General features: G+C 40.5%; 12 protein-coding genes across 23 annotated transcripts; 8 read left to right on the top strand and 4 right to left on the bottom strand.

The window, feature by feature from the left end:
- Nucleotides 1-994: 994 nt before the first annotated feature.
- Nucleotides 995-58,890, top strand: LOC146573300 (integrin alpha-L). 2 transcript variants are annotated; one of them, XM_085278025.1, is made up of 31 exons: nt 995-1,112; nt 5,494-5,620; nt 6,451-6,533; nt 6,618-6,703; nt 6,790-6,904; nt 7,025-7,155; nt 7,269-7,411; nt 7,499-7,649; nt 7,821-7,956; nt 8,048-8,121; nt 9,331-9,445; nt 9,637-9,779; nt 10,684-10,830; nt 10,917-11,114; nt 17,184-17,314; nt 17,742-17,896; nt 17,984-18,150; nt 18,248-18,364; nt 18,768-18,838; nt 18,921-19,062; nt 23,049-23,144; nt 23,311-23,390; nt 23,469-23,549; nt 23,660-23,735; nt 24,746-24,853; nt 24,931-24,972; nt 25,457-25,582; nt 25,672-25,779; nt 25,859-25,900; nt 26,013-26,123; nt 26,247-28,095. In XM_085278025.1, exons 1-31 carry the CDS (start codon nt 1,064-1,066, stop codon nt 26,535-26,537), a joined length of 3,642 nt encoding a protein of 1,213 aa, XP_085134151.1. In that variant the 5' UTR covers nt 995-1,063; the 3' UTR covers nt 26,538-28,095. The 2 variants fall into 2 exon arrangements, with proteins under 2 accessions (XP_085134151.1, XP_085134153.1); XM_085278027.1 differs by lacking the exons at nt 7,025-7,155; nt 7,269-7,411; nt 7,499-7,649; ... (21 more) ...; nt 26,013-26,123; nt 26,247-28,095 and adding exons at nt 39,891-40,021; nt 40,123-40,265; nt 40,410-40,560; ... (17 more) ...; nt 58,033-58,074; nt 58,750-58,890.
- Nucleotides 58,891-60,972: 2,082 nt separating this feature from the next.
- On the top strand, nt 60,973-122,408 carry dnah6 (dynein, axonemal, heavy chain 6). Its single transcript, XM_085278041.1, has 83 exons — nt 60,973-61,435; nt 61,571-61,647; nt 64,764-64,834; nt 64,984-65,166; nt 66,065-66,214; nt 66,806-67,144; nt 67,283-67,417; nt 67,541-67,634; nt 68,646-68,706; nt 68,913-69,099; nt 69,220-69,321; nt 69,404-69,511; nt 69,676-69,762; nt 69,848-69,968; nt 70,995-71,146; nt 71,315-71,467; nt 71,591-71,842; nt 71,973-72,101; nt 72,263-72,376; nt 75,306-75,449; nt 75,612-75,767; nt 75,960-76,010; nt 76,485-76,577; nt 76,684-76,803; nt 77,076-77,256; nt 77,648-77,744; nt 78,524-78,749; nt 79,416-79,580; nt 79,920-80,030; nt 80,178-80,303; nt 80,431-80,586; nt 81,312-81,473; nt 81,846-81,983; nt 82,707-82,874; nt 83,005-83,153; nt 83,891-83,998; nt 84,327-84,453; nt 84,588-84,800; nt 84,892-85,113; nt 85,317-85,439; nt 86,040-86,222; nt 86,541-86,684; nt 87,146-87,367; nt 88,153-88,300; nt 88,744-88,901; nt 89,950-90,081; nt 90,420-90,591; nt 92,368-92,514; nt 92,636-92,709; nt 92,815-92,969; nt 93,923-94,154; nt 94,240-94,392; nt 95,667-95,807; nt 96,259-96,501; nt 96,713-96,880; nt 97,008-97,243; nt 97,700-97,844; nt 98,032-98,148; nt 99,169-99,292; nt 99,429-99,625; nt 99,971-100,174; nt 100,487-100,612; nt 100,875-101,039; nt 101,537-101,604; nt 103,122-103,302; nt 103,442-103,621; nt 103,767-104,000; nt 105,047-105,182; nt 105,393-105,559; nt 105,795-105,985; nt 106,693-106,853; nt 107,545-107,633; nt 108,077-108,223; nt 108,351-108,489; nt 110,300-110,419; nt 110,563-110,684; nt 111,003-111,132; nt 111,282-111,409; nt 111,631-111,816; nt 120,234-120,306; nt 120,542-120,693; nt 121,775-121,997; nt 122,223-122,408. Exons 2-83 carry the CDS (start codon nt 61,581-61,583, stop codon nt 122,324-122,326), a joined length of 12,258 nt encoding a protein of 4,085 aa, XP_085134167.1. The 5' UTR covers nt 60,973-61,435; nt 61,571-61,580; the 3' UTR covers nt 122,327-122,408.
- A 962-nt stretch (nt 122,409-123,370) lies between these two features.
- Nucleotides 123,371-145,074, top strand: LOC146573302 (integrin alpha-L-like). Of its 5 annotated transcripts, none has more exons than XM_085278034.1 (25): nt 123,371-123,421; nt 124,122-124,239; nt 126,477-126,565; nt 128,650-128,732; nt 128,829-128,925; nt 129,269-129,399; nt 129,494-129,636; nt 129,763-129,913; nt 130,194-130,317; nt 130,425-130,477; nt 131,385-131,490; nt 131,565-131,695; nt 131,790-131,932; nt 132,059-132,209; nt 132,490-132,625; nt 132,733-132,785; nt 135,610-135,694; nt 135,848-135,987; nt 136,192-136,332; nt 136,445-136,642; nt 138,079-138,203; nt 138,292-138,431; nt 138,529-139,055; nt 143,366-143,482; nt 143,668-145,074. In XM_085278034.1, the coding sequence occupies exons 1-23, from the start codon at nt 123,385-123,387 to the stop codon at nt 138,585-138,587; spliced, it is 2,634 nt and encodes an 877-aa protein (XP_085134160.1). In that variant the 5' UTR covers nt 123,371-123,384; the 3' UTR covers nt 138,588-139,055; nt 143,366-143,482; nt 143,668-145,074. The 5 variants fall into 5 exon arrangements, with proteins under 5 accessions (XP_085134160.1, XP_085134163.1, XP_085134162.1 ...); XM_085278037.1 differs by having other exon boundaries at nt 131,565-131,689; XM_085278036.1 differs by having other exon boundaries at nt 129,269-129,393.
- Nucleotides 145,075-145,139: 65 nt separating this feature from the next.
- LOC146573303 (uncharacterized) lies at nt 145,140-151,902 on the bottom strand. The gene is made up of 11 exons (XM_085278033.1): nt 151,561-151,902; nt 151,417-151,483; nt 150,501-150,791; nt 150,161-150,271; nt 149,948-150,063; nt 149,737-149,845; nt 149,498-149,634; nt 147,676-149,198; nt 147,504-147,596; nt 147,322-147,395; nt 145,140-145,970 (listed from the first exon to the last, which is right to left on the bottom strand). Exons 1-11 carry the CDS (start codon nt 151,641-151,643, stop codon nt 145,650-145,652), a joined length of 2,925 nt encoding a protein of 974 aa, XP_085134159.1. The 5' UTR covers nt 151,644-151,902; the 3' UTR covers nt 145,140-145,649.
- Nucleotides 151,903-153,110: 1,208 nt separating this feature from the next.
- On the top strand, nt 153,111-157,452 carry LOC146573304 (group XIIB secretory phospholipase A2-like protein). The gene is made up of 4 exons (XM_085278039.1): nt 153,111-153,449; nt 155,111-155,199; nt 156,457-156,622; nt 156,757-157,452. The coding sequence occupies exons 1-4, from the start codon at nt 153,182-153,184 to the stop codon at nt 156,873-156,875; spliced, it is 642 nt and encodes a 213-aa protein (XP_085134165.1). The 5' UTR covers nt 153,111-153,181; the 3' UTR covers nt 156,876-157,452.
- Nucleotides 157,453-158,886: 1,434 nt separating this feature from the next.
- On the bottom strand, nt 158,887-173,012 carry LOC146573305 (uncharacterized). 5 transcript variants are annotated; one of them, XM_085278029.1, is made up of 8 exons: nt 171,174-171,193; nt 170,936-171,043; nt 165,463-165,950; nt 164,966-165,103; nt 163,731-163,883; nt 160,991-163,549; nt 159,845-159,945; nt 158,887-159,213 (listed from the first exon to the last, which is right to left on the bottom strand). In XM_085278029.1, exons 3-7 carry the CDS (start codon nt 165,928-165,930, stop codon nt 159,850-159,852), a joined length of 3,414 nt encoding a protein of 1,137 aa, XP_085134155.1. In that variant the 5' UTR covers nt 165,931-165,950; nt 170,936-171,043; nt 171,174-171,193; the 3' UTR covers nt 158,887-159,213; nt 159,845-159,849. The 5 variants fall into 5 exon arrangements, with proteins under 5 accessions (XP_085134155.1, XP_085134154.1, XP_085134156.1 ...); XM_085278028.1 differs by lacking the exons at nt 170,936-171,043; nt 171,174-171,193 and adding an exon at nt 166,304-167,052; XM_085278030.1 differs by lacking the exons at nt 158,887-159,213; nt 159,845-159,945; nt 160,991-163,549; ... (1 more) ...; nt 164,966-165,103; nt 165,463-165,950 and adding exons at nt 167,773-169,876; nt 172,832-173,012 and having other exon boundaries at nt 171,174-171,802.
- Nucleotides 173,013-178,679: 5,667 nt separating this feature from the next.
- Nucleotides 178,680-190,358, bottom strand: scrn2 (secernin 2). Of its 2 annotated transcripts, XM_085278042.1 has the most exons (10): nt 190,087-190,358; nt 189,659-189,996; nt 188,820-188,982; nt 187,201-187,382; nt 186,603-186,802; nt 184,295-184,510; nt 184,037-184,202; nt 182,878-183,058; nt 180,605-180,761; nt 178,680-179,070 (listed from the first exon to the last, which is right to left on the bottom strand). In XM_085278042.1, the coding sequence occupies exons 2-9, from the start codon at nt 189,700-189,702 to the stop codon at nt 180,609-180,611; spliced, it is 1,305 nt and encodes a 434-aa protein (XP_085134168.1). In that variant the 5' UTR covers nt 189,703-189,996; nt 190,087-190,358; the 3' UTR covers nt 178,680-179,070; nt 180,605-180,608. The 2 variants fall into 2 exon arrangements, with proteins under 2 accessions (XP_085134168.1, XP_085134169.1); XM_085278043.1 differs by lacking the exon at nt 189,659-189,996 and having other exon boundaries at nt 190,087-190,352.
- Nucleotides 190,359-202,941: 12,583 nt separating this feature from the next.
- On the top strand, nt 202,942-211,765 carry sp6 (Sp6 transcription factor). Its single transcript, XM_085278743.1, has 2 exons — nt 202,942-203,142; nt 210,084-211,765. The coding sequence occupies exon 2, from the start codon at nt 210,204-210,206 to the stop codon at nt 211,122-211,124; it is 921 nt and encodes a 306-aa protein (XP_085134869.1). The 5' UTR covers nt 202,942-203,142; nt 210,084-210,203; the 3' UTR covers nt 211,125-211,765.
- A 5,919-nt stretch (nt 211,766-217,684) lies between these two features.
- Nucleotides 217,685-221,371, top strand: cwc25 (CWC25 spliceosome associated protein). 2 transcript variants are annotated; one of them, XM_085278044.1, is made up of 9 exons: nt 217,685-217,841; nt 218,328-218,500; nt 218,597-218,833; nt 218,925-218,994; nt 219,126-219,286; nt 219,392-219,464; nt 220,160-220,368; nt 220,637-220,804; nt 220,913-221,371. In XM_085278044.1, exons 1-9 carry the CDS (start codon nt 217,824-217,826, stop codon nt 221,022-221,024), a joined length of 1,221 nt encoding a protein of 406 aa, XP_085134170.1. In that variant the 5' UTR covers nt 217,685-217,823; the 3' UTR covers nt 221,025-221,371. The 2 variants fall into 2 exon arrangements, with proteins under 2 accessions (XP_085134170.1, XP_085134171.1); XM_085278045.1 differs by having other exon boundaries at nt 219,126-219,274.
- A 2,129-nt stretch (nt 221,372-223,500) lies between these two features.
- psmb3 (proteasome 20S subunit beta 3) lies at nt 223,501-227,401 on the top strand. Its single transcript, XM_085278047.1, has 6 exons — nt 223,501-223,657; nt 224,875-225,059; nt 225,686-225,793; nt 226,019-226,196; nt 226,439-226,533; nt 227,207-227,401. Exons 1-6 carry the CDS (start codon nt 223,655-223,657, stop codon nt 227,253-227,255), a joined length of 618 nt encoding a protein of 205 aa, XP_085134173.1. The 5' UTR covers nt 223,501-223,654; the 3' UTR covers nt 227,256-227,401.
- A 1,202-nt stretch (nt 227,402-228,603) lies between these two features.
- On the bottom strand, nt 228,604-243,907 carry LOC146573310 (phosphatidylinositol 5-phosphate 4-kinase type-2 beta-like). Its single transcript, XM_085278046.1, has 10 exons — nt 243,296-243,907; nt 237,821-237,918; nt 235,265-235,361; nt 235,025-235,177; nt 233,839-233,985; nt 232,047-232,085; nt 231,577-231,690; nt 230,331-230,592; nt 230,113-230,216; nt 228,604-229,719 (listed from the first exon to the last, which is right to left on the bottom strand). Exons 1-10 carry the CDS (start codon nt 243,437-243,439, stop codon nt 229,639-229,641), a joined length of 1,239 nt encoding a protein of 412 aa, XP_085134172.1. The 5' UTR covers nt 243,440-243,907; the 3' UTR covers nt 228,604-229,638.
- A 3,697-nt stretch (nt 243,908-247,604) lies between these two features.
- Nucleotides 247,605-260,305, top strand: LOC146573311 (polycomb complex protein BMI-1-like). Its single transcript, XM_085278049.1, has 9 exons — nt 247,605-247,869; nt 248,450-248,577; nt 251,667-251,763; nt 251,866-251,921; nt 252,011-252,140; nt 253,604-253,643; nt 253,755-253,853; nt 254,789-254,869; nt 258,804-260,305. Exons 2-9 carry the CDS (start codon nt 248,460-248,462, stop codon nt 259,176-259,178), a joined length of 996 nt encoding a protein of 331 aa, XP_085134175.1. The 5' UTR covers nt 247,605-247,869; nt 248,450-248,459; the 3' UTR covers nt 259,179-260,305.
- Nucleotides 260,306-261,100: the final 795 nt, after the last annotated feature.

Here is a 261,100-nt window from a genome sequence, read left to right on the forward strand (position 1 = left end):
CTATTTAAAAAAAAAATCTTTATTATATAGATGCATGTTGGAAAATGAACCCTCTTTATTTATAATCTGTGACCCCTTTAAAGTCTTTGCTGATCAGTTTAAAGTGTTTAAAATTGTATTTTATACAGGATGGAGTTATTTGTTTTTATCTGTTTTTATCTGCTGTGTTAAAACAGCGGTAATTCAAAGTGAGCTCTATGGGCGGGTCAGCCTGCACCACACGAGCGTGTCGTGTCCCTGTTTCTCAGCCAGATCGCCCCTCATGACTCAAACTCCATGTGATGAGAACAATTTGTGTTTACTAGTTTTATATATATTTAAAAACAACCTGAAAGCTTACTTGTAAACAAATATTTTATACTATGGAACAGTTTATGCAGCTTTTACTTTCAAGTTTCAAAGAGAACAGCAGGCTGTTCTTACAAGTTTTTCCACAAGTTCCTCATTTTTATCTAAACACCACCCACCACGATTTTAAAACCTTCTTATGCATTTATGGTGCTGTAGCTGTAAACAGCAATCACTGTGTGGACGTGGAAAGCTTTCGCACACTTCATTTACTATATTTAAAAAATATATATTTTAAACCTGAAAAACAAAAAGCAGAAATCCAATAAAATAAAAATGTTAAGAAGTCCTTGAAGGAAATCACTGTGCTGACTCCTATTCTGTTTAGTTTCTTTTGTTGACTCAGTAGACTGAATAACCGCAAACCGGTTGTAGCTGTTTTGTTCAAAAGACTCGGCTGGAGCTCTTCTGAAAACATTTAGATCTAATTTATGAGGGGTCCAGGGTCCTAGCTCATCAATCAAGAGCTATTTCTACTTTTTTCCATCTTTTTTCCCTTCAATAAAATTCTCACATTTCTTTTTAAAGAAGTGAAAAGTGAAGGATTTAAGGAATTGCCGAAAAAAGAGGAAGCAGGAAGCGAAGATAAACACTTTGTCGAGCGCACTGTCGTGAGAAATTTGTCTCTACCACCTGTTACGGAAACGCCCTTCACAGGAAGTATTGCACAGGCACATGCTTGAAGAAACTTGAGCAGCAGTGTTAGACCTGAAAGATGCACTGGCGACAGCACATCTATTTCCTCACCTTCGTGGTGATTGTTGGTAAGTTTCAAAATGATTGAATTTATTGTCATTTCTGAGATAGAGTTCATCTGCGGACAGGCATGGCTGCTTTGTATATTTTCATTATATTATTTTTAGAAGTCTAAATTTTTATTTTGATGAAAGAAAAATGTTTTGGTGTTGAAAAAAACTGAAACTAATCAGGAAATCCTCACAGGAAGAGTGTTTAGAACAGGAGCATGCTAGACACACTTTGAATTATTTATGCAGCTTCATGTGGATTTACAACTTAACAATAAAGATTTAATTTAGTATCCGGTTTCATTGGTTGAGTTATGTTTGCTTCAGTTGTGTTGAGCTGTAGAAAAGCTCATCCAAACCATCCGCCCAACCAGAGGGCTGAATACAGTAGATTCAGTGCATGAGGGCTGGGGGCTGCACGTGTTTTAATGTTACATTGACGGACTGGTCAAAGACCCTTCAGCTGCATTATGTTCACCGTTTTACTGCTGTTTGGTGCTGAGCAGATCCAGGTGTGTACAGCTGTTCAAGGTTCTGTGTCTTTAAAGCCAAAACAAGGAGCTGAAAGGTGCAAAGAGATGTATATATTTTTTAAATGAGTCATCACAGTTTGAGAATTTGATTAATTCCTCTTTCCTTTTTTATATTGGTTTTTTTTTTTTAATTTCACTTCAGTTTCGCTAGTTTCCAAATGTGTTTCCTCATTTCATTTTAGTTAGTATGGTTTAAAAATGTTTAGTTTGACCCTGCGACAGATCTGGGTGTAGCTGAGACAGGCGTCAGCACGGCAACCTGTAAACCTGAAATGCTTTCTCATGCTTTTTGTTTTGAGACATTTAATAGGAATAAATAGGAAATAAATACGAGAGAAAACCAAGTGAAAATTAGCCAAAAATGTAGTGAATTAATATGATTTTATTTACCCGTAATAATACAGTGACATGAAATCACAAAATTAAAGCGATGGAGCAAAAAATAAAATAAATAAATAAAAAAAAAGCAGCACTGTGTAGGCCAGGGGTGGGCAATCTCAGTCCACGAGGGCCGGTGTCCCTGCAGGTTTTAGATGGCTAAATTAGCTCCTCAACATGTCCTGAAGTTCTCCAGAGGCCTGGTAACGAACTAATCATGTGATTCAGGTGTGTTGACCCAAGGTGAGACCTAAAACCTCGTGGACTGAGATTGCCCACCCCTGCTGTAGGCCCTACCTCGCAAAGTGCACGGACTCACACTCAGTTTAACCCCCTTCCCCCCATCAGTTTTCTGACACTGTTATCTTTGACACGTTTGAAAACTTACCAAAACAAAACTAGATACATTTCCTGTGCACTTTTTTTTTATCTTATTTTTAAGTAGTTACACAATGTTGCTTCAGTTATCTTGTTTTTCTACTTTCTATAATTTCAATATCTATTTCAGCTCAACATTTGGTTTTATTTACTATACTAACCTTTCTGCATCTTTTTGTTCATGTAAATAATTTTCATGCTTCGTGGTTAATTAATTTGCTACTCATCTACAGAAATGAAAAAATAGACTAAAGAAAAGAAAACTTGTGACTAGGAATGGGAATTGATAAGAAATTTGTGATCTGGATTCCATTATCAATATGATATGACTCATCGATTGTCCCTGGGTTGTCATTGGCTCAGTTTTGAGAGTTGCTAAGCAGCAATAAAGAAGTTACAGTCATGCATCCATGCTGCGGTTCAAATGTTTGTGCATGTTTGTGAGGTAGTTCCTGTCTTTGTTGTGATCAGTGTTGGACTTATTACTCATAAAATGAATTATTACACAGAATACTTTTTTTTTTTCAAAGTAATGCAACATGTTACTTAATTACTCCCAGGAAAAAGTAATTTGCTATACTACTCGTTACATTACGTTAATGTTACTCTGTAAAATACCTGAAACACTGTCTCATAATCACTATTTAACAGTATAAACTTGAGGCTACAGCCACACACACCAACACAAAATCCCTAATGACGACACACATTTCTAAGATCTTTCTCTTAGTAGAACAAAACTAACCACAGAAAGAAAACATGAAAACCAGCACAAAAGAATCGCCATGGTGATTCTGCTTTAGAAACATGAACAGGTAGAAAGGGAGGCTGCGGCCTGACTGCTTGTTACCTGTTGAAGTTCAGGGTCTGGTTGTCTGATCCCAGAGTGAAAGACCCCAGCTTTCACTCTGGGATCATGGTTAGCATAGCGTTAGCATGCTGTTTTTTCTTGTATTTGGAGCAGCATAATACGGTTGGTTCTGTCCTCGACACAGTTTTCCACATTACCGTTTATCTCGTCCAATTGTGCAATAAAAATAATATAGATGCTCATTTCCACATTCTAGACAGCATCACTATTTTCTTCCTCTGACAGCTGAAGTGAAATCAGCTGCTGATAAGTGGGACCACAGGCAGGCAGACTAGTCCCATTCCTTCCCGGTAGTCCCATTCCTTGGACAATTCCAAGAAATGGGACTACTGGGAACCAGTTTTCTACAAAAGCCTACCCCGACTTGTGACACTGATGTGCTACGCTTCTAATTTTGCCTCAGTTATACAACTATTTTTATCTTGTGTTGCTGAATGTGGTCAAGTTATGAATGGGTTTCCCAGTTGATTGGGCGTATTTTTGCAGCTTGTCAAAGTGCCTATTATTTCTTTTACATTTGCCTCTGCTTGTATTTGCTAAGCAGCACATCCTGTCTTTACTTGCACTGACACACATCTGCACAGTCGAGCACCTGAATGACGGTTTCACTCCAAGATTTGAAATAAGGTTAACAATGGTGGCAGAAAGCTGAATGAGGTTTTTTTCTGCTGTGATCTCAAAGGGGGAAGCCCACGAGGTGTATAAAGTCTTTAATGTTGCCATGGTGAGCTGTGCAAAGTATAAATTGCCTGAAGTGTGTCACTATCATCTCTTACATCTGCAGACTTCTAATACAATTAAGAAGTGAGCTCATCAGACATCTTAATTTCATCGGGGTGATCGTGGCTCAAGAGTTAGGAGTTCGCCTTGTAATCGGAAGGTTGCCGGTTCGAGCCCCGGCTCGGACAGTCTCGGTTGTTGTGTCCTTGGGCAAGACACTTCACCCGTTGCCTACTGGTGGTGGTCAGAGGGCCCGGTGGCGCCAGTGTCCGGCAGCCTCGCCTCTGTCAGTGCGCCCCAGGGTGGCTGTGGCTACAATGTAGCTGACTGGATATGTAAAGCGCTATATAAATACAGGCCATTTACCATTTATCTCTATTTCACCACATCAGTTTCCTGTCAAAGTTCTTGTGGTTTGAGTTGCATTGTGGGTAAATGCCAGGTTTTGACAAGGGAGGAGCTTCTGTGAAATGACACAGATGGTATCTCTCGTCCTCCTTCTGAACTGTGTCTTATAAGTACTAACTCTTCTCCAAAAATAGAAGTAACTATTTTGCGGATAAGATAAGAAGCAGGAGAAGAAGGGCGACTGCACTTAATTCACCAGTGCTTGGCTGAGATTTTCTCTGCGTGTCAGCTGTGATGTTGACGATGAAGCCTCGAGCAGGGCGTTTTTCAAATTGTTCATGTTTTAAAACTGGATGATACCAGAAAGGGAGAGACTGAGTGGGTGTGACTGTGAAAGTGCAGCAGTGAACTCACCCTCGTTCTTCTTCTTTTGGACTTTTAGAATTGACCACATGTTTTATTCTATATAACCCAAAAGGAACTAATGAGCGTGTAAACCTATTAGGACAGTGTTTACTGTCATCTCACCTGTGGCTGTTATTAAAAAGAATGTGAGCTTCAGGTGGTGTCACCTTGGCTTCACTTTCAGACCTAGAATTTCTGTCCTTTTATATTTTTATGCTTCTCTCTCTGACTGAAACTGTTTAAATGGCCAGCAGGAAGTGACTCCTCTAAACTGCACCCATGAGTCTGCTTCTAACAGTCCTCATCTTTCTTGATACCAACTTTAATACTTTCCTGATGAGTCGTTATTCTTCAATCATTTTGTGAAACTTGTGTTCCCAATTAGGGTCCAGAAACACATTCAGAAAGTGAAGTACACAATAATACTCATGCATTCACTTCTTTTCCAGCTAGATCCATACTATGTGATGTTATCCTGGTATCTCTCCCTCAATTGTCACTAAAGTAAAAAAAAAAAAAAAACAACTTAAATGGACAAAAAGGACAAAAAGCTGACTCTCTGATCTCTAACCTACTAATGAACACATGCTGTTGGGTAGTTTTTGGGGCGTATCCCTACCAACTATACTTAGTGCAACTTCAGGATTTATCTCTGATGTTTAATATATATTATTAAAACTTCAGTTATTTGTATTCTTCTTAAATGCAGATATTTTATATTTTAAAGTTGGTAGAACTTTTGATCATATTTTTCTCCTTTTCTCAGCTTCAACCATCCCCGCCTGTTTGGCTTTTAACATCAAAATGACAGAGCCTAAGAAACACGAGGGCGAACCAGGTGATTTCTATGGATACAAAGTGCTACAGTACAAGTCTGGTGATGGTAACAAAAGGTATGTTCGCTGAAATTAAAATGAATATGTGAGATGATTCCAGTTTAGCATTCGAAAGCCTCTTGTGATGGGTTGTGGTTTTGACTTGAGCATTGAATACTGCTGTGACTAATCTAACGCGCTGCTTAAAACAGCAAATGCGTCTTTTTCTAGTTAAAACACTGTTGCTGTATTTCAAACCCAAATGTTCAGAGTAATTAGAGAAATGAAAAGTTTCAATTTCTGGGACATTTCTTTCAGTATTTTATGTACCGTCATTTTAGAAAAGCTAAGCCGCGACATAAAGAGCAGCCGGTTATTTACTATGGCTGTGGTAACGCTGCTAGAAGTGTTCAGAGTGATTCTCTGCTTGCTAACAAAAATCTTTCAGGTGAATTTCAGTCATGCTGATGCACTTTCAAAGTGTGTATTCACTCACCAGAAGCTTCATGCAAGACAAGATTATCGACTAATTATTGCATTTAAAAATCAGCAGCTGCAGAGTTAAATTTAAAAAAAATTTTTTTTTAAATAGGAGCACTTGTAGCTGCTTTCATTTTACTGAAAACAGTCAAATTAACCGAAAATGTTTAAGGTGGCTTAAGGAGCACAGCAACACACATAGCATGCCATCAAAATATTAAAGTTGATGTTGTTAACTCAAAATCAAAGCTGGGGTGTCGCACTCATTTAATTCAAGGGACACACAGAACCCAGTTTGATCCAAGTGATCTGGAAAAGTAAATGCACAACAAAGCTACAACATTTTTTTTCTATGTTTCAAAAAATTTGTATAGATCTGCCAGGACTTTGAACTTTTCCTGTTTAATTAGTGTCATCATTTTCCACAGGATAGTCGTCACTGCACCTCTCAGGCTAAATGGATCTGGAGGAATTTACCAACCTCACCAAAACAAGTGGTTCAACCCTACTGGTATCAACAGAATATTACACAATTTATAACTTACAACTAAATACATTACTGTAAAAGTTTGTATTTTATAATAAAATGCTTCAGTTGCAGAGGACCTGCAGTCAATCACAACAGCAGTCAAACATCTTGGCTTGTCGATCGCTGCTGATTCCTCCGGCTCCAGATTCACTGTGAGTAAATCACTCTCTCTCCTCATCACTGTGAGCAAAACAAATTAATATGCGGAGCTTTATTTAACTTTTATGCTCTGATTTAGGTTTGCAGTCCAAGTTTGGTGCATGAATGCTATGAGAACTCCTATCTGAACAGTATTTGTTATGAGCTCTCGGATCAACTCCAGAAAATTTCCTCTTTCAAACCCGCGTTTCAAAGTAAAGTGTGTTTTGAAAAGGCATTCCTTAATGTTCAAATGATGACTAAATTATTTTTATTTTTTCATAAATTTTATGGTATTGGGATACAGACATATTTTTATTTTATTATTTTCCCAGAATGCACCAAAAAGAAAGTGGACCTCGTCTTTCTGTTCGATGGATCAGCGAGTATGACTGAAGAAGAATTCAACAAGAATAAAGATTTTATTGTGGATATAATGCACAGCCTGAAGAACACATCGATCAAGGTCACTGCACTACTGCAACATTTAAGCATTCACAGCTTTTATTTTTTACGATACTGTATATATAAGATATACTGTTTGGTGTCGTATCTAAATAATTTATGTTGGTTTTTCAGTTTGCAGCAGTTCAGTTCTCCACAACAGTCCACAAAGTGTTTGACTTCAACGACTATGCAGCTGAACGTGCTTTCGATAAACTTAAGGATGACAAACATTTAAAAACTCTCACCAACACACACAGAGCCCTCGAATTCATTTTGTAAGTTTTATTTAGTGTTAATGTGTTCATGTTTACAGCTTCGTTTATTTTGAGTGTGACAAAATCTGTTTTCTACTTTTGTTTCAGTGATCAAATCTTTGACAACAAAGCTGCAGGCGCCTCTCCTGATGCAACTAAAGCTCTGATTCTAATCACAGACGGAGATCCCTCTGATACAGACAGAAAAGGGATAATTAAAAAATATGATGAGAAAAATATAATTCGTCTTGTTATTGGGGTAATGTCATATATCATGTCTCCTCTTTCTTCTGTTTAGTGGCTCCTTTTAATGTATTTAGTTTTTACTGTTGTGGGTCAGAACAAGTCTAATGTGTAGAACTGATCTTTTTCTTATGCTGATGTCAGACTTGGAACTCCTTCATGTTTTAAAGCTGTGTTCTGGTTTCAGATCAAGGATGCAAAGCTGGATAAATTTAGGGCCATCGCTTCAGAACCAAAAGACAAAAATGCCTTCAAAATTGAGAATTATGATGGACTCAAAGGAGTACTGGAGAATTTTCAGAAAAAGATCTTTGCTGTGGAAGGTGGCGTCTAATTTCTTTCCCCAATTAAAAAGTATATGTTATCTTCCACATGTGCAGCTGTAACGTGTACTCCCTGATGATCCATATTTAGGTTCCAAAGGGGCTCGAGCAGGAAACCTGACTGATGAAATGTCTCAGAGTGGATTCAGCGCTGTTTTCAACAAGGTGAGCAAAATTTATCTGAGCACCTTAAACTCATCTGAGGATCAGAGTAAAGGCTTAGAAACCACACAACATGAGCTGAAGCTGAATTGTTTAAAGGCTTAAAACTTAATTTCTGCTGCTGAATAACTGAAAAAATGAGTCCAGCTGCATCAGGTCAGATGACACAGTTGATCTTATACATTCTTTTCTAATCATACCTGAGATTTCTGTCCTCTTTCTGTGGTCGCAAATTTTGAAGCCATCCTGATAACCTTCTCCCACCAACGATGTGGAGATCCAACCTCTTTAGATACAATTAAAATCAAGACACTCAAAAAGATGCTCTGGAAAAGAGTAGAATTCTTGGAACAGAGTTTAATACACTGAATCATATGAACAGCAGGAAAAATACATACAGACATTTAGCAAGAAAATTACAAAGCAGAAAGCAAGCAAAGCAAAACCCCGGGGTGTACAGCCTTATGCACAGACAGCAGAGCAACACAGAGACGGACAGAGAGAAACAGCAGAGGGGAAGAAAGTGCTGGGGGTGTCCTCTGGTCCCCTAATATATAGGGACCAGTATCCCCGCACCCTGCTGCTGGGTAACTTTCTAACCCGTCCAAACACAGCTGCAGGGGTCAGGTAGCGGCCAAGGTCTTGGCCAGAGGCCAGTCAGGACTCCGGCTACCCTTTGGCTTTGGCTCATCACAACAGGTCATGACACGGTCAAACATCACACATTAATCCTAATTATTAAATCTTACACAGCAAGTGGCACATAACTACATAGGTTACATGCTTCAGTGTAGGTTCAAAGTGTGTGTGTGTGTGTGTGTGTGTGTGTGTGTGTGTGTGTGTGTGTGTGTGTGTGTGTGTGTGTGTGTGTGTGCTTATATCATATGGTATATTATCGTGATGTGTTCAGGATCTCTGTTACAATGTTACTGTTTTGGTTGTGCTGCATGAAAGATGTTGAGTGTGTATTGGGGAAGGTTAGTTACCGGAGCTGGAGAGTGAGTTATTCAGGCAAACTCTCAACAGCATTAACTGCCCTGTTACTGTAAAACTTTAATAAACCATGGTGAAACAAAATGCCTTGTGCTTAAGACTCTACATGAAAGTTAAAATATGGATGTTCAGTGCACATAGATATATATATATAATTACATAGTTATACATATCATACAAAAACTCACCACATTTCCACTTGTGCGTTCCTGTTTTTAGGATACACTGATTCTGGGTTCAGTGGGAACAAACAGCTGGCGTGGTTCTCTCCAAGAACGTCGAGATAAAACAGAAACAATTGAGGATCAAGAAATGGAGATGGACTCCTACATGGGTAAACTTTATTTACACATTATCTGATGTTTCTTTTTTTAAAATAAGATTTCGTTATTTGGCTCAACACTAGAACAAATGAACTCTGGAAGGTTCCAGTCTAAATCAGTTTTAATATCTTCCAAGTACAACAAATACACACATTAGTTTTTCAAATAAAAACATGTTGTGTGTTATATTTGCCTCTTGCAGGATATTCTGTCTCTGTTGGAGAGAGAGGTGGGGTTTCTTTGTATTTCACGGGTGCACCCCGGTTTCAGCACACAGGACAGGTTGTACTTTTCAAACAAAACAGCAACAACTGGACCACAGCACAAAGAATAACTGGAGACCAGGTCAGTACCTTTTAATTGTTTTTCTTCATATGGCTCCGTTTGACTTTGGAAGTAATTCTATGTCTCCATGTCATTGTTGATACCTGATTGTAGTGTTGCCTTGAAATAAATGCAAATTTTCTTGATCAAATCTACTGTTATTTCTATTTTAAATCACTTCTATGTGTAGATCAGCAATTCACATTAACAATTATAGAAAGGTGCTCTATATTATAAAGTAAAGACAGTGAAATATTAGAGAACCACAACAAGCAGACGATCAGCATGATCAAACACTTGATTGAACTCTAGTAACAGGAACAGACATCTAGCAGACTGGTTGAGATAAAATAAGACAGAAAATAAGAGCATGGAGATAAACCACAAATGTCAAACATGACAAAACACAATTTAAAGGAGAGAGAAGACAGAAGTCACCAAGTTGCAGTAATGATGTCGTACAGGGATTGAAAAGATGGGAGTGAAAGAAATATGAAATGCATCACTAGTAGTCTGAGTCTAAAATGATGATAGCGTTCAATGTTTGCAACTTTCCAGACTTGTGCAAAGGCAAATAAACTCTGTGGCTACACAGAGGAAACCAAAGAACTTCCTTACACTGGCACCTTGTTTGATTTAATAAAAACAGTTCAAAAATAAAACTTGTTCAAAGCACCGTAAAGCATTAAACTTACTTTGCAGGCATACATGTCGGTTTCTGTAACTGTTTTTAGGGATTCTTGTTTTTGTCAGCATGTTTATTTTGTTTTGTGAAATCATATTTTCTGGCAGTAATATTGTGTTTTCTGTACATGAAGCATTTTCCCTGCATTGATGATTTTTGAGGCACATTTTTCTATATCCCTAAATGATATAAATCTATAATTAAAACAACACTGAACTAATGATATAACTAACTTGTCAGATCGGTTCCTACTTCGGCGCCGAGCTGTGTTCGGTGGATATTAACTCAGACGGTGACACTGATTTCCTGCTGGTGGGAGCGCCAACGTTTTACCAGCTTCAGGAGAAGAAAGAAGGTCAGATCTACATCTACACTCTGACTGATGAGGTGAGCCACCACTTTGTGATATTACAGTGTGACATTCAATGCTTTCATGATCAAACTCAATGAACTAATCTCCTCTTTTCTCATAGCTGCAACTGAAAAGTGAACTGATTGTGATGGGACCATCCATGGGTAGATTTGGCACCACCATATCCAGCCTCGCAGACCTGAATGGAGATGAACTCCGAGACGTTGCTGTCGGAGCTCCGCTTGAGGATGATAACAGAGGTGCTGTGTATATCTACCTTGGAGACAGACATAGAGGGATACGCAGCACTTTCAGCCAGGTGAGAGACGGACATGGAAACCACAGTAACCATAAACAGCAATGGGTTTGGAACAAGTGAAATATTTTTCAGTAATTTTGAATTTACTTTTAAAAACATTTTTCTGTCTCAGTCTTAACACTTACATAAGTTACATTCAGCAACAGCATCGTAGGAACTTATACAACTTATAAAACCTCATGCGTGTATAAATGGACACAGAAGGACATAGCCACTGTGACATCACTATAATTTAAGCTGAGAAAAGTCAAAATATCAAAGTAACATGAGAAACTTTTTAAGTTTCTCAATCTTTGACTTTACTAAATCAACATATTTAGCTGACTTTTCTTGTTCATCCAATAACAATATTCCTCTGAACTTAAAAATAAATGTTAAACTAAAAGAAAGTGAAATTCTTGTTTTTGCTATTAACAATGTTTGACAGCTTACTTATTTCCTGTTTGTCTTTTTTTTTTTTTTTTGGCCACAAGATTGGAAAAATGGGAGCATCACTTAAAGAAAGATGTCTGCTGTTTACATTTTTTTTTAAAAGGGGGAAAACAGAGGATCAGATCAGAAATGTTCTTGCTAACCTGACAGGAATGTTGTAATTAGTAGGGGTGCAACGATACTCTTATCGATATTGAACTGTTCGATACAGTGCTTTCGGTTCAGTACGCATATGTATGAACAATACCAAATATATTTTTAATTTATTTTATCAACTTTCCTTCTGATGATGCTGTCTGTGTTGAGCGCTCAGTGGATCTGCGCTCGACAGTGCAGCCTAGGCGGAGTAGTCGAACACAGATTCACTGAGCAGGCAAGCTAGCGAGACAGAAGCTAAGCTCTCCTTGCAGCATGGCAAATTGAACCTCCCCCACCCTCATTCAGATCTGGCGTTTGGAATTATTTTGGTTTTCATGTGACGTATGACCCTGAAGGTAAGCGCGTCATGGACTAAAGTAAAACAGTATGTTGGATGTTCCACAATGCTCAATTACATGGGTGGGAGCTAGTGTGTTAGCGCAGTTAGCTCGTTAACGTGTTGGCCGTCCAGCCCCATGCACGGGCGATCTGCGGTAGCTCGTTAACGGAGATTTGCCGTGTTGTGGCGTTAACGTCATTTCAACGAGATTTACGCTGACAGCACTAGTGGGAACACAACAAATATGACTGCACATTTACGCCGACATCATCCTAGTGCAAAGACAAGTGGAAGCAGACAAAAACAACAAACACGCATGCTACAAACTTTACCCGAGTCATTTAGACAGCCGTTAGCACATGATTCTCCTTACGGGACCTGATATGTTTAATATGCTGCTGAGAATATAGCCCAGAAGAAGCGTATAGTATAGCTTTTATTTTGGAAAGAGCCATTTCTCTGTAATAAACTCTCTTTTCCAAAGATGAGTGATTCCTTAATCAGATACAGGGCTCGCAAAATCGCCTGCCCAACGTCCAGGGGCTAGCGATTTTTCCAGTCGGGCTACCAAAATCTATCTCTGCCCTGCCTGTCGGGCTATCATAGGAAGGAAAAATATATGTCAATGCTTTTGCATTCTTTCGGAAATGTAGCTGGGTAATTATGTCATTGGCATCGGTGAGCCACTGTCAATATGTGACATATTGAAATCGCGTTTGAATTTGCCCTTGTCTTTTGCTTTCACTTTGCAATCACGTGAACTGTGTATAGAGAGCGATAGCACTGATTGGTGAGTGATGATAATTTGCGCACCAATTCCTCTGACATCGTCTTATTAATCGTTAGCTTACTACGCAAACATGACAAGTGAAATCTCCCGCAGCTTAAACATGTGAGAGGTTGATCGAGCAGAGAATCGCTGAGCGTTATGTGAGTGCGTGTGTAAAAGCAGCAGGATATATATTGTAGCGGATCAGGGCTGTTCGGGGTTCTGTTTGTACAGTTATGTTTTGTTTATGTTGCTATAGTGACGGGTGACGCCCTCTCGCTGCTACGGTGTGTCCTTCCGGGGTCAGAGGGCGCCCTGTGTGGTGTTGTTGTTGTTGTTGTTGCTGTGCTGTTGCCATGCTGAGCAGTTAGCTAGCGACAGTGTTCTTCTGCAGATGTCAATAAACGGCTGTGCTCCCTGGCTAGCTCACGGGAAGCAAGACCAAACGACACCTCCGTCTCCTCCTTGTCTGAGCTCGCCACATTGGTGTCAGAAGTGGGATGATGGTGGCACCCCATGTTCTGACCCCAGTGACTTTTCCCCCGCTGGTCGTGACCATCCGGTGCGCCAAAAGAAGGCACCTGGACATTTGCAGGACTTTGTGTGGGGTAATGGGGTCGTCGGGGACGACTGACCCCTTAGGTGGGGGCTATGTAGCGGGTCAGGGCTGTTCGGGGTTCTGTTTGTACAGTTATGTTTTATTTATGTTGCCATAGTGACGGGTGATGCCCTCTCGCTGCGACGGTGTGTCCTTCCGGGGTCAGAGGGCGCCCTGTGTGGTGGTGTTGTTGTTGTTGCTGTTGCTGTGCTGTTGCCGCGCTGAGCAGTTAGCTAGCGACAGTGTCCTTCTGCAGATGTCAATAAACGGCTGTGCTCCCTGGCTAGCTCACGGGAAGCAAGACCAAACGATACCTCCGTCTCCTCCTTGTCTGAGCTCGCCACAATATTTTAGTTCTGCTGAGCCAAATAAGACGGGTCAGGGTGAAGAAGTGACAGCCAAAGAAAAGCTTACCACAAAACGAAAAAGTTATGACAAATCAGACTATAAGGCAAAAAGAAAGTGCAGCTTTATGGTTTCATGGACAAAAGAATTTCTGTGGCTGCAATACGACAAGCGAAATAACCAGGGCTGCACATAAGTGGTCCGCAGGTGCGCATTCGCTGTCAAAATAAAAAAAAAACGGGCACAAGATAAGAAGTTGCAACGCGTGTTTGCATACATAAGATTTTCAGGAGGAGGACAGACATTTGTTTAGAACTCTTAAAGATGTCGAAGAAGCTCCTTTAAGCAATTACTGTGATGTTACTCCACCTCCAAAGAAATGTCAGAAGGAGTCCGAACCACAAAAGAAGCACGTATTCTCGGAAGAGTAGTTGCAGGAGGTGAGCTGGCTTCAAACAAATGATGAACGCACAGAGATGTGGTGCAGAATGTGCCGTGAAAATGTAATAAATGACAAATTAAAAAGGCATGAACATTTTTTTTTATCGAAAAAATATCGAACCGTGACACCAAAGTATCGAACCGAACCGTGAATTTTGTGTATTGTTGCACCCCTAGTAATTAGGTCAAGAAAAATATTCAAGTGTCTGGAAGTAAACCTCAGTGAACTCAATAATAGTCAAAGGTTGTTCAAGGTTCTTTATTTGTCACATGCATAGTTAAACAAGTATAACACACAGTGAAATGTAGCCTGACATGCTCGACATGTGCAAAAATGAGGGGGGGGGGGTAGAGGAAGAACATTTTTTATATATATATATATACACACACACACACACACACACACACACACACACACACACACACACACACACACACACACACATTGGGTGAATGTGCAGTAGTAGCAGTTGGGGATACTACTGTCAAAGTGCTTTACAGGTCAGCCAGTGAAAACAACGGGGAAAATAGAAATAGACTACAAAAAAACCACCACCACCAGTAGGCAACGGGTGAAGCGTCTTGCCCAAGGACGCAATGACCGAGACTGTCCAAGCCGGGGCTCAAACTGGCAACCTTCTGATTACAAGGCGAACTCCCAACTCTTGAGCCACGATCGCCTCTACGCTAAAATAAAATAATGTAAACTACAATAAAACAGAAAAACAGGGTGTTAATTCAAGCTAAAAGCCATCGTAGTGCTTTAATCTGCTGAGTCAACTGAGATTAAAATCTTTTAAGGTACAGTTGGCCATGAATCCCATGATTTTAAGTATCATTTCAAGTAACAAAAAAAAAACCTTTAACAGCACAAATCTCCAGCAAGTCAGCTCAATCTCTGAGCAGTGTTTACTTTTAATGGAATAGTATTTTATTGTATAATTTAGTACACATTACATAATTTTGTATTACTGTAATTGTTTTCTTCATTTGAATATAGTACACGTGTAGCATTCATTTCATTGTTTACTAACTAACAACAACAACAACAACAAACTTTATTTATATAGCACATTTAAAACCAGTGGTGTACAAAAAATGCTTAACATACAAGAGGGGGAGATGAAGTAACAGGGGAGGATCAAGGCTGTGGCAAAGTACCAACATGCTAGCATGTTAGATGGCATTTAAAACACAGAAGCAAAAGAAATCCATATAAAAGCATAAAAGAACAATATGTGTAAAGGATAAAACAGTCAAAAATTTTAAAAATGATTAAAAGTAGTTAAGAATGGACTGAAGATAGAAATAAGCATTAAACTAACTAACAACCAGTCATTAACTGGTAGAAAAGGTGAGGCTAAATAAGTGGGTTTTTAACCGCAGTTTGAAGGATTGAATGGAATCAGACTCGCGGATAGCAATGGGGAGGTTATACCGTAGACCGGGTGCAGCCAAGGCAAATGCTTGGTCACCTCTAGTCTTCAGCCAGGGTCTCAGCTGTACCAAGAGTTCCTGGGAAGATGATCTTAGTACTCTAGTAGGCGTGTATAATCTAAGTAGCTCAATGAGGTAGCTTGGAGCTATATTGTTAATAATTCGGAAGGTAAGCAGCAGGATTTTGAATCGAATGCGATACTTAACGGGAAGCCAATGCAGGTCAGCAAGGACAGGGGTGATAGAGACACGCCGCCCACTACCAGTAAGGAGACGAGCCGCATTCTGAATTTGCAGTCTATGGAGAAGAGTCGAGTTAAGACCAAAGTGAAGGGAGCTGCAATAATCCAACCTAGATGTCACGAAGGTGTGGATAAGCTTTTCCAGGTCCCTATGCGGGACATAATGCCTGACTTTGCTAATAAGACACAATTGATAGAAGCAAGATTTGACAACAGCAGACGCTTGTTTGTCAAATTTTAAAGAGCTATCCAAAAACACACCCAGGCCATTAACAGTGTCGGTGAGGAAACTATCAAAGGAACCGAAGGCATCACGGAGTTGGCCACAGGGAATACTACTGTCAAACACGAGAGATAAGCGAGCCAATCTTTGACTTTGCGCAAGCACTCACGAAAACCGTGCAAAGACATAGCAGGATCATCAGTTAATTCGAAATAGATCTGTATGTCGTCAGCGTGACAATTATGTGCAATGTTGTACTTCACAAAGATGCCTAAGGGGAGCATATACAGTGAGAAGAGCAGGGGGCCGAGGACAGATCCTTGAGGCATGCCACACGAGAGAGGTGCAGCAGAGGAGAGATAAGGGCCAAAATTGATCGAGAAAGAGCTATTAGAAAGATATGACTTAAACCAATCTGGGGCGGCACCTCTAATGCCAACTGTGTGTTCAAGCCTCGCTAATAGGGTGTTATGATCTACCATATCAAAGGCCGAGGATGGATCCAGTAGGACCAGGACTGAAGAGCGTCCAGAGTCAGCAATCAGAAGGAGATCATTGAGCAAGGCTGTTTCAGGAAAGAGAATGAGGCAGCTCAGTCTCTTTCCTTTGACAAGAGTTTCTACCAATCCTACTATTAATGATACTAACTAATCATGTGAACATATTCCAGCTGATAAAATCCTGAAAATACAAGCCAAGGGCTTCAATTAACCTTCACATGAAACATCAGAATAGGAAACAAACAACTTGAGCTCATAGATTTTGACTTTGGAATGATTGCTGATATTTGTGAAACTGTTGATCTCCGGAATTTAAAAAAACAAAACAAGCAAAACACAAAAACAGCCAACTGTCTGTGAGTGGAAAAGGCTTAGATAAAGAGCATCGAGGCGACTGTTGTTGTCATTTGGTGCTGTATAAATACAATTAAATTAGAATAGAGAGGATGGAGGAGAATGGGCAAAATGTCATGTGAAATCTACATCACAAAGAGTAGCATTTCTTATAAGACCTTTGTTAAATTTTAATGTAAATACACCGTTTTTCTCTGCCATACAAATATGTGTGAAAACACTTTTTCAGTATTGAAATCTCTTATTTCAGAGAATCACAGGAGACAAAATAACACCTGGGATAAGATTCTTTGGACAGGCCATCGATGGGGGCGTCGGCATCAAAGAGGATGGCCTCCCAGATATTGTGATCGGATCACAGGGCGCTGCTGTTGTCTTAAGGTAGGGTTAGTGTGCTTAGTGTTAGGGTTACAGCTCCCTTTGCACAACTCTTGTGCTTTGAGTTTTAATTTGGGGGGAAAACACAAAGTTTAAGTTGTTGTTGTTGCCGCAAATTGCTCCATAATGTGTAGATGCAGTTTTTTGCAAATTGGTGAATTTCTGCCCATCATTACCTGTGAGAAACTCGACCACTTTCTCATTTTAAACATTTGATATTTTTTATGTTCTGTTGTGAATAAAATATGGATTTATGGATGCATTCTGTTGTTACATTTTATAAAGTGTCCCAAATTTTTCAGATTTGGTTTTGTATATAAAATAAAGAACTAATGTTGCTATACTGTATTATGTCCTGATATATAAAACCTTAGTATTGAAAGAGGGCATCATTACTACTTTCTTATTACTGTTCTTAAATGTCTTTCAGCTCCAAGCCCGTCTTTAATGTGATGGCTCACCTATCTTTCCACCCTAAGGAGATAAGCACAGAGAAACTTGACTGTCAGGGTGCAGAAGGAAATTTACTTATGCTTACCTTAACAGCCTGTTTTGAAATGGTAGAAGCAACAAAGAGCAAACAAGGTAGGAGCCTCATTCAGTAAACCATTTAACAGCTGCTGACTGCACCCTGTGAATGCATTATTGTAATCCTGCTCTGCGGGTTTACAGGGAATGTGAGCTCTGGACTGAACATCACATACATGTTCGCCGTGGACCCAATGAGACAAAAACATCGAGGTTTCTTCACTCAAACTGATACGAAAACCAGGAGTCTTACCTCCACCTATGAGCTGAAAGATGAAATGACTTGCTTAAACTTCTCCATCTACATGCACGTATGAAGCTGAATTCATAATATTTGCACATATTCTCAATCTGATCAAAAGCAAACCTCGTGTTTATTGCTCCTCTCTTGTTGCTTTTGCTTTACAGAAATGTGTGATCGACACGTTGTCACCGATCAGCATCAAATTAAACTTTTCTCAAGCTGACAGTGAGACTGCTAACATCACCCTGAACATGGACAGCAAAAAGCAGTCTGCTGTTGAGGTACGTTCTACATACAACATCAATATTCACAAAATTGACAAAGCTGCATCTACACATCCACTATTTTGAGTGTTAAATGAACACTTTGACAGTGTTATCAGTAGCCTAGTCAGGTTTAAAGATTAACAACGACTAACACTGAGCATTTTCAAACACTGAAAAATAACCTAAAATGTTAGGGATATTCCAGTGTTAGAAAATCAGTACTGCTTAGTGTTAGGCTCCTGTTAAAATATAACACTGTCAGTGTTCATTTAATACCGGAAAGAGTGAACCTATATAGAAACTCTCTAGTGTCAATTTAACACTGTACAATTTTACCACATTCACCACCTCAGTTTAGTGTGTTAGGAAGGAAATCTTTTTTCTGGCATCAATTAAACACAAGTTTTATTTTTTGCAGGTTCCTTTTGAGAAACAATGTAGAAAAAATGACACTTGTATCGCTGAACTGGATGTCAAATTCAAATTCGAGTATGTATATCTACAAACACGACTCAGATATAATACGATTAATGTCATATGTTTAATATTAGGTGTTGTTTGTCTCTCTCAGGACTCCGACATTATTGGTGACAGAAAATAACTACTTCAATGTGACTATACATTTGAAAAATGATGGTGATGACTCATACAACACCAGCCTTATAATGTTCTATCCTCCAGGCCTCTCCTTCTCTAGGATGACTCTTATAAAGGTAACTATAAAGATACATTACAAGACAATACAGTTTTATTTAAATAGCACGTTTAAAAACCCAAAGGCACACCAAAGAGCTTCACAATGATACAAAGAATCAACATAAATCAATTAACAAAGTACAGATTAGGCACTAGCACTAGCACAGACAGAAAGGAGGCACTAATAGACCAGAAGAGTTAAGTAAAATGTCAATTCAGAAGGAAGGTCAGTTCATGGATACAAAATCTGAACTAAAAAGTAAAAAAAAAACAGCAGTGAAATTAATTATAAGTTTATTGAAAGGGCATTAACTGGTTGGGAAAGTCAGGTTAAATAAGTAAGCCTTCAATCTTGATTTGAAGGATTGGATAGAGTCTGGGGCATGAATAGAAGCGGGGAGGCTAGTCCAAAGGTTGAAGCAGCTGAAGCAAAGACACGATCGCCTCTGGTTTTCAGCCTAAACTTAGTTTGGGCCATCACGCACGACAAGGAGTGTACAGATTGAGAAGTTCAGTGAGACAACTGGGTGCAAAATTATTCAGAGTTTTAAAGTGAGTAGCAAAATTTTTAACGATATTTGATAAGTAACCAATGTAAATCAACAAGAACGGGAGTGATAGGATCAAATTTTTTTAGCTCCAGTAAGAAGGCGAGCCACAGCATTCTGAACAAGCTGTAGCCTATGAAGAGAGACAGATTGGAGACTAGGGATGGGTATTGATAAGATTTTCACGATTCCGATTCCATTTTCGATTCTGTTTAACGATTCGATTCTCTTATCGATTCTTTTTTAAAAAGGAGAACACTAAGGTCGATTAGCTTAGAACTTTGTTTTATATCTTCTCTTTGAACAAGATAGAAACTTAGGAGTAACATGGCCTTACAAACCCAACAGTGAGATCTTAAGAGATCCAGCCTACAGCTCTTCAATGGGGCGTCACAGGGTCCCCAGGAAAAAAAATGTAAAATAATAAAATAAATATTCTTCTGTAGCAATAACAAAGTATAACATAAATTATTCTGTAGCAATTACACAAGAATATTCAGTAATGTCCCTGCCTACAATTAAACACATTCACTTACTGAAAATCATCTGCTGTGGCAAACGGGTGCAAGCCTTTGACCACAAACTCAGTCACTGCTCGGTGACGTTCGTCTATCCTGGCCTGAAAGGAGACGCTACCGGTAGACTGCAGTGAGAACTGCCAGCATCTGAGCCAGACTCTGTCTGTCTCATCATGGTCACCTCAATGCACAGTAATGGCAGGTTTTGTAATAAGGCAGATCGCGCTAACATAATATGCACTGTTAGTTGATTATTTACCTGCCGCATTAACGGGAGAGGACGTGCAAACGTTACCGCTGCTGCTGGGTTGAGATTCACGAGTCCGGAGCGGAATTAAAAACACGACATTCATTTAAGGTCATCGTGTGTTTTGTGAGCAAATGCTTTTGCATATTCGTAGTGTTTCCTCCGTTAAATGAAATATCTACTTTGCAAGTATTGCAAGTTGCCCTGTTGTCATCCGTTCTCGTAAAGTATAACCAAACTTTTGAGCGTTTAAGCCGCTTAGGCGCCGTGTTTCCTGCCAGATAAATGACGTTCCGCGACGTGGTGACCTCATTCGGGGCGACTGGAATCGATAAGGGAATCGTTTGCAAAAATGGCAAACAATTCTAAGGAATTGAAACAGTGGGAACCGGCTCTCAACAAGAACCGGTTTTCGATACCCATCCCTATTGGAGACCACAGTAAAGAGAATTGCAACAGTCTAACCCGGAGGTCACAAAAGCATGGATACCTTTTTCGAGGTTCCTGTGTGGTATATAATGCTTAGCTTTAGAAATCTAGCGAAATTGAAAGAAGCCAGATTTAACTACAGATGGAGGAGATATCCAAATAGACACCCGGGAGAGAGTGAGAGTTAGCAAGAGGCAACAAGCTGGTCTCGAGGAACATGGCTATTGAACACCATAATTTCATTTTGTTTTCTCATTTAAAATGAGAGAATTATCCGACAGCCAATCTTTGACCTCTCTCAGGCAAGCCAACAAGGAGTGCAGTGACAATGACAGATCATCAGTCAGTTGACAATAAATTTGAATGTTGTTAGTGTAGCAATGATGAGAACTACTGTATTTTTCAGAAACACAGTATTTCTGAAATGCCACTTTTCAGAAAAACCTATGGTCACGAGCTGTGGGTAGTGAGTGATAGAACGAGATTGAGGATACAAGCGGTGGAAATGAATATTAAACTGTAAAATTATGTCTCAAAATGGATTAACACTCATCGCATACAAGACCTTGCATATGATGAAGAGGAGTTTAAATTCTACATTTAACAGAGAGCCGTATGGGAGAAATAGGCTCTGTCTTTCTAGTCCTTTCAGTAATCTCACTGCAGTATTTTGGATTAACTGAAGGCTTTTCACAAAGCTTATAGGACAACCTGGTTATACACAATAGAGTTTACAGGTTGCAGGGAACTCGATTTTATGTGCATTTCTGTGCTGTGTTGCACAAAATCTGATAAGTTGCCTTAACTTCCTTCCTGTGGTTGTCCAGTAATGCATTTCCTCTTCTTTCTGCTTATGTCTTAAAATCCTAAAACTCACAATCTTAACCAATGTTTTTGCTGGGAAAAGGGAAATTAAATGAAAGGTTACTCATATCTGTTGGGTCTAATTACAAATGAATGAAAACCATAAGAATAAAATAATACTTTGGTGGAAAACTGCTTTTTTTTAAAATGAAAAAAGCAGATAACCTTACTGGAGCCACTCAATGCATACATCTATACAAACCCATTTTAAGAGGATCAGTTGTTCCCTTCATTGATGGTGCATGTTCAGCTCAGTGAAGTGATCACTGACTGATCCTCGTATAGTGACCACTGTGTAATAAAATGCAGGAGAAACTAAATGCATGCAATCTATTTTCATTTGCACATCAAAACAGAGCTCAGCATCAACAAGGTTATGAGCAGACGGTTTTTGGAGACATGTTGGCAAGTTTACTGTGTTTTACTGATGAATACGTTATTTTTGTCATCACGGACTTCTAGAACATTTTGAGATTGGCAGTATTTGATATCGCTTACGGACATGAACAGATTGCGACAGGTTGAATATAATGTCTTTTTTATAAGTATTTTTTAAGCATATTATACTCATTTAGTTCTTAGAAATGCAAAGTCAGTCCACTGTGAAGCATAGCACGATATTTCTTCTCACCTGCTCTTGTCAGGTTAAAGTGATGTTCAGTTGCATCCTTCCCCTGTGTGTGAATTTAGGACAACATCAAAGCAAGTGTTTCAAAATTTTAAGATTTTAGTTCATTACGGCACAGTGTTTTACACATGCTGTTCTTCAGATCATTAACAAGCTGCTCCGGTGTAGGTTTGGGCTAATCCATGGTTATTTTATGGTTCTTCAAACATAAATGCAGCAGGTAATCAAATAATTATTTGCCCTGCCATAAAGACAAAGATGACATTATGCAACCTTTCGTTAAGCCTAGTCAGCTTATCACAGAGAAAGGCAGAATCTTAAAATGTCCCTTCATACCCACATCCTTAAAATCTTTCCTCTAGACAGTTCTTTGAAAAATGCTGACAAAATATCACAAATATTCATATTAAAATATTAATTTTCATATGTAATTATAGAAACTTCCTGAAAGCTGACAGCTCTGCACATTTAACTGAACTGTCTCAAACTACTAAGATGGACTAAACATCATATATATGCATGACGGGGTTAGGGTTAGGATATATATATGTGTATATATATATATATATGTGTGTGTGTGTGTGTGTGTGATGATGGTCAGGTTATACAATGCCTCGGTGACCTCCACTACACTATGCAGTATAGCTTAACCTTCAAAAGTTTAAACTTAGTGTTACCTGCAGTGTATCAAAGGAAATGTCACAGTAGGTGTAAAAACTTTTATTTTAGAGTCTCAGCTCATACCAACCATTTTCTTTTCTTAAAACAGTCATCAAGACTAACAACGCACGACTGCCGGGATCAAGAAGAACGCAACAAAACCATATGTGGTGTGAGCCAGCCTGTGTATCGCAGTAGATCCTACGTGAGTCATAAAACATCCAGATACCATCCTAACAGACAGAAGTGAAGTTTCACAAATGACCAAGTCTCTGAAACTTCAGTCTTAGCTTCCAGCTTCTCCTCCTTACATCTTTTCTCTTCATCTGTGAATCAGGCCTAACATCTTTTTCATTTCTTCCCACAAAAAGGCAACGTTTCAATCTTCCTTCCATGTCATGCATAATTATGAGTGGAATGACAAGATGTCCATGATAATTGAAGCAAAAAGGTACAACAATCTACTGCATAAACATTTCTCTAAAATATTTATTTTGATATTTACAAGAAATGTCTTTTTCACGCTCAGTGATAATCAAGACTCAAACAGGACCAGCACCCTCACCGAAAGCATCCCAGTGCAATTTGAAATTAAAATGATTTTAACAGTGTAAGTATCACTATTCACATAAAATATTATGTGTATCCTTATGTTTAATCTATTTCTACAAGTCAGTAGTTGTATAATTGTTCAGTGGCATGCTGCGATCATCTTTTCAGGAACCAAGACAGCACTACCTATCTGAACTTCACCTCAGATGAGACTGCACCTAAAGAAATGAACATTACATACAGGGTAAGACAGCGGTCCACAACCTTTTTTGCGCCACGGACCGGTTTAATGTCCAACAATATTTTCACGGACCGGTCTTTAAGGTGTCGCGGATAAATACAACAAAATAGACTGACACGACCAAGACAAAAACTCGGTATTTCGTAAATATAATAATAATCGTTAACTCTGTGTAATTGTGTAGCTTTAGCGTCCTCCTCTCTGCCCCGTAATGCTCTCTGGTCACCATGGTAACGCGTAAATATTTCTTTCAAAATAAGATCTTACTTTTCCCGTGTTGTAGTTGTGTGTACAACTACAACACGGGGAAAGACCCAGGGAAACAGAGTTAATGATAAAAACACTGAAAACCATACATTTCACACCCGAGCTTCAACTCTCGGGGCCCTGTACCAAATGACTCATGGACCGGTACCAGTCCGTGGCCCGGGGTCGGGCACCGCTGGGGTAAGACACATGACGACTCTGTAACAAGAAACTATCCAACTCAACTGGTGATCAATGATCTCATTGAATACTTTAATTGTCAAGATGCAGTTTTAAAACCATATTGATCTTCATTTAGTCAGGGTGACACAAAATCAGATGTTAGCCTATCAATAATTTGTTTCCAGAGTTCAGGCCCGTTCTTCCATAGACTGGTTCTATAGAGCCAGAAGTATTTTCATAACCCTGTGTATCGCCCCCTGGAGGCCATTCAAAATAATGCAAGTTTAAGGAACTTTGTTGGCTTCACTTTTCAGACCCAGAACCTACGTCCACCTTTTATACTGTCTGTGGTTTAGACCAAGCCTCAAGTGGCCATTAGAGGAGTTGATGGCTTTCCCGTATTGATTTCAGTTTTCAGCTGATCAATCAAAATTATCGATCATGTTCTTGCTAAACTAAACTAACTGGTTGTAACTGACTGATACAAGGCTGTTATCAGTATTTTCATCTGATTCTCATCAGAAAACTGAATATTTCCACATGTATTTATTTAAAATGACCATTTTGTCTATGACAATTTACAGATAGATAACACTGGTTTTAAGGAGTTTCCTGCAACCATCACCCTGGAATTCCCAACTCAACTGGAGCATAGCTTTGAAATGAAAAGCTATCAAATCTTTGTCAAGGAGGTAATTTTGTGTCTGAACACTGCTGCTCCATATGAAAATATAGAACCTTAAAGCTTACCATACTTTTTCTCTTTAAGAACAAAACACAGTGCACAGCCACTACTAACCACAAATTTAAGGTAAGTACAAGAGATTGAATAAAATATTGAGGTCTTGTAAAATTATTAATACCTTAAAAGGAAGCTGTTGTGCTAATGCTTTTATTTATTCGTGCTTGGACTCTATTAGACTAACTTTACATGACGCACAGTTCAAAGTAATCCTTATCTTATAAATGACTTTGCAACAACCTCTCAATTCATCCTCCATTTAAAACAAGAAGCTTTATCTAATTTTCTTTCCCTTAACCCAACTTTCTTCGGATTGGCTGCCCCTCAAAAACAGAAGGTTTGAACAGCTGGTTCTTCTGTATTGACAATATTCGATAAAGCAACTATCAGGGACATCAAACTGAGTGTTTAGAGAATACTTCCAACTGTACTGATGTAATTTAAAACATCATATTAGTATCCACAATTACTGCAGTGTATTTATGACAGATGAAGAAGTAATGAAAAGAATAATACGTCTCATTTAAAACATTTTCTTGGGGTTGTGGAACAGAACTGCTTACCAAAAAATAAGTGCGTGGCCATCGTCTGCAACACTTTCAATTTGAAGAACTATGCATCTGCTGAGTTTACACTATCGGGAAAAGTCCACTTTAAAGAAGCCGCACAACAGGCAGCCGTATGTACTAAATACACACAGAATACACATTACACATATATAAAAATAATAAATTACTTAAGATTAATTAATCTGCTCTTACTTTACAGAATGTTGCTTTTCTGAAAAAATACACTGGAGACAGCAGAAAGATTAACTTTGTAAGTTCTGTACATGTTGGCTATGACGACGCTCGGTATGTGCTGAACGATCCAGAGGTATGTTTGATTTTGACCACAGCATATTTCTGTCATTGCTTTTCCAGTAAACCTAATTTATTATATCTATTACCCACAGAATAAAGACCATTTGACACCATTCAAATTTCCAACAAAAAAGGTACCTTCAGTCTTTACATGAATAATTATTATAATTATTCAAACTATTTACTAGAGTGATGTTAAAAATGGTAAGGCACTACTTTGAAATCTTGTGTTTTCTCTGCCAACAGACTGAAGTTCGGGTTGATTTCTTTATCCTCCCAAATAAAATGCTGATCATTTTAACTGGAGCCGGTTTGGGACTCTTACTTCTGATCATAATCACAATCATCCTGTTTAAGGTGAGAGTTTATACTCAGCCTGAAGACTGTTATCTTTATATCAAGTTGTCTGAATCTCCATAACTGCACTGAGATCACCAAATTGCTATTTGGTCTAATGATTCTCTTTGTGTCTGTCACAAGCTCGGTTGCTTCAAGAGGAAAAAGTTTGGAGAAGATGATCTTGAGGATGACACTGTTGTAATACCAATCCCTGCTTCAACTGTAGGGACTGATAAGAAATCTGAGAAATCTTCCAATGATAATCAAACGCAGGAAAAATCACCTCTCATCTCCTCTCCCCCCGATGATGAACAGATCAAGCAGTCAGGCACTGATAACAAATCTGATCAACCTTCTGAGGAAAATAAGGTTCATGATGATGGTGCTGCTGAGGAGAAAAAGGATGAAGCTACTGTTACCATTAACGCATAAAGTCAAGGAGGATTTGGAATATATGGAACATTTGTTAGTCTTAGTGACAGTTTAGCATAGTTCAGACTGGACACAAGTAGAAAACGTGATTTAGGGGTATGATCTGGGTCTGTGTCCCAGATGACCGCCCCATATTTTTTAATTCTCTTATTATTCTTCATGAGTTGCAACACATAAACCACAGTGTAAAACAGTTCAAATTTTGATTTGCCTGGCTACAGAAGAATTTCGCACTTTGCCTCAGTGCATTGCCTTAACTCGGTGGCATTTATGGATTATGTTCACGTATGGTTTAATCTTTGGATGAGAGAGCTTTAACCTGCATTTCACAGTGATTTCTGTTAGGGTTCCTGAGCTCATACACTGATGCCAGAATCATGCCATGCAGCATATAGGTTTATGAGATTTACAAATCAGTGCATTCTATTTCTACTTTTTACAGTACTCTTACTGTTTCTGAATTAGGTTTTTACATCTCATGCAATAATTGTGGGTTCAGCTACATCAGGGAAAAATCAATGACACCAGACATGAAGCTGAATAAGCATCAGATGGATTGGCTTTCTACAAATGCTCAATGGTCACAGCACAGGAAAACATCAGCGAGTTTGTAGACACCTCCATGAAGGAGGCTGTTCATGCCAGACACAAGAGGCAAGCACTTCTGTTTAATATTCTGTTGAGATGTGACTAAAGAGTCATACCTGTAGCAATCCATAGTTCATGCAGAAACCCAAGGTTTAATAATTGTTGTTCATGTGACTGTTTAACACAACTTATTTAACACGCTTAATAATTCCTTCTCTGCTAATGTCAATAGCCTACCATGTATTCCCCATTAATGCACATTATTTACATTTTGATACACTGTAATATTTTTAATAGTTACCACCTATATGAAAAGGCTCTGCTGCCTTCTGCACAGGTATTTATTCAAAAAGCACTTCACCTTGTATTATATCTGACTGTGTTTAATATGTTGATTTTTGTAGAGTAATTAAAATTTTGAATAATTGATTCTGATCTCACTAAATGAGTTAATGTGAGTGAGAAGATCTTTAGTTCGTTACAGACATGAAAGTTAGGTAGACAAAAGTGTTGATAATAAAAAGTTTGCAGCTGGATTGACAATAAACTTCATAAATTTGGGAGTTTAAATCTGAGATTACATCAGATATTTAGAAATTGTGGATGATGTTGGCAAAGTAAGACACCAATTTTAAATGTAGAAAATGTAAATGAAATGTAGATATTAAAGGGTGGAAAACAACATGTTCCTTTAATTTCCCTAATATTTTTAGTCTACTGTTGTTTGCATATTTGTACTTTTAGTTTGCTTTTCCGTGTTTTAAATGTCTTGCCTTTACACTGTTAATTTCCATTGGAATATATCCTAAGATCTGTATCCATGTGAACATGAATTATGACTTTTTTTTTCTTTTTAAAAGAAATTCTGTATCTTAGTAAAAGTGAAATAATGTTTGTAAGATAAACAGATGCACAAACCACCTTTGTATCTGCAAATGAATAAAGACAATTTCCCATGTCATATATGCACTGACATGTGAACTGAGGGTGTTATCTCGGGTGTAAGACCGACTAAATCCTTAAACCACATGATTTTGGTAAAATATCTGGATATTTTTGGATACAGATATAGAAAACTCAAACTGTTTCCTTCTCTCGCTCTGTCCCCTGGTATTCTTCTGAACTTGGCCAACTCATGATATGGTCAATTGTTTTTTCTCCTACTCAGCTGTCTTCCTCTCTAACAGTTTTGAACTTCCTACAATAATTCAGCTGTCATCGTGTAAACTTGACCCACTAATCTTGTTGAACTTTCCCTCCCCTCTCTTGGCTCGTTGATAGTTAATATCGCACACTCCTCTCTTATCTCTGGTTCTGTTCTATCCTCTCTTAAAACTGCAATAATAACTCCAGTTTTGAAAAAGAATGGTTCAGACCGTACCGTTTTAAATAATTTCAGGCTAATTTCAAATTTGCCCTTCCGAGCCAAAACTCTCGAAAAAATAGTGGCTGTGCAGGTTCATATACACCTCACTGGAAATAACTTGTATGAAGTTTCTTGTTGTTTTTTTTATACTTGTTTACTTGTAATACTTGTTTTTCTATTTGCCTTTTGGATTCACCAATGCCCTTGCTGTTTTCCAGGCATTAGTTAATGATGTCTTTTTTTTTTTTAACATAATTGTATTTCTCAGCTTATATATATGGACACAGCAAGGTCTTTGAGAAAAAAAATGAGAATGTCATCTGTCCATATCTATGTGAAGGTCAAGAAATGGGAGTTTCACACACTGCTGTCAGATCTCCATCAAACAGGGAACTCAAGGATGAGACATATGAAGCAGACAAATTGGGCTACTGACTGTTTATTCTGCATTGATCTGAGGATAGAAAACAGAATATATTAGTGTAGTCACTAATTTCATCCCTTTTGTGTGCTTAATTTTCCATTAATGTGGCGTAATGATATCAAAGCTGAGTCATTTTTAAAAAAAATAAACATTTTAATACGAATAAGCAGAATTCATAAATAAGGGAAATGGTTTTCAGTACTGAATTTTTTCAGGCTTTCGTTTGTAGTTTGTTGTTAGAGTTTATTAATAGAAAAAGAAGAACTGCGTTTATCAGAATGTAGTATTGAAACTATAAAATGATGACTGAGCCTTTTATTGGCTTTTTCTAATGTGCCTGAATTCTTACACGAGGCAGAGCAAAATATTTTAGCCTGGATAGCTGTTGACCTGATTAAGTGATGTTACACTAAATCAGATTATTTAATGAAAAAGTGTAAGGTCTTGAAGAAGATTTATTTATTGGGAGTGAATCTCATCTATACTTTTATTACTTTTTTCATTGGGCAAACTAATTCAAATGAAAATGTGAGTGTATGGTGCTGAAGAGAGACTCTAATAATCTGAATAAACACTGTCATCTTAAAGGCCTTTAACCCTCTCAAGGCAGGCGTTGCCGATTTGCAACAGTTAAAAACTAACAACCTGATTACCCCACATACATATTTTATAGTTTTTTTCTTTACTCAGAAGTATCACTACAGGACTTGGTTATGCATTAGCAACAAAAAGTTTAATTTGATCCTGAGAGGGTTAAACAGAAAGAGCAAAACCTTGCACATGCATTTTCCCTTTTGAGCAAGTTGCCCTGCAACAACAGGAGAAACTTACCAGTAGATCTTTTTTGTCCACTTTTTTACATTCAAAATCTTTTCACTAGAGAAAATAACAGAAACAGTTCTGCATGTGCCACTGAATTCAAGGCCACTATTATTTCAAGCCACTAAAATGTGCTGAACATTTATAAAACTGATTCAAAGTCTGGATTTTTAAAAATTACTGGCCAAAACCTCCACAGATGAACCTGCACTGATGTTCACAACTACTACATAACTGTGATATATGTACCACACTTTCTGTGTCTCAATGTAGTAACTGTCACAGTGACTGAAAAAACTTTTATTCTAGAGTCTCAGCTCATACCAGCTTTTTCTTTTTTCTTAAAACAGTCTTTGAGAGCGACACCTCCCATCTGCAATGCTCTGGAAGGAGTATTCAACACAACCGTGTGTGGTTTGAGCCTTCCTGTTTATGGCAGCAGATCCTCTGTGAGTCATACTGCAAGCAGATGCAATCCTAACAGACAAAATCAAGTTTCACAAACGCAAAACTGAAACTTTCGTTTTAGCAACCGGCGTCTGCTGTGTAGAAATTCTCATCTATGAATCAGGTACAACGTCTTTGTCATTTCTTCGCACAAAAACACGACGATTGAATGTTCTTTCCACGTCTCTGTAACAACTGCTGCAAACAGGTACTACTGCCCAACATAATACAAAGGCAAACATTTTCTTTAAAATATTTACTTTGATTTTTAAAGCAATACCTTTTTCATTCTCAATGATAATCAAAACTCCCACAGGACCAGCATCCTGACCAAAGATCATGGCAAAATATGAAATTAAAGTAAACAGTATCAGTATTCGCACACTGCATCTGTTTTAGCATTACATATAGGATAAGACACTTAATTACTCTACAGCAAGAGACCGTCCACCAGACCTGATGATCAAACGTAACAGAATACTTTTTATGTAAAGCTGCGTTTTTAAAATGCTCTTCACTGATTATTATTTAGTAATTAATGTATGTTTGAAGACACTTTTCAGGAGCATGTTCGAGCAGCCATTGCACTTGTCATTAACTTTGCCATTCTGCTATTATGTGGTGGGTAGGTACTATAAAGCAAAAAAGGCAGAAAAAAAATCCTACAACACATGGAAGATGTCATACGGCTGTGTGGCAGGCAGGATGTAGGACCCAAACGCAAGACACTCAGACATAGGAAAAAACACTCAAAGAGGCTGCTTTATTGCAGTGCAAAAAACTCCATAAAAACAAACACACAAAAAACAAACCCAAACTACAAACTGGAAACTGATACTAAACACTAGGAAACCTGGAACGAGAGACTAGGGACGCGGATCACAGGGAGCACGGAGGGAACCACACACAGCATGACGAGGGTACGACGTGACACAGAGCAAGGAAAACACAGGTCTTAAACACACTGAGGGACACCGAGTGAATGAGACACAGGAGAAGAGCAGAGCTGGGAGTAATCAAACATGATGAGACATGGGATGGGTAAAGCAAAAGTAGAAACACTGACATAAGACAAGGGACCGTCAAAGTAAAACAGGAAGTATAACACAGAGACGGGGACTTAATGATAATACAAAATCAAAACACTGGGTCACTGACCCAGGACCGTGACAGAAGGGTTTTAATATGATGTTTATGTGATCCACTAAAGTGAAACTTAACACTATATTTTGTGAGAGGGGTCTGGAGGTGACTTTTATTACCTTTGGACAGGTAACAGAAACTGGAACAGACCAATCTCATTTTTAGCTCTACAACTCCAGGAAAAAGATACCACATAAGAGATGACCTTTATGTCTTTCTGCTAGTTAGCGCTAAAAGACGAGAAGATGAATAAATCATTAGAATTTTCTTCGCCAAAACTAAATTGCAAACTTGTTGGACACACAAAACAAGCCACATCATATTATTATTATTATTTAAATCACGAGCGTTACCAGTGAGTATACTCTGGATAATGTTTCTTTCTGACTCTAAGAATGACCAAAAATTACCCAAAAGTGGGCTCAATGTTTTATTCATTGTGATATGAAATGAGTGACAGAGCCCATAAACTCATCACCAAAGTGTGTGAATGTCAGATTTAGTGCTATGTATTCATCAGTTGGTTCCAACTATAGCTTTTATAATGGCTCTTTGAAGAGACTGTAGTTGTAAAATCATGCTGTTAACAGTGAAGTGTGATCTGCGTTTACTTGTTTAGCTCAAGCCTCTTTAACCCTTAACCTGGCAAAGTGCGAGTTTGGGAAAGCTGTCGATATATCTAGGTAAGCAGGTTGGACAGGGGCAAATTCGTCTCATAACTGCATAAATGGATGCAATTCTGTCCCACCCTACACCCAAAACAAGAGATGAACTCTCTTGTTTTGGGCGGTTTCTAGGTCTAGCTGACTATTACAGGTGTTTTTGCCACAACTTCTCTGTGGTAGTAGAGCCACTCACCACTCACACCATTGTTCTTAATATATCTTCTCCCCCTCCAGCACATAATGGGCTCTTTTGAGGAGATTTCTTATCACTGTTATGCTGATGATATTCAGTTGTACATCTCTTTAAGCCCCAGGATTTATCTAAGCTTCAGCTTTTAAATGACTGCTTAAATTCTATCAAACGTTTGATGGCTGTAAATTTCCTCCAACTCAACGAGGGGAAAACTGAAGTCCTCATATGTGCTCCGGACAGATTTGTATCCCAGATAGTGAAAGCCCTTGGTCTTCTTTCTGTGTATGTTAAATCCTCTATCAGGAATTTAGGTGTCACTTTTGACTCGACTCTTACATTGGATGGGCATGTGAAATCTCTGGTTCAGTCTTGTTTTTATCATTTAAGAAATGTGGCTAAGTTAAGCCCTATTTTATCTCGCCCTGAACTGGAGATAGCTATACATGCATTTATTTCCTCACGCTTGGACTATTGTAACTCTTTGTTTATGTGTCTAAGCAAAGGTTCTCTGGATCGTCTGCAGGTTGTGCAAAACGCTGCAGCTAGACTTTTGACAAAATCCTCCAAGTATTCTCATGTGACACCATTGCTATTTCAGCTACACTGGCTTCCTGTTGAACTTAGAGTACATTTTAAGATCCTGGTCTTGACATTTAGAGCCTTGCATGGACTGGCACCTCCCTACATCTCCGATCTGCTACAGCCCTATGTCCCTAGCAGGTCCCTGAGGTCATCTGATCAGGGCTTACTTGCTATAAAACAGGCTAAAATGAGAACTAATGGTGACAGAGCTTTTGCCACCGTGGCCCCTAGACTGTGGAACTCTCTCCCCCAAACATTAAGAACTGTGGACTCAGTAGTTGTTTTTAAAAGAACAACTCAAAACTCACCTTTTTAAAACTGTGTTTGGTTAAATTTCTGCCTGTTTTATATTGTCTGTTTTACCCTTTTATTATTTGTTATCTTATGTGCAGCACTTTGTGATTCTGTCTAGAAAGGTGCTATAGAAATAAAAATGTCTTTATTTATTTATTTATTTATTTATTTATTTATGTACAATCACAACCAGAGGTTGATCCTGATCAGATGTGTTCTTCCATAGACTTCTACAATATCGGAAGTCTTTATAACCTCATGTATCATCCCCTCTGGGAGGAAAAGATGACTTGATGCTTGTTTAGTCTCCAACAAGTTAACAGGTTGGCAGCTGAATTTTCTATGCAGTTCAGTGTTGACCCCAAAACCATTTGGGAAGAGAAGGGGTTGAAGATTTGATTGTTTTATCATGCTCTTAATGAAACGAGGAAGAATAATAACGCCTCAAGATATTCAAAGATTCAAAGCATTCATTGTCATGTGTACCAATAAAAAGCATTTCTCTGTACAATGAAATTCTTTCTCTGCTGTCCACACACAGATGCTGGTTAATATGTACAATAGATAGAATACAAATAGTATGAATAAATAAATGGAGACAAAAAAGAAAAATTGAAGTATTGAATAGATAGATTTATGTGCAAAAGAGCTATGAGCTTAATATGCTGGTTGATATGTGAGATGACCTGAAGTGCAAAAATTATTGATACTGTTAAAATAGGTCAGCTGTTTAAGAGTCTGATAGCAGTGGGGAAGAAGGAGTTGCTGAGTCGAGATACAAAATCAAGTCGAGTCTGGATTTCACACTTCTAAACCTTCGTTCCGAGGGCAGAAGTGTGAACAGTCCGTGTTGGGTGTGTGGGGTCTTTGAGGATGGAGGCAGCTCTCCTATGGACTCTGCGATGGCAGATGTTCTGCAGAGAGGGCAGCGGGGTCTTGGTGATCCTCACAGCGTTTGTTATCACTCTCTGCAGGCATTTGTGGTCCATAACAGTAGTGCTGCCATACCATGCAGTGATGCAGCTGGTCAGGGTGCTCTCCACAATCCAGCTGTAGAACCTGCTGAGGATCTTGGCCAACACCCCAAATTTCCCCAGCCTCCTCAGGAAATACAGCTGCTGCTGAGCCTTCTTGACCAGCTGTGTGGTGTTCAGTGTGCAGGTGAGGTCCTCAGACATGTAGACGGCCAGGTACCTAAAGCTGCTCACCCTCTCCACTTCAAGCCCCAGGATGAACAGCAGCTGGTGAGGCCTCTTCTTCTTCCTCATGTCCACAATCATCTATTTTGTCTTATCAGTGTTGAGGGTGAGATTGTTCTCCTCACACCATGACACCAGACCGGCCACCTCTCTCCTGTAAGCAGCTTCGTCCCCTCCAGTGATGCAACCGATCACTGCAGTATCCTCCGCGAACTTTAGTATGGTGTTATCCCTATTGGATGCAACACAGTCGTGGGTGTACAGGGTGTAGAGGATGGGACTGAGGACGCAACCCTGTGGAACGCCAGTGTTAGTACTAATGCTGCCTGCCAGTCATAAAGTCCTGTGGTGGGTGGATAGGGTTGGGTGTAGGCCGAGTGTTGCCAGCTTGTGAGTGACACCATCTGGCTGAGGCCTGTCTATGCGCAGTTTGCATGTTCTCATTGTGTCTGCATGGGTTCTGTCCAGGTAGTGTGGCTTCTTCTCACAGTCCAAAGACAAGGAAATGGTAAATGGACTGGTTCTTATATAGCGCTTTTCTACTCTGAGCACTCAAAGCGCTTTACACAACTCGTTCATTCACCCAATCACACCCATTCACACAAGCACTTTTCTAAGTTTGTAGTGCTATCTAACTAACTAACATTCATACTCTGATGGAGTTAGTATATTGTCAAAGGATATTTAGCATGCAGATTGGAGCAGACTAGGAACGAACCACCAACTTCCGGTTAGTAGGTGACCTGCTCTGTAGCTAGTAGCTAGTTAGCAGGATTAGGTTAACTGGTGATTCTAATATGCCTGTAGTTGTGAATGTGAGCACAAATGGTTGTTTGTCTGTGTTACTCCCGCGACAGACTGGTGATCTGTACCCCAACTCCCACATTATGGTAGCTGGGTCAGGTCCCCCCCAGTTGATGAATGGTGTGGATTGAAGCCACGCTGTTGTAATAGATGCATCATGGGATTTTTCATTGTTCTGCTGAAATATGAAAGTCCTTCCTTGAAAAAAGATGTTGTCTGAATGGGAGCACGAGTTGCGCAGGTTATCCTGCCTTCTGCACATGTAGTTATAGCACTTAAACTGTCACTTATATTATACCCAGAGGTGGGAAGTAACAAAGTATCGATACTTTGTTAATGTATTTAAGAACTTTCAGGTATCTGTACTTTACTTGAGTAGTTATTTTTCTAGCATTTTTTACTCCCTACATTTTTAAACAAATATTGGTACTTTCTACTTCTTGTGTTTTGAAAATAAGCCCAAACAAAAGTTGAGCACAAAAAGAGCAATGTTTTTTTTATTGTCAGGTATTTTCAAATACATTTCTATCATCTCAACAAACATCTGTGAACACACAACCTGTTTGTGTGTAGTTTGTCACACGGTGTGTTGCTAGCTAAAGGTTCAGCTGCTTATTTCAGAGGGAGAGAAAAGAAAGAAAGCTTACATGTAAGTTCACATATAATCTTGATGTTGTGTTCACTCTGATGTAAATTAGCCCCATCTGAGTCTGTGAGTTTAACAGTTACAAAGTCGGCTGCCTTTTTGTTTACTTCGGTCTTTAAAAGGTAATTTTAGATCTCAGTGACATTTTCAACTGGATGAACAAATATAATAAAATATTTGTACTACTGGCTTTTACAGCTTATTTCACAGGAGTGAATATATATATATAGAGAGAGAGAGTGAGAGATAGAGATAGAGAGATCTTAATGCTGAGAAAAACAAAACTGCCCACATAGACTGTGCTTTATTCACTTTGAATAAACAAACTTGTAAAAGCAACTTTAACAATATTATTTTGGACTTAAATGCACAAAAAGGGCAATATTTGTGTGGGCTGAAGTCATGTGCAGTGTAAAAAGATCTTTTAGTGCTCCCTCCTGGCAGATCTGTGTATATGCAGAAAGAGAAAAAGTCACATTAAGTCGTTTTCTGTGTACAAACGTCATGTTTGTCAGAAGCAGTAACCAATGAGGATGAACTCCAACAAGTACAAGCTCACCTTTTGAACTGCACATGTTTTAAGTTAAGCCTTTAGTCAAAACAACACCTCTGAAACGGACTGACAGGACTCAAGTGCAGCCTTTTTTCTAATGTGTGTGTGCGTGTGGAGTCCTGCCTGTGCCCCTCAGCAATAACATTTAGCTATTAATCACAATTTTGGTAAATAAAAGGAACGGGCGCGCATCAGTCACATGATGACCATTAACCAATCCTCGCCATTGACAACAGAGGAGCCGGGAACGAGCACGCAAAGAGCACGCGCATTGTTTTCCTCCTGGACTGTGCGGAGCTGTAAGAGAAACACAAATGAACTGGGAAACCAGACTGATGCCGCAAAAAACAGTAAGCAGGGTGTACAACGTACACTTCAGTCTTCAGCACACGGGAGTATTAGCTTATTATGTACACGTTGGCAAGTTGTCTTGTGGCAACTGACGAATTGAAACACATGAGCGTGCTGTGTTTGCGACACACAACAACTGTCCTTTTATAACCCCACAAGTAGTGCTGGTCATGGGTCTGTAGCTCTGTCCACCGTTTTAGGGACATATTTAGTTTTAAAGTAAGTTACAGGGCTTTCCCCTGCCTTTCTGGGGTGCTTATTTTTCACTGAAAACTATCTAATATGCATAGCCACGTAATTATGGATTATTATAATTACGCTATAAAATCACTGTAGTTTAAAGAAAATACATTAAAAACAGATTATATTCGATTAATATTTCAAATATGACCAAATGCCGATTTTACAGGAACAAAATTATTGTATCTTTACACAGATAAAATAACAAGCTTTCTGCCTTGCGCAGTGGATAGTCAAACAAACTGAATAATCAAAAAGACATATTGTTTATAGAACTAGGAATAAATATTAAGGGAAGGATTCTGGATCAGCACCATAATGCAAACTTGTGGCCATAGTATATACAGTATTCTGGAAAAAGTATAAAATATCACTGTGTGTGTGTGTGTGTGTGTGTGTGTGTGTGTGTGTGTGCATGTTTTATGTAACAGACTTTATTTAAATTAAAACTTATAAATAAAAACAATAATAAACACAATTACAATAGTTTGGTTCTATAACATTTTTCTATCATTATTATGGATTAGGCGCAAGAATTGTTAAATTTTGATTATTAAATAATAGATGCAATAGCAAACTGTGCCTTGTTATCAGATAAACAGCAAGTGGAGAGTGATAGATCACATGAGGAGATGGAAGGAGGAAGAGTCGCCAAGAGTGAGTCACATCAGAGACTAGATTATGTCCCACAGTTTTGTTTTGTTTTTAATCTGTTGCCTTATGGTTCCAAACGCTGTCACCAATCTTTGCATTTTTATTACTATCTCATAACACTTGTTTAATCAGCTAACACCTCTACTATGGACTTTTTAATGGGAACATATTAAGTTTGTCAGATCAACACAGCCCTGCCCATCAACACTATCAGCAGCAGGAGCAGCAGCAACCCCTCAACAGCAACATTGTTCCCCATCAGGTTAAAAAAAGGCTACGTTTGCTTTGCGTTGTCCCCACCTGATGACAATGATATATTTTGATAAGATTCCATATTAGATTATTGATGAATGTGGGTTTTTGTTATTCGGCCTGGTTCTGTGCGCCCCTTTTTAACTTTGAGAACCCGCCCCTTCAAAGATCTCTGCACGGCCCTGTGTCCAGATAAATGAGAGGTGTGACCCTCCCATTGTTTGTGTTTCCTCCAAGTTCTTGAACCGGGCATCCTGTTTGGTGCTCACTAAAATGCTGGCTTGTGTCTTAATCCTATTTCAGACTAAGAGATCGGACTAGAGCAACACAGGACGATGAAGGACCACATAGTCTGGCTCATCTGTACAGTGGCTGTTGGTAAGATTTGAAACAGGTTTCCTCCATTTGAAATAGACAGAGATCCTTTGTTTGTCTGGGGAAAGAGTTGTGGGAGTTTTTCTGAATATGGACTTTGTGTATGCACTTCAAAAACAGGCAAGTGATTTCTTCCACATGCTCCCACTTTTAGAAACAAAGCCAATTCAGTTCTATTTACATAGTACTAAATTAAAACAACAATCATTATATTATAAGGTAAAGACCATACAGTAATGTGGCAAAAAGGACGCCTCTGAAACTGATGAAATCTTCCCTTAAACCTTTGTGGAATTGTTTGTGTTACGTTAAAAGAGCAGATTGTATGAGTATCTGTGTTATAGATCGAAATTTATTGTATTATTTTTAGACACTCTCTCATTTCAAATGTGTAAAGAGTAATAAATATATCCAATGTTCCTCTGATCCTCTAGGATAAGCTAGCTAACTATACGTAATCACATTCAGGAGCTGGAATTCCTGAATGTGTTATGTGTTCCTGCACATGTGTTATTATAGTTAACAAAAAGTGGCCTCCTCCTAACCAGAGAGGGAATTGTTTTACTATGGAGGGAATGGTTTTTTAACTGATGAAGTACACAGAGCTCACATACAGTGGAGGAAATATTTATTTGATCACTCAGAAAACAATGAGTTGCCGGGGGGGAGCGACAGCGCAGCTATACATCATCTCTCGCCTTCATACCTCTCTGACCTGGTTCAAATCACCATCCCTTCTCGGTGTCTCAGATCCTCCTCTTCTCTTTCTCTTTCCATCCCTTCCCCCCGGCTAGCCACCATGGGGCGCAGGGCTTTCTGTTGCTCTGCCCCCCGTCTTTGGAACTCCTTCCACCTGAGATAAGAAACATCACTTCCCTCCCTCTTTTTAAGTTCAGACGCAAAACTCAGCTATTCACATTAGCCTATTCCACATAAATCTTTCCATCCTGCTACTTTAATTTATTTTATATATTTGCTCAACATTTTATCCTTATTATTTTGTAAATTGTTACGTTTGTTGTTGTTATAGCTTGTGTACAGTGTCCTCGAGTGTTTTTTAAAGGCACTTTCTTAAATAAAAATGTATTAATATTATTATTATTTTGATTTTGTCTGTATTTAACTGGAGGAAGTTGCCATTAACCATTGTTTGATTTCTGACAGACAATTATTTAAACAAGACCATTTATAAAACTTAGAAGCTTTGAAAGAACAATATAACTGAATGTCATCTGCACAGAGGTGATAAGAACTATTACTGCAACGTCTGATAATTTGGCCTAGAGGGATTATATAAAGCAAAAAGAGAATCAAACCCGAAACAAATCATTGAGGGACCCCACAGGGCAGAACTGATGTTTCAGACAAAATTTGATACATACAGACAGTAAAAGATCTTTCACATAGATGCAACATGAACCATTTCAAAACAACACCAGTAATCCTAAACAAGCCCTTAAGCCTATTTATCATGATCAATGGTATTAAAGCAGAGGTGAGATCCAGTAGAACCAGAATTGTTTACTTTCCAAAGTCTGCTGTGATCAAAATGTCACTAGGCATGTTACTGTAAGTAAAGTGGTTTCAGTGGAATGCAATTTGCTCAAACCAGACTGGAAAAGGTCCATTACGTTGTTTTCTTCAAAAAGTAGTTAAGTTATTCTGCTACTGTTTTTTTCAACAATATTTAATACAAATGGTAATTTTGACCTGTAACTGCCTGGAAGAGTTATGATTAAATATGTTTTATTTTTCCAGAATGCACCAAAAAGACAGTGGACCTCGTCTTTCTGTTTGATGGATCAGGGAGTTTGACTCAAAATGAATTCAACAGAAATAAAGATTTTATTGTGGAGATAATGGACAGCCTGAAGAACATGTCGATCAAGGTCAGTTCACTACTGCAACATTTAAGCATTCACAGCTTTTATTTGTTAAGATATATTTACCGTTTAGTGTCGTATCTAAATAATTTATGTTGGTTTTTCAGTTTGCAGCAGTTCAGTTTGCCACAAGAGTCCACAAAGTGTTTGACTTCAATGACTATAAAGCCGGACGTGCTCTTGATAAACTCATGAAAGAAAATCATTTAAAAGGTCTCACCAACACACACAGAGCCATCGAATTTGTTCTGTAAGTTCAGTTATAATAAAAGAAGAAAGGCTCAACACAACTGTGACATTATTTGCATCTTAAGTTTGTTGATTTGCTGTTAATGTGTTCATGTTCACAGCTTGGTTTATTGTGTTACAAAAGCTGTTTTTACTTTTGTTTCAGTGATGAAATCTTTGACAACAAAGCTGCAGGCGCCTCTCCTGATGCAACTAAAGCTCTGATTCTAATCACAGACTTAGATCCCTCTGATACAGACAGAAAAGGGATAATTAAAAAATATGATGAGAAAAATATAATTCGTCTTGTTATTGGGGTAATGCCATATATCATGTCTCCTTTTTTGTCACGTTTGGTTTCTTCTGTTCACTTCTGTATAACAATCAATGCTCTTTTTAATATATGTGATGAATATGAGTTTATTGTTGTGGGTCAGAACAAGTAAATTCCAATTTTTATTCTAATGTTGTGTTTTTTTCTTATGCTGATGTCAGACTTGGAACTCCTTCATGTTTTAAAGCTGTGTTCTGGTTTCAGATCAAGGATGCAAAGCTGGATAAATTTAGGGCCATCGCTTCAGAACCAAAAGACAAAAATGCCTTCAAAATTGAGAATTATGATGGACTCACAGGAGTACTGGAGAATTTTCAGAAAGATGTCTTTGTTATGGAAGGTGGGGTCTAATTTCTTTCAATCAAGAATCAAGAATTCATGTCATCTCATCTTCCACATGTGCAGCTGTAACGTGTACTCCCTGATGGTCCATATTTAGGTTCCAAAGCGGCTCAAGCAAGAAACCTGACTGATGAAATGTCTCAGAGTGGATTCAGCGCTATTTTCAACAAGGTGAGCAAAATCTATCTGAGCACCCTAAAGAATCATCTGGAAATCAGACTAAAGCAGGGGTCTCAAACTTAAATGAGCTGTGGGTCACTGCCTGCACTGTCATCTCATGTGAGGGCCACTTTTAGTGTTCAGTAATACAAACAAGAAAACACCCACAAATATTTCCCAAAATGTAGTGTTTTGTTTGTTTGTTTTTTAAATTTCAAATATTGTATAACAAGACAAAACTGCAAACATGAATGCACATTTTTTCTCACACTTAACTAACTTAAGCCTTTCATTGACCTACCAAATAAGCGAATTGGTACTCTCTTTCTGGCCAGACACAAGTGCAGACATAAATGTACAGTGAAGGGCCAAATTGCATTATATTTCTTCATATCAATATACGGAGTTTGAGTGAAGGACTTTATCCATGCTAAATTTAGCACTTCAGCATCCTTAAAACTTTTCTGCTGCTGACTAACTGGAAAATGAGTCCAGCTGCAGCAGGTCAGATGACACAGTTGATCTTCCGCTTCCTTTTCTAACCATACCTGGGATTCCTGTTTCATTACACCTGCACATTCCTGTTTATAGGATACACTGATTCTGGGTTCAGTGGGAACAAACAGCTGGCGTGGTTCTCTCCAAGAACGTCGAGATAAAACAGAAATAATTGAGGATCAAGAAATGGAGATGGACTCCTACATGGGTAAACTTTATTTACACATTATCTGATGTTTCTTTTTTAAAAATAAGATTTCGTTATTTGGCTCAACACTTGAACAAATGAACTTTGGAAGGTTCCAGTCTAAATCAGTTTTAATATCTTCCAAGTACAACAAATACACACATTAGTTTTTCAAATAAAAACATGTTGTGTGTTATATTTGCCTCTTGCAGGATATTCTGTCTCTGTTGGAGAGAGAGGTGGGGTTTCTTTGTATTTCACGGGTGCACCCCGGTTTCAGCACACAGGACAGGTTGTACTTTTCAAACAAAACAGCAACAACTGGACCACAGCACAAAGAATAACTGGAGACCAGGTCGGTTACTTATATGGTAATTTTACTCTTCATATGGCTCAGTTTGTTTTTGGAAGTCATTGTGTGTCACCATGTCATTGTTGATACCTGATTGTAGTGTTGCCTTGAAATAAATGCAAATTTTCTTGATCAAATCTACTGTTATTTCTATTTTAAATCACTTCTATGTGTAGATCAGTGATTCACATTAACAATTATAGAAAGGTGCTCTATATTATAAAGTAAAGACAGTGAAATATTAGAGAACCACAACAAGCAGACGATCAGCATGATCAAACACTTGATTGAACTCTAGTAACAGGAACAGACATCTAGCAGACTGGTTGAGATAAAATAAGACAGAAAATAAGAGCATGGAGATAAACCACAAATGTCAAACATGACAAAACACAAGCTAAAGGAGAGAGAAGACAGAAGTCACCAAGGTGCTTTAGTGATATCCCTAAATGATATAAATCTATAATTAAAACAACACTGAACTAATGATATAACTAACTTGTCAGATCGGTTCCTACTTCGGCGCCGAGCTGTGTTCGGTGGATATTAACTCAGACGGTGACACTGATTTCCTGCTGGTGGGAGCGCCAACGTTTTACCAGCTTCAGGAGAAGAAAGAAGGTCAGATCTACATCTACACTCTGACTGATGAGGTGAGCCACCACTTTGTGATATTACAGTGTGACATTCAATGCTTTCATGATCAAACTCAATGAACTAATCTCCTCTTTTCTCATAGCTGCAACTGAAAAGTGAACTGATTGTGATGGGACCATCCATGGGTAGATTTGGCACCACCATATCCAGCCTCGCAGACCTGAATGGAGATGAACTCCGAGACGTTGCTGTCGGAGCTCCGCTTGAGGATGATAACAGAGGTGCTGTGTATATCTACCTTGGAGACAGACATAGAGGGATACGCAGCACTTTCAGCCAGGTGAGAGACGGACAGAGGCAAAAAGGTGACCATAAATAATCAGCAATTTCAGTTTCCCTTCTTATGAATCCCTGCTTATCAAACTATATAAACATAAAAGATATTTAAAGCTACTGTGTCATCTTCATCTGGTTATTACATTCCTCAGGAGCCCCTTGAAGTTAAAAACTTCATTCTGCAGGACACTGGGCCAACAATTCCAATGACTTCAGATATGAAAACACCTTATTTTTATAAAAATTCTTGGTCTTGGACCTGGGGTTTAAATATTGGACTTTATTGTTCTATATTGGTTTCTCAGTTGCTTATCAGTAGTATATAACTGATAGGTTTGCTCGTTCACGTACGTGCACGCACACATTCACATTCATGCATGTGAACGTGTGCGTGCACTACCCTATCCAGAACTGACAGGCTTGCTCGTTGACGTAAACCCCGCACCTGTTTCCTCCTAGTGGGTGTGTTTTATTAGGTTTTAATGTTTTCTCTGTTGATGATGTATTTCGGTTTTCAGTGTGAATTTATACAAACAGGAATTACTTTTTTATAGATGGAGGATCCAATTTTTTAATGTTGTTTTATCCTAACACTATGGAAAAGCCCTACAACAAGACTTGTTTGTTTTTAATCAGCAATCTGAAAGCTACATTTTCTGGATTTGTTTTTTAACTTGGAAAATAAAGCCTTATAAGAGTATTACTATTTCTAATTGTGGAGTGGAAGACCTATTTGGTTTTTTGGATGTTAGAAGCAACCTTATTGGATTTGTTTGACCCCCATTATCTTACCCTCTGCAAGTCGAATTGTCAGTTAGACCAACACACGATCTTGCTCAACCTCCTGTTTTGCTTTCCTTTTATAGCTCTTTCCTGTTGGAGGACGTATTGTTTAAATCATGTGTAGTCTGTCTGAGAAAACGCAGTCCAAACCTTTGAAATGTCCTTTCATCAAAAACATTTGATGTCTGATGGCCAGCATTTGTTTCCCGAGAATTTGGACACCTACGGACATGTGAGGGCGTCCTGGTGTGTATCCTCAGTTACCCCCACCCAGCTGACACGTTTGCTCATCCATGTAAATGAAGTATTTTAGGGATCTACATTTCTAAATGTAAGACAAATACCATGTATTGAGTTCGGTGCCATCTTCAAGCGTAGACGTGTTATTAACAGGCCATATATTATTTAATTCAGTGTAATTATACGTAGTACACTAAGTATTTCGGTTTTCAGTGTGAATTTTATAAAAAAAGGAATTATTTTTTTAAACATGCAGGATCAAATTATTTAATGTTGCTTTATCCTTACACTGTGGAGAAGCCTTAAAGAAAGGCCTTCCTTGCGTTTGCGTATCAGATTTGTTTTTAACTTGATAAAACACAGTGTTAATCTTTTTTTTTTTCTTAAATCAGCTTTTTCACAGGTATCTGGGAAAACGCAGGACAACTTGCGTGAACTACCCTCCAGAACTGTCTAGAGTTCAAAGACTATGCGTCTCTTTTTTTTGCCTGTCCCGTTTGGCTCTTTTGCCATCAGAATTATTGTCTAAAGGCGAAGAAAGATGCCCAACGGATTTACTTTACCAAATGGACCATCCCAGACTTGCTGTAATGGTCTATTTGATTCACCTTTTATTGTTTATTTTATTTTCACTTGCTAAATACGGGACAGACTTGACTGGGGAAAAGAAAGGGGAGAAAGAAAGAGGGAAAGAAAAACAGCGGGGAAGAGTAACGGTGATAAAGGGCAAAAAACAAAAACCAACAAAATAAACAGACAAAAAATACATATATCAATCACCTGGATCACCTGTTGAGAAAGAAAAAAGAGAAAACAAGCAGAAAAAAAAACAATATAATAAACAACATCATCACGATGATCTATGGGAATATAACAGTAAATACTAAATATTAAACATTATTGTGCAGCACGTAAGATCGACAGCACACAGTGTGCTTTGAGGTAGCAGCCAAAAAGGGTGTAGTTTGTGGGTGTGATCACCCGTGTGTACACCTGTGAGCATGAGCGCGCTTGTATTTAAAAGGTTCCCTCATGTAATGATCTGCTAGAGGGTGTGGGGGAGCCACAGCCCTATCCCCCAGGGCATGAAGCAGGTATGGAGGAGATCAAGACTCCAGACATCCAGAGGCCCCAAGAGCAAAGGAGACCAAGGAAGACCAACAGAGGGGCAGCCGCGCCACTATCCCAGAAAGAGCTGAGGAGAGCCCCAGATGAGGGGTCACACAGCAGCCGCGGAGCAGAAGACAGGGGGGGTTGCAGTGACGCGCCCGGGAGCTCCGCCGGCAGCCAGCCGTGCCAGAGTGACCGAGCCCCAGGCTGAGAGGCCGAGGGCACCCCACCCCCGAAGTGGCCCGAGCGAGCCACAGGCGCCAGGCCCCGATAAGCGGCCGCCAAGGAGTGAGCCGGTGTGTACCTGGACGCCCATCCCATGTCTGAGGGAGTCCGCCACTGGCAGGGGGAGTGGTGGGGGAGATAGGCCTCCATACCTTGGAGGGCCTGAGATGTCCCCAGAGAGGTGGCGTCTGATACCCGACCTGACATATAGACACAGACATACAGGCACACACAGATACAAACATCCATTCCCACCCTCATGCTCTCATATGCAATTACTCAACACTCACCCAACGTGGAGACAGACATAAAGAGACGTTGTACACACGATCACACTCCCCAAGCGTACTCTACGAACTGGGTCTAGGTACCCTTGCCCCTGGAGGGGGAAACTGCACCCAGACCCAGGTGGTGTTACCCTTTTCCCTGCGGTGGGGGGAGGCAGACCACCCCGACTCCGCAGCAGCAGGGAGGCCCCACATTCCAGACCCCAATCGGACGGCCAACTCCTCCTCCTGGCCCCCCCGCTCCAGCAGGCAGCAGAGAACGGGGGTTTGTGAAGACTCCAAACCTCCCTCCGCCCGCTCATTGTAGTGTTGATGCATGTGTGTTCTAAGGTGCATTTAAAACCCAGGAGGGCATGGAGCTACCTGCCAGAGAGCAGCAGGTAAGCGCATAGCCCCCCCTGATAGCCCTCAATGTCTACGTGTATTTAAAATTGAGAGGTGGGCAACGACGCCAGGGGTGAGGTGTACACCCTGATGGTAACTTGGATTCCGTGTATCGTGCCCACCCCCAAGATCCTATATGTATGTGTAATGAGAGTGTGAGTAATGTGAATGTCTAAGTTGTGGGATAAAATTGAGGCAGAGGCAGCCAGAAGGGGACGGGGGGGGGGGGGTAGCCTCCTCTGCACCCTGGTGACATACCCCTACTCCAAGGCCCTGCATGTGTGGGCGATTGTGGTGGACCGGGAAGAGGGAGGCAGCTGGAGATGGGGAGGGAAGGCCTGTGTGTCTCTTTAAAATCGTAGATGTTGAATTTTAGGCTACATGTTATTTATCTCCCACTGAGTCTGTTTGTCATATGCTATGTATAAAGGCTCTGGACCTTTCCAAAATGGCGTAGATCTGGCTTTAGTGCGATTAATTTACCACAATTTCAATTTCTGGGACGTTTTCAATTTTCACTCCTGTGACTACGACGAGTGTGGCTAGTTTTTTGTCTATTTGTGAAACTGAGCATGGGTGTGGACACTTCAAACTATACTGAGTGATGTGAGTTTTGTGCTGGATCACTTTCTTCAATTGTTAATTTTCTGGGAGCCCTGAAGACCCAAATTAGGGCTTTCAAGTTTTGCCCTGCCCCCCGGTCTGTGCAAGGTTGTGCGGCAAATCCCAATGTGGATGTTGAAGGTCCAGCCAGTCGGCGGAAAGACCAATTGATGCCTGGACGTGCATTGGAGCCGCAAAAAAAAATTGGATCCTCCATCTATAAAAAAACAATTCCTGTTTGTATAAATTCACACTGAAAACTGAAATACACTCCTAATCAAACAGATAAAACATTAAAACCTAATTAAAACACACCCACTAGGAGGAGACAGGGGGTTACGTCAACGAGCAAAGCTGTCAGTTATATACTACTGTTATCTACGTTTCTGCATAGAACATATTATATTTGTTCCCTTAGTATTTTCTCCCTCATTCTCAGGTGTCTTTATTCATGTCAGATAGCTGAAAGGCTACTACGTGCAGTGGACCCAAAAACAGACTCAGAGTCTGCTTACTTGGAAAGTGGGGAGTAGGGATGGGTATCGTTTAGGTTTTATCCGATACTGGTGCCAAACCGGTACTTTTGAAACAGTGCTGGTGCTTAACCGGTGCTTAAAGAATGGAAAACACAAACTTTGTCCAAAAACCTCTCATGTTTAGCTGTTTTTTTTGTAAAAAGATAACAATGTTAGCCTTTTTTGCAGCTATGGGGCATATATGGCATCACTCTTGGCTGGAAGCAGTGCTTAAACAATGGAAAAACACCAACTTTGTCCAAAAACCTCTCATGTTTAACTTTTTTCCACTTTTTCTTTGGTCATTTTAGCCTTTTTGGCCAGGGTGAAGGGAGTATCTGCCATCAAACAAGAAGACAGCCGCATGTAACTACGATGGTGTTTGCTAGTTCACCTTACGTGCATTAATGTAATAACGTGGTTAGCCTACTCAACGTAAATTACACACGAACAACATTAAGCTCCTCACGCAGAGAAGAGCGGCTGCTGCTGCCGTCATCATCCGTCATCATTTCTGCTACACTGGCAGGGCTAGGGGCCAGGACTCTCCTCTTCGGGTTCTTGGGGATGTTGCTAACTCCGGGTCTGATAACAGGCACCACACCCGCAGTAGATGTGCTCGGTGTGAGCTCTTGCAGCAAGCTATCAAATACGGTGCATTTCTTGGCTTTTAAAAAAACGCTATGCGTCTCCAGGTGTTTCATCAGATTCGAGGTGTCACCTCCTTTGACAGTATCACAGTATCAGCTTAAAGCACTTGTTGCAGGCTGCTGAGTTTGCATCTTTTGCTGTGAAGTACAGCCAGACTTTTGACCGCTTCGCCTTGAGCATTTTTAATCTGTAGCTCTGCTCTAAAAGAACGTACGTACCTGGGCCCGCCTACTATCCTTGGAAAGGTAAAATGATTGGCTAGAATCCAAAGTGTACGACATCTCAGGAAAAATAGCACCGAAATAAAGCACCGAAATAAAGCACCGAAATGTGCGCTGCTTTTCGGTCTGGTTACTACCGTTTACCGGTACCCATCCCTAGTGGGGAGTAGTGCGCTCTGAGGGGGAGTGAACTGGGTGAGTGTCCAGGCTTAAGGTGAACTGAGCAAACCAAGATGTCTGACCTTTTCTCTCCTTTGCACTGACCTGGAGGTAAATGGTGAGAAGGAGGGCAGGCAGGTGAGATGTTTGAGCTTTTGCTTTTTCCAGAGCAGTGATCGAGGAGTAGACTAGCAGCAGAGAGAACCAGTAGAGCAACAGGTAAGTTTCAATGCTGACCCAAGGAAGAGGAAACTGGAGGTGCAGGTAGACTGATGTTAACACTAGGAGTAACAAGGTAAAGCTTAAACATTGAGGCCAATTTATCACCAAGGGGTAGCAGACGATCTGGTGGAGAGTAGAAGTCTGTGCTGTTTATAAATAGCGTCCCACTGAGTTATTTGTTTCCTTTGCCTTGTGTTTAGTTTATTTCCATCCTTCTATCTCATTGACTTGATTTTCATGTCTCATTATCCTCCTCTGTCCACTTAGCCTTAGCTATTGTCCACATAACAATATTTTCTATTTACACTTTGCCACAGCATCGTATTTCCCTCCTCACAGCAAGCAAAATTATTTGTCCATTTCCAGGTCAGTGACTCCAGTTAGCTGAGGTAAAACCTTGCAGACAGCTAGGAGCACAGTTGTCCAAACAAAACAGCCATCTATCTGTAAACAGAAAAGGCTTCGATGAGAGAGTGAAGAGGAAAATGTATAAATACAACTTTTGTCTCCACCATGCAAGATGAGCATTGTTTTAGCTGTCAAATCTCTTGTTCCAGAGAATCACAGGAAAAGAAGTCACACCTGGGATAAAATTCTTTGGACAGGCCATCGATGGAGCTATTGACCTTGGAGGGAACGGACTCCCAGATATTGTGATTGGATCACAGGGTGCTGCTGTTGTCTTTAGGTATCAGAACTCTGTGCACGATTTATGTTGCTAAGTATTGTACATATCTACCTTACAAAGGCTTGATGCCAAACTACATACAAGATGCAATTATAAAAAACAAAAAATCTTTCCTGACTTAAATTTACTCTCCACTGCTCAGTTTAACTCATTTTGCCCTTTGGATCACTTCCTGTGCTTCTGCTACATGTCGTCCTTAGAAGCCTTGTTCTGACCAGCTGTCTGCACCTTTGCAAAGCGCTCTGCTTCTGCTCTACTATGTCAAAATAGCAACCCTCATACTTTGTGTTATTTAAATGCAACCTCAGATGGATAGCCACATAACACTCACCAATTAGTTACACTGTGGGAATGTCTTAAAGGCAAAGACCTGGATGGCCTTCAGCTTGCAGGCCCGTCTTTTTTTGGAACCAGCTCCCACATTAGATTCTGGAGATAGCTACCATCACTACTTTTAAGATTAGGCTTAAAACGTTTCATTTTGATAAATTATAACGTTGAGGCTGGATCTGGTGACCCTGAATCTTCCCTTAGATAAGTTAGAACTAGAACCAGCATGCTGTGGATTTTGTACAGTCTTTACCTTACAATACAAAGTGCCTTGAGGTGACTGTTGTTGTGATTTTGTGCCATAAAATTATGTCCTGGCACATAAAACCTTACTACTGAAATGCGGAAGTACGTTCTATTTTGACACGCCTGTTCATAAATGTCTTTCAGGGCCAAGCCCATCTTTGACGTGATGGCTCATCTAACTTTCCAACCTAAGGAGATAAACACTGAGATATTTGATTGTCTGGGTGCCGATGAAAATTTACCTATGGTTACCTTAACAGCCTGTTTTGAAATGGTAAAAGTAACAAAGAGCAAACAAGGTAGGTACCACATCCAGTAAAGATAAACAATTAAAAACTGCTGATTGCATCCTGTGAATGCATCATTTCAATTTTGCTTTTCGGGTTTACAGAGGCTGTGAGGTCTGGACTGAACATCACATTCACAGTCGCTGTGGATCCGATGAGACAAAAATATCGAGGTTTCTTCAGTCAAACTGATAAGACAGCCAGAAGTCTTACCTCCACCTATGAGATGCTTGATGAAACAGCTTGTTTTAACTTCTCCATCTACATGCATGTATGAAGCTAATAATATTTGCAAATATACTTAATCTGTTTATAATAAACTTTCCCATTCTGATCTTTGACTTAGCTTTTCTTTACTTTTCCCCATAAAGATGACATTTAATTACTTCAAGAGTTACTCCTAGTAGGCTTTCAAAGGGGTAAAGAGATAAAAGAATAACAGTAATGTTAACCATGATCCTAATCCTTTGTTATCCTGTCCTTTAGCTTTTTTTAAACTCAAACTTTCAGAGATAAACAAATAATTTCTAACTCTATATAACAGATAAACCTTTTGTTCTGGTTTTGCTTTACAGAAATGTGTGAGTGAATTATTGTCACCTATCAGCATCAAATGTAACTTTTCCCAAGCTGACAATGAGACTGCAGCCACCACCCTGAATGTGGACAGCAAACGGCAGTCCGTTGTTGAGGTATGTACGGTGGCAAAACACCATACAATGAAATTAAATGTTAAATGGATCGGTACTTATATAGTGCTTTTCTACTCTACCCTGAACACTGACAGTTGCATTTCAGGGTCAGGGTACTGGGCCGGGGGCGGCATTACCTGGGCTAACGGTACTCTGGGGTCTTGGGTTGCTTAGGGTTAGCATGTGGTTTGTTCAGGTGTTTGCAAAGGCCCAAAGTTCTGTTAGCAACATCATGCATTTGTTTCTGTTCTCGATGCAGTTTCCACTTTACCATCGCATTCTTGTCCTTTGTCCTTCACTTTTGTAAAGATGATGTCCATAACCAGGCTGTAGACTCCGCCAGAGTGATGCTAAAAAAACTAGTTTCATACATTTATTACTTCTAGGCTGGACTACTGTAATTTGTTATTATCAGGATGTCCTGAAAACATCCTGAATCACTTTCAGTTGATCTAAAATTATATAAATGAATTTAAAATCCTGCTCCTCACATACAAGGTCTTAAATAATAAACTTATGGGATAGATAAAGCTTTTGGAATGGCCTTCCCGAAGCCCAAACCTCAGCTCTACTGAAACCTTGTGGACTAAGCTTAGGAGCCAGGTGCGTGCCAGGAAAGCAACCAAATGAACTCTAAAAGTTCTGCTAAGAAAAGTGATCCAATATTCAGCCCTAAGTTTCTTGATGGCTGCCAAAAACATCTGGTTATGTTGCAGCTTGCTAACTAAATATTAGTGGGGTATACATATGTATTTGGGTCGGTATGTATAGTTTTTACCTTGTTTGGATAAATTAAAACTTGTACACCCAATTTGTATTTTTTTTTTAATTAATTAAAGATATTTCAGTGAACTGTGGCTAATTCCACAATAATACATACCAAGAAAGAAAAGAAATTCTTAAAAGCCCCAAATTACCATTACATTCATGCCCATAATAAGCATAGGCAAACTTATAAGAGGATAACAGGCAACAGAGCCTGTAAACTACAAAGCTTTTGGCAGCATATTAATTTCTTTACATTTGACGGGACTTTAACATACTTACCAAATTAAAAGTTAACTTAGTTTGTCACATCAACATCATTTGGATCCAATAAGCCATCGAAATTGTTCTACTCCAACTTTTTAGAACTTTATATTTTGATACAAACCAATTCTCTGACATCAGATAAACAGATGTATTATTTTTTCACAGGTTCCCTTTAAAAAAGCGTGTAGAAAAAATGACACTTGTATCGCTGAACTGGATGTGGATTTCAGTTTTATGTACGTATATGTGACAATCATAGCATAGAAACTATAAGACTGAAGTCACATGTTTAATGTAAAAGGTTCTTTGTTTCTCTCAGGACTACACAATTATTAGTGGCAGAAGATGCGTACTTCAACGTGTCTATAAAACTGGCCAATCACGGTGATGACTCGTACAACACCATGCTAGCGATGCACTATCCTCCAGGCCTCTCCTTCAGTAGAATGACACTTATAGAGGTAACTCAGACTTTAAACTCATCTAATCTGATTAAATGATCTAATTTAATCCCAAAATAGATTTGAATAACAACTGCTATTTAAAGAATCAAGCCATGGTTTTACACATCACTAAATTTACAGGTTGTGGGGAGCACTGCTGTATGTGCATGAGGGGTGTGCTATATGCATATGTAAAAGTGTGTTCAGAAACTGAGCTCTCTTAACTTCTTCCATGTTTCTGCTGGGATTAAGAAAAGCATCTAAATGTATTTGGTGTAAATACTACAAGTTGAAAAATAATATTGTCACATAATATTTCAGTGAACAATTCTTTTCATGAAAATAAAGTTACTATGATTTTGGAGCAACTTAATGGTCAAAAGTATACAAACCTTTGAAGAGTATTAGTTGTTCCCTCAATTGCTGGTTCATGACAGTAGTAGTAATATTATTATTATTATTATTATTATTATTATTATCATTATTATTAATAATAATAATAATAATAGCAAATTTTGTTAAAAAGTTACAAAGTGCTTCATAAAAAGAAATATATAATTTATTAAAAATCCAGAAATAGTGGGAAAAAAACAAGACAAATAACAGAAAAATAAGGAGAGGAATAAATAGTGGAGCAGATAATTTTAAAAAATTGTGCAAATAGTAATATAAGCACCAAATCTGGCACAATTCCTCAGATTAATACACATTTAAAGTTTACTTGATTATCCACTTGAAAATCCAAGATGGTGGATTTTTTAAGACGGCCACCAAAAAACTCTCAATTGTTTCGTTTTTAGTAATCTTGGTGTCTAAACAGACATTTTCAAACCTCCCAAGTTCATTTTCCCATTATCAAGAGCCTAACAGCAAGACGTATAACCAGATTTATAATATTATTTTGAAAACAATATGCAGTCAGTTATGTCGTGTAGATGTTTGCTATTTAGCAGATCAACAGATTGCTGCAAGAAACAAACACATTTTAATATAAAGCACAATGGTGGAAATGCACCTGCCAAAGCAAGTCAGAGTTCACTGCACATTGTAAGGGCAGTGGCACAGTGTCGATGACATCTGCCCCTGCATACTCAATATGTCAGTTCCTGGAAGCGTGCAGTTAATTGTAGGGAGTGTTGTCCATGAAACTGCCAAGGCCTTTTTTCCTGTCTGCCCGGTCATCTGGGTTCCCATTGTTTGGATCCTAATTGATTGCTTGTTCACAGAGTTTTCCGACCTAGCAGGCAGTACGTTTTACATGCTCCCTGAGGGCTGCAATGGTGGAATAGCATCATAACCCTTGTTTCCATGCAAATAACTAACCTTATTTACCAGTAACTGAATTTGTCCGGTCCTATATATTAATATGGTGAAGTGGCATAGACGTTCCCAGGGAGGCTGAGGAGTGTGATCTCTCTGTATTGGAGCACACCCTCTTCTTGAGGATGAGAACCCCCAGCTAAGTCTGCCAATCAAGAAGTACCGCCAAAATATCCATGCAACATTGTAGAAGTGTGTCAGTCAAGCCCTACAACATCCATAGCCTTCAGGAACTAGTGGTCTCACCCCCAGAGATAGACAAGAAGATGTGCGAGTGGAATTTAGGAGGTCTTCGAAGTATTCCTTGCACCGCCCGACAGTGTCCTCAGTCGAAAGCGCTCCACCCACACTATACATAGTGCAGGTAGAGTACTGCTTTCCCCTCCTGATATGCCTATAGGTTTGCCAGAATCTCTTAGAGGCAGTCCAAAAGTATTTTTTCCGTGGCATCTCCAAACTCCTCCTGAGGTTTTGCTTCAGCCACTACCTGAGCCACGTTCCGCTTGGCCTATCAATACCTATCAACTGCCTCCAAAGTCCCATAGGCTAACTAATCCCAATAGGACTCCTTCATCTTGATGGTTCCCTTTACCTCTGGTGTCCACCATATTGTTCAGGGGTAGAGGCAGTTACAACCACGACAGGGACCAACCACCTTGCGGCCGTACCTCAGTGTAGCAGCTTCAACAATGGAGGTGCTAAACATGGTCCATTCAGACTCAATATCTCCAGTCTCCCTCTGAATGCTGTCGATGCTCTGCTGGAGGTGGGAGTTGAAGATCTTATGGACCGGGGCCTCTGACAAGCATTTCCAGTGCACCTCACTATATGTTTAGGCATCCCAGGTCTGTCCAGCATCATCCACCGCCACCTTCCCAACTCACCACCAGGTGGTGATAAGTTGACACCTCAGCACCTCTCTTCACTCGAGTGTCCAGTACATATGGCCGCATATCCAATGATACGATTACAAAATCGATCATCAACCTGGGACCTAAAGTGTCCTGGTGCCACGTGCACTTATGGACACCCTTATGTTCAAACATGGTGTTTGTTATGCAGTTTGCACAGAAGTCCAGTAATAGAACACCACTCGGGTTCAGATCTAGCAGGCCATTCCTCCCATTCATGCCCCTCCAGGTCTCACTGTCATTGCCCACATGAGCTTTGAAGTCTCTCAGCAGGATGACAGAGACACCACCCCGCACAGGGGCTCCAAGAAGGCCAGGTACTCTCAATAGTCTTTCAATGCATAAGCACAGACGACAGTCAGGATATGTTCCCTTACCCGAAGGCTCAGAGAACAAACCCTCTCGTCCACTGGGAAAAACCACAATGTACAGGCAGCAAGCCAAGGGAATACTAAGATATCCACCACAACCTGCCACCTCTCACCAAGGACAGCTCCAGACTTAGGCAAAGTTCAGCCCCTCACCAGGAGAGTGGTTCCAGTTAACTCTTAACCTCACGCACTAACTCAGGCTCCTTCCCCACCACCTTAATGTACTTCAGAGCAAGGCCATTTAATGCTTTCTAATGCTAATGAATGGAAAGTCGGTACTAAATTTAATCGACAACCAGTTTAAATCCACCAGTACTGATTACTGGATATAACGCTTAAGTCAATATTAGGATTCAGCAAACAGCAGCAACTTTAAAGCAATATGGCTGACTTTGGTCTTGGCAGTAGTTGGCTACATCACCCATATGAACAAGACAATTTGAACAAAGAAAATTAGACTAGAACTAAATGACCTTAAAGTGAATTATTTTGTACATTAATCAAATTTCCATTAAGAAAACACCCAGACCTGAGTCTGGGTGCTGAGTTTTGCAAACACTTCGCTCATTGTTGTCCCCACTATTCACACATTTCAGATGATTTTAGAATTCAGACAGCTCGGGGGACTCAATTAACTTTGTACCTCAACAACACTTTGTACAAACCAATGGGTTTGTGGCTTATTTTGGCTGTCTGGTGTTTGGCAGGGGGCTGGTGTATAGCAAATAAAAAAACAGAAAAACCTCTAATTTATGTTTAAGGGAGACATTTGTATGAAACACAGAAGACTTAAGGAACTATTTAGTGGGACTTGGAGTTGTTTGTAGGTACAAAGAGCTCTTTCTTACAGTCTACAATCTTCAAAATTTTAAACTCAGTCTTACAGAATATCAAAAAAACTGTCACAGTAGCTGAAAAAGTTGTTATTCTAAAGAGTCTCAGCAGAGACTATTCTAAAAGTCTTTTTTTTCTTAAAACAGTCATCAAGATCAACGCCCCACAAATGCTCAGATCTAGAAGGAGTACTTGACAAAACCATATGTGGTGTGAGCCTTCCTCTGTTTCGCAGCAGATCCTCTGTGAGTCACAAAACACACAGATATCCTCCCAGGAGACAGAACTCAAGTTTCACAAATGGGGAACTGTCACAAGCTTTCTGAAACTTTTTGAGAAATATTTTTCTCTTCGTCTATGAATCAGGCCTAACCTCTTTTTAATTTCTTCCCACAAAAAGGCAACGTTTGAATCTTCTTTCTATGTCATGCATGACTTTGAATGGGATGATACAATCTCCATGACAATTGATGCAAATAGGTACGGAAATACTTAACATACAAACCATATCTTTAAAAAATTTGCTTCTGATATTAAAAGACATTGCTTTCTCATCTACAGTAATAATCAAGACTCTAATAGGACCAGTGCACTGACCAAAAATATCCCAGTACAATATGAAATTAAAATGATATTAACAGTGTAAGTTTCACTATTCACACAAAATATTATGGAATGCTTCTATGTTATTTATTTCTGCAAGTCTGTAGTTGCATACTTGTTCAGCTGCATGCTGCGAACATATTTTCAGGAAGCAAGACAGCGCTACCTATCTGAACTTCACAACAGAGGACCCTGCACCTAAAGAAATGGGTATTACATACAGGGTAAGACATAATTACACTGTCAAAAAACCATTCAACAGAACTGATGATCAATGATCAAAATGAATACTTTTTCTTTCATTTGAAGTTTGAAAAGGGCATTCACTATTTTATAAAAATATATATTTTATTTATTATTTAATATATATTATTGACCACTATCCAGGAGCATGTTCAGTTTGATAAAAAACCAAACTGAACTGAATTTCACATTTTCATTGTTGAATCCGATTGTTCAGTGATGACGTGACGAATCCTACTTCCGGGCCTAAAGTAGTCTGCATTTAATATGGCTTTTGTGTTGTTAACATGTTTAATGTTATGTATTTTCTTCTATTTAATCTCAAAAAGCTCCTAAAACAGTCAGTGATCACTGTTGACCTCCCTCGGCTTTTATTACCGGTAATCATTTATTTAAGCTCAGTTTTTAAAACCTTAGGATGTAACTACAGCCCAGCCCATGCAGCAGTATATGAATGACTAACCTCGTATTGTGGATGGATTATCTCAGTTGTTCTCCTGGCTGAAGTTTGGTCCTTTTACAGCATCCTGCCATGCGATTACATTTGTTCCTGACCACTGAGAACACTCACGTTAACTTTTATCGAGTGGAAAAAAAGTTAGCTTGTTTATATTATGCTAACATAGCTGTGTCGCCAGCGGTCACGTAGCACATCATTATATACCAGCTAGCCCAACTTCAGTAACCCTACAAACGTCACTGCTGTTTAGTTTTCTGTCTTCATTTATGCTGGAAGTGATATCAGAGCTGTACGTTTTAATTTGTTTCCAAAACCCCGCAGTCAGGACATGCTATATTGTATTTAGATAGAAGCTAGCGAGCTAACTCCCTGCTAACTTCTAACTCAGTTAAATGTCATAAATTCCGTTTTCATGGATGCCTGGATGTTAAACTCAATTGTTACACCTGGTAGAGCAGAACGCTGATCATTTTATTAAAGATGAAAGACTTTAGACAGTTTTTCAACTCTCAGTAATGCCATAGTGATCGTTTGATATATGGACCTGCAGCGGAGTTTAGGTCCAGACACGGCTAGTGACGTCAGACTGAACAACCGGATTGCCATGTGTTCTCTTGACAGTAGCAGTTTATAAAGAGATAAAAAAATATTAGCAGAAAGAAGGTAATTCAGCTTGTTGTTGGTGCGGCCTTCTGCGCTGGACCGAGTGATCATTTCACTGGATCAATAAAAATACCAACATTTACTTTGGACAGTGGTCCCAAAACAATATCGATAGGTTCAAGTAAATGTTAAGCTACACTTACTGACTGTAGCTGGCAGATGGGAGGGTGGTATCAATATTTTGATATTCATACATAAACTAAAATATACAAAAAATGTATGTATTTAAAATGACCATTCTCTCTCTACCGATTTACAGATAGATAACTTTGGTTTTAAGGATTTTCCTGTCAATGTTACCATGTTCTTCCCAACTGAACTGGAGCATAACTTTGAAATAAAAAGCTATGAAGTCTTTGTCAAGGAGGTAACTTTGTGTCTGCCAGAACATTTCTCAGTCATACTGGTGCTGGATATGAAAATATAGAGCCTTAAAGCTTACCATACTCTGTCTCTTTAAGAACAAAACGCAGTGCACAGCCACTACTAACCAGACGTCTGAGGTAAGTACAACGGATTTCACATAAAAAATATTGCTTGTATATTGACTATATGCTTAAACTTTCACAACATTGTCAAATCATAAGCGTAACCTGTTGTGTTTGTTTCTGTGTTTTTATGCTTGTACTCTACTGGAATCACTCTGCATTGTTCACAGTTCAGAATAATGACATCATTTTCTTACAGTGGACCTTGCTGTAGCCTTTCAATCGAGGCTCTCTCTTAAATAAGCCATTTTAGCTAATTTTCTTACTTAAGCTAACTTTTATCATAATCAGAAGGTTCCAGGAACATAATACAAAGCCAAAATTTGTCATAAACCATCGGTCTCCTCCTGTGCCCACCTCTTAATCTAGCTTGGTATCCGGTGACAGGTAGGATGGTTGGGATTGATGGCTTGCATCTTATTATACCTCTTATATTTTATTTAAAGTCACACAAATCACATAAATAATCCCAAATCTAATGCTTAGATTGAACGCAATCAGGTAATCTTGACAAAGTTTACATGTCTAAATGCAATGTATTGCGTGCCATTTGATTGGCTGATTAGATATATGTGTTAAAAAGTAGTTGAACAGATGTAACTAAAAATGTGGCCAGTGAGTGTATGACAGAAAGTCAGGAAAAGCCTAATAGGTCTCTCTTAAAAAACTAAACCTCTGGTTCCATTACAGGATTGCTTGCTAGAAAATAAGTGCATAACCATGGTCTGCAAAAGTTTCAATTTGGAGAAATATTCAGCCGCTGAGTTTACCCTGTTGGGAAAAGCAAATTTCCGAGACCTTGAACAGAAGCCAGCCGTATGTAATAACTAAATATGCAGACAAAATATACTCCACATATACATTTTTATATTAAATATAGAAAATCTTGTTAATCTGATCTTAACTTACAGAATCTTCCTTTTCTCAAAAAATACACTGGAGACAGTGGAAATGTAAAATTTGTAAGTTCTATACATGTTGGCTATAACAAGGATCGGTTTGTGTTGGAATCTCTTAAACAAAAGGTATGTCTAAGTTTGACCACAACATATTTCTGTCATTGCTTTTTCAGTAAACCTAATTTATTATATTTATGACCCACAGAAAAAAGACGATTTTACGCCGTTCCAATTTCCAATGAGAAGGGTACCTGGAGTCTTCACTCATTCAAATAATACTACTAGATGGGTCAACATTAAAAAGAGTTGGGTAGCACTTAGATTTCTTTTCTGTTTTCTCTGGCAACAGATTGAAGTTCAGTTTGATTTCATTATCCCTCCAAATAAACTGCTGATTATTTCAACTGGAGTTAGTTTAGGACTCGTGCTCCTGATTGTAATCACGGTCGTGCTGTTTAAGGTGAGACTTAAAGACTTTTATCTTTATGTTAATTTAAGTCTAACTTGATTAAGCATATTGAAATAATGGTTTTACTATCTGGTCTAATGATTCTTTTTTTCTTTCGTCTCTCTCAAGTTGGGCTGCTTCAAGAGGAGAAAACTCACATATCACATACAACGAGAACGCATCAAAGCAACTGAAAATGTGGAGGAAACGAAAGTACAGATATTTCTAATATACAACTACAGTGAAGGAGTAAATTTGAACATCTAGAAAATGCATTTAATTGGTTCCTTAAAATCTCAACAATTTCTAATCTACCTAGCAACAGCTCAATGAGAAACAGTCCCAAAACCATTGAAAGAACCACTGAACTTTGAAAATGAAAATTGTCCATTTCCAAAGTTGATAAAATTCCCCTTCAAGCTCCTACACTAAGCCATGTGATTATGCCATGCGGGGGGGGTTTGTCTTTAAAAAAAACAAAACAAGAGACCAAGCTTGGACCAGTGTACCAAAGTAGATCATCACTGATTATGATTGAAACCCTAGTCCCATTCCAAAACCTTAAACTTTTGTTTTGGAGAATAGAAAATGATATTTCTTTCTAATAAAATGAAGTGTTTTTGATGAACAGAGAAAACCATGTAAGTGACTGCTTATCTTGTACTTAAAGTTCAGTTTAAAGGGCTATTTCATTATCATTTGAATGTATATTATTTGTGTCAGATCCTTGTCTTGAGTTCCCTTAAAGACAATGGAAATGCCAAAACATTGGACACATTAGTGATGTCAGCTGCATTTATGATATCCTAATTATTAATTATATGATGTCTTTATTTCAATGTGTAGAACATATCGTTTTATGAGTTAAGAGTTGGATGTTTGAATAACAAGGAGAGTATTTCTGAGTAATGTAAAATGTGATGGAGTGGCTGTTTGGTTTCTCCTATGTCGAGATCCAAACTTTAAATAACTGCACAGCTATTATTTTAAGGGTTCGGCAGATGCTTTCGATTATATGAGCTCTAAAATGATATTTTATGATTTTTTTAAATGATTTTTTTTTCACATAATGCATATATAAGAATAATATGTCCTGTGCTTAGTAAATATGTATAGAATGAACCTAGAACTGAAACAAACTGAGTTCGTTTAGAAACGAATGAATTGGACTGATATTGTGAAGATTCACTGATGATTGTGAAATGCAAAGCTTGCATCTATGAACAACAGTCTGGGAAAATAATTATATTTGTGGTAATGGAAAATTATAATTCCACCATATGTCCCTTAGTACTTTTAGATGCTTTAAAAAAGTAAAAGATTTAACACTGAGATATTTGTGGTTTACTCAGTGTATATCTAACTGACATATGCAGTATGACAAGCTGCCAGCAGATGATCCCTGTAAAGGACTAGTACAATAGTCTCATGATGTCAGTATGATAAGAAGGACACCTCAATTCCAATTACATTTTGCGTAATAAATTAGGATATTTATATTCCGTTGAATTCCGTTTTCCAAATTTTGCCAGACATAATGGGACATAAACGTTGTTTTTACTGCCTTTTACTGTATATTTCATTTAACTCTTAGCTGTTATATGCCTGTTAAGGGGATGAAACTCTTTTGTTTTGCTCAGCTGTGGAAGAAGATGAACGTGTGGAGCGCTGACACCCTGTAGTCTCATACAAATTACACGGATGCTTGCAATAACTGCATATAGACCACTTTCACTCGAGGGCTGTGTTTGTAGTAAAATGCCAAACAAGGGACGTTAGGCTGCGTTGCATGCTGGGAAATAATTTTGTTGCTAGGAGACCGTAAACCTCATTCGGTGACGGTACAGCGCTTTGTAGCTAGTTTGACAAAGCTCTAAACACTAAGGCAGTTTAATTATTATTTTGAGAGAACAATAAGATATTCTGGTGCTGAATATTTGATTCGATAGCCTGCTTAAATACAAGGTGACTGCAATCACAACACTGTCATCAGGCATCAACGAAGTTGAAAACGTTTTCTAACTTAACGGTAGGTTCAGTACAGGCCAACTGTCAGTTCGCTTCGACGTTTTCCAGCGTTTTAAGTACGTGACTTTAGCTAGTTGCATCACACTGTGCACTTGCTTTTTGCACTTCCTGTCCTCTTGTCCTTTTACTCTCTCAGGGACGAGAATATGGACTCAACTGCGAGGGGCGCGCAGCCGATCCTCCCTGCCCAAAGAAGTGCTAGTGGCTCCCCAGGTGGGTACATCCATTATTCTGTTCATTTGTGTTCATACAGCGCCAAATCACAACAACCGTCGCCTCAAGACGCTGTATATTGTAGTGATGGGTCGTTCGCGAACGAAATGGCTCTTAGAGCCGGCTCTTTGACGTGAACGACGCGAGCCGGCTCCTTATCGCAAGCCGTCACGTGGGTTTTTTTTTTTTCTTCTTTCTCTCAGCCTCTCTCTCGCACTTTTTTTCCGCTTCACTCTGCACGCGAGCCTTGTGCTTTACGCTGGGCAGAGGGGGGAGGGGCGGTAGTTACACTCAGTAGCACAGGAACAGAGCCAGAGAGAGAGAAAGAGAGGCAGGGACAACAACATTAGAAAGGTATAGTAATCATCCACAACTATTTTCGGTTGCAGATGATAAAGGATTGAGAAAGTTTATTCATGCAGGTCCATATGACAGAGAATATGCATGTTCTTTTAGTTTTCATATTATAATTTATATTTAATTGTGTTGTGGTTTGCAGTGTTTTGTGTTCTTTTCACTTTAAATTTGTGAAAGGAAAAAGCTGAAAATTTAAATAGTTAAAACTTGAAATGTGAATAGTTGATTTTTGTATTATATGATTTATTTATTACATTTTATGTGGAGTGAATAAATAAAAGTATATTTACGGTGGCCCCTAGAGACAAAGCACATACAAACTTCAAATCACGTACGAACTCTGAAGCATGTACAAACTCCAAAACACGTAAAAACACGTACAAACTCCAAAACACGTAAAAACTCCAAAACACGTAAAAACACGTACAAACTCCGAAGCACGTAAAAACTCAGAAGCATATAAAAACTCAGAAGCACATAAAAACTCAAAACACGTACAAAAGAGAACAGAAGTGCTCCAGGATGCTGGGCGCAGTGTTGAGACTTTGTTATCTTGTGGCTACACAAGCCAGCAAGTACCAACGACCGGATTTGGTGTGTGGTAATAACAGGTAAATGAACTTTTTTTTAAATTATTTGAATATATATATGAGTGCCTGTGTATAAATACACAAACAATACACACATGCTTTCAATTGTGTAATTTAAGTGATCTAGTAGCTCTGCTTTGGAAGTTCAGTTCATGCTAGAAATGTGTTTTGGAGTTTGTACGTGTTTTGTCTCTAGGGGCCACCGCATATATTTATATATAAACATATATAAATAAAACCACTTGTTTTTATGTTAGTAATTCCTTTTGTGCATAATTTTATATTATTGTTAATAATAAATTAATTAAAGCAACAAAACAACCTGAAGAGCCGGTTCGGAGCCGAAAGAGCCGGCTCTTTTTAGTGAGCCGAACCGAAAGAGCCGGATCTCTAAAAAGAGCCGGAAATCCCATCACTAGTATATTGTACAGAGAAAACCCCAACAATCAGACGAATCCTTGAGCGCAAACACTTGGCGACAGTAGGAAGGTAAACTCCCCATTTAACAGGAAGAAACCTCCGGCATGACCAGGCTCAGGGAGGGGCAGCCATCAAGAGTGTGAGAGTGTGGGGAGTGAGACAGGACAAAACACGGGCTGTGGAAGAGAGACAATAATAACCAATGAATAAATGCAGAGTGGTGTATTTAAATAAGGTGAATGAAGAAGAAACACTAAGTGCATTGTAGGAAGCCCCCAGCAGCCTTGGTCTATTGCAGTATAACTAAGCAGGCTTCAGGGTCACATGATCCAGCGCTAAACATATGCATTGCAATAATAAATTACAGTTTTTAAGTCTAATCTTAAGAGTAAAGAGGGTGTCTGTGTCCTGAATCCAAACTGGGAGCTGGTTCCATAATAAAAGGGTCTAAAAGCCTTAAAGGTCTAAAAGGCTAGTCTCCTGTTTTACTTTTAAATATCCTAGAAACCTACAAGTAAACAACCAGTCTGACAGCAAAGTCCTATGGTCCTATGATGTCTTTAAGATAAGATGGGGGGTGATTATTCAAGACCTTGTATGTGATCAGAAGGAGTTTAAATTAAATTCTCAATTTAACAGGGAGCCAATGAAGAGAAGCTAATGCAGGAGAAATATGCTTAATCTCTCTAGTGCCTGTCAGTACTCTCACTATAGCATTTTGGATCAACTGAAGGGGTTTCAAAGCTTTTAGTTAATGAATTACAATAGTAACAAATATTTCTGGCACAACTACACCTACTGCATGGAGAAGATAAGGATCTAATGACGCAGAGACTCCAGCAACACTTAAAAGTAATGAGAAACAACTTTATTAAGTGACCAACACATTTCGGCTTGTAGCCTTCATGAGGGTCATTGTAAAATGTAAAACAGTTTGTGTTTAAGTAAAAGCCAGGAAACAGAAAACAATTTCAAATGGATAATTAAACCTTCACAAATAAACCAGCTGACCAACTGACATTTAACGAGGTGGTATTGGTCATTTAGTTAAGTCACAGCCCAAGTCACAGCCTTCGATTCTGGACTAAACCATTAAAGATTAAAAGGGGAGGGAAAAAATCCCCACATGTCTTAACGTAATACATACTCAAAATTACACAGAAAGATGCAAATAAGTTAATATAAAGAATAAAAAAAGATAAAATTTAAAAGTAAATATAAGTACAGGAACATTAAAAGAGGAAGATGATGGAAAAATGTAGTTAAAAAATCAGTTGGTCAGTTGGTCACTGAATAAAGTTGTTTCTCATTACTTTTGCTTGTGTAGTGTTGCGGGAGTCTCCGCATCAAATTAATTACAATAGTTCAGCCTAGAAGTAATAAATGCATGAAGTAATTTTTCAGCATCACCCTGAGCAAGAATGTTTTTAATTAAAGGGATCTTGCGTAAATGCAAGAAAGCAGTCCTACATATTTGCTTAATATGCACATTGAAGGACATTTCCTGGTCAAAACTTCAAGATTCCTCCCAGTGTTACTGGAGCCCAGGTAATGCCATCCAGAGTAAGAATCTGGTTAGACACCATTTCTAAGATTTCTATCTGAATTTAGAAACAGGAAATTAGAGGTCATCTAGGCCTTTATGTCTTTAAAATTATAGTGAGTGACATATAACCAGTAAGTCTCGGGTAGTCAACCTCTTTTGCAAATGTTAGGAATAAGTTTGGTTTCTACTTGATACTGTCACAGAGCTGCTGCAAAAGCTTCCTGAACTACAGAAGCCCCCTGACCCACCAAAGCCTCCATTCAGAGATCCCCAGGTGAGACTTGGCTTATTAAGTTCAAATGGTAGATGGTATGAGATCCAGTTTACTGTATACCCAGTGTCATCCATAGGAGTTTTTGCTTATCCATAAAATAAATGAAATGATAGGGGCTTTTGCATGTCTTTTGCTTTCCTTAAATGTAGGGTGTGTTGAAGAGATGTGTAAAACGAAACGAGCCCAGTGTTCTACATTTAAAAGCTCGCGAAGAGATGATTTTTCCAGGTTGGTACACAGAGCCACAGTCATCTAAAAGTCTGGAGCAACGGCGCCGTGAAGTTATCGACCTAACTTCTCAGCCATCCTCTAAAGATGCCACTGACCAACAGGTATTAGACGATAATATGTATGAAAAAAGCCTACTATGAGCTTTAATTTGTATCATATTTGCTACATCAGCATTTGTGGCAATTTGTTGCTTAATACTGTGTTGTACAATTTATTTAGTTTGGTTTGTTTGGGGGTTTTTTTTTAGAAGGTGCCTCTTACAGTGATAATGTAAACGTCTCAAAACTATCAAATATTCACCTGGGATTAAGGGTTTAAGGGATTCATTCTGCCTGGTTTCTAGGCTAAAACTGTATCCAACTATGCATTGCTTCACTTTTTGGAATTGCATTGTCTGCACAAGGGGCCACAGGTGACCATATTCCACATAGCCAGAGTGTAGTGGCGCAAGAACAAGTCCAACCATTGGGCCTTTGATGGGTGTCTTCGCCCTCTGTCTCCCCACGTTCCTGTCCCCCAGTTTGTTTTCACTGCTGAGCTATCCAATAAAGGCATAAACATGCCCTATTTTATGAAATCATGTGAATGCAATAACTGAAAAGGAAGTCACTGAGGATGTATGTCATAGCTGCATCTACTAGGAGGCTGAGGGGTTATTCTGGTGGCTGCCAGTGTTTATATATTTAGCAGTACACGCTTTGAGTTTTTTTAATCAAATCCAGATGAAATATTAACACTCATTCTTCTACATTTTTGTGTGCAAACTTTGGCTTTCACCAGTTCTGCACTTTGGAATGATTTAGTATATTTCAACAGCTTCAACATGTTCCTTAAATAATTCAATAATTACAGCAGTTCAACTCAAACCATTCAGCTTTCAGCATTCACACTGCATTTTCTTTAGGAAGTTAGTCAAGCTATCGTTATAAATCTTTTCACATCCATAAAAGAATCAAACTGTTATGAGCTTATGCAGTTTTTTGCTTACCTTTAATGTAGGTTGTGCCAAAGAGGCTTGTGAGACCTAAGAAACCGAGTCTCCAACACTTAAAAGCCTCTGAGCAGTCATCCACACCAAAAGATCTGAAACAAAGGCACCATGAAGCTGTCCACCTACCTCCTCTGCCATCCACTAAAAATGTCCAACAGGTATGAGAAGTCAATAGGTATGATTTTAAAAAAGCTTGCCCTTTAAAATATTGTGTGACCAGCCCTTGTCTGATGTCGCAAGCATTGCACACACAGTACAGAAAGTACTCTAGTCTAGTATTTATAAGTTAAAGTTAGTTAAAGTAAATACTGTATCATAAAAGAGGTCCCTTGACATATTCAGGCAGCTTGATAATGTAGCGGTAACACTACACACCTTTGGAGTGGGAGTCGGAAGTTCGATTCCCACCCAGTATCCATTAAGTAAGGTTCCTGGTTAGACCCCCCATGCTAAAAACCAAGCCCTGGAATGGTGTGGCTACTTCTGCAGCCTGTCAGCAGCTCAGACGCGAAACATTTCACTGCGTATCATACTCTGTATGATTGTGTAGGTGACAAATAAAGCTTGTTTGAGGAATTTGTAATAATGGTAGCATATTTTACATTAAAAAGCAATATAGTGCTGTAGTACATCAGTAAACAACATCTATAGTGTACAGTGAATAGGTAGTTCCAAAATATGTCTAAAGCAATTTTCTGTCATAATTGCCACTATAACTGGAAAACTTAACTTCTCTCTTCTTTCCTCAGCCCTTAAAGGGTGTGATGTCAACCCCCCCTTTCCCAAGGCTTCCCATTAAGAGTTATATACAGTGGGACTATACTTCCAAATCTCAACTTAATGAGTACCACAGTACTGACTTTGTTTTGACTGACAGTCAAACTGTGATTTCGGAGTCTGATGGTGATGATGCAGGATTGCTAATTGTGAAGCGCTGGGAAAAGAACGTATGCAAGCTGCGATGCATCCCCTTCTTTGCACGCTACAGACTATGGAAACCTTTCTATGTCTGGCACAGAAATGTTCGTGCCAACAAGATGACTTTGGCCAGGGAGTCACTACAAAAAAATTTGTTTATTGTCATCCCGGTATGTGTATGTACAAACTGAAGTCTGTTTTTAGTGAGCTCTAAATATTTTCAGAGAGAGAAAGTCTTTGAATTATACAGATTTTAATAAAAGTGTGGTTCTTTTATCATGTTCTTTACATTTGTCTATGTTAATCAGAATCTAAGTCCTGCACTGATGGATATTAGGAAAATGTGCTGCCAACTTATTGAAACAGGCTTCTGTCACGTGAAGAAAAAGTATGCATACACACTGCAGGAATTCCAGGACAGTAAGATCAAACAACTACAAGAGGTGCAGTTGTATAAGAACTTTTCATATATATATGTGTATGTGTATGTATATACTGATATTGTCTGTTTCATTACATTGGTTATAAGGTTATTATTACATTATTGCTTTCTTTCTTATTATCAGGCATACAGCGACCTGAAGGGGTTTCATGAACTAGTAAAGGAGGAGACAGTTTATACCTGTGGCCGCTACTTGATGGATGCTAAAGCTCGTGTTGGTGCGTACATGATGTGGATACTGTTTAAGACACATGCTGGTGGCCACGAACTAATTGCCACTGTGGCTATATAAGCCACATAGGTTAACCTTGGCTTGAAGACCTTTCTGAGCAGGTTGGAACTGGAGAGATAGTCTCTTCACTCTGAGAATCTGGGTTACAATGTAACCAACTGTTCTCTTTCATCTCTCTGTCTTACATATTTCATATGTAAGAGTCCATATGAACTCCATGTGTCCATAGGCTTATATGGACTCTGTATAATTCAAAGACTTCCTTCAGTGGACTCTGTAAGACACCATGAGAAAACCAAGCATATGCAGCTGTTCAGGCAGTTCAGGCATTAGGCTAGACCCCTGCTAGCCACATGGGCACGGTCTGGGCCTAAGTAATACACACACTTACCATGGCCACCCTCTATAGGCATATTTATTCCACAACTTAAATAGGTGTCATCCACTGGGCTAGCCATATTCTGTCTGGGAAATGTGCTGGAGTAATTTGGGTAACAATCACACGTCATATACTTAATGTTATACAGGTTCTAAAAACTATGGGTGTGATGCAGTTTTCTGTCGCTGCGACTGTTGAAATGTGACTCTGAGAGTCAGGTAGCAATTGCCAACAGCACAATGTTTTTTTGTAACTGTCTGGTGAGTTGGGTAGGATGAATGAAAGCAGCCTGACTTTTCCTCTAACTGGCCAGATTTCACGTGGCAAAAATGGCTACGACAGCAGGTTGGTGAAGCACCCAAGCTTTTCACTAGTTTGTGTAGGGGGAGACAACAGCCATCTCTGAAGAGGTCGGGGTGACCAGCTCTCTTCTTACAATTTAAGCAGACATGCTGATGTTACGCACACTACACGCATTATAGGTACTTAAAGAGTATCCATGCTGCGCTGTGGGGATGTAGGTTGCAGAGATAGTCTTGACACAATAGAGAAAGTTGATTTGTATATCCAGATGTAGATCACAAAGTTCAAAGCCTGTTCATGCTCGGTTTGTCACAGAACAAGAAAAGAAGAACGCATCAGGGACCAACATGTCTTTTTTCTTCAACCACGTCATCCAGTGGGTGCATTTTATTTCTGTCTTTGCTTCCCAAAATGTAATATGTTTTCTGTATTGATTTGTATATTAAGCATACTGTACTTTTTTGTTTTAATAACAAAACACTCACATAAGTAAATAAGCAAAATGGCAAAAATACAGAACAGATAATCATGGCTCAAGCACATCTGTCACACTAACGATGTCTTTGTTTCTTACCTGCCCAGCTTTGTTCGACTTGTTGACTATTTGGTTATCACCACCTTGCACAGCTGTGCAGTGATTGCAGTGGATGAAATACTGACTCTCCTGCAAGTGCAGGCAGGTCCAACACCCAGCAATGCCATCATTCAAAGCTGGACCCTTGACTCAGACGCTGCCACTGACTGTACTGAAAAAGAGATGGATGAAAAGGTAGGGGAATTATTCAGTACAAGTAACTGTAAAAATATTGCATTTATTTTTGTAGCCATGAGAAATCGAGATGTCAAGAGAACACATTCTTGTTTATGCCAATATATGTATCTTCATCAGACTATTGAGTCAGAAGCTCCTCAATTCCATCCTGTATTCATGTCTGAGTTGATCCTGGACACAAACAGCTTGACTTATAAACCCTCTGAAGAGAACTTCTGGGTATGATTAGTTTTTACACTGTATAGTTTTTTTGTTTCTAATCAGAAAATACCCATCAACATTATGTTTCTGTTTCCTACAGGAGACTGTTGCAGATTTTATCAAGCATTTTGAGAACATGGTGACGTCAGTTAAGGATCTTACTAAAGATCCTATTTTTAATTCAGTGATTGAACCTCAAAGGGGTGAGGTTAGTGACGTTCTTCAATCTATTTCAACATATTTTCAACCTGCCTCATATTTATACTTAAAATTGTCAGATTTTTTGATATGATTGAAGTATTATGGTTATGTTGAATTTTAATTTGCAATTAATATGGGATTTTATTTGAATGTTTTATATGTTTCTGGAAGGTGGTAAATAAATATGAAAATGCACCCTCTTTGAAAGTTATCCTAAACAATGACGTCTACCTGCAAAGTTTAAAGCAAAGCATCCAGGTCAGTGTTTTTACTGTGTTGTTTTCGTACGGTCTCATGGCGTCCTGATAGCTTTGAACTGAGCTGATGTATTTTTCTCCTTCAGAGGTCATTCCAGATTGTATTTGCTGCTGCAAACGTGTACTCACACATGTTTGAGCACTTTCTGAGAATCTACAAGGAGAATGAAAGTTTGGATCTGGATGCACTGCAGGGACAGGATCAAGGTAATGTGCAGTACATCAGCATCAACACTGTTAGAGCTTTCTGTAAATTTTTGTGTTTTTTGTCTTTGTTTTGAAAAGATAAAGGTTTTATTTGTCAGATAGTTGGACACTTAAAAACAGCACATTCATGTGTTGTCACTGGGTGTATCGTTGAAATATGACAAATGTCCTCCCTCATAATATGCTTTTTAATATTTATTTAACTTTTGCATTGGTCCTTTCGGTCCTTTCTTGGCCTGCTGCTTTTCTTTAATGCGTTTTTTTGTTATGGAAATGTTTTATAGTTTACTGCCCAGACAGGATCCATATGACTCAGTGTGATTTCAATTGTGTCCTTACAAAACATATTTCATTTTGTCTTTTAATACTTCAAGCTGTCACCAAATTCACATACCTTCAGAGACCATTACATATTATTATTTCTACTCCATTAAGAAAATTATTATTCTCTTCTTGTAGCCAGCAGTCAGTTTGCAGCAATATTTTGTTTTAGCATATTCATTCCACTCTCTGTTGAAGCCTCTATATCTTAGATCATAGCTTGGATCATAGACCCCACAGTTTGATTGTTCTCAGCAAATTAAATTGTTCTTTACAAGTTTGGCAGAGTCTCTCTACAAGTAAAAGTCAGTGTACGTAATGATATGGATATGACATGGAATCTTTCTTATCACTGTAGGTTTAGGTAACAGTACAGGGTCAATCAATTGTTGTAGCCTATACTATATTGATTTTTTAAAACATTTTTTTCATTCTTAGTTTGATGGTTGTTATGTTTATTTTAGAACACCTTACATTATAAATGCTTTTAATATTCTTGGGAAAACGTTCGGTCTAAAAAAGCAAAATGGGGATATTGGACATGTTTCTGAATAGGAGAAAATAAAATAAAGTCACGAAGAATAATAAGTTAATAAGTTTTACTTGTTAACTTATTGTTCTTGTGGTTTGTTTACAAAAAGCAAAGTAACCACAAGATACATGTTATTTCCTTTTTTGCTGATAATTCTTGATTTTATCTCACAGATTTATCCTTCTTTCAAAAAGCGCTCAAGTTATACCCCACACAGCAAAAGGAAGCCGCGGGTATTCAGCAGAGGACACATCTTGGTTTACTGGTTGTGGACAAAGGACAGCTCAAAGAGAAGCTTGTGTCATCTTCCCTCCGAAATCTGGAGGTTAGGATTAGCCTATCTGCACATGCATGCAATACACTCAATAAGTTAGTCCACTAAAATGTATTTTTTTTCCCATTATTATTTTGTTTTTTGTTTTTCATCTAAATTTTACTCTTGATTGTTTTGGAAACATTTGGAAATGTTTTTGACCATAAAATGTGATTTAAGGTCATCAATCACATGCTCACCCAACTCGCTAAGAGGAAAGTAGACGCCATAGTGACGGAAGTTTGTGAGGCCGAAGTTAAACTAGGTTTCAGTCCTTCTACTACAGCTCAGCTGGCTGACTTTCTCACATTTGTGGATGAGATTCAGGAGAGGGTGAGACGCTCCTGTTTAATAATTAAATCCGATAAACCAATAAAACAGCAGCTTGTTTTCTTTTTCCTCAGCTTCCTTTCTCTGCTTTACTTGACTCCATATTTCCATTTTTTGTTTTGCTAGATTATAGAAATAAAAGAAGAGCAGAAATCAGTATCCAAAATGTACGATCTGATCAACATGTACTCAGTTCCCACACCACCAGAAGATCTTGTGAAGTTTGCCGCACTGGAACCCTTTATTGAGTCGTTAAGCTCTGTCATGCTAAAGGCAGTGCTACAGCGGAATGGTACTATGGAAAAGTTTTGCAGCTGCTTGCAGAAGGATATAAAGGAAATCAAACAGGAGGACATGAAAATCCAGCTTAAATTGCAGGTATAAAAAGATGATGACTTTGTTTTTAATTTTGTTGTTATTTTTCTTTTTAATAATGCTAACTAATGGACAATTAAAAAAAACAAAATACATTTGGTATAATTAAAAACTTGTGGATTTCAATGTGTAGGATCCACAAATTCTAGACATCAATGCTGATTCATCACAAGTGCATCTGCTGTTGAGGGAGATCAAGATTTCCATAGAAAAGCTACAGGCCAAAGCATCCTCCTGCATAGCCTACCAGAAGAAATTCAAGGTATTTCTTCTTTCAATGTAAACATATTTCATAGAAATTAGATCAGGCCATAACAGTTTCAATGTGTGCTAAAAAAAAGTTGTTACTTTAATTTTGAAAGCCAAACTTCTGACCACCTGAAAACAACTTACTCTCCCATTCTCTGTTTTTAATTAATAAAGATGGAGGTGACCAAATTTGAGTCACTGGAGCAGCTGACGGCAATGTTCAAGCTAAAGCAGTTGCTCTGGACCTCTCTGGAGCAATGGGACCCTTTACAGAACGGATGGCAGCAGGTGAGGTGCAAACGTTTAATTCTATATCTACAGCACTGAAAGTAATTCTTTCACCACCTGCTCAATTTGTGAGTGGGCGCAGGGAGGTTTGGGGTCTTCACTCACCCCGGTTCTGTTAGCCGTCAGGGCTGGGGGGCTGGGAGGAGGTGCTGGCCGTCAGATTGGGGTCTGGGATGCGGGGCCTCCCTGCTACTGCAGATAAGGAGGTGGTCCGCTTGCCTCCACCCCAGAGAGAAGGGTTACATCTCCTGGGTCTAGGTGCGGCTTGCCCCTCTGAGGGCGGGGGTACCTGGACCTGGGATATAGAGTATGTTTGGGGAGTGCGACTATCTGTGCAGTGTCTATTTGTGTCTGTCTACACGTTGGGTGAGTGCCGAGTATTTGGTTGTGCATATGGGGTGGGAATGCACGTCTGTGTCCGCGTACGCCTGTTCGTCTGTGTCTATATGTCAGGTTGGGTCTTAGACTCAACCTCTCTGGGTACATCTCAGGCCCTCTAAAGTACGGAGGCCTATCTCCCCTCACCACACTCCCTGCCGGTGGCTGATGCCCTCAGACGTTGGTGTGTTGGTGGTCCTTGTCGTCTGTGGCTGGGCGCTCATGTATGTACCGGCTCACTCCTGGTGGCCGATTGGCAGGGCCTGGCGCCTGGGCCCCTTCCGGGGGATGGGATGCCCTCAGGCCTCTGGCCTCTGGGCCTGAAGCTCGGTCCTCTCTGGCACAGCTGGCTGCCGGCAGAGCCCGCGGGCACGCCACCGCAACCCCCTCTGGCCTCTGCTCCGTACCCTCATACCCTGGAAGACGGGGCTATGGCTCCCCACACTCCCTAGCAGATCGTTACATGGAGAAACCTTTGGAATACAAACATGCTGATCCACACAGGTATGCACACGGGTGTTCACAGACACGGACTACACCTTTCTTGGCTGCTGCCTCAAAGCACATTGTGCGCTGTCTATCTTGCGTGCTGCACAATATCGTTTAATATTTAGTATCTACTGTTATCTACTGCTAGCTAGTTTGTTGTGATGGTGCTGTTTTTTATTATGTTGCTCTTTTTTTGTTTGCTTTCTCTTCTGTTTTTTTTCTCCATACAGGTGATCCAGGTGTTTTGCTTGTTTTTCTTTCTTTCTCTCCCTCTCTTTCTTTCATTCTTTCTCCCTGTCCTATCCCCCAGTCATGTCTGTCCCATTTGTAGCAACCGAAAATAAAATAAATACATAATTATAATAAAGGTCAATCAAATGGACCAATATGGCAAGGCCATGATGATCCACTTGGTAAAATAAATCCGCTTGGCATCTTTCTTGGCCTTAAGACAACAATTCTGATGACTAAAGATCCAAACGGGACACAAAAAAAGAAAAAAAAAGAAATGTCTGCAGTCTGAATGTCTGAACATACACTCACAAATACAAATGTTAAAAATGTGGAGCTGCTTTAAACCATTTTCGTGTCACTATATAATGAAATAAAAGCTGTCTGTATTTGACAAATATTACCCTGTTACCAGGATGACAGACAGCTAGTATGAACCCACAGAGAACGTGACTTTTTGGAATTGAAATGAAAGTACTTTGACCCACCCACAGCTGAGCCGTGTCATAGAGGCCACTCTGTGTGTGAGTTTGTGTGTGTCAGTCCTTCATGTCAGCATTCATCAGTTTGTTTGTGACTGGCAGAAACTTTGATGGCAGCAGCACAGTTGACCATGAGTGGTGTCACAACTACCAAAGGCTTAGTTATGATTTTGACTCTGATGTGTCTGCTCCATCTTTCAAGTGCACTGATAAACAAGGACAAACTGGAGGAGCTGAAGGGAAATGTTGAAACATCACAAAAGGAAACAGCGAGAAGGAAGGCTGAAAATAATTTAGACAGAGCCTATGTTCCAGCTATCTTTGATGATTTTGGACGTCTCATGGATCCTTTGTGTGAAGTTATGAAGCCATTGTTGATTTCTACATCACTGCTTAGACCAGTGTTGGATGCAATGGATGACCTAAAGACTTGTGATGGCAACACTAACACAACTAGAAAATAATAAAGATGAAATGTAGCATGTTAGTCAGCGTCTGTCTCTGGTATTAAATGTTCTGTATCTGTAAACCTTCTCTTTCATACTGTGCTGCCTCAAAATCAAAGCTAACTGTACACTTGACTTATAAACTTTGACAAGAAAAAAAAACATCTAAATGATTCAGAGAAGACTTTGAAGAAATTGCTGTGGTTGGATAAAAGTAATATCAAGCTGGGACAGGGCCCTATACACAAAATCTTGGGAATTTAGTTCCCTCAGCCAGAACACTGAAGAACACTGTGGATGGATCTTCCAGCATGACAATGACCCTAACATACCACCAAGGCAACAATGGAGCGGCTAAATAGGAAGCACATTAATGTTATTGAATGGCCAATTCAGTCTGTTGACCTGAATCCCGATAGAAAAATCTATGGAAGGAACAGCCATGCGACTGTTAAGATAGCTCTAAATCTTTTAGGATTAGAGAGTTTTCCATTAAAGAGAAGTGGGCCAAAATCCCTCCTGTGTGCAAACCTGGTGATAAATTACGAGAAAAATCTTACCGCTGTGCTTACCAACAAAGGTTTCTCTGTAAAGTACAAAGTCATGTTTTTCTTCAGGAACAAATACTTTCACTTAATGATTTCAATTAATTACATGCAAAATAATTTATAACTTTTATGCACTGTTTATTTATATGGATATTTAGATGATATTCCGTCTCTCACCATGAAAACAAGACACTGTTCATTTCTTTGTAAGTGAGCCAAGTTACAAATTTAGCAGGGGATTAAATGATTATTTCCTCCACTGTATAGCAAGTCTGTCCATGCATACACTATAAAGTACAGTTTATAAATGAATGCCATTAGCTCTACTGTGTTCTTTCATTTTATCCATCACTAGAGCACGCTTCAACAACTGGACATGGAGCAGTTTAGCTCACAAGTCAACAAATACAACAAGTACATCAACCAGCTTGAAAAGGGTCTGCCACGTAACAATATAGTTCCCTGTCTGAAGAACAAGGTGGACGTGATGATGCACAGAGTGGGTAGAAAAAAAGTGTTATGAAATATCTCATATTTTTTGTTTCATAGATAATGTTGCTAGCAGCCTCTTTATAAAATCATACCACATTAAAATATGGGCTGAAAGTAATAGACTGTTTTTGTGACTGCCCAAGTGGTATTTATGTGTTCTTTTTTTTAGCTGCCTGTGATCACTGATCTTCGTAACCCATGTCTGAAACCGGAACATTGGAAGACTTTGGAGTCTTTGGTGGGGACTTCCCTCAATGTGGATGAACTTACCATAGCTGGTTTAGAGGAGCTCAGTGTTTTCTCATATGGCAAGGAGATTCAGGAGGTAAAATGTATATAATATGAGATTTGCTTGTTCTGCTTAGGAGACTCTGGGTACTACTGAGTACACAACACATCCTAATACCTAATAAAAGTTACAGATTGATTAGAGATCCCAAATTTATCAGCTCATCATTAAATTGCAACTATAGTTATGGCAAACTCCTTAGGAACTGACACAAATATTAACTTTTAGGTTTCAGGACAAGCTTCAGGTGAGGCATCAATGGAGACCATTATCACAAAGGTATGTGGGTTAAATATAACTATTTATACAGATATTACATCTCATTAAAAGTACTAAATTAGAAGTTACATTTACATATCTCTCTATTTAATATACTATCCCCACATTTTATACCCAAATATGAGTAAAAGCCACTCAAATGTTACTTGATTTCAGAGAAAAAATGCTAATCTATTAGTGTAAAAGGGAAGAAACAGTTAGCTACGTTTGCATAACCAATTAACAAGACAAGATACGACACGTTACATGGCTATAACTATAATAGCATAAGAGGTCTAATGCAGCAGATGTTTCCACCATAGACAGGTTAACTGTTTTGGCTGCAGTGACAGATTTAGCACACTACTCAACACAATATCTACGCTCCTTTTGGAAATTCACGTTTATGGGAGAATAAACATGCATGCAAAACGATATTTAAGAAATTCCATGTGTTACTGCGTGTTGATGAAGCACTCCTAATGGGTCTTGCAGGTGGAGGATTTGTGGAAGAACACAGAGTTTACTGTGCTGTCCCATGGTGACACTAAGGATGTCTTTATCTTGGGAGGCACGGATGATATCCAGGTTGTGATGAGTTGCACTTTCATGCAGTCTATTGTAAAACATCACCAGTGTTTCAGTATCTCTAAATGTTTATGTTTCATCCCTCTGTGTTTATTTATGTGTGAAGGTACTCCTGGATGACAGCATTATCAGTGTGGGCGCAGTGGCATCCTCACGCTATGTAGCTCCCATCAAGGGGAGGGTCAAGAAATTGCTGACACAGCTGATCCTTTTTAACCAAACATTGGTAAAGTCTTTTAAAATAGTTTATTTCTAAGTGAAACTGGTTCAGCTGTAATAAAGGTTTGCTTTCTTAAATGCAGATCCAGTTTCATTCACATTGGCTTTCCTCAGTGGCTGTAGAAAAGAAAACAAAATACTTGCAAAATTATTTTTCAAAGTTTACTGAGTTCAGTAGATGGTTTAAGGGAACATTGTTGAGTTTTTTGTCTTTTTCATTAATTCCTATGCATTTTAAATACTCTGTCTGCTCACTGTGTTTCTTTTTTTCCTTTCTAGGAGGAGTGGCTTACATGTCAAAGGAACTGGTTATACCTAGAAAGTATCTTTTTGGCTCCAGACATAAAAAGACAGCTGCCTGCTGAGTCAGAAATGTTTCTTAAAGTTGACAAGTCCTGGGAAGAGATCATGGCTAAAGTTAACTGGATGCCCAATGCTTTTGATGCAGCCACACAGACTGGTATGTGACTGTAAATGATTCATGACAGACGCGACTGTGTTTCAGCGGTTTTCAGCATTCTTTATTTTCATGGTTGCTGTTTTACACACACGGCTGTAGCTTTGCAGCTCACAGCTGAACAAATCACCCACAACAACAACAAAAGACAGACAGGACCCAGTTCAGACTTTAAGCCGGCGAGGCATGATTGCGGATGTCGCTCAGGTGTCGTCTGTGTGGTCTGCGGTGCCCCTGCAGCGCCACAGTGACCAAACACGATGCATTAAAACAGCATTGTAGGGATGTTAATGCTGAAAGACGAAGGCAGAATTACTGTACATGCAAATACATGCATTCATGAAGGCGACTATGCTGACACACTGCATACAAGCCTGTTGTTTTATTCCAAAAGGTCTGTTGGAGACTTTGCAGCAGAACAATGCTCTTTTGGATGAGATACAGAAGTGTCTGGAAGCTTACCTGGAGTCCAAGAGAGCCATCTTCCCAAGGTACTATGCACACATGATTTGTTTGTTTGTTACATGATAGAAAAGCAGGCCTGTACACTGTATTGCAGCTAGAAGCCTCAGATAAGAGTAGAAAAACAATGCTGTCAACACCAGACACCAGCAACTAGTATCTTCAGTTCCCAGACATCCCAGTTAAAATAAGATGGGATGCTACACAGTCATAAACACGGCCCTGTCCTCATTTTTTTTAAATTTGTTGTGACATTTGATGTTTTCTGTTGTGTGAATAAAATATGGTTGTATGTGATTTTAAAATCCCTTATTCCACCACACCAAGTATATCATATTTGATATGCAAGTTTTGTGCATTCTTTGAGTTTTTGAGACTTCTACAACAACAGTGTAAATTTTGAATTTACACACATTTTGAATGGACTGTTTTAAACTTCACTTTGCTTGATCTTCATAAAAATCTCATGCTGCCAATTGATTCATAAAAATCAATCGGCAGCATGTTTAATTTTTAAATGCAATTAAAGATGCGGAGTTTGAAAGATTATTTGTGGATGCCGCGGTAATCTGGGTTCACCAAAAGTACATTTTGAAAGCAACAATTTTCATGTTTAGTCTATCGACATCTGATTGAAGATCATGGCAATGTAATATTCTTTTCCTTCCTTTAGATATGTTTCATAGACAATCTGATCTCTTAATGTCTAATTATTCATATTTTACATTTTTTGTTTTTAGAAAATGACAAACATTATTGTTAGATTGTTTGCATGCTGTGCTATGTACCTTTTGTCTGTGACTTACAGGTTTTACTTCTTATCCAATGATGAACTGCTAAAGATTCTTGCTCAGACACGTAACCCTCAGGCAGTGCAGCCTCACCTCAGGAAGTGTTTTGATGCCATCACTCGACTGGAGTTTGCTTTATTGCCTGAAGAACCTTCTGGTGCTCCAGAAATGTTGGATGATGGAGAGCAGAAGACCATATATAGCACAGACATCCTGAATATGGTGTCCCCTGAGGGAGAAAAGGTCAGGCTTGAGGAACCTTCAGTCATCTGGTCATTATTGTCTGTGTTTAATTCTGCATGTTATTCTCTCTTTAGGTCTTTGTTATAAAGTAGAAAAACTTTCTGATGTTTTTTACTCATTTGGCAGGTTAGAATTCCTAAATTGAACCAGTCATTGAGATACAAGTAAGATATGATTCTTAGGTAGCCAGTCATTTGAAAGCAAGAAGCTCACATGCACAAAATCTAAGAGAACAGTCTTAAAGAATAATATTATATCCTAATCACAAAGTATATGTAATTTTTAATGCAAGTGTGGATTTTATAGTTTGAGCTCTCTTTAATAAATACTACTTCTCTCTCACTTGGCAACCATCTTAGTATAGTAAGAACTACTGTATCTCAAGTGCAAGGACTTAGCAAGTACCAATTAAGGCATAAAAGGGACATCCCAAGTCTTAGTTTGCACCCAAAACTAGAAACATAATAAGACATGAATGGTGATGTTATCATGGACATTTGTTTTACAAGAATTCTTTTGTTGACATCTGTTTGCTGCTCTGGGTTTTCTTATTCACATGAAAAACTCCAGTCTTTGCTCAGGTGTCAATTACAAAATAGTATAATAAGCACAAGAGGTGTAATCAAATCCTCAACCCTAACTGATTCTGTGGTTCTGTGCTTGAAGGTGGGTTTGGCTAAAGGTCTGAAAGCACAGGGAAATGTGGAAGACTGGCTTTGCAAAGTGGAGGAGGCTATGTTCTCCTCACTGCGACAGCTCAGCAAGGCTGCCATTGTAGACTACCAGAAGAAGTCTAGAGAGGAATGGGTGGTGGCAGGACACCCGTCACAGGTACACAAATACACGAACACACACACACACACGTGTGTTAAAGGAAAGTTGGGTGCTAGAGCCTTTTAGACTTTCGAAGGAGCACAGGTGCATGCTATCCTGTGTATAGTCATTTATTAGATTGGCACTGGAACAGATCAGGAAATCATTACTACTAAATTCCATTTTATAGGTATATTAACAATTAGCACTGCATAACTGTTTATGAGTCAACCAGACTCTTGCTGTCATATCTAAAGCTTTCATAGGTTTCTCAATTTATTTATATACTTTTTTGATACTTTTTGCTCAGTTTTGTTTATAAAAGATTTAACTTCACTTTGTCTTTATGCCCACCAGGTGGTGCTGACCATATCACAGCTGATGTGGTGCAGGGACATGGATGCGTGCCTGGAGGGAGACCATGACCATTTTGCTGCCTTGCAGAAATTTGAAGGCACCAACTTTGAAGTAAATCACAGTACAGATTCTTTTACTGCTTCTTTAATTCTGTGGTTACATTTTAACCTCATCAAACAAACCTGGACTTTTTTTGCTCTTTAATTTCAACGTTATAACCCAAGGATGCTTGCTTGATTATGTTTCTGTGCACTCCAGAGACTGAATGCCCTAGCAGCATTGGTACGAGGACAGCTCCCTGCTTTACATCGTAATATCATCACAGCCCTCATCACCATTGATGTTCACGCTAGAGACATAGTCACTGATCTAGTTCGACAAAAGGTACAACAGTGTAGTGTTAGCGGGACACTGACTATAGTTACCTGATTTTTCCTGTGATCAGTGTTATAAAAACAAAAACAAGTTAGTAACAAGTCACCACCTTCAACTGACTTAAGGTTTTCTTCAGGTTGACAACAGGTCCAGCTTTGAATGGCAGAGACAGCTGCGCTACTACTGGGACATGGACCTTAATAACTGTGTAGCCACAATGGCACTGTCCACTTACATTTATGGCTATGAATATCTGGGAGCTTGTCCTAGGCTGGTCATCACACCACTCACGGTAATGGAGAATATAAAACTACATTCACACAAATGTAGAGTTCCAGTTGTAAGTATATTTAGACTGTTCTTCAATTTTGTGTGATACTTAAATAAAAAATGTCTAAGAATTCAATTTTAATTTTATTTAGTGCCAATTCACAACAACAGTCACCTCAATGTGTTGTAAGGTAAAAGTAAGACCCTATGATTTTAGAAAGGAAACAATCAGATGACCCCTGTTAGCAAGCGTGTGGTGACAGTGGGAGGAAAAAGCTCCCTTTTAGCAGGAAGAAAACTCATGTAGATCCAGGTCCAGCGAGGGGCAGCCATCTGCCATGATTAGTGGGGGGTGGGGAGAAGGAGAAAGCAGCGGAGAGGGACAGGACAGAAGACACTGCGGGAGAAGGAGGCAGAGTTTAATGATTAAATGCAGGAGTGCTGTAAAAACACAACGGAATACATACAGTCAAACGGGCCACAAAGCAAAATACTAGCAAAACCACCATATGCTACTGGCAATAACTTATCATTAGAATCAAAATACAGATTATATATCCAAAACTGTTTAGATAAATGTAAAAATTAGTTAGAAAAACTTACACTTGGCATATTTTTGTAAACACTGTTTTATTTCATTTAGACTTCTTTAAGTGTTAGTTGTTTTATCTGTCATCTTTTTAAATTCTATAGAAACATGGATCCTTTTCTTCATTTTTGTGTTTCTCTGTCTGCCTTGGGACGCAGGACCGTTGCTACCTTTGTCTTATGGGAGCTCTCCAACTGGATTTGGGAGGTGCTCCTGCAGGGCCGGCAGGGACGGGCAAAACAGAGACCACAAAGGACTTGGCAAAGGCGCTGGCCATCCAGTGTGTGGTCTTTAATTGTTCAGATGGACTGGACTATAAGGTCAGCTACAAGGAGTTTTATGAACCTAGATCGCTTTTTTGTCATTGCTAGACTACACCTGAAATAGATTACAGCTGGACAGGTGCTTGGAATCACTGTGACCAGCATAAAGGGCCGTTTCTGGTATTTTATAAGCCTGTTTATGAACTGCAAATAACTTTGAACAATGCTTTATGTCATCCATTAAAGTAAAATTACTGATGTCCTATTTACAAACACAAAAGATGTACAAAATCCTCTTTGAATAATTACACTTAACAGTGGAATTGAGTATTTGCCACTATTTGGAAGATAAGAGTAGTAACTACTTTTCAAGTCTTGGTATTCCACACATAATATCTGTTTTTAATGAATCACAATATTCTTATACAGATGATGGGTCGGTTCTTCAGTGGGCTGGCACAGTCAGGAGCCTGGTGTTGTTTTGACGAATTTAACAGAATCGACATTGAAGTGTTGTCTGTCATCGCTCAGCAGCTCATAACCATAAGAAATGCCAAAGCTGCTAAGGTATACAAACACATGCACACAGTTTTGCAAGAAAAAATCGGCTGTCATGTCCTAGAGTCACCTCACATAAAGTTAAATATTTCAAGTCTAATTTGTTGTTTTGATATTTCTGGCTTTTGATTTACAAAATACAAATTAGTAAAAGTTTAATTTAATTTCAAGTTTGTTATAAGTTACTCAAATTTGAATTGCCACCAGGTTGAAGACACCGAGTGTATGATCACGTCCATTTTTACCACCATTTCCTCCACTGATTTCGGGTGTTGGTGATAGTTGGTCCACTGTGTTTTATAAAGGCCAAAGTCAGATTTTAGAGTATTTCACCAACTGCTGACAAGCTGTATGGAGGTGCCAATTTCCTTTTCCAGTAGAAATAATTACCTGCCATTATTAATTGCAGTGCCAAACTTACTAGCAGATGGATTGCTGGCCATATTATAACTCTCCTTGAATAGCCATGGGTATTACAGTAGATGGGGTGTTGTCAAGAGGAAGATACAAAAGACTGCACTCACACTTTTTTTAACCCTTATTTAACCAGGAAGTGGACATCTTAAAGAAATACAGAAATACATTTCTGTATTGTAAAGCCTTATTTGATTGCGCTTAAGAAAAATGGATGGATGGATGGATATTTCACTTTATCCATAGTGAGTATATAGTTTAGGATAATAAAGTTGACCTTTTACTAACAAGAGTGTCTCTTTTATCTTTGTTATGTAGCTGTCAAGGTTTCTATTTGAGGGCCGGGAGATCAAGCTGGTGATGACATGTGCTGCATTCATCACTATGAACCCAGGCTATGCTGGAAGAACAGAATTACCCGACAACCTTAAAGCTCTCTTTAGACCAATAGCAATGATGGTTCCAAACTATGCTCTTATTGCAGAGGTAACTTCCAGTTTGTGTGTTTATGTGTCTTATTCTAAATTCTCTGATATTTCTCCACAGAATAAGCTATCATTTTCCCTCTTTTATTGACTTAAGCTCAGCTGCATTTGTTTCTCTGTTCTCCCTCCAGGTGATTTTGTACTCAGAAGGATTTGAGTCTAGTAAAACCCTCACAAGGAAGATGACCCAGATGTACAAGCTGTGCTCAGAGCAACTGTCCCAGCAGGACCACTATGACTTTGGGATGAGAGCTGTCAAATCTGTCCTGGTCATGGCAGGGTCAGAGCATTACACGGACACATATGCATTGAATAATCAGGGCAGACAACCATCTTCTCTGAAATGTCTTTCTGTGACTGCTGTGATTTTAAATAGTCTCACACACATATACATGGATATGTTTAGCATTTACCATTTTGTGTATTCTGAAGCTACATGTACATTATGTTTACTGTGACATGTTTCACATTTTAAGTAGATAATTTGTTTTTCAAGACAAAGTGCTGCTGTCCACAATAAGACCAGTGAAACTGGTGATACTGGTGATTACTCAGATTAGAGGCTAAGAGCTTAGGATCAGAATCAGACTTTATTTATCCCCAAGGGGCAATTAAGAGCTCCCAGCACTTCCTCATTTAAGCTCTAGTTCCTCTCTGAAAAAAATAATTTACATTTATTTTATTTATTTGATGCTTGTCATAACAAAGTGTTTGAAACACATGAAGAGATGAAGAAATGACACATTTTGTAATTACAACTATTTAAATGAACTACTTTAGAAGAGATGCTCATACTGGTTCTTTAACCATGCGGGTTTCCTTTTATATTTTATCAATTTTTTGTGAATATGACCAATATGAAGATAAAAGACAGATTTTAGGATGCCCATTACTAACACATAACTATTTTCATTGTATAGCAATTATTTGAAATCCTGGAGTGACTCTGCAATATTAAATATAAAAAAATGTTTAGGTCACAAAGAAATCCATATAATTTTTAATGTTTGCTCATAGGTCACTGAAGAGAGAGAATCCTCACCTTAGTGAGGATGTGGTTCTAATTAGAGCACTGAGAGACTCCAACCTGCCAAAGTTCCTCACTGATGATGCCGTGCTGTTTGGGTAAGTCTATCTGACATTGTAAGGGACTGTTTCTTGCTCTGCAGCATAGGGATTTATACATTTGGCTGCGAAAGATCCTTATTACAACCCTGGGCGCAGACACAAATCCTTTTGGGGTTGTGTCCTCTGCCAAATTAAACATGTGGAGCTACCCACCGTGGTGAATAAGGGAGCAATAACTGAAGTAGCTTTGTTATTTCTTGTTAAACTGCACGATAACAGTAAGAACATTAAGTTCTAAAAGTAAGAGTTTGTATGGTACCTCTTCTTTCTTTTTTTTTATATATCTGTATGTTTATGTTCATGGCAATCTTCCATTCCTTTCCAGTGGTATCCTGTCAGACCTGTTTCCTGGTGTTTGTATCCCTGAACATGACTATGGTGTGCTACACTCAACCATTGTGGAGTCTCTGGTTAAGCGAAACCTTCAACCGTTGGATAGCATGACTAAGAAGGTAGAGTACAAGTGGAAAATATTCCAAGACAGACACTTCAGCTCAGTTAATTCCAGCTGCAGGCGTAAATCTTTTTAAAAGATCAGAAATATTTTGAGTATTTAAAAAGCCTGTTCCTCTTATCTTCCTATTAGGTGATCCAGCTTTATGAGACCATGTCAGTTCGCCATGGAGTTATGTTGGTTGGACCAAGTGGTGGAGGTAAGACCACTGTCTACACCATCCTGGCAGACACTCTGGAGACCCTCCATCTCAAAGGACACCAGGCTGTCAACCCCTTCTATCAGCCTGTCAAGACCTATGTGCTCAATCCAAAATCTGTCTCAATGGGAGAGCTCTATGGAGAGGTACAGCACACAGGAGACTAAATCTGACATCAGCAGTATTTCCTTTTCTCTCACTGCAATTATTTATTTAACTTTTGTGTCAACCTCTCAGATTAATACTTTGACATTGGAATGGCGTGATGGACTGATGGCACTGAGTGTCCGTGACGCAGTCAGTGACACTAGTGATGACCACAAGTGGGTTATCTGTGATGGACCAGTTGATGCCCTTTGGATCGAGAACATGAACACTGTATTGGATGACAACAAGATGCTCTGTTTGGCCAACAGCGAGCGAATCAAACTTACTCCATCCATACACATGGTGTTTGAGGTTAGAGCCAAACAGAGTGAAAGTGGAACTGGATCACTTTTGTTGACAGTAAATTGGATTATAAATTAATTTGCAGGGTCTTAAACATGAGCTCAAGAATAAACATTTAATGCTTTACTAAGAATATGAAGCTGGATTATAATGGACTCTCTTATAATAGGAGCTTGTAAATCTTAAGTCGTCTTCATAATGTGTATTTGCAGGTTCAGGACTTGGCTGTGGCATCTCCAGCCACAGTAAGTCGCTGTGGAATGGTTTATGTTGATCCTGATGAGCTCAAGTGGATGCCCTACGTGCAGACATGGATTACTGGGCTAGGGGACAGGGTATGTGCATGTTATATCTCCAAATTCTAGATTTCTCTTATATTATACAGATAGGATCTTAAGTATTTTGACAGCTGCTCCTTTGCTTCTCCATGGAACTGCGCAGCCTCCTTTATGGGATTTTTAGACAAAATCCATCCTGTTCTTCCTGTCCTTCAGTGTAACCAGGTGTTGCACCTTGTTGTAAACCCTCTGGACTTATACTGATATGAAGATATCTCTTGATTGCTGACTACTGCAGTCATATAGCCATTATAACTAGTAACAGATGCAACATATTGTATATAAAGTTAGATCACCTAAAACTAATTCCCTGTGGAGAAATGCATTTAAATTTAAATGTATTTTTATTTTTTATCCCTATAGGTTAATTTTTACATTGTAGTCAAATTGTTGTTTTTTTGCAGTGCATAGTTCTTCCCTCTTGATGTCAGTCCTACCTCTGGGCATTAAGAAGACTATTACTAGGGAGTCTAAGCCAAACTAGCAAGGTTACTTTATAAATTGTGTAGATAATGTAAATGCATGACTCTGCATACACTTAATATCCTGCTACAAGCTTCTCTGTAAACCTCATTTAACTTTCTCCTGTCTCTCCAGCTTCCAGACCCAGTGGGTGCATACCTGATGGAGATGTTCAAGCAGTACGTGGAGAAAGGTCTACAATTTGCGTCCAAGCATTGTGTCCAAGCAATTCGCCAAGTGGACATCAGTAAAGTCAGCACTCTGTGCTCCTTGCTGGAGGCTCTTCTGCTGGGTAACGGAGGACCAGACCTCAAGATGGTACATTTAACACAAAATGTAGCTGTCATGTTTAGTCCTTTTTTTGTAGGATGCATCAAAAGAATCAGTCATTTAGTTCAAACAACAATTTTGCAAACTTGACAATGAAATAAAAAAAAGTTAATTTTTTTCCACAAAGGAAAAGCAAAAAATGTACAGGGAGCAACTTTGGTTAAACCAGCAATGCGTTAAAGATGAGAGTGTGCTACTTCTGTTCGACAAGACAAAGCCATAAGTTATATACATGCTTCTTGTAGAATTATTGACTTACTCACCCATGTTCTTACTTATTGATATGTCTTCTTTTTGTGGTGGCAGAATCCCAAGCACCTTGATGGTGTACTATGTCAGACCTTCATATTTTGTTATCTATGGGCCGTAGGTGGCAATCTGACTAGTTCTTACTGGGATGCTTTTGATACCTTCATCAGAGAGCAATTTGAAGGCAACAAAAATGCAAAGGTATGCAGCTGTGACCACCACACCTACAGAAATGGATGAGCTGTGAGGATAATGCAATCTAAATTATTTATTTATTATAGAACAAAACTGGGCAGTTTATTCAAATCGGTCAAAATTCATACACTTGTATTCAATGTATATAAAGTGGAATAATTTAAGCTGTTCACAGAGTGCCGTATCAAGCTATGTTAATGGAGCATTGACTGGAAGGAAAAGTGTATTAAGAATTCCAGATGTGAAACCGTAATTTGAACTTAACACACATAGGCACTCACATCCACACAAAGAATTGTACAAAGCAACACTTCACCAAAACTGCTGTTACCAAAGCTATTAAACAATGTGAGTGAAACTGAACATTAATGATTTAATGTTTTTTCTAGCTAATGGCATTTGGGCTGATACTTAATAAGACACCTAATAATTTTGTAGTAAGTTTTTTACATTTGTGTGTTTTGTAGCTCCCGACGTGTGGTACCTTGTGGAGTGTCTACATGAATTTTAATCACAGGGATCTGCAGTTATGGACAGCTATAATCCCTTCATTTAAATATAATAGGGAACAACCTTTTTTTGAGATGCTGGTTCCCACTACAGACACTGTTCGCTATGGATATCTGATGGAGAAACTGCTATCCGTGCGCCGTTCTGTACTCTTCACTGGTGACACGGGAGTGGGAAAGGTAAAGAATCTTAGAACAGATAATAAACGGATGACAAAGGGTACATTTTATAAATCCAAAGCTTTTCTGATATTAAATGGTAAAATGGTAAATGGTCTGTATTTGTATAGCGCTTTTACTTGGTCCTAAGGACCCCAAAGCGCTTTACACTATACACAATCATCCACCCATTCACACACACATTCACACACTGGTGATGGCAAGCTACAGTGTAGCCACAGCCGCCCTGGGGCGCACTGACAGAGGCGCCCCAGGGCATACTTGATGATGCAAAAAGAACAGCTGAAAAAAAGCACATACGTCTAGGATACTTCAGACTCCTTTTTGCACTTCATAAACAAAGACCCACTGCATGTGTTGCAGATGCCTTGCTACAGCCACACTTAGCTTTGGACAGAACGCTGCACATACATGTCATATTTTGTTGAGATTTGGTTCTGTGTGATTTGTGGAACAAACATTCCCATGCTTTTGGCATGACATATGTAGAAGGTTAATTGTATATATTAGTGCCACTGTTTATTTCATTCACCTGAATGACTGTGTGTACTGATGGATCTGGCAGTTTCCACTAAATTACTTATTATGATGGTGACGTATTAATAAAATGCTGAGGAGTTTTAGAGGGGAAATAGCACGAGTCTGCAGCAATGCTTAGTTATAGTTTCATATCCAAAATATCCATGGTGCTAAAGCAAAGGTAATATTTTGGTGTTGCAATTTAGAAAGGAATGCAGATATCAAAATTTATATGTGAAAAGTAATTGATGAACATGTTCTTGCAGACTGTGGTGGCCCGGGGCCTTCTTAACAGGATCCAGGAAAGTGCAGGATATCTTCCTGTCTTCATCAACTTCTCTGCTCAGACCTCCTCTGCCCGTACACAGGAGATCATTGAGTCCAAACTGGAGAAAAAGAGAAAGAACATTTTAGGTAAAAGAGCAAGTTTGGCAATGACAACATAAAAGCAAACCCAAGAACCATACATGTTGTGTCAGACTGTCATATGCATTTGTTACAATTGTTTGCACCATCTGGACAGCAATGTAGCTGAAAGGAAATCCTTTGAGAAACTCCAACTGATGAAGTTTTTCAGACAAAAGCTACCATCTTATTGTTTGAATTATAGGTCCATGCTTGTCAATGACATGTCTTCAGGGTCTAACTTACAGATAACACATTAAGAGGCCTTTCTTCAGCACATTCACAAATTGTTCTGGAGCTGCTTAACACAACCATAGAGTCGCTTCCTTTCCATTAGTTTAACAGTTGCTTCCACTATTCATCTACACATCTACTGCCTGGCCATTCATCCAATAGTGCTTACACATTTACTTTTTTCTTCTTGAATATTTATTATTTTTCTCTCCATGTAGGTCCTCCAGGAAACAAGAAGTTGGTGGTCTTTGTGGATGACTTGAATATGCCTAAGCTGGACAGTTATGGATCTCAGCCTCCTATAGAACTCCTGCGTCAGTTCCAGGACTTTTCTGGGTTTTATGACAGAAACAAGTTCTTCTGGAAGGAGATCCAGGTATGCAAATAAGATGAGCTACACTGTAATGAGACATTAAAATATAAATGTGCGTGTGCATATGTGAGACTATGGTTGCAGTTGAGGTTATCTATTTTAGACTTTTCCAAGCAGTTTAAAAACAAAACCACAAGAAGGAGCATTTTCAAATTTTCAGATTTTAGAAAGATTATGGGGCATGTTTCCTATAAGTACAAGCACGTATCTAAAACAAGGGTAGGACAGTTCCACTAGCACAGCTGTTCTAGACTAGCTATAAGTTAATTGCTCATAAGTCTTAACCTTTTGTTTTTAGTGTCTGTACATTCTACGTTCCCATAAATATTGCCTAAAGTAAAGACAAAATCATTCTAGTCTGAACTACTGTGGATGTTTTCCCCGTGTTCAGTTTTTGAGCACAGTTAAAAACCTCATTTGTTCTGTTTGGTGTTTTTAATGAATACTAAATCCTTTTATGTAGGAAACCCAGTCATCTTGTGGGCTATTTGTTAGCTTTTTTATTCGCCATTTATAGAATAAGAATCAGAATCAGAATGTCTTTAGATTAGATTAGATTAGATGAAACTTTATTAATCCCTCGGGTGGGTTCCTCCGGGAAATTCCGTTTCCAGTAGCAAAGCACCGAAAGAAGTTGCATGTTACAGATACATTAAGGGGAATGAGAGTAAGGATATAAGCATAAATACACCATATATACACATATACACATGTATAGATACAGAATATACAATATGGATAAATAGGATTGCTCATTTGAGTGAGTATTTATTGTCATCGTCGCAGGTACAACGAAATTAAAAGTGGTCTCTGATCAGTGCATCATCCATAGAATGTTTACTACCTTAACTTGTGCTATACAAACACACATATACACACAGGCACAACTGATTTTAGAACATTTCTGTACTGTCCTTAAATGCCCCACACAAGGAACCCCTCTTCTTAAATGGAACATTTTATTGTCAATGGTGACATGTCAGGAAAAAGTAACATACTAGCGTTTTATCCGCTGTTTAGTAGTCCCTTTATTCTGTCTTTTTCTTCTCAGGAAATGACCATTACAGCAGCATGTGCTCCTCCAGGAGGGGGGCGAAATCCTGTGTCCCCCAGATTTATTCGCCACTTCAGCATGTTGTGCCTGCCAACACCCTCGGACACCAGCCTCAAACAGATCTTCAAAGTCAGGAGTCCTCCAAAATACTGACACACACACACACACACACACACACACACACACACACAGAATTACATTTTAGGGAGTAGTGTTTACAGTTCAAAATATATCATGTCCGTGCTTATTTATTATTATTTCAAGTTAATCTTGACAGATTAAGAATCTTTATTGAGTAGTCTGTATGTGTTATGTCCATGAACTTCTCTCTATGAGATGTTGCGCTTACTTTAAATGTTTTAATTTTTCCATTTCCTGCTCCGCCAGTATATGTAATTTTCAGTATACCCCTCTTCATGCCCTCTCATTTGTGTTACAACCACTTTTCATACCCAACCTCCTTCCAGGCTATACTGAACGGTTTCCTCAGTGAGTTTTCCCAGGCAGTGAAGGACTGTGCCGGACAGATTGTGGATGCAGCTGTGGAGATTTATAACTGTTTAAGTGTGGATCTGCTGCCCACCCCGGCCAAGTCCCACTATGTTTTTAATCTCCGGGACCTCTCCAAGTGTGTCCAAGGTGAGTATTCCTTTGGTCTTTGGCTGCTTTTTCATTCATTGGCAATCCAGTCCTTGTATCTGACTATTTTCAGAGAATTATTTTCTTGGTTTGTTAAGTGGCTTAACACTGACCTGTGAACCATTCAAGCAGGAAAAACGCCCCTAACTGAAGAGCTGAACCAGCATAAGTCTACACATAACAAACTTCACAAAGAACCAATTTCAGATTGTATCTTCGGGCACTTTGTTACTAGCAGCCTGTTGCAAAAACTCATAATTTGTTGCCATCTCTTGAATCTATGAGAAATGCCAAAAATAACACAACTTGACCATCATAAAATTTTACTTTTACAATGACAAGGTGAGTCGCAGATTATTAACCGAATTTGACCTATCTCAGGATGGTGTGCCCTTAAATAATCTGGGGAAACAGGACAAGTAGAGCACAAAAGAACAACCTACTTCAGATATAAGATAAGATAAGATAAGATAAGATAAGATAACCTTTATTAGTCCCACACGTGGGAAATTTGTTTTGTCACAGCAGGAAGTGGACAGTGCAAAAAGTTATGAGGCAAAAATTAGAATACAATAAGAATAAATACAGTACACAACTGTACAGAATAGAATAAAATAAAATACACAGTAGAATAAAATAAAATAAATATACAATAAGATAAAAATAGAATACAAATACAAATACTATATACAACTGAGTAAAAATACAACGATGACAGAAAGGATTATTGCACTTAGTATTATTGCATATGTATGGATGTGTGTGCTTGATCAGTTAAAGTCTTTGTTGTGGAGTATGACAGCAGTGGGGAGGAAAGACCTGCGAAATCTCTCCGTCCCACACCGTGGGTGCCGCAGTCTCCCACTGAAGGAGCTGCTCAGTGCTGTCACAGTCTGCTGCATGGGGTGGGAGATGTTGTCCATCAGGGATGACAGCTTAGCCGCCGTTCTCCTGTCACTCACCACCTCCACTGGGTCCAGAGGGCATCCTAGAACAGAGCTGGCCCTTCGGATCACCCTGTTCAGTCTCTTCCTGTCCCCAGCAGAGATGCTGCCGCCCCAGCAGACCACGCCATAAAAGATAGCAGAAGCCACAACAGAGTCATAGAAGGTCTTCAGGAGTGGGCCCTCCACTCCAAACGACCTGAGTCTCCGCAGCAGATACAGCCTGCTCTGCCCTTTCCTGTAGAGGGCGTCTGAGTTATGAGTCCAGTCCAGTCTATTGTTCAGATGAACACCAAGGTACCTGTAGCTGTCCACAGCCTCAATGTCCATACCTTGGATGTTCAGTGGTTGCAGTGGAGAATGCTTGTGCCTATATAGTATCTAAATGTCCTTAAGAAATAGAAAAAATATGCAGGAAAGTCCTGACACAGGACCTGAGAGATGCATTTCAGAGCAACACCCACACAGTTTTTATCAGAAGTGGTCTCGTTGGAAGGGTGGGTCTCAAATACAATTCCGTTTTAAGAGAGGGAGAAATAGTTAAGGTTTGCTAAATTACACAAGAACTGGATTCCTCAGAGTTTGTACCTTGACATTATTGAAGTAGTGTGGGATCATCTATACAGGGAATAGAACAAGAGGAAGTCAAGCTATAAATAAGAGCTTTGAATGTCTTCAACAAACCTGAAGAACTATTCCTGAAGACTACTTTCAAAAACTGCAAGAAAGCTTACCTAAGGGTTCAGACTGTGTTGAAGAATAAAGATAGTTTTACCAAATATTGATTTTCAAGCTTGTTGTGAGTATATAGATTCTCTCTGTTGATTACCAGGCATACTGCAGTGTGAGCCAAGTCAAGTAAGAGACAAGACCCAGATCTTTCGCCTTTTCTGCCATGAATGCCAGCGTGTATTTCATGACCGACTCATCAACACCCAAGATAAGATCTACTTCAACACCATCATCTGTGAGATGGCCAGTAAGAACTCTCACAGTCCAGCCTCTGACTTTATTTTCTGAATGCTCAGTTAATTGTTATCAGCTCAAAATCTATATTTTGGCTTTATGGGTTTAAGATAGACCTCTCTCTTTTTTGCCAGGGCGATATTTTGACATCCACTTAGAGTCTTCACATTTTGTGTCTCATCCCATAATATTTGGGGACTTCATCAAGGTCAGGTTTTCCTCCAAGCAACTTATTTACAGGTCGACACAAAAATACTGTACATTATTTACTGATTTGCAGTTTTGTTCTGTGTCCACCTAATCATCCACATAGATGCATGCAGAAAAAGAAGATCGCCTGTATGAAGACCTGACAGACATGAATAAGATCCAGACTGTACTTCAGGACTATCTTGATGATTACAACATGACCTTCTCCAAGGAGATCAAGCTGGTTTTCTTCCAGGATGCCATTGAACATGTCTCCAGGTGAGTGAATTTAACTTATAGTTATAGTTTCTTAACAGGTAGTTGATTTATTTTAGCTGTAGTTGGGACAAACTGAGTCACCCAAAGGCAGTAGCTGTCACGGTTTGCCGGGGCAAGCCGTGTGGAATATGAAATAGGACCCAAAATGCGGCAGCTCTGGTGCAGATGAGTGTTTATTTACAGGGGTGTGAGTACAAACAGCGATGGCGACAAAACATGAAACCGGAAACCTAAGCTGGGTAAACTAATAAGACAAACCAGAATGAGGATGCAGGGAGGTCCGGAGAAATACATACAGGGAGAGCGAGGGGAAACAACACAGACGAACCAGCAACTACTATGACAGAAGACACAACTTAAATACACTCAGAGAACACAGGGGGATTACATACAGGTGGGAACACAGCTGGGAGTAATTAACATGACGAGACTAGGGAGGCAAACTGAAAACACTCACATAAGACACAGACCTTCACAATAAAACAGGAACTTACACATGAAAGGACACAAACTAAGAAACGCGGACTAGATACAGGAACACACGGGCAGAACAGAGTAAACACTAACCAGAGGAAGAACAGAACCAAAATCGCGAAGAGAAAACACAAAACGCTGGGTCAAAAGGACCCAGGATCATGACAGTAGCAATACGAGTGATTGTGTTTTATTGGTTTTTAAAATAGAACATGCAATGACTGTGATATGGACTGTAAGGATCATTTATCCATAATAATAATTACTTGCATGTCTAATTAGTAGACATACCTTCCACATAAGTAAAATGCAGGCACTCTTATTTTAACATCAGTAATAAAATTTAACTGCACATCTTCTGATTTTTTTTAAAGGTAGTGTCATATCAAGTGATTTGATCTGATTATAGCTTGCAGTACATTTTCTAAATGACACGATGCATGTGCCATATGGAATGAAATAATCTTATTATTTTTTAGGATTGCTCGTATGATTCGCCAGGAGCGAGGCAATGCCTTGTTAGTCGGGGTGGGAGGTACAGGCAAGCAGTCACTCACTCGCTTGGCAGCCCACATGTGTGGGTACCGCTGCTTTGAGATTGAATTGAGCAGAGGGTACAACTATGACAGCTTCCATGAAGACTTGAGGAGGCTCTACAAGATGGCTGGTGTGGAGGGCAAAGATATGGTGTTCCTCTTTACAGATACTCAGGTATTGCAAAAAGATTGCAACAAAAGTACTTACAGTATTTAAGTTTCTGTGTACTTACTGTGTTTAACTATTAAATCTGTTGTAGATTGTAGTAGAAGAATTTTTAGAGGATATAAACAACATGCTAAACTCTGGTGAGGTGCCTAACCTTTTTGAAAAAGACGAGCTAGAACAAGTACTTGCTGCTACCCGCCCTAAAGCCAGAGAGGCTGGAATCAGTGAAGAGAACAGGGATGAGGTATGTACGGTACTTATGTAAATACATAAAGTGTAGAAAACATGTGTCATTTAAGCAGTAAAGATTAAATACAGTGTCAAGTATATCTACTTTATTTGTGAGAAAATAAATGAATTAAAAATTTCTGTGAAAGTTAGGATAAAGTTACAGTCAACAAAAATTAACAAATACAATCTCGACACAGAACTTTGTTTTCGGATACTACCCAAAATTTTAACAAATTAGAAAGTGGGAAGAACGTGGAGTCATGAATGTTCATATCCTGAAAAGTGTTGTTTTCTAATCGAGTGGCTTTTCTTAAATGTAGGAAATCATTCTTTAACTACCAGATATAATCACTTTGTTAGGATGCCTGGGTCGTTGACCCAGGGGTTTTGAGTTTATGATATTATTTATACTTTCTAGTCTTTGGTTTCTTTGAGTTCTGTCTTATAGTTTATGTCTCTGTCTTCTCTAGCTGCTCTGTCTCCCCTGTCAGCTGTATCCCCTTGTCTAGTTCGCATCTCTGTGTGTCCTTAGTGGCTATATCCCCGTGTCCAGTCAGTGTTTGTGTCTGCCCTGGTCCCACGTCTCTGTTCCCTCTGTTGCAGTGCGTGCGAGTCTGTGTCTTTGTTCAGTCTGTGTTATGTGTTTCCTGTTTTACTTTGAAAGTCCATGTCTGATGTTAATGTGTCTGGTGTTGCTTCCCCTTGTCTCGTTAGGCCTGATTTGCCCCAGCTGTGTTTCCCTCCTGTTATTCATTCCCTGATTGCTCCCTCTGTGTATTTAAGCCCTGTGTTTCTCTGTGTCCGTGTCGTGATCTACCGGTTACTTTGCTGTGTGTTTTGTCAATCCGCTGGTGTTAGTTTATTTTTGAGTTTTTCCAGTTATGTTATGTTTGCGTTTAGCATTAAAGCTGTTTTGGTTAAGTTCTGTCTCCGGAGTCTGCACCTTGGGTGCCGCACACAGCCGACACCTAACACACTTAGTGTTTTCAGCAACAGTACATAGATCTGCAACAAGATAAACAAAATGAAATTAAACATTAATTTCTGATATAAGAGAAGTATGATGAAGCCTGACCTTTGTGAGTTGTTTAAAGAAGATAATAAACACCTAGCAAAGCATCTGAGATTCCCACTATGGGCTAAAATTTCCACAGACTGTATAAAAGCAGACAGTTAAAATCAGTGTCCCAGGCAAAAGGAAAGAACACATGAGAGCTGATGCTATTTGCCTGTTGTGATCTTCTATGTGTGTGTGTCTTTTTTACGTGTCTGTGATGGTGCATTCAGGTGTTCCAGTTTTTCATCTCCCGTGTACAAGAAAAACTACACATTGTGCTGTGCATGAGCCCTGTGGGCGATGCTTTCAGGTCCCGATGTCGCATGTTTCCTTCACTGGTTAACTGCTGCACTATTGACTGGTTTGTGCAGGTATGCTGATATAACTCTGTTTCTCTGATATATATGAATCACTCAGTATATACGTCACTACCCTTGTCTATGGAATCACTCTTGTTCATGTAAAATATTTCTAATATAACCCTTTTTTATAACACCACCGTCCCTTTAGATTGAATTCTTTTTCATAATCTATAGCTTTAAGGTAATCCTATTCATGTCCCTTTTTATAGAAAAAAAATTGTTTCATCATCGTCATGGAAGTTGTAGTTTCTATATTTTTTAAAACTTCTTTTGAACTTATTAGTTTAAAAAAAACTTTTTACAATTTCTGTTTTTAAATAAATGTTTTATGTCCATCTGCTGGCGCTCTGCTGAATAACTGTTCAGTTGACAGGAGCTAAAGGTCAAAGCTTCAAATTGTTGTCCTCGCTGCTAACTTTATGTCACTTTTCTCTCTTTCGCTGTTCGTTCTGGTGCTCAGTGGCCCCGGGAGGCGCTGCTCTCTGTCTCTGAGGCCTTTTTCCAGAATGTGGACTTTGGCAATGAGAAGCTAAAACAGAACATCTCTGCGATGTGTGTCGAGATACACGTTAGTGTCACTGAAATGGCTGAGCGCTTCTACTTAGAGCTGAGACGCCGGTACTACACCACACCTACCTCCTATCTAGAGCTTATCAACCTCTACCTCAGCATGCTTGGCAACAAGAGACAGCAGTTAGTTCTGGTATGTCAACACAATAATGGGCAATTTTTCACATATGTTGTTGATGATGAATTGTTACCTGATATTGTGTAGGAAAAATAGCAGCTAGATACATTAGCTGGTGGTGAGTGCTAATAGTCAGTTTTATTTTTACTGTGACGGTAATGCATCATGAGTTGTTATGTTGATTATATCAAACATGATAATTATTTATGCGTGTGTTACTGTATAGGCCAGGGATCGTGTAAAGAATGGTGTCACTAAGCTGCTGGAGACCAATGAGCTTGTAGACAAAATGAAGGTGGACCTTTCTGCTCTGGAGCCAGTCCTCAAACAAAAATCTACTGATGTTGATGCCCTCATGGAGAAATTGGCTGTAGATCAAGAGAAGGCTGATGAGGTCTGTCTGTGTTTTATCACAAAACTTTCAAAAACCTGTCTGATGTTGCCTATATTTCAATTATAAATCATGGTAACTCTTTGTCATTACTTCATGAGCATAACTAAAATAATTCTCCTTGTCACAGGTACGTAAAGTAGTAAAAGAAGATGAGGCACTGGCCCGAGTTAAGGCTGAAGAAACCCAGGCCATTGCAGACGACGCACAGAGGGACTTAGATCAGGCTCTGCCAGCTTTAGAGAGTGCCAACCAGGCCCTCAGATCTCTTGACAAGGCTGACATCTCTGAGATCAAGGTGTTCACTAAACCCCCAGCCCTAGTGATGACTGTCATGGAGTCTGTCTGCATCTTGCTTGATTGCAAGTGAGTGTGCACTATTTTCTTTAAAAAAAATAATAGATAAATAAATAGCTTCTTAACATGATATACTTTTATTAGGTATCCATCCTGCACTGGTGATGGTTTCTAAAAGTGCAATTCTTTATAATGACAATAATAGAAACACAATAATGTAATAACTTTATCACTCCTTCACTTCACCGGGACTATTTTTTCAATCTTATGTATTTTGCATTTAACATTAAACAGAGATAACTTGAAGATTTCACCATTCACTAATCTACTGCATTGTTGATCTGAATTAAATCTTCACAATATCATATCCTCTTTAGGATTTTGAAACTTGCTGTTCTGCCCAAAGAATTTTCAGTACTTTGAAAAGATCAACTAATGTCACGGTCTAATGTATCGAGCAACCGTGACATTTCTTTAGTCCTTATTTGTTAACAGTGTCTCACTAACTTTCTTCTCTCCTAACAGACCAGACTGGCTAAGTGCCAAGCAATTACTGGGCGATCCCAACTTTCTCAGGCGTCTGACAGAATATGACAAGGACAATATCAAACCTAGGATCCTGCTGAAACTACAAAAATACATCAATGACCCTAATTTCATGCCTGAAAAGGTCAGTTTGGATATTTTGGCAGATTAAAAAATGTCAACGTACAAACAGAGCCAGTGAAAATAACAACTTCTTACTGTATTATTATGACTAAACATGTGGTTTTCAGATAGTATAACCTATCAGAAATTCTGAAATGTTTCAGTATGTTTTTGCTTGGCCTAATTTCTTATTGTGTCGCTCTTGTTAGGTGGAAAAGGTATCAAGGGCGTGCAGGTCCATGTGCATGTGGGTCAGAGCTATGGATCTGTACTCGAGAGTCTTCAAAGAGGTTGGCCCCAAGAGAGAAAAACTGGCCAAGGCACAGGTCAGTTACAGAGTGCATTGTTGGTGTGCCGTCATTGTTAGCTGAAGCTGAAATAAATTCATGCTCTAGGTTTACCTCACTAAGGAAAAGTATGTTCTTACAGGCTTATTCAAATGTAAATTATTAAGTGTTTCAAAGTAATTATAAGGATTCAACCTGTAAAAAAAAAAAACAGATTTGTCCTGTGGGAGCCCTGATTTAGGGTTTTAACATTATCTATCAGAGTTGTGTTAATTTTAGCCACATCATACAGGTTAAGGGGGAAAATATAATTTAGATATGAAATAGTTTGTAATATTTTGGGTTTTTTTGGTTTGTTAATAGTGTTACACTAAACCAGGACAAAAAATATCTGCATTTGTGGGACTATGACTGCTGACATTTAAGTAAAATGTTGATCTAAACATTATTTCTTCTTCATAAACATAAGAAAGAGTTAGTGTCATCTGTGTTACCTGCTATATATAAGCACAAAGCAACTTAGTGTCTTTAGCAGACATATTACCAATGCACCAGATCGTGATAGAATGATGAGGTCTAAAGAAGGAGATGATCAGTTTGACGCTGTTCACTAGTGGATCATGAATCACAGTTTACATAATGGAAGTTTGTAAGCTACCCAGTCTAAGATGGGTCACTGCAAAGCCAAGTGTTGGTGGTGGTCTTCAGCTCTCTCATTAGTGTTTTATTCCACTCGCTGTTTCAGATTATTGGGGAATTTTAGAAAATTTAAGGCAGGAGACTCTTATTTTCAAGACAAACGCATTGCTGGATTTCTATGGGCTTGTAGTACTGTAGCTAGAGCTATGCAGCTTATTGCTTTAAGGAGCAGTCAAGATTTTGGCCAGAGTACGTTACAGCACTAAGTCTGATGTGGGTTTGGCATATGTGCACTAAACTTAATGATGAGAAATAAAAACCAGACCAACACGTACAGTACTTCCAAATATTGCTTTAATGATTCCTGTATGATATTACCCTACCATTTCCCTCTTCATCTGTGCTTACTCATTTGTGCAGGAAGAGCTGGATGTGACCATGGCAACCCTAAAAGAGAAGCAGAAGAAGCTTCAGGAGGTGGAGAACCAGATCAAAGTCCTGCAGGAGCAGTTTGATAGCAGCATGAATGAGAAAGAAGATTTGGGTGAGAGTTGTGCCAAAAAGTACAACATAAAATATACTCTGTGAAATAAGTTCTACCATCTGTCTTTTATTAAATGTTTGATGTACCTTGCTGTCTTTGGCTTGCTAAAATTCTTTCTCTTTCTTTTTCATCAAAGTTAATACGATGGCTCTGACACAGGCCCGTCTGATCAGGGCAGGGAAGCTAACGTTCGCTCTTGGTGACGAACAAGTACGCTGGGAAGAAAGTGTAGCCCTGTTTGAGCAAGAGATCATCAATGTTGTGGGAAATGTCTTCGTTGCAGCTGCTTGTGTGGCATATTATGGTGCATTTACTTCCCACTATAGACAGCTGGTAGGTACAGGTTTATTCTGTGCTTTTTAAGGTTTTACAGGCTGCTCTAACAAAGAATTAGCAGCTTGTGCCTTTAGTATGAGTTTAGTCTAATTTTTGAAAATCAGTAGAAAATAGGACACTACATAAGACAAACAAAAGCTGGGCCCAGTTTTCTCATTACTGCTATTGTGCTCAGTCACACGCAATCCCCACTATCGTAATGGCCTTACACCTTGTTTGTTTTTATTATAAGACAGGAAATAACATGTAATAATAAGGGATGAAATGAGGAAAACAGTAGAAACTCTGGAGGATACAACCTGAGTTGTTGTGCTTGTGTGCGCTCTGTTTCCCTCTCACCAGCTAATTGACCAGTGGATAACGCAGTGCCAGAACCTGAACATCCCAATCAGTTCCACTTTTAGCCTGATTAACATTCTTGGTGATCAATATGTCATCCGCCAGTGGAATGCAGAAGGTTTGCCTCGTGACACTGTTTCTACAGAGAATGGCATCCTGGTGACTGAGGGCCACCGGTGGCCTCTTATGATCGACCCACAGGATCAGGTGAACTAGAAACAAGTTTCCAGCAGCATCCATGTAGTGCCGATAATTCCAACACTGATTACTTTATGAATGAAATGGGTTATTTTTTTTAACACTTTAACTTCTCAATTATCTGTATAATCCCAAGTCATTAATATTCATTTCACACATTTATTACACGAGAACCTTAATTTTAAAACTAATTTTGATTTTGAAAATAGTGGTATACAGCTGCATAACAAGGATAAATAAGTTTAAATTCGTTCTTACAAATTTTTTTAAAGAAGTCATCTTCATCACATTAGGGATTAAGGATATTTCTTTCATTCTCAGGCCAACCGATGGATCCGCTCCAAGGAGGCTAAACATGGTCTAAAGGTGATCAAGCTAACGGACTCTGGCTTCCTTCGTACCCTAGAGAATGCCATAAGCATGGGTGTCCCTGTACTGCTAGAGGAGGTAGGATTGCACCACTCATGTGACAGTAAAACAGACTTAATCATAAAAAAGACAATTTGTGGTCAAATGTTGTATTGTAATTGTGTATTTTTTAAGGTGGGCTAACACTGGGCGACATTAAATAAGTTGAAGACCTTTATTGGACAGATTGTTATTAAATAGTGTTTTTAATTTTGCGTTGTCCCAGGATATCATTATAAAAGAGTTAAGAAAAGCATGTGTACTGTGAATGGCTCTGTTTGGGTATTTTGTGGGTGTATAGTTAAAGGAGACCCTGGATCCAGCACTGGAGCCCGTCTTGTTGAAGCAGACGTTTGTGGCTGGCGGCCGAACAATGATCCGACTGGGAGACTCAGATATTGACTATGACAAAAATTTTAGGTTCTATATGACCACAAAGATGGCCAACCCACATTACCTGCCAGAGGTAAGGACAGCAGCACACCTACTCAAACCTACTTATACTATATGTGTACAAAAGAAGATACTGTAAAGAGACGCAGTCATATGTCAACCAGCAAAACCCTATAGCTGAACAGTCTAGGAGAATAATAATAATAATGGATTGCATTTATATAGCGCTTTCCTAGGCACCCAAAGCGCTTTACAATTCCACTATTCATTCACTCTCACATTCACACACTGGTGGAGGCAGCTGCAGTTGTAGCCACAGCTGCCCTGGGGCAGAATGTGGCTACAGTCTGCCCCAGGGCATTTAGTGTGAGAATGGGCTCACACTAAATGCAGTCATGTACTGTCTCATTAGTTCAAGCCAACAGTGCATGCATACATCACAGACATTATAAAAGAGAGACATGGACTCCAAAGAATCCTGAATTAAAACCACAAAGACGATCATTGAGACCAGCAAAGTAGTTCAAGGTTTCATTGTGATTTAATGAGTTTCTGTTTCCACCTTTTAAGGTTTGCATCAAAGTTACAATTATCAACTTCACTGTCACTAAATCTGGCTTAGAAGACCAACTTCTCAGGTAAATACATGCACACACATGAAAAAAGCTATTGCATTTCAACTATGTAACAAGTAGAGATGGACCGATACCGATGGTCCGATACTGACCTAAATTACTGGATCGGATATCGGAGAGAAATAAAAAATGTAATCCGATCCGAAGTATCACAAAATCATCTCACAAACGCGCTACTTGGCGTAACCCAGCTCGGCGCATCGGAGCAGTATGTGTTACGTGATAGAGCAGCTGTTGTCTGCAGGAACTGTCGGCGGTCTGGTGGAGCATGTGGAGCCTCGCTACATGCTTCCAAACCGCGGCATGTTATCTCGGCGAAAACTATCCCAGAGAAGTAAAGCAAGTGCGTAAGTTCATCCCTGAATGTTTGCATAGTATTTCCACGTTAAGCTTAACAACTGATATATGGAGCCACAGCTGGACTGGCCATCGAAAGCGATTTGTCTCGTACTTAAGCTAGAATGGAAAAAAGACACAAAGCTAGAGTTATTCTGTTCTTGCTGCAAAGCTGATTCTTCTTCTCTCATTCCCCTTCCTGTTGCTACTTCAAACATGAAACTGGTCAATGATCAGCTGGTCGGCTTTTCTGTCGCAAATCCTGCCTTTCTTGTTTGTTTATCGCCCACTTTGTGCCAGAGAGAGGAGACCAGTGGATAAACAACAGCAGCACGTTTAAGCTTAATTAGCTGTTGTTAGAATTTATTTAATATTACTTTCTAGTATCAGTTGATGTTTGCTGGAGCCACAGCTGTAAAAGCTGCTGGTCATGATGTCGGTTTGGATATGTGGTGAGAGGGAAACTTGTAGATGAAACCAGGAGATGTCCTTACTGAATGATCAGAGCTGAGCAGGTGATGGAGAAACAGGTTTACCTTTTAGGTGACATGAATGAGTTGAAGGGAAGTTATGAACTTATGCATTTGTTTTACAGGTGCATTAAATTAAAGTTGATTACATCGATTAAGCATCAAGGTGGAGGGCGGGGGGTGGTTCTGGGAGATTTATGTTAGGAGTTGGCAACCCTATTAGTTAGGTTGTTTAATATTTCTGCTAAGGACTCTTTAAAATACCAGAATAGGAAGGATGGTGCAGGTTTAAATTTATTAGATTGATCAGTGTTGCTGAACTATAAAATATTTTGGGTGCAGTGTATTTTTTGCATACAAGTATAACAGAATAGTTTTAGTGTCTTGTTTTTTAAAACTTGAGTATGAACTTATATAAAATGCAGCAAGATATTTATTTAAAAAACAGTTTTGTTGATTAAAAAAAACGCTATATCGGATTCATATTGGTATCGGCAGATATCCAAATTTATGATATCGGAATCGGTATCGGACATAAAAAAGTGGTCTCGTTTATCTCTAGTAACAAGCATTTACAAAGCCATCTACATTTTAAAAAATGGATAGAAATACTGCACATAATTTTATGTATCCTAATTGTATGTATCCTTTCCCCCCTTTCTGATAATGACCTCTGGAATCTCTTGATTCAATCTTTTTTCAATCTGTTTTAAGTGATGTGGTGCGTCTTGAGAGTCCGCATCTTGAGGAACAGAGGAACGAGCTGATTGTGCGCATCAACGCTGACCGCAGCCAGCTGAAAGATATTGAAGACCGCATTCTTAAGCTTCTCTTTACCTCTAAGGGGAATATACTTGACAACGAGGAGCTAGTTCAGACTCTCCAGGAGTCAAAGGTAGGGATTAGGCTATATGGATATGGAGTTGTGGTTGTTGAATTTAACATTCCCTGCAATGACCTTTTTTTAACCTTTCCTGTTTTTCTGATGCTCATCCTGTTTATTTCCATGATTTTTTGCATCCTCTTGTCTCCAGGTGACTTCAGAGGCCATAAAGCACCGTCTGGAAGAGGCAGAAGCAACTGAGCTGATGATAAACTCTGCGAGGGAGCGCTACAGGCCTGTGGCCACTCGAGGATCTGTTTTGTACTTTGTCGTTGCCAGTCTGTCGGAGATCGATCCTATGTACCAGTTCTCACTCAAGTACTTTAAACACGTGAGGGAAAAAAGAGCTGGGCTTTACTCTCAAATTTACAAAGCTACTTGTACAGGAATGTTTAATGAAAATGTGTAAGTACCCATTTAAAGAAATTATTTTCTTTTTTTCTCTGTTTTTTGTTTATTTCTTCCTTCATCTTCAGCTCTTTAATTCCACCATCGAGACATCAGAGCAGAGTACTGTGCTAGAAGAGCGCCTTCAGATTCTCCTGAATCAAATCTTGCTAAACTCCTACATTAATGTGTCACGTGGACTCTTCGAGCAACACAAGCTTATCTACAGCTTTATGTTGTGCGTAGAAATCATGAGGCAGCGTAGTGAGATCTCTGATGGGGAATGGTGGCGCTTCCTAAAAGGAGCTTCTTCACTGAAAAAGGTGAGGTGGGAAATCCAGCCATAGAAGTTCAGCTTGATAAAAGCAATAATGAATAAAATAATTAACTAAAGAAAAAGATTTCCTATGATTGTGCTCATGTTTTTTTATAACCTCCTAGGACCTGGCGTCCAAATATGTGGACATCACATTTTGGGTTATTTAGACCAAAATACTCAATTTTGCTCTACAAGGGCCTGATATCCACTTACGAGGACATTATACATTATACTGCTACTGTTCTATCGAAATTTTATATGAATATCCTCATACGTGGCTCTCATTTTTCTTAGAAACAAAAATTAGGTGAAAAAAAAATCTGGCAATTCTTTGTTTTGACATTTATCGGGTCCCAATCAGCCCAAATATCAAAGAGAAATAAAAAATGCATGCTGTGGAAGAGTTCGGGTCTTAGGAGGTTAAAGAAGTATATAGTGATGGTGTTAACCATGCCACTAGACTGGAGGCACTGATTGTTAGCAGTCACAGTCCTCATGCTAGTTCTGTTCTTCTTTCTCCTACACCTCTGTTTTAGGTCTCCCGTTTATTGCCTCTTAGCATTTACTGCTCAAAGGTTTGGAGTAACAGGGAAATGTATGTTTCTGACAAAAAGCAAGCTTTTTAAAAACCAAAATAAAATAATAGTAGTTTGATTGAATACGCTAAAAAGGAGTAATGATTAATCAAATCATTAAGTATAAGGGATTTTAATGAAATATTTACACAGGTGTATAGAAGCGAATTTTCAGACTCATCACCCAAATATCTGAAAGCTGTTAATCCGAGTAAACACTGAATGCATCTGACTAGTGGAGTGCCTGCAGGTGTAATCGTAGTTGGTGATTCAAACAAGAACTTTTTAGTGATCCCAAGTATTTCAGATTAAAGTGTCATTTTTACTTTTTAAAGCTGCTTGTCATAGAAACCATTTGTCATCATCCCCTCACTCTTTTATAATTCTAGTTAACTTTCTCTTTACTTACACCAGTCGATAACAATATGTCTACTAAATTTGTGGGCATAAACTTTTCTTTTTCTGCATCTTCCAGGAGTATCCAGAGCAACCAGATGTGCCATGGCTAAGTGATTTTTACTGGCAGACATGTTGTGAGCTGGAGGACACACTGCCTTGCTTCAAGGGCATCTCCAGAGAAATCACTAGAACCCATATCCATATTAAGCTAGGTACCCTATCCCCATTGTTATTGTTGTTGAGCTGATAAGGATCTGTATATGTCAGCATGTTACTTTTAAATATAAAACTAGAATGTTTGACCTACATACACTGTCATTTTTCATTTTTATAAAGAGATGTTCTAATCATTCTTATCATTTACTTACCAAACTATGTACAAATCCTATGTCTGATTCCATAGAATTCCTTTTCTCTTATAGGGCATTTTGAAGCATCTTTAAATCCAGAAAAATGGAAAGGCTATGTGTCAGAGTTTCCTTCTCTCGAGGAGTCCATAAAGGAGAAACGGGAGATGAAAGGCTACTGGAATGAGCGATTGGGATCTTTCCAGAAACTAGTTCTTATCAAGAGCTTCATGGAAGAGAAGGTGAGCCTGGATGAAGTCCGGGGAAAGATATTTACTGAGGTTTTTTTTTATTGTTTTCCAGGTGAAGAGGATCATTTTTAAAAAGTGTAACTTTTGTCAGTATTAAAGAAAGGATCTCAGTAAAAGAAATAAATGACATGGGTTTATAGCTCTCCGCGGAGCTTTCCCATCACCACCAAAGCTTGGTCAATTTTTCCCAGCTTTTCTGTGACTTATATCCTCTTTTTCCATCCAGGTGGTTTTTGCAGCAACTGAGTTTGTGATTGTCAACCTGGGGAAGGAGTTTGTGGAAAACCCTCCAGTTGACCTGGCTAATCTCTATAATGACATGTCCCCTACCACCCCATTGATCTTCATCCTCAGCACAGGTTCTGACCCAATGGGTGCCTTCCAGCGCTTTGCAAATGAGAGAGGGTGTCTTGACAGGTAAGGGAGAAAAAATGGTTAGAGGTCCCTCCAACATGGCTCGCAAAAATGTCTTTGTTTTGTTCACCAGGCTGTGACATCTGAGATATAGACATATATAGCTGGTTGGGTTTTTATTTTTATTTTTAATAGTCAGTAGCTTCTGTCTTCTGTAAGCCAAGTAGTGGGAGGTTTTTAGGATGATGCCATCAATTTGACTGCACCAAGCAATAATCTGCAACTTGCACTGGGACAGTTCAGCCATGTGGTTCTCTGCCAGAAAAGGGTGGATTGTCCTCTTCAGTTTGAGAATGAGTTGCTTCCTCAAATGAACAAGTTCAAGTTTAAGACTACAGATACAAGCAGTGGAAATGAGCTGTCTTATAAAGGGTGTCTAAGCTCAGTCTCAGACATAGGATGAGGAGTTTGGGAGGGGCTCAGAGTAGAGCCACTACTCATCCACATCCAGGAGGCCTTCTGGACACCTCTTACACGAAGGGCATGTCCAAAGGTCATGCTGGGTCATATCCAGAAGACATGTTCCCAAACCAGTATTTCACTTCGATATCTGCTTGGGGTATTGTATTGGGGTAGTGGCTGGGAAGAGGGAGGTCTGGGCACCTCTGTCTAAACTGTTGTCCCTGTGATCCTGGACTAGACAGGTTGTTGCAAATGAATGAATAAAGTTTATAAAGGCATCAAAATGGTGATTTTTCTGTGTTTTTCAGGGTCGAGGCTATCTCACTGGGGCAAGGCCAGGGACCTATAGCGGAGAAGATGATCCATTCAGCGCTGACGAGTGGCAACTGGGTCTTCTTGCAGAACTGCCATCTGGCAGTGTCTTGGATGTTAGCCATGGAGGAGCTCATTAAGACCTTCACTGAGTCTGGTACTATTTTTAAATTGAGCTCAAAAGTTTCTGTTTATTTCAGCCTTCTGTCCTAACATTTGTGACATATTTTTTATTAGTTAAGGCTTATGAGGGTTGTATGAAAAAATAGTATTAAATTAGAATAATTACAACATTTGCTTCAAACTGGGAAATCCCAGCGGTGGTAATTTTAGTGTTTATGGATGGGGATACCCAAGAAAGAGATGCTGGGCTGCAGTTTAGTTTCAGTTTAGTTACACTTTGTTTTTACTCAGTTGGAACCCATTTGACCTTCAAAAAAACTTACTTTAGTTCTTCATTGTGCAGACTCAACAATGCTTAAAGCATTCCTCAGAGGTTTTGGTCCACATTAACATGATAGTGTCACACAGTTGTTGCAGATTTGTTGATCGCATTATAGCCACTAGATAATGGGTACGCTGTGGTCATAAAGGGATGAACATTGTTAGCAGCAATGCTCAGGGACACATCTAAACAAGTTCCTTCATATTTCTAATGTCATTAGACATCATTTGTAATTTACACGTGCATTTCTAATCTCTGAGAAACAGAAATGAGTAAACTGTGATATTGTATGCTTTGGTTTTTCAAAGTGTTTGTATTATTGATAAAAAATACTGCAGGACCTTTTTAAGGCCTTTTCTTTTTTATGAATATGCAAATAATTTTCTCATCTGTTTCTCTGCAGACACATCAGTCCATGAGAACTTCCGTTTGTTTCTCAGTTCCATGCCGACCAAAGTATTTCCTGTTACAGTCCTCCAGAACTCCCTTAAGGTAGTCACACAGAGACCCAAACACTGTAATACTATATAATAAAGCTATGGATGATTAAAAATACTGTTTTTAAAAAAGAACTTGTCTATACTGGTGGATTGAACATGAGTGAAACATAAAAATGACTTTGGTAATTACCAGTACTGTTTATTTAGGGTATCTGTGGCATAAACGTTAGTTAAGCACTGCCTTCATAAATATGGGTCGAAATCTTTGATGTCAATTAAACGTACATTAACTACCAGCACTTGATTTATCGTCATCATGACCATGACCTGATCATTTGAAGAGTGAGTCACACGGTACACTGGTTACCTTGAAGAGTCGTTGGGATTGTATGTGCACTTGAAGACAGCCTGAACAACAAGGAGGAGATGCTAAACCAAAAGGTTGTCAGGATTGCTGGTAGTCTTCTCAGTAGGTCTCTGTGATGTCATTGCCAGGTGACTAACGAGCCTCCTAAAGGCCTGCGAGCCAACATGCGACGAGCCTTCACAGAGATCACCAGCAGTTTCTTTGAACGCCACATTTTGGGACGCCAGTGGAGGAAGATTGTCTTTGGAATCTGCTTTTTCCATGCAATCATCCAGGTTACATACACTCTTTCTCAGTATTTTACATGTAAAGTGCCTCATCATTATTACTTTGTTTTCTTGGATGTGTTTTACTTTGTGTGTGGTCGTACAGTACTTCTCTGCCTGTGTGTCTCGTGTTTAGGAGCGGAAGAAGTTTGGTCCCCTGGGCTGGAACATCCGCTACGAATTCAATGACAGTGACAGAGAATGTGCTCTGCTCAACCTCAACCTGTACTGCAAAGATGGCACCATCCCTTGGGATGCTCTGGTCTACATCACTGGTAGGAAGCAAATATCAACAGAAATGTTCTTGTATCTAAATTCAACAAGGTAATAAGTTAGGGACTGTTTGTGTAGCATCTTATTTCCCATATGTAATGCATGTCTTATTTGTATTTTGACATTTTATATTAATAGAAAGCCTTTTCACAAAACAAACATGATTGCATGTCCTTGAACCTAAACATGCAGCCGTTTCATAAAAATAAAAGTGTGGGAAGAATAATAGGACACTTTAAACCAGCGGTCAGCAACCTTAAACACCCAAACAACCATTTGGACCTGGTTTCTATGGAAAAGGAAACACTGGGAGCCGCAAATACTTTTTGACATCTAAAATGAAGATAACACCGTGTATATTGTTGTTTTTTTACCTTAATGCTTTGTATAAACAACTATAGTGTGTTGCTTATGAAATCCATGAAGTGCTATGGAGAAAATTACATTTTATTTATGTAATGAACACAATGTCAACCCTTAAAAAGTAATAACTAAAAAGAAAGTCAACCAGTTGAAGGTGTCTTTAAAATGAATTCAAAAGCTGAACTTAAATTATCCATGTAGCAAACAAAAACAATGAGCCGTCATCCTTGTATCGCCTTCTGGGCTTTCGGAGTGTAGCGGAGCCTTGACCAGAATTAAAAAAATAATTGGAAAAAAAGCACCATGCTCCTAAAAAATTTAAAATAAATATTTTCAAAATATCTGCATAATATTTATTGTACCTGGTTAATGTGCTTCGCGGGGCGTGGCCCGCAGTGACGCTGCAGGAGAGGCAGACGTACCTGAGTGGCATCCGCAATCACGCCTCACCGGCTTACTCTCTCTGCTGTTGTGTTGTTGCTTGTGTCGGGCTGTGAGCTGGAAAGCTACAGCCGGCTGTGTGTGAAAAGTGGTCAATAAAGAGATGCTGAAGAGCATGTTCATGTAAACATCGTCGGGTCTGCCGTGATGTGTTTACAATCGGACTTCTGCTCCTGAACCTCTGCGCACAGCGTCTGCTGTACGATCGGGGCTGTACGAAGTCACTTCATCTTTACGCAGGACTGTAAGCTGTCGTCTGTGAGGCGTGAGCGGTGTTTGTTTTTAACATAGTTCATGGTGGAGAACAGCTGCTCACATACGTATGTGGATCCGGTAGGTCACTCTCGTCAGAAGTAAATACAAATGAATCTGCCCAGCCATCATTAAATGTTGTATTTTCTTCAGATATTTTTCTTTTCTTACATTTCTCCATACTTGGCCTACCTGGGGCTGAAAGTCTCGGTAAATGCATGTCGTTTCGGCGGGTATACCGGCTTCCGCAAGTGTGACGCTAATAAAATCTAACTTTATTTTTATTATTCAAGATCACAATAATCTTCCAATTTAGAACTACAAGTTTTAAAAAAGAACTAACTCAAATAAAATACACTTCAGTTAAATACTTATAATTTATCTTTCCAAACCATGCAGAGCCGCAATGTAAGGCTCCGGCTCCGGAGCAGTTTCCCCTAAGTTTTCTGTTCTGTAATAGATTTCTCTTTTTAGTGTTTCATCTTTAAATTGAATGACCTGGATCCAACTTCTTTCAAAATTATCTGTATAAGAACGGGAATTACACATATCTATGTAAATATACTATATGCATATTTTTTAGTTTAAAGTTGTTGCTGTTTTTTCCATAACTTTTTTATTTTTCTGATTCTGAGTGAGATTTTGATCAACTGAAACTAGAAGAGGGTCTGGTCTTTAAAAGCAATATCTCCTGCATTCATAAACAAAGAAAGCCATGAAATATCTCAAATCCTACTGTGTTTTTTTTCTCTTCAGGTGAGATCACGTATGGAGGGAGAGTGACGGATGCCTGGGACCAACGGTGCCTAAGGACAATCCTCAAAGGCTTTTTTTCTCCAGAAACTCTGCAGCCTGGCTACACCTACTCCCCCTCAGGTATTGTTCTTTCTGCCCTCTTTTGTATGTATATGTGTGTGTGTGTGCATGTATGTGTGTGTATGTGTACATGTGTATGTACGGGCGTGTATGCACAGTGAACGCTATGCATATATCTCAATTAATGGTTTTCTCCCTGTAAGGTGTTTACTACGCTCCAGAGTCAGATGAACTCGAACAATATAAGAAGTATATTGAGAATCTTCCAATCATTGATGATCCTGAGGTCTTTGGTATGCATGAGAATGCCAACTTGGCTTTTCAGGTGAAGAACAATACTGTAACAATACCAGTACATTACAAGCAAATGTCTCTGTCTCTATTTTATACCAGACTGCCAGTTGTTCTCTTAAATATAAATGACTGTGCAATTTCTTATTTATACGTAGTTTTTCAAAATTTGTTAAATTTTTCACTTCACAGCAATTATAAGAAATGGCTTGTGGTCCTTTTAGTGATTTAAACTTATGTTTCTCATGCAGTTTATGAGCTTTGGGAGTGCTATGATAAAATATCAATACATGAGTGTGTGTGTGTGTGTGTGTGTGTGTGTGTGTGTGTGTGTGTGTGTTTGCCTCTGCAGCGTCAAGAAACTATAACTCTGATCAATACCATACTGGATGTTAATCCTCGTTCTTCAGCGCAACATGGAGCTAAGAGTAACGATGACATAGTCTGCGAGCTCGCCGAGCTGATTCTAGCCAAACTGCCCGGTACGCTGACCCCACATAGATTCACCTGCACATCGATCTCAGTTACTGCTGAGACTTTGCATTATTACACTCACTCTTTTTCCCCATGTTTTCATTGGTTTGTGTTGTCTTTTGTCTCTTTGTGAACTTGTCTTTCTTTTGGAGTGCAGAGCGACTGGACATGGGTGAAGCAATTGGCACACTGTTTATCAAAGACACCAATGGGCACCTGAACTCCCTCACAACTGTTTTGGCCCAAGAAGCAGACCGATTCAACAACTTGCTTAAAGTTCTCAGGGTGATGTAAAAACCACACACATTTAATTGGTGGAGATCATCTCATGACCACTTCAGGAGTTGTTTTCTTTGGATTGTTGTTTATTTACTTGATCTTAGAGAAACATTCAAATAGAAAAAAACCTGAACAATCGAAAATATGCGTTCTGTTTAGTTTCAGAAATAACATTTTTCGGAATCTGTCGTTACTGTGATGTGTTATTCTCACTTTCTTTTTCGTAGATGTCTCTTATCACTCTGCAAAAGGCAATAGCAGGTCTTGTTGTGATGTCAGAGGAAATGGACCGAATCTACACAAGCTTTCTGAACAACCAGGTCCCCACCCACTGGGCAAACTCTGCCTACCCTTCCCTCAAACCGCTGTCTTCTTGGGTCAGAGACTTGACTCTCAGAACGTCCTTTATCCAGGTTTGCATACAGATATTAACAAAAACACACACGTTTTCAAGTTCAGTCCAGAGGAATTATAGAAGTTTGTGTGAAATGTGTCTTTATAAAGCTAACATACATTGGATTAGAATAGAAGTCTTTTCTAGCTCAGGTCTGGGATATTCGCTGTGTTTTATTGGTTCGGGTGTGTGCATGTGTGCACGTGTGTGTGTCTGTGTGCATGCATATGTACGTTTGCATACATTTGATTTGTGTGTTATCTCATTAGTTTGGAAAACTGTAATAACACATGTACATTCTGAGTTCATCTTTCTGCCTCTCTGCACATCCTGGTTTAGTGTTTGGTCCATTTTCTCTGATTTAAGCTGCTCTTAAGTCTGCTCTGAACATGTATCGTACAGTCACTATAATTCACTTAAACAAGCACAAACAGGGTAAAGTCCTGTTAGTTTATACAGCAGTGGATAAACACTGAGTCACACTCCACATGCTGATTATCTTAGGAAACAAAATCCAATGTAAACTGATTCACTGGGTCACTTACAGCACAGGTGTTGAACTCCAGGCCTCGAGGGCCGGTGTCCTGCAGGTTTTAGATGTGTCCTTGATCCAACACAGCTGATTCAAATGGCTAAATTACCTCCTCAACATGTCTTGAAGTTCTCCAGATGCCTGCTAATGAACTAACTATTTGATTCAGGTGTGTTGACCCAGGGTGTGATCTAAAACCTGCAGGACACCGGCCCTCGAGGCCTGGAGTTCGACACCCCTGACTTACAGGATGCCTTTAATGCACTATATTGAATAAAAGAAGGAGATACTGCATAAACAAAGATATCGTTATTTAAAGATACTTATATTTTAATTGCGTCTTGTCGAGGAGGGAAATTATTTTACTGCTATTGTTAAATAATTGTCATTGCATTAATAATATAATCTGCAGCATGGATATTGCATTCCAAGGTTTAAACAGTGTCTCTTTCAGAAAGACTGAGTTGCAGGCTGACAGGAAGTTGTATGTAGAAAGAAGCAGGAAGTTATTTTGAGCCGCAGGCTAAGACGAGGCTTTAACAATGTAACAGATAGCTTTAAGAAGGCCTTAAGCAGTTATGACTATTTTATACACAATGCATATCTGTGCTTATTAAAGAGTTGGAGCTCGGTCAATTAATTGGGGGTCGGAAGCTTTGTTCGGCGCGATGTTCGGACAATCTATTGTGCAAGTGACTTGGAGCCAGGGAAGGAATTGCAATACATGCTTACAAAACACTTATATATCAGATCATTTTATATTAAGGTTTTAGTAGAGGTTCTTGGTTAAAACATTTATTTAGTAGAAGACATACACATAGTCTCAGTGAGCTTCTGGTCTGGTAAAAGGTCAGAAGTGCAACAGGTGAATTGAGAAAGAGCATTTGAGGACGAGACACAGACAGTAGGTGAAGAGGTGACACAAAGAGCATGTGAGGTCGTGACACACACACATAGAGTTAAATTTATTTAGAGGAACCGTTCCTTGTTGTCTCGGCAAGAAAGAGGAACAATTCATTTTAAGATAAGAACGGAAAGTACCAAGCCATGAAAATAGGAGATGATTTTCTAGGTGAAAAGTCATGATGATGTTGATCTGATCTATGTATAAAATGTACCGGTGACGCATGAAGGGGCGTCAGTAAACAAACCCTGATGCTATAAAATATCTGTTCATGCTTTGATTAAGTTGAAGACTACTTCCTGTCTGCGTACAGAGTTGTCTTCCCACGCGTGTGTTCATTAAAATCATCGTTTGACTTCACCCGGCCGGATCGGTGTGGTTATTCTTCGATCACCTCTTGTACCCTTCCTCAATACTGAATCTTAACATTTGGGGGCTTCGTCCGGTTATTGAGGAGGGTGAGTTGGAGGTTTAGATGGAGAAATTTGGTGGTCTTGGGTGGTCTGACGGGCAGACATGAGTTCCAGTGGTCTAAGTGAGTGGGCATAAGCCGGCTTATTCAAAAGGTAAGGCACTACCTGTTGAATTATTTCCAAAGTGTGCCAAATTGGATATGATAAAATTTAAGTCTACTCACTGAAGTTACTGGTGGATGTCTGTTTTGATTTTGATGAGAATGTCATGACAGTACTGAGGATTTAAAGCAGTTGGACTGCTGGTAATGATTGAATGCGGTTGGACCGTTTAGTATGTTAGGGAATCTGGTTATTTTTTTGGTTATAAGGTTGGACCTGCTTCAGTCTTACACTTGGTTGGGTGTTTTACTGTTGTTCCAAAGTATTATAAATTATTCTAGAACGCCAGTTGGACTGGTAGGAAGCGCAGAGCCCGGAGGTTACGCTCCCTCCTTGTCGTGGACGCGCGACATTGACCTCTCGGCGAAGAGGGTTAGTTCAGTGTGGTTTAGCTGTGGGGTACAGGGCATCCCGGAATTAAGCTAGGAGTTAGTCTCCTTACCGTTTGGAACGGTATCTGCGCTTTTTTGGGCAGCAAAGGTTGGACCTTGGGTGTTGGACACTTTTAAATTGAGTTAGGGATTTTAGAAATGAGGCCAGAAACTGTTGGACAGATACTGGTTAATTGATTACAAAAAAGTTGGACTTTTATCGGTTAGACCGTTAACTTAAATTTTTCAAAATTCGGTAGGTGTTAAAAGGCATAAAATCTGTGCAGTTGTAAATATAAGACGTCTTTGTGAATATAAAATAATAGATCTCTGTGTGAAAGGAGTCTGAGGCAATGCTGGAGCTATTTTTAGACGGTGTGTGTGAATGAAAATGCAAATGAGTAAGCAGTGAACTGTTTAAGCCACAGTTGGTTTTACAAATACTGCTGCTAACATTGTTGAGTGTGTGTTTCAAATGCCATTTATGTTTATTAGAGGACTATAAATAAAGTTTTGAGTTGCCGTAGTGGATGTATAGTAATTGACTGAGTTTGGATGTAGATAGATAAATATATTGAGTGCACTGTGTATATTTAAGACTAACACATCACTTTCAGTAGTAACTTTTCTCCAGCATTAGTTGCTGGTGGGTTTTATTTTTTCAATTTCTTGTGTGTGCGGTGAGAATTAATGGAGGTTTCAATTTTTGTTTGTTTGTTTTTTACTTGCTCTTTTTGATTATGACAAGCATGTCTAAAATACTCTTAGGAAAGTGTGTTGAGTTATATTCCTTAACTCTAGTCACAGTTTAAGTGTGAATGCGGTGACTAGAAGGTTTTGAATGATGAATAAAGGTGTGAGAGGTATTTCTTGGGTGATGTAAAGTAGGACGTTTTAAACTTTGAAAGTGTTTTAATTTGAGAGAGGCATGAGTGATGTTATAAGAGTTTAGTTTATTTAAAAGGTGTGTGTGAGAGGATTATGAAATCATTGTGTGAATGATGCTACATTTTAGGTCAAAAGTTAGTAGAATTACAGAGGATTTGTAGATTGTAAATACAAAATAAGTTTGATTAGCCTGGAGAAACAGCAAAGCAGTTTGAGCTGCTCTGAGCAGCTGCGTGCGGTGTGTGTGTAACAGGAAATGGTGTGGGTGACAGGAAGTTTGCATGCTCATATAAGGTGATGTGTGAACAGAGGAAGTCTGAGAGAGAAGTGTGTGTGTAGGCAAAAGGCAGAGTGTGTGCGTGAAATAAGGGAGTATTGTTTTTACATCAAGGCTTAGTAGAGCTAAAGTAGAACGTCACAAACAAACAAAAGAAGGTAAAATGAAGAGAGAAAATAATGTGGTTCCCTGACCGGGAGAGAAAATAACTGACAATTACATTAATGAATAGAAAACACACATACACAAAGTGCCATATGTGAAATTATTCTAGGAAGGAGTCAGAATTGAGATAGCTTATTATAGAGATAGTTTAACATAAGATGCAATGAAGGAAGCAGCTTACATTCCTTTAATTCCCAGAGCCAGTGTGTTCCCTCCCCTGCCCACTTGGGCCCCGTATCAGGCGAGTATGGAAGGCTGGATAGCCCATGACGGGTAAGATCCCACCTCGAAACCCTGGGACAACCTAAGGCAGGCACAGTCACGATTACTCTCGGCTTCAGTAAGAAGACGGGTCCTGACGGGTAAGGCCGCTGGGCTAGGGTGGAGGTGGAAAGTGGCAAGTGGAGCCCTACCTTCTGGCTGAGGACAAGGAATGCTGCTATTTAAGGTAGGAAATCAGAATTTGGGTTAGTAAATTTGGGGAGGAGAAAATTGACTGTTTAAAGGCAAAATTATGAAGGAGTCTGACACACTGCAAAAGCACCATAGGCAAATTCACACACACAAACAGAAAATGCATTAAACTTATAAAGACAAGACAAGCTCATGGAGTTTAATGCATAGACATTGATTAAACCTGGCTAAGAACACAAACATAGGCAATGAAGAACAGCTTGCTATTTTGTATGAATGATACAATGGTGTGAATGTTTAATAAAATACATTTGAGTTTGTAATTGAGGAATAGAAGAAGCCATATGACAAAGGGAGTTTTGAAAACAAAAAAGGGATTAAAGTAGTTTTAAAAAGAGTGACTTAGGAGTGCTCTCGTACTGACTGATCAACACTAGTGATCACTGTTGGAAGAAATAAAATGATTTAATGAGTTGGGAATGTTTAAACATATGTTTCTGTTGTTACAGCTTCTTGAGAGATGACTCAGTATGCAAATTAGCTGGAGTGTGTGGTGACGAAAGAACTTCCTGAGTGTGTGTGTGACTGTGACTTTCAGGAAGAGGAAGCATAGCAGAGACGAGAAGTGCAGATTGGGGTAGGGAATTTATAGTTTAGTGATTATATGATGTTGTAAGGGGGTCTTATGCTGAATTTAAGAGTATAAGGGGGTGATTTTTGTGTGCAAATTGAGTGGTTTTAATGAGACTTTTGGTGTATTGAGGAGGTGAAATTATGTGGTGGCAAGACTTGTGTGTTTAAAGTTGTTGAGGTTGTTGTGGTGATGGGTTGATTCTGTCAGGTAGGTTGTTGTTGTTATTTTTGTTTTTAATAGAGGGAGTTTTAGGAAACATGGACATGTCTAAAATTGGGCCCATTATTTTGTAACAGTGCACTTAAAGAAAACCTGTCAGGTGATTTTGTTTTGTTTTTATGAGCTAATAATCAGCTCTATTTTTTTCATTTCTGTTTTAAGCAGGCCTGCAACAGTGAATAACGGCGCTGAAAATTATCGGGAGGAGCAAATATAAGGGGGCTTTCCAGATTACAATTGGCTGAGGAGAAAGCTACCTGGGGACTGATCAAGGTCGTAAGTCCCTGTAAAAAGGATTTTATGCGAGTCAATCCAGTCCAAAAGCATAAAGAAATATTTTCCTATGGAAAATAAAAATGACTGAGCTCATTTTGCTGAGGGTGGAGTATCTGATCGTGCGGGAAGCTCCACTATCAGCAAATACATGGTGTGACTGCATGTGAGTGAATGTGAGACTGTATGTGAGTGAGGATGAATTAATGTGGACAAACAATTTGTTTTTACCAGAGAAAATTTCTGTTTTGTTTTATTAGGTGGGGTTAGATTATGGGATTATAGTATATTGTTGGGAGAAGGCCAAATGCTAAAGGGGAAATATTTTTTGATGTGACTCAGTTATCATTAATTGAAGAAACACATGACTGATAACTGTTCTGTTTTAAGTTTATTTTATGACATAGATTGGATCATGAGTGGGGAAAACTGAGCATTTTTAAGTTTTGTATAGTATCTTGACACATGAAATGTATCAAGATAAAGGGGGGTTTAGGGTTTAATAATTTAGGATCATTTCAGGACCTTTTGGGTTTTTGATCATTTGGATATGGTAAAACTGAAACTGTTATTTTTAAGTTAAGGTTAAAGGATTAAAAGTGAACTTGTCACGGTTTGCGAGGCAAGCCGTGTGGAGTTGTAGAAAAGGACCCAAAAGGCGGCAGCTCTGGTGCAGGTGAATATTTATTTACAACGGTGGGCACAAAACAGCACTGGTGGAAAAACAAGAAACCGGAAACCTAAACTGGGTAAGCTAATAACACAAACCAGAAAAGAGACGCAGGGAGACCGAGGGGAAACAACACAGACAAACCAGCAACTACCATAACAGAAGACACAACTTAAATACACCCAGAGCACGGGGAGAACACAGACATAACAGGCTGGGGGAAACATGGAATAAACACAAAGAGAGACGAGAGCTCATAAATACACAGAGGGGCACAAGGGGGTAAGAGTCACAAAGGGAAAAAACACTTAGGGAACACCACAACAGGACACCTCAGAAAACCTGGCCTAAATAAGGAGCGAAAATACAAGGAACCAAGAATGCTGGGCCAACATGGCCCAGGACCATGACAGAACTGAATCCTGTTTAGAAGATACAATGCCGGTTTTTCAAAGCTGTGAATAATTCTTAGAGGGAAAATTAGTGAGGGTTGAAGGGGTAGAACAGCTTTGATTTCTTTTTGATTTCTAGAAGTAGTGGTTATAATGTAGGCTTACACATACAGATATTATATAGGAGGTATTTTTAGGATAAAAGGGGGAGCTTATAAATAGAAATGATTTTTATACATATTGCATTTTGTGCTTTTAAAGGAGTTGCGGCTCAAATTTGTCTCTGGAGGGTCACGAGCCTTTGGCTAGCGCTATGATTAGCCAATCTACTGTGAGGATAATATGAGTTCATGAAGGATTGCACACGCTTACAGACACAGAGTTAAGAAACACACATGACAGTATTGATTCCAGGCAAAAGGCCTTAAATTCATTTAGCTTTTAACTGAACTTAAAGAAGGACCAAAGAGGAAGGAAAGCATATGTTTTGGTTAAGTCTGATACATTAGAATTAGAAGGTATTGTTACATTAAAAGGAGCAAAATGAAATAAAAAGGCTATACCAAAATGGGTTATAACATAGGAAATGTGAGGTTAAAATGAAGTTAGTGTTAACACATAGGAGTTGTTTCAAGGCAGCATTTAGCTATGATGAAATGTATACAGGAGTAATTGCTTATATGCTTAAACTTAATTGATTAAAGTGGTTGTTTTCTTTTAGAGTAGAGGAACTTGCAGCAGCGACAATTTGTGCACAGGATGTTGATGATCAGGTAAGGGAAAAATAGAGCGAGCAACCGGACGTGAAACCAGCGCTTAAAAGAATTTTAAAGTGATGAGTAACGTTGAAGAGTATACATAAATACAAGTCAATAAGTTAAGAAGATAATTAGGATCAGGCTTTTGATTAAAGAGTCCCAGATAGGATAAGTTAGGGAGATGCAAGAGAAGGTGTTTTGTTTCCTTTGCAGAAGATCGATCTCGGCGACCACAGGAGGGGCGAGGATCCTGGAGATCTCGAGGTTCGAGACCACCAGAGAAGGGTCTGCGTGTGGACACAATGTATTGTGACCTCTGGTGTTCCAGAGGTCAAAAGGGGGAGTGTCGAGGAGGGAAATTATTTTACTGCTATTGTTAAATAATTGTCATTGCATTAATAATATAATCTGCAGCATGGATATTGCATTCCAAGGTTTAAACAGTGTCTCTTTCAGAAAGACTGAGTTGCAGGCTGACAGGAAGTTGTATGTAGAAAGAAGCAGGAAGTTATTTTGAGCCGCAGGCTAAGACGAGGCTTTAACAATGTAACAGATAGCTTTAAGAAGGCCTTAAGCAGTTATGACTATTTTATACACAATGCATATCTGTGCTTATTAAAGAGTTGGAGCTCGGTCAATTAATTGGGGGTCGGAAGCTTTGTTCGGCGCGATGTTCGGACAATCTATTGTGCAAGTGACTTGGAGCCAGGGAAGGAATTGCAATACATGCTTACAAAACACTTATATATCAGATCATTTTATATTAAGGTTTTAGTAGAGGTTCTTGGTTAAAACATTTATTTAGTAGAAGACATACACATAGTCTCAGTGAGCTTCTGGTCTGGTAAAAGGTCAGAAGTGCAACAGGTGAATTGAGAAAGAGCATTTGAGGACGAGACACAGACAGTAGGTGAAGAGGTGACACAAAGAGCATGTGAGGTCGTGACACACACACATAGAGTTAAATTTATTTAGAGGAACCGTTCCTTGTTGTCTCGGCAAGAAAGAGGAACAATTCATTTTAAGATAAGAACGGAAAGTACCAAGCCATGAAAATAGGAGATGATTTTCTAGGTGAAAAGTCATGATGATGTTGATCTGATCTATGTATAAAATGTACCGGTGACGCATGAAGGGGCGTCAGTAAACAAACCCTGATGCTATAAAATATCTGTTCATGCTTTGATTAAGTTGAAGACTACTTCCTGTCTGCGTACAGAGTTGTCTTCCCACGCGTGTGTTCATTAAAATCATCGTTTGACTTCACCCGGCCGGATCGGTGTGGTTATTCTTCGATCACCTCTTGTACCCTTCCTCAATACTGAATCTTAACAGTCTCTTCTTCTCTTTTCCTCTCTTGCAAGACTTGGATCACACGTGGTCAGCCCAAATCACTTTGGATCTCAGGGTTCTTCTTCCCTCAAGGCTTTCTTACTGGTAACACACTGAAACATGCTCTATGTTTTTTAATAATGCCAACAGTAAAGCACAGTTTTAGAGCTGAGCTTGAGGATTACAATGATCACTCTGACTACTCTTTCAAGTATACAGTGTAAAAATAAATGAATGAAGTTTAAAAGAGAGCTATTAATTAAATTTGTGTTTATTGGTAGATTTTGCTAAACAGCACAGTGACTTATTTCAATGCTCTTGTGTCTTTGATGGCCTGTAGGAGTGTTGCAGAATCATGCCCGGTGTTACAGTTTGCCTATTGACGAGCTTAATTTCCGCTTCAGCGTGGTGCCGGCGTACAGGGATGAGGAAGCAGTCTGTGAGGCTCTACGCACTCTTCCCATTGGTGCAAAACTGAACATGGATGAGGAGGTACTGTAAGAGGAGCAGTACTCTTAGTTATGCTTTCAGTAGTGCTTTAAAAAAAGGGCACAAATATTCTTTTCTCCAGCCCTTCAAATATTAGCAGTACTTTAAGATGCTATTTTTCTGGCTAATAGCAGGAGAGCTAATGTGGAAGAGCAGATCAACAATCTCAAGATGCAATCTAAAATATTACATCAGTTTGGTTTCTCTACAGTTAAAGTTTGTTGCTCCTTATATTTGTTCAACTTAACTTACTTAACTGCAGTTAATGTTTTTATGTGCAATATTTTATTCAAAATTCTTCTTACATTTTTACACAAAATCAGTTATGTTATCAATTGTGTTTGTGTTTGCATGATTTCAGTTAGAGTCCTTGGAAGCAAAACAAACCTAGCAGGCTGAAGATAAATCCTTTAATCATTAATATGACCACTAGCTTGTTTTGTTTTTGGGCAAGCATTTGAAATGGTCAATGTAAAATGTGAATTAGATATAAATACATATATCAAATAGGTCAAATCATGACCCATTTGATATATGTATTTAATTCTTGTATTAATTGATTAATGTTTTTGTGAAATTACTTTATCCTGAATCTCTAAATCTGATCTGGTGATCTCAAAGTTAGCACCACAGAGCAAATATATCCTAAATGATCAAATTAAATCCATTATTATCCATTATTTTTGATTGGACTACATACTGGTTTCTTTAGTAAGGTTGTGTTATACTTGACTCCGGTGTGAATCTGGAGGGCAGTACAGCCTCCAGTATTGTTTTCTTTTTTAAAATACTGAGTTTATTTCCTGATGACATATCAGATTGATGCCCTCTTAAGCGTCATAAATAGTGAATATCAACCGCAGCAAACATCGTGTCAACTCTTCTTTAAATCTCTGTTCATGAAAATGAAATCCTTAAAGAATAAAAAGCTCTCGATACATCTGATAAAAGCAAAGCCACATGTTCTTTGTTTTATTTTCTGGCTTTGCAAGTCTTGTGTTTACTTTGTTTCAAGAGTTTGTCAGTAAAAAGTTAAAGTAAAATAAAAAGGTAATTCCTTTAATATGGTTACTTGTTAAAACAGTTACCAGAGCCGCAGGATGGTGTACTTGTTCACGGTATGTTCATGGATGCCTGTCGCTGGGATGATGTCGGCATGGTGATGGATGATGCGCTGCCTCGGGTTATGAACGCCATGCTGCCGGTGGTGCACTTTGAGCCACAGCAGAACTACGTCCCAGAGCCTGACCTCTACCACGCTCCTCTGTACAAGACCTCAGCCAGAGCTGGCACTCTGTCCACCACAGGTACACACCTGATGTATCCAAAGTCACTCACTGGAAACCTTTTTACATTTAAAGTCATGACACATTTTATACTATCATAAGGCCAAGAGCTAGTTTTTGGGCATCGCTGGGAGTTTTGGTGGGATACAGCGCACGTCCCTGTTACCAACATACAATGTCAAAAAAAGAAAGAAAAGGATGTTTGCTCAGATTGTTTCCTCACCCTTCATGTCTCTCTCCCTTCAGGTCACTCAACTAATTTTGTGGTGACAGTAATGCTTCCCTCCAAGCGACCCAGCGACTACTGGATATCCAAAGCCTCCGCACTCCTGTGCCAGTTGAATGATTAAATATTTATTCGAGGACAAAGCATTGAATTAAATTAAACTTGTGTAATAGCAACACAGACCGTAATTAAAATTTCACCCCAAACTGATGTTTCTGCGTCCTTCATCTCATACATGTGTTTGACTACATTTATTTATATAACAAACTCTTTAGAAAGGAGACGTCCCAGTTTCACAGTGGAAGCACTACACTGCCTTACACTGCTTCATTTCATCTGCAAGTTAACAAGTCACAAGAAGCAGAGGTAGCCATCACCATCCAAGGCAGCACACGGTGAACAAGAGAGGCAAGGTGGAGTGGGTGGAGACGAGTGACAGAAGGATAACTGTAAAAGTGAAAGGAATTTTTTTTTTAAGTTGATGACTTCGTGAAAACAAGAAAAGAAATGTTTTAGAAAAACTAAGAATTCTATTTTTTTATTTTATTTTATTTTATTTAGGCATTTATTAGACAAATAAGACTAATATACCCAAATTTGAAGCAGGAAACTGGACTTCTCAGAGATTAGTCAAATATAATCAACAATTCTCTGGTGTCCTGGATTGTTGATTACCTGACAGGAAGACCACAATATGTGTGACCACAGTGTGTGTCTGACAAGGTAATCAGCAACACAGGGGCACCACAAGGGACTGTCCTCTCCCTCTTCACCCTTAACACCACAGACTTCAGCCACTGCACAGAGACCTGCCATCTTCAGAAGTTTTCTGTTGACTCTGCGGTGGTTGGATGCTTTATGATTATTCATAAAATATTAACAAAAAGACCTAAAAACTGTGAGAATCTGAATTTTAGCAAACAATATACAATTATTTATACCTATATTTCAACTTTTCTGAGTCAGGAGTCACAAAGTGGTGCACAAAGTTAACAAGTTCATAACATTTAAACTGTATATTTCTGTCAATACATAATTCAGTCAAAACTGAAGCCATGCACGTGATGTGTAGAAGGATTCCTCTCAAAAATTAATTCAAACTGCGTGGGCCCTCCTCGTTTTCTGACTCCTCCTTAGCCTTTATCATTTTCTACCATTCTGTGGAAACGACCAGTAGAAAAGATGAAGTTAGTCTGGCTCATCTGCGCAGTGGCTGCTGGTAAGATCTAAACAAATACATTTCTACAAAATCATATCAAAAAAAGAAGCTGAGTGTGGGGAAAGAGTTGTCTTTTCAATTTGACTGTTTGAAGGCGTAATTCAGCATTTGGAGAAATGTCTTTACTGATTTTCTTTTTAAGAGTTGGATTAAAAGATTGAGAGGAATCTCATGTCTGTTTTTAAAGTAGAAAGATCCAGTCAGTGTGCATCTGGCCTGATTTAATGCAAAAGAGAAAACGGCCGACTGTAACTGTGTCAGTTTAAAGTTCAGACCTGTGCACAAACAAAGCTTTTGTGTGGGTGATACATGCTAAAATCAACAACAGAGAGAAATGTTAGGAATACTATGGGCTTTATTTTTTTAACCATCTTATATCATGTTGTGGAAAATGTGTCACACTTTATCCTCCGATCCTCTGGATGCTCAAATTAGAACACAGTATTTGTAGTATGTTTTTGTCATGAGCTTCTTTGTATGTAGACAAAAGTTCGTAAGAAGCCAATACACTTAATCAGATGTGTATTGTGTATCAGGACCCCCTCTCGCCACATCGTCCCAATTTTGATTTACGGCCTCAGTCGAACCGTTTCTGTAACTTTCTAAAACCGATGATCTCAAATTCAGTGTGTTACCATTGCCAACCAAACGTTTTACACAAGATGAAATCATGATTTTTTTTTTTTATGACGTATTGCAGCCACCTCCGTATGTCTGGCTTTCAACATTGATACGACAGCCACCCGCATCTTTACTACAGAACAAAAAGATTTCTTCCAAAACAAGGTGCTTCAGTTACTGTCTGACAAGAACAATGGGTGAGTATCAAAGCTAATCTAAAGATGCAAAGTATCAAAATATTAAATCATATCTGCATCATTAACGTGGTGTACAGCTTTTCTGTGCAAATCAGTGCATGTTTTTTGTTGTTGTCTTATTTCTGTCTGATCAGATCTCACTAAGGCACAATAGAACTTTTTATTTAACGTTTCTCATAGAGGATGGGGACAGGAAATGGACTGGAAAGAAAGTAGGGGAAAAATTTAGCTGGGATTTGATGATCAGAGCACGTTTGATGTCCCAAAAGTGCAAAGATAAAATGAAAGGTCATGTAACTCTAGTTGCTGTCTTAAACTTGGGTAAAAGTAAAGATTACCTTTGTCCTGATCGAGGGAAAAATAAATAACGCCCACACAGCACATTTACTTTCATTGACCCCGAGAGTATTCGTGGTTGTTGTCAATGTGGTCCAGGGGCGTTTTCAGAGACGGTGCCTGTATTGTTGCTACTGCCCAAGTAATTGAATTCAAATTCAACTGAAAGGTTAAAGTGACATACAGTGGCTTGCAAAAGTATTCGACCCCCTTGAACTTTCCCACATTTTGTCACATTACAGCCACAAACATGAATCAATTTTATTGGAATTCCACGTGAAAGACCAACACAAAGTGGTGCACACGTGAGAAGTGGAACGAAAATCATACATGATTCCAAACATTTTTTACAAATAAATAACTGAAATGTGGGGTGTGAGTAATTATTCAGCCCCCTTTGGTCTGAGTGCAGTCAGTTGCCCATAGACATTGCCTGATGAGTGCTAATGACTAAATAGAGTGCACCTGTGTGTAATCTAATGTCAGTACAAATACAGCTGCTCTGTGACGGCCTCAGAGGTTGTCTAAGAGAATATTGGGAGCAACAACACCATGAAGTCCAAAGAACACACCAGACAGGTCAGGGATAAAGTTATCGAGAAATCTAAAGCAGGCTTAGGCTACAAAAAGATTTCCCAAGCCTTGAACATCCCACAGAGCACTGTTCAAGCCATCATTCAGAAATGGAAGGAGTATGGCACAACTGTAAACCTACAAAGACAAGGCCGTCCACCTAAACTCACAGGCCGAACAAGGAGAGCGCTAATCAGAAATGCCCAAGAGGCCCATGGTGACTCTGGACGAGCTGCAGAGATCTACAGCTCAGGTGGGGGAATCTGTCCACAGGACAACTATTAGTCGTGCACTGCACAAAGTTGGCCTTTATGGAAGAGTGGCAAGAAGAAAGCCATTGTTAACAGAAAACCATAAGAAGTCCTGTTTGCAGTTTGCCACAAGCCATGTGGGGGACACAGCAAACATGTGGAAGAAGGTGCTCTGGTCAGATGAGACCAAAATGGAACTTTTTGGCCAAAATGCAAAACGCTATGTGTGGAAACTAACACTGCACATCACTCTGAACACACCATCCCCACTGTCAGATATGGTGGTGGCAGCATCATGCTCTGGGGGTGCTTCTCTTCAGCAGGGACAGGAAGCTGGTCAGAGTTGATGGGAAGATGGCTGGAGTCAAATAAGATAACCTTTATTAGTCCCACACGTGGGAAATTTGTTATAAAATACAGGGCAATCTTGGAAGAAAACCTCTTGGAGTCTGCAAAAGACTTGAGACTGGGGCGGAGGTTCCCCTTCCAGCAGGACAACGACCCTAAACATAAAGCCAGCGCAACAATGGAGTGGTTTAAAACCAAACATATCCATGTGTTAGAATGGCCCAGTCAAAGTCCAGATCTAAATCCAATCGAGAATCTGTGGCAAGATCTGAAAACTGCTGTTCACAAACACTGCCCATCTAATATGACTGAGCTGGAGCTGTTTTGCAAAGAAGAATGGGCAAAGATTTCAGTCTGTAGATGTGCAAAGCTGGTAGAGACAGACCCTAAAAGACTGGCAGCTGTAATTGCAGCTGCGAGGTGGTTCAACAAAGTATTGACTCAGGGGGCTGAATAATTACACAGACCCCACTTTGCAGTTATTTATTTGTAAAAAATGTTTGGAATCATGTATGATTTTCGTTCCACTTCTCACGTGTGCACCACTTTGTGTTGGTCTTTCACGTGGAATTCCAATAACATTGATTCATGTTTGTGGCTGTAATGTGACAAAATGTGGGAAAGGTCAAGGGGGCCGAATACTTTTGCAAGCCACTGTAGAAATTCTGAGAGCACAGGTCAGAAAAACTCTCTTTTTAGTGATTATCACGAGTGTTGTTGTGTCCACAGGATACTTGTCACTGCACCAGAGCAGCTAGGACATGAGGAGACATGCACATCTGATCTGAACCTGACCCACAACTGCATCATTGTTCCAGGTACATTAATGCGGTTTTTGAAATGCAAATGACATGTTTAATCAGGACATTAAAAATTATTGCCACAGTATGGAGGTTGTATATGAAACAAAGCTGTTTTGAAACCATTACTAAACTGGATTTGTAAGAGTTAGCTCACTCAAACCGAATGAGCACCTACTCTGCAGCTGCTGCAGTTTCCAGAGTCACATTCAAGATTTTATTTTAAATTCAGCTTTGTTTTTTGTTTTTCTTTCATATTGCACCAAATCACAATAACAGTTGTCTTACTGCACTTTATATTGTAAGGTAAAGACTCTACAATACTACACAGAAAACAGAGAAACTCCAACAGTCATATGACCCCTTTGACCTAACTAATGATTTAATGCAAATAGGTGTATAAATACATATCAGTGAGTGAAAAAGAAACACTCAGTGCATCATGGGAATCCCCCCCCAGCAGCCTAGACCTGGGGGGATTAACTAAAAGAGGATTCAGGGTCACCTGATCCAGTCCTAACTATATGCTTTTTTTTTAAAAAGGAAAGTTTTAAGCCTAATCTTAAAAGTAGAGCTAGTGCCTCCAAATCCAAACTGGAAGCTGGTTCCACAGAAGAGGGGCCTGAAAACTGAAGGCTCTGCCTCCCATTCTACATTTAAATACTCTAGGAACAACAAGTAAACCCGCAGTCTGAGAGCAAAGTGTGTCGGGTCACAAATTTGGAACCCAATATGATAACCTTATCCCACTAACGCTGTGGAGGTCCAGCGTTTCAGATCCAATTAAAATCAAATCACTAATAAAGGTCCTCTGGAAATGAGTGGAATTCTTTGAACAGAGTTTATTAAACAGTGATGAACAGCAGAACAGTACATTTACAGCAAAAATAAAACATAGAGAGCAAGCAAAACAAATGATAGTGCCTTAAAACACAAACAGAAACAACACACAAAAGACAGACAGGAAAGAAGCACCAGCGGGGGATAATGACCCTCCTCCTCCTCCTGCAGGTACCCTTTCATCCTTCATTCTTTCTTTTCATCTGCCACTTCTGATACATACGACCCTACACCATAACTTCTCACACACCAGTCTTTCATCCGTCATTGAATTTGTGAGTTTTATGGCCAAAGTCCAAAAGTCTGCAGAAAGGCAGTTAACAGTTAATCAGTTCAACAATTATGTTGGGTGTGCAAGCCAGACATAAACTGCTATCTATGCTGAGTAAGGATTTTTTGCTTCGCCGCCTGGCGTTTGAGGCAAGAACCAGAATCTCAGGTACATGTCCAACGAGGACCAAGTTTGTTTGCTGTACAGCCATTTAAACGGCTGCATGCTTTTAATGTACAGCCATGGAAAGGGAATACACATTTTATATACACATATATGTATAGGCCTGAATCCGCTCAGTGAGATCTTTAACAAGACTGGCTACAGAATGGAACAGTTGTCAGCCACCTCCTGTACATGGATGACATCAAGCTGAAACTCAGTGTGGAGAAGTCTGAAGGGATTGAATGCACAAACTCTTAAGACTTTATTTTGCCCATGTTTAATATTAGCAACTACAGTTATAACAGGATATATGGCAGAAAGTAAGGAGAAGTATAATAGGTTTATTGTAGGGTCTACCTTACAATATAAAGCACCTTGAGGTAACTGTTGTTGTGATTTTGCACTGTATAAATTCAACTGAATTCAATTGAATTATAATAGGTACCCTTTAAAGGGACGAATTTATAGGATCAGCCTGTCCAAACAGCTAATCTTGATATTTTTATTAGTCATAGCAGAATAAATTCTCATACTTTTACTGTTTTACTGTCATATCAGTAGTGCTATTAATTATTGGCACAATTTAGACATCACAATGTCTATGAAGGCCATGTGAAACTGCAAACTGCAAGAAACATCATCTAGATCACGGCAAAGACTACAGTTCACCTGGTCTGGTCCACTTAAGATTAAAGTGGGCTGTATGTGTCCCACAATGTAAAATGAATTTTAATTCCCAGAGCGAGACAGGGTTTTTTCTATTGCAGAATGATGTAGTGTATTTGTATTTTTAATATAAGGTACTAATCTGATGTTATTGTCACAGAAATTTGGCCCGAACACATGCAAGTACCCATCAGGCAATTTGGACTGTCGATATCTGAGGACGCCATGCGCTCTCAAATCACTGTAAGAAACACTCAAAAAACATTTCCTCTGACAATATTCAAAACAAAAAAATGATCTCAGATCATACTTCTTTGTCTCGTTTAAAACCTGATTTAGGTTTGCAGCCCACGTGCAGTGCATCCACACAGTGGGAACTCGTCTCTGAACAAAGTGTGTTACAAGATGAAACTCGACCGTGGACCGTCCACCCAAGGTAAAAAAAATATTGGGGACGGCGGGTTCTAGCGGTAAAGGCACTGTCTGTGTCCAGCAGACCGTAGTGGTCAACAAAATGTTTGAACTTGACAACTATGAAGCTTCAAGTGTCTCACCAACACACACGGAGCACTCTGATTGATTCTAGTTCAGTTACATTAGAAACAGTGGCTGAGTACAACTGTGAGATCATAATTATTGCATTTGTTAATTAAATAATGTTCATGCTTATACATGAATCTTTGTTTCATCAGACCAGAAAATCTAGTAGGACTGTTTGAGGTATATTTATGTCTGTTTCCATCTTCCAGGCTAAATATTTTCATGCTTTTTCCCCCCAGAACGAACAAATAAGTCTGTGGAAGTCGTTTTTTTATTTGATGGATCAGCGAGTATGACCGAAGCTGAATTCAACAAAAATAAAGACTTCATTGTGGAGATAATGGGCAGCCTTAGGGACACGCCAGTAATGGTCATTATATATTGATGTATATAAACTATACATTATATGAGTAATGAGTATAAGTAGTAACGTATATTTTTGTTGTTGTTTGTTCCGTTTCCAGTTTGCAGCAGTTCAGTTCTCTTCAACAGTCCACAAAGTGTTTGACTTCAACGACTATGCAGCTGGACGTGCTCTCGATAAACTTATGAAAGACAAACATTTAAAAACTCTCACCAACACACACAGAGCCCTCGAGTTTGTGTTGTAAGTTGTGTTAAAAGCAGCAGGATCAATACAGCTGTGAGATAATGAGCACTGTATTTGTTCATTTATTCATATTTTTAAATGTTGTTTATTCTGAGTTTTGCTTTGCTTTTGCATTTGTTTCAGAGATGAAATGTTTGACAACCCAGCTGCAGGCGCCTCTCCTGATGTTACCAAAGTTCTGATTCTAATCACAGACGGAGATCCCTCTGATACAGACAGGAATGGGATCATTAGAAGATACGATGATAAAAATATAATTCGTCTTGTCATTGGGGTAGGATGTGATGTGTTACACCAGTCCCAACAGAAAAATCAGATTTATCCGTTAGACAAATAAATGTGATCATTTTGTGTCACATAAACACTCTTATAGTATTAGACTGTTTTATTCACTGTTATTTAGATGATACACAGTCATACTAAAGTAGAAATGCATCATGGTGTCAACCTCAGCACAAACAGCTCAACAGATTTCAGTTCTTAGTCCAGTTTTTATTTCCCATGCTGATGTCAGACTTTGAATTTCATGTTTTCAAGCAGTATTCTGATTTCAGGTCGGAGCTGCTACGCTGCATAAATTCAGGGCCATCGCTTCAGAGCCAAAACATAGAAATGCCTTCAAAATTGAGAACTATGATGGACTCACAGGAGTACAGAAAAAGATATTTACTGTGGAAGGTGATGTTAAACTTTGTTCCCTGTTTTGATAAATACATTTACAAAAATCACTGTTATCTTCCTGGTGTGGACCAGTGGTGGTCACATGTATCTCTTTATTTATTTAGGCTGCACAGCTCCTCGGGCAGAATTCAGTGGATTCAGTGCTGTTTTCAAAAAGGTGAATATCTAACTTCAACTCAGCTCAGGTCAATTCAGTTTTATTTATATGGCAGCTAATCACAACAACAGTCACTTAATATTATAAAGTAACGACTTTAAAATAATAAAGAAAATCACATAATCTCCACACATTTGATGTCCAGATAAGTTATTGATCTATAATCCAGCAGCACTGATTTTATTTCTGTGAAGTAAAATCAAATTTTCACTGGTTTGTGGCAACCTGCTCTTTCGAGTGACAGTTCAGTAATTTTTTAAAGCGATAAAATAAAAAAAATAGCTTTACTTTTTATTTCTATACATCCTTCTATCAATTTTCTGAACTAGTGAGCACCATTTGTGGTTGTGGGGTCCTGGAGTGTATGCTGTCATGCTGCGTGAGACTTTTTGTGTAATTGAAACATTATGTGATCATCTCATTGGTGTAAATATTGATTCTAGCAGTGTGACATCAGGGTTTAGAAAGGCTGACGAAATTGAACAATTCTGAATAAGCGCTGAATGATTTGCCTTGAAATCATGTTCTCCACAGGATGCAGAGTAATCACTTTAATTATGCTCATTCATCTAAAGGGAGTTTTTCCTTCCCACTGTTGTCAAAGCGCTCGCTCACAGGGGTCATCTGATTGTTGGGGTTTTCTCTGTTTTATTGTAAGATCTTTACCTTACAGTATAAAGCACATTGAGGCAACTGTTGTTGTAATTTGGCACTTTATAAATAAAATACAATTGATTTGTATCTATGTAATATTCTAAAGTCAACATTTTAAGTTGTATCTTCTGTTATGATTACGCAGCACAGATGGATTTCCCGTAGATTTGAGCTATGCTCTGCATTTAGCTGTACTGTAACTGCTAAATATTTCCATTGTTGGACATTTAAGTTCAGTTATAATTTGTTTTAGGTTTGCAGCACAACTGCAGTCAGCAACTGTTCCGACAACTCCTACCTGAATATTGTCTGTCACCAGATCCCAAATCTTCAACAAACCTCTTCTTCTGTTGTTGAAGGTAAAACTGTTTTTTAAAGTTTTATATGTTCCTGGTTACATTCTCTTTAAAATTGTTCAAAATTTTCCCCCCAGAACGAACAAATAAGTCTGTGGAAGTCGTTTTTTTATTTGATGGATCAGCGAGTCTGACCGAAGCTGAATTCAACGAAAATAAAGACTTCATTGTGGAGATAATGGGCAGCCTTAGGGACACGCCAGTAATGGTCATTATATATTGATGTATATAAACTATACATTATATGAGTAATGAGTATAAGTAGTAACGTATATTTTTGTTGTTGTTTGTTCCGTTTCCAGTTTGCAGCAGTTCAGTTCTCCTCAACAGTCCACAAAGTGTTTGACTTCAACGACTATGCAGCTGGACGTGCTCTCGATAAACTTATGAAAGACAAACATTTAAAAAGTCTCACCCGCACACACAGAGCCCTCGAGTTTGTGTTGTAAGTTGTGTTAAAAGCAGCAGGATCAATGCAGCTGTGAGATAATGAGCACTGTATTTGTTCATTTATTCATATTTTTAAATGTTGTTTATTCTGAGTGTTGCTTTGCTTTCGCATTTGTTTCAGAGATGAAATGTTTGACAACCCAGCTGCAGGTGCCTCTCCTGATGTTACCAAAGTTCTGATTCTAATCACAGATGGAGATCCCTCTGATACAGACAGGAATGGGATCATTAGAAGATACGATGATAAAAATATAATTCGTCTTGTCGTTGGGGTAGGATGTGATGTGTTACACCAGTCCCAACAGAAAAATCAGATTTATCCGTTAGACAAATAAATGTGATCATTTTGTGTCACATAAACACTCTTATAGTATTAGACTGTTTTATTCACTGTTATTTAGATGATACACAGTCATACTAAAGTAGAAATGCATCATGGTGTCAGTCTCAGCACAAACAGCTCAGCAGATTTCAGTTCTTAGTCCAGTTTTTATTTCCCATGCTGATGTCAGACTTTGAATTTCATGTTTTCAAGCAGTATTCTGATTTCAGGTCGGAGCTGCTACGCTGCATAAATTCAGGGCCATTGCTTCAGAGCCAAAACATAGAAATGCCTTCAAAATTGAGAACTATGATGGACTCACAGGAGTGCTGGAGAATTTACAGAAAAAGATATTTACTGTGGAAGGTGATGTTAAACTTTGTTCCCTGTTTTGATAAATACATTTACAAAAATCACTGTTATCTTCCTGGTGTGGACCAGTGGTGGTCACATGTATCTCTTTATTTATTTAGGCTGCACAGCTCCTCGGGCAGAATTCAGTGGATTCAGTGCTGTTTTCAAAAAGGTGATTTCAAAAGGTTAAAACTGCACACATTCAAAGTGTAAATTATTTACTTGTGACGAGATTAAAATTTCTCAGTCACGGCTAACCTGACATACACAGGTGCAGCTAAAGCGCAGATAATAAAGCACTGACTACTGCTAAACTTTACTTTTACTTTCTAAAATTTTAAATTCTTATTGTTTGTAAAATAAAATCCGCACTGACAGACTTTTTGACACAAAGAGAAACACTGGAAATGTGCTAGAATTGTAAAATGTACTCTTCAGTCTTTCTGTTTGTAAAACAAGTTGTTTTAGAAATCAAGAACTTTAATTTGAACCTGTACCCGACAATCCACTAATATTGGATTTTGAATATCTCACCAGCTACAGTACAGCATATCACCAATAGATTCAGTGAATCAAGAGAAATCTGTACACAAGGGACGAGGCCAAAAATTAATATTGGATGTCTGTTATTTTCGGGGCCCCAGGCAGCAATGCATTAAGATGGTGAATAATTATTTCATGGAAATCAGATGAGCATGGGCTCAGGAACACTTCCAGAAATCACTGTCTGTGAACAGAGTTCACCATTCCATCCACAAACGCAGGTTAAAGCTCTCTCATACATATGTCTGTGAAGGTTCTCAGTCATCCAGGTCATCGTAGTCAAAGGAGCTTGCAAAGAAAAGCGTCTGGACTTCTTTAAGTTACTTGAAGACGTTTCACCTCTCATCCGAGAAGCTTCTTCAGTTCTAAGGTCAAATGGTGGAGAGTCCCAGATTTAAACCCAGTGGGAGTTTCCCCCCACAGAGGGACAAAAGGACCCCCTGATGATCCTCTAATCACATGAGCCAAGGTGTGAAAGCGGGTGTGGGTCCCAATCAGCCAGAGTTTCGGGTGAGTTCATTGTGAAACCTGGCCCCACCTTATCATGCGAATTCCTGAGGTCAGATGGCCCAGGATGTGAGTGGGCGTTAAGGCGTCTGGGAGGGAACTCAAAACTGGATTATAGATGGCAGAGAGTTGGTGTCGTAAACCCCCGCCTCTGTTCAAAGATGGTCGCTCACAGTGGACATAGATGCTTCTTTCACTCCTCTTTCAAACCATCTGTCCTCTCTGTCCAAAATGTGAACATTGGCATCCTCGAAAGAGTGACCTTTATCCTTAAGATGCAGATGGACTGCTGAGTCTTGTCCTGTGGAGGTGGCTCTTCTGTGTTGTGCCATGCGCTTGTGAAGTGGCTGTTTGGTCTCTCCGATGTAGAGGTCTGGGCATTCCTCACTGCACTGTACAGCATACACCACATTGTTAAGTTTGTGTTTTGGCGTTTTGTCTTTCGGGTGAACCAGTTTTTGTCTGAGCGTGTTGCTGGGTCTGAAATACACTGGGATGTCATGCTTGGAGAAAACTCTCCTGAGTTTCTCTGATACGCCGGCTACATAGGGGATGACAACGTTGTTGTGTCTGTCCTTCTTATCCTCCCTCGCTGGTGTCTGGTCTTCTTTTCTGTGCCTCTTTGCTGACTTTAAGAACGCCCATTTAGGATAGCCGCACGTTTTGAGTGCTTCCTTTACATGTGTGTGTTCCTTCTTTTTTCCTTCAGGCTTAGAGGGAACATGTTCTGCCCGGTGGTGTAGGGTCCTAATTACTCCAAGTTTGTGTTCCAAAGGGTGATGGGAGTCAAAGAGGAGGTACTGGTCTGTGTGTGTGGGCTTCCAGTAAACTTCGATGTAGAGGTTGCCGTTCTCTTCAATGTGCACGGCGCAGTCCAGGAAAGGCAAACAGTTGTCCTTTGTGTCTTCCCTGGTGAACTTGATGTTTTTATCCACAGCGTTAATGTGCGCAGTGAAGGATTCCACTTCTTGTGTCTTGATTTTGACTCAGGTGTCGTCTACATATCTGTACCAGTGGCTGGGTTCCTTTCCACTTCCTCCATGTAAAGGTTGGCTACAATAGGTGACACGGGGGAGCCCATGGCACAGCCATGTTTTTGTCTGTAGAAGCCTTCATTGTATTTGAAATATGTGGTGGTAAGGCAGAGGTCTAACAGTGTGCAGATCTGATCGGCTGTGAAGTTGGTCCTGTCTTCTAAGGAGCTGTCTTCTTGTAGTCGACTACAAGAAGACAGCTCCTTAGAAGACAGGACCAACTTCACAGCCGATTCTGTTCAAAAATTTGATATCTTTCCTATATTCTCTTGTGAATAAAACAATGTGTAATGTAATGCAAATAACTGCAAAATTCTGTTGTTAATTACATTTTCCACAGCATCAGCATCAGCAACATGAGTTGCATCTCCACTGTAGTTATTGAAATACAGAAAAATCAGTATGCTGCTGTTTTTTTTGGAGTGATCGGATGCATTTTATGTACAGCAAAGAAAACAAACCATAAAAGCTTTACTTTCCCCAAAAAATCCAAAATGTATATCAAACTCAAAATATGAAAACAGTTTGAAGAAACTCTAATAATACATTTTAAACTGTCCGTCAATACAACTACAGAATGTCGATTATTAATTAAAATAATAATTACAGTGGATCATTAAACCCATGAATGAGACTATAAATGCAATTTCTCTGCTTCAGATTATAACCAAGCGTAGCCTTAGTAGTGTGCTTTAAGTGATAGTGGAAAAACATCATTTTCCTACAGTTCCTATCACTTAATGTGAACGAGGCAGCTCAAAATCTCCTTTTTAGCTGAGCTTTGCTTTTTTGTAAGCGTTCTTATTTTAATTCATGACTGATTTGTGACATTACCTCATCACTGTTACTGGTATCTCAGTTCCTCTCTGTCTCTGTTCAGCCTGAACTGTAATCAGATGTTTCTGTGAGCAGGATAGCCTGATCGTGGGTTCTGTGGAATCGAACAGCTGGCGTAGTTTTCTCCATAGACCTCAAGAACGAATGCAGGGTTACCTGGGTAAACCCATTTCTTTTTTTTTTATTATTACCTACTATCTATATGATACCTGCTACTTTAATAAGATTACTTTTCTATGACTTGAGATACCATAGTGTAGCACATATGAGATCCAGAGTGAACATTTAGCAGATTATTATTTGGCTGTTGCAGGAAATTCCATTTCCATCGGAAAGAAAAACGGTGTTCCTTTGTATTTCGTGGGTTTACCAGAGTTTGAGCAAACAGGACAGATCGTTTTCAGACACCACTGCATACACTGGACAGAAGTGCAGAAAATTCGTGGAGAACAGGTTGGTAACTGGAAATATCATGATTTTTAAAAATATTCAGATTTGAGCTAAAGCATGGAAATATTTGTGCCAAAACTTTTGTAAAAGTTTGGATTTTGTGTCATATTAAGAGGACAGCTCTTAATAACTGTACTACTTTGAAGCTGTGTCTTTGGGTTTGGTTTTGACTTTCTAAATCATCCTTTACACTCAAAACATTTTTAGATTGGTTCCTACTTCGGTGCTGAGCTGTGCTCATTAGATGTTGATTCAGATGGGAGCACTGACTTCCTGCTGGTAGGAGCTCCACAGTTTCATCTGCCTCAGGTGAAGAAAGAAGGCCGGGTCTACTCTGTGAGTGATGAGGTGAGCTATAATAAAAACTAAGATCCAGTGTGACACTGTGTGAGCTTTAAAGCTGATAAAATACATGCATGTGTTTTCATAGTCCATTATTAACATCCTCGTTTCCTATTAGACTGTACTGGAAAGTAACCAGGATGTGACGGGACCATCTATGGGTAGATTTGGCACCACCATATCCAGTCTTCCAGACCTGAATGGAGATGGACTCCGAGACGTAGCTGTCGGAGCTCCGCTTGAGGATGATAAGAGCGGGGCTGTGTATATCTACCATGGCAACAGGCAGAGAGGGATAGTCAGCACTTTCAGCCAGGTGACACCGACAATACTACTGTGCAAAGGTCTTGAGCCACATGTCATGTCTTTATATTCTGCTTTTAAAATGCTAAGTAGGTGTAGTGATTTCTTGCAAACATGTGCAAAATACATGGAAATACGATATAAGAGGCAAAAATAGAGTTTGTACAGTTATAACAAGCTTTGGACTGCCTCTATTCTTTTACACAGCCCGAACTCTCTTAGGCAGGTCATTTCTTTCTTGCAATTGGTAGTCTTCAGGATTAGTTCCTTAAAGGACATTCAAAGCTTCTCTTTGGATGTTGGCTGCCTTTTGTTCTCTATAAAGATGATCCCACACTGCTTCAGTAATGTTGAGGTCCAGGCTCTGGGGAAACCAGTTGATGACTGTTAGTGTTCCACTGTGTGCTTTTCTATAAAGGTATACTTTTACTGTGTTGGCAGCGTGTTTGAGATCATTGTGATGCTAAAAAAAAATGTAGCCATCGGCAATCAGGCGCTTTCCAGGTGGATCAAAATCTGACTGTACTCTTCCGTGTTCATAATTCTGTAAATTGTGACAAATCGTGAACCCGACTGGCCATTTAACGCCAGCCCCGAACCATAACAGAGCCTCCACTGTGTTAGTTCAAAAGAAATTATCTTTTTTCTGTCCAACTCTGTTATCTTTGACATTTTTGAAGATTCCACTGAAAATATTGTGTGGAATTTCCTGCAACTCTAAAAAACAAATCAAACGACACGTGTCAAAAGAAATTGAATTAGAAGAACAATTTAGATAATTTCAGTCTTTGAGTTTTGTTTATGCTTTAATGATTCACAGGTCAGTGTTAGGTGGTTTTAAAAATGAAAAAAATGATCAGGTACAAGAACTGGACCGAAAATGAATTAAAAAGCAGCCAATGTTTTTTTTTAAAAAGCCTTTAAAAGACCTTTATTACTTACGTTATTATCAAAGATTCAGGAGGAAAATTATTTCTATAACCTTCAAATCTTATAAACCATCAGAAAACTGAGGCACAAACGATGGATCTGCACAACACTGTTGCCCCTCCATGCTTGCCTCTTGATTGTTTTAGTAATGCTGTAATATAACTTCAAAGATATGACAACCTGCCCAAAGAACTTTGTGTCCAACACTAGTTCAAATGTGGGTTTAGAACATGTAGAATCTCTGTTTCTCTGTCAGACTCCACAACCTGCCAGCCTAAATGTATTCAAGTCAAAATATTGTAGAATAACGACTGAACGACGTGCAGAGCCTTTTCTCTTTTTTGTCTGTGCTTATGGAGTTGTGTTTGTACACTCTCAAAACCCTCTGTGCATTTGCATTGAAGTTTAATTATCTGCAGCATGATAATATTATCAGACTTACACTTATGAGAGCACACAGACATGTAATGTCATCTGAAAGAGGTATTTAGACTCGGCTCTAATATCTTCTTATTTCAGAGAATCATGGGAAAAAATATCGACCATGGGCTGAAATTCTTTGGAAGGGCCATCTTTGGGGACCTCGGGGAGGATGGACTCCCGGGTGTTGTGGTTGAATCACGTGGTGCAGCTGTTGTATTCAGGTGAATATTATATGAACACTGCACCTATAAAAGAAGCTAAGCGACAGAAGAAGCGACAATCTATTTAAGTTCATTCGCTTCCTTTCAGATCCAAGCCGGTCTTCAACGTCTTGGCTCGTCTGTCTTTTCACCCAGAGAACCTTGACGCCCTGAGTCCAGATAAAAATGTAGCTTTGGTTAAAATAACGGCATGCTTTGAAAAGGTCGAAGCAACAAAGAGCAAAGCAGGTAAGTTTGTCGTGATGAGTGGACAAATGTGGAACATTTAAACTGTTTTTTAAAAATCCAGATTAATGTGTATTTATTTAATGTGACTTTTTTTCAGGGCCAGTGAGCTCAGCATTGAACATCACATACACACAGGATCAGCACCTCCAAATCTGAGGCCATGGTTCTCAGCCACAAAAGGGTGGGGTGCCCACTCCGGGTCGGGGATGAGTTCCTGCCCCAAGTGGAGGAGTTCAAGTATCTCGGGGTCTTGTTCGCGAGTGATGGGAGAAGGGAGCCGGAGATCGACAGACGGATTGGTGCTGCGGCTGCAGTGATGCGGACGCTGCACCGGTCCGTCGTGGTGAAAAGAGAGCTGAGTGTAAAAGCGAAGCTCTCAGTTTACCGGTCGATCTACGTCCCTACCCTCACCTATGGCCACGAGCTGTGGGTAGTGACCGAAAGAACAAGATCTCGGATACAAGCGGCGGAAATGAGCTTACTCTGAAGGGTGGCTGGCCTCTCCCTTAGAGATAGGGTGAGAAGTTCGGCCATCCGGGAGGGGCTCAGAGTAGAGCTGCTGCTGCTCCACATCGAAAGGAGCCAGCTGAGGTGGTTCGGACATCTGACAAGGATGCCTCCTGGGTGAGGTGTTCCAGGCATGTCCCACCGGGAGGAGGCCCCGGGGCAGACCCAGGACACGCTGGAGCGATTATATCTCTTGGCTGGCCTGGGAACGCCTTGGTGTTCCCCCGGATAAGCTACTTGTCAAGCCAGCCTCCAATTCGAGACTTGCAGTCAAGCCAGCCTCCAGTTTGTTTTACGTTCCCTGTGTATTCAAAGTATTACGGGAATGGATGTGGAAACCGGATTTCAAAATAAAAGCCAACTTCGAGTGAATTAACAGATATGTTAAGAACATAATAACATATAATTTAGTTTTTGTTTTTTTGTTTTTTACAAACTCTAATGTTAGATCTATATGACACAGCCTTGTACCCTAATTGTGCCCTGTCACTATCAAGGCCATCTTATTTTGGATTTCAAAGTAAAAGCCCTGTGAATCTTCATTTTTGAACTACTCTTTCAATGACTTAATAATGCTCTTAAAAGCAAAAGTCGTATTTCCAAATACTATTTGAACTTTATATCAACACTTTCCAACCACAGTCTTTTTCACAGTGATACCATATCAATATCAAGTCAGTCTGATTTTGCCTTTCATAGTAATGGCCCTTTGAAATTGTCGATATTTGACTTAATCTTCTAACGATTCAAAATGCTCTAAAATGAAAAATTCTTGTTTCCACAGGGTAAGTCCACTTTAGATCAACAGTATACAGACCCACAGTGATACCATATCAATATCAAGTCATTCTGATTATGCCTTCCAAAATAAATGCCCTTTCAAATTGAGCATATACGACCTACTTTTTTAACGATTTCAAAATGTTCTTAAACAGAATTTTGCGGTTTCCACAGGATAATTTCACTTTAGGTCAACAGTATACAACCTCACGATGTTACCATATCAATATCAAGTCATTCTGATTTTGCTTTCAAAAATAAAAGCATTTTCAAACTGCCCATATCTGACTTGCTCCTGGAACAATTTCAAAATGCTCTAAAATGGCAAATTCCTGTTTCCACAGGCTAATTCCACTCCAGATCAACAGTATACAGCCCCACAGTGATACCATATCAATATCAAGTCATTCTGATTTTGCCTTCCAAAGTAAAAGCCTTTTCAAATTGTCCATAATTGACCTACCTTTCAGTGATTTCAAAATGCTCTAAAATGGAAAATTCCTGTTTCCACAGGGTAATTCCACCTTAGATCAACAGTATACAGCCCCACAGTGATACCATATCAATATCAAGTCATTCTGATTTTGCCTTCCAAAGTAAAAGCCTTTTCAAATTGTCCATAATTGACCTAACTTTCAGTGATTTCAAAATGCTCTAAAATGGAAATTTCCTGTTTCCACAGGGTAATTCCACTCCAGATCAACAGTATACAGCCCCACAGTGATACCATATTAATATCAAGTCATTCTGATGATGCCTTCCAAAATAATGGCCTGTTGAAAATGCCCATAATTTACCTAACTTTCAGTGATTTCAGAATGCTCTAAAAAGGAAATTTTCTGTTTCCACAGAATAATTTCACTTTAAATCAACAGTATACAACCTCACGATGTTACCATGTCAATTTCAAGTCATTCTGATTTTGCTTTCCAAAATAAAAGCCTTTTCAAATTGCCCATATACGACCTACTCTTTTAACGATTTCAAAATGCTCTTAAGTGAAAAATTCATGTTTCAACAGGAGAATTCCACTTTAGATCAACAGTATACAACCCCACAGGATGTTAAGATCAAGTTACTCTGATTTTGCCTTCCAAAATAAAAGTATTTTCAAATTGCCCGTAGACGACCTACTCTTTTAACGATTTCAAAATGCTCTTAAATTGAAAGATGCTGTTTCCACAGGATAATTCCACTTTAGATCAACAGTATCCAACCCGACAGTAAAACCATGTAAATTTCATGTTGGTCTGATTTCGCCTTTCAAATTAATGGCCCGTCGAATTTGTCCATATGTGATATACTCTTTGCAAGAGTAAAAACTTGTACCTCTTGTGCAAGAGGTTCTTTTTGGGGGGGGGGGGGTTGTTGCCGATGCCCATGATGCCACCCCCCACCATGATGCCGTCCTGGGCAACCGCCCATGTCGCCCGTATCAAAAACCGCTACTGACTCTAAGACTTATCAAATAACAGTGCTTGAGTTTGTTACCATCGTAGTATTTTTAGGCTTTGAAATACCGCGGTAAAGTGAGCCATCATTTGTGAGCCGCGGTCAAGCCAGCCGCCTCCTATCCGCCGCATAAATTTCCTTGCGCTTTTACACCAGTCTTTACAGTAGCGCCTTTTCGCTTTATATCCCACACGCGCGCACACAAATTACAATGGAACAGCCCAATACAGTCAATACAATTATGGAAATTTCAGAAATTCATTAAAAATCATCCTGAGTAGTTGAGGTCCAACTTTCAACAGATTCCTTCTCTGGGACACCTACTGTACCTGTGTGCCAAGTTTCAGCCAGATTCACTGTAGTATTCCACAGAAATTAATGGAAACTTCTATTCAACCTAATACAGTCAATACAATAGGATTATTTGTTTCAATTTTTAAAAATATGTTCTTAAAGATTACCGCAAGGTTTAGAATGGAATATGTTTTACTTACTATACAGCGGGTGAGATGATGTAATTTAAAAGCAGACTAAAAAGCAGGACATAGAGGACAACAAAACTGTGATGAACTAAAAGAGAGCCCTTTATTGTGGCTGATGGAAGAAACTTGAACATACAACAAGGCAAAAGCAATAGGTTACAATAACTGTAATTAATCCTGAAATGGGCGAGACTAAAATACGACTGTTATTAATATTACTGTGACTATGTCAACACTACTACAGACCTGAACATGATGGCGACCAGCAGTATGAGATAAAATATTAAGGGGTACACCCAAGACTTGAACATGAGAAAGGAAAACAGACTCTTAAAACAGGAAACATGACGAATGTATACCTCACATTAACAAACAAGGGCGATTGGAATGAATTGTAATGGTAGGTGACACGAAACGATCTATTTAAACAAAGCAGTAAAGAATGAGCAACTATGAGCTGTCAGGGAGAATTAGAAGAACGTAACAAAGTATCGCCAAATTAAAAGTACTAACTAATAACAGCAAAAACAAGAATTACATACATTGATCAATAGTAATCTTAATCAACAAATACCAAAACTAATGCAAAAAGGGTTGGGTCACAAACCCAAACTGCGAGAATCACATTATTTTCTAAACTTAGTGTAATTTTTTAGAAAAGGTATTAAAATGAAAAAGAATGCAATACAAAATCTAAACGAACAAGCTCTATTTACATTTCTGAAATACATAACCTACATATGTACAGAAAAATCAGAATCGGAGAAGCTTTATTAATTTGACGGTGAAATTGAATAAAAGTTTCCTGTAATTTCTGTGGAATATTACAGTGAATCTGGCTGAAACTTGGCACACAGGTACAGTAGGTGTCCCGGAGAAGGAATCTGTTGAAAGTTGGACCTCAACTACTATGGATGATTTTTAATGAATTTTTGAAAATTGACATAATTCTATTGTATTGACTGTATTAGATTGAATAAAAGTTTCCTGTAATTTCTGAGGAATATTACAGTGAATCTGGATGGAACTTGGCACACAGGTACAGTAGGTGTCCTAGAGGAGGGATGTGTTGAAAGTTGGACCTCAACTACTCAGGATGATTTTTAATGAATTTTTGAAAATTTCCGTAATTGTAGTGTATTGGCTGTATTGCATTGAATACAAGTACCCTTTAATTTCTGAGGAATTTTACAGTAAATCTGGCTGAAACTTGGCACACAGGTACAGTAGGTGTCCCAGAGGAGGGATGTGTTGAAAGTTGGACCTCAACTATTCAGGATGATTTTTAATGAATTTTTGAAATAAACATAATTGTAGTGTATTGACTGTATTGCACTGAATATGAGTTTACTGTGATTTCTGAGTAATATTACAGTAAATCTGGGTAAAACCTGGCCCAGAGGTAAAGTAGGTGTCCGAGAAGAGGATTGTGTTGAAAGCTTGGCATCAACTTTTAAGAATGATTTTTAATGAATTTTTGAATATGCAACCAGACTGTCACGATGGCTGTATTGAGCTGTTCCATTGTAATTTGTGTGTCTAGGCTTTCAATCAGGATATAAAGCGAAAAGGCGCTACCGTAAAGACTGGTGTAAAAGCGCAAGGAAATTTATGCGGCGGATAGGAGGCGGCTGGCTTGACCGCGGCTCACAAATGACGGCTCACTTTACCGCGGTTTTGAAACGATGATGACAACGACTTTGTTTCTTACAGAACTATGTGGATGACACATCAACACCTCTCAGGATCAGACTTAACTTCCTTCAACCTGACAGCGAGAGCGCGAGCGCCGTCCTGAGCGTGGACTCTGAAAGAGAGGCTGCCCTTGAGGTAAGTTCAGTCGCCCGTACAGTCTGTATTTACATGCTTATTGTATACAACCAAAGATACAGCTATAGTCATGTCCTATTATATTTACCAAGAGTATTTAGTAGGATTTAATATGAGGTTTGAAGCTTTTTTCTGACCTGCGGTTTAAGTTTGACCTGTTTTGTTTTTTCTTTTACTTTTTACAGATTCCCATTTAAAAATAATGCAGAAGAAGAAGTGAGAGCTGAACTGTTCAAGAACGTATTTCTGATTTTTAGCAAGTAAAAAACATGTTATTATCATGGAGTAATTAAAAGACTTATTGATGAAAACAATGAGAAATAACTTTGTCTTTAAATGTAAAACTTTTCAATTCGTTCTTTCCTAATTTTTAGTTATTTAATTTAGATTCAGTTTTGTTTTATTTACACCCCACATAATCACAGCAACAGTCACCTAAAGCCCATAAAGACTCTGCACAAAATAGAGATGAATGCAGAGAAAACCCCAACAATAAAAACTACCCCCCATTAACAAGCACATGGCAACAGTTGGAAGGAAAAGCTCTCCTTCAACAGGAAGAAGCCTCCAGCATAACCAGGCTCAGGGAGGGGCAGCCAGCTGCTGTGACCAGCTGTGGGTGAGGGAAGGAGGGAAGGACAAAAGACGTGCTGTGGAAGAGAGCCGGAGATTAATAATGACTCATAATTAAAAGCTGAGAGGTGTGTAAACACACAGAGAGTGAGGAAGAAACATCATGAGAAGCTATCAGCAGCCTGGGCCTTCAGTTAACCAGAATCTATCGTTGTTTCACAGAGACACTCTGCTGATGTGTTTAAACGTTTGTCTTGTCAAATGCAAAAACAATAAAATAAAACATATCAAAGCCTGTCACATCACACAGCACTGTCACTAAGCTCCTGGCCCGTTTCTATGCATTAAAATTACTGCCATCTTGTGGCCACAGTCAGCTACTGTCGCTGAAAATCTGAACTCTAAAGCATAAACGTGTCAGTTCCTGCCTCTCAATATAAAAAAAGGAAAAACTGTTTGTGCACTAAATAAAACGTTACACTTACCTTGAGGATTTTTCATTTTGTTTTGTTCGTTCTTATTTTTCCACCCTTATCTTTATCTATCTTATTTCCCATTTACCTTTTTTTACTTCCATCTTGGGAATTTGTTTGTACCTTTTATTTATTCCTTTAAATTTTACCTTTTATAATAATTTTATTCAGACTTGTTTCCCATGTTTGTGTTGTAGAAGCACATGTGGTTGTCTCCTTTGATAATCAGCACCCAGATTTGATCCACCGCCACCCTGGTGTTAGTCATGTTCCTGTTCCACTTGGCTATCTTCAGTACTGGATGACAAGCTGGGTTTAAAGATTAATGAGCTTCATTTTATTTATTTTACCTGCATCGTTAGGATTGAATGAAGAATCCTCCAGAAGGGAAAAAAATGTCTTCCACCAAGAATACCCATATGAACACGTGTTTTATGTATGTTTTTTCATTTAACTATGCACTTAGTTGCATAGATGTTCATCTCTTTTTTACGCTTCCTGAATCATGACCTGAACTAATGCTGTCAACATTTTATTTGAGAAAAAAACTTTTAAAAAAACTGGCAAATATTCACTGAAAATGGAAACAACAAATGCTAAACATCAGACAATTTGGAATATATGCATAAAGTTTACTTACAGTATCAAAGTAGAAGATTTTACACCTTTACCAAAACGTTTGAGGCACAAATGAGTGTTTGGGGTTATTTAATTAAAATAAACACGTTTTTAATAAAAAAATCTCTACAGTGAGCTAAATTTAAGTCACAGGAATGTATAAAAATGTTGAAAGAAAATAACACACAATGAGCCTGTTAAAACACAGGATTTACTTAAATGTGTCAGATGCTGAACACAGTTACGCGACTGATCACAAAGCAAAAAATAAAAAAAACACTGCAGGAAAAAAGTGTCAGTTTTAGTGTCATTTTCAAAAAAAACCCAAAAGACTGACAGGACTGTGCAAACACTGGTAATCTGGTTTGATGCACCGATGTGATTTAGTCAAAACTTTGGTGATGCATGGATGAACAAGCAAACGTGCAGGTTTAGTGCACACTCACAGTCCCATCACTAGTATGATTTTCGCTATGATTGCATCTAACAGAGGAAACCCAACGTTAACGTCCCAGGTGGAAAACAGCGCTGTCCAGAGTCTTAAAAAGGTCCTTCAGTGGAGTCACCCCCACCCTCCCACGCCCCCTCTTTTCTTTCCTAGAGCAGTGCATCTCTCTCGGGTCGGTGTGGTGGTTGATCTCCGGTGTTGCTGGTTCCAGTGGCAGCTTATACGTGCCAGAGTTTCTAACCTGAGGTTCGGTCACACCTGGACTGCTGAGGGTCAGCCCTGCTGTTACCTCTGAGGAGTTCTGAGGAGTTTGAAAAGAAAGCTGGTCGTCTGTTGAGCGTGCAGACGCCTTCACGGTGGGCCGACTGCTGGACGTCTGAGGAGCAGAGCACAAAGAAATAAATAGAAAAACTCACAATATTCAGGTGTAGATCATCTCTGATCAGTGTCTGTGTAAAAACTCTCACACGAACACTAAACCGCTGAAATAAACAGACTTCAGAGGCCAAACTGCTTTTTTACAGCAGTAACTACCAACTCCAAACAGGGCCCCTCACCATTTGAAAAATACTAACTAAATACTAACCAAACAATGCTGAAATGCAGTATTATATTTGACTGCCGATGAACAATAATATGAAAGGTGAAACCTTTTTGGATTTTGAACAGTTGGCCCTGCAGCCATGCCAGCCCATTGTGACCAATTTGTCACATTTTTATTTTGTATTTTTCTCTCCAATTATTCGATTAGCTTAATGCATACGTACCTAAATCTTAAAACAGATAAATGTGTACAATCACCACTGAAAATAAACAGACAATAAATGTGAGCAGTAACAAAACTTAAGTTAAAAGCTGTATTTTCTTCCTACCAGTCTCAAAAATATAGTCTTTCATCAAATTTATGGGAAATTTAAGTCATTTTATGCTCTTAATTTTGTTGATTTTTCAGGCTTTAAAACTTTTGAAGAACTCTCGGGAACCTTGTCGATGTAAAGAATTACTGCCTGTGGAGGCTGATGAGGCTGAAGAGAGCATCTCTGGACCCAGTGGAGGTGGTGAGTGACAGGAGAACGGCGGCTAAGCTGTCATCCCTGATGGACAACATCTCCCACCCCATGCAGCAGACTGTGACAGCACTGAGCAGCTCCTTCAGTGGGAGACTGCGGCACCCACGGTGTGGGACGGAGAGATTTCGCAGGTCTTTCCTCCCCACTGCTGTCAGACTCCATAATAAAGACTTTAACTGATCAAGCACACACATCCATACATATGCAATAATACTAAGTGCAATAATCCTTTCTGTCATCGTTGTATTTTTACTCAGTTGTATATAGTATTTGTATTTGTATTCTATTTTTATCTTATTGTATATTTATTTTATTTTATTCTACTGTATATAGTATTTTATTTTATTCTATTCTGTACAGTTGTGTACTGTATTTATTCTTATTGTATTCTAATTTTTGCCTCATAACTTTTGCACTGTCCACTTCCTGCTGTGACAAAACAAATTTCCCACGTGTGGGACTAATAAAGGTTATCTTATCTTATCTTATCTTACTTCTCTTCCACACTAACAGTCTTGCAGATAAAGAAGTACAGTTTGAACTGATCCTGATTCTTTGAAAACAGCAGATTCTTTCTGCTTCTTCTTCTTCTTTCTGCTCAGTTTGGGGGCGTGGCCTAAACCTAAACTGTTTTATGTTAAACATGCATTCACGTACCCGATGCTTCTTTTCTTCGTGCTGTTGTTTTCCAAAAGTGTGCCCGACGCGACCTTTGTTGCTCATTTCTAGTTCTGAAATTTAAAAAAAAAACAAAAAAAAAAAACTGATTTCTGTTTCATTCCACTAAAATTTTATTTAAAGTATTTAATGTTTTTAGGGGGCGTGAATAAACGGCGCACCACTGATCTGAATGCCGCCCCGCTGCTCTCCATCCTCCTGGTATGGGCTCAGGCTCACAAACAGGGATTTCAGGACTGAATCCTTAGGCGCCCCTATGGCAGACGTTAAGAGCACATTTCAGACACACAAATGGACATTAGACATTTTTGTACGTGTTGAGCGCATCCTTACTTGTGGGCGATGAGACGTGAGGCAGTTGCTGCTGTGCCGGAGTTTCAGATGGATTCGGACCACCCGGAGCTGGACTGGAGGAAGTCTCCTTGATTGAATCCTGCACGATGCTGCAAGCTGGATCTGCTGGCTGCTTCACAGGATCAGGCTCAGCTTCAGAGGTTGTGGAGCAACTATCAGGACTTTGTTTAACATCAGTTTGGACCTGGCACGAAGGAGCCAACTCTACATTAGAAACGCTTTGAAAAGGACTTTCAGCTGACGCCTGACTGCAGGGAGGCAAACTCAAAGTCTCAGAGAGGGGGTTTGCAAAAAGGCTGAGGAAGGAAGCAGCAGAGGTTTTCTCAGGTTTGACTTCAGTTTTTAAATGTCCTTCTTTGCTGGTGAAATGTGCAGGCTGTGAGGCTCTCACTGGGTCAGGTGTCGGTGTCACGCTCTCAGCGATTGGGTTTTTAAAAAGGCAACTGAAGGGGATTTTCTGAGTCTTTTTACGTCCAGCTGAACAATCGGATAGAGTTGGAGTCTCCCCGCTGCACTCCGGTGACATTTTAGCAGAACAGCGTTTCTGTGTACCGGGTTGGAAGACAGATTTGGTCTTTCTTTGGTACCGAGGGATCTCAGCAAGCTGCTTTGCTGCAAAATGGTGAACGGCAATGTTTGCAGAGTCACTCGTCTTAATGGAGCCATCTGCAGGTTCAACAGGAGCAGAAGTTCTGCTTTTAAACTCTGAGACGCCTGAAGAGGGAGAAATACCCGAGAGATGTTTAGGAGGACGGGTGTTATCTGTAGGAAGCTGTGAGCTTTCATTCATGTCCGATTTGCTTTTGGAAGATGCAGGATTATCTTCATCTATAACAGGAGGATGCAAACGCTCCAGTTTAACTTCATGAAAAGCCATTTCAGCAGATTTCAGGGACTCTGGTATAGCTCCACATTGCTGAGTACCAGAGGAAAGAATAAGATCAGAGCTAGAAATCAGGCTGTCGTGCACTTGTAGGGAAGACAGGCTCTTGTACATTTTCTTGAAGGGTTTGTTTGGCTCATGTTTGATACTCAGTGAGACTTTTTGTACTTGATGTTGTGAACTTAAGAGAGGATCCTGGATTTCCTCAGTTTTTACACTTGAAGCAGTGAGTCTTTGACCAAGGGTGTAATTTTCCACTGATTTTAAGGACCTGAGGACAGCATCAACAGAATAGGGAACTTCCTTTTGTGTCGTGGAGCCTAAAGTGGCCTCGGTGGTGGTCTCTGCGGCAGAAGGGGTAGTAGATTCTTTGCTTTCAGGAGTATTATAGAAGCTAGGGAAAGACCTGTACAGCTGAGGTCCAAGCATGGCTTCCACTGAATAACAAACTGGCTCCGGGCAGTTACTGCTGGTTGATGAAGGGCTGTGAGGTCGGGCGGTGTCTGCTGCACACCGAAGAACAGCTTCATCTGTAACTGTGGCCATTTCTTGTATCTGGTGTACTGAGGGTTCCCCTTCTGTAGCTGTAGCTGCATCTGCGCTGCGGTAAAAGTTAGGCCTGAAAAATAAAAATGTCCAGTGAAGGTAACGTGCATGGATTATCAGAAAAATTCCTGTTAAAGGCTAAAAGCATCGTAACAACTTAAGTTCCTCTTAGAATACAGCAGCGAGTCGTGTTCAGATTAATGTTTGCTGCTCTGTAGTCCAGAGAAAATGTAATCCATCTTTTATATACAGTCTATGCCTGCACATAAAAGCCCATCTTCTGTGTCGTCGGTCTCATATTCATGAACTAATCCTTCAATTACACTTACTGCACGTGAGGATGAGGACATGTTTAAATTCAGAGGTGCATACCTGAGCGGGTCCATGAAAACACTGGGGGTCCCCTTTGTTTCTGTCATTCCTGCCTCCTCTTTGCTCGCCGGCTGTCCCGGAGGCTCATGCTCAGCTTTTTTTGCAAGCTCAGAGAGGTCACGTTGCCATTTTAATAACTGCAGTGAAAAGAAGCAAAGCATTTACATTTGATTTCAGCACAAAGCAATGCATGCAAAACATTTTGAGACCATTTTCATGCCTGACTTCTCCATGCACACCTCATCCAACAGTTTTCCTGTGACGTCAGTAAGCGGCTCGTGAGAAAACTTGCAGTCTTCTCCTTGATAGCATTTTCCTTTTCTATGGAAAAACTTGCAAGGAAAAGACTGTGCAGCTTGGTATAGGAAATACAAGACAGCCAACAACCTCCGCTTTCATTTGGTTAACGAGATGTGTTTGTGGCAGCTTACAACAGTATATCAAAGGATATTGTGCATGTACGGACAGCTCTCCCCTTTTGTGCAGAAGCCTTGGATGTAAAATTTACAGACTTCTTTGATGAGATCGTTGTAACCCTGAATATGCTCCAGCTGGCAACTCTCAGCCTGTATCCAGGAAAGGAAAGAAAGCACATTTTTCATTTTTGCAGTCTGAAAAAAGAGATTCGGGTAAAGTTAAATAACCAGCTGTGATGCAACCTGCCTTTAGGCATCGTCCGTAAAGAAAATGTCGACAAAGTAACCGCCCGTCCACCAACAGCGCATTCTGGTCCTTGAACTCCTGAGTCATGAACCTTGGCTTCACTTGAAAGTCCTAAAAGAAAGGAGACGAGTTAAATTTGATTCCACTGAAGGATTACTTGAATTAATGTGTCCGCTTCAATAAATATTCCAACTAACGCCGAAGGATCCGAGTATCTGTTTGTACTGATGGCGTGACATGAAATGGCGAGCCAATCCATCATAAACTCAAGCTGCTGCAGCTCTAACCAGCTGATGGTGGATGGCGTTTGTAATTAAAGCCATCCTGGAGTCTTGCTTACCATCATGTCATTTTCATGTCCTCTTCCGCCTCTCCCACCTCTTCCAGACATCGGTCTTCCTTGTCCACGGGAAAATCTCCCTCTCCGTCCCTCCTTGTGCTGATATGGATCTTTCTGTCCATCCTTCTTCTTCAGATGTTTCTGCCTTTGAGATTGACGGCCTCTGTTACTGAAGCCTTTGCTCAGTCTTTGCTCACCATCGCTGTTCTGCATTAAACACACTTTGTCCTTTGTGTTATCAGCTTTGGCGTTACTTCGAGTTCTGGGTCCCTGGGCTTGGACACACGGCTTCTGCAGAAAAATAAACACATAAAAATTTGATATAAAAAAAATAAAAGTTCTACATTTTATTTTATTAGCAGCTACCGGCTGCTCCTTGGCCACAAAGGCTCACCACAGCAGGTAGGTTGGTAGAGTTTTACACCAAATGTTCACATTATAGCACTCTTCAAGCTCTTCCCTTATCCTGCATGTTGTTGAACAGCGAGAGATCATGCAAACCAGACACTCTTCAAGAAGCTCCTTTCCACCACTCCTTCAGGCACTACCCACACCAAAACAGAGCGTCTACAGCATCACTGCCAGTGCTTCCCCAATTCATCTCCTGTCTTCTCTTTCCCTTACTCATGAAGGAGCAGCTCATTTTCATCCCAGCTACCACACATTTGATACTAACCCCCCAACACTTTGATGCCAAACCCACCAGTGGAAGCTGGAGGTCACCGATTGATGAAGCGAACACATCTACATCATGATACATGAAACAGCGCTTATCTGACACTGGCCCTCCTGTTTTTAAGCAACTCTCTTATGATTGGCTGTCGTAGAGACAGGATGGGTTGAACTCAAACTATGACAAACTAAAATATATTGTTTTAATGTGTTATGTCAAACCTTAATGCCAAGGTTAGCTCACCTTTTTGTGAGATCCAAACAGCTCGCACTGAGTTTTCCTCTTTCTCCCACCTCCCCCAGGCTCATTCCTGCCAAACAGAGAGAGTGAGTGATGAAGAGGAGGCCATAAAAACAGATCTAACCCCGGTAAACTTTCATTAAGTACCGCTGCGTGACGGCAGGCTGACCCGCACTCTTCACTCCTTCATCCACAGCGGAGAGCCTCGAGAACAGGTTCGCAAAATCCATCTTACTCCTAGTAATGTGCGTCTCTGTGTGTACAGAGCTCGGTCCGGAGTTATAAAGGTCCGATATCGAAAAACAAACAGGAAATAAACGTCTTTCACTTTACGCCGTCACGCGGATCACTTTATCAGAGGTCGCTCCAGCGATCGGGGTTTCGCTTGTGTACATGACGGGACGTTATTCAGCCGTTCACATTTAATTCCGTGTAAAAAAAAAAACAAAACCATTTAATTCCGTGTTCGATATTTACGTCACTCCACGTCACTTCCATACGACAGGGTCATTGGGTTAACGCTACGGACGCTTGTCGCCGCCTAGCGGTGAAGATTTGTATCGTCTTGTGTTAAACCTTGCAGTAATGGCACAGCCCTGAAACTTTTTGGATTCTCACTTGATAACAGCGCATTTTTTGAAGTTATTTACCATATTTGATCGGACAGTAATATAAAATACCAAGCCAAGTGTGTTAGACTGTCTCTCACAGAGTGATACTGAAATAAACAATCAGTGCAATCTGAGTTATCCACCTTTGTTACTTTTTTTTAAAATGTAAGATACATTATTAAAACCATGATGTTATGAAGTATGTAAGATAGTTGACAATTCAGTTTAACTGGTCCAACCCTGGTCTCAGAGGTTCAAGGAGTCCAGCAGGTTGGGAAATCAAGAGAGCAGGAAGGATGTAGAAGAGCTGAGCATCATAAAGACCAGACAGAGGTGACAGCTTAAAAGTGGTTGTTGTGGCACACTGGCCCTAACGTTTAAAAGTTGAATTAACACTGTCAGCATGTGAGCGTGCCAGACAGAAGCGGGCTTACATCATCATGCAGGTGAATCAAAGAAAGCAGTACTTTAGACAGCATTGAACCAATACGTACACACACCTAACCTCAGATCTTGTGCCACATAAAGCACCTGGCCAAAAATATTAACTCCAGCTCAATGTACAGGGTGGGCCATTTACATGGATACACCGTAATAACATGGGAATGGTTGGTGATGTTAAAGTCCTGTTTGTGGCACATTAGTATATGTGAGGGGGCAAACTCCTCAAGATGGGTGGTGACCATTTAGAAGTCGGCCATCTTGGATACAACTGTTGTTTTTTTCAATAGGAAGAGGGCCACGTGACACATCAAACTTATTGGTAATGTCACAAGAAAAACAATGGTGTGCTTGGTTTCAACGTAACTTTGTTCTTTCATGAGTTATTGACAAGTTTCTGACCACTTATAAAATGTGTTCAATGTGCTGCCCATTGTGTTGGATTGTCAATGCAATGTGTCTGCTTTGTGTGTGATTGGATCACCTTGTGTGAGCTACTGAACAAACGCACTTTGTCATCCGTCAACAGGAACAGCACAAGTTCAGATATGCTAAAAAGATGAGATAGAAGCCGGACTTTGTTCCTCCACATATGAGGCCGTCCCTGAGTCAGGTTTAAAGTTCAGGTCACGCAGACAGTTTCAGTATTACCTCACTGAGTGTCGCTCCCTCACTCTCTGAACTCTCTGTTCACACTGAGCTGCCTGTATCACAGGATGACCCGCTGGGCTCTTCTCGCTCCCGTCCTGCTGCTCCTGCTGGGCCTGTTCATCCACAGCGCTCTCAGTCAGGAGGCCGGAGACCCAGCAAATGCACCACCTGCACAGGGCCAAGCAGCTGACAGCACACAGGGAGAGGATGAAGATGGGGACTGGGGACTAGGGACCCTCCGCGACAGCTTTGAGGCCGTCGGCGGATACTTTGACTCCATGCTGGAGTTCATGGGCGGACGTGACGGAGTGTGCCAATACCGCTGCAGATATGGTAGGTCTGCTAGGTGAACATGTGGTATTACATAGTCTGGTATAAGGCCATGTATGTATCTGTGTTTGTATTATTGTAGGGCCTTTATAATAAAAAGCATACATAAATAAAATTATTGATAAACAGCAAAGCTAGATACCTGCACTGGAAATGGTCAGAGTTTCAAATTACGAGGTCAGTAAATATAAAACGCTTCAGGCTGCTCTAAACATTCAGTTTCAGGCAGCTTTTTTTCTACTGCTGGCTCTGTATGATGTCATCCCTCATCTGCGGTCTGTGACGAGCAGCAAATTAAATCCCCGATCCTGAAAAAGTTTGAAAAGCTGTGTAAAGTGTACATAACAAGAGAATGGAAGGATTTGTAAATCTCATAAACTCCTATTATATTCAGAATAGAACATTTGACGCTGAACGTTACACATTTTTAAACTGACAAAATGCAACATTTTGAGAAAAATGTTACGTTCATGTTAATTTGGTGGCAGGAACAAATCATAGAAAGGTTAGCAGTTCAGCACCCGAAGCCATGCTGCTGGAACAGCTTGTGGTTTAGTGTTGTTTTGCTGAAATATGCTTGGCCTTCCCTGAAAAAGGCATCATCCTGATGGGGGAAGCATTTGTTTCTCTATAACCTGTCGATACCTTTCAGTATTCATGGTGCATTTCCAGATGTGCAAGCTGCCAGATCCAAAGCCACTGATGCACCTGAGCGTCAGAGATGCAGGCTTTAGGACTGAGCACTGATGGCTGAATAAACCAGACAGTCCTGTCCTCTCTAGTGTGGAGGACACGGCATCCATGTTTTCTAAAAATAATGTCACATTTTGATGAATCTGACCACAGAAGAGTTTTTATCTTGGCCTCAGTCCATTTCAAACGTGCTCTGTCCCAAAGAAGACAGCAGATGATGTTCAGCTTTGCCCCTTCCCTCCTTATTCTCTGAATGTTTTAATGATAATCTGAGTCTTCAAGATTTTATGTTGTGTACATTACTCTGAGATTGTTTCAGACTGGCGCCCCACGTTCTTACATGTTCTTGCATGTTGGAGTGTCTCTGTCTCGAGCAAGTAGACAACGGTCTTAAACGAACTCTGCCTCCTTTTTTGAAGCATTTAATATTTAAAGCTTGAACAAAGCCGCTCTTCACCTTTGAACAGCCAGCTCTTTTAATTGTAAGAATGCCCTAAAACTGAACCCTTTATGAATACGATCATGATTCCAGTAATCATCTTATGATATTTCTAATAAACACAAATCAGCTGATTACAAATGTGCCCAGTTAGTAAGTATGTACGCACAGCTTTTGCAGATCCTCCTCTCTCACTCTGTCAGTTATCTCACCTGATAACTTCTTGATCACCTCCTTCTCTCGGAGCTAATAGGATTTATTCAGAAAGGTCTTGTACACGCTGATATTTGTCGCGGTTGTTATCTGAGCCTGGAAATGGACTGTGAACTCTGATAGGAGAGGTTTTATGTGCTGACTGGGTCAAACATCAAGTGATGTGCAACATGTCATCTATGTGCAAACATGGATCTATTTTAAATCCACGGGGGTATCAACCAGAGCCCAGCACAGTCCTGCTGGCCTGTTGCAAAACATGACCTACATTTTAATTAATTTTAATTGATTTATTTATTAATTGCTATTTCTCCCTCAGGTAAAGCTCCTGTTCCTCGTTCGGGCTACCAGATGCCAGAACCAAATGGATGTAGCTCCTACTTCTTCGGTCTTCCTATTCCAGAAGGGGTAGGTCTCTTCTGTCTGTTTAGAGCAAATTTATTTGGAAATCATCAATACTGTTATGAAAAGCTGGATCCATCTTCACAAGGCGCTTATAGAGTTTGGGTGGAGGACAATCGAGGCCCCATAGAGAGTAATGAGCCAGTTTCAAGAGCTGCTGGAGCTTCGTCTTCTTTAGACTTCATGTGTCTCTCTGTGAATCTTGAACATTAGAAGCCTCTGCTCTGTTTCTACACATTTTATTGTGTTCAGTAACCAGGACATGATTTTAGAAACATTGTTAGTGTGTTGCTCGTACATATCTTAGGATTGAGCTCCGCGCGGTGGGGCAGGCACCAAAACAGATGAACAAACAGCAAGAGAGCAAACCTTAAATTAAAAAGAGCACACGTTTAGGTTTCAAACTCCAGGAGCAGGTTTCTGGGTATTATTGGTAATAAAACAAAAATATGTGACTTTCCATAACTGAGCTGTGTACAGTTAATATTTTGTCTTATCCCTGTTCTTTTACAACGCTGTGTTCGTTTGTGCAGCTCGGAGGAAATCTCGTTTTGATGAAAAATTGCTTCCAGCTTGTTATGTTACTTCAGCACAGCTGGAAACAGGAGACTTGTGATTTTTACACTTTATTGATTCTGGGAGCTAAATGTCTGCTCAGCTCTACTCAAGAAAACAACTCCTACTGTGCATCTGACGAGCAACACATGACACTCAGTTCAGCATTATTTATTTATTGGTGTCTGCTAAAGTCTACATCTTTACTGTGTCTTCTAAGTAAAGAAGTGAAGTGATGAAGTGACAGCAGTAAAGACAGGAGGAAGGCTCTGTCTGCAAAGTAGTATATGCACTACATACATGCCAACACCGACTGTATATTACAGCTATTAATTAGTGGAGTTTCCATGAAGGAACAGCAAAGCAGGAGGCTGTGGGAGATGCTTTTAAAATCCAGGAGAACTTGGGAAAAACAGGAGTGTATGCAAGTAGACTGGAGGAAAAAGAGGGTGAACTCCACCTTTAATAAAGGCACTCAATCTAAAAGCATCTGAGGTGTTTACTAAAGAAATATTACTTTGTTTATGTAATAAAAAAGTACACAAAAAGTCCACACAGAGAGGCGACAGCAGAGCTGTAAAAATTCGTCCGATGAAAACAAAATAAAACCTGATCTCAGAACAAACAACAAACCTATTTCTGATGGAGCTAATAATGCTAATAATGCACTTGTACACAAACACATTGATCTTTCCTGCTGTGTGTCAGATGGACATGGGCATCCCTGCCATGACTAAGTGCTGCAATCAGCTGGATATGTGTTACGACACCTGCGGCTCCAACAAGTATCGCTGCGACTCCAAGTTCCGCTGGTGCCTCCACAGCATCTGCTCGGACCTCAAGAGGAGCCTCGGCTTCGTGTCCAAAGTGGAAAGTCAGTAATATTTTAACCTTCCTTTCATGCACCGTCATGTTCTTCTTCGTGATATTTTAATCACTGATCTCTGACTGTAATCCGAGTACGTCAGCTTCCGTTGATCCTGTGCTGTCCTGTTTCTTATTTCTCAGCATGTGAGACTGTAGCAGACACCTTCTTCAACACAGTGTGGACTTTAGGCTGCAGACCGTACATGAACAGCCAGAGGGGAGCATGCTACTGCCCGGGAGAGGAGAAGGACGAACTTTAGATGAACAACTGGATCTTCTGTGTTTATAAAACAGTGTCAGCAGCGACCGCATTCCCAGGTGATTTTGCTCTGAGTTGTGGTGTTGCAAAGGTGGAGTAATTTATTAGGAAGTTCTTGCTTTTATCTTTTTTGAATTCCTCATGAAAACTGTATTTGTGTACATGTAGAGTTGGTTTAAAACAGTCTTTAACGATACATGACGGAGTTTCAGAGACAGTAACTGGTTCACAGCACACAGCTGCCATTGAGTGTGTGCTGCCTTCTTTTATTTGATGGCGCATTACTGACAAAGTCAGCCCTTAGTTAAAACCATAAAAATACAGGAGAAATTTTGTCTGTATGTATGTGAAGTTTCTTCCTGTTAAAAGGGAGTTTTCCCTTCCCACTGTCACCAAGTGCTTGCTCACAGGCTTTAATGCGATTGTTGGAGTTTCTTTCTAACATTGTCGGGTCTTTACCTATAATATAAAGCGCCTTGAGGCGACTGTTGTGGAGAATTGGTACTGTAGAAATAGAACTGACGTGAACTGAATTTCTTTTGCATTAAAAACAGTTTCAAAGATAAACAAACACTAAACCTTTTGTCGTTCCATCATTTGCTTTGCACACTGAAGGACTGGACAGATGTTTTCACACATCTATTAGTGCTAGGTGTAACTTGCCACTGTAATCACATTACATTTTTTGGTCAGGCAGTAATATGATTCTGCATGAGCAGTGATAAATTACAGCAATGCAATCACATTACAGACACTAGTAATCAAGCAATTACGTTATCACTCACAGTGCGGAGGGTCTTTAATTACCTATAATGGACGTCAAGTGTGTCAAGTTTGTCCTTTTAACACAAAGAGCACATTTATCTCAGTTTTCATCTTATCTGTTTAATTTGCTGATAAAGTCTTGTGTGCTGAAACACTTCAGGTCAAACACGACAATGCTGTGATTATAACGGTATTCTAAATTTTATTTAAAATGTGGGTGACTTGGAATTTTGTGATGTTTTCTTCATCTCAGGCCACTTGTTAACCAGTTCCCAAGTAACTCAAGTTTCAAACCTTCCCCGAACATGAACACGACTCAGGTTACTTCCTTTATGAAAGACATGTTCAACATAATGGGAAAAACAGACCAGAAGGTGGCGCTACATAAAAAGCCTGAGGATCCTTCCACCATCAGCTGTAATTTATGTTATTTAGGAACTCAGCCACAAGCTGTCAGACCATGTGAAGCTACAGAGAGGAGTCAGAGGCTGTGTCCCAATTCAGGGTCTGCACGCTTGAAGTACGCGCACTACGCGTACTACGTACGGTGCGTACTATAAGTACGAGAAGTGCGGAAGTGAGAGGCTTGTGAAATGGGACGCTTCGTCGCGCTGTTCAGGTTGCCTAGCAACCATGATACTAACCGCGAGACACGTTACATACAGCTTTGTTTGACAGAAATGAAGGAGAAAAATGTTTTGTTTGCGGCAAAATTATCCACACCCACCGCCGCGCTGTGAATTGTGGGATATATGGGACCACGAAGCGTGGACCGGACCACGCTTGATATTTGGGGAAATCGACGGCGCATTTGGAGTATGCATTTGAAGCACACTTCGAATTGGGACAGCCGTCGTCGCGTGGCGGTGACGTAACCGCACTTGAAATGCGTACTTCAAGCGTGCAGACCCTGAATTGGGACACAGCCAGAGTCACCAACACCTTGCCAACTAACCGCAGAGGTCCAACCCTCCTCTGTATGTCTCAGTGTGTTTGTGCAGCTGCTGTAGGTCTGTGGACTCAGTGGACGTTTTTATTTGTTCTTTTAAGAAACAAATAAAAACGTTTTTGTTTTTTTAGACTTGCATTTAGCTAACACTTTTCTTTATGCTTTCTTGTGAAGCTGGCAAGTGATTCTTGTCTTGAAGGGTGCTATATAAATGAAATGTTCTTACTATGTGGCCCAGTGGTTTTGTCCATATTGTGTAAATGTACAGTTAGTTATGGGTCATCAACATGCACGCCTGTTTTTGTAAGATTTCTTTATTAGTGTGACAGAGTGAATGTAAAACTGGAAACTGTACAGGCTGAAACATTTTTAACGATGAAAATATACATTTCTCATTAACAAACTACATTACAAAAAATAGTTCTTGTAATCAACATTAAACAAAACTGGTGACATTCACAGAAGCACAGAGCTAAAACATGAAAGCAGACCAATAATGAACTGTGCAAAAATCTATTTCAGATGACAGAAAGGCGTTGGAGGTCAGGGACAAATGTAGAGGAAGAATTAAACGTTACATGTGAACAAGGCTGAAAAAATAAAAATCTTCACCGGACACAGACGCCTGGAAAAAGGGGGAAAAATAGTTAGCAGACAGGATCAAACACATTTACATCAGCAAGCAGTTAAAGAAAAATGTAAATTCAACAAGAATTTTTCAGGACTTAAAGACATGCAGCTCTTTTTCACTGAAGCTGTGCTAATGCTGAAACCACTGCTGATAGTGGCTCTGCTGCATGAAATCAGCACTTGCTGCCAACAGATTTCATTAAAAAAAAAATTGAACCCCAGTTCTGCAAAGAACTGCACGTAACCATCAGCACGTAAACCTTTGGAAAAGTGAGCTGGTTCTCTCCAAAGGAAGAACTGGAGCCGCACTGGGACATGCAACGCTACTGAGAGCAATAACCTGCAAAAATATGCCGGCTGTAACAAAAGTTGATTTTTTTTACAGACAGAAGGTTCAACAAACATTCCAATTTCAACAAATTTACATTTCTGAAATGATTTCATGGTTCAGGCTTTAATATTACAGTCACGCTGCACGAGCTGTGCGTGATTGTTCAGCCAGTGCTCAAAAACAAAGATGGAGAACTGTAACCTGCAGAACCAGAATAACCTTTTAACTATGAATCATAGGAAACGTGCCAGGCTGAAGTGGAATTATCCTTTAATTTTCCTTTGAATATACTTACTTCGTTCAGTCTATCTCAGAGATCAGGGAGTTTGCCGGCTGCATGACTTTGGACTGAGGCATCTGGCTCGTGTTCTTTACCTTCTGGTTAAAAGCTTCAAGCTAGAAAAATAACCAAAGAGAAAAACGATTTATGATGACACGATGATGACGGCTGTCACAACAGGAAACTCGGAGCATAAAGCAGGGAAACAATTCCAGATTATAGCAGCGATAATGTAAAACATAACGACAGACTGAGATCAGGATTATGAAACTGAGATTCAGATGAAGTAATGATACTCAGAAAAGTATATCTAAGGTTTTAAATGACATGATTGACAACTGTTACAGATGCAGGGCATCAGTCATGTCCTCAAATGTTTAAAATTCTAAAAATGGAAATGATTTTAGTGACGTGTGACAGCGTCTGCTTATGCTTAAAATACATATTGACACATCTTAAGTGTCTCAGACTGAGTACTGGGAATTCTGCTGAAGTTGATCCTCAGACCAAAAACACACATCAAAGAAATACTTTGAGCTTCCTACAGTTTTAGTTTTAGTAAAGAAAAAAATAAAGTAATAATCCATCCCCAGAATTAGATCTTTTTTCATTTTTTGCATAACAAAATTTAATAAAGTTGGGCTAAATTTTACCATCGTACTACTAAACGTTTCTGATTTAGAAGAATCTTAAAGTATATATGGAGCATTTTATTATGTAAAATACATTCATAAGTACAGGAGATAAAACACATGAAATTTTTAGGGCTGATAAAGCAGACAAAGCATCCATGGTACCAATACTCTGTTCCTCTATGCCACAGATATCACATCAGTGAGAATCTGACACATCCAAGATACTGATTCTCACACTGGGATTAAGAATTTCATGCTGATATCTCCTGCACTTAAGAAGTTATGAGGGTCAAAAATATATTTTAAAAAAAGAAAACAAATTTGAACCCCTTCTAACTGAAAATGTTCACTGGATGAAGGTAACAGCATGCATGGCTTCATTAAATATACTGAAGTAATTGTGCTCAGTGTCCTCTGAGTCACTACATTTCATTATCAACAACAACAAGCAAGGCAAATAATGGCACAACCTAACCTCTTAGCATGGCATGGCCTCAAGAGCTGGCCAAACCGACTGAACACCAACCTTTTTCCTCAGGTTCGCCTTTATTTCCTCCTCTGTTAGCTGCGGCTTCTCCTCTTTTAACTCCTCAGTGCAGGGGTCATTACCCACAGTCTTGGTGCATACCTTTGAGTCCTGTGGTGCCAGTGGTGTCTTCAATGCATTATTGTGTTTCTCTAAAATACTTTTGGGATTCCTGAAATCTCCCATAAGTTTTTTGCGACCCCGTCTCCAGTTGTGTCCACCTGTGAGGCTCTGAGAGGATGCCTGCTCGGTATTGATGACTCTCAGGCAGCGAGAAACAGAGGCTGACCCATCTTGGCCTTCGCTCACAGACAGGTCCGGGTTTGGAAATGAGGCACTGTTTGTAAGAAGGCTGGGATCAGGGAAAGCCATGTTAGGTGCCACTACAGAGCCAGGAAAGTGCGGGTAAGGTTGGCTGCTGGCAGAAAGAGAGGGAGGAGTGTTGTACTGATTGTATGACCAGTAAGGATTTGTAGCACCGCTGTAGTGGCCACTCTGGCTAAGAGCAAAATGCGAGTACTGAGACAAAATGTAGTCTGGATATGGAGAAGCAGCAGGATGAGGAAACACGGGATTTTGTGAATATGGATAAGCAGAAAAATGTTTTGAGTCTTTTCGCTCTCTGTCCCTCAGTGTTTCTCTGCTGTTCCATCGATCTCTGTGTTTCAGTCTCTCTCTGCTTCTTTCTCGCGAGCGGCTTCGTTCGGCCTTCCGCCTCCGTTTCAAATCTCTGCTGCGAGAGCGTCGACGGCATGAGGGGCTCGGGCTAGAGCTTCTAGAGGTTGACCTGGAGGAAGATGAGGACGAGGAATTTCTGTGATCTCTAAGAGAGCGCCTCTGCTGTGTCTCGTCCTCCCCTCTGCTCTCAGTCCTCCTCCTCCCTTCACTCTTCCTCACCCTCCCTTCGCTCTTGCTCCCATGCATTCTCTCCTGACTCTGGTCTGTTTTGCTGCTCCGCAGAGGAGAGCCTGATGAGGACTTCCTGCGATCTCGGTCACGAGAGTGCTTCTGGCGGCTCTCGTGCTCCTCTTTGCTGTTCACACGTTCGTTTTTTCTCCCGCACAGCCTCTCCTGAGTGCGGTTTGCCAGTTTGCTCAGCTCGTCCACGTCCAGGTTCCATCCCAGAGTTTTAAGAATGCTCTGCAGCTGTTCATGCTGCTCACTCACCGATGAGGTTTCTTCCTCCTCCTTCTTCTTCAGTGCCACCGGAGACTTTAATCGATTACTAGAGCCCAAACTGTGGTCTCTTTTGCTCTTCTTCTTCTTCTCCTCCTCCTCACCAGGTAAGAAGAGCCTCTCTCGAGTAGATGAGTCAGTCTTTTTCTCTCTACTGTTGGTCTTGTTGAGGCCTGCCAGCAGGTTTCTACCATTTGACTCGCTGTCACTGTCATCACCGAGCCCGGGAATTAGGGCACCACTCTTTAAATGCTGGCTCTTACTGTCCTGGTTGAGACCCTTCAGCAAGGGTCCACTTTTCAACGACTGGCTCTTGCTTGCCCAGTTGAGGTTCAGCCTAATGGGCTTAGTGTTTGAGAGTTGGTTCTCACTGGGTGATGTGGCTCCAGTATTTAACTGTTGGCTTTCATTGGCTTGGCTGAGGCCCGTCAGCCGGACTCCACTGTCTGACCGCACACTGTCTTTGGCTTTGTTGAGTCCAGGCTGTGGAGCACCACTGCCAGTACCTTCACTGGACTGGCTGAGGCCCCTCAGCGAGGCTCCAGTATTTAATCGTTGGCTTTCCTTTGACTGGTTGAGGCCCGGTTCACCTTCATTGGCTGTACTGAGTAGACTCTCATTTTTCTGACTGAGATCCTTCAGTGAGGATCCACTCTTCGATCGATGGCTCTCACTTTCCCATCCGTGGCTTAGAAGAATGGGTCTAGTTTTTGAGTGCTGGTTCTCGCTAGGTAGGCTGAAGCCTGACAGTGAGGCTCCGGTATTTAACTGTTGGCTTTCACTGGCGTGGTTGAAGTCTGTCAGCAGGGCTCCACTGCCTGCCCGCTCACTGTCACTGGTTTTGCTGAGTACTGGCTGTGAGGCACCGCTGCCAATACTCTTGCTGGGATGGCTGAAGCCTTTCAACGAGGCTTCAGTCTTCGACCACTGGCTCTCACTGGCCTGGCTGAGTAACAGAATGGCTCTACTGTTTGAGCACTGGTTTTCACTGGGTGGGCTGAGACCTTGCAGTGAGGCACCACTAAACAACCGTTGGCTTTCCTTTCTCTGGGTGGGGCTCGGCTCAATGTCATTGTCCATGCTGAGTATACTTTCACTGGGCTGTCTGAGGCCCAGCAGCGAAGCTCCACTATTCAGCTGTTGCTTCTCAGTCCTAAAGGGTGGATCTGATTTGCTCTCCATGTCAGGGATCTGAATGTTCAGGGGCTCCTCACCTAAAGGAAGATCCTCTCTATCATTGCTCATAATCTTGTTAAACTTTTCGATGTCCACGCCTTTGTTGAGGATGCTGAGGAAGCGCTCAAAACCCTTGTTGACATTATTTTCATCCTTTGCTGGTGAAGAAATGCTTCGGCCGAGAGGTGGCAGTGACACACCAGGGACCTGAGAAGGAAAAAAAGAGATTACTGTGTCATTACTCAGAGAAGAGTAGAAAAGTAAAGCATTCTCATGTTGATCAAAGCTTCTTCTTATTTTATGATTCATTCATATAATACTGCATGTAAGTGGAGGTATGGTGTGGTTGAAATACAAAGAAAAAGCAGAAAAGCATCAACTGTACAACCTCGCCACAGTCATCCTCAGGTTTGAGCAAGTTGATGTCGACTCCTTTGTTGAGCACGCTGAGGAAGCACTCGAAACCCTTGTTGATGACGTCCTCTCTCTTAGCCGGTGATGTAACGCTTGGGCTGGAAAGAGGCCACGCAACGTCAGGGCCCTGAGAAAGGTCAGAAATTCACTTTACTGTTGAACCAGCAGATTCGTGGTGAGAAGCTCAGATGCTGTCATAAAAAGGATAATTACATGCTGCCATGATCCAGGTCTCAGGTAAACACGTCTGAAATTGTTCTCAGCACTTCCAAATCATCAGCCACTCAAAAGATAATGGCCATATTTCAGCGTTTTATAGCACATTAATAATGTTAAGACAAAAGATAACATTAGCATTTACTACTTCATTGCCATGACACAACAGAAAGACTGTCAACTGCTGGATCAACAACATAAGGACTGTACAGTAACAGCAGCTGGTTATTCCTCTGTTACAGAGGCACCTTGAACGCCTTCGTCACAAACAAACACTAACACCACAAACACATTGTAATTTGGGGGAAAACACTGTTATTCACACACATCCTGGTGGCGGTCAGAGGGCCTGGTGGCGCCAGTGTCCGGCAGCCTCGCCTCTGTCAGTGCGCCCCAGGGCAGCTGTGGCTACAATGTAGCTGCCATCACCAGTGTGTGAATGGGTGAATGACTAAATGTAGCGTAAAGCGCTTTGGGGTCCTTAGGGACTAAGTAAAGCGCTATACAAATGCAGGACATTTACATCCATCCGAAATGTTTGTTCCAATCACTTCAGCTGTGAGGGCTTTGTGTGGCACGATATTAACCCCCGATTCTTTTGTCCCCGTGATAGAACAGAGAAAACCGACTCAGTGTGTTAAAACATCTATATTTCTTTTTATTCAATAATCTTCCGGAAGAGAGAGACCCCTGCACAGCTCAAACGCCAGCTGCAGGATCTCTAACATTAGAATCATAAACTGTGCCTCATATAGGTTTTATTTTGGTACTTTACACGTCACACAGTTTCAAACATTGCTTATATGGAAAGTTCCTCTTTTCTGTGTCTTATCTATTAATATATCTGTGCACTAAAACTTCCTGTTTTTCAGTCTGGCTGAGCACTTTGTGAGTCAAAAGTGGCCTTGCTCTACAAGACTTCATTATTAAAGTACATAAAACAATATAATAGGAAAATAAGGATACTAAGGATATTGATTTCATGACACATACCTGTTCACTGTAAGGTGGTACAACAGTGTGTCTCTTCTTCATTAGAACCTTCACTCTGAGCTTCAGAGGATGCTGTTCCTGCAGCACACCGCCTTTGCTCGGGCAGGAGGAGCTCCTTCTCTCTCTGGCCGACTGCACCTGAATAATAGAAAAAGAAAGCTTTACACATGAACGAGATTTTTGAAATTGTGACAGTGAGTCAGTACGAGTCTACAAGTGATGAGGTTTCATTTCTTTTATTTTATATTAGGCCCTGTGTTTTTCAGCACTGAAAATCTCATGTAGATATTCCCTGTATAAAAAAAATAAGGCAAAAATCCTATGTACCCTACTTCATCTAAATCTCAAGTATTTATAATATGAAGGTCATATTTTTTGTTATCCAAATAAACAAAAACAAAAAAAAGAACAAAAACATCTGATTCTAAGGGGATCAGGTGGGTCGTGAAAAAAAAAGAAACACACTTTACTCTGAGAGTCTATTCAGTGCTCCTCACCTTTGAGAAATAGCTGAGGTATTGTCGCTGCATCAGAATCTCCTTCACTCTGTCTCTTAGAGTTTGACCTACACACATAGCCGGAGGCTCGTCACCGGAAACACCTGGTGGTGTCTCCACAAACCGCGTTTTCGTGGCGAGTGTAGCTTTCTTGTGCATAATTCTCTCCTCCATCTCTCTGAGGAGCTGCTTGTTTCTTGCTAGCTCTACATCCTCTTCACTGTATGGCAGCGGCTCTCCGTCCGGGTCCTCCACCTCTGGGACTTTACTATGAACATGATGAGATGAAGAACTGAGCTCTTTCCACCTCACATCACTCCTATGTGGTTCAGGAACAGTATATCTCGAGTGTTCGTGGTAAGTGTCCCACTCTCTGTAACCTCTGGAGGCATTCCCCATGCTGTGGCGGCTTGGCTCCAGAAGTCTCTGGAGTCTGTGGACAGCATCTTTCCACTCACGTTGATTCATTCTGCAGTCTCTCCAAGTGTCTAAAGCAGAAACAGTAAGTAAGAAATATGCAGCAAGTATGGGTAAAGATAGATGTGTATGTATATTGTGAAGCCATTACATCCTCCCATAATGTAAACACAAAGACACAAAGGCTATTTTGGACCAGCTTCGAGCTTTCATGTTGTCTTTATGCTTGTTTCACAGCAAAACTCTCAGCGTTAGCTTACATGAACGCTCCTAATGAGCAAACACAGACCCAACCAAAGTAACCAAGTAACAACCAAACCCGGCAGCCGTCACATCACACTCGTTAACGTGTGGACAGTCGGTCTAACATACTGTAAGGTGTTTACACAACTTAGCATCGTTGCTAAAAAGACTGGTCACCTACTATTGCCGTGGAAAACGAGAGCTTCTTCTTTTACATCGTGGAAAGATTTTTCATTTTTAAGCTAAGAGCCACTCGGACCAAGAACAGTGAAACTCCAACATTAATGACGTTTCGGTAGAAAAAAGGGAACCGTTAAAGCTAAACGAGCTTTTGGTGTTAACAGAAAGAGGCCATTACTGATCACATTGCTTCGGTGGTGTAGGTGAGTGAAATGTGACAGCAGCGCCCCCTGCAGGACAGAGTACTGACACTGCAGGAGAAAAACAGGTCAGGTGGTCGTAAGCGCCCCCCCCCTCCAAAAAAAAAAAAGATTCCTGGGCTGCAAAGAATTATCATTTTATAAATTTACTTACCAAATAAAACTATTTATAAAAATAAATGCATTTAGAAGCAAAAACATTTCACTATCGCTGTTTAAAGATTGCCCTTCAGACTCCAGCCTCAGATGGTTTTAAACTAACAACTACTCCGCACCTTTTAGCTGTTTGTAAATGCTCTCTACATCAGTTTATTTTTTTTATTTTTTAACTATGACGATGTATTGAACCATTATTCCTGAGATTAAACCTTAGAGAAAAAATTGCAGTTGCAACATGCCTTTTTCTTCACTCAGTATATTTCCCTTCATTATATACACACATTCATTCATTCAGTCATTTATCCTCTACTGTCCTCCTTCAGGGTCGTGAGGGTCTGGAGCCTAAAAGCTCTGATTTGATCTTTTCTGTTTGAAGTTAGTATTTTGCTTCAAAGCATTTTGTATACACTGTTTTCTCCATAAATAAGGCTATCATCATCATTATTATTATTATGATTAACTTCACCTCACTATTATTTAAAGTTACATGTTGAGTCTTGGCTCTATTTTAAAAATCACATTTTTAGAAATATATCCAAATACTTTATTCAATATTACTGCTCTAATTTTATATTGAAAATGCCATTATTTATTAAAATTTGTTACTTTGTGAGCTAATTTGTTATATTCATTTCTTTTATTGACCAAAGTACTTTTTCATGTTTTGGCTGCTATAACGGTAATTTCATTTTTGAGTAGTATTGCTTATAAAGCATCTATAGAGCATCTTATACAGCCTCTATAATTTAAACCTTTTAACCAAAATAATTCTAAATTATTATTTCAAATAAATTTCCCCTACCTTAGACATTTTAACATGATTTTATAAAGCTTTTAAAAAAACATTTGTATTCCTATCTGCTGCTTGTGGTTGGACTAAACTGAAGGTTAACAGCTGAAACCAGTTTTGCCTCTCTCGTTGGCCGAAGGCTTTTTTCTCCTGTAAAGGAAATGTGCTCTGGGTTTAAAACGTCAGTCAAATTCATTGATTAAATCATTGTTTAAAAACAAAATTGGAAATTCATATTTTCTATTACAGAGCCTTTCAGGTTAGTTGTGGCGAGAACAGCGCCACAGTAAATCTGTACACGTTCAATAACTCAGCACACAGTCAAAGTATTTGCTTTTTTGTTTAATATTATCCAGTTCAATATTTATACAGCAAATTTCTGCATGTTTACAGAATAAGAAAAATATGTAAAGAGACAGAAGTGTAGAGCATGTCTTGTAGTTGTAGGTTGGCCTTTGAACTAATTAATGAACATAAAGGCTCCTATATAAAGACAAATATGATGTCCACAAAAATAAAATGCATCAAATTTTAGTAAAACGTTAACAAAATAACACATTTTTGTACTTTCAGTATTTGTTTTTGTTTTGTTTTTTTCCTAGAGTGACCGGGCTATTATAAGCTACACCAACCAAACAACATTAAAACCACCTGCTTCATACTGCCTGAGGAGTCCAGGCATGCATGCAGGAACTCCGAGCGGACGCTGCAGTGGATCCTTTGGGTCCTGTGAACCTCTGAGAATTACAGTGGTCCAGCTTCGTAGGCTGGCTTAATAACTTGTTGTAGTATAACGGGCTGCACTGCCATACAAGAGGAGGCTGCTGCCATCAGCCCAATGCCTGGTCTGCATCAAAGCTGTAACAATGTCAAAATAGCATCCGTGTGAATTCAAGGACCCGAGCTGTTGCTACTTCCACTGTCGGCAGTTTTAATGTTGTGGCAGACTAGTGAATGTGTGATGGGTATGAGAGCAGACCGAGAATCAAGAAGAGCTGCAGCACCACCTACAGTTTGTCATCAAACTCACGATACAGTAGCTGATAATGTCGTTGTGTTGTTCTCTTAGTTGCTGCTGGACTGATTGCTTGCAAATGTTCACTGTGATGTTCTCTGATGCTTCAAATGCGTGTTTTGTGGTTAAAAAGAGACTCCCTGAAGGCCCAGCTGTTTCCATCAGTCAGTTTCAAAGTCTCACTTCCACCCTACGCAGCCTCGTTTATCTAGGCTTTTTTTTGGTTTGAATAACCTGCAAACAGCGGGGCCTTGTCAGTGGTTTGGATTTTTGCGTTGTGTTCACTGGCTGAACTGCACTTACATTTGATTGGCTGAAATACGGCGGCTGTGGATGATTAACGTGATGCGGGAACATGTGGCTCGCTTGCGGGAGCATGGTTGGATACATGTTCATAGGCGGGATGCCGGGGTACGGGACGAAGGGTGGCATAATAACCCCCGGCCCAACATGGGGCATTGGTGGAGGCACAGGAGGTGGGTATGGCATCGGTGAGCAGTTGACCGGAGGGTACGTCGGCACCACCGGAGCAGATGGAGGTTTGGATGAAGGGTATGAGGAATTAGGAGAAAATGGTTGTAATGCAGCAGCGCTCTCCTGAGATTTCCCTTCGCAGTTCTTACTGTCCTGTACTGTGCTGCTGCTCGTCTTCTGGTCATACTCAGCAGATTTGTATACTTGATGCACATCTGTTACATCCCTCTCTGCACTGTACGAGTCTTTTTTACTGTAATAATTCTGATTTAAGGGGCTAAAACTAGATCTGCTTGATGATGATGATGCTCTACTTTGACGTCTCGGGGAAATCGGTCGCCCCGTGCCCTTCTCCCTCACAACTTTACGAGCCAAATCACCATCCTTCTTCCCATACAGCCGCTCCTGGATTCTATGAGACATTTGGCCAAGCTCTTCAAATCCCAAATCCATGCCAATGGCCTGCAGCACATCCTGCATTTGCCTACGCTTGTGTTCATCCTCAGGTGGCAGCGGCACCCTTTCCACCACCAAGGGGGACCTGGATCTGCTGCGGAAGTAGGCTTCCCTGCCATCATTCCCCTGAAGGGGCTTTTCATCAGAGAGTGGGCACCGTTTTGGGCTGATGGACCTTCGATGAGTCTGCGGGGAAACTGGTCTGCGGGACCTTTCGCTTTCACTCCAGTAGCTGTTATCCTGGTGGCTTCCTTGATTCCTCCCAGCATTGTGAGTTGGAGACCACAGATGATCAGCAGGGCTCGGTAATAAGGTTTGAGAAACGGGTTGATCGTCGTCATCCGAGGTCTGAGTCACAATCTTAGTGAGAACGTCGACATTCACGCCCTTGTTTAGCACGTCGAGGAAACGCTGGAAGCCTTTGGTTGACTTCTGCTCAGAAACAGCTGCACTTCGACTGGGTGCATCACTCTCAAAAGACTGATGGGAAGCACACAAACGTCACAGGTATAAGAGTCAAACAAATCTCTGGAAAGTTAAACATTTTCACACAATTTTCTGAGACACTTCTGAAAGCAAATCAAACACGAAACAGCAGTGTACGTGACATCTGAGAGCGGATTTGTAAAGCTACTGCAGAATAATGAGCAAGTGAAATACAATTACAGCCTATTACACCTTGTTTTCTTCTTGTAGCCGTTTATTGTGTTAATCAATATTCTGTCTGCTTTGAGGCCAGTTTTGATGTGCATCCCGTTTTGTTGTCACACTCATATTGATAAACCGTTAGAGTGGTCATTTCATTTATGTCAGGTTACAGGTGAACAGGGCTATGGGATCAGAGCCCAGATATACTGATATTCATGGTGGTGTTTTTACTGTGTGTTTTGTGCTGCATGTGTTGTAGATGTTGTAAATGCAGACAAAATTAAAATGTTAAAAGCGTTTGGCTCGGTAGACTTCTATTTCTGCATCATGTCAGAAATTTCACAAGTTCATAAAGAATAAGAAATACACGTGTGCTGAAGTGAAGTGCCAAGCTATTACTAATAAATAGGCCTATCAACTCGAGTTACACTTCTGAGAAGGTGCCAATCTACAGCAAGGTGGCTACAGCATGAGTGTAACGTTTCATGCAGTAGAAGTATTCAAGAAATATTCAAGAAGTATTTGGGATAATGCAAGAATACAATAAACACTCTCTGCAATTAGCCAAACTGCAGGCTGAGGAGCACCGGTCCTCCTCCTCCTCCCTCAGATACATGCAGGAGTGAATGCAGTGTGGTAAATACACTCAGCATTTACCACACTGCAGTAATAAAACCTGTCTTATTATGCATGTATTAATTATTATTGTTGTTGTTATTCGGCTACCCAGCAGCGTATGATGTAATGAATATTTGCTTCTTTTATTACAAATCAGTAAAACCACACAAGGGGCCAGTAAAGCTCTGATCTGGCGGCCAGAGACAAGTGGAATTACAAGGCATAATGTCTGAAGTGATAAAGATTTATCAACATGTGTAACGTCAAACCCACCTGTCGGCTCGAACCATTCAATGGATATCTTGTTCCAGCTTGGCGATAATCCTCATCATATACAGAAGTGAGAGGACTGTCCGTCCTCTCTCTGGGATTGACATAACTCTGTTTGACATGGATAAATATTTTTAATCAAACCACAAAATGATTACTTGGAATTAAAACACTATTCAAACTGATGCAAACACACAATTGAAACCTGTCCAACCCTCATTAAGCAATCATGTAAACTTACCCTCTCCTGTGATCGTGCCCTCTCTTGTGATGGATCCCGGCCCCTCTCATATTCATCTCCATCTTTGTAAGACCCTGACAGTCGTCTGTATGTTAACTCATTTAGCTGCCTGTATGGGAACTCCTCATGCAGAGGCCTGTGCCTGGAGTCCTGAGGTGTTTTCCTGTACTTGAAATCCTCATTTTGTGGTGACGCATCTTCAACATTCCTGGTTAGATGCGACCGTGAAAAACTGTCCGGTGAAGGCCTGTACGTTTTCTCCTGAGCCTCACGCCTGTACCTGTAATCCCGCTCGTCGTCATCTGCAAACCTCTGCTTTTTGTTGTCAGAGGGGTCCCGCACTGGTGAAGACATGCGTCTCCTCGCCGGGCTCTTCCTGCTCCGGTCCCTGTTCAGTGTATCTTTGCTGTACAGCCTCTTCGGAGACTCACTGTACTCCCTACTTCTTTTCCTCTCTGTGCTGCTGCGTCCATCCCCACCATATTTATGATACGACTCCCGTGGCATGTCTCTGGGAGGGTCACGCCTTTTCTCCCATCTGTTGTCATATTCATCCCGTTGCCGTGAACTTCTCTCGCTGTACTGCCGCCTGGAACTGTGTTCAGATCTGTTTGAGTACATCCTCAGACCTGAGTGATACAAAAAGAGGATAAACTTGAATAATGTCCGACTTCAAATAAACACAACCACTTATCTTGTATTAACAAGGCAAACAAAGTGCTCTCCACTTGGAATATGTCAGGATTTCTACAGTTGTTCTGTGCCTGTGGCGGTACTCCAAAGAAATTGGCTCCAAAAATTTGTGATTCTAAACTGTGTGTCTCTGTGCCAGTTATGTGACAGACGCATGTATACTCCTCAGGTTAAATGTTTAGCATCAGTTACCATGGTGATCGAGTCAGGTTAGAAGAAAGCCACATTCATGCTAAACCATTAATAGCGTTCTGGTAATAACTACCCTCGCAATTCTTCTAAGTCGGGGTTAAACTGAAGATAGCCTCATATGCTGCCTGCAGAGCTGGCCTATGAGGTGGTAAAACAGGCCAGCTCACTGTTCAATGCTACTACGGTTTACATTCAGAGATCACACTGACAAACATTCCCCCCTAGATCATAAATGCTTGATAATCACAACAGGATTGAAAGAAACAAGCAAATGTAGGTCACAATGCGTCTACAAAAATATCCAGCAAAACATAAAATAAAAATTTTTTAAAATATGAACAAACAGCAGGAGTCACAAACCAACAGTATAGGCGCGGGTGTGTCTTTAAATAGAAACTACGTGTAAAAGCACCTGCTGTAGAATTCTCTGAAAGGACGCTCAGGCATCCCAGAGCTTAGATAGTTGGCTTAATGGAGCTTTCGGTATGCCGTGACCGAGCTAACGTTAACAGCGTTGAACGTTAGCGTTCGCTGCAGCAGCTGCCTGTTAGCAGGCCACGGAATAGCTTCAGTTGGCTTTAGCAAAAGGAGAAATATCAAACTTACAACTGTATCATCGACGGGATAGTATTTCCAGCTAAAATCGCTGCGTCTGTGAAAACTTTCTCGTCCTAAAGTGCAGTTAAATCAGCAGGAATTAAAGCTTTGCCCCTGCTTTTGATTAACCTACTTAGCAGCATTCGCGGTGGGCTAACGAGCTAACGTAAAATTACCATTTCCGCTGGATGACTCCACTTTCATTGCAAATCAGGAAACACACACTCCCTTGGGTAAATTAAACCAGGGAAAACTGCTCAAAATATGTTTAGCAGTAAGTACGTTTCCTAAAAACATTCACAAAATGTTAAATACAGTCGGACAGCATTTTAAAAAACAGGCACTGACTGAATTCCAGGAGGTTTGTTTTTCTAATCTCCCCCCGGGGATGAAGAAGTGGGTTCGGCTACTTTTTAACGCAACTTTATTGATAACATTTAAACACAAGAAATTATCGTCAAAAAGTAAGAAAATTCACATTTAATTGTCTTTTTAAAAAATGTTTTTCTTTATTTTCTTCAATTACACAGAAAATACAAGACAACAGAGGCACAGAGAGGCACTGTATACATAAGTACATAATTGTGGGGTACGTACTGGCATACTGTGAAAGCACAGTATGTAGAAGAGGATGATGTATGGTTTCTGAGAGGACCTTTAAGTCATTCCTTTTTGTTGTGAGATCAAGGTGACTGGTCAGCCAACACATCAGGCAAAAACAATCCTCTGATTTCCTGATTCAGTTCTGCAGCCACAAGGACAGGAGGCTTTTCCAACATGTGAGACTGGGCGCTGATCTGCAGTACAGGAACTCCACAGGGCACTGTGCTGTCTCCATTTCTTTTTACCTTACACAGCTTCAGAACAACTTCTCATCATGCCATCATCAGAAATACTCTGATGAAAGTTCTACAGTGGTTAGATGTGTTAGTAATGCGCAGGAAGAGGAGGAAGACAGAGCAGAGGATGATTTTGGTCTGGAATGTTCTGAATGTGGATAAGATTGGAGAGATGGTGATTAACTTCATATGCAGGGAAGAGGACAGCTACATTAAGCCATATAAAGTGCTTTTCTACTTTAACTGAGCACTCAAAGCCTCAAGCCTCGTTCACCCAATCACACACTTTATTCTATCTAGACACAAAACCCCGAGGCTTTCATTATTATATCTGGAGACTTTAACCATGCCACACTGGATTCTACTCTGGCTGCTTTTCACCAGTTTGTGAATTGTCCCACAAGGAGCAACAGGACAATTGACCTACTGTATGCTAATGTGAGAGATGCATACAGAGCCACCCCCCTCCCCCCACTAGGGAAGTCAGACCACAACCTGGTTTACCTACAGCCACAATACACACCCCTCGTCCAAAGGCAGCCTGTCACAACGCGCTCCATCCGGAGATGGACCCCAGAAAAGGAGGATGCTCTGAGAGACTGCTATGACACCACAGACTGGGATGTGCTCCTGAGCCCACATGGTGAGGACATAGAGGGGGTGACACACTGTCTTACAGACTACCTCAACTTTTGTGTGGACACAGTCGCCCCTGCTAAGACGGTACGGTGTTATCCTAATAACAAACCGTGGGTAACACAGGAAGTCAAAGCTGTCCTCAACATGAAGAAGAAGGCTTTCAGGAGCAAAGTGAAGGAGGAGATGAAAGCAGCACAGCGGGAGGTGAAACGCTGCCTGAGGGAAGCAAAGGACACCTACAGGAGGAAGGTGGAGCAGAAGTTGGAGAGGAACAATATGAGGGAGGTCTGGAATGGTGTGAAAACCATCACAGGCCACAACACCAAGAAAAGCACAGTGGGGGGGGGACTGTGGAGAAGGCAAACGAACTTAACAACTTCTTCAACAGGTTTGACCAGCCCACAACCCCCCCACCCTCACCCTCACTACAGAGTCCTCTCCCCACTCTCCTGCCTCCCTCGCTTCCCCCCCTTCCTGACACCATGACACCCCCCTCCTCCAATCCCTCTCTCAGCAGCAAGACATCTCCCCCCCTCCCCTCCTCCCAAACATCTCCCAGTGTCACAGTGGATCAGGTCAGGAGGCAACTGAGGAAGCTTCGCCCCAGAAAGGCAGCAGGCCCAGACAAGGTGTGTCCTAGGATGCTAAAGGCGTGTGCTGCTGAACTTGGGGAGCCGCTACAACGAGTCTTCAATCTCAGTCTGCGACTGGGGAGAGTGCCCGCCCTATGGAAGACATCCTGCATCGTCCCGGTCCCCAAAAAGAACCGGCCCAATGAGCTGAATGACTTCCGACCGGTGGCACTGACGTCACATCTTATGAAGACTCTAGAGCGGCTCTTCCTCAACTTCCTCCGACCACAGGTACAACATGCCCAGGACCCACTACAGTTTGCATACAAGGCGGGTGTCGGAGTGGAGGATGCCATCCTGTACCTCCTACACAGAGCCCACTCACACCTGGATGGGGGAAAAGGCACGGTCAGGATACTGTTTCTTGACTTTTCCAGTGCCTTTAATACCATCCGGCCCTGTATGCTTCAGGAAAAACTGAACAGGATGGAGGTGGACCCCTGCCTGGTGGCTTGGATCTCCGACTACCTCACCGACAGACCACAGTACGTCAGGCTGAAGGACATCACGTCTGACACTGTGGTCAGCAGCACAGGAGCACCACAGGGAACTGTGCTGTCCCCTCTTCTCTTCACCCTGTACACCTCTGACTTCTGCTACAACTCTGAATTATGCCACATTCAGAAGTTTGCAGACGACACAGCCATCATGGGGTGTATCTGGGATGATCAGGAAGAGGAGTACAGAAGTCTGGTGAGGAACTTTGTCGCATGGAGTCACACAAACCACATGCAACTCAACACCTCAAAGACTAAGGAACTGGTTGTGGACTTCGGGAGGTCCAGAGAAGGTCCACTGCCGGTTCAGATAGAGGGGGAGGAGGTGGAGGTGGTCAACAAGTACAAGTACCTCGGGCTGTGGGTGGACAATAAACTGGACTGGTCATGCAACACAGAGCACCTGTATAAAAAAGCCCAAAGCCGACTGTACTTCCTCAGGAGGCTGAGGTCTTTTAACATCTGCAGGAAGCTCCTGAGGATGTTTTACCAGTCGGTGGTTGCTGGAGTACTTTTCTATGCTGTGGTGTGCTGGGGGAGCAGCACAGCAAAGAGGGACTCATCCAGGCTGGAGAAACTGATCAGGAAGGCTAGCTCTGTGGTCGGCATGAAGCTGGACACTCTGGTGACAGTGGCAGAGAAAAGGACATTAAAGAAACTGATGGACATTATGAACAATGCTGGGCATCCTCTGCACACGGCCATAAACAATCAGAAGAGTCTGTTCAGTGACAGGTTGCTTCTCCCCAAGACAAGAACTAACAGACTTAAAAACTCCTTTGTCCCACACGCCATCAGACTGTTTAACTCCTCTCTGGAGGGGAGAGGGAGGGGAAACAGGAGGACAAAGGAGGGGGGAACAACTAAGCTGTAGTGCCTCTTCACCTCACTGTACAATACCTTGTGCAATACTTTTTGTAAATAGTCAACAGTGCAATAGACTCAATACTTGAAATGTGCAATTCACTTGTATTTTTATTTTTTATTCCTATTTATTCTATTTATCCCCTTCGTATATTTTATTTATATTTGTCTCTGTATTTATATATGTGTGTGTGTGTGTGTGTGTGTGTGTGTGTGTGTATATATATATATATATATATATATATATATATATATATATATATATAACAATTCTGTAACTGTAACTTCGGTCGTTGCTGTGCTTTTTGGAAGTCGAATTTCCCAGAGGAACCCACCCGAGGGATTAATAAAGTTCTATCTTATCTTATCTTATCTTATCTAATATTGTCTTATCTAAAATTCATGCACACTTACAATACTGGGGTTAACTCAACATTCCAAGGGTACTTTGACATGCAGCCTGGAGGAGACTGAATCCTTGACCTTCCAATTAGTATACTTCCCACTCTAGCTCCTGAGCCATAGTTGCCCCAAAGGACAAAACCAAAGCATCCACATCAAAAGTGGGCTGAACTGGAAGTTGGCACACAAAAGTGAATAAGCAAACTCTGTTCCTAGGGAAGCCGAGACCCTTCAGTGTGTGCAGGTAAATGACACTGAGACTTTCTACCACTCAGTTGTGGTGAGAGTATTATATTTCCCTGTGATCTGCTGGGGAAGCAGCATCAAAAATCTTCAAGGAGTCTTGCTCCATTGCTTCGCAAAACTCCTCCCATACTTGAGTTTTTGCTTTAGCTACCTTTTAGAACTGCTTTTGCTTTCAGCCTGCCACAGGAGATCAAAAGGCCAGTCACTCTTCCGTTTCACCTTTCACCCTACAGTTGCTGCTCCAGTCGCCTCAGCAGACGTGTGGAACATTTAGTATTTTTTACTATTTTCACTTATTGTCTACAGCCATCCTGCTGTCAGAGTTCTTCTGGAGAAGATCTCCCTGACTGAGGTCTCTGACAGACGGTGCACCCTCAAAATATATATGTCAACTCACAACCTGGGGGTCCTGTTGTCAAGCGCACTTAGGGATACCCGTATGCTTGAACATGGTATTCGTTACAGGAAACCTGTCAAAGAAGTCCGATAGCAAAGCAGGATACAGACTGAGTAGACTGCACGTTTAGGAGTTCCCAGATGGGGCACCTACCACCACCCCGTCCAAGAAGGCCAGGTAGTCAGGACACATTCTCCAGGAACTCTGGCCCCTGTGCTCATTCAGACTTACCTCAACTGAGCCCTTCAGCCAAAAGGTGTTATTTTTAGAGTCCCTTATCCAGGCCTTGCTGCAGGGTGGGACCCTCGGTAACTCCATCCCAGAGAAAGTCATATATACCACTGTTATTAGGGAACTTCTCTCTTCTCTTCTCCCAGAACTGCAACGCTGAACAGAGGCCTACAAACCCCTCCACAGTGATAGGGTCCTCCTAGAAATAAACTGTATCAGCTTTTCAGTTTTGTTAGTAATAAAAGCAGTTTTTAAAAGAAGCAAAATATCTTTTAATTTAATTATTCAATTTCATTGTGGTTGTTTTAGTTTTATTAATTCATAAACGTACCAAAACATGGGGTTACTGTCATGCATAAATAGACCACTGGAAGGCAGTCAGATGTGGTTAAACGCTTTAAATATTTACACCCATAATGCTGATTTATACTAATGCTCTTTATAACGTCACCCTCATTATAACACTTAATTATGATTTGGGGCAATCGTGGCTCAAGAGTTGGGAGTTCGCCTTATAATCTGAAGGTTCTTGGTTCGAGCCCCGGCTCGGACAGTCTCGGTTGTTGTGTCCTTGGGCAAGACACTTCACCTACCGCCTACTAGGGATGGCCAGAAGGGCCGATGGCGCGATATGGCAGCCTCGCTTCTGTCAACTGTAGCTTGCCTCCACCAGTGTGTGAATGTGAGAGTGAATGGGTGGATGACTGGGTGTGTAAAGCGCTTTGGGGTCCCTAGGGGGGGACTAGTAAAAGCGCTATACAAATACAGGCCATTTACCATATTTTTTGGGTGGTCAAGGTTACCAAGCTCTTATTTTGTCAAAGGTGGAGTGAACTTAATTGCAGTAAATCCAATCAACCACTAGATGGTGGCAAACACTGTTGCACGCACACACACACACACACACACACACTGAATTTACATATTCACAATAGAACATTGAATTAAATTGCAATATCTAAAATATTTCATGCAGCGTCCAACATCCCAATAATATTTTTGCTAGAACAAAGCGATACATTTTTGTTTTAATGAGAAGTACATTATAGATAGATCACCATACTATAATTGCAGATTTGTTTGGGTTTTCTTTTCTTTTTTTTCTTTTTTTACACAAATTTATATTTTAATCTTTGTTTTCACTTCACTATGAGTCAATGCAGCTTTGCTGACACAGTTTTTATTGTGCAACCAAACCCTCCTTCAGCTCAGCCCCTGCTGACCGTCCAGGCAGACCCACCATTAGTGCAAATGTGAACAAAAAGCTCACAACACACTCAGGACTTTATTAACTTTATTATAGCCTTCCCTACAGGGAGCCACCAAACGAATGACAACCCGTTCATTTGCAACATGAAACAAAAAGTTAAACGAATGCCGTACTCACAGTATTTGTGCAACGTCACACAGCTCTACATAGGCGCCTGTGTAGTCTACATCATATTTCTCACTAATGAGGTGCAGTCATTGTTCCCTGGGCGACACGGATGATAAATATGCTCCAATCACATGTGCTGTTAAGACATTCTGTGTTAAGGATGGAATGGGGACAGAGATGTGCGGTGCAGAAGTGAGGCGGAAGCCAACACGAGAAACGCTGGAGTCTGCAACAGTCCCAGGGCCTTCTCCTGCCACTCTGTGAGCACAAAGAGTATCCACCTGAGGGCGCTGTAACAGAGAACCATGAAACACAGCAAGTTAGGAGCTTAATTAGCTTTGCTGTGAGCAAAGCAGCAAATCCCACTTTAACAGGAGGATATTTCAATAAGTAGGAATCACAACCTCTGAGTTCTCTGACCGTTTATATCTCCTCCTAAATGAAAGGCTTTGTGTTCGTGTTTGACCTTCACGACGCTGTCAAAGAATTTATCTTTCATCAAAAAAGGGATTTAAAAATGATCATCTCAATACCTTAAATTACATTTTAACCACTGCAGACTATATGATTACGGTAAGATGTGTCCACTTTACCATTAAAACTATTGCAAAATTCTCAACTTGAATATGTGGTACTGTGCAAAAGTCCTGAGCCACTTTTCATGTCTTTATGTTTTACTTTCAAGGAGCCAGAATTTCTTGTAAATAATCTTCAGTGATAATTATTTGTAATCTGAAGGTCATTCCAAGTTTTTCTTTGGACATAATAATAATAATAACTTTATTTATAAAGCGCTTTCAGACAAAGTGCTGTACAGCTATAAAGAGATACATAAATAAAAGTGATGCATAGCAATACAAGTTAAAAACGCAATAACGAGTTAAAAACATAACAAAAGTTAAAAACGATAAAAATGTAGAAAAAACAAAAACAAACTAAAAGGCATAGAATTAAGACATGTAGGACAGGGTGAACAAGCGGGTCTTTAAAAACCTCCACAGAGCATGCCTGCCTGATATCTTGAGGGAGGTTGTTCCACAAAAATTGGGCATGAAGAGAAAAAGCACGCTCTCCAACAGTCTTTGTTCTGGCTCTAGGAACTTTTAAAAGGCCAGAGTCCTGAGATCGGAGAGCATGGGATCGAACATAAAGGTGCAAAAGATCAGAGAGGTATGAAGGTGCCAAACCATTTAAAGCCTTGTAGGTGAGCAGCAGGACCTTAAAATCTGCTTAAACCTGACAAGGTAGCCAATGAAGGGATTTCAGTACAGGGGTAATGTGCTCAGATTTTCCAGTTTTAGTCAAAACGCAAACAGCTGCATTTTGCACCATCTGTAAACCTCTAAAACTTTTCTTTGGTAGCTCAGAAAGGAGAGCATTACAATATAATATATGATATGTGAAGGCAAAAATGCTCATTCAAATCAAATAAACGAGATGTGTGGAATTTTATCTTTAATTCAACATGTTTAACAAAACTATTGCTATTTTTAGCCCGCCATTTTCAGGGGTACAAAAGTAACTGGCAATTGAATAACAGGCAAATTTGATGGTAAGTGAAGCCTGTTCTCTTCTTATTTCATGATAAATTCCCAAAGGTTGTGGCATTATCCGAGTACTTATGGACCTAACTGTCTGCAGACATGAAAGAAATCACCTTTTGTAGCAGGTCTTGCATGTTTAAAAAACATCCTGCATATACATGTTAAATTTGGTTTAAAAAGAATATATTAAGACAGTATGCATTCATAAGAGACAATAATCCCAGCCTAAAGCTCATTCGTGCACATCATACAACACTAATACATCCCTGCAGCCTCCCACCTCCTCACTGGTAGAACTTAATCTCAGTGTCCACGCAATCAAAAAATAAGTCCCCCAGTTCCTCTCCGGGTATCTCTCCGCTGAGCATGGCTGTGATCTCGCTCAGACACTGAGACTCCAGGTCCCTTAAAATGTTGTAGACAGCTAGACCTTCATCCTGAGACAGAACAGAGAGAAAACCCACAGAGATGCCATGAGAATAACAGTAACACCCAGGTTAGATCATACAAAGCTGTGAAACCTGATTTGATGTGACACCCTACTTTCTCCTCCTAAATTGATGCGTCTTTCATCATCATAAGCTTCAGTCAGATTTTAAAAAGGAGTCAGATCCTGCTGAAAACAGTCCTGAATCCAGTACAACCCCACGTCTATGGTGGGAGATGCAGTCTGAATAACCGCAACTACAGACCTGCTTTTCTTTACCCAAATCCCACTGTGGTGTACAAAATGCACTTTGTATTCACTCTCGTGGCGTATTTATATTTTAAAATAACAAAATAATAAATCAGCGCTCTGTACAAATGTGAAATGATAAAATATTTACACCAACATCCAATCAACCATCAAACAATGATTGAAAGAGTGACAGAAAAGTTATATTCAATGAATTATAAGAGAACTGAGTCTCTGAGTCAGTGGAGGAAGGTGCACTGCTGATGAATACTGTGTGGAGTCCAGTGAGAGGTCAGCGAATAAACTCCAAGGAGAGTCTGTTTGGTTAAAAGGAGCCTTACAACTGTGCTCCGTTTCATTGTTGGACTCTAGTAGAGTAGAGTATACTGGGCCGTATACTGGAACAGGCTTTAGACAAGCTAAACAAAGATATTTTAGCTCCACCCCCATTAAGGTGACCTCCCTTTAAACCAAACTTTCCTGATTGGCTTTACCTTCCAAACAAAAGTTTGAATATACTTTAGTTAACTAACAGGAAAGAAAAAACTAACACAAGTATGAAAAAACATGTTTCCTGAGACGTCGACACAACTGTTTAGTTTTCATAAAAACTGCACTTGACGAAAATGTAGAAAGTACCAAACTATGGTAGCAACAGAGTTTGCAGAATAACAGAAGTTAGGAAAATTTTAGCAAGATATAAATAAAAACTAAACTAAAATGCACAGCCAGAGCCGATGGCCATATAAGTGCTCAACCTTTTTTGCACCACGGACCAGTTTATGTCCGACAATATTTTTACGGACCGGCCTTTATGGTGCTGCGGATAAATACAACAAGATAAAACCAAAAAAAGAAAAGAAAACTTATTCATTCACACAGGAAAAGACCCAGAGAAACAGAGTTAATAATAAAAACTATTTTAAGCCCAGCCGAGCCTCAACTTTTGCGGCTAAGTACCAAACAGCTCACAGACTGGTACCGGTCTGTGGCCCGGGGGTTGGGGAGCGCTGATATAAGGGATATCCACTCTCTATGACATCATACAGAGACAAGAGTTTAAAAAAGAGAGAGAGATAGAATAGGATTACTTGTGCACATGCTGAGATAATAATTTGAAACTTTGGCCATTTTTAATATTAAATATAACAGAATATATGCGAATACTAAATAGATCCACGCTGAATAATTTCCATTTAATTCTTCATCTTCTGGATCTTTGTCCTAACGTTTCCGCATTGGAACAGACCAATTTTAAAGGCGGGCTTTGTCACTTTTTAAAGAGAAAAAACTGTTTCCTCAAACTACAAAAGAAAAGTTGAAGTCATGAGTAAAAAAAGGAAACAACACTTATTTGGTGTAATGAGCAGCTTTCGATAGCTAACATTAGCAAAGCTACAAAAACATTTTGTATGCTCATTTTGTGCCGAGCCAAAATTCCAGCCCAAACAGGGCGCTGACCTTCCTCTGACTTCAGGTTCAGCTTGTAATCACGCACATAATGCCAGACAGGAAATCAGCTAAAATGTCTAAATGGAAAAACTGTTTGGAAGTTCTCTGGTGTCAGTTTGAAACCCTGCTCTTTGGCTTTGAATGTGCACTTGTAGTGTGTTTATGTTTAGTCTGCACTGATGCCATGTGTCTTGTCTGCACCATCTGTGAGGTGCTGTTGTGTTTGGCTCTGCACTGGGAGTGTCTACTCTGGGTTGTGCAACTCGCCTGTAATTTATCAGCAGCAACTCATCCGGATCGACTCTTTAACGAAAATAAATAAAAAGTGATCCTGCTGTGAATGTTTACTCAGTGAACCGGAACTTCATGCACTGCCATTATCTGTGCAGGACTATCATTGACCTAGGTCATCCATCAGTGCCCACCGGGTTGGTCTCCATGGTGTTGAGTGCCACCTGATGGGCCTTGTAGAGGTCGTGTCTGCGGTCCACCTGGCTCTGAAAGCGAGGCTGCTTCCTCGCAGGGTCGTCCGGGCCAAACTGTGGGGAGACCACCCTCGGCACTGGGGTGGGACAGTCCGAGAAGATAAAAGGCTTGAATACAGACCTAGCAGGGTGGTAGGATTAGACAGGGAGAGAAAGAGGAAAGAGAAAGAGGAGACTCAGAAATTCCCATCAACCCAAAGAAGATACAGAGGATAGAAAATTAAAGATTAGAAAGGAAAGAAAACACTTTTCACACTTTCATATCAGAGGAGCTCATAAAGTTCTGTCGCTTAAGATTTCAATTTGTTCAGTCTCCCTTTCAAGATCATCCTCTAAACTGTTTCCAGCTCTTCTGCTATTTTATTGCCCACTACAAGTCCCACTCACACCACTTGCCTATCTGTGATACACGTGAGGGGCAACGTCAGGCTCTGAGAAATGAAAAGTGAACATGCAAACGGCAAAAACTGCAGTCCTCTAATGGCCACTTGATTCTGTCCCCAATCTCAACAGACTCCCATGTAAAAATGTCCAAATATACAGAATCCAAAAAGTGCGCTTTAATGAACTTAATATTATTAGTGGCCTACTTTAAGACCAGGAGAAAACATAAACCCAGCCTCCGAGGGTTGTAAGTCTAGGTAAGCGTGAGGGTTGCATGAGGAAGGGCATCTTGTATAAAACCTGCACCAAATCAAACATGAAGATTCGTCCACTGTGGCAACTCTCAGGGACCGTCTTCATTTAATTAATATTATTACGGCGTGCTTCGTGGAGCAGACCAACCAAAAGTTGAGCGAAAATCAAAATTAATTAATCCACAGGTGCACAAAGTGACCACCTTGAGGGACATTTGGGGAATTTAGATGTCTTTTTTAATGGTCAGCACATATTCATATTTTATGCTTTTTAAACATTAACTGGTTGTTACATTTAATTTTCTAAAACTTACTTAATACTAAAGTTGTATAAACAATTATGAGGAATTCCAGACCTTTAATCTCACAATATTATAATCGTTCCATGAACATATAGTGGATAAAACAGGTTATTCAAGTAGCATTAAGTGGAGGAATTCTTAGTTTAGTGAGTGGCAAACCTGGATGGGTCTGGGGTGGCAGTGAAGAAGTGGATGCAGGGCAGAGCGGTGTCTCTGGGCAGGATGGAAACCATGCTGCCTGTGGTGCAGAAACCTCCAGAGTCCATGCAGATGCCGCTGGGTTTGTCCCTCAGAATGGACATCATCACCTCTGCCGTCACTGATCCTGAAAGCAGGACAGACAAAGAGCTGAGTGTCTCTGTAGAGAAGTTATCGTCATGTTCGGCAGCTCTACACTCCGCCGAGCTCTGTACCTACCATCGTGTTGCTGGAGCAGCTCCGTGCCTCCCCTGTAGCGCTGCTTGGCCAGCTCCATCCTGGCCGGCGGGTTCTCGGGACTAAACACATGCGAGAAGTTAAATTCTCCCTCACCGTCCCACCAGCCCTGAGCCTTGGCTACGCTCCGCAGGTCCGGGTGCTCTGTGGAGATCTCGCTGCCAATGGTGAGCTGGTTGGAGATGTTCTTAACACCCTCTGGAAGAAGCAGGTAGATGTCAGTCTTTGAGATACCAGATCAACTGAAATCCTATTTAGCCAGAAAAGCTCCGTTTGTGTGTATGTTTCACACAAAGCAGATTGATTGCAGCTGATAAAAATCACTCCATGAGGATTCCCATACATGCATTCCCATACATGCATTCCCATACATGCATTCTCAGCTGCTAGAACCTGATTTCAGCCAGGAGGCCAGTCTTATCACAAGAATGGACCTAGTTTACTTTTTTTATTTGAGTTTGTTAAACACACAGACCGCTGCAAACACACAGTCACAAACAGTTTTTTTTTACACTTGGCTCTGTGTGATGTGATACAGAGCTGAGGGGCAGCCAATCAGAAGAAAGCTAGATTAACAAAGTGGATCTAAAGCTCTGGGGTGGGATCACCTGGAGTCACTGCAGATGTGTAGCACATCTATCAGCTAAACACTTTCTTTCTATTCATTAAAGATAGACACTGAAACCAGAGAAAAAAACATCAGAGACAAAAACCCCACAAAGACAGACTTATTAAAAGCTCATGATTTCGTCTTTCTAAAAGCAGTTTGCCCAAAAAAACTAAAGCTGACGTCCTGTTTTTCACACCGATTTCTGCTCAGTCTGCTTTCTGGTGCATTGAGGGGATATCAAAAATCAGGATTTACTTTTCTGCCCACCGGTTACGGTTTACAAATGCAGATAAATTCATGTGAACTAATAAATAGCCAATCGAAAGCAATTAGGCAGTGGCATTCCTAAAGGTTTTAGCTTTGAGTCAATACATCTTCTTCCTGACTCAAACTGGATGTTTGTGAGCACAGTGAAGTAGAGTAGTAGACCAACGCTGGTCTCATTGTCCTGGAGCTGACTGACAAGAACAATCCCATCTGTGTACTTTAACATGGTCCTGTTATCATCATACTCTGTAACACATCTGTGCAGAGGATAAATAACAGAGCACACACATCCCTGTGGAAACCAGCAGAGGAGCAAACCTGAGAACTCCATTTAAACTAAATTTCTGTGCCCACAAGTTTTAAAAGCAAACTGTTAAAATATAAGGTTAAAAAGTTAAAAGCAGAGGAAAAAAACAGGAAGTCTAGCATGAGACCCTTTTCCCTCCAAGTGTTTAAGTGTTTAAGCTCTGCTCCTCTGTGTGGTCTCTAAGCAATCTACAGACCACACAGAGTTTAACCTCTCCTGTAGACGCTTCTGCCATGTTAGCAGCACGGCAAGGACAGACTGATAATCAGTCGAGACAGACGTACGCATAGATATTCATCATCCTCAGAGGATGAAACTGTTGTTCAATATCTCTGTTCGAGAACAGGTTTCAGGATTGTTCCCCTCCCCCCTCTAAAATAAAATCCTTTAAGCAAGCATGCAATAAGAGGCTTTATAAAAATTTCACTAAGGAGATGTTGGTGCATGCACACCATGAACTTTTAAAGACATCCTCGTCCTTGTTACGACTGTTACTAAGGAATCGCACCTGCTTTCAAACACAAAATCTTTGCTTCAATTATAACAACCGGAGAAAAAAGCTGGATGTGGTTATAAATGAAGCACATTCAGTAATTTTGAGCTCTATGGATGATCACCCCTTCATATCAACACTGAGTGGGGTGGAAATTTTTTTTAAACTCATCTACTTGGACCTATATTGGGGACGTGGTTGGATTGATGAACAGGTGCCCTGATAGAGACCTGAATGGATTATCTGACCAACAGTATGGCAACAACTGTGTGGTACAGACCTCCAAGACATTTGTACTTCAGTTCTGGTGAACAACATTCTTGTTCTTATTAGTATGTTACTGCACTAATTACCCGATAGGTGTCTCCTTACATTGGACCCATACAGTCTGTGAATGTAGCTTACTAATCACACTGACTAGCATTAGCTGATAAATTAGCGGGATGATCCCTTTGATCCATATAAGGTAACTTTTGGCTGCCATACTATACTGCAGTGAGTGCACAGAAACAAACTCTTTTAGCACCTCCCCCTTTAAGCCAGAGCAACGTGAGGCCTGAACTTTTGGCTCACAGTTGTTACTTCTTTAGTCTTTTCAACCCTTGGTCCTTACCTGAGACTTTCTGTGCCACCCAAAGCCTCCCGGCTGTCTCCAGCACCCAAGCCTCACTGCGGTCCACAAGGAGGAAGGTGTTGTGGTAGCTGAAGGGTTCGGGAGCCTCCCTGCACTGCCCGCCCTGGCCATGCTCTTCCAGGAGGCTGGTGATCACCGTCAGTGCTGCCCGGGCACTGTCACCACGCTCCAGCCCCAGTCTGATGATCAGAACCCATGCTAGGTTATGTGTGTGCCAGGTTTCGTCTATTTGTTTATCTAGTGTTTGATCAGTTTCACACACCATGAATTCACTTTAACTGCTCTGAAGTGTGCATTGGAGAACAGCTGCTCAGTTAAAGAGTCTCTCTTTGCTGCTTGAGTATTTTTACACAGAATAACTTCAACAGTCATCTCTACACCTGCCATAACATGCTAGTGACAATCTACACACCCTTCTGATCAAAGCCTCAGAGGATTAACTTAGTACTTCTACTGAATACATGCAATCCAACTTTAATAAGGTGCAGTCAGCAGTTGGATTATTTTCCCTTTATTGATATCCTGTTCTTAATCCATACAAATTTCTGAGAAATATCAAAAGTTTTCAGCAGCTCACCGGACAAGGTCCATGCCCAGCAGAGCCTCTCCCGGTGCGACGGGCTCTCGGGTCCAGACTGCCTCATTCCCAATACAGACCCCTTTGTCACTGGCGCCCATTTCAGCTCCCCACATCCATGCAGGTTTGCTGAGGACCACCGCGTTGGTCTGCTCCACCTGAGGGATCTGGATGTACGTGCACTGCAGATTGCAAAGAAGAAGAAAAAAAAAGGATTGTGGCTTCAGGTATGAACAGTGGAGCATGAACAACATTTTCTTACAAATGTGCACATATTGATGTATAACAGTGGAAGAAAAGGAAAAAGATATCTTAGTACCAAAATCCCAAACAGATGTTTCGGGTCATTCAGATCAACGATGACAAAAAGCAGTACAAGCACACGATCCAGTGTTAGATACAGTTCACTTACATCATCACTCATTTAGTCAGGCTCTTAAATATCCAGCAATTGTCAGGATACAATGAAAAGGTAAAAGATTTGTATTCTACCTGCATGTTAAATTATCCTAAGGCTAATTTAACATTAGGGTCACCAGGATTGCAATACACTCTCAGAAACCTGGACTTTTTTTTATAATGTTTTACTTTCCAGTAATGCATTCAACAACTTATCATAAGGACATCATTAGACCCCACAGCACCATCAGATCACTGTGATGCATACTTTGCTTCATGAGCTGAAAACAGCTATAAACAATGTATTCAGAGCACAGACACTATACAAGACGGATAAAGCCAGTGCGCCATTACCCACTGGTATCTGAAGACCAGTTTTGAAACCCAGTGATGAGCGTTTTTTCGCTGTGGTTTCAAAGGGGATGTGAAAACCGAGGGACGATAATGCCTGTGAAACCAAACACTAATCGGCTGTTATCGATCACAAGTTGTTGACCAACGAATAAACCCAAGATATCCCCTTAAATTAACAAAATATACAACATCTACTTAACTAAAATCTATTTGTTTTACTCTGTATGACCTGAAATTAGTGGCTGAGCTCAGAAACCCAGCAGGAAAGTTGTTACTGACTTCTGTAGGACTGTAAATGTTTTTGCAACCACAAGTATCGACCCTGGTTCCTATTAAAAACAAACTGCATTAATGTGAAGCTTGGCTGCGCTGACCTAGCTGAGCTAACAGGATAAAGTATTTATTTATTTATTTATTTATTTATTTATTTATTTATTTATTTATTTTTATTTATTTTTTATTCCTATTTATTCTATTCATCCCCTTTGTATATTTTATTTATATTTGTCTCTGTATTTATATATGTGTGTGTGTGTGTGTGTGTGTATATATATATATATAACAGTTCTGTAACTGTAACTTTGGTCGTTGCTGTGCTTTTTTTGGAAGTCGAATTTCCCAGAGGAACCCACCCGAGGGATTAATAAAGTTCTATCTTATCTTATCTTATCTTCATCACAGTTGCTTCTCTTTAATTATTAACAGGAAAGGTTTCCACATGAAGTCCGTGTGTAAATATTCAACATCCCTGCTTCAGACTTCAGCCTTGAAAAAGGTTGTTTTGAACCCAACAGATATGAAATGTATTAGTCAGACGGTGTATTTAAAACACAGCAGCAGCTGCGGCTTTTCCTGCGCTGCTTTACCTCCAGCATGGAGCCTGGAGGGTGGGAGGCTGCAGGGTAGTGGACCACCTCTTGCACCTCATCTCGAGGACGGTCTGAGTTCTTTCCAAAAATCACATGGTCATCACGAGAGCCAGGGGGCAAGGAAACAAAACAGTCACATGACATGGGGGGCTCTGCCATCCTGCAACAAAGACACAGAAACAAACAAAAAAAAGGAAGTGTGGCTGGCTGTGGGGAACAGCGGCGTGATTGACCCCCACCCCCCCGCCCTACCCAAACACGCACTTAAGAGTAGTGGTATCCAGAAACCCGACTTGGTACTGTTAATCTCACAATGCCAAGTGACATGACAGAATCAGCGATAAAGCTGCTCAAGCAGTTATTAAAATCACCTCCAACTTTAACGTTAAAGTGATTCACACATTAATGAATCATTCATTATAACCCAGTGATTAACCTTTTTGGTATTTTAAGCATATTTCTGTACTGTTTCACCACTTTTCTGAACAGTTATTGAACACAAAATTGTGTATAAAGTCTCGTGCAGCCACTTTTCACCAAATACCATCTGATTAAGAGCACGAGGATCCACCATATTTTCAATACGCTCTACTTTCATCTGATCCAAGTATTGTGATTTCCTGTCGTTCCTTCGTGACACCCCTAAAAAACCCGTAAACGCCCCTGGTGGGGAGTGAACTAAAGAAGCAGCACTGATTTCACGGCCTCATGTAAACAAGCTGATTTGAAACTAATCATAAGAGTCTGACGTTGTGTTGGATCTGCAGCACTACACCCTGCTGTAACCATAATGTGCATGTGTGGATCAGAGAGGAACAGCTCTCTCCATTCCCCACCCAGCTTTCTGCAGAAAGTCAGATCCAGCCGGTGCACTGCCCATCCCTTTCACACAGGGATTAGGAGGCAGTCTTGTGCAGAGCACTTTATTGACTGTAATCTTCACAAATCCGGCCGCCACGTTGCTCTATTGTCGCTCCTTTTCTCTCGTTTGCGACCACGAATCGCTCACATTCCGGAAACAATGTCACCCAAAGTGTCCCGGCTAATCGCAGCTGTAGCCTGTGACGGAGCTCGCTTTGCGATCAGTGTTTATTTCAGAGATAAGGCCCACACTCCCCGTCCCTCTCTCCGGAGTAGCGACGCGCCTGTCTCTTCGTGTCCTTTCGCTTTTAATCTGGGGGGTGAGAATGGGGCTCAATTTCGGGGATAATAGTGCGTAAAGTAGAGCTAGGCAGCGGCGGGTGGTGCTGGAGAAAATGTTTACCTTTGTTTTTCAATGGTGAGCGCGCACGGCCGGCTGGGAGAAGGCAGGTTGTAGATACAGAGCAGTCACGTGACGAAGAAATCCAAAGGTCTGTACTTAAAGGTCTCGTCTCGTCTGGCCACAAGCACAGCTCACCGTCTCACAGAGTCCAGTCCACACCTGTGCAAAGCTGCACAGCAGGCCTGAGCGATGAGGTAGCTCTTCATCATGAGTCTGCCTCCCCTTCGCCTGTTTATCTGCAAACCCGCAGTCAACACGATCATAATTACATCCACCTTCGAGGAAATCCCTGCAAACACTGCAAGTTTTTACAATCCGCTGTTTCCACCGTGGAAGCAACAAATCAAGTCTGTTTGTTTGTTTTTTATTTATTCGCTCAGATACAAACAAAGACTGTAAACAAGTATAATTAAATGCAAAATGCTTCTGAGCTACACTTATGACCTCATGTCTGTGTGACTTAAAGGATGAGCCGGACAAACCTCTTAGCTTGCACTCACTAAAGTAAACAAGTTAACGTTTTCATAAGAATCACAGGTCAGTAAAAACCTGACCTGAAAAAAAACAAAACAAAACAAAAAAACATATAAGCCCTATGATGACATCAGTGGCATCGTGGGAAATGTAGGATCTACTGTTTTAAACCCAGGATATCGCAGCCTGTGGTGTTTTGATTTTGAGGGCTGTTTTACGAAATATGTCATATATACAGCATATCCAAGCACACATCAAGTACTAACTACAGACTACATAAAAGTGGTAATTACAGACTGACCAGCAGGGGGCGACTGCTCTGGTTGCAAAACAACTTCTGGTTAATAAATGGGGAAAACAGCCCCCAGCTCCCTCTCTGTGTGACCTCAGTGAGATCTCAGTTCCTAGTTTTAAAGTCTCAGTGATGGATACTTTATAAACCATGGATTTGTTGGTCACAGGTTGTCAGCCAATCAGTGTGGCGACTTTGTTTTCCCAGTCAAACTCACCCCTTGCTTTTCAAAACTCCAAGATGGTGATGGCTGAAAACATTCGGCTAACTAATGGGTGATGTTACACGTCCATCTGTTCTGGGAATCCATCCTACCTCACAAATCATTTCTGCACATACGCTGCGCATATGCGCAACACAAAACCCAAATTAACTTCATTTTTTAACCCATTGTAAATATTTCTTATGGTTATGGTTTGGATTAGTCAGAAGTCACGGTCAAATTATAATACAGGTAGGACGATTTGCCAAAGTAGGACGGTTTCTTAGAACACCATCTTTTATATACAGTTTGTAACCCCAACCTATGAGACCGAAATGAATTAAGACTAAAAATTTGGGTTTCTGTAATGAGCACTTGAGGCTGAATCCCAACCAGAGTGTATCAGACAAATATTTGAAGTATCACACAGCACTACCTTTACCTCCACTAACTGGAGTCACTGAACTGGACCTGTCTGTCAGACCTTTAATGGAAATATCTGACAAATAATTTGACTTGCTGTGACGTAAAAGTGCATCCAAGAACTTCATGCTTCAGTTTTTGGTGGCTGATTTCTAGTATTTATTAGCACTTAGCACTAATTAGCATCTGTTTGTGCCATTGTGATGCACTTGTAAACGTCATATATGCAGCTTCCTAACAAAGCTTATTACTGTTAGCTGATGATTTTTACATTCCAGCCTATTGTTTAAATACAGCCACTTCCACTTCAGTAAAAATGCTAATAGTGAGGCTTTAGAATGTAGAGTTTAGAAACAAAAGGGCGACATCATAGTAACTAGAATTAGTCCTTTAGATTAGCATGTTTCTAACATGGAAAGGTAGGTTAATATTAACTTCCAAGTAATATAAATGGTGACTTTTTTATAACCTGCAAAGTCATAGCTAAAAAGCTGAGGCTCATCTTAAACACAGGTAAGTAGAAAAATGGACGAGCCAGCAAGCCACAAAGCTAATAAGATAATTTAACTGACAAAGACTTTGGAGTTTATATGAGTATAAGTCTATATTTAGAGTTATATTAGGACATCAAGCTGCACAACAGCCTGTGTTAATCTTATATTTATTTCCCCACCTCACTGGTTATTGGCTTCCAGTTGCCACCACAACTTTAAATAATAATCCTGAAAATCCTCTTGTTTAATATCTCTGTACAGAAGGACCGGGTGCATCATGGACAGTCCATCACAGGACTTTTTACAGTGTTTCTCTACTAAATGCAGTGGAAACATAAGGTCAACAGTGAAATGGAATCAGAATTGCTGTTTACTACATTTGAGCAGTGGGTGAAAAAATAAGATGTGTAAAGACATTTGTGTTTATTTCGCAGTTTAACAAGTCACCTTCTTTGGCGCTGTGACACCAACGCTGTGTACGCCACTGCTTTTTAGCAGCACTCTGGCTCACATGTTGGCTAATCAGTGTAATTAAAGTTGGGCGAATTCATGTGTGTCAGTGGTTTATAGAGTGGGTGTCTCCCATCACTGGTGTTTCATTGAATTATGTCTCTGACACTCCCTGTCTCAGTCGTCGGAGACAAACTCACTCCCCACCAGCTTCCACCTGTTGTTTGCAAAGCATTGATTGATGACCCATTTCTCTCTGTCGGTTTTCTTGTTTCATCAGCAGAAAAAAACCCTCTGCACTGACGGCAGGAGACAAGTTCTGTATCAAAGCTTCCCAGTGAGTCCTAAACCTCCCTTATATTTGTTTTGAAGCTGTTAAAATACATCCATTATTGTGCTTTTTGCTTCTGGGCCCACATGTCAGGCTGGAAAACTCATAATGTTGCCTTCAAGTACCAGAGATAGAAAGTTAGGCACAGAAAATAGGTACAAAATAAATTAAATTAACCTTCCAACCATATAAAGATACAGGAGCCACCGTGATGTCATCACTGAATAGTGAAATCCATTTTCAAGCCTCATTCATTGAACTTATATATATATCACCTGTTTTATTCCTTTAGTTCTCAGACTAAACAACGCTTCAGGAAATCATTCCTGCCGTTGCCTGTGAGAGTGTACAATAACTCATATTTCTGTGACAGGTGAACACACCTGTCTGGCATAAGATAAGAATGCAATTTGTATTACTTTCTTAGTTTGAGCAAGAGATTAATGCAGATCAGTATTATTTTTTAGTCTTTTTTAAGTTAACCTCATTTTTATTAATTATTTTTCTTTGGTTTTTCTCACAATATAAGGCCCTCACTATGTCATATGTCTATCTGTCTAATCTAGAAGAAATGACAAATCAGTGCACTCTTTTACTTCGCAACATCTACTTTTTGACTCTCACAGGTACTTATAGTTACCTTAAATAAGCTATCATACCTACAGTGACAGAAAATGAATTTTATGCAAGCGTAGTTTGAATAAATGTGATGGACTACAAACAGATAATCCATCCAGCTTCTCTCTGAGCTGTAGTGAACACGTTGCCTAAAAATGGTAAGATCTAGCTGAAAACAACAACAACAATAACACAGAAACACTCAAAATGCTGAAGTTGAAGCTTGAAAAAGGTTGAGTTCAGAAGTGAGCTGATGGCTTCAAAGTGGCTGTCAAGTACGTATATGTTTGAACACAGCCAACAGAACTCCTTTCACCTTTTCTCTATTTGTACAGAAAACTGTAAAACAAGATATCATAATAACTGACAACTCAAACTGGTAACACAGGTCCCAGTCGCCCAGCCAAGTGAACACAAACGCACAGGATGTGCTAAAATAATAAAGAGAACTGGCTCTGCTGCATTACAGTGACTGACATCTTCCATCATAAGTCATTTCCAGCATCAAAACCAGCGTGTAATTGTGTCATTGTCACTCATCAATATGCATACCAGCAGATCCCATTCTTAAAACTGACTCATGCTGGCATCTGTAAATGTTTGGTGACGCAAGTTATTGAAGTTCTTAAATACATAGGTGAGCGCATAGGAAACAAGGAGTGGCCGCTAATCCGCTCCAAACGTTCCACAAAACGTCGCGTTTTGAGCGCGCACACCTGGGTCCTGCTGTTGCTGACTTATGTCAGACTTGGAGGAGGTGTTGAGTTACTTTTTGAAGCAGGACGGTGGTGAGTGGTGTTCCCCCGTGGCTCACGAGGAGCGCTGAAGGCAACGCGAGCTGAATTCTTGAGAAGTTTCCTGAGAAGACAACCTGTTACCTGAACGGCAACCGACTACTTCCACTCCCTCTCCGGCCTTTCATCTCCTGGAGCGTGCTGACAAGCATCGCACATCCTGTCTGCCCTTACACAAAACACCAAGCAAACACCTACCTGAGCCAAAAGCGGACACACCCAAGCAAGAGCTAGCATATGTGTACAGTAACACACACACACACACACACATGCACACAAGCACATGGGTGCAGAAACAAGCAGAGACAGAGTGAAACTAAACAGATGAGTGAAAAAGAGAGCTTGTAAATACACCCACACATTACACCCCTCTGACAACAACATTTGTGTTGACTGATGATGACTGATGAAGAGTGATTTAGGACACAGATTCAATCAAGCAGAGCTGAATACAAGATTGGCTCTGGACTTTTATTTTTTATGCCTTTGCTTTGCTTGTAAAAACTTCCTGTTGCATGTTATTTAACATCGCTCTTGCTCTGAGGTGCAACTTTTAACCAACAAAAAAAGTAACTCTGATAAAATTACATCTGTCTGGGTCTGTCGTTCTCTAAGTGGGTGCAAATAAGATGGTGTAAACCACGCACGTTCGAAGATTTCATTAACTTATCAACATGGTGTCTGGGCACTGTGATGGATTTCAAGTTGCGTGGACACCAGACCCAACCTTTACCTCACCTATGTGAACACAGACACACACAGCGCCAGGCGGCGGGCCTCATCTAAAGCCACGCAGGCCAAGTTTGTAAGCCGTGCCATGTGAAGCGGAGGGCCGGCCGGAGAAAAATGAGGGGTGTTAAGGGACGGAAACAGCTGGTGAGAAGCCCAGAGCATATTAATCTGACGTGGGAGACAGGATGGCAGCAAAAGAGGACGTCTAATAAAACATGGTATTAAAGGTGTGTGTGTGTATGTGTCTGTGTGTCTTCCTGGAGGATTACTGGTGAGTTATTGCAAAAAAAAGTTGGGTGTCTGTGTCCATGCGGCTACTACACATTTAAAAACTTTCTGCATCCTGCATTCAATCTGAGAGCATTTTTGGGGGCCGTGCGCTCAGTTTAAAGCTGTTAGGAAATCTGTGATTATCTCAGCCGATAAATCCAGCAAGGGAATTTTTAACAACATTTTTACAACCCTTCGCACACAGCACACACACAAAAAAGGGGGTTTTGAAAATTAGATAAAATAAAGCAATCCAAATTTTCTCTGAGCAATTAAAGTTCCGGTTAAAAGGCAGAGGTGGAAGATGGGAGGGGAAGCTGGGCGGCATCAGTCGCACAGACAGTAATGACGGCGCCACTGCTGTTTAACAATCAAAGATGGGAGGCGGGGGCTCGCGAGGAAGTCTGTCCTTGAAAAATACAGGTGTTTGGTACAATCAAAGCTCAGCTTGCAGAAATGACTGGGTTTGAAGTTGAAAGGGGAGGCAGGAGGGGAGGGGGGGGGGGGGGGCCGTGGTGGTGAGTGAGTCCATGCATGAGAAAAAAAAGTGAGTCAGAAGACAACTGTGGGCTGGTCTCTCCTCTGGGATTTTGAATAATTAACAAGGATAAGGAAGTTGACTACTAGGTGCTTACTGTTTACTTTGCTTGGATTTTTTGTTGCATGTGGAGGGGAAGTGAGGCTTTAGCTGGCCTAGCTCTCTGGAGGCTGGCGTGTTCGCAGGAGGATTTGTCTGAGACACGAGTGTGGTTCCCGTGGGACTAGAGGCAAGTCAATCAAGCCACAGGCCAGTAAATCGGAATCAGAACCAGCTTAATATTGTGGAAATTCTGTATACAAAACACGTGTTCTTTAAGGAAAGTCCCACACTGAAATAAACTCACACACTAACTGCGAGCCCCAAAATTCCAAGACTGCTGTCTCATGTAAACTGCTTTGACCTTCATAAAGCTCACAAAACTAGTTCCTGCCTAATTACTGTAATTAGAAATACAATAGATGCTAACAAGCAAGAAACAGAATGTTGATACGGTAAAATAGTTATAACACACATAGTAAGAACCACTTACAGACATAAAGAAACTGTTTTTTTAGTACAACGTATGTGTTAGATACTACAAACTCCAACATGCAAAAATGACAGTCTGTGGGGATTACCTTCTTTATTTAAACCTCCTCTAAGCCCGAGGCTATTTTTTAGAGTTCCCACATGAAAAAAGGAAAAAAAAACATTCCCAAATTGAGGCTCCACAACTGTGAGGCCAAATTTGAAATCTCTGGCTTTAAGAATAACAGAGAGTTCAGAGAAACATAAAAAGACTAAATGACTGTATTAAAAATTTATATTTTTGTAACATAATCTACCTCCACCAGTCAAAACTCACAAACAGGGGTTCTTGAGCGTATCTCTGCCAGATTTGATGCAATTGTCAAAAAACACCCTGATTTAAATCAAAAGTCTCACATTTTATAGTTAAAATAAAACTGTAACACTTTTTTTATTTACATAAACTATAAAGAAAAAAAACTAAACAAGCCCATTCAAGCAAACCACAGCATGATTAGATTAACTGTGTATAAAACTGCATCTCTGTTGGACACAAGCTCAGAGACTTTTACATCCGTTTTCTTCCACTTAGTTGAGTTTTGGCTGGAGCCTATCCCAGCCGCCACAGAGCGAGAGGCAGGGTACATCCAGGACAGGTCGCCAATCTATCACAGGGCTAAGACAGAGACAGACGACCATTCACAGTCATACCCAGAGTTCATTTAGAACCACACCTTTGGACTATGAGAGGAACCTCAGTTCCTGGACAGAACCTATGTCTAAAACACAAAACACCAGAAAAGAACCAGCCAGTGGATTAAAACCAGGCCATTCTTACTGTGAAGCGATGGTGCTAACTACCGCACCATGAAACCTGAACCATAAAATAACAGCCATGAAATACAGGGTTGTTCTTTTTTCTGATGAAACAATTAAAAATGTGTTAAATATCATTTTACACATATGAGTTATAATTTGTATGCATTCGGGTTTTTCAGAAAAAGAATAATGACATCGATGATGTCGAAGTCTCAAAAACTCACAACAACTGCATTAAATATGATCCACTTGGCATGCTAGGGTTAAAGCCAGTCGTCCCAGTCCCAGGAGGATTGAATCAGGATTTTAGCCAAATCACACACGTCAATCATCAAGAAGGAGATTTTCATGCTATGTCAGTCGGGGTCTGGGTTAACAATGACCTCCACTGATTGTGTCGACAACAGAGTGCAGTGGAAACTGTGCTACTGTTGGTGAAAAGCCAAATATGAGGAAATGGGGAACGCATAGCTAGGCAGCATCGGTTGGCAGTCTGTAGGATGACTTTTAAAATCAAGAAGAGGAAACAAGTGAAGAGTCAGTAGACTTGGTGAAATCAGGAAGTTTAGAAAAGTATTCAAAAGACAAGATTAGCAAAGAAAATGTGGGATAATCAGGGAGAGAAAGAAAATGACTAGGCAGCAAGATTGAGCTGCCTAGTCATTGTGCAGCAGGTTAGGGTGATTAAGGACAGAGATGGAAAGGTACTAATGACTTAAGAGAGTCTGCAGAGAAGATGGAAGGAGTACATCGAAGAGTTCATGAATGAAGAGAATGAGAGTGAGGAGAATAGACAGAGGAGAGTTAGTGAATCAATACGTGGAGGAAGTGAGGGTAGCTGTGAAGAGGATGAAGAGTGGAAAGGCATGTGGTCCGGGCGGCATACCTGTGGAGTTATGGAGATGACCAGATGGCCAGATGGTTTGATACAATCTCAGAGAGTGAGAGGGGCACCCGAGGAATGAACAAGGGTCATGTGCAAAACTGCAGGAACTACAGAAGGATAACGCTGATGAGCCATAACATGAAGACATGTGACAGAGTTGTTGAAGCTAGGTTATGAGAAGAGGTGACCATCAGCGACCAGCAGTACAGCTTCATGCTGAGAAAGAGCACAACAGATGTGCCGCTTTCTTTGAGAGTGTTGATGGAGAAGGTCAGAAGGCGCTTCACTGTGTCTTTGAGGATCTACAGAAAGCATATAGGATGCCAAGAGAGGATCTGTGGTACAGCATGAAGAAGTCAGGACTGGCAGAGAAGTATGCGCGGGTGGTGCAGGACATGTAGCAGGTGGAAAAGAGCCTGGAGAGAAGAGGAATGAACCTCGGTAAAAGCAAGACGGAATACATGTTCGTGAATAAGAGGGAGACAAGTGTAACAGTGAAGTAGCGGGAAACAGAGGTAGTGAAGGCAGTGGAGTGTAAATACCCATGCACAAAGGAGGTGAAGAAGAGCATGCAGGCAGGTGGAGATGAGTGTGGGGGGTAATTTGTGATAGAAGGATGGGAGTGAGAGTGAAAGGGAAGGTTTACAAGTATGGATTGAAGAGGGTGGCACTGATGAAAAGACAAGCGGTCGAGCTGAAAATGTTCAGGTTTTAACTGGGAGTGAGCAGGACGGACAGAATTAGAAATGAGTACATTAGCAGGACAGCTCGGGCTCAGGAAGACAAAGTTAGAGAGATAAGGCTGAGATGATTTGAGGAAGAGGAATAGTGGATATATTCATGGATGTGAAGGAGGGTTGATGTGACGTAGAGTGATGCTGGGGACAGAGCTGGAGGACGATCATTTGCTATGGTGGTCCCTACGGGGGGCATTCGAAAGAAGAAGAAGAAGATGTAGAAAGTGTGATGTGGTTGGTCTTTATCTGACGCGTCAAAGGTGCAGCAGTGGCTCAGAAACTCAGTAATAAAGTAAAACATCAACACTGGAGGCAAAGCTTCCTTTCAAGAATGTTTAAGTAACCAAAAATATATTCATGTACACACAGCATAAAGTCACACACATATACATAAAAATAAAAAGATAAAAAATATGTAAGCAGTGACAGAAATAAAAACTGTCAAACAAGCTATCCAAACACGTTTAAATCATTAGGAGAATTTGTAAGCCCCCGCTCGAAATCTCTCTGTAATTAAATGTTATTAAGCAGTCTCTTTCTAATTGTGCTGCATTGTATTCATGAGGAAATATGCTTGACTATTTAAAGATGTCGGTAAACACCATTTAGGCGTGGTGTGTGGTCTTCAGTTTAGTGGCCTGATTTCTTCTGTGAGCGTAAAGGATACTGAAAAAAATCTGCAATATTATCCACATTTTAATAAAGATTTATCAAAGCAGGTTTGAGATGTTGCACTTGTCCCTGAAGTTACATCAAAATAAAACATGTTCAGATAAAAAAAACTTGTGTTAAAATAAGAACACTGAGGGGGAAAAGCCCCTGATCTTTAAAGCTTCGAAATGTGCTTAAATCTAACAAGCTGTGTCCTGAATCAAGATGTTCTCAGTATTAGTCAACCACTCTGTGCTTCAAATCCACGCCGTGCTTTCGAGCTCAGCGTTTGTAGAGCGCCGTTCTAGAGAAAAAGGGAGCAGAGAGGGTAGGAAGTCACTTCCCGCCGGCCTGTCTGTGGTCTGTGTTTGTCAGTTGATTTGAAGCTGCTCCACCAACATGCTGTGACAGGAAAGGAATTAACTCAGAGAGGAGACAAAATTTAAAATAACACCTCAAAGGCAGAAGATGTTAAAAACTATTAAATGTGTGATGCATGTTCAAAGCCACAGACTGAACTTTGACATGTTACAAGAAATGCAACATTTAGCGTGTTCTTTAAAGCTTTTGTTTGAGTTTAATCAGCATGTTAAAGAGAGACAGAAAAGAGCTTTCAAGTAGATCTGTGCAGTTCCCATGTTTTAGTCTGAGCCAAACCAGCTTTAGCAGGGTGACCTGATCCCGCCTGGCCAAACATGAAGCAACGAGCAAGTGGGTCTGAAACAATGTGCGACGCAATAAAGACAGAGAGTCCTTATAAAGAAAAACCTCCACTAACAAACGGGAAATGAAGTGATTTTTAGTATTAAAAGGCACATTTTCTCATACATTCATACAGAGTCTGTTTTTATGTATTTCTGCTTCACATCCACACACAGTTAAGCAGTTAAACCTGAGTACCTGCAGACAACATGCAAACTCCATTTCATGTTCTGCATGACTATAAAGTGTGTAAGTATGTATCATGTGTATCGCTCGCGGTTTAGATTCAGCGTTTTTCTTTAACATTTGGTTTCATTTGTATACATCAGAACTGCGTGGTTAGGTTTAGCTTTAATTATTCTTAAAGTATGATGCGTCAGGAGTGACAGCGGCCTCGCTTTTCTTGATGATTGTGTGTGTCACCGTGACGTAGGTGTCAGTATTTGACGCCCTGGGAATTATTAAGCAAATCTTACTCATTTTTCCTGCCTTGACCGTCGTGCGTCTCTTTATCAGTCAGAGCTCACTTCACCTACTCCGGGTGAGTCTGCTGCCCAGAATTTAAAATGTATAGAAAAATATGACCATACAACTCCAGTATGTTCACATTTACACTGAATGTCTGTTAAATCCTGTACAGATTATAAACTCTTACAAACCACTTTTAAAGCGTTACTTGGCCTCAGTCAGTGGAGGATTTAACCCCATGCATGTTTGGGTCTATGATGACCAGTCTTTGCTTTTGTTTCCCCAACTGTGAATCATAACATTAGATGAAATTTATTGTCTTTAAAATCTCTTTTTATTCTTTTATTGCCTTAATTTTTACTTGTAGCAGGTTTTTGTTTATATTTGACTTCTTTATTCCTCATTATTTGTTTATTCACTTTATCATTTCTGCTTTTCTATAATTTAGTTTTTTTTTATTTTGATGTTGTAATATATCTTCTTTTTTTGTAAAAGAACATTTTAACAGTGTTTAGAAACTGCTATCAGTTTATTGCTGTTATCAATGTTTTTTTAATTACAAAACTCATCACACATGCTTCCAGTTGTAATTTTTTTGTCCAGTTGAACTGACAGAGAAAAACTAAAATACTGATTTGTTACACGTAATAATTATAACCACATTTATTATTCTTAATTAACTGTATCATTTATTAACTGTTGTTATCATAATATATTTATAATTTTTTGATATTTTGATATAAACACATAAATAAAAACAATGGAGGTTTTTAGGTTTGGGCCTCAGGAGGACAGATCTATTTATTTGAATTAATTTCTGTAAAAAATAAAGACAACAAAGACAGATTTCATGCTTTAATGTTTTTTTGAAAACTACGACCAGTCAGTCTATAAGGAAGATTTTAAAATAAAGGTGTTTTTCTGGCACTAACAGGGCATTTGGGGAAGGGGATGGTTACATAAACCATTCCTTTAGAGTCTGTCTAAGCTGACTTTACAGAAATGTGTTTAGTTTATTTCTTATTTCAACCACAAAAAAAATCTATGCTTTAATTTTTAAAAATAATTTATTAAAATGCATGTGATTGTCCTTGGAGAGAAAATCAAAAGCAAAGACTCAAAATATTTTGGATGCAGGAGAAAAAGTCTGTGTGTGATTGCCCTACGTGTCACGAGTATCTGCAGTCACAGGATTCGTGAGCTCATCTGTCTGACTGAAAGGCTGCAGTCCGACAGTAAACCCAGTTCGGTTTTAAACAGATTGTGACTTCAGACATCAAAGCAATTAAGATAAACTGTGGTACATGTGTTTGATATTTGTGTCAAGTAACAAACTGTCAGCAAATTTTGAATGCTTTTGCAGATTATTATCAAAGAAGAACAAAGCTTCTGCAGGAGGGCAATGAAAGACCTGGTAGAAGATATAAAGTGGACCTGGAGCTAAGCTTATTAGTCCATATATACATTTCTATATGTTTCTCTGTGTAATTTCTTACAACACATCAATGTTAAGAAGGAAATGCACATAACATTTTAGTACAGATGCAGACATACATAAATCTACTTTATTTACAAGCATCGTTTTTTGTATCTAAATAAATGAGATCACTACAATTATTTTTTCAAGGCTTAACAACTGAGTATATGTAGCATTAACTAAGAATCGATTTATTTAGTTAGTTCTGTTTTTCTATACGTGCATACTAATGAAACAAACCTAAACAAATTAAAAACTGTTCTTAAAGAGTAAATGTTTTCAGTGTGGAGATTGTTTCACAGTCTTTACTGTTTTTTTAAAGATATTATTTTTGGTGGCAGATACTTTTGCATTGTTCATATTATGGAAATGCAGCTGTTAGAGAAACAAATCTGTAGGTGAGTAAGAAGTCGAAATGTAAGAATATAGTTTTGTCTTTTAACATTAAACACTGGGGTAGCAACACAAAGTGAAAACAGCTGATCACAAGCATAACATTTCTGCAAACTCCATTAAGGTCAATGCAAAAAAGAGCACAAAAGCAGTATATATTATATATATAGTAGTATATATCATCAGAGCATCATTGGTAATACATTATCGTGTATAGCTGATTCATCAGGGGCCAGTTTATGTTTCTATGTGTCTGTCTCTTGGTGGTCTGACTGATCTGTAGCTGCATAATCCCACTGAAGTAATCAGAGAATAAAAACTGCAGTATTTCCTCTTAACTGTTTTGGAGGATGTATTAATACGCTGATGAGTAAATTGACTTGTATCCCACCACTGCAGCTCTGACAGGCTGTTCCACTGATCCCCTGTTTTCCTAAAGCGAGTCGTTTCCTCACCTCCAGCCGCCGAGAGCACATCTTCAAAGGGAGGGGTGTGGGGGGGGGGGGCAGAGACGGAGCACCGGCAGGAGGGGGCGGAGCCTGGAGGGGCTCAAGACGCGCAGCCTATCATAGACTGTGTCACAACTGAGAATGCTGCTTACCTGTGCGCCAAAACTCTGACAGCCTTTCGCCTCACCTGGACCGTCTGCGATGGAGAAAAGCAGATGAAATATGATGAGGATTTTACTTTTCTGCGCGCATTTTTCCAACAAGGGCAAGAGCAGCGGAGCAGAGCCGAGACAGAGTTTACTTCCAGAAGAAACGCACAGCGGCAGCACCTCTGTAGGGCAGACAGGTAAGGCTGTATTTTAACTTTCTGACATCTGCTGCGACCTCCTGTGTGGTACCGTATGTCTGTTATATACAAAAATCACAATGAAGTGTTTTAAGTCTTCATCAGGCTGATGGAAAGTCTTCCAGGCTTCAAGTTAACTGGAGGGTTTTATTTATAAATTGAAAGTCTCAAAATACAACATGTTAGGTAACGTACGCAGGTTACTTACTGGATAAATTCACGTTATAGAGGCTAACCAGCGACTGGCACTTAATTTTAGGTTATGTATTTAGATTTTGGACAATAAACACCAGTGTTAGAAAATAGAAATTCGAGATTGTTAAATTGTTGTTTTACAGCCGTAATTAGATCAGAATATTTCTGCAGGAAGAAAAAAACAACAAGTTGACCCAGTCTTGTATATTAAATAACTAATGTGATGATGAAATAAAAGCATAAAGTATTTGACCTTAAATTTAAGACCAAGGTTTCACTTAATAAATTAGCGGGAAATCAAATCAGACTTTAGTCTAATCTCCGTGCCATCAGTCTGTTTTTCCTATTAGAAAATTATTGCCTAACTAAATAAATGATGATACTGTAAATCCCTAATTTCCTGCAATCCAAACTGGGGGATTTAAAAAAAAATAATTTTATTTTAAAAAGTATAGAAGAGTGGAAATTAAGTTATAAAAAAAGTTTTTAAAAAATGAAAGATATCTTTCCACGTGAAGCTTGATTAGAGTTTTTTTAAAAAAAATTAAATTAGTTTTACTCTGAAAATGCCAACAGTGCTGAGAAATCAGAGCTTCAGATTAAGATCTTTGTTTGATTAAAGCAGCTGAACCACACTGTAGGTAGAGTGTTACTCAGAAGTGTTGATTTGATTTATTTGACATAGATATTGATGTCATGAAGAATGTAATTGGCAGTTTATTGTTGGAAATAATGAAAGTGCTGCTAATTTAAAGTGTTTGATAGACTTATGACTATTTTAATGTAAAACAAAGCGTCATATTTTACTTTACTTTTACTTTACTTTTTACTTTTTTACTTTGTTAAAAGTAAAAACTTTTATATCATACACATTTTTTTAAAAGTCCTAAAAAAGGGAGGGGGGGGGGGTGATCTTGAATAATATATTAGTAATTGCACCGTATATGACTACATTTTGCTGGACACTAACTAAGAAGCAGAAAAGGTCTGATCTTTTTAAATGATTTAAAATTTCTTTGTCTAATTATTTAAAGTGTATAAAGAGAAGTTTGTGCTGAAGGACAACTTGTGACTGAGAAGATCTGAGAAACAAAACACTTTATAAAGTTTGTCAAAATCACCAAAAATAAAGTACCTTGTCGCTTCTAGTAGAGCGACCAATTCTAAAACCTCGGAGGAGTCACTGTGAAACAGATTTTTGATTGAAAGTACCAACAAAAAAAAAGTGTTGCAGGAAATTAATTTTACGCAACTGAGTATGAATCAGTGTCTCACGTGTAAAGCTGTCACTCATATCTAAAGCATCTCTGTGATTAATAACACAGTTAAAGTGCAGAGGGAGAGATTAGCAGCCCCCACATCTCAAGCTTTGCTCACCGCACAACTTGATCCTTCGCCCAGGTGTGCAAATCGTCTCGGACTACGGTCGCTGCATCATTGTTTTCACATCTATTTGTACTGATGGGGAACATTCACTCACGTACGGCCACTCTGCAAAGTTCAAAACATCTGGTGTTGAGAGAAATGTGTTTGAAGCTCATTTTTTATTCACCCTTCTGACAACAGCCGTGACTCCTGCACAAAGGTGGTCTCCTCTCCACCCACGATGTATTTAAACAGGTTAAAACAAACTTCTTCTAAATGTCATTTGACACTGAGCTTGTCTTTCTGGAGTGCCAGGATGTTGTTGTACATCTGGACTGCAGTTAAACTGGACCACTGCTCAGGCCACTACACGAGATTTTAATGTTTGTTTCAACATTGTTTTCTACTAATGGCAAATGTTTTTCTCACATCTGGTCACTCTACAGAGTTCAGAATGTTTTATTTTGAAGTTTGCCATTTATATATTCTCTGCCATAAACATGCACTCCACTCTGCATGTCATGCACTTCTTGCAGGTTAAACCAAACTCCTTGTGAGTGTCAGCGTTACCGTTTTAACTGTGTGGTTCTACGTCTCTGATGAGATGGGAAAGCAGACGGATGGTTGTTAAACTGGATGTGTAAATGCCATCGGGTACTGGAGAAGTCAAACTTTTGTCCCTAAAAGAGTTTTTAACTTTTGTTCTGCAGCTGAACAGCACAAAGTTTAGAAACGTTTAATTTTGATAGACACGTGTTTGAATCATATATTTTATTCCGTCTTCTGAAAACAGATGTGACTCCTGCCACAAATCTGAGCTCCTCTCCATTTATAATGCACCTCATGCAGGTTCAAACAGACTGCTCTAAAAGCCCTCGCACTGAAACTGGTCTTTTTGGAGTATAGACGATGTAACTGTTTGTTCTATATCTCGGATAATATGGGACAACAGATTAAAAGGGACAGCAGATCTTCCACAGGTCTGGAGTCAGACTTTGGACTTTTAATTGTTCGTTTTAACATCTTCTGTGGGCTAAATGCTATTTGACCCACAGTGGAAACAGAATGGCTATTTTACCTGTTTTATCCCCGTGTGGGAGATGAGATGATGGACTTTAAATTTCCAGATTTTTGGTCTAACAGTGTAAACAACAAGATAGTCCGTCAGTCTAGGGGACCTGTAATCTATGGAAGAAGACAGTTTGCAAGGCCCACCACATCTTTTACATGTCTGGAGTCAGACTGTGATCATTACAGGACTTTTTAATGTTTGCTTTAATGCCTTTTGTAAGCATGGCAATCCTTTTCTCACATATCCGCTATAACTGTTTGAAACACATGACATGACCTCCACTCAGACCTCCATTCCCAAACTAGTCTTTTCGGAGTACTAACATTACTGTTTTTACAACTTTATTCTTAAATGTGACAACAGACTTATAGTTAAACCAGGCCTGATGAAAACGTCCAAGATTTGTTGATTCTCAGTTACATTTTCTGAGTAGAAACAATTAGAGAAGCGCTTTCACGCTTTACTCATTTAATTTTGAAAATCACCAGCTGATGGACTAACAGTAGCGAGTTCTGTCTTTCTCGTCACTGCTTCAATCTGCCTCTTGTTTCTCAGTGGCAGGCTCGTAAATTGCGGCTCTGCTGAGTCTTGGTCAGACAGGTTTTATGACCAGAACTCTGTCATTGCGCTGAACCATCCTCCCCCGGGGGCCTCCTCTCACTCCCTCCCCATGCCAGCTGTTCCTCTTAGGAGCCTGCAGTGCTTCCAGCACTTTAGCAAAGAGCTTGATTTGTTTATGTCAGTAAGAGCAGTTTCGTGGAGGGACTGTGCCGCTGTGCCGCCATGTCACATTCTCAAAAAATTACAGAGCAGTATGTAGCTCTGGCTCCAGGCTGACAGGAACTAAATCAGCTGGACCTTTTAAGACAGACGTTTCATGTGGGAATTCCAAACTAATTGCTTTACGATTTCATTGAGACAAGAAAACATCTCTGAGTGGCTTTGGGTGAGCTTTTGAGAAGGAAATGTAGTATGCATGGTTTGACTGTAGTGCTCCAACGTTCAGGATGCACCACACACGCAAAAAACGTGCAGAAAAGACAAGCAAAGGAAAAGGTCTAAAACGGTCTTTTTTGCTCATTGAAAAAATGTCTCTTTATCACTTTTGATATATATTTGTGGATGTTTATTTATAAAATGAATTTTAGCAATGATAAAGAATCTTTAAAAAAATGTTCTGGATAGGGTTTTGTATCCAGATCAACTCCAAAAACAAATTCCTCTGAACTCAGGCTGAAAATTGTCATACTAACTTGTAATCCTGCTAACACACAATCTGAACCAATCACACGGAGTCTTTAGTAGAGTTAAAAAGTGCAGAAATAAGAAATCATACATAAAAATAAAGAAAAGAGAAAAGAAAAGTAAGGACTCAATCACACTTTACCTTTACCTGCACTCTGGAACAGCTACCTAACCCACCTGTCGAAAAAATTCATTTGCAGGTGTCTAAACGCTTAATAATTTAGGACTATTTGAAGCGTACGATGCAGCCTGTTACCAGCATTCACAGCTGTGTCAGTGCAAGTGTAGTTACATCTACATCAGGTTACAGCTACGGCTATGAAATAAGTTATAGCTTAGTGTTTCAGTAGAGTTTGCAGTTATGACGTACCTACAGAAAAAATCCACTATAATGCTGAGTAAATAAAATAAAAGTAAATAATATAAAAGATTTCACATAAAATACAATGAATACAAATATTTGGTAACATCTAAAAAATACCATGTAAGTGTGACTGAAATATCTACTATGATGTACGACTCAACTTCTAACCACTGAAGCATCCTCGGTGGTTGAAATTAGGTCAAATTCAGATCTTCGTAAGAGCCAGAAAAGATGACTTTTAAACCAAATTTAGATGTAAAGTGACGTCTTTTTAAAGCAGGGGTAGGGAACTCCAGGCCTCAAGTGCCGGTGTCCTGCAGGTTTTAGATATCACCCTGGGTCAACTCACCTGAATGATTAATGATTAGTTCATTACCAAACCTCTGGAGAAATCCAAGACATGTTGAGGAGGTAATTTAGCCATTTAAATCATATCAGCTGTGTTGGATCGAGGACACGTCTAAAACCTGTGGGACACTGGCCCTTGAGGCCTGGAGTTCCCCCACCTCTGTTTTAAAGGCTAAAAAAATCACAAAATAAGAAAATCACAGTCACAGAATAATGTATGTGGAGGAGTAACTCAGGGGATACTTCACTGTCGGCAAGCCCAGCTTCACCTACTTGCTACATCTGATGCCAGTTCGACCTGCTGCTAATTGATCTGCGCATCAGACTGGATGTCCATGAAGCTCGTGTTTTCACACAACCTGTCAGATAGCACCAAATGATCTCCAGACTGCCATACCAGCCTCTACAGCTTCAGACTACTTTATTGTTTCCTGCTGTAAAGATAATTACAGATGTTCATGGTTGAGTTGAGGTGGGTGGGGGTTAGTGGAAGTCAACAAGATCATCTTGGGCCAAGGACAAACCTCACAGGCTGGTAGCTTCTTGTCAAAGCTTCCACAGACTTGTCCACCTTTAACAAGCTTTGTGTCACCTGGAAATCTGAGCCCATCCCACTGACGCTGCTGCGGTTTGCATTCCTGGAGCGTGTTGGGCGCAGGATGCTATTTCAGCGCGTGTGCCTGTGATTATGGACGTAAAGTAATTGTTCTCATTTTGTCGTCGACTCCCATTCTCAGGCTCATGAATGTCGTCAGTCTGTAACTGTTGATGCTTTCTGCCTCCGGTGTGTAAGGGGCAGGGCGCTTCACGGGTCTCGCCTGGAGAGCTGTTGTTGTAAATCATGTGTGATTCATAAAAAAAACTGGTTCTCCTGTCTGCCAGGTTTCATCTCCAAAACCTCAGAGACGTACAAATAGACCTTGGCCTGCAGCCATACCTCCCTGGAACTTCTTCCTTTACCAAACTGCTCTCCTGTCAACACCCCCCTCCGCTCTCGTCCCTCCCCCCATCTAACCATCATTATCCTCCCCCCAGCGCTGCCTCAGTGCAGGCCGATGATGTTGTTTTCTTTGTACTTGTCTTTGACCGTCCTCCATGGGAAGTACCTGGCAGCGGATGCACGTAGCAGGCCTCTGCCTGGACACGTCCGGCTCCCCCCTCTCCTCCGTCTCCACGGCCATGCAGCGTGAGAACTGCAGTATCCATGGCGACGAAGGGGGTGTGCTTAGGGTTGGTTATTTAAATGTTGTAGACAGGCGGATTTAGGCCTGAACGTCAGCTCTTCAGAGGTTCAGAAACACACATACACACAATATGACAAACAGAAAAATGGTTTCCAACAACTCGGGAATATTCTGAAGGTCAAAGAAATGTTACAGAAGAAGTTACTCTTGCTTTTATTTCCTCCTTAGCGAGCTGTTGAGCTGTTAAGTTTAGCTCAGCTTTAGACTGCAAAACTCTGCAGCCTGACTTCTGATAAAAACCACACGCTCTTCTTACATTACCCGGTTTTGGCCTCCTTGCACTGGTTGCTAATTTAATTTTCAGTCCATTTTAAAATTCTGCTCATGACTTACAAGGCTTTACTTTTTCAAGCGCCTGAGTTTATTGATGAAGTTTTAATTTCTCATTACCCTCTTTGTTCTGCTGGGTTCCCACCACCATCTGGTCAACCAGTCAACCATTACGTTTCATTACATTTTTCCTGGTTGGGCATCCAGGTAAAGGTCTGAGCGTGTCCTGGTAATTTAGCTTTGGTTTATCTTTTAACAGAGGTGGGGCTTTTGACCTGATTTGAAAGTGATTAACATATGGAGTCTTTTTTCAAATCCAGATCCAGGAATTTTTGGACAGATTGATTAGAATTGTGTGAAGGAAGAACAATTGTATCCTCGTTGCTCAACAAGTTTTACGTTTGACCTTTTTGTTATTGTTAGAACGTTAAAACAGCAGAAGTTGAATCCTCTCCCAGCTTTTTTGGAGTCAAACCCTATGTTTAGTCAGGTCTCACTCTTTTGGGAACGGCCTGAAAAGGTCAGACTCGGTGGAGCCTGCTGCATCACAATGACGTGTTTTCTATCTGTTTGACACAGGTTGTTTTTTTCCTCTCTGAAGGGCGTCAAAAGCAGCCAGGCTGCTTTTAATAGTGCTTTCAATTTTCTTTAGAAGGCTAAAAGAAAACTCATAAAGATATTTAGTATAGAAATGCTTGATAGGAATGAGAAATGCTCATTCCTGTCAAGCATTTCAATAATAAATGTCTCCATATTTTAGACTTCTCGTTTGTGTCTCCTGAAAAATAAACTTGGTCTCGTTAGTACTTCCATAACAGTCTTCTCTTTCTTTCTGCAGGTTTTTAATGCGTCACCATCCTGTCATGTGGTAATCATCTCAGCGTAACCCAAAAGACACTGAACAACACTTTGAGCAGGTGACCTCATCCACAGATTTGCACCTGCACGAGCTGCTCACATGGCCCACCCATACGAGCCCTGGTTACGGACAGCACCACCTAGTGGCAGCTCAGACGACATGAACATCGCTTCCTGGTGGGACCTTCACAGAGACGTCCAAGCAGGCAGTTGGATAGACCTACAGACGGGTCAAGGTGTGGGCCTGCCTTCAGTGAATCCAGGCGGCTCCATGGGTTTGCAGCCTTCTCTGGGGCCCTATGGCTCTGACCCACAGCTGTGCACCCTACCCCCGGCTCAGCACGCTCCACCCTCGCAACCATCCCATCTCTTCCCCCAGGACGGCTTCAAGATGGAGCCACTGGCCCCTGAAATGCTGCAGCAAGAAACCTTCTCAATGGAGGAACCTCAGGAGACGTCTGTGTCAGCTCGCCCCAAGCCCCAGCGCCGCTCTTCTTCCAGAGGCGGCAGCCAGGCTGTGTGCCGCTGCCCTAATTGCGTCCACGCTGAGCAGATGGGCCAGAGCACTGACGACAGCAGGAGGAAGCATATGCACAATTGCCACATCCCCGGCTGTGGCAAAGCCTACGCCAAGACCTCCCATCTGAAGGCTCACCTGCGCTGGCACAGCGGAGACCGGCCGTTCGTCTGCAACTGGCTGTTCTGTGGCAAGAGGTTCACGCGCTCTGATGAACTGCAGCGACACCTACAGACGCACACTGGAGCCAAGAAGTTCAGCTGCGCATTATGTCCCAGAGTGTTCATGCGCAACGACCACCTGGCCAAGCACATGCGCACCCATGAGTCCCCGCCAGGACAAGGGGAGGACAGGCTAAACGGAGATGGGAGGGGGGATAAGAGCTTTGATGCATCGACACCTCCCCAGTCGTCCGCAAACGTGTCTGACAGCACAGATCCTCCACTGAAGCTGAAGTGTGAGACAGACGCCTCCGTCTCCAGCGTGACGGGGCAGTCAGGCTAGCTGCGCCGCGTTCAGTTAAAGGGTTGCCATCACCTCACAGAGGTGTCATAGTTTCACGATAGATTAGAGAGTAGAAGGAAGGTATGAACACTCTTTCACTGATGAACACTGGATGGAACAAAAAATATGTATGTGTGATCCTGTGAATTTATCACACAAATGTGATAAACCGTGATGCCACGGCACGCTGAAAAGCAGGAATCCTATTGATCTTGTGTGTAAACCTTTCGTCTGTGACTACTAAAGGTGAAAGGTGGCGAAGGAGGCGACGGAGCTGAAGCTGCAGCTTGTTGCTGGACTTCGATTGCTGCTAGCGCTACAGCCACCAGTAGCCCAAGAGACTGACCTGAGTTCATGAGAAGGTGGTTGGGTAACTTGTTTACAATCAGATCAAATGTGTAACTGGAAGAAAAGAGCATTAAGTTTAACAGTTTCAAGGAAAGCAGACAGTAATATTGATATTTTCCTTATGTTCAGACTGTTACCACATGTGTGTGTAGCCTACTGTACTGGAAGAAGATGTAGGTTAGCAGCCATTTGAATGGGTGAAAGTGCAGAAGACCAAAGAGTGTGACAATAATTAAAATGGTCTGTAATTCAAAGGAAATACAACTTTAATGTTGTACTATGGCCAAAATAAGGCTGGTGATAATATAATATAATATAATATAATATAATATAATATAATATAATATAATATAATATAATATAATATAATATAATATAATATAGAAAATTATGCACTACAATGGCTAGTGTTTACCGAAAATACTGTGTTTATGTCACTGCCATAGTGGCACTTATTAACACACAGTAGGAGAATGTGAAGAGGTGTTCCACTGGGAGCGCAACAAAGAAAAAAACTACTACAGTGATGTGAAAAACTCACAAGGACGGAGGCTGAATGGCAGGCGGACGGGAAATGCCGGCTGGTGAAATGAAGCCCGGTTTCTGTCGAGACACGCCGATGAGAGAAGTCACATCTGGCAGCAAGACAAACACAACTCCACAGATCAGCCCTGTCAACACGACAGGCTTGCACAGAGAAATACTCCTTCTGCTACATCTGCCATTTAAGGTTACGGATAGAGCTGATGTTCTTACTTTTTTATGAGTTGTGGCTAAAACACAACCAAACCGTGGCCCCAACATTAAATGGGTCACTGACGACGACTGCTAAGAGGTTAATCCGGAGCCCGATGCAGTCCCGCCGTTTAAAGCTGCATTTAACTGCAGCTTTTGTAACAATGGCTCAAATGTGTAATGTGAAAGAGCTCACTTGATGAGTCACCACTCATTCATCTCATCTGTACTCTATGTTTTAGCATCTTTTAGGTCATTGTTTTGATTTATCTGCTCTCACCTTTACTGTTGTTTCAGCTTCACCCATGAATCATGCTTCCAGCTCACTGCTGCCTCTAAACAGAGAGAGTGAGCAACTCGCTGCAAAACATAAAACTACAAAACTTTATTTTATTTTATTTTAATAAAAGGGAGTCAATATTAAACTCACAATATTCAAGGGACAAAAAATACACTATATGGATAAAAGTACTGGGCCACCTACACATTGCATCTGCAGGAGTAAACTCGTGCCACGAAGCTCCCGATGTACAGTTTTTGTGCTGACGTTAATGCCAAAGGATGTTTGGAGTTACGGACTCACTGGAGCGTTCAGAGTTTTTTTCAGTGTCTGTAAAAGCAGCCTGCCTGTCGTGGTGCTTGATGTTACACAGCTGTGCCAATGCAACTGAAAAAGGTTAAGACGTGCAGCTCAATACTTTTACAAATATAGGGTATAATTCTAAAAATCAAATACAGCTTTAAAATACACCAGCATTTACTGGTTTTCCTGCTACCCCCAAGTGGCCAAAATTAAAATAACACAAAAGAAAATCTTTAAAAAACAACAAAAAAACAAACATTTTTTTAAAAGCATAAAGATGGACTTTGCCACCGTGATAAAGTAATGGTTTTGCACTCATTTTTAAGGTGAAATTAGCACCATGTTGTTTTTTGTTTTGTTTTCGTTTTTTTGTTTGTTTGTTTTTTAGCTAGAAGTAACCGTGTGTGGATAAAAGGGCGGAGTGCTAAGTTATCAGCAAACTGTAAAGCTCACGTGTCAGTCAACACAGCTGCACCATTAACTTAATTAAACAAGTAGATGAGTTCTATAAACAAATTTTTTTTATGAAAAGAGAGAAAAAAACACTTTTGGAGTCCCTCAGGTGGACATTAGAGGTACTGCATTTTTGCCTTTTCCATGTTGGCTTTGTGTTTCAGCTCTGGAGGCTCCCCCTATTGTTTTTCACACAGATATTCCACCTTGAGGCTGTCAGGTGACACCCCCGTCGTTATGACGCCTTTGCTTGTTCACACTGAACCACAGCGGGTCAGTGTGGTTAAACACAGACCGGCTTAATCAGAGGGCCATGACGTCTTATGTGTCCCAGCGAGTTTTCGGAAGGGCTGGCGCCACATTCCAGCATTTGACACTTGATGAGTGTGCTGTTAGGCAGTGTTACGGTAGATGGTTGATAACTGCTCACCTTCTCAATAAAGGTGCTACAAACACACAATGACACACCTCTCATGGGCTTTCTGTTCCAAACTGGACCGACAAGGTTGCTTATTTGAGAACTTGTGTGCCTTTGTTTTATATTAAAGAAAAAAGTGTTCTAGACCTCAGCTTATTGCAAATGAGGAGCAACCAATGCAGTGCAACATCTCTCAAAACACAAGCGGCCTACACTAGAATATGTTGCACAGGAAGGGTGGAAATAGTGGATCGTGTGGACCCAGGTTCACACTGATTCATGATTACTGTCTGCCGGCTTGAACGTGAAAGCCCTCCGGTTCACTTTTGCACCTTTAACACAGAAGGTGTCCTCATACTTGAATCTCCCTGCTGTGAACAGGCAGTACATAAAAGAGGTGGAACATGACGGTCATAAATGTCATAAATATGTAAAAGAAAATGTCAAAATGGCTCAAAATGTTCACGCTGTCATCACATACATCATCTGACAGAGGGGTACACTGCTGGATTTCCTCATTGAGTGGCTTCATATAGTTCTTCCAAATGTTTCCTGCCCCCATTTCCATTTCAATAAGAGCTGCTGCAGTTTTGTTTTCATTTTCAGAGACACATCATTTACCAGAACACGTTGTTGAAACACGAGCACCGTTCGACTCCTTTTTTCTGCAGCGTTGACATGGAGAAAAAGGCTGCGCCGGCAGACCAGCAGCAGGAAGAGCTTTGATTACTTGTTTTGGGTAGTTTTCATAATCGATATTGTATGATTGGTAGTTGTGTAGCAAGCAGTGCGAGCAGCTTTACAGTGTAAAACACTTTTAGGATGTATGTAAACCGTCATAGACGTTAGGCAGATTTTTATATATTAGAGAGCTTGAATTACTGGAGGCTCACAGTTGCTGTATTAATGTATAGAAAATAACAAATGAAAGACAATGCTTAAACATTAGTCAATTATTGTGTATTGACTATTATTATTATTAATAATAATAATAATAGTAATAATCTCTGAGTTCTTTCCTTTTATGGACAACATTTTGAATTGGTTACTGTAGTAAATGTAGTAGTTGTGGAGACTGTAATAAAATAAGTTCAAAAACTTTTAATAAGTTAAATATCTTGGTGTAATAACGTATTTAATCTATTATTGCCCTTTATTAAATAAAGATATATGTATATATTCTGTGTTCATGTTTAACTTTTATTTATAGGAGGCAGAATTTCTGAATTTCTTTTATTTGCACTCAATTAATAAGAGACAAATAATAATATTAATAATGCTCTCACTTGTTCCACTGCTTGTTAATGCAAATATCTAATCAGCCATTCACACAATAACAACTCAGTGCATTTAGACATGTAGACATTGTGACGACAACCTACTGAGGTTCAAACCGAGCATCAGAATGGGGAAGAAAGGGGATTTAAATGACTTTGATTGTGGTATGGTTGTTGGTGCCAGACGGACTTATCTGAGTATTTCACAAACTGCTGATCCGCTGGGATTTCACACACAACCATCTCTGGGTTCATAAAGAATAGAGAAAATATCCAGTGAGCGCAGTTGTCCGGGTGAAAATTCCTTGTTTATTCCAGAGGTCAGAGAGGAATGGCCAGATTGCTTCGAGCCAATAGGAAGGCAGTATTAATTCAAGCTTTGCAACCAAGGTATGCCGGGAAGTATCCCTGAGCATACATGTTGAACCCAGTAGCAGAAGACCACACTGAGTGCCACTTTTGTCAACTAAGATAAGGAAACTGAGACCACAACTCACAGCCTCTGCAAAGTTGGACCATAACAGATCGGAAAAACTTTACCTGGTGTTATGAGTCTCAGGTAGTAGAGTCATTATTTGGTGTAAACATCATGAAGCATGAATCCACCTGCTTTGTGTCAATGGTTTGGGCTTCTGGGGGTGTTGTGGGGGATATTTTATTGGCACATCTTCGACCCCTAGTACCGACTGAGCATTGTTTAAATGCCACGGCCTACCTGAGTATTGTTCCTCACCATGTTTATCCTTTTAGTTTTTTAACTTCTAGTGTCGGTGCAATTACATCTTTCTTTCTTTCTTTCTGAAAATCAGCCCACAATTTCTGGCATTCTTATGCTCCATATTTGCTCCATAACTACATGAAATGAGAGAAATAAGGACTAACCAAACATAAATAATAACATCCGCCAGGGGTCATAAAAACACTCTGAGATCTAACAGTATGGATCATATATCTATCAATTAGGGACAAGAAAGGTGGTGGTGGGAGTAAAAATCAGAGGAATTAAAGAGGAAGTACCGAGGTTCATTGTAATGAAAGTAAATTTGTAAACCTCCTTCACCCTCTCCTTCTATTGACCCACCATTGAGGACTGTGGCCTCAGCCAGGTTACTGTGATCATCTTCTTAGCAATGAATAAAACAACTTTCAGTAGGAATATCCAATTGTTGCTTTTTAATCCATCTGGTGCCCAACGTATTGATCTAATAGCTCATTTGATTGTTAACATAAAGAATTGCTCCATACTTGGTGGTGTGGCACATAGCTTGTCCCGTTCTTTGTGTTTCTGTACATATAGGCTCTCAGCTATAAATACCTCTGAAAAATCATGTGCTGCATGTTTGAGCTGAAGCTGTTCAGAAGACATCAGCTCGTCTGCCTCAAATAGCTGACCCAACATTAGAAGTCCCTTTCTTGCCACCTTCTAAACCCCGCCTCTAATTTGGAGGAAGGAAAGTGAGAACGATGTGCAATCATCTTGCTTACGAGTCTTAATTTCTTTTTCACAATGGACCATTTTTAAAGATAGGTTTTTCACAACAATTATTTATTTGATTTCTTCTCCAGATGACTTTACTCATGAAGGGGATTGTATCTGAAAATATATTTGATCATTCATTCTGTTCCACCCTGACATAGATGGTTTGTCCATCCACAGTGTACCCATTTTCTGGCGACTGCTTCGTGGGGTACATCACACCTTGACACAAAATATTTGAACATGACATTGAGTTTACTGTAATCAAATGACCTCCACAGTCATCAGATCTCAGTCCTATAGAGCACCTTTGGGATGTGGTAGAACAGGAGATTCTCATCATGTGCAGCTGACAAATCTGCAGCTTGGGATGCTATCATGTCAACATGGACCAAAATCCCCAAGGAATGTTTTAAGCACCTTGTTGATTCTACACCACAAAGATTTGAGACAGCAAAAAAGGGAGTCCAGTGATATTAGAAAGGTGTAACTAATAAAATGGCCAATATGCAAATAATATTAAGCTTTGAAACAAACAAACAGTTGTTTGGCCACACAACCTGACAGAAGGTCTGTAATAAAATACAGACATTCTTTAAATCAAACTAAAATAATAAACTGTAAGGCAAACATTGATTTAAAAATAAAAATGTCCTACTAAAGGATTAAAAACAAAATATTTTAATAATTAATTGTGTGGAAATGGTTACTTTCAGAACTGTCAGTTTGACTGGTAAAAAATAGTTTTTCTGGAAAATATAAAAAAAATTACTTGTGACTCACCTTTGATGGGAGATTTTATTACTTTGAAGTTTTAGTCATATTTTACACCGTAAATCTTGGTAAGACGCATCTAAGGATGAAAGTCTAAATGACCCAAATTAACCCCCTGAGGGTGTTGCGTTCAGGGACAACATACGGCTCTTAGATAAATATTTAAACAGGCAGAACTCATGGCAGGATTTTAATGGCTTCATTAAAGGCTTCTTAGCTGGACAAAATATATTGTTGTAATTTTAAGTCAGTTTCAGCAGTAGACTGTATATCGGTTTCATTTTCTTTTAAAAATAACTATGTATAATAGTGCCTTTAATATAGAAACCTATATGTGTAATATAATAATACACACATATATAATTTTAATAAAGATTTTACACATGTAGTCTATGCTTGCCACCGAAAGCACCTTATTTAACTGAGTTTTTTAAAGGACCAGTGAAAGCACCATGAGCTAAAACCGGAAGACGAAATATTAAAAACAGGATATACACAAAACGCGTCACACTCAAGCGTCGGCAGCTCCATTTTCCAGCTGGTGAAAAACTTTGGTGGCTTCACCTTCAGTCGCTAACGGTCAGTTTTGGCCATTTCCATTTCTCTTTGGGACTGAAAAGAAACGTTTTTCAAGATGGGAGGCGGCGATCTGGTAAGTCTGAGTCTTAATCTTTTACTACGGGCGCATGCGCCGGGGAAGAAACAACGCTAATACCAAACTCCATTGAAATTAATGGTTAATTTATAGATGTTTGCTTACATGTCATACACAGACATTTAGGGCTTGAATTAAAAGCTTTTGGAATTCTGTAGGAAGCATAGTTAAGTTCGGCTATAATTCCTTTAATTTCGGTCTTCTTATTCTGAACTAGTTGAGGATTATAAATATGAGTACATTTTTAGATCAGAAACCTTTAATAAATATTTTACTTATTTTTCTGTGTAGATTGTACTTATAGATATGAAATATTATAGATTTTGTTGTCAAATAACATTTGGATCATTGCGGTAGAATAAAATAATTAAAATTAAGAACTATAGATATTAAAGGCTTCGGCTAGTTATTGTCTACTAAAAGGGAGCTCCTGGTGGTTTCCAATGATGTAGCCGTTGATGGTTTTGACGTGTTTTCTACCAGAACTTGAAAAAGAGCTGGCACCCCCAGACTATGAAAAACATTGAGCGTGTCTGGAAAGCTGAGCAGAAACATGAGGCTGAACGTAAAAAGATCGAGGAGCTCCAGAAGCAGCTGAAGGAGGAGCGAGCCCGAGAGGAAATGACAAAATATGCGGAGGAAACCGGCGTCTTAAAGTGAGTTATCTCCTGTGTTATGAGGAACGATAAGTTAATGGTTCAAAGAGGAACGTTGTGTCTGAGATATGCTGTACTTTTATTGGATGGTGACAGAAAAAAAGATGATCGGTTGGACTGGATGTACCAGGGCCCTGCCGGTCAGGTGTCCAGGGATGAGTACCTGCTTGGGCGCCCCATTGACAAGCAGATCACTGACCAGTATGAGGAGCCAGAGAGCGGTCCCTCAGCTGAGACAGGCCTCCTGCCTGGGTCCATATTTAACCCCGCCACCCCTGCCTCCAGCCTCGATTTGGCTGCCAAGATCAGGGAAGACCCCCTGTTTGAAATCAGGTGAGTGAACGTGCCATTCTCTTTTGATTTGTTCTGAAGATATTGTTAAATTTGCAGATGATCATGTTTGCGTTTTGTTGGTGTTGTAAAGGAAACGTGAGGAAGCAAAGAAGAGAGAAGTCCTGACTAATCCAGTAAAGATGAAGAAAATTAAAGAAATGGTAACGTTAAGGTCCAAAAAGCTGGTATCGGTGTAGGTTAATGAGATATAACATCCTAAAAAGCATTATTATTACAGGCTGATGATTTCTATCATGTAAATATTTGTATTTGTTTGGTTGTTTTTAAATAGCTTCGCCAAAACCTTGACAAGAAAGACAAGAAAAAGAAGAGGAAGAAGGAGAAGAAGGAGAAGAAAGGAGACAAAGACAGAAGGAAGGAAAAGAAGCATAAGAGGAGTTCAAGTTCGAGCTCGGAGGAAGACGATGAGAAGAAACACAGGCTAGTAAAGAGGTTGTTTCAGAAATGATTGCAGTATGTTATGAGACTTCTGTGTAAACCAGCAAATTGCTCATAAGTACCACTTTTTTTATATATCATTTTTTATTCGTTTTTCAGGTCACACCCACGAGACAACTCCTCAGACACCAAATCTCATTCTCATCATCATCATCCAGGCTATGGTCTACAGGTCTGTACCACAGCTACTGTGATCACACACATGCACATGACTTATCCTGCATTTTCAGCATCTGATCTCTGAGACATCCACTGTGTGGGAAACAGTCCTAGAGCCTCTAAAGGGAAAGTCTGCGGAGTGTCTTAAGTTCAAGCTTGTATTTGTGAAAAGTAAAGGTGCCATAACTAAACAGCAAAGCTCATCAGTTTAAAGGGTAGAGTCATGCTTTGCTTCATTAGTTCCAAATTAAGGGAAACTCTCTGCATCATGAGTGGGTTGTAACTGGTGTGGAAGTGATTAATCAGATGTGCACTGGCAAAACCAATCGCTTCATCTTTAAAGTGTTTTTAGTAAATATGCTTATAAATATCCACAAAATATTAACCTTCTTCAGCATGCCTGGAAAACTTTAATATGCATGCATGAGTGTGTTCACATTCTGCCATTCTGACCCACAGTTCTCTGTGTAAGCTGCACACACAGCACGAGAGTAGAAGTTGAAAGCCTTCAACAAGTAGAAATAAGGGACTCCCGGTGACCAGGGAGCTAAAGTTTCTTTGCAAGTGTTGTTGGGTTTTTGTTGTTTCTTTGTTTTGTTTTTTAAAAGCAGCATGCAGCTTTTCTTTTTCTTGGGGGTTTCTGGCCCAATCCACTGTAAGGGGAGACCCTCCTGAAATGTGTTGCTGATTATTGGTCTTTTCCCTCAGCTCCCAACAGACAGATATCAACAGACCTCGACCTCCTCCGGTCACTCAGGGCGGCGTGAGAGGAGCCGATCCCGATCACCTCACAGGAATTACAAGGACAGCCGCTCCTACTCTTCATCCTCCTCACATCGGAGTGAAAAGAAGCAGGAACCTAGAGCTCCCAGCCCACAGAAGGACCGCTACCAGAGACAGAGGAACCACGTGCCCAAGTAAGAGTGTACACATCTCCAAAAAGTATGTTTGTGAACGTATTTGTATGATAACTGATTAAATATTGCAATAACTGCTTTGATCTGCTCTTTTTTTTTTTTTTTTTTTTTTGCAAGCACTTGTAAATATTATCGATGTTGTAACTGTGATACGTGTGTTAAGATGAGCAGATGAGCTGCTTAAATTGTAACATGTTACATAAAATCTCATCTTTATCACCACCCACGCTGAACTGGTTAATTTTCCATGTTGTTCTGTCTGATGTAGGAAGCTCTCTGCAGAGGAGATGGAGCGAAAGAGGCGTGAGATGATGGACCAAGCCAAGCAGCGGGAGGAAGACAGGGAGAATAATGTGAAGCGCTATAAAAGGCAGGACGAGCAGGAGAAGCAGAGGGAACAAAACGCCAAGCATGACCGCCACGCTGGCTTCATCCAGTAAGTTCAGAGTGTGATGTTTGTGGACACAAGTCTGATAATCAGATCAGTTATTTGTGTGTGTTTGTGCATTTTAAGTTTCAGTAACTGACCTTTGTCATCTTGCAGCAACATGAAGCTGGAGAGTGCCGCGAGCTCCTCCTTAGAGGACAGAGTGAAGAGAAATATCCACTCCATTCAGAGGACGCCAGCCTCCCTGGAAAACTTCATGAAACGATAAAGACAAAAAAATCACATTACAGTCAATGAACTGACTAAAAAGACTGCCACACACCATTTTTTTGACTGGGGCAGGTGAGCTGCGAGCCTGTCAGGAATTCAAACACAGGCTTTTAATTTGAAAAGCAGATGTCACAGTATTCATATGTACAGTACAAAAGGCCTGTTGTTACTTCATGTGTTTTAGCTACTTTCTTCAAATCAAATAACTGTTTATAAGGTTAAAGTAAGTTTGTGCAATTTACTGTTTTTGTTTTTACATATTGATAGGACCTCTTATCTCAAATGCTTTTGTAATATTCGTTTGGTACTGTGAGTAACAAATGGTATAAAAACTACATTTCTGGATTTGTATTATTCATTCTTTTTTAAATGCCACTTGTCACTGATCGTAGACTGTTATTTAAGAGAAAATATACTTTGTATACCCTGAAGTGGGGAAATTCCTTTACTTAGCACCTGAAAGTTAACATCAAACAGATCAAATAAAGAGAGTGGAAAGAGAATAAAATGTGACAAAATAAATATATTAGCATGGTAAAGCTCATTTGAAATCAAAATAAAGCAGTTATGTAACTATATAATAGTTAACTAGCTTAGTCAATGAGCTGTATAAGCACATCACACAGACCAGCTAATTCATGCAAACTAACCAAGAAAATGTTAACAGTTCCCCAAAACCAAAGTTCTGTATCTCACTGCAAACCATAAAGGTTGTCACAATTGCATTAGTGGACCAACAGCATCAAGAGCACTCCGTGAAGCTCAGCAGACACAGCAGCAGTACTTGCATCATTTTTCTTTTCTGAAAGTTGCTGTTTAACACAGACCCAGCCACACACTCAGACAAAAATGGGTTCATCCCAAAGACAAACTTAACAACATAGTATTTGCTGTACAGCAGCGAGGAATGCTCAGACCTCTATGTTGGAGAGACCAAACAGCCACTTCATAAATGCATGGCACAACATAGAAGAGCCACCTCAATGGGACAAGACTCGGCTGTCCATCTGCATCTAAAGGACAAAGGTCACTCTTTCGAGGAAGCCAATGTTCACATTTTGGAGGAAAGGACAGATGGTTTGAAAGAGGAGTGAAAGAAGCCATCTATGTCCACTGTGAATGGCCATCTTTGAACAGAGGCAGTGGCTTACGGCACCAACTGCCTGCCACCTATAATCCAGTTTTGAGATCCCTTCCTGGAAGCCGTAATGCCCACAAACATCCTGGGCCATTTGACCTCAGGAAATCACATGATAGGGCGGGCTAGGTTTCACAATGGGTTCACCTGAAAACTTGGCTGATTTTGACCCACACCAGTGGGTCTTGGCTTGTATGATTAGGTAGAGGATCAATAGGAAGTCCATGACCCTCTTGGGGACACTGGCATAGGGCTTAAAATCTGAGGCTCTCTACCAATCGCTCTTAGAACTGGAGAAGCTTCTTGGATGAGAGGTGAAACATCTTCAATAAAAGAAGTCCAGATGCTTTTCTTTCCAAGCTCCTAAGAGTTTAACACATACAGCTTTACCTGTTCTCCCCTCCACTAATTCAAGTCCCAGGAGCCAAATCAAAAACCCAACTTTTGACTTCTGTGAGGAATCTTTGTAGAGGCCATTGATGTTGCCAGCATTCATGCTTTTGCTGCTGCATTATGTTTTAATTACTGTGTGGTCATATCCTTGTGTCTTATATACAGTGCCAGCCACGGCAGATACAAATAAAATCCTGGGACTTTTTCCCATCTTGGATCCCTGTGTGATCAGCGTTTTCTCAGGAGCAAACATATTTGTCCCTCAAGCTTTTCCACTTCTTTTTACCTCCTCTCCATTCTGGTATTTCAGAATTTCCCTCCAGGAATTTGCTGACATTTGTGAGTCCTTATATGAAATCATTATTGGTGCCATTCTTATTCATTGTGGGCTGCGACCGCCAAAGGTGTAGTTAGATTTCCTGGAAAGTCAGGTTATGCTGTAGTTTGCAGCATAGACTGAAGCATAAATCTCCAGTAAGGCCATGTGTTTGCTTTCACCTTATGGCAACTATCCTCAGCTGGAATAAATTGTTCTGCAGGTTATGTGGCGTATGATGAGCAGCAAAAGTGTTATTGTATGGCAAAATAATAATAAAAAAAAGATTAGCTGACCTCTCTCTATTGGCTGTGTCACATGAAGTGATTGTACACGTGTAATTACAGTGGATTCTTTTTTTTTTCTCGTTCATGATCAAATAAAATGTAATCTTTAGTTCACGACATTTTTAGCTCTGGGTTAAACTGTATGTCTAACTGCCTAAGCCTTATTTTAACCTGTTGTGTTTACAGGGGAGTGACAGCACAGTTTTAAACTACCTTACCGCTCCGCTGTGTTTCAATTTCGCTTTAACGTGCCTCTACCAAACTATGCACGCTTTGGTCACGCTGCATTTCTCACCCAATCACAGTTGCACATCGCTGAGGATGTCAGCCAATCATATCTGAAGGCTTCCGTTACGTATGTAGATAGTTAGTGTGATCTCGTGTTTCTAAATCGTGTAGTCACTGTCGGAAGCTAACGGCAATCATTCACAAAGCTGGGAAGCAGCAGAGTTTGTCCGTTTTAGCAGTTAGGAATCTAAACCAGCGCCTTCACAATGGTAAGAACATTAAAAATAAGTTAACATCCGCGCGGCTGGTTGGATAAAAATTATATTAAACTGAGTTTGTAGGCTAACAGAGACTTGAGCTAACAACGGTAGCATCAGACATCTTTAGCATGGTCACTAAAGTTACCTACCGGTAACATCTGAATTAATTCTGAGGAAAATGCGAAGTTAGTTTTACAGTAAATCATTATTTAATTACTGATAATGTCCTAATGAATAATTTAGCTCTCGATTCTGGAGAATAAAACTAGAGAAAACCTGAAAGCTAAATGCTTAGCTTCTGCTACTCTTGAGCTAGCGTTGATTTTTGTGCAGGATTGTTTTTTTTTAACTCACTTTTTTGGCTTTGGTTTTAGTGTATTTCGTTTTTCAACGCTAGTGAGCGTGTTTAGTCTCAGCCAAAGCTCACTAGACACTGTAAGATTAAACAGACACTGACAGATTAAAATTTAAAGCGATGAAAACAGTTAAAACTGGATTTTCTAAAGCTACTGTCAGAAGCAAGCATCAGCAACCTGCATCTCAGGAGCGCTGTTCTCCACTAGAAAACCTCATGAATTGACAAATGTATACATGCAATATTTCACACACTTTCTTACTGTTTATGTGGTAAGATGGTAGCTCTTGTGAGAGTTACACTTTTTGGTGTTAAAAATTTCTGCTTAGTCAGTATACGTTTTGCTTTTGATTTTATAATGTATTAAATAAACGCTATTTTTCCACTGTAGCCAAGTCAAGACTATTATTTCTACAGAAAAAACAGAATACATTTAGATACTTTTTAGACACAGAAAGGGAGAAAATACGAATATGACAAGTTATACCACAAAAACAATATCAGTAGATGTCAGTAGATGGTCTAATCCTAATAGAACAAAATCCAGGACTTTTTTTTTTGGTGGTATTCTAACTAAAACACAGAAATTGATTTGTTATACATGCTGTATACATGTTTGTCATTTTTGATACCCAGTTTTTAAGCATGTACATTCCCCTGATTCAGTTTTATGGTAAGAGGAGACAGTGAAAGTATGAGACTTTTATCTTTAGTAGTTTTTCAGATATTCATGTTCATCCAAACTTTGGACCAAAAAATCTTCAGGCAAATCTGATGACCCCAGTCATTTGAGGTGATGTGACCCTTTTATAGATTTGGTTGATCAGGTGATTGATCCATTTTTGTCCTCCATCCTCTTCTCCTCTCCCAGTCTATTATGTCATATAATGGCGGGGCTGTCATGGCCATGCGGGGGAAGAACTGCGTGGCGATCGCAGCAGACCGGAGGTTTGGCATTCAGGCCCAGATGGTCACGACAGACTTCCAGAAGATCTTCCCCATGGGAGACAGGCTGTACATCGGGCTGGCTGGTTTGGCGACAGATGTTCAGACAGTGTGAGTGGGAATCTCGTCCTCTCAAAATGTCTTTTTTATGCCTGTATTTTATTTGCTCTGCTCGGAATCAGCTCATTGGTTTGCGAACTTTCAGCTCAGTTTCTTAAAGTTTGAAGTGAAGCAAAATATGTTGAAAGAAATTAAATACAAGGGTAAAAAGTGATTTTTCTGTGTCCTTTCCTCATGTTTTATTCTCATCCACCTGCACACAAGGAGTCTTAACTAAATGAGACACCCTCACTTCAGAGACCAATTTTTTTTTTTTTTGAATGATGTTAAATATATGTGATATTTGGCACAGCTGGATCATCTCTCAGCCTGCTGCTGATGTATTTTATGATCACATCTTAACAGTTTGGCAGCAGCTCTTCCTAAAGGGTTTGTTCCTGCTGTCTCAGCCTGTACCTGGGAATAACTACAAAGTCATGTCAATGGGAGAAAAATTAACCAGGGTCCAGTTTAACCAGACTAAACATTGAGTGTGAAACCACCCAAATTTAATTACCACAGTCTTCGTGTTTGATAGCAGAAGATGGTAGTAACAGACTTTACTGAACTAATTTCTGATGCTGAATCAGGACAGATCAGTGATCGAATGATTTCTTGTCATCCATCCCTTTTTGCAGAGCCCAGAGGCTGAAATTCAGACTCAACCTGTATGAGCTGAAGGAGGGTCGCCAGATCAAACCCAAAACCTTCATGAGCATGGTGTCCAACCTGCTGTATGAAAGGAGGTGAGTACACTGAACTGCCGAAAGCATGAATACTAATTTGTCTTTTGTTTCTGCCAGTTTGTTTGAACAATGAACTCAAAAGGTCACCTCAGTGATGTTCTGTGTTTATACTTGCACAACAATCTATTGGACGACGTACTCCTGGAGTCTGAGCTCGGTCCAGTCAGTACTTTAATGCGAATGTGGGAATGCTGGACACTTCTTCATGTCTGATTCTCTCATTAGGTTTGGGCCTTACTACATCGAGCCTGTGATCGCCGGATTAGATCCTAAAACCTTTGAACCCTTCATCTGCTCCTTGGATTTGATTGGCTGCCCCATGGTGACAGAGGACTTTGTTGTGAGCGGCACCTGCTCGGAGCAGATGTACGGCATGTGTGAATCTTTGTGGGAGCCGGATATGGTCAGTATTAAACCTGAAACCACCTGTACTTGGGTTTAGTTTATTTGTGTTCAGATAAGTCTGCAGGATTGTTAGTGAGCTTACCTTTTCTTTCTTTTTAAATTTAAATATCTGTAGTTTTAACTTACACTGTTCAACATCCAAGGAATTTAAACGCAACATGGTGATTAAAGACGCAGTAATTCTTCTGAGGTGTTGAAACTCTAATGAGTGTTGATTTGAATTTTGTTCTGGTCGTGCAGGAGCCGGATGATCTGTTTGAGACCATCTCCCAGGCAATGCTGAATGCAGTTGATCGAGATGCAGTTTCTGGCATGGGAGTCGTCGTACATGTCATGTAAGTATGGCGTGCAGGTTTGCATCCACACTGTCTTTCAGCCATGGCTGGTGTAACAGGTGGGGCTTTCCCTGAATGAGGGGTCCGAGAAGAATTAATCTTATAGTGGTGGTACACATCCACAAGATCCATCATTTCTATGCTGCTTGTTCTTTGTCTGTAACTAAGCAACCAAGAGACAGACCTCAGTCTCCCCTCTTAATACTCCTCATTTATTTCTTCACCTTTCCTGCGTGGCTTTAACTTTTTTCCCTCTCCTTTGTGTTTTGGTAATTGTCTAAATGACCAGAAGTTTAAATCTCAATATGATTTAGACTTCCAGCAATTATGAAAAAATGACATGTTTGCACTAATTTTTGCTACAAAGATCAATTTATTTTTTGCTATAAATCACACCGTTGGTTTACAGCAGTGTTTTCACCCCTCCCCGACAGCTCAGTCTGTTTAGTTCAGCTCAAGACAAGATGACTGACAGAGGGTTGTTGGTCAATGAGGTCCAGAAGTAGGAAAAGGTTAGATGAATCTGTAGAAGTGTTACCCAATCAGCAGTTATGTGCATACAAGTCAGTCCACATGACGAACATAACAAAGTATGTATTTTGGGGCTGAGCACAGCGCAGAGCTGCTGGGTGGAGTCTGCAGTGATTGACAGCTGTTTTCTTTTGTCTGGCAGTGAGAAAGACAAGATCACCACACGAACCCTGAAGGCCAGGATGGACTAGAGCTCCTTCTTCTCTTCATACGTCATTAACTCAGATATTTTGTACAAAAATAATAAGAAATCCTTGTATTGTGTCTCTTTCCTCATTCGCACTGTTCAATAAATGAACTTAGGTTTAAACAATAAACACGACCGATGTCATTGTTGGAGGATCTTGTTTAAAGTTGCTTCTAATCTTAGAAATCGAGTTCACTGTCGAAATCAATGCCTCAAAGTGAAATCGCAAACTGATTGAATGAGCTCATCAAAATCCTTGATGAGTTGTTAAAATGCTCTAACAAATTACATTTTTAAGGATTGAGGGTGAACCACAAAGTTTAGACTTCACCTTTGACATTTGTGCCACTTGTTCCTTCAGACCTTCACCCTTGATAACACACCTGTGTGGAGTAGTGGGAGAGCAGTTGAGGGTTCAAGTCCAATCAGGCACACCTTCCAGGAAAGCTCACCAAGAGCACACAAGTCTCCCACAGAATATGATGATGTAGTTTAAGGCACCAGTGGGAAAGATGTTGAAAAAGCACAGAAAGAAAACAAGCCCCTTAAAATGCCATTTACAGAATATTAAACTCACATAATGTCAATATGAGCTCAAGAGGGCTGGACCAGTAAAGCCATTACCTATAAAAAAGGAAAAAAACTTTTATTTGTTAAAGTAGTACACATTTAATCCCCAAGTTACAAAAAGTGCAGTTTCAACAATTTTTTTCCACATTATAAAAGAAATACTGCTGTAGTAAATCACAGGAAATGCATACAAAAAATGCAGAGACTGCCCAGTAATCAAAAACGTTTCATGCCAATTCACAAAAATATCCCGTTCTTACTGTGAACCTACTGTATTTTTATATGCATGTAGTAAATACTCAAACATGAACACTTCTGTCATTTAACAGTTTTTCTTCAGCTGAGCCACAGGGCATGTAAGGCTGTAGAGTTGACAAAACAAAAATACTTTGCCCTCCTAATTTTCACATTTTCCAAAATCATCCAAATGACCCCCAGACCGTTGGGATGACAGCCTGGGTTTAAAGCAAACTGGAATTTTTCCTGGTTCCAGAGTCAAAATCAGGCAGGAAGTTTTCACCTGCCATCCAACAGCATGTTGGATTAATGGTGCCCATCTGGCCTCTGGACACGCTCACAAAACAGCTTCTTAATGTAAAGAGTTTGTAACAGTATAGCAATAAGAAACAAAGCATAATAGATTCACTAGTGTAAATGCAGTCTGGACTAATAGTTCTTATTGGTATAGTAATCAGATTACATGTAATCCATTACCCACCAAAGCCAAGTGTTACAAATATGAGACCCAAGAAGCAGAAAGAAGCACAGCCAAACCACAAAAACAAGATAAAACTCCCTTTAATATGCAATGAATCATTTTCAAGTAACCTTTTTTCCTAATGTCTGCTGGTAACAAAACAATACTGTATACAAACACAAAGTTGCTACATTAATGTAAACAAGATATAAAAATGATCCTTATGGTAATAAAACAAGTATTTGCTGCAGAATTCCCCTTTTTAAAGTGAATGTTTTTGTTGTTTTTTTGTCCTCTTTGACCGACCTCCACCAAGTTCACGGTTAAATTGGAAAAATATTCAGAAACAATATGGCAACAGAACATTCAAACACGGATTTTTTTTTCCTTTTTTTAAAAAGTTTTAGTCGTAACACTCAGATGCCAAGTTCAGTGGTTCGATGTTTCAACTGGTGGAGTCTCATGTACAAGTCAGCCATGCATTTTTTTGATATTGCATTCTTTTACTTAATACACCATTATATATTCATGTGTTCATCACCCTGTCGTTCCAAATCCATCAGAAGAACTTGTAAAAAAAACAAAAGAAAAATTGTTACCGAGAGAGAAGCCTGATGGCGACTGTCGAAGAGTTTGCCATGCAATCAGACCTTTCTTCATCTGCGTGTGTGCTGCATGTGTGCGTGTATGTCTAATAGAAATTATAGGAACAACAACAACATGAACAGAAACTAAAGAGACTCTACTAACGAACTGGTAACTGCTGAAGCTGACACACTCATTCAAGGCATTAGTGAGACAGTTTCCGTGCTGGCGTGAGGAGCAACAAGGTGGCTGAAGGAGAGCAGGTTCTTTTTTTGTTGTTTGTTTATTTGTTTGTTTGTTTTTTAAGAAAAACACCACAGGGAGAATACCAGGAACCAAATTCAGTGAGAGGGGTTCACAGGTGGAGTCGGGATAGTGTAACAGGCTTGATGCTGAGGAGAGGTGGTTTAGTTTTAACGATGGGAGACTGACCTACACTGAGGTGAGGGAGGAGAGAAACGTGTGTGTGCGCGTGGGCGTGGCATCTGACAGATCTGACAGGGAGAGACCAGCTGGCTGGACTGGAAGATGATGTTTACGATAAGATGTTGGACATGAACTCGTAGAATCGTTTGGAGTACTGCTCCGGGTTCACTGTCGAGATCTCGGCCCCCGCCTGGGAACAAAAAAATAAACATAAACACGATTTAGATGAAGTGACACATGTGATGAAGTACACAGCACCACACATTTCAAGAGGAAAAAAAAAAACCAAACCTTTCAGGGAAAACCACACACAAAATCTGTTACCACGGTGACTGTGTCAGACAAAGCGATAATAATTATAAAAGCAGTCTTTAAATGACAGAGACATTAGACTACAGGCTGCGGCGATCAATCGCGCCATGTGATTAACGTCATCAGGAAGGAGGTGGTGGTTAGAAAGAAAGGCTTTCAGTCCACGGGGCCACGCCTGGGCAGCTTTTGTCTCGTCGTGTTTACAGCGGCACACAGCTGAGCAGCAAAACAAACAGTCGGTGGCGAGCAGAGCGCTAATCTTAACACTCACCCCATGTTTCACAGTTTTGGCAGCATGTGCAGCTTTTTTCTTAGCGTCATAGTGTGTGAGAATGTCGATGATAGCCATGAAGTATACCTCCTTCTTCACAGCACCTGTGGAGAACGCCACGAGGAGATTTTATTAAAACAAACAAAACAGCCGATAAAGACGGCGTTAATCTGCTGGCTGCGAATTTCAATAACACTCATGTTAAAGGCGGCGCTCACTGTCATGGCTCTTGATCGCGTAAACATCCACAGAGGGGTCGAACTCCCCGGGGCCGAAAAACCCGCCGCAGTTCAGAGGGTTTCCGGGACTGTCGGGAGGCGTGCCGAAAGAGCCCGTTAACACGCCTCCTCCCATCCCGTCGTTCTCGTACTCCTCGTCCTCCCCCGTGCCCTCCACGTCCATCTCCTCTTGCTCCGCCCGCTCCACATCATGGATGCCCACCAGGAGACTGTAGTCCATGATCTTCAGAGTGGCCAGGAACTAAAACACACAGGAAACACTTGGTTCAAAACCTCTGCATCTCTGCACAGAGCAGTCGCCGTTCCGGTCTTTCAGACTAACGTTTGGAATCATTTTACAAATTAAATTTCAAGTAACAGCTGTTAAAATATTCATCTCACCGGTGTGATGGTTAAATAAGTGAGGCATGCCGTGTTTACAGACAGTAAGGTTTCAGAAACATTTACTGATTATTACCAGCAGGAGGCTGATTTGAACTTTTAGTTTTTTATCTTTAGAAATACATGTTGTAGCCAAGGGGGAAAATAAAAGTCTTCGTCAGGCTTTATGCAGTCATGTGGAAAATTAAGTACACCTCATGAACCACTTTTAGCAACAATAAGCTGAAGTAAGAGTTTTCTGTATGGCTGCATCCGTCTCTGACATCGTTTCTTTAGCTACAGCTCTCTTCAGGCCCCAGTGCAGCATTTCAACCAAACTGAGGTCTGCTCGATAAAAAAAGTTCTAGTGGCCCGTCATCATTCTGATGTAGATTTGCTGCTCTGCTTAGCATCACTGTCCTGTCACTATGACTCTAGAATACTTTGGTATACAGAGTTCACGGCCCACTCAATGACTGCATGATCACCCCTGCACCACCACGCTGACAGGTGCATTTCTCCAAACACGGTGCAGAGCATCAGAACCTTCCTCTTGGCAACCCTTCGAAACAAGCCACACTTGTTCTGTCTCTTCCTGATGATACTGTCATGAACTTGTGCATTTAACATGCTAACTGTAGAGCCTGAATTGGAGCGCTTGGGTTGTTTTAAGATTACAAGCTAAAATGAGACTGGAGTTCAGACTTTACATAAACGAATCCATAAAATAAATTATATTTAGGCTTACTCATGCATAACGTTTTAGCGCAGGGAGCCTGTTAACAAAAACAATCTCAGCATTTATGCTGGGTGAAGCGGTTTCATTCCAGAGCAGGAACAATGAAAGCCTGAATGTGTGTTTTACCTCTACATCCCGTTTTAGCTTTTCCAAAAAGTACTTTTTGTTGTCGTCTCCTATCTGCAGCTTGTGGCCTTCATTCAAGAAGTCGTTGTCTTTGAAAGTGGGGAGCTCTTTCGCCTGAAGAGAAGAGGGGGTGGTGTTATGAAGCTGCAGCAGGAGCCGTGTTTTATATTCAAACCAAACCTGTTTTTAAATGCTAATGAAAAACTCAGAGGTGCCGGGGCCCACCTACATCATCGGCTGCTGACTTTCAGCGTGCACTGATGTTAACATTCATATTCATGCAGTCATGATTACAACCATGTGACAGAGAAAATACACAAATTTAAGTCAAATCATGCTGACAGCATCTGCTTACATACAAGCACTTAATTTTAGCAGCAGTATGACAGGTTTGCTTGTGGGGTGAGCTAAGGCCATCTATTTTTATCCCATCGTGTCAGCAGACATCAATGCACAGAAATAAAGCCCACCTTCTCCTTGTCGCTGGCTTCCCTTGAGACTGTCGAACCCTAGAAAAGATGCAAAATAAGAATAAAAATAGAATGAGCGAGACACATCAGAGGAAGCATTAGCATATTTGCACACAGCTGTCAGTATTAGAAACACAAAGATGCTTTCTCCTGAGGATACCGGCATGAAAGGAGGTGTGTGCCGATAAGCACCGATTAAAGAAGTGAGCTACATCCACAGTCATCTTCATACAGACCTAGTTCAATCCTTGGGTAGCAATCAGGGATGCAAATATCGAGGAATCTGTCTGGTTAATAGTTACAGAAAAGCCAAAAGCAACAGAAACTGGATGTTTTAAGATTACATTTATTTCTAAAGTTTATAAATTATGGCCTTCAATTAAAAAATACTTCCTTAAAAGAAAAATTATCAATCATTTCTTCACCTTCGCACAGATTGTGATTAATCCTTTATTGTTTTTTATATATTGTATTGTACCCACAGACAGTATAAAAGACAAGTGAGTAGAAGATGAAGACACCGTGCCATTTTTACTGGCCACCAGGGGGCGATACTTGGTTCCAAATAGACTCCAGCTTGTGTGGAAGTGGATGGTAAAAAGTCCCACAGCCTCCTTTCTCTGTGACTTCAATAAAAATCCTTCCTGAGTTTATGGGATTAAGTCTTATTCAGCAGATCATTAATTCCATTTTACTAAGCTATTGTCATTTTAAGAGCCAAAAAAGATTATCTGGGGTATTCTTAATGGCTTCGCTGTTAGTCACAAGCCATTAATCGATGATTGTGCAGTTTCTCAGATGGACCTTTCGCTCTCACATCCGGTTTCAAAACACCAAGATGGCAACAGCAGAAGTTATAAAGACAACCGAACTGCGTTGAAGTGTTTCAGCTCTTTGTCATGGCCTTCATCGTTTAGGGCTGCGCTAATGAACAACGATCGGCGGAACTGATGACAGCAGGATTGCTAATCAAAACAGCATTATCAGTTAAACATTACATTTAATCTCCCTCACTGTAGCTTCATCTCAGCATCTCAACAACACTTTGGACACAATAGTTTTATATTTTTATGCTGCTTTTATAGTGAGTTGAGAATTTGTCATGATTCGGGGGGAGATGTTCCTCGCTGTTGGTCTGATTTGAAATGAGATGGGTCTCATGGGCCTGTGTATTTGCAGAGACACTCGTTTATCTCTTTAACCCTGCATGTGTTGGTCAAAGAGTCTGCTGTGTGTGGGGAGGGAAAGGCATTTTATACCAGTATAATCACGAGCATGGATCCCCAAACAGTGCTTTCGTTCCCAGGAGACTCCTGGCTATATGAAATTGATTTATTGTCTAAAAACATTTTACTGCCAAAGGGAAAAAAAAAGTTCAGGAGGTAGAGCAGGTCATCTACTAATTAGAAGCCTGGCGTTTTGATCTCCGATGCTCCCGTCTGTATGCCAAATATCCATGGGCAACATACTAACACCCAGCTGCTCTCTGATGGATGGAAATGTCAGAAAATACTTGAGCATAGAAAAAAGCTTGTATGAATGGGTGAATGAGGCCTGTTGTAAAAAGCACTTTGAGTGCTCAGAGTAGAAACGCACTTTACAAGAACGGGTCCATTTACCACAAGTGCTTAAATTAACACATATTGTTAAATAACCCTCAAGTTTAAAAAAAATGAAAGCCAAATTATGAAACTGAGTTTGAAGAACGTATGCGAGACCGTAAATGTGGCGTAAAGCTCTCTAAAAGGATGATGAGACTCGTGTGCATGTGCGGCGTAGCCAGCGTACCTACCTTCAGGTCGTATTTGCGGTGTACGGTGAGCCGATGGCTGAATACATTCCGGGTCACCACCATGTACGTCTCCACCCCGTCCACCGTTAGCCTGTACATGCCCAGGAACTGAGGGAGCAGCGTGTTGCCATGACACTCCACTATAAACTGGAGACGGCCAGGGGAGGCGAGCACAGAGAGAAACAGGAAGTGTGGGGGTGAGGAATCAAATACACGCAGAATACAAGCTGATTAAAAGTGAGCGCAGCTTCGTTTCTGTGTTTAACTTTAAAAGGCAGAGACCACGCTCTCCTCCAACACTCCTGTTGGGACGGGAATTATTCTGCTCATTTCCAGCGCCACGCGTTTATTCCTGGACTCTGCTAAGATAGCTTTGCACAATTCACAGCTCAGAATAATCCTTCTTTATCTTATGGCCATGCTGCAGATCCAAGCAATCCGTTTTAGCTCCTCCTACTTCAGGCTTAATTTCCTCCTGATCTGCTGGGGCTGATATGTCCCTAAACTTTTATATTCTCTATGACATCATAAAAAATAAATACTGGTGCCGGAGTGTATAAACACCTGTGCTATCAATTTGAAACTCCTACGTCGCTTCATTCTCGAGTTCTTCCGAACGTTCACACACCTGTGTCCACTCCGCCCGCCCTGCAGGGCGACAGCAATAATCTATCAGCCTTTTACGGCCGAGGGGTAAAAAGTGAAGCTGGGCGTTTCACCTAATTTGTTGTGTTATTCTTCTTTTATTCTTCACCACTGACTCACACCAGATTTTGCTTGACAACAGGCTTCAGCCCTGCATGGCTTTAAACTGACAAGCCAATTGTTTTACAACATGTTTGACTTATTGGTTTTTAATCTTCTGTCCGTGCGCATATGACTGTATTTTACTGTGCGCATTATCTGTGGCTTAGCGAGAGCCACCTAAATAATCACAGGGATTACTTGTACAAACGCGACCTCGTTATTTAAAACCTCGACCATTTCTGTAACAATACATGGACAGAAAATAAATTAATAACAGGTTCTCTTTATCTTTAGATTCAAATCTAGATTAGAAATTATTTAACAAACTGATGCTCCTGAATTTTTCTCCTCACACCCGACACGTGAGCACATTTCAATACTAGGATAATGAATCACAATAAAAGTCTGGCTCTGCAGTTCCTCGCAGCGGTGCCTCTACCTGGTGATATTTCTTTAGGATGTTGTGCATCTCAGCGATGTCCTCACTGGACACGGTTTTGATGACGAAGCGGTGGTCGTAGCTGGACAGGATGCGGTTGCCGAAGCGGCCCTGGGTGTCGCTGTTGAGCGGGGCGCTCCTGGTCAGAGAGTTCTGCCAAACCAAACGCAACAAGGTGGATTAAGCTCCTGTGAGAGCGAATGAACATTTCTGCTTGTGCGTCAGTGTCTGAGGTCTCACCTGGTAGTCCTGGTCATCAATGCAGAACCTCTCCCTCAGGTTTCTGAACACCATGGGGCAATACTCTTTAAACTTAAAGCGACTAGGCAGGTTTTCTCTGGCAGGAGAGACGAACAGAGTCAACACAATCTAAAACGAGGAATTAAAAATCACTGACTTCAACTTTTTTTGCTCGCTGTTGGATTTATTTCTGCTTCTCTGGAATCAGACTGAACAAAGAGATGGTGTGAAGTTGTCATTTGCAGTACAGCAAAGGGCAGAAAACAGAGAACTCACTCAAACTGATTTAAATGTAAAGATCTCAACAGCATTATTGCCCTGATCACTTATGAAAAACAAACAAAAAAATAGATTTTAAAAAGCTCATGTATAATGTGATGCGGCTACTAATGCAGCCACAAATCAAATATTTCTTTATGTTGCACTGCTTGTCCTCACACTGAAACCACTGCAGAGCCTGATGCACTGGGATATGGACCATCACAGTTTACAGCTTATAAGTGAGAAACGAGCTCTCCTGAGTAAATAAAGCACTTTGGAAACTGAAATGAAACTTAACTAGTTCAGATCTTCTGAACTTTTTCGCTGATGTTGAAAAAAAGAAACAAAACAGCACACTGATTCATTTTAGTTTCACTGAAGGCTCAACCCAGAGCAAAGAAATGGAGCCAATGTGGAAGTGCCAAAAGTTACAGTTCCTCTAAGAGCCTTCCACATACAATGCACCGCTGCACTCTTACATCTATTCTTTTCTACTGTTTGCGCCACACAAGAACAGTTTCCTGCTGGGAAACACTTACATGTGCCGCTGCCAAATTTCCACACAGGTTGAACTTTGACTCCAAATTTAAAAGTTTACAGCAAATTTAAGCATGTTGGTATGAAAACCAGTTTCAGCTTCTATGGATAGTTTTCTAACAACTCTGAATATTGTGAGGTTTTGTAACGTATCCACCTGGATGCTGTGGTTTAGGGGTGTCACCACTGTGATTCATAGAAGCAGTTAGAGCCGGTCTCTGTCTGCTGGAGCAAAACTCTGCTACTCCGAGTCAAACTGGACCTTTTCTGTGTGCGTGTGCTGCTGGTGCTTTCTGAAGCATGTCTTAATTAACTATCAGGATAAAATTAAGGCTTGCTGTGAGGTACAGACTATCCAATGAGTGAGATCACGGCGTCCAAGTCCATCTTTTATACAATCTGTGGCTTTCGCGATAAAAGCCCTTTTTCCATTAGTACCTACTCGGATCGACTCAACACGGCACGACTCGGATCGACTCGTTTTCCATTACAATCTAGTACCACCGAATGTGCATGGGGTCGTTATAGCAACGCAGCCAAGAGTCCCACAATTAGCATACGACACGAAGGCTGAACATCGAGGCAACGATACACCTGCTGCTCGGTCGGCTTTACGTCAGACTCGGGCTTTGTTTTTTTTTTTTTTGCGATTTCCCTCGTTGTTGGGTTTGATTTTCGCAAACGACATTCATGACTCATCGAGGCATGACACTGACTAACCAATCGGTGGTATGCAGTCTGTCAATGTCACACTTTTGGATCACCTCGGATTGCGTGGAACCCCAGCAGAGTAGGTGCTAAAAAAAGTATCTGGTACCAAGTACGATCACTTAAAGAAAACCCTGAAAACTGAGGCGAGCCGACCCGAGTAGGCACTAATGGAAAAGGGGCTAAAGGCTCCACCTTCAGCTGATCGATCTACAACAATGGATCCAGTCCAGGTGAGGTGTGTCAACACTGTGAAGGATACTGGCCAATGTTTATTCCCTAAAATCAACCAGTCCTGTAGTATAACTTGCATATAATGTAATATGTGATACTACAAGGATTTTAGGCATTAAAAGTTGCTGCTGTTTTAGATCGACTGTACAAAATACATTTTATAACAGCTGTAAAAGCGCTCAGGCAGCCCTTAAAGGACGAGCATACCTGAGCAAAGAGACAAAACCATCTGCACCTTAATAATGAGTCAAACGCTCAAAAACAAACAAACAAAAACCTACACAGAATTCATTAGTGGGGGTGCAAAACACTGCTAAATGTGAGCAACAAAGTGACTCATCTTTGGGGCAGCATTGGCTATATTTCAGTGATGTTTTTTTAATTCCACATTGTTTTGTCCACTCCTGCATGCAGGACCGTGGGACACATTTCTCTACCTCAGCCGTGCAGGGGTTAAGAAAACAGTGCAGAGTTTCAGTGTTCCCAGGTTGGTACTTTGCAGTGAGGATGATTTAAAGCGTTCAGATGAGCTTCAACAATAATGTGTCTAAATGCAACCTCGTCCTGCAATAACATCCTCACCGTGGATTCAGATACCAGGGCGTTCGGAGGGCTGCTTTGTACCTCTGAAAGGATTTCATGAATGCAGAAAGTTAAAGCTACAACCTGCAATCTCTGACCAGCGAGCAGACTTGCAGAGTCCTTTTATGAGGAGTCAGTCTATCAGAATCAGAAGGTGTTCTGAACCCTGCTGGAGCCTTGACACTTTTGTTTACTTGTGGATTACGGACTGTGCCTAAGCTGTGATGTACCTACTTGTTAAATAGGTGGTTGTCCACTTTGATCTTGCTGTAGGCTTTAAAGTCATCTGGCATCAGCATCACTGGTACAGGCACATTACTTAACTCGTTAATCTGAAAGAGGGAAGTGAGAACGAGAGAGAGAGAGAGAGAAATGAGGAAAGAGCTTGAAGAAGAGTGCAAACAGCTGAACAAACAGACTGCACAATTACTGAGGAATAACACAAACCAAGGGAGCAATATTGGCTTTTGCAATTTTGATCTGAGCACAAAACCAATAAAAAAAAACAAAAAAAAACAGACTCCTACACAAAGTACTCAGTGAGTAGTGCAGGTTAATTTATAGAACAAAGCCATGACTACCTGTAACACAGCTCAGTATTTCAAAGCCGTTTCAAATCTCTGACAGTGATTAACTCGGGGACCAAAGAACACGCAGGCAGGTTTTCTTGCTGCTGCTGCGCCTCCAGACACTCGGCTCATTTACTGAAACTCATCCAGAGCAAAAGCGCAGTGATGAGCTCCGGAAAAAACCTTGCAAATCGCATAAATCACTTTATAGAGTGATGAAAAGGGACAGCACACAGTCACGGTGCTGCCATTTAGAGGAAATAAGTTCTTCTCATACTGGAAGTAAACAACACAGTCGGGTATGCACAAATAATCAGCTGATACTGGCTCTGCTGACTGATTATGGGATGTTAGACGCTGAAATTTGTTACCAATTTTGTGCTTCCTTAAAGTTCAAACGCTGCGATCAACGTTTTAAAGGTCGTCTAATTTTAGTTTTTCGTCATGCAGAAAAATGAATATGTTTGGTTACTTTGTAACTTTTTTTTGTTTGAACCCATGAAGTGCCAACGTCGCCTGTGTTCAGTTTAGTGGAAGACGATCCTCTTGCTCTTATTTTGAAAGTTCAGCTCACATTTGGTTTAAAGTTCCCTTTAAGCTGCGACTTTCTGGAGGAAATCAAAAAAACCTTTGGGCATGGACAAGAGGCATCAGCTTATTACAAAATGCTTTTATTAGCTTCTGATCCTAACACACTGTCCCTCAAAAGAACGTGGGAAATGGACTTAAATCTCAGCTTTACAGTGGAGGAATGGCATTCTCAGGAATCTGAAAAAATGTCACGTGAATTGCGTTCAAGATTGGTCCAATTTAAGATTTTAAATAGAGTTTACTGGACACCCTCACGGTTGCTGACGATGCATGCTGGAAGTGCCAGCAGGTAGGGCTGCCACGATTAGTCGACTAGTAACGATTACGTCGACTATTAAAATCGTTGAAGACTAATTTAATAGTCGACGCATCGTTTGAAGCTTTGTATGATCCCAAAAGACGCAGGAATAAGTAGTAGGATTTAAGAGTGTAATAACGGACTGAAACAGAAGATGGCAGCACTGCATGTACAAGGATGCCAGCTGCCGTTAAACCCCGAAGAAGAAGAAGCTGTGTCCCAGAATTCATAGCGCGGCCCAGCTCAGTTGTCAACAATGGCGGCAGCTAGTTAGTTTTAATGTTACTCTTATTATTCTTTCTGGGTCACAAAATAAACGTTTAACATATTTTCAGGCGAGAATGTAGCTGTGTAAACCTCAAATATCTGCTCAGTTTATCAAGACACCACATATTTTCAAAAGCGCTCCGACGTTTTCAGAGACGTCTGTTACCCACCGCTAGCTCGATAGCTAGCCGGGGGCAAGGCTCACTAGAGCCGTGAGAACACCGGACTCCCGGCAAATCGTTTTCAAACCCACCGCCGTCTTTCGCTACTCAGGTTAAACATGATATATGAGTCACTTAGATAACTTAAAAATGTTGTTGTTTGCCTTTTTTTAAGTATTTTATTGGTTCCTGATTAAATCGGTTTGGCTGAGATTAAAGTTAAGAGTTTTTACACAGATGAATAAACGTCAAGCAGATTAAACTCCATCGAAACAATCTGCAAATGTCATTAAAATTTAATAAACTCTCATCTTGTCTTTATTTTTAGTTAGCACATACCTTTGGTGTGGCCCGCGAAGCCACACCAAATTACTAGAGCTGGCCTACTGGTATTATAAAGCTAATATATATATTGTTTAGTATTAAGCTTTGCTTGTTCCATATTCAGTTTTTCAGCAAAACGTGTTTGAGTCCATAAGAAAAGATTCATTCTTATATCTGGAGGAATAAATATATTTCAATAAATATTAATGTTAGCCCGCGACTTTGTTCCAGTTTTGAATTTTGGCCCACTGTGTATTTGAGTTTGACACCACTGCCTTAAACACTTAAAGCTGTAAGCTAATGATAGTTATATAAGAGCAGATGCTGCTGGTGCAATAAGCTGTATGTTTTACGTCTAATGGATGATGATCTGATTAGTCGACTAATCGCAAAAATAATCTGTGACTAGTCGACTATCAAAATAATCGTTTGTGGCAGCCCTACCAGCAGGGAAGCGGCACACTTTTACATTTGCTTTGGGGGTGCGTCAAAGTCCAAGATTATTGGATTCATATTCACACCGTAGTAGAGAAGGTTGTAGGTCAAGGGGTCCCATTTATGAACAGTCTTTACGTATTAGGAGACCCTTCAGCTTTGAGTCACTTACCCACTCCTCTTGCTCATTGGGTACAAACAGCTATTATGCTGGAGAGGAAGCCGTTGGTGAAAGAGTGGAAGGCCTCATCGACTCCTCAGTGGTATACCTCTTTGGGACAAGTGGCAGCTTATGAAAGATTATCATATAGATTGTGGGAGACCGTGGCTAAGGGGGTTGGGAAGCGTATCTGCAACCGGAAGGTCACCGGTTCGATCCCCGGGCTCTCTGTCCTGGTCGTTGTGTCCTTGGGCAAGACACTTTACCCTACTGGTGTTGGCCAGAGGGGCCAATGGCGCAATATAGCAGCCTCACCCAGGGCAGCTGTGGCTACAACCGTAGCTTGCTTCCACCAGTGTGTGAATGCATTGTAAAGCGCTTTGGGTGCCTTGAAAAGCGCTGTATAAATCCAATCCATTATTATTAAATAGACTGGACGACTATAACGACAAATGGGCTAACTACTTTTCATACACAGGTCAGTGACGTATTCGGCTAAAGTAGTTAAGGTCGGACTAAATAGGATAGCTGTAATTGGGTCTATGTGAAATATTGGCATCATTGTGTATTTATGTTATTTTGGATCTTTTTTTTTTTTGGATGGAAACATGCATCGATTCTCAATTTGTTTTGTTGTTGTGACTGGGAATGTCCACTCTGTTATCTTCTGGGTGTTTTTTGTTGTTGTTGTTTTAATATTAAAATCTAATAAAGTTTGAGTCATAAAAAAAAAGAAAAAAAATTAAGTTCAGCTCACCCCAGCCCTTCCCGCCCACATGATCCCCTCCCCTCCAGTGGATGTTTTGCCAAATGGTTGGACATATTTCAGCTCAAACTTCTTAGACTCCAGCTCACATCAATAGTGCTCCTCCTGCTCTGGAGGGCACAGTAAACACAACCATGCACCGCTACAACAATCTCACCAAGGCTGCAGAGCACAACTCAGACCACTGCAGTCCAAGATGGGGGAGCTGGACTTCATCCGCAGGGGAGAGACTCACTGAAGAAGCTAGCACTCATACCGATCAGTAATGTATTTGCAGAGGAAAAACTTACAAAATTGCTCAAAGAGCTGTACATGTATGCCTCCCCACCATAAACTGAATCTATATTTGAGAGAATATAATGTTAGTATAAAATATTGGTATCAGCTGTAGGTCATACCACTTTCTGCTATCTGATCACACGCAGAGATTAGCTTTTACTTGCTGATTTCTAATTTTAAAAAAAGCACTCTACAGTCTTACCTCAAGCCACCAAAGATAAGTCCAATATTTTCAATTTGACAGAGGTGTTTGCCCATGACGATCAAAGTTTCCAAACCAGATTTTCAACATGCAGAGAATCCAGTTTGACAGCTTCCTCATACCGGAGGCCTTACGTGTGCGCCGATGTGATGCAAGAAAATCAAGATCAGCTCACGCTGTCTTTTAAAAATCAGTGTCGCGCGTCCATGTCAGTGAAGGAGTTTTGTTGGGGGATTAATAACATCACAAAGGTGATGTCTCACATCACCTCATACACAGAGCAACAGTAAATCCTGCAGCATCACAGCTCAGGCTGCATTAAAAATGCATACGACTTCTGAGTGGAAGACGAAGGCTTTGATGAGAAGTCTGTTTGATGTCTTGAATCAGCTTCCCGCCCACACCTCAAATCGTCAGGACTTGTGTGCTGCTCTCCCACACACACACACACACACACACACACACACACACAAAGTTCACCAGCTGAATAATGGAGATGCTGCAGTGATAGCCATATCATTAGCAGCTCACTTAATTCCATAGCAGTGTGCATTTATTTGCTATTCCAGGCAGGCACAGGCACTTCATGTACATAGCATGAAGTGGGATATTCAGTCTCCCTGTCCGGATCGCCAACATGTCCCAGGGATCCTAACCCTTCTGTTACTACCTGTTAGACTTTGTGTTTTGTTAGTCTAATAATGAAGAATTCAATCAAGTATGACTGGAGCACAAATTAACAGGACCCCGGGAAGAAATGACAGCTTTGTGTGTCAAACAAGCAACATTTCAGCACCAGGAGTTCCCCAAGTCGGTACAATATTTTTCAAAAAACTTCTGTGTCACACCTCAGGGGGTTGTTTTTCCGCGCATCAATCAAGCAAGAGTGCAACCGCCCCTTCACAGCAGGCAGAACTAAACTGCTGGTGCATAGCCCACTCCATCCATCCATCACTGGTGTCCAATCTGCCCCTTCACTGAGCTTTTCATAGGCATAGGCAGCCTCGTCCAAAAGCGAATGCGATAGATTTTCTGCTCTATTTATAGTGAAATGATGTGATGGAGTAAACTGCAGCGAACTGGACGCAGGCGCGGAGTGCGGTAGCTGCAAACGCAAGTCTCAAGAGCAGGTTTATTTGAACAATAGGCAGGCTGCTGTGAGCAGCTGTGTGCAGCTGAAAATCTGTGTAACCTGCTGCTCCGGCTGCCTGTCACACCCCTCCCACCCCACGCCTGCACGCACTTACAGCAACAGCTCACGATACAGCAACAAGATACCGAACACATTTTACGATGGCAGCTCACTGAATGATCCCTCTCTCTCTTACACACACATACAAACGCAAAACGTATCACAAATATGCACATTTTCTCAAAAGTTAACCAAATAAAATCCCCGCAAAACTCGCGCTTCAGCCACAGCCACCCGCGGAGGCAGCGGCGGCAGCAGTCCGCTATTAACTGCACGAAAACGGCTGGATTACAGCCCAAGTACAGTGTCATATACTTGGCTGAGTCCACGCATGAAAAAGATCAATTACAGGGCATCAAAACTGGCTTGACAGATGAAGGTAGCTGGCTAACAAGCTAGCATGCTAGCTAAATCAAAACAGCGGCGTAAACAAACAGCACACGGGCAGACTGCACAGGTATTTACCGTATGGTTGACACCCCACATTAAAACGCTGAGTATGGGCTCACTGGCGCGGAATAATTTCACTTTCTGTCCTATAAAATGCTTCTTTTTCGTCTTGGTTTTGCTGGCGCTGATGGGCGCTGCGCTGGTGCAGTTGGATGACATGTCTCCGGCTGGGGATTCAGGGTACGCAAGACGGCGGTCCGGGTCGTTCACACAGCGATAAATAAAAACTAAATCTGAAAGTACAGAGCGTTTTTCCTTTTCGAAGAAATCTATAAGTGCATCGTGCTCGTTGACCAACTCGCAGCGAGTCTCTGGGCAGGATGACTGTCTGTTTGGGAGTCAGCGGTGAAGCATTTTGCGCCGTCACCACCCTTCCTCCTCCCGAGCAGGCCGCGGCGTATCCACACAGCAGCTAGCCGGCCATCGGGTTACAGCGCGGCCTCGCTCTAAAAACAGCCTGCAGCGGAGAACCGTCGCCGAGGCAGATCCTCTTCTCTCCGCTCAACGCCTGCAACCCAACACTGATGCCGTTTTACTTGGAAGTGAGTAATCCCGTCATGATGAGCGTGTTGTCACCAGCCCAGCGCTGAGATCGGGGTCTCCTCAAGATGGCGTCCGTGCTGCACTTCACAGTCAACAGCGGCCCCAGCAGGCCAGCGGGGGAATTGCAGGGATTCCCACAGTGTACCGCTCAGGGTTTGCTGCTCGAGCAGTGGTTCTCCCTTTTTTTTTTCTTCTGACGTGCCCCATTTAAAAAAAAAAAAAAAAAAGTTCATGTAGACTCCAGAATTTTCTTCGTTTTCTTTGATGGCTGTCAAACAACACTGAGGTGTTCTGTAGCCACTCCTGCTTGGCCGGAGTAATGAAAGGAGACTCCAAAACGCAGACCTGCATGCAGCACGAACTTGTGCATTTAAATTTACACCCAGCTTCACAATATCCATTTAATTTATAGTTTCTATTTCTTTTTCGTCTTCTTTTGGCTGCTTCCTTTCATGGTCACCACAGCAGATCATCTCCCTCCACCTCACCCTGTCATAGAGGGCATGTTATCCCAAGCATCCCCTCTGCATGTCCTCCTTTGCTACATCCATGCACCTTCTCCGAGGTCTTCTTCTCGCCTGGGAGCTCCACCTTTTTTTTGGGGGGACAAGAATGTCCGATGTTGGTAGTAATTCTAATAAACGTGAGCACAAGAGAGAGGGAGACACCCTACAATGAACTGAAACATTAACTTGTTATTTATTCCTGCTTAAAACAGATTATCATGGATTTTGAAATCTTATTTGATTTTCATTTGTACTTATTGTACAGGCCAAGTGTGTCGCCAACCCTCACACTTTATCCTGTTTTGTTTGCTTGTTAAGTTAGTATAAGATGTAATGACATGTGCTTTTGTATATTGTATTTTCTGGTACTTTAGCACAAGAAATATCATTTAGTGTGCATATTAGGGTTTGTTTAAATGAAATGGACAGAAAAGGTTTTTTAAAAATGGAAACACAACAACGATGTAGACTGCGTTATGAACAAGGCAGGAACAACTTTGTGTCCTATTGTGTTTCAGCTGCTTTGTTTTCATTTCTGTTGCAATGCTTTCTGAAATTGTTTACACCTCAGGGTCATCGTATTACCGGCACACAATCGATCATGCGTCAGTGTGGTGTGACCCCCCACATGAAAGGCTCACCCAGGAAAATTTTATGGCAGGAAGCATAAACGCTGTTCCACCAGAAACATGTTTCTAAGGGAGGGGAGGCGGCCCTTAGATATAAACAGTGGAGTCATTCTGCTCATTTCCAGCTTCATATTTTTTATTTTTGGTCCTAGAGTAACTTTACATAATTTCCAGATCATTGACTCTTGGAGCAACCCTCAGTTCATCCTCTGTTTGAAAAAAATGTGTTTTTTTTAGCTCCTCCCCATTTTGGCCAACTTTCTTTTGATTGGCTTCCCCTCATAAGCAAAAGGTTTGAACAGCAGGTGGATAGGACTTAGCTGTGTCTGGTGTTCACATGTATCTGGTTGATGTTAATTTTCACTGCTAATTTTCCTGTGATTGTGTGGACTCTACAAGCCATTACACTAAAATACAGCCACTACGCATGTAGCCTTCAGACTGACTCTAAAGAGAAATTCAAAAAGTAAAACAGGAAGCTCTCCATTTCTGCAGCTGTATAATCCTGTACTTAGAGAGATCTGGTCTCAGTGACATCAAACAGAGCCACACTGACTAGGATAGAATAGAATAATCCTTTAATTGTCCCAAAGGGGGAAATTTGGAAATTTGACCACATGATTTGAAACTTGCTTTATGTTTCTTTCTACATTAAGAGTAAATACAGGACAGGAAATAGAGAAAACTACGACATATCCCATGCAACGCTATTGAAAATTCACCCTAGAGACTGTGAGTGTTAGAAATTATCAAACTGACCTAACTTGAAACATTTTGTAACCGGGCAACACAAAAAATCCCAACGTTTATTAAACTGAGACTTCAGTGGGTTGCAAAGATCTCCGAGATCCTTAAAATTAGAATATTAAGTCAGGCTGGTGCAGTTTTACATTTAAAATGATTGATACATGTCCACGAACGTATCAAGACTCAATATGTTCGTACTTTCCATCAAAGAAATGTAATTCCCTAAAATATCTTTGATTTCAGTGATTTGTTTGAAATGCTTACAGAATAAGTCAGAGGTTCAGCCGGAAATTTGTAGATGCTCTGCCCTGAGCGTGTCTGCACCAGGCGGGAGGACACTGGAGAACAGATGGCAGCTTCAGTTAAAAACACGACTGAAGCAGGAGACTGATGGGAAGTGCTGGTAAATGTTGAATTCACTCTCTGCTGCCATAGTTGGTTTTGTTTTGTTTTCTTTACACAAATGACGTGTCCATCTTACATTGATGACGTATTAGGGGAAATTAATTGGTGCTCAAAATTTCCGTTTTATTTGTAGTACTCAGACTCAGTTTATCCTGCTGTTACATTTCTACCTTACGTGACCGCTGTCCGCACTGAGGGCGTCCACACATGGCTATTTAATTATTCTCAGCGGAGACGGGGGCGGGAGCTGGGGGAGGGTGGGGGGTTCATGCCCTGACAACCTGCTTCCCAGAGGACACGATGGCCTTTAAAAGCGTCTAAAGAACAGATGGTAGCCACTGAGGTGCATTATGGGGGTTGTAGTTTTTGAAACTTGGTCCAAATCACAGCGTATTATTTCTTTATCCTGTTTTTTCAGCTTTGGTTGATTCGCAGGTGTAGATTTTGGGCGGTGGGGGTGTTGTCTCAGCATTTAGACGCATGAAGCACATGAATCTACAGCTCCTCTCCCCTGTGAACGACGCAGAGGAATTACCGAAGAGACAAAGACTTTTTTCATGCGTGGATAAAGACGCTTTCATGTCAATGCGGAAAATATGCAATAATTAATAAAATCAAGTGTCTGGCAATCACAGTTTCCTGGGAGATGGATCTACACCTATGGGTGCAAAGGTGCATTTCACTATAAAAAGCAAAAAGGGTGAAGCAGGATGAACAGATCCTGCGGAGCTGCTGTGGAGTCACTTTATTCAACACAAAATAAAAACGATGCTCTCCTTTGATTCACTCAGAAACATTCAGGAGGTCCAAACCCAGCATCAAAGAACTCTGATTTTTTTCCTTTCGATTTTTACACTTTGTGCTTCAAGGTAAATGTGGGACCAGTGAATTTTCCTCCTCCTTTGTGATGTTGTGAATGAGACCGTACTTTCTTAAAGTCAGAAGTAACTTTTCTCATAACCTTCCCCCCCCCCAGAGTTTATTTCATGTCTTTAAACATGTGCTGTTATCTCAGCTCTACCTGGGGGATATTTCTAATTTCAGAAATTAGTTAGAAATTAGAAATTACTGCATGTCAACTAATCTGCCCTGAAATCTGTTAAGATAAGATAAACCTTTACTAGTCCCACACGTGGGAAATTTGTTATTTTATGTTGTTAAATTTGTTGAAATCTTTTGAGTATTTGTTTTTCAGGTGGAAATCTATGTCCTCTTTGTAAAACAGTTATTAATTGTGTCTAAAAATGGCATTTGTTCAGTATATTTACTTGTTTCTTATAAAATAATTAAAATGAAAACGGAAAAAAACCCTCTCAGTTCTAATAACATCTCCCGGAGCTGGTGGGCCATCCGTGGGTCTCGGGCCCGGGGACACGAGGCCTGTAGGGCCTCTCTCCCTCGGTCATCCACAGAAACTCAGTCAGAGCAGCGGAGGGCGGGGCGGGGCCGGGCGGGCCGAGCAGCCGCTGACTGACACAAATTAATCACAAGGTGGAAAATCAGAACAAGAAGTGCGGGGCTCGGCGTGTGCGGGACAAACACCGTGGACAAAGTGCGCGGGGCCTGCGGACTCTGAGTCTGGACACCCTCTTCGCCCCGTGAACGAGGCGACAAAATAAAGTCACGTGATCCAAAATGGGCAGTCCTCTGACGGTGCTGAAAAAAGCCATTTTCTGGCGCTGCTGCAAATTCTGTCCAAGTCCCAAATAACTGAGCCGCCCTGCGCCGCGAGGACGCGGACCCTCGGAGGAGAGACCAGGTAGGACCGCGCGTCGCGGATCGTTTTTGTTTATCGCGCTCATCGCGGCTCAGTTTGCGGAGGCGCAACGCGAGGCGCACGGTGTCACATTCGAGTCTCCCTTGTTCGCCTCCTGGTACAGCAGCCCTGTCAGTGGATTTAAGATGGCTGCTTTGTGTACCAGTGTGCTTTTCTGCGGCTCGGTGCCCCCCTCCGAGCCGCCGCTTTCGCCCGCGGTGCTGGGTTGAGGTGCGGGCTCGGACGGCGGAGCTCCGCGGGGAGGGGAAACGCTCTTTGTTGGGCTGGAGGAGATGAGCTGGTGCACGAGATGAGGCCACACAGGGGCGATCGAATAGCCCGCTGCCTGCCGTGTGCCCCTCACAGTCTGCGCTGAGCTGCTCGGCTCCTGCTCCCGGCTCGTCCCTGAACCCAGCACCGGGATTTGTGGGCTTTCGTCGGCTCCGTTTGTTGTGGTTTCGCGAGCCGCTGACGCGGTGCAGACAATGTGTGAGGAGATCCGGGCACAATGTGGGGGATGACCTGCAGTCTCCAGCAGTAAGCGCTCATAAAAACCCCCTCACGTTCTCTGCTTCTTCTGCAGATCAGCCCAGATGGATAAAATGCAGCCTAACCGGATCAAAATCACAGATCTGAACCCACACCTCACATGCCCTCTGTGCGCCGGCTACCTGATTGATGCTACGACCATCGTAGAGTGCCTGCACTCCTGTAAGTTCCTCACATGAATGCACCACCTTACATGCATGCACACCGTTTCCATCAGACCTCTGCTCATGATGATGTTGAAGGGAGGTGAACAGGCATGATGTTGAGTCACACACTCCACCTCAATTAGGCCTGTAGGAGGTCCACTTCAGGGACCACACTTGCACAGCAGCACATGACTGCATCTTCTGGGTTGTGTTGAAACTGCTTGTGCTGGATGTTCATGTTAAACGTGGGCAAAGTTTCAACTGACGGTCAAGGAATCCCTGTGAGCCAAAACGCCAGGCTTCACACTGACAGACCTTTCTAATCTTGGATCTGTGTGATGTCACAGAGAGGGGATATCCCTAATATGGGTTTCAGGAACCCATCAGAGCTAATCTACGGAGAGCCATCAACTCCTTATTAATGCTGCTGTTCTGAAAATTGCTGCAGGTAGCCTCAATGAATAAGAGCAAATGGAGCTAAATGGCTAAAATAGGTTCTTACACCTGCTTCGAGAACACGGGTGGGAAGCCGGTTTCATTCAGAGAGCCGTACTTACTTAAATGATACAAAGGACTACGCAGAGCTGAAGCACTGTGCGCCACATTTGCTAAACTCCACCACTTTGGTAGACATAAGGATAAGAATGAGTCCCACAACTTTCTGACAGGTTGGTCGCTCTGTGACCGTCTCGAGTACCACGACATAAAATAATCCACTGAAAAGCTGAATCAGTGTTTCCTTTTTATTTATATTCACCATCTGAGTAATAGACTAGGCCTGGTTTAGGTTTTCTTTCCGTATGTTTGAGGCCGGTTTGAGACAGAGGGCTGGCCTCCTCTGGGACTTATTTTGCTTTTTAAAGCCATCATTTTCTTTGTTTTTGTAAACGTGGTATCAGTTGTGTAAATGAATTTCAATGACTGCCCCTTTTCATTTAATTTTGCCTTTAAAAACACTCTCGTCATACTAGATATTCAGTCCAGGCTCATGTTCTCTGGATGCTGTTTGTTTATAAGCAATAATTAAATCAGACATTAAAAAAAGTAATTAAGAGGTTTCCGTGTGTGGATAAGAAGGAGCTGCTTGTGGTGGTTGATGGAGACGCTATCAGGAGGCTGCTGCTCGCTTCGTGCCTGAAATCAAAATGGCAGATGCCATAAAGCTGCTCATGGTGCTGTGATGTCACTAAAATTTACAGAAAGGTATTTTACTGCAATCAAAACCCATAAAAGAAACTCTTGATCATTGTCCTTATTTCTATTGTCACAGACACGAGAACCAGCGTTAAAACAAAAACCAAAGAAAAGCCGACTGCAAGCGCAAGCGCACGGTTCCCACCCACCTGTGCAAGAGTAGCCAATCAAAAGAAAGATGGCTGGAAGGCAAACCGGCTTGTTTCAGACAGAGGAAGAACTGAGGGGATGCATGAAGGCTCAGAATAGGTAGATAGGGATTATTATGAATTGTGGTTCATGCAAAGCTGCTGTAGTAGAGTCAAAGAGTTAAACTATGAAGCAGAAATGTCTCGTTTCATTGTATGGCATCAAAAGCAGTCAAGAACCTGTGTTGACTCCTTATCACTGAGTAAATGAATAAAGAGAACGCCATCGGCACCAGGGAAGCGTGTCCTGGTATAGAGCGTCAGCCTGTTGCTATGCAGAAAACAGCACAAGCATAAAAACAATAATCATCATAATTATTGTTATTTATTTACCCAGTCCTTTAGTCCCATCAGGAAGTGTCCCAAATCCTGGAAGTGACCCAGGAATGTCAGCTTAGCAGCTTTAATAAGACCTCTCTTGAATTCTCCAGATAGTAAGGAAAGGTGCTTCAATGCGTCCTTTGTTACCTCCTTTAGCAGAGGACACACCGGACCATCCTTTATGAAAGGGGAGGTGTTCACAGTTCATAGATGAGGCACCATCCAACAAACAGTCGGCGTGACTGACAGGTGCTGCAGAGCATCTATAAGTTTATACGTTTGTTTCCCAGTTCCTGGCTTTATCAACTGGTGCTAATCTTGGTTGAGGTGTTGCCTCACATGAAGTACATGTCTTTATATGAGCTCTGTCAAACTAGTTTGGAAGTTTTATTAAAGATGTCAAAGTGTGTTTAAGGTTCTGGATAATTAAGCTTGAATGCCTGTTGTCGTATCGCAGCCTTTCTAATTATCATGAAATCTTTTCTTTTTGTCTTTTGGCTCGCTGGAGGAAGTGATGGATGGAGTGATTTAGACAAAGATGAGGAAAAGAAAGATTACTCTGAAATGTGTTTTATTTTATAGGTTTTATGTTCTGTTTTTTTATAATGAAGAGAGATTTTTCACTGGTGGCTCTGCTTTAGATGACCTGCATGAGGCAGCGTGGTGAGAAAACAGGGGGTAGTGTGATGTGTGTTTTGTAGCAGCAGACATCCTCCATCAGGCTGGTTAGCAGTCCGGTGTGAGCGCAGATGGATTCTCTGAGCATCCAGCTTCTGTGCCTGAGTCCTTCGCACTTCTGCTTGACCTCGTCACACTGAGGTCACGGAAACAGAGGCTGGACTGCATCAACGCAGGGAATTTTCCTTTGTTAATGAATTTTAGGGCAAAGTCTGCAAACATTTAAGCATATTTTCAAAATCAGATGTCCTGTTGAACGTGCACATTACATTTTAAAGTAAATTGAATTCATATTATGCTTCCAGATGGCTGTCGAGTGGCGAGATCTTTTATTTACTTTATCGCGCACATACACCTGTGGAGATGTTGGGTTAATTTTGGGTGCTGTGGACACCAAACACACAGCTCTATGTAAGTGCTTTTTCACTCGAGCACTCACTGAATTTGGTTCAGGATCTTCCCAAAGGACACTTCTGTGTGCAGACTGAAGGAGTCGGGGATTGAACCACAGACCCATGGGGCCTGTTCAATCTCCTGAGCCTTAGCTGTTAAAGAGGCCTCTAATGACACAAAAAACCCTTTAAAATAGACAAACGCATAAAAGAAGCGACATTACTAAAACTGTATGCTTTGCACAGAGTCTTCATCCTGAGGGTAAAGGAGGAGAGTGTTCTGGTCTTTCTGCTGCTCGTCCTCTAACAGCTTGTTCTCTCTCCACATGTAGTTTGTAAAACATGCATCGTTGCCTTCCTCGAGACAAATAAGTTCTGTCCTCGATGTGACGTCCAGGTCCACAAGACGTGTCCACAGCTCAGCATCAGGTAATCCAGTCTGCTTCATGTCAGTTTTTTTTCCTAACCTCTCCAAATTCATGATGTTTCATATCTGACACGAATGTTTTTCTTTTCTGTTTTTCATTCCAGAGCAGACAAAACTCTGCAAGACATTGTTTATAAGCTCGTTCCGGGGTTATTCAAAGGTAATGACCACAGTTTTGGGAGGCAGCGAAGGCTTAGTCATATCTTTGTCATAGATTTCAGTTTCACGATGCGCGTGGCTTTCCCGCAGATGAGATGAAACGGAGGCGGGACTTCTACGCAGAGAATCGTGTGCTGGAACCGGGGGAAGTGGTGGAGACGTTCAACATAGCAGAGGATGAAATTATCAGTCTGTCCATACAGTTCTACGAGAGGAACAAGTGAGTCAGTCATTTCCTCCTTATTTTTATTTTACTCGAGAATAAGAGCGAGAACCGTTAATCTGTGGTCTGTCGCACTAAAAGCTACTGCTGAGAGAACAGCGAGTTCGCCTGCGTGTGTCCTCTGTTATATTTGCTCTTATTTAGCTATTTATGTGCATGTATAGATGGAGAAGATTTACTTCATCCTCAAATTTTGTCAATTATTTTTGTTACAGCAGCCAGAAGTGGAAAAACAACTTGGCTCAATAAAAACGTAGATTTAAAATAAAAAATCTATCTATAGATATCTAGATAGAGAGATAGATACAGATATATATCACTTATTAAATATTATAATTCATGTATAATGGGCAGCTTAGTAAGTAAAATCTTCCTTTAATGAGATAAATGAGAAAAGCCTGTGAGTGGTGCAGAGGGCGTCTCAGGTCATTTGTCATCTATGGGTATGCACAGACATTTGGATGAGCTCTGTTCAGCTGAATCCAAACAGTGTGCTGATTCAAACTGAAATCATTCACCAATGAAGGAGGAAAATTCCCCCAGCAGCTCATATGGACTCAGTCAGACAGCTGCGAGTTCAATATTCAGGCCACACAAGCAGCCAGACCAGACTTCCACCGCTCTTCCTTCACAAACTGGACATTCCCTCCACATTCCTGCTTACTGCTCAAATTAATATCTGTTTGCCCAGAAGTCCCAAAACCAGGTACGGTCAGATCAGTGCAGGCTCAGCTACGTTTCACTGCAACCGAGTGGTTCTTTTTGTCCAAACACCGCATGTTCTCCACGATGACAGCTGGATGAAATGGTTTATATTTCCTCATCTAAGATTTCCATTTAGCTTTAGCTCTGAAATCCTGTGTCCTGCTCTGCAGCTCCTCCAGGGTTGCAGGCCTCGCTCCCATCAGCGCAGTCAGCTGAAGACTCTCCATTGCTGAGAGCGTAAAAAGAAGGAAAACCACACGTAGGCATGCAGAACCTGATTTGACAAGACTTTTAAAACAACAAGTAGTCATTTCACCTCTACATAAAACACAATCTACCACAAAATATGACTTTATCTGTGAATAACGTTGTTAAAATCAGAAATAAAATGAGTTGAGTGAACAGCACAATGCAAACAGTTATGTAGAAGTCCATAAAATACTTTAAAATACTATACAGTATTTATATGAATCCCACAGCTGTTAGTTAATATTAAAATAACAATATTATCAGAACAGTTTTTTTTCTTCTCGCTTCAATGTGTTTGTAACTGGAAGCTTTTGATCATGAAGCGAACAGAAGCAGCTTCCAGCCGGGTCCCAGATTTGTCCAGGCACAATTTATCTGCAGCTCTACGTGGAGTTTTGTTTTTGTTCCACCAGCTGCAGTCTGATTCCTGCGAAAAACTCGTAAATATCATTAAAATGTAAAGAAATTTAATTATTGTTTAACTGCTTTTTAATTTCCCCCTGCAGAAATAATGAGAGGCAGCATTCAGAGATGGAAGGAGACAAGGTAAAGCAAAGATGTTTAAAAGCGGCAGCTGAAGTTAGCCGGTGTAATTATGGTTTTCTGGTCCTCATCCTGGATTAATGCATCCCTCTCTGCTCTTCTCTTTGTTCTCAGTCCAACGGTAAACGCTTCCTGCAGTGCCCGGCAGCCATGTCCGTCATGCACTTAGCGAAGTTCCTCCGCAGCAAGATGGATATACCCAACAACTATCGGGTAATTGGACACACCGCAGCCCCGCACAGTAACGTTTGCAGTATCGATTCTGCAGACAACTTCAAGGCTGAGGTGCAAAAATATAAACGCTTTGTTGTTCCACAGTAGCTGCTACAACGGCGAGGTCATATTGGGTTGCATTTGTGGGCTATAAAAGAGTTCTGGCAATCATCGCGCTGATATGTGAGCTTTCGGTGCAACGTGATAACGAGCAGACGCTTACCTGAAGTGACACTGCTCCGAAAACTGCAAAATTATTAATGCTGCTTTCATTTTTTTATGGAAGCAGTAGATCAAATGAAGTCAAAGGAAACCCACAAGCGAATTACAACCCAGCTTCACACGATTCACCTTTTTTTCGGGGTGGTCTACATGTATGTAGATCCCTTAGCTCAGATTAGCACAGTATATCTGGCTATTCAGAGCCCTGCTTTATAGGTGTGGAGGAGTTGTTCCTCACTCGTGTGGGTTTAGTATTCCAGGTATGTGCCACTTGATAATAAAGTCAGGCGGCTTGAAAGACATTTTTAAAAACACATTTTCTCCACAAAAAGCTGCTTTGATTTCTGCTTGAAGAGGAAGATGAGCCAGGCTGAAGGATTTCACACACAAGTCAAATATGTGCAACTTAATCCTATTTGTATGAAACGGTACGTGATTAAAACTGTAGAGCGACGTGGAAAAAACAAAGCTGCGCCTCAACCTCTTTGTTTTCAGAAACACGGGTGAAGTAAACCGTCAGGAGCATAAACTGGCCTAGACACAGATTCACGTAAAGCTTGGAGTCTGTTTAAATCCAGAATTATCTTATTTGTACGCAGGGAAACAAACCTTTCGCCGTGGTCGTTTATGTCGGTACAAACTTCAAACAGCTCGCCTGGCAGAGGACGTTTTCCCCCGCTAACGTGTTAAATGGGTTTCACGGTGTGTTACAGGTGGAGGTGCTGTATGGGGACGAACCCTTAAAGGACTACTACACACTAATGGATATCGCTTACTTCTACGAGTGGAGACGAGTGAGTGAAACCTTTCATGTCTTTGACTTTGAAACAAACATCAGCAGCTTGATTTGAAATGAGGAGAGTACAAAATGTATTTATTTTTTTTATTTTTTTTAAGGGTCTGTTTGGATTCAATCAATATATATATATATATATTTAAAAAATGCATTTAGGCTTGTAGACATGGTCGAGACAGTCTGCTGAAATACAACTCGAGTATCAGGATTAGGGCTGCCACGATTAGTCGACTAGTCACGATTACGTCGACTATTAAAATCGTCGATGACTAATTTAATAGTCGACACGTCGTTTGAAGCTTTGTAAGATCCCAAAAGACGCAGGAATAAGCAGCAGGATTTAAGAGTGTAATAACGGACTGAAACAGAAGATGGCAGCACTGCATGTACAAGGATGCCAGCTGCCGTTAAACCCCGAAGAAGAAGAAGTAAGTAAAAGTAAAGTAAAACTTTATTTATATAGCACCTTTCAAGATAAAAATCACAAAGTGCTTCACAGAAGCTAAAACCTAAAAATAAAAATCAACTAAAAGCAAGTTTAAAAAGATGGGTTTTTAGCTGTTTTTTAAAAGCGACCACTGAGTCCACAGATCTCAGGCTCAAAGGGAGAGAGTTCCACAATCTGGGGGCCACAGTTCCAAAAGCTTTGTCGCCTTTTGTTTTCAGCCTCGTGTGCTGGACAGCAAGCAAGCCCTGGTCACATGACCTCAGGGACCTGCTGGGAATGTATGGAAGCAAAAGTTCACTTATATACGTTGGTGCTTGTCCATGCAGGGCCCTGAAAGTCAAGGTCAAAACCTTAAACTGGATCCTGAATTTAACGGGGAGCCAGTGCAGCTGAATCAGCAGGGGTGTGACGTGGGAAAACTTGGAGGACTTGGTCAGAAGCTTTGCAGCAGCATTCTGAACAACTTGCAGACGATCCAAAGAGGCTTTACATAAACAAGTAAACAAAGAATTACAATAGTCCAGACGAGATGAAACAAATGCATGAATGACAATTTCTAATTCGGAGCGCGATACAATGGGACTCAGCTTAGCAATGTTTCTCAAATGATAAAAACAGGAGCGAACCAAAGAAGCTGTGTCCCAGAATTCATAGCGCGGCCCAGCTAAGTTGTCAACAATGGCGGCAGCTAGTTAGTTTTAACTTTACTCTTATTATTCTTTCTGGGTCACAAAATAAACGATTAACGTATTTTCAGGCGAGAATGTAGCTGTGTAAACCTCAAATATCTGCTCAGTTTATCAGGACACCACATATTTTCAAAAGCGCTCCGACGTTTTCAGAGACGTCTGTTACCCACCGCTAGCTCGATAGCTAGCCGGGGGCAAGGCTCACTAGAGCCGTGAGAACACCGGACTCCCGGCAAACAGTTTTCAAACCCACCGCCGTCTTTCGCTACTCAGGTTAAACATGATATATGAGTCACTTAGATAACTTAAAAATGTTGTTGTTTGCCTTTTTTTTAAGTATTTTATTGGTTCCTGATTAAATCGGTTTGGCTGAGATTAAAGTTATAGTTTTTACACAGCTGAATAAACGTCAAGCAGATTAAACTCCATCGAAACAATCTGCAAATGTCATTAAAATTTAATAAACTCTCATCTTGTCTTTATTTTTAGTTAGCACATACCTTAAAAACTTAAAGCTGTAAGCTAATGATAGTTATATAAGAGCAGATGCTGCTGGTGCAATAAGCTGTATGTTTTACATCCAATGGATGATGATCTGATTAGTCGACTAATCGCAAAAATAATCGGTGACTAGTCGACTATCAAAATAATCGTTTGTGGCAGCCCTAATCAGGATAAGGAGGAAAGGTGATTTAAGTGACTTTGGATGTGTTGTGGTTGTTGGTGCCGGGCGGGTTGGTCTGAGTAGAAACGGCTGATCTTCTAGAATTTCCCCTCCCAGCAATCTCCAGGGTTTACAAAGAATGGTCTGAAAAACAGAAACTGCCAGCAGTCGTCTGACCTGTGGCTTTAACAGGGTGTTTTTGCCCAGAGGAGAATAAGCAGAATTGGGGGAAAAAAAGATTTCCCAGAGGTAACCGAAGCCGCTGTATCCGCTGTCCTCACTTCAAAGTCACCAGACTTGTTTTGTTAATCTGGGACTTTTTGGTTTGAACAAATCCTCACTCACTACTTTCGCTAACTACTTTTACTCCCCTGTCCCGTAAGTTAAAGTTCTTGAATCCAAAGGTGTCTGGTGATTTGAGGAGAGGACTATACCAGCTTCATTTCCCCGACTGTAAGGGAAAAATTGTAGAAATGTTTTAAATGTAGTTTAAATTGTATGCATTAATCTTACAATTTAAACAAGTCTGCATCTCCCAACAAAGGGCTGTGCCGACGGCCGTCTGCTGTCTGTAATAACCGACTCTACCAAAGAGTACCTCGCATAATCCCATTTCAAAAAAATCCAAGTAAATCCTTTGAGAAATTAAAAAAACAAGGCAGACTAAAGTCTGATGTGATGGATTACTGTCCTGAATAAACTTCAAGTCCTTACAGGCTGAACTGGTATAAACTGTAAAGCAAAACCAGGAACTGCTGGGAAGGAAACAGACGCTCCTAAAAGAACAAGCTCAAACAGGATGACTGTGTGGCCACGATGACTGTGCTTCATCAGGCCGACGTTGTTAAAACGGCTTGGGTCGAGTGGTTTGGAGAGAAAGTTAGAGAGGCAAGGCTGAGGTGGTTTGGACACGTCCAGAGGAGGGCTGGACAAAGGATGCTGAAGATGGAGCTTCCTTGAGCAGGGAAAGAGTAAGAGCACAAAGATTCATGGATGGAGGGCATGCAGAGGGGAGGCCCGGGATCAGGTGAGATGGAGGGAGATGATCTGCTGTAGTGACGCCCGAGGCAAAGCTTTTCCCAGCGACAGCAACAGTTTACTACTTTAATCAGATGCAGTGAAATCTGACTGAGCTGTTTTCAAACACATATCGCAGCCCTCCACGCTTCAAGCGACTGTGTCAGACTCGCTCACATCAAATGCTTAAGCCACCAGTTTCCCAGGTGGGGTCACAAAGCGAGCAGACACCCTCACCCCCTCGTTCCCAGTAGAGGGGAAGATCTGATGTCCAAATCTCTCTTTCAGGGTTTATTTTCCCGCACATTAAACGTTTTGGTCTTCTACCAAAGAAATGATCACTTGATGACCTCATCGAGCACAGCAACGGCATCCAGATTAAAAATTGCAACATCGCAAAAGAGGGACTTCAATTAGAGATTTGTTCTATTATGTCTTTACTAACTGTGAAACCTGCATCTCAGTTAGCATGGTTTATCCTGCTTTTCACTGCAACTAGGACCATCGTTTACAAAGTGAACTTTATGATGATTTTTAAGACAGTAAAGTCTTCAGCAAAGTGTTTCCAGAGGGAGCAAACATCTTTTTGCAACTACAGATATCACCCCCTGCTGGTCGTTAGAAAGAATGACAATCTGAGGCGTTTTTAGATATTGACGTCACTTTCTTTGAATCCAGAAGCTGTGTACATCTTTTATATACAGTCTGTAATTGTAGGCTGGAATATACAACGTTTATCTGTGTTGACTGTCTTTGTGAGCAGCTGGGTGAAGCATTGCTTTGAATTTATCTTTGAAATGATCAGATCAGTCAGCCCTCTGCTGATGGAGGTAGTAAAAGATGCACTTGTTTTTTTGGGTTAGTATTTTGAGGATTTCAGCTTTTATTTCAGCTGCTGCGTCATTGATCCTGTCCTAAACAAAAGTGGTGCCCAGATTAGCAGAGTAGCTGTTGGGTTCCTAGCTATCAGAGGACAAATACCCTTTTGTTGGTTTAGTGTTTATTGTACGTGTGGGACTAGTTTAAAAATGGACTCTGTGTTTTTAAGGGATTTCTTAAGGTCCTGTACACTCCTGTAAACACATTTTCGCTCTGTCTCTCTGCGTCCGTGCAGACTGGACCCATCCCTCTGCAGTATCTGGTCAAACCCACCCGGAAACGCCGGAGGCCGTCCCAGTCTGCTGCTCAGGGCCACTCCGACGGCGTCAACACAAGCCCAACGTCGGAGAGCGACTCTCAGAGCGACAAAGTCCACAGTCCCGCTGCCGCTCAGCCGGCCCGAGCCTCCTCTCAATCCAGCCCGGCGTCCCACAACCTCTCTCCCGCCATCCAAAGCTCCAACGGTACCACTGTGACCAACAACGCTCAGCGACACGCCCTCTCCTCCAAACAGGCCGCTCGGAAGGTGACTGTCAACGGCACGAGCTCCGGGGCCAGCAAAGAGGAGGCGAGGGGGGGCGACAAAAGCGGCCTGCCTCCCACGACCTAACGCGCGCGCACACGGCGGCGAGGAGGACACTGTTTGAATTGCTTCCTTGTTTCTTTGTGCAGAGCAAAGACAGCTCGGGCCTTCGTCCTTCTGGAAATGCGGGAGGCAGATTTGTGTTATCTTCCAGCAGGACAGACTGAAACGTGCAGCCAAATAGACACTTGTATGTATGTATGTGCGTGTGCGTGCGTGTTTATGTGTGTTAGACTAGAACAGTGCACACATACAAACTGTACAGTATGTATCAAATGTGAGCATGTGTGCGTACATATGTATAAACTTATCTTTTATACAAGATATTGTAATCGTTTTGTATTGTACATGCAGTGGGTCTGTTTCATTTCCATAAGCATCGATTTGGCCTCCGTGAAACTTGAGACAAAATGCTGAAAGGCATTGCAGTGCGGCTCACTGCTGAAGCTGGATGTAAAGACGAGGAAGAGAAACTCTTGCTTTAAACAGTCAGACGTGTCAATAACTGCTGTATAAGTGTCCAGTATAAGCAACAGCTCATCAGGTAACACATGCTCATTAAATTGTTGATGCACTTTGTTACGGTCACTTCACACAAACCGACAAGTATTTTCCCGACAGGAGAAGCATTAATATTTACAGAAGCACTACCAAGCTGTTTGTCAGCGTTCTTTCCTTCATGGCAGTCGAAGAACTCAAAAGGGATTTTTGAATATTTGGCCATGTATGTTGTAGTTCCATGCATTCCAAGCATTCCTTTGATTTTTTTTTTTTTTTTTTTCTTCTTTCCGTTCAACAATGATGCTTTGTTTTTGTTTTTTTCCAATTACAAAAAAGCAGCCATATGTGCATGTTTTAGGTCAATAAAATGTTTACTTACTAGGTTTTTCTGACCCGAGTGTCCTGTTTATGCTCCAAACAAATGTTTGCTTGACATCCATCCCGCCGACTCGTTCTCATCGTCCTCCTGAGAAGAATCAGACCGCCTTCCTTCATTTTAACGTGGTGTGAATTAAATGTTTGGCACAGCTGCATTATAAACAACTACAGCTGTATTTTATAATCTGAGATGTAACAGTGCTCATTAATTTTTTTTTTTTTTTCAAAATATTTAGGGCGACTTCTAATTAAATTCACAACATGGTGCAAAGTGGCAGGACAGTTTTTTGTTTGTTTTGTTTGCTGTATTTAATCATTGCTTTGAATGCAGGTCCTTTCTGTGTCTGAGTGGGTACTCTGGCTTCCTCCCACAGTCCAGAGACGAGCAGTTCGTGGGGTTAGGCCAGGGGTGGGCAACTCCAGGCCTCGAGGGCCGGTGTTCCTGCAGGTTTTAGATGTGTCCTTGAACCAACACAGCTGATTTAAATGGCTAAATTACCTCCTCAACATGTCCTGAAGTTCTCCAGAGGCCTGGTAATGAACTAATCATGTGATTCAGATGTGTTGACCCAAGGTGAGATCTAAAACCTGCAGGACACCGGCCCTCGAGGCCTGGAATTGCCCACCCCTGGGTTAGGCTCACTGGTGATTATAAATTGCCCGCAGGTGTGAATGTGAGTGTGATGTCTCGTTGTGTTAACCCTGAGGTTAACAGGAGAAGATGAATGGATGGATGGATGACAGCTGTGGAAATGAAAGCAACACTCGATCATCTCAGTATAACACAAGGTCAGTTACACTTTAGGAACGACAGTCTGTCCAGTAGGAAGGATCAACTTTTGTGAGTCTTTGTCACTATTGGTAGCAGGAGACAATGTCTGAGCATGCTCCTGGATGGACAGTGCTATTTGGTAGCATCAGATGCATAACATCTGAGAAGTACTCAGTTAAATTCAGGACTGGGGACCTGATCCCATTCTCCTGGAGTCTGATCAGAAACGTGTATGAGCAGCTTGCTGTAGGTCACTTTGTAAAGCTCTGGTAGTGCTCCTCGTGCGCAGATACCAGTC

The sequence above is a fragment of the Mchenga conophoros genome, linkage group LG6, assembly GCF_057382185.1.
Source record: "Mchenga conophoros isolate Kocher_MC1m ecotype Shallow Benthic linkage group LG6, M_conophoros_male_GT1.1, whole genome shotgun sequence".
NCBI lineage: Eukaryota > Metazoa > Chordata > Actinopteri > Cichliformes > Cichlidae > Mchenga > Mchenga conophoros.

What these genes read in the sequence shown, in the direction of transcription:
- dnah6 (XM_085278041.1), top strand. Translation starts at nt 61,581, where the DNA reads ATGGACTCAACTGCGAGGGGCGCGCAGCCGATCCTCCCTGCCCAAAGA. An exon ending in ATTTGTTTATTGTCATCCCG is followed by an intron (nt 67,145 to 67,282) that starts GTATGTGTATGT and finishes TATGTTAATCAG; the next exon opens with AATCTAAGTCCTGCACTGAT. An exon ending in GAAATGCCAAAGCTGCTAAG is followed by an intron (nt 81,984 to 82,706) that starts GTATACAAACAC and finishes TTTGTTATGTAG; the next exon opens with CTGTCAAGGTTTCTATTTGA.
- LOC146573305 (XM_085278029.1), bottom strand. Translation starts at nt 165,930, where the DNA reads ATGAATCAACGTGAGTGGAAAGATGCTGTCCACAGACTCCAGAGACTT. An exon ending in ACCTCAGCTATTTCTCAAAG is followed by an intron (nt 165,104 to 165,462) that starts GTGAGGAGCACT and finishes TCTATTATTCAG; the next exon opens with GTGCAGTCGGCCAGAGAGAG. An exon ending in TACCACCTTACAGTGAACAG is followed by an intron (nt 163,884 to 164,965) that starts GTATGTGTCATG and finishes GACCTTTCTCAG; the next exon opens with GGCCCTGACGTTGCGTGGCC.
- LOC146573303 (XM_085278033.1), bottom strand. Translation starts at nt 151,643, where the DNA reads ATGGATTTTGCGAACCTGTTCTCGAGGCTCTCCGCTGTGGATGAAGGA. An exon ending in TGTTTGGATCTCACAAAAAG is followed by an intron (nt 150,792 to 151,416) that starts GTGAGCTAACCT and finishes ATTTTTCTGCAG; the next exon opens with AAGCCGTGTGTCCAAGCCCA. An exon ending in GTTTTCATGGACCCGCTCAG is followed by an intron (nt 149,199 to 149,497) that starts GTATGCACCTCT and finishes TTTATTTTTCAG; the next exon opens with GCCTAACTTTTACCGCAGCG.
- LOC146573310 (XM_085278046.1), bottom strand. Translation starts at nt 243,439, where the DNA reads ATGTCATCCAACTGCACCAGCGCAGCGCCCATCAGCGCCAGCAAAACC. An exon ending in TCCTAAAGAAATATCACCAG is followed by an intron (nt 233,986 to 235,024) that starts GTAGAGGCACCG and finishes GGCCGTCTCCAG; the next exon opens with TTTATAGTGGAGTGTCATGG. An exon ending in AAGCCAGCGACAAGGAGAAG is followed by an intron (nt 231,691 to 232,046) that starts GTGGGCTTTATT and finishes TCTTCTCTTCAG; the next exon opens with GCGAAAGAGCTCCCCACTTT.
- psmb3 (XM_085278047.1), top strand. An exon ending in AACCTGCTGTATGAAAGGAG is followed by an intron (nt 225,794 to 226,018) that starts GTGAGTACACTG and finishes TTCTCTCATTAG; the next exon opens with GTTTGGGCCTTACTACATCG. An exon ending in GGAGTCGTCGTACATGTCAT is followed by an intron (nt 226,534 to 227,206) that starts GTAAGTATGGCG and finishes TTTGTCTGGCAG; the next exon opens with TGAGAAAGACAAGATCACCA.
- sp6 (XM_085278743.1), top strand. Translation starts at nt 210,204, where the DNA reads ATGGCCCACCCATACGAGCCCTGGTTACGGACAGCACCACCTAGTGGC.
- LOC146573302 (XM_085278034.1), top strand. Translation starts at nt 123,385, where the DNA reads ATGAAGTTAGTCTGGCTCATCTGCGCAGTGGCTGCTG. An exon ending in AGAGCCCTCGAGTTTGTGTT is followed by an intron (nt 129,637 to 129,762) that starts GTAAGTTGTGTT and finishes CATTTGTTTCAG; the next exon opens with AGATGAAATGTTTGACAACC. An exon ending in TTAGGGACACGCCAGTAATG is followed by an intron (nt 131,696 to 131,789) that starts GTCATTATATAT and finishes TTCCGTTTCCAG; the next exon opens with TTTGCAGCAGTTCAGTTCTC.
- LOC146573311 (XM_085278049.1), top strand. Translation starts at nt 248,460, where the DNA reads ATGGATAAAATGCAGCCTAACCGGATCAAAATCACAGATCTGAACCCA. An exon ending in CGTTCCGGGGTTATTCAAAG is followed by an intron (nt 251,922 to 252,010) that starts GTAATGACCACA and finishes GCTTTCCCGCAG; the next exon opens with ATGAGATGAAACGGAGGCGG. An exon ending in ATATACCCAACAACTATCGG is followed by an intron (nt 253,854 to 254,788) that starts GTAATTGGACAC and finishes GGTGTGTTACAG; the next exon opens with GTGGAGGTGCTGTATGGGGA.
- cwc25 (XM_085278044.1), top strand. An exon ending in GAGGAAACCGGCGTCTTAAA is followed by an intron (nt 218,501 to 218,596) that starts GTGAGTTATCTC and finishes GGATGGTGACAG; the next exon opens with AAAAAAAGATGATCGGTTGG. An exon ending in ATCCAGGCTATGGTCTACAG is followed by an intron (nt 219,465 to 220,159) that starts GTCTGTACCACA and finishes CTTTTCCCTCAG; the next exon opens with CTCCCAACAGACAGATATCA.
- LOC146573304 (XM_085278039.1), top strand. Translation starts at nt 153,182, where the DNA reads ATGACCCGCTGGGCTCTTCTCGCTCCCGTCCTGCTGCTCCTGCTGGGC. An exon ending in CCAATACCGCTGCAGATATG is followed by an intron (nt 153,450 to 155,110) that starts GTAGGTCTGCTA and finishes TTTCTCCCTCAG; the next exon opens with GTAAAGCTCCTGTTCCTCGT. An exon ending in GTCTTCCTATTCCAGAAGGG is followed by an intron (nt 155,200 to 156,456) that starts GTAGGTCTCTTC and finishes GCTGTGTGTCAG; the next exon opens with ATGGACATGGGCATCCCTGC.
- scrn2 (XM_085278042.1), bottom strand. Translation starts at nt 189,702, where the DNA reads ATGGGCAGTGCACCGGCTGGATCTGACTTTCTGCAGAAAGCTGG. An exon ending in GCCACCCCAGACCCATCCAG is followed by an intron (nt 183,059 to 184,036) that starts GTTTGCCACTCA and finishes CCACCCTGCTAG; the next exon opens with GTCTGTATTCAAGCCTTTTA. An exon ending in ACACCATGGAGACCAACCCG is followed by an intron (nt 180,762 to 182,877) that starts GTGGGCACTGAT and finishes GTTCTGTCTCAG; the next exon opens with GATGAAGGTCTAGCTGTCTA.
- LOC146573300 (XM_085278025.1), top strand. Translation starts at nt 1,064, where the DNA reads ATGCACTGGCGACAGCACATCTATTTCCTCACCTTCGTGGTGATTGTT. An exon ending in ATTAAAATGATTTTAACAGT is followed by an intron (nt 23,550 to 23,659) that starts GTAAGTATCACT and finishes TCATCTTTTCAG; the next exon opens with GAACCAAGACAGCACTACCT. An exon ending in TCACAATCATCCTGTTTAAG is followed by an intron (nt 26,124 to 26,246) that starts GTGAGAGTTTAT and finishes GTCTGTCACAAG; the next exon opens with CTCGGTTGCTTCAAGAGGAA.